Source organism: Ceratotherium simum, chromosome 30 (assembly GCF_057802395.1).
Source record: "Ceratotherium simum simum isolate JZ-2026a chromosome 30, ASM5780239v1, whole genome shotgun sequence".
NCBI classification, from domain to species: Eukaryota; Metazoa; Chordata; class Mammalia; order Perissodactyla; family Rhinocerotidae; genus Ceratotherium; species Ceratotherium simum.
Window position 1 is genome coordinate 8658935 of NC_141929.1, and position 288358 is coordinate 8947292.

At 42.4% G+C, this 288358-nt stretch overlaps 2 protein-coding genes across 2 annotated transcripts; one reads left to right on the forward strand and one right to left on the reverse strand.

Moving 5' to 3' along the window:
• The first annotated feature begins 75699 nt into the window (after positions 1-75699).
• On the forward strand, positions 75700-231543 carry CDYL2 (chromodomain Y like 2). The gene is made up of 7 exons (XM_087419892.1): positions 75700-75934; positions 179119-179707; positions 203549-203766; positions 211278-211450; positions 217543-217753; positions 222285-222428; positions 225080-231543. Exons 1-7 carry the CDS (start codon positions 75911-75913, stop codon positions 225236-225238), a joined length of 1518 nt encoding a protein of 505 aa, XP_087276018.1. The 5' UTR covers positions 75700-75910; the 3' UTR covers positions 225239-231543.
• A 36123-nt stretch (positions 231544-267666) lies between these two features.
• DYNLRB2 (dynein light chain roadblock-type 2) lies at positions 267667-276877 on the reverse strand. Its single transcript, XM_004437085.3, has 4 exons — positions 276807-276877; positions 274503-274578; positions 268836-269003; positions 267667-267921 (listed from the first exon to the last, which is right to left on the reverse strand). The coding sequence occupies exons 1-4, from the start codon at positions 276807-276809 to the stop codon at positions 267878-267880; spliced, it is 291 nt and encodes a 96-aa protein (XP_004437142.1). The 5' UTR covers positions 276810-276877; the 3' UTR covers positions 267667-267877.
• Positions 276878-288358: the final 11481 nt, after the last annotated feature.

Genomic DNA, 288358 nt, shown 5'->3' on the forward strand with positions numbered 1-288358 from the left:
GGGCCCTTTCCTCCCAGGCCATTGTTTGTAATGATGGTTTCGAGGTCGTATCTCGTTTACACGCAGGTACCTGCTGCCTGCTTCTCTAGACTTAACCGGCGTAATTCATGCTGAGCGCCTGTCTCGACTCGGGGAAGGCGCTGCTGCCTCCACATTTCACAGTAAATATCTTTTTAAATGGCCTGGTGTTCAGGCTCGTTTCTCATTTCCAAGGAGGCTTTTGACTGATGACCTAAAGAATTGCTTCCCCGTGACTGACAGGGTAAGTCCCCTATTCTCTCTCTCCAGGAGGCTGGCGAGAGCTGTGACTTCAAGTGCCACAGGCTGCTTCCAACAGAGCCATTTACCCCAATCACTGCCCGTTTTCCTCTGGCCCCCACGGGGCTGCAGGCTGCCAGCCAGTAGGTCAGGTCCATCTTGGGGGTGCTCCAATGGGGCACATTTTCACAGGAAATCAATGTGAAAGGCCTCCAAGGGCAAGGTGAAGTAGGGCTCCCTGCCCACCTGGCTCTGTGAATGCCCTCACTTGAGCCTTCAGGCAGCTCACAAAGGCACAGTTTAACAGAGACCTTGAACTCCACTGAATGCAAAAGCTCTACTAGCGAGGGAGTTGTGGTTAGAATTCCCTCTTGACGTGGAGGCCCCAAGCTGCAAAGACTGGTCATTTTATGATCTCCATGGGCCCTAGGCACTCTTACTTTGTGAAGCACCTTGTTACATCACATCAATCACCATAAAATGTACCCACATCCTGCATGAAATGCAATTCATGTATAAATGTTGAGCTGCAGATGACTAGAGGCATGGAACAGATTCTTTCCGAGAGCCTTCAGTGAGCACACGGCCCTGTTTGTGCTACCAGTGAAAGCCAAGAGGCCTAGAAAATGACGGTTCTTAACTTTTTATTCTTCCAGCAGACTTAATTCAGTATTATAGAATCATGAAGGGCCTGAAAAAGTCACCTAAATCGTTCAGTTATACTTTTCTGTGTCTTAGGCAGGAATATGTTGCCCAGATTTGGAGTTTTGTGATATAAAAACCAAGCTTGCGGGGCTGGCCCTGTGGTGTAGTGGTTAAGTGCTCCCGCTCCACTTCTGCAGCCTGGGGTTTGCAGGTTCGGCTCCCGGGTGCACGCCGACGTACTGCTTGTCAAGCCATGCTGTGGCGGCATCCCAAATAAAGTAGAGGAAGACGGGCTAATCTTCCTCAGCAAAAAGAAGAAGATTGGCATCGGATGTTAGCTCAGGGCTAATCTTCCTCAAAAACAAAAACAAAAACAAAAACAAAACTTGCAATTCCAGGTGACTCACTACAGTGGCAAAAGAAACCCAACCCTCTGCTTTCTAGATGACCTAGGAAGGTTTCTCAGTCTTTAGATGTGAATGAAATCCAGTTTGGATTGACTGATTTAGTGATTGATGATGGTTCAAAGCTCCTAACCACCTCTATCTCAGAAGTCAGTCAATGAAAAATAAAAGTGCCCAAAATGAGAAGCGCCTGGGGACCATAGCTGGCTGGAGGCCACAAGGAGACTCCTGAGTGGCTCTGGCTTCCCCACTCTGAGATTCATCACCAGGTCATCCTGCTGCTGACAGTTTGGTTCTGAGTGTGGCCCCTTGTTATGAGCTGAATTGTGTCATCCCCAAAATTCACATGTTGAACTTCTAACATCCAGCACCTCAGAAAGTGACTGTATTTGGAGATAGGGTCTTTAAAGAGGTAATTAAGGTAAAATGAGGCCATTGGTGGTGGGGGGCTAATCCAATATGACTTGTGTCCTTATAAGAAGAGATTAGGACACAGACACACGGAGAGGGAAGACCATATGAAGACATGGGGAGACAGTGTTCATCTACAAGCCAAGGAGAGAGGCCTCAGAAGAAACCAACCCTGCCAACACCTTGATCTTGGACTTCTAGCCTCCAGAACTATGAGACAATAAATTTCTGTTGTTTAAGCCACCAGGGCCTACTTTGTTATGGCAGCAAACTAATACAGCCTTCATTCTGATAATGGACTTCTGCCTCAATATTTTTCGTTAGGACTCACCTACCACTCTCCTGCCCCAGTCCAGGCTTTACAATCCCCCTCCCAGGGGCAGGTGTCTGAATTCCATCTGTGACTGTAGCTTAGTTCTCTGATTACACTTTTCTGAAGCTAGCTCTCAAGATTTATGAATATCATGGCCCCCGGATTCCTTGCTGAGTTGCTGGTGTAGATTTTGCTTGCCCATCATCCTTCTTTTGGGAAACCTCCCTTCTCCCATTCCATGTGTTTCTAGTAGGGCTGTTAGTCATAGCAACTGCCTTCCCTCCACTGACCCACCCATATGGCTCACTCCGTGCACCATATTCTTGACCAAGAAACATTTCAGTGGGAGTTTTGGTGGCCAACTGGATATGGGGAGAGAGAGGTGAAGGTGATACTGGTATTCTGGCTTGGGCATCTGGATGGATGATTGTGAGAATGGGATCATGGAAGGAAAAGCAAATTTAAGAGAAAATGATGAGCTCTGGCTTTCAACAACTAAGAAGTGAGCTGATAAAAGTGATCTTTTAGGAAGGCTGGTTTAGGATTGAAGGGCAGAGTCTGCAGGTTGGGAGACCAGGGAAGAGATAATAATTGATCCTGGTGTGAGAGAGAGAAATGATGTTACTAACCAACCAGTTCTACATTCTAAGGATTGTGGCAAATGCCAGGCTCAGCTGAGCATGATTTTCAAATGTGGGCCCGGAGATATAGTGGGGAGTGGACACCAGGGAGAGTCCATTATTTTGCAAGATAGAAGGAAGGGAATTTGAAGTTCCCAAGGGTAATCAAGAAGTGAGGGAGTGAGAGAGAGGGGAGGAGAGAAGAGCCAGAGATCTGTCTCAGCCTGGGGGTTCCACATGGAGTAAAGTGACCAGTCCCTGCCTATGGAGAGGCAAAGGAATCTTAAGCACAAGATATCCAACATTTAATTTTAAGTTCTCTGCTTTGCTCCACCACGCCTAAACTTTTGGTTGTCTCCTAAGCACACAAACATCTGAACACTGTTTGGTTTTGGTTTTACAAGGAAAAAGAGGAAGGGTCTGGGTGTGGACGTTTTTAGCAAAGCGAGAGCATCCAGGCTGTGATACTGTGCACGCACTAAGGGCGCCTCAGTTGACGCATGGGTTTCACTTGTGCTGTCTCTTATCTGCCTCAAGTCTGAACTCACCAACCGGTTCTGAAGCCTCCTTCCAGATTGCCTCGTTTCACCGCACCCTGGAGGTGCTCGGCAAGCATCTGTTGATTGACTGATTGTCTCAAAAAGGTTCTCCCACAAGAAGTCCCCGAATGACCCACCTTCCAGTTCTGTCCAGTGACCTGGCCTTGAGAATGCGGCTCCAAAGATAGCACAGAAATTGCCCATTGCCACTTTGAGATCACAGTAAGGGAACTGGCTGCAGTTAAAGAGGCAAGGTTCACTTAGCAGCTTCAGAAACATTTTTTTTTCAGCCAAGTTTCTGTTCTGCTAGCAGTTCTTGCTTGTGACCTAGAAGCGGCAAGAGCCCTGGGGAACGATGCTGTCTAAACTTCCTCCTATTTATTGGCCTCCCCTCCCCCTCTCCTCACCACTGGGTACTTGTGCTTCCCAGCAGCCTTTGCGGCCAGCCCTTCCTGCACCCCTCCTTCAGCCACAGCCCTGCTCAGAACCCTCATCCTATCAGACACAGGCCCGCAGCTGGACGGCAGCCAATCGCAGCCATGAATGTTGGCACTGGGCTTAAATCCACACTGGCCTCCCTCCTGCCTGCAGCGGGTCCAGTCTGGTCTTCCTGTTGTACCTTCTCTCTCTCTCCTGGCCAAGGCGCGTGTGCAGAATTTCTTGGTTCAAATCATACCCGAACAGCTGGTATTTGTGTTACTACATGCATTCTGAGCTTTGTGGATATGTACTCTGGAAATGTTGTCTGTAAATTAATTTTTCTTTTGCATATTGGTTTGTTTGAGCCATTTAACGTATGCACCTCCCACTTTAAGAAATTCCAGAGCCCTCTTTTCCTTGTCTTTGAATGGAAGTGATTATTTGTCTGGTTGCCCAGATCTGGCTGGGAGCAGCGCCAAGAATCCCCTCTTTAACACACCACTCAGTGCCCACACCCATCCAAAAGTCTCTCAAAAACACTGATTCATCCTCTTTATTGCTGTCATTCATTCATTTACAAGAATATTGAAACCTACTGTGTGCCAGAGACTGTGCTAGGTGCTAAGGGCACAGTGCTGGGAAAAACAAAAAACAAAAAAACCAATGACCCTGCCATCCTGGAGCTTGGAGTCTAGTGGGGGATATAAATAAGTAAACAGTTTAGTCCACTGATGTAATAGGAAAAGATGGGAACACCTAATCCAGACTTGGAAAGTCAGGGAAAGTTTCAGAAAGAAATGCCATATGCATGGGGCCTACAAAATGTTGACATTAGCCAGGAAGGCTGGTTGATGTTGGCATTAACCATGGCCCCATGCTGTGCATCTATCATACAGGTAAATGCCATACGGCACCAGACTTAAGGAAACAGGGAAAGACATTGACTCAGTGGTTTTTCCATTTCTTGGCCGCCTTTTAAATGGAATCGTAGTGAATTGCTTGTCACTTTTTTAGTTGTAGAGTCTGTACTTTGTAGGGTCAAGACTTTTGATTCTGTACAGTCAAGACTTGTTCAGTGTCCTAATGGATAAGCTTATTACCCTATGGTAAAGCTCTATTTGGAGCCCCCCAGGGTCAGCCTCATCCCTAAGCCCTGCTTTCTGGACATTGACCATAAACTTCCCATAATATGCGTGCCTTAAAAATATGTCTTGAAGGTGGGCAGATGGGGAAAGAACACCTATTATTTATATATATGAAGCCAAATCAACCAGCAACTTCAGAAAATTTAGATAAATCTGGAGTTATTTCAGGTGAATAATAGTAGATAACATTAACTGAGTGCTTACTATTTACCAGGTGCTAAGTGCTTGATCTGTATGTCCTCATAACCACCGTGGGGACTAGGAACTGTTAGCTCTCCAGTGTAGAGATGAGGAGAATGAGGCATAGCCAGGTTGAGTAACATCCGCCATGTCTCATGGTCAATGGACAGGCAGAGGTGAGAACTCAGGCCGCCTTGCTTTGGAGCCTGGGCTCCTGACCATGCTGACTCTCAAAAGTCCTACATGCTCTTTGGTTATTTTCATGCACAGAACTGAGCTCCCTTCTAGGTCCCTGGTTTGATTCTTTGGGTTGAGAGGATGTTTGGTCTGGGGAATCTGAGCATAAGAAGAGAACGTGGAGAGAGAGTGGTGTGTGAACTGGCCCTTTACAGCTGCCTTGGCTCATGGGCGAGGCTGTGGACCCATTCTTACAGCTTCTATGCTCCCTCAGGCCGCCCCAGAATGGGTGGTTGGGAACTGAAATCCAGCTCAGCTTCCTCTGTCAAGCCCAAAGGGGGTGCCCTTTTCCAATTCTGCAAAGACTCTGTGAGGGCTAACTCTGGCCTGCCGCCCTGCACACCACCGCTGCAGTGACCTCCCATCCCTCCCAGACGCCCTGCTCTGCCTTGCCTGATCTCCAGTGCAGACCCAGCACTTCAGAGCCTGTTTTTGCCTCCGGGCCTGCCCCGTGTAGATCTGAGAATTTGTAGGGCCAACCTGGTTCTCCTTGCCCCACATCCTGAAGCTGTGGGCATGCCCCACCTCAGGCTCACGCCCAGCTGCCAGAATCTAATACTAGGAGGTGGTTTCAGGTTTCTGACTTTCCTGGGAGGGGAATTCCAGCTAAACAGAGCATTAGGGAAGAAGGAAGAAGAACAGGAATGAGAAGAAGAGAGGAAGAAATAGCAGGGGAGATGGACTGCCCATCTGAGGTCACTAAGTGAAGCCTTAGGAGAAAGGGACCACACATCTCAGGCTAGATATAAGCCCTACCCTCTCAGTGGGAGAAAAGTAGGACTAATGGGCTCAGCAGACATTTACAAAGAGATATAGAGCATTGGGTTTTCAATTTCCCGAAAGTTACCTGTAAGAAATATTAAAATGGCAGATATGAAATCAACTAAATGTATCCTTGGAAAGCTAACGTCTCTGGCCAGAATAAGAAATAAAATGACGTTTGTCTCTTTTTAAAAGATTCACCCCTTCCCACAATACGGGGGATTCGTGTCTGGGTTTCTGCATATGTGTCTTTAGGTGTGCCCACTTGCGTGTGCCCATGCCGGTGGGTGACCGTGTGCGTTTGCATGTGTGCCTGCATGTGGGGCTCTCTGCCTGCAGCATTAGGAAAGCACAATGTCGCAGTTGCTTTGGAAACCGCATTCTTGCCCTGGCACAGCTGGGGACGAGGGGGCGTGGCAGGCTGTGACATGACTCTGTGTGGCTGTGATTCTCTCAGGGATGTGGTGGCTCTCGGACTGTAGGTTCCTTCTCTTTAGTCCGTGAATACACATGGGCCATGTGGGATAATAGGTGCGGGGAGGTCTTTTTCAACGAAGTTTTGAAACACTCATTTGAAGGTAAATCTGGAAAAGAAAGCCAACTGGTTGTGTAGACGTGCTCTTGGATCCTTGTTTCCTACTCTCTGAGGAATGCACCAATTTTTCCCTTCAGTGAGGTCTCTTCCAGAGGAGGCAGGTACTGGGGCATGGTGGTGCCCCTTTTGGGCCACTGGGGGACACGATTTAGGGCATCCCAGGGAGTGTCCTATATCTGTTTACATAATGGAATGTTAGCAGCCACATTGTATTTTGGGGTACAGAGGATTTTTGTGATCCCTACTGCAAATGAAACAGATCATTGTTTCATTGGCACATTGAAGACAGGACCTGCCTTCAATGTGTCTCACCCGGCCAGAGAGACAGCCTAGTGGGAAAGCTTATAAAGACAGATGTTGATTTATAAGGAGTGTGTGCTGGTGCACTTTTTAATAAGGTGCTTATTCTTATACTTTCATAAATAATATCATTAAATCATTAAAGAAATCTAGGAGCTAGACTGTGAAGATCCAGGATGAAAGATCCAGTCCATGTTCTGAAGGAGTTCACAGAGAGTGGAGAGAGTGTTTAATTCAAGAGATAATTGCCACAAAGTGTGATTCCTGCTAAGGAAGGAGAAGTACCAGGTGTGGTGCAGCACCTAAGGGGGAGGGCAAACCCAGCGGCGGTGGGGGTGGCAAGCTCTCCCGCCCCTCCCCCAGCCCGTTCCTTACTCATACTAGCTTGGGAACTTGTAGTCCCTGACCAGCGAGTCAGTTGAGAGGAGAATGGTAATGAGTAAAGGAATGTCAATGTCAGTGTTACTTGGGGGAAAAAACCCCACCCCAGCAGGCTCTGCTGGATTGTAATCTGACAGATAAAGGCACTGACTGCAAACTGGTACGGCCGTTAGTGAATATTAAAGTGACTTTGCAAGTGGCCACCGAAGGGGAGTGAGAACGCGCGAACTAATGATCATGACAGGAAGAGCTGCCATTTGTTTGGTCTGCAGGATGGCAGGCACTGTGCGCAGAACTCTGCATTCCTCATTTCATTTAGTCCCCACTCATTCTTGTCCCCAGGGCGTAGTTGAGAAAACTGCACCTCAATGAGGTTAATAGGTGCCGAAGCTTCAGGTCTACATGTCTTGAAGGCCTGAGTTGTTTCCACCGTCCCTCACACCCACGGCAGACAGACAGACAGACAGACAGTCTATGCACATCAGTTGTAACGGGCCTCTTAGAATGTGATCAAAATCAACTTTATCTCCTTCTCCCCTCTGCCCACTCCTACCCCTGTCATGGGACAAGTTCTTCTCTGCCCCTAGTGGAAGCTCAGATGGTCCTATAGCTTTTCCAGCCACTCTCAGATAATACAAAATACCCTGTTATAATATCCTGAGAGTTCTCATTTCAGTAATTGGTATGTTCCATCCAATGTAAGGATACAAAATCCAGACCTCCCTAACGGTAAAACTTCTGCCCTGCTCTCCCCTAGCTGCGCCCCCTGTGGGCAGGAAACTGGCAGCGGGAGAGGCTGTGTGGTCAGCTTCGCTGTTCTCTGCCTTTGCCTCCCTCAGCTTGGTAGGCAGTTTCAGACCCCTCCAGGGTCCAAATGGTGGAGGGAGGAGGGAGAAGGGGACATGAAAAGTCTTACTTGGCAGGTCCTGTCTTCAATGTGCCACCATATCATAAGGTTGCATGGGGGGAATATCATTTTTGTGTGTGTGTGTGTGTGTGTGTGAGGAAGATTAGCCCTGAGCTAACATCTGATGCCAATCCTCCTATTTTTGCTGAGGAAGATTGGCCCTGGGCTAACATCCGTGCCCATCTTCCTCTATTTTATATGGGACGCCGCCACAGCATGGCTTGACAAGCAGTGCATCGGTGTGCGCCCAGGATCCAAACCTGCGAACCCCGGGCTGCCAAAGCAGAGCATGTGCACTTAACCGCTATGCCACTGGGCCAGCCCCAAAGAGAATATCATTTTAGCTCAAAAATATTGGCAGATTTTATTTAGTTTTGGAGGAAAGGGATCACTGGGAAATAGTAATGATTGCTAAAACTAACTGAGCCCATTTCCTGTACTCTACAAGCACATACTCACCCAGGGTGGCTATGATTACTTTTTCCCACTTTATTGTTGGGGAAACTGAGGCTCTAGGAGATGAAGTGGGGAAACTAGGCTCTGGGAGATGAGTAATTTGTCAAGGTCAGATAGCTTGCTAGGTGGGAGGCCAGGGATTTGAGCCTGGAACGTTTGACTTCAGAACCTGCTCTCTTAACCACTCTGCTATCTGAAGTTGGGTATCTATCAGGAGACAAATGTATTATTCCATACCAACTTGACAATTTGCCTTCTTTCTTATTCTAGGAAACACTACCGACCAGATAGCATTTCTTTTTAATAACTGGTATCAAAGCAAATCTAATGAAAATGTGTAACTTGAAAAAAACCCAACACTCTCTGAAATTGTAGTAATTTATGATCATAAGGGGATTTCTTGTGTTTGAAAATAACCAACAACTCAATTGGATGGTATGTAAAGACTTAGGAAAACAAAATAAATCTCATGGGAACTAATTTGTATAACTAGAAACTATCACAAGAGAATTATTTCTTGTATTGTATGATACTTGGGAGCATATTTCATACCATCGAATTTGCACCCAGAAATAGTTTGTTGTAGCACGTAAGACATCCTACCCCCACTTGTGACCTATAAGAAGAGAAGAATTTATCACCGATAATGGATTTTGCATGTAAAGCTATTTCAGTTGTTGCAATTTGTCCCTTAATGCTTTAGTTTCGTTGGTACTCACAGAAGCATTGAAACACTTTTTACATATTACAATTCCCCAAAGCATTTTTAGTTCAAGAGATTGGAATATTTTGGGTGGAAGCGGGCGTTTTGGAGTGGGTGCCTTGCATATGCCAGTCCTCACCTCTTTGTTCAAGCCATTACCTCTGCGTGGTCTGTCTTCACTGTCTCTACTTGTTGAACTCCTACTCATCATGCAAGGCCCACACAGATTGTCACCTCTTCATGGAAGCCTTCCTAATTGCTGCAACCAGATGGGCTGTCTGCCCCCATTGGACCATAGAGAGTTTTATAATTTGCCTTTGCAACATTTTACCTTGTATTGGAGTTGCCTATCTTTGTGTCATTGCCCTAATTAGAGAGTTCTCACTTAGTAGGTAGCATAGCCGAGCTCTACGGCCCATGGGCTAAATCTAGGCCACTGCTTATTTTTGTACAGCCCTTGGGATAAGAATGGTTTTTATATTTTTAAATGGTTGACAAAAAGTCAAAAGAAAAATAATATTTCATGACACATGAAAATAACATTCAGATTTCATTGTCCATAATTAAAGTTTTATTGGAACCCAGCCATACTCATTTGTTTACGTATTGTCTATGGCTGCTTTTGCACTAATACAGCAGAGTTGAGCAGTTACTCACACACCATCTGGCCGGCAAAGCCCAAAATATTTTCTATATCTGGCCCTTTATGTTTGTTGACTTCTGCTCTAGAGCAGGTGTTCTCAAATTTTGGTATCTATCACAATAACCTGGAGGGCTCATGAAAACACAGATTTTTGGGCTCCACTTCTATAGTTTCTGATTCAGCAGGTCTGGGGTGGCCCCTGAGAATCTGCATTTCTAACATGTTCCCAGGTGATGCTGCTGCTGCTGCTGCTGCTGGTTGGGACCCACACTTTCAGAACCACTGGTCTGAGGTAAAAGATGGTCTTTGAAATCACAGACACATCTTTAATAATTTGTTATTTATCAAGCAGTTAACCTCTCTGAATCTCAGTTTTTTCATCTGTAAAATAGGGCTAATGAAAATCTGGTCAGATTGAAGATTCAGCAGATGAAGTCTGTGAAAATTTCTGCAACACGTAGTAGAGATTCAATAAATGGCCATTTCTTTCTTTTCCTCCTTCCCTCCCTCCTTCCTTCTTTCTCTCTCCCCGCCCCTTCCCTCGGAGAAGGGACTGTAGATACTTATTTTCACACTGACTCTGAGTCGCCTTTCCTGGCGAGGCTGCTTTGGAATTTTACAGCAGTGTACACCTCACGATGTGTCTGCCTCCAATATGGCGCTTGTCATGTGAACCAAGCAAGGCAGGCTGGGAAAACCATTCTTACTTACTTTACTTGAGTACATGTTGTGTACAAGTTTCTGTACTAAGGAAGAAAACTAAGATCAAGGACTAAAAAAGAGATCATCTGAATACCTCTCAGAAGTTTTCATGATAAAGGCAGCGGCCAGGGTTTAAAAAATTAATGGTTGCCCTTTAGTTAATTGTAATCAGGTAGTTTTGTCTCCTTTCCCAGGAAGAATAATAAAGGGCAAGTGCTTTAGAAACAAAACCACGCTGAAATCTTTACGGAACCAGATATGAGCGCACTCAAAAGAAATATGGGTGGTTTGAAAGAAGCATTTTTCTTAAGCCTGGTTTTAAAACTGTGGTTAAATTAAGCACACAAAAATACTAAGTTTTCCCTAGGAATTTCTTTTCCTTTAAAACTTAGCCATTCTTGCTTCATAAAATTGTTATGAGAATCAAGTGAGATAATTAATATAATTGTATTTGAAAATTATAAAGTACTGTTTAAATGCAAGGGAAATCAGGTTTACCACATTAAGTCACAATCTAATTAGACAAGAGAGTGCAATTTATTGGATGAATAGTGGAGGATGCAGAGAGTTACATGGACGCTGGGGGACCTCACTTCTTTCCATCTTAGCCACTGGGAATCTGTGCACCTTAATTTACCTGTTAAGCTAATTATAGAGAAGGCCTTTTCACCTTCTTGCTATCCGATTTCTTACTTTCTTTCTCTATATGTGGCAGAACCTGAAAGATGAAGAATTAAGAATTAAGCTCATACAGTTTCTCTTCACATAGGGCACGAAACGTCAGTTGTTTACTTCCCCTTAGCCCTAGTTAGAAAGAGGCACTTTTTCACTTTACAGTTTTGCTTTAGTGCCTCCTTCCCATTAGCTCTTTGACTTCTTCGGCTGTGGCTACATTTACAAATCATGTTTATGTCAGTGACCTCCTTCTACCGAGAAAAAAATGTTTTTAGGCAATGGTATGCTAGTAAATGTTTAACAACTGGCTCTCTGGGAAAATCTTTATGCCTGTAAGTTTACTGTCAATATCACTCGTAGAGAGGATGTGTAGCATACAATAACGATAAAATACACAGTACTCTTCATTGTAAACTCTATGTAACTGGTTGATTTTCACAGGATGCTTTGGCTGATTTGTGTCAAATTCTTGTATCCATAGCCAACCTATGGTTGCAATTGACCGACAAGTTTAGTTCTAGCATAAATGTTGGTTGATATTTTCCTATATGTTAACTAGTAAGATGAAAGTGAAACAACCAAAGATGTTTGTAAGGACGTTTGCCAATGATGTGAGCGACTCTCTTGTTGAATCGGATAATAGCATTTAACTACGGGAAGACTATTTCCTTAATTTTTTGTGTGATTATGACTACAGACACAACACATTTAATTTTAATCTGCATTATTAACGTTTTTTTTCCATCACTTTCTTAAGCCTAGATGACCAACAAGACAATAAATCAAGGCCTGATTTGTAGCATTTGCCAATTTCTGTGGTGTAAATATTCCCATTGCTATGTACTTAGGCCACTCCACTGACTTGAGACTTAGCCCATTGTTCATCAGTGTCGGGGCAGGACATCCAGATGGGGTATTCTCTGGCTCCCCCTGGCTTGCCCTCCCTTCTAGTCTCTGTCCTCCAAATTGGGAATATCAGTTATATTTTCAATGTTCGCTATGTATTCTTCACTAATTTTACTTCTTTTTCTTATTTCTTTCAACTTTAGGGAAGAGAGTTTTGGATATCTGCCTTGCAGCTATCATTCTTAGGAGTTTCTCACATTCTGAACGTTGTAGAGAATTTTAAACATAGTAGAGAGGAAGAAAATGAAGAGCAGTCATATTCCAATTTCTCAAGATTTTGATGTAATTCTATCGGTTGCTTTTTTGATGCACTCACATTTAGTGTCACATTTTCTTTCTTCAGCCAAATTAGGGCCATAGTATACATTCATTTTTAAAGCAATTATTTTTAATCAAAAGTATGGTTTATACACTGAAAAGTGCAAAAACCAATGAACGATCACTAAGTGAAAATGGCCATGTAACCATCGCCCAGGTCAAGTAATGAAATGTTACCAGCCCATCAGAAGCCCCTTTCTTAAGCCCCTACAAATTTATACCCTTTCCCTTTTCTCCAAAGTTAAAGGCTATCCTATCATCTATCATAAATTAATGTTGCCTATTATTAGGTTTCTATTTATAATTAGAAGCATATGGAATATACTCTTTTGTGTCTAGTGTCTCTTTCTTAGCATTATATTTGTGAGAATCATCCCTGTTGTTGTGTAGAAGTAATTTGTGCATTTGCGCTGAGGATTTTTTCCCACTGTATGAATCTACCATAATTTATTCATCCACTCTACTTTTGATGGATGTTGTGTTGTTTCCAGTTTGGGCCTATTCCAAATAATGCTGTTGTGAACATTCTTTTCATGTATCCTTTAGTGCACACGTACCCTCATTTCCATTGGATAATCACTAGGAGTGAATTTCTCTTCAGACGTCTTGCTTCCCTACAACTTCAGGAGATGAGGCCGACCATTTACACTCTCATCAGTGGTGGAGGACACTTCCTGTCGCCTCACATTCTCACCAACACTTGGCATTGCACTTTTGTTTTAGAACTTTTTTCAACACAAGATCACACTGTGAACATTTTTATGTATTAATGATGTTATTTGCTTCATTATTTTTAATGGCTGTATAGAGCAGGAGTCAGCAAACTCTTGCTATAAGAGGCCAGAAAGTAAATACTTTCAGCTTTGCAGGCCACACAGTCTCTGTTGTAACTACTGAACTCTGCCATTGCAACACAAAGGCAGCCACAGACAACATGTAAATGAATGAATGTGGGTGGCTATGTCTCAATACAACTTTATTTATAAAAACAGGTGGTGGCCAGGCTTGGCCCAGAGGCCATAATTTGCCAACTTCTGGTATTTATTAAATTTCCTAATTATAATACTTTTCAAACTTGTTTTTAATCAGGAAAAAAATAGTTAAATCTACCACAAACATCATCTATTTGTTGAATACCTACTATGAGCCAAGCACTGTGCTTAGTTTTCTGAATCTGGTTGAACGTCACTTACAGATAGGTTCTGCGTGGATCTTATGTTATAGTCGGGGTAGACTGACAATTACCAAAAAATAATAATAATAAAAATGAATCTTAACTAGAACTCAATATGTAAAATAGATACAAGCAGAACTGTTTGACTTAGAAATATAGAACTCAGCGTCCTAACAACTTGACCACTTTCTGGCCCCGCTAGTTCCCCGTGTTTAACTCCATGGCTCTACTGACCACAGCTTAGAAACCATGACCCAGTGATCAACTGTAGGATGTTGACAGTTTTTTATTATTATGCCACTCTTTTGAATATTTTGTACATAAATCTTTGATCGCATTTTCTACAGTATATTTCTAGCAGAGAATGTATGAAGTCAAAAGGTAGGGCTATTTTGAAGGCTCTTGCTCTATTTTGCCAAAACATTTTTCAGTTTGTGCTGCCATGAGCACTACTATGTGAGTTGTATCTCTCCTTTGCCAACATCCAGTACTGGCATTTAAAAAGCATTTGCAAATTTGATAGGTGAAAAATATTACCTTGTTGTTTTAATTTGCATTTCTTTGATTAGTTGAGTGCTGAACATTTTTTCATATTTATTAGTCATTTGCATTTTCTTCCTCTGAATTGATGAGAATAGGACATTTTAAGCATGATTTAAATAGAGTTTTGAAAAGAGATTAACCAATAAGTTTTTTCCCCAGATACTAGACTTTGAATTGGAATGAGGTCATGGTCAAGAAAAGATTTCTGTAGAACTCTCCTGGGTAGCCAAGCTTGTATTTTATTCTGGACACATTATTCTTCTTAATTTGATAAAATAATATTATTTTTTCATGTGTTTAAAAACACTATTTGAAATTTACAGTAAATATTTAAGTGTGAGAGAGAAGCAGCATGGTGTCAGCAGAGAGGAAAAATGAAACTAGATGTAATGAAAGTCACTAGGTATGTGCTATGGACTGAATCTTGTGTCCCCCCAGATTCACATCTTGAAGCCTAAATCTCCAATGTAATGGCATTTGGAGGTGGGACATTCAGGAGGTAATTAGGTCATGAGGGTGGAAGCTTCATGAATAGGATTAGGGCCCTTGTAAGACAAGATACCAGAGAGATGATCTCTCTCTCTGCTCTCCACCACTTGAGCATTCAAGGTGAAGATGGCTGTCTGCAAAGATGGACGAGTGCCCTCACCAGACGGCCATCAGTTTATGTATTCTGTTACAGCACCTTGAACTAAGATAGAAATCTGTATTAGTCGGGGTTCTCCAGAGAAACAGAACCAATATACATATATAAATCTCTGTCTATAAAAACCTATCTATATCTATCTTTGTAGATATATATAGATAGATAGATAGATTTATTATAAAGTATTAGCTTATAATAAAAAAAGCTAAGAAAGAGATTTATTATATTAGCTCACATGATTATGGAGGCTGAGAAGTCCCACAGTCTGCCGTCTGCAAGCTGGGAGTCCAGGAAAGCCGCTTGAAGGCCTGAGAGCCAGAGAGCCGGTGGTGTAGATTCCGTCTGGATCGGAGGTTCTAATAACCCTGAGCACCGAGGGCAGGAGATGAATGTTTCCGGTCAGCAGTCAGGCAGAGAGTGCATTCAATCTTCCTCCACTTATTTGTTCTATTCCGGCTCTCAACTTTTGGGATGATGCCCACCCACGTTGGGGAGGGCTGTCTGCTTTACTGGAGTTTTGCGCATGCTCACGCTCCCCGCCAGCCACTCGGCCTATTTAATCCGGCTCCCCCTTCCGAGTTCTCCAGTGTCCTCAGGGAAGCCTCACCTGACCGCTGAGGTTAGGTCAGAGTCCCTGTTCTGTGAATCCCTTGACCCTGGGCTTCTCTGGCATCATCGCAAAGATAAGTACCCGATTGTGCAATTCAGCCTTTGATGTCTGCATTATGGTTGCCCCGTCAATGAAGGTGGAAATAAGTGGAAGGCAGAATGGGGGCAGTTTTATTGGCCACATGCCACACCTCACACCATACCAGTCAGATAACATCAGAGTCCAATCAGTGAGAGGGAGGGAGGGCGGGGGAGAGAGAGAGAGAGAGAGAGACTCATGTATGTATTTATTTTTAAGCCAAATCTCCCATCGATTCTGACTCTGATGGAGAAAACATTATCAAGGGTGGGGGACAAATTATCTTATCGCCACCTTTGCCCTTTGTTCTGTGAGATCCCCTCCACCTTCTGTGAGCTTCTGGCTCTCTGTCTTCAGCATCTGCCCACAAACGCTGAAGAAGCTGGGTTTTAAACATCCTAGTGCTGGATTACCTCCCCACCCACTGTTTCCAAAAGGTAAGCAGAAAACCACCCAAAGTTTACTGTCACCGAGAGAAAGGTAAAAAGTGAAAGGGTTATCACCAGGTGGCTCTGTTCATCAGATAAAAGAGATGCAAGATGGAAAGTGAAACATTACCTAATCCTGGAGTCGCTGTGACCAGACCCCTGATACCTAACTGTAGAATGTTTCCCCAGGGCCGCTGAAGTTATCAGCGCAGCCGTTAGACCACAGCTAGGTGGTAAACCCCATGAGTGTGGGGATCCCTGGGGGTCTCGTGGCAAGACCTGTCCTTGTTAACTTACAATAGTCTATCTCATAATTTTTTTTTTTTTTATGGTGAGGAAGATTCGCCCTGAGCTACCATCTGTGCCAATCTTCCTCTGTTTTGTTATGTGAGATGCCTCCACAGTGTGGCTGGTGAGTGGAGTAGTCTGCACCTGGGATCTGAACCCGTGAACCTGGGCTGCTGACGCAGAGCGCACAGAACTTTAACCACTCAGCCACAGGGCCGGCCCTAGCTCATAAGTTTGTCTTTGGTAAATATTTGTTAAAAGTATGGAGGAATTGAACTCTTTAATCCATTTAGAATTCGACTATATGCTGTGATTTAGAGCACTAGCTTTATTTTTCCTCACAAATGATCAGCCTGTAACTTCAATGCAAATAGTGAATAATTTTTCCTTTTCCTATTGACTGAAAACTCGACACTTACTATATGCTAAAATCATGTATGTCCTTGGTGCTGTTTCTAACTTTCTATTCTGTTTATTAATCTGTCGGTCTATTTGATCCCATTACCATCACCCTTTTAAAAATTACTCTTGATTTATGTTTTTTCAATGGCCGATAGAAAATTTACCTATTTTTTATAGAAAAATCTTACTTTCATGGGTTATACCAAAAGATAATACTTGAATATCTTTAAAGCTCAGAGCCCAAATCACAGAATATCAAAATATGGCATTCTGTTAACACACTTTATTTAATTTATACAGCACAGCTAGTCATTTTATTTCCAATTGTGGTATTCTATTTTAAAAGTAAAAATACAGATTATATTGAAAGTAGGTGTGCATTCTACCAAAGGTGCCTGTTTCCTAGGTGAAGCAACTTTTAGCAGCTGGCAGCAATGTCCTTTTCTTTCTCTGGAAAATTGTGAGTGAGCTGGAAGAAGCCAAACTTCTAGTCTTCTGGAAGGAAGTAAAAGAAATTGTAGAACACATTATGCATTTCTGGAATGGCTCCTCCTTCCTCATTACTAATTTTCAAAATCTTCTTGGCTATTCTCACCCATTTATTATTCCGGATAAACCTTACAATTATTGTGTCAAATTCTGAAAGGGAAATCCTGCTGATATTTTGACTAGAATTGAATTACATTTAAAGATTAATTTGGAGAATTTTTAGATCTTTGCAACATTGAATGTTTTCCTCCAAGAACATGATATGCCTTTTTTTTTAAACTCGGTTGTCTTTGATGTCCCTTAATAAATATTTTTAGCTTCATATGAGTCCTGCATCTCCCTCCCTCCCTTGCTCCCTCTCTTCTTCCCTCCCTCTCCCCTCCCTTCCTTCCTTGCTTCCTTCCTTCTTTCCTTCCTTCCTTCCTCCCTCCCTTCCTCCCTTCCTCCCTTCCTTCCTTCTCTTTCTGTCTGTTGTCTCTTTTGTGAATGGATGTTTTTTCCTCACTAACTTTTCAAAACTAGTTATTCGTTTAAAAAAATAGTTATTCAGCGCTTGTATAGTGACAGTCTTATTCCAAGTAATCGAAGCCGTTGACTTTTTTATTGTGGTAAAATATATGTAACACAAAATTTATCATTTTAAGCATTTTTAAGTGTACACTTTGGTGGAATTAAGTACGTTCACACTTGTTGTCCAGCCAACACCACTAACCATCTCTAGGACTTTTTCATCAACCCAGACTGAAACTCTGTATCAAGCCATTGACTTTTGAGTAACCGGTATAGCCAGACACTATAAACAAACACATAGGGACAGAGATTGGATTGGTGGTTACCAGAGGGGAAGGGGGGAGGGAGGAGGGTGAAAGGGATAATTCGGTACATGTGTGTGGTGATGGGTTGTAATTAGTATTTTGGTGGTGAACATGATGTAATCTATGCAGAAATAGAAGTACAATGATGTACACCTGAAATTTTTACAATGTTATAAACCAATGTTACTGCAATAAATATCTTCTTGAAATGCTCAAAAAAATAAAATAAAATAAAATAAAAAAATAAAAAAAAGATAGGGATGAATAAAAAAAAAAGAAAACTCTCTTATTAGTTTCAATAGTTTTACAATTGGTATATATATTTTTTGTTTTTGAGATTATGTACTTGTGTTGTATGCAAATAAAGATTATTGCAAGGGCACACAGAACTTCCACCATAATCTTAAATAGCAGAAGTGACTATGGGCATCCTTGTCTTGTTGTCTATTTTAATGAGAATACCTTTAGTATTTTTTAATGTTAAGTATGCTGTTGGTGGCTTACCATTTGATATTGATATTCTTTACCACATTATAGAAATATATTTCAATTCTTATTTTGTTGGGAGATTTTTTAAATAAACAGGAACAGATGCTCTATTTTATAAAATGCTTTTCTACCTTTATTGAAATGGACAAAGCTTTTCTTATTTAGTCCTGTCAATATTGAACCATCTTTGCATTCTTAAACTTCATTTTGTTGTAGGTATAGATCCTTTAATATGCTGCTTTGTTAGGCTTGTTTAAATGTTATTTGAATTTTTGTAGCTATACTTAGAAGTGAGATTTCTGAGAGAGAAATTTTATTTTTCATTCTTAAAGTTTACTATTTGTATTTTCTCTTCCTCATTTCTTTTTTTCTTATTAAACTTGCTAAAGTTTATCCTCTGCTTAATTGGCCATTTCAAAGAACTAGTTCTCAAATATATCAGTTCTACTATATTTTCTAGTGTACTAATTTCTCCTTTATTGTAATTATTACTTCCTTTGCTATAGGATTATAGCTTCCTGTATTGACTGTTTGTTTTTATTATTTCTTGTTTAATAATAAAACATTTAAGACTATGAATATTCCTCTGAATATAGCTTTGACTGTGTTCTGTGAAATGTGCAATTTATAGTTGGAGCAATGTTCTAAATTGTCTCTGTATATAGATTTTATTTCCAATCTGATCCAAGATCTACTTTATAAAGAGTTTTAAATTTTGCTGGTAATAGAATGGTGAGAGCACATGGCCTGTGTAAATTCCAGTTTTTAAAAAATTTTGAGATTTTCTTTGTAGACAAATAGATAATGAGTATACATTTTGGTATATATTTGCCTACTTATTTTATTAAAAAATCAAGTGTTTTAGTCTACTTTTTTGTCAGTTCTTCCTTGAAATTTTTATAGCAATTGCTTTATGTATTTTGATGCCGGTACATAAAGGGTCTTGACCATTATGTGTTTATTGGTTCTGCCTTTACCAGGTGGTTGCATTTTATGTGAGGGAAGTGTTCCTGAAGACTGTGCAAATCCGAGACTGATTCTCCCATTGGAAAGAATGTAAAGTGTGTATGAGAGGGTATACTTGGTGTGTGTAAATCTTTAACCACTACAGTGTATTTTTGCTTTAATGATTCTTTATTTTTCAGCATTCTTCTAATTTTTTTCCAAAGGGCATAGCATATCATGATGGGTTTTTTACCCTTCTTATAGCGTTGTATCATATCTAACTTCTTTTTTTTTTGGTGAGGGAAGTTGGCCCTGAGCTAACATCTGTTGCCAGTCTTCCTCTTTTTGCTTGAGGAAGATTGTCCCTGAGCTAACATCTGTGCCAATCTTCTTTTATTTTTGATGTGGGATGCCTCCACAGCACGGCTTGATGAGCGGTGTGCAGGTCCGCACCCAGGATCCAAACCTGTGAACCCTGGGCCGCTGAAGCAGAGTGTGCGATCTTAACCATTATGGCACTGGGCTGGCCCTCTAACTTCTATTTTAAAGTTATTGATTGGAGTTACCATTTCAGCAATAGCAATTGTATTATTATTTAACAAACATTCTTATAAATATACAAATAGTTTAAAATTTAAATTTAAAAATTACTTTTTACTATAAACTATTATTTTTACTGTATACTATATAATAAAGTAATAAATACCCACCAAAATCATCTGCAGAAGTTCTAGTATTTAACAGCAATATGAGTTCGGGATAATGACAAAGGATAGGGGGTATATTTGTTTTCTGCTAATGTGGTGCCATCATGTGGTAACATCAATCATTATCATCATCATTACCTTCATCATTGTCATAACAAACACTATGTAATACTTACATATGCCAGGCTGTATTCTAAGTACTTTAAATATATTAACTCATTTAATATTTGTAACATCATATAGTGTCTTTATTATTATTATTCCCACTTCATAGATGAAGAAAGCAAGGCACAGAGAGGTAAAGCAACTTGTCTAAGGTTACACAGCTTGTAAATGGCAGAATTTAAACCTTCTGGACTCTAAACTCCTAACTACCATGCAATGCTGTCTCTCCACAGTTTACAATTCACTTGATTGGAAAGCTCTGTAATTTTGTTATGTTTTTCAAGTTTTAAAAATGCTAGGCTTTGCATTATTTCAAATTTTGCATGTAAAGTACAATTTTCTTAAGATGTCTTTATCCCACTATTTAATTTACTTAATTCAAAATCATACAAAATGTAAGTATATTGTTTTGCTAAATTTCATTACAGAAAGTTTGCATGAGTTTATATTACAATCTTACTACCATCATTTAAAAGAAATCTTTGTCAACAAAGGGAAATGTAAAATGACCTATTGTTTTAATTTGCATCTTTTATTTAATTAAAATTGAATTTATTGACCTTTAGTGTCTCTTCTGTAGATTTCCTGCTTATGTCAATTTTTCTTCTGGGGTTTTAGTGTTTTATTCTTTGATTTCTGAAAAGTCTTTCCATTTTAAAGATATCAACTAATCCTTTAAATTTAAAGCAATTTGACAAAATAATACAGTTGCATTTTGTATGATTTTGAATTATATTTGTTGTAATTTTTTTGTTTGCCTTTGCCTCTGAATTTTCTTTCTGAGTTTTTATTTGGTTAGTAGAAAATTTACAATTTTTATGTTATCAAGTCAGTTGCTGTTTCTCTTTGTAATTTATTACATAGGCATTCCTCCTCCCTCAAGAGGTTGATAAATATTTAATCATATTGGTTCTATTTTTTTATGATACAATCTTGTTTTATTTAACTCCTTATTCCAGCCGGGATTTCTGTTTGTGTATGGTAAAAGGAGAAATTCTTGATTGAAAGTGAATCTTTACAATCCCCTTGCAGTTGTTAGCCTGGTGTGCTAACTCAATTTATTAACAGCTCTGTCTCTGATTTCAGATACACCTCTAATTAAATTAATGTACACAATAGAGTCTGTTTCTCAGTGATTGGTTTTGTTCCACCGATTCCCTTTATCTGTTCTGGTACAGTATCACACTGTTTATTGCACCCTGAGATAGCTGTAGGGCTAGTCTGACTCCAGTGCTGTTATTCTTTGATAGCCTTATCTGTTTATTTTTCCGATTTCATTTTAAAAGACAAGTTGCAGAGGCGTTTAGAGTATGGGCTCTGGAGCTGGACTTCTCAAGTTTATTTTATTTTTTTAAAGATTTTATTTATTTATTTTTTTCCCCCCAAAGCCCCAGTAGATAGTTGTATGTCATAGCTGCACATCCTTCTACTTGCTGTATGTGGGACGCGGCCTCAGCATGGCCGGAGAAGCGGCGCGTGCCCGGGATCCGAACCCGGGCCGCTAGCAGCAAAGCGCGTGCACTTAACCGCTAAGCCACAGGGCCGGCCCAAGGACTTCTCAAGTTTAAATCTTACCAGCCCTAGAACTTTGGGCAGATTTCTTCAGCTTCCTCATTTGAGAATAATAGTAGTAACTTCTCTGAGAACAATAGTAGCATCTTCTTCACGGGGCTGTGGTGAGGATTAATGGAGTTAAAACATACATACAGCACATAGATTAATACCTGGCACAGAGTAAGTTCTAAATAATTCTAGCTATTATCATTTTGTCCAATTTGAAACTCATCCCACTGGGCTATTGATTGGAATCATATTAAACCAAATTTATTCATGGTTTGGAAAGATTAATAACTCCCTCTTCAGGAACATAGCTTACTTTATTCAAGTCATATTGCACATTTTATCAATGAGCATTTGTAATTTCACCCACATGTAGTGTTCCTGTTGGATTCTTAGTTAACCGAGGCATTTAAGATCCAGGTGGAGAGTGAGGATTCATCATCCCAAACCCACCCAGATGGGACCATTGAACTGAATACTCGCCACCAGTCTCTTGAAAGGGTGAGACCCATTTATTGAGTGTGGTGGATAAAGAAAATAGAAATAGCATCAATCCCTCCTTTCCTTGATAAGAGTCTTGACCCTAAGGCAAGACCCTGTCTGATCAGGACGTTCTTCCTGGGGCGAGGTGTGGCTGGTAGCAGTGGCAATGTGGAGTGGGCTCTACCTCTGGGTACCACCCACAGGCTTGTTGACGAGAAAGGCAAGTTGAGCACCTCCACCATCCCACCTGGATCAGGCTCCAGACCTTGTTAGAGCCGCGTATCTGCTCCAGTTAGACATAGGAACCCTCAACTTGCCAGTCCTCCCCAGGTTCACTACAGCAGAAACAGGGATTAACTTGTACACAGTTTACTCCTGGCATCCACTTATTCGGGCCACTTATTGACTCATGTCCTTTATCTTACTCAGCTAGTCAGTTTGATGTGTCAGAAACTACAGCGTTCTTGCAGTTAGTGCTTGCAGACCAGCACAGCGTGGTTACTTTTGCTTTCTTATCCAGCACATACTGTTCGTGAACAAATTTGGAACTTGCTCTTCTTTTCTTATCTCTCTAGGCTAGATAACTCGCAACAGAATTTATTCAGTAAATATTTGTAGTTTTCTTCATATACCACTCATAGTTTTCATTTAGGTGTTTTATAGATGTCATTCTTTTGTGAATTGAATTACTTTTTTCTAATTTGTTATTACTAATGTTAAAGGAAATTTATGATTTTTTGAATATATATCTTTTAGCCAGCTACTTTACTCTTTTCTTTTTCCTTTTGTAACTTCTATTGAATTAATCAAGTTTATTGTCATTTCCCCCTCCTTCTGTGGTTTAGAAACTATACATTCTTTTTCTATTCTTTTTGTGTCTTCCTTAAATTTTTAATGACATATTTGACTTAAGGTTTAAAGTTAATGGATATCTTTGTCCTCTTTCCAAACATAAGAAGACCTGAAAATGGTTTAACTCCAGTGTCCCCTGAAATCTTCCATAATTTTATTATTTAGCAGTTCCATCTTAGTTTTGTTTTTTAACATTTTCTTTTGAAATAATTATAGATTCACAGGAAGTTGCAAAGATAGTGCGGAGAGATCCCTGTATCTTCCACCCAGTTCCCTCTAAAAGTTACGTCTTAGGTATCTATAGTGCAATATCAAAACCAGGAAGTTGACATTGGTACAATGTCTGTTTATAGTTCTATGTCGTTTTGTCACATGTGTAGATTTGTGTGACCACTACCGCAATCAAGATACAGAACTGACCCACCACCATAAACATCTCCTTTGTAATATTGCTTTATAGTCTCACCCTGACCCCTGCTCTCCCACCGTCTCCAACCACCGGCAAACACTAATCTGTTCTCCACCTCAATAATTGTATCCTTTCAAGAATGTCATATAAATGGGATCATACAGTATGTGACCTTTTGAGATTGGCTCTTTTCACACAGCATAATGTCCTTGAGATCCACATTTGTTATTGTTATTACTCTTGGATTTATTGATCTGTTTACCAGTTTCCCTAGTTACTATTCTTTCTCACATCCCTCTGCTTCCTTCTGAGTTCAATTTCTTACTTTGAAAAAGTACTGTAGCCTTTAGTAATTCTTCCAGTGTGGGTTTGTTAGGGCTAATTTCTTTCCATCTTTGTTTATCCAAAATTATCCTTATCCCCCTTACTCTGAATGGTAGTTCAGATGGATAAATATTCCTAGATTCAAAGTTATTTTTTCACAGAACCTTGAAGATATCATATCCTTATCTTCTGACTTCCGATGTTGTTGTTGAGAAGTCCCCTGTCAATCTAATTATTATTCATTTACAGATAATCTTGTTGATTTTCCTCTGCTGCATACTCACCGCCCCCCCCCGTCCCCGCCACCCCGCTCCCTCTGTAGCTTTTAGCTTCCACAGTTTCATCACAATGTTTTTAACTGTGGATTTATTTTTATTTCCCTTATTCTCATCTCAGAACAAATTTCCAAAATAAAGATTGGTGACTTTTTTTAAGGTATGGGAAATTCTTAGCCAGCATATCTTCAATATTTTCTTCTTCCCTATGTTCTTTTTCTAAAGTCAGGAATATTTACATACAGTAAAATTCACCTTATTTAGACATACTGTTCGGTCAATTTTGGCATACATAGTCAGGTAGCCACCACTACAATCATAATATAGAGTATTTCCATCGCCCCAAAAAGTTCCCTTATCTCCTTTATAGTCGATCCCCAATTTCCACCCCAGGCCCTGACAACCATTCGTGTGACTTATATTTATAGTTTTGTCTTTTCCAGATTGTCTTATAAATGAAATCATACAGTATAGAACCTTAGTGTCTGGCTTTTTTTTCACTCAGCGTAATGCACTTGAGGTTTGTTGATATTGTTGCGTGTACTCAGTAGTTCCTTTCTTCTTTTTCCCAGGTAGTATTTCATTATAAGGCTATACTACAATTTTTATGCATTCACCAGTTAATGGACATTTGCATTGTTTCCTGGTTTGGGCAATTATAAATAAGGCTGCTATAAATATTCACGTACAGGTCCTTGAGGGGACAGATGTTTCATTTTTTTGTGGGTATGTCTCTAGGATTGGAATTGTTGAGTCATATGGTAATCAAGTGTAACTTGATAAGAAACTGTCAAACTGTTTTCCAAAGTGCCTGTAGCATTTTATAACCCCACCACCTGTGTTCAGAGATCTATTTGCTCCATACCCTTACCAGCACTTAGTATTGACAGTTTTTTTTTTTTTTAACTTTTTCCTTCTAATAGGAGTGTAGTGGTATCTCATTGTGGTTTTAATTTGCATTTCTCTAATGACCACTTATATTGAGCCTCTTTTCATGTGCCTATTTTGCCATCTATATATCTTCTTTGGTGAAGTGTTTGTTCAAATCTTTTGTTCAATTTTTTAATTAGGCTTTTTTTAATTACTGTATTTTGAGAGTTATTTAAATATTCTGAATATAAATCCTTTATCAGATATATGTTTTGCAAATATTCTCTCCCAGTTTGTGGCTCATCTTTTTCTTTTCTTAACAGTGTCTTTAATTTTGATGAAGTCTGTCCTTTTTTTTTCTTTCATGGTCAGTGTTTTGTGTAAGAAATGTTATGTTTCTCATGATCACAAATATTTTCTCTTATGATTTCTTTTAGAAGTTTTACAGTTTAGATTTTACATTTAGGTCTATGACCTCACTTTTGCATATGTTGTAAGTGTTGAAGTTCCTTTACTTACTTCCCACAAATTCTGATATGTTGTGTTTTCATTTGCATTTGGTTCAAAACACTTTACCATTTCCCTGATTTCTTTTTTTGAGCCATGGATTATTTTAGAAGTGTCTTATTTAGTTTTCACATATTTGGGGGATTTTCCAGAGATCTTTCTGTTATGGATTTCTATTTTAATTTCTTTGGGTCAGAGAACATATTTTATATGACACAAATATTTTAAATTTATTGAATCTTATTTCATGGCTCCGAATATGATCTATTTTGGTAAGTGTTCCATGTGCACTTAAAAAGAATATATAATCTTGTTGTTTTTGCCAGAGTGCTCTGTAAGTGTCAATTACATCAAGTTGATTTATATTGTTGTTCAAATCTTCTATGTATTTACTGATTTTCTCTGTTCTATAAACTATTTAGATGAGTTTTGAAATAAATTCCAATTGTGAATTTGTCTATTTCTCCTTATAGTTCAATCAATTTTTGCTTCATAAATTTTGAAGATCAGTTATTAAGTACATAATGTTTAGGATTGTCATGTAGTCTTCATGAATTGACCCCTTTATCATTATGAAATGATTTTATTTATCTTTGGTGATATTCTTTACTCTGAAATCTACTTTGTCTGATTTTAATATATGTACTCTAGATTTCTTTTGGTTAGTATTAGCACCCTTTTATTTTACTTATTTGTGTCTTTATATTTGAAGTACTTTTCTAGTAGGCAGCAAACAGTTAAGTCTTGATTTTTTTTTTTATCCAATTTGATAGTCTGTGCCTTTTAATTAGGGTATCTAGACAATCTACATTTGATGTGATTATTGATATGGTTAGGTTTAAATCTATCATTTTGCTATTTCTTTTCTCTTTATCTAATCTATTCTTTATTCCCTTTTTCTTTTCTTCTGCCTTCTTTTGGATTAATTGAATATTTTTTGTGATTCCATTTTGTCTCTTTTGTTGGCTTATCATACATAACTCTTTGTTGTGTTAGTTCAGTGGTTGCTCTGGGGTTTACAGTATATATCTGTAACTTATCACAGTCTGCTTTCAAATGATATTATATAACCTTACGTATGAGAACTTTACAATAGTATGCATCCATTTCTCTCTTCCCGACCCTTGTGCTATGGTGTCATACATTTTATTTTTATATATGTTATAAACCCCATTCTACATTGTCATATTTTATACAGTCAATTATGCTTTTTTAAAAAACGGCTTTATTTAGGTATAATTTACCCATTGTAAGCATACAATTTAATTCTTCTTAGTAAATTTATAGAAGTGTGAAATCATCACCATACTCCATTTCTACTACCCCACAAAATTTCCTCATATCCATTTGAAGTTAATCCCCATTCCCAATTTCAGCCCTAGGCAACAACTAGTCTGCATTCTGTGCCTGTAAATTACATCTTCGGGAATTTTACAACATGTAGTCTTTTGTGTCTAGCTTCTTTCACTTGGATTGTTAGGTTGTTTACTTTTATTGCTGAGAAATATTCCCTTCTATGGGTGTATATGGTTTGTTTTCTTCATTTGCTCATTAAAGAACATTTAGGTTGTTTCAGTTTTAGGCTATTCCAAATAAAGCTGCTGTGAACATTCATGTCCAGATTTTTGTGTGAACATAAATTTTCATTTCTCTAGGATAAATACCCAGGAGTACAATTACTTGATTATATGTTAGTGTATCTTTAACTTTATAAGAAACTGTCATGCTTTTTTCCAGAGTGGCTCTCCCATTTTACATTCCAACCAGCAATATATGAGAGATCCAATTGCTCCACATCCTTCTTAACACTTGGTATTGTCAGCATTAATTTTAGCCATTTTACTAGATGTGCAGTGGTATCTCATTCTGGCTTCAATTTGTATTTCCCTAATGGCTAGAGAAGTTGAACATCTTTTCATATGCTTAATTGCTATCTGTATATCCTTTTTTATGAAGTTTCTATTCAAATCTTTGGCCATTTTCTAATTGGATATTTTTTTCTTATTGTTGAGTTTACAGAATTCTTTATATATTCTCCAGATACATGTACTTTCTAGGACATGATTTGCAAATATTTTCTCACAGTCTGTAGCTTGTATTTTCACTTTTTTCACAGGGTCTTTCATAAAACAAAAGTTTTTAATTTTGGTGATATTCAATTTATCAAATTATTTTTAGTGGATCATTCTTTTGGTGTCATGTCTAAGAACTCTGCATAACTCTGAGTCATGAAGATTTTCTCCAATATTTTCTTCTAAAAATTTCATAATTTTACATTTGTTATATAAATGACCCAAAGATGGCTTCTGTGTACTGGCTCATAGGTTGTTTATTTCTTTATTGCAGGCTGAGTCTTATTAGCTCAGAAGCCCATTGGTGCCAAACTCAAATTTTTACACATCCAATTATTTAAAAATAGCCCCAACGAGCATATTTAGAGCCTGACTGCTTTGCATACCCTGTGAAACCTCACCCAGCAGCTGCCAACCATTAGTAAGATAGAGCTTTGTGGTAATAAGACCCAAAGGTGCTCTCTGACCAAGAGCCTCCCTGCTGTGCAGCTGAGTGACAGCATCTAGACATGTAAGTCCCCTCTTAGATCCTCCTCTTCTCTAGGAGTTTCCTTGCCCTCCTCCCATTCTGGGTGGTGGCCCCCACACTGTGAACCTCTGGATGGTCTCATGTTTTGAGGGAGTTCCTCTCTAATGCAATCCCATCCAAGCCCTGCCCAATAAAGCGTGTGTGTTCCTGCCTCTCACGGTCATGTCTTTGTCATTGATCAGCCTCCAAATCCCTTGAACTCCCTACATTTTACATTTAGAGTTAATTTTTTGTGAAAGGTGTGATTTTTTTGTGCGCTGTGAATTCCAATTGTTTCAATACTATTTGTTTACAAGAGTATCCTCTTTCTGTTGAATTCCTCTTGCATCTTTGCTGAAAATCAGTTGGCCGTACTTGTTTGTGTCCATTTCTGGACTCTCTATTCTGTTCCATTATTTTATTCTTTTTTGATACTATTATCAATGGAGTTGTTTTCTTGATTTCACTTTTGGATTCTTCATTACTAATATATAGAAATACAGTTGACGTTCATATGCTGATCTTAGATCCTGCTAAACTTATTTATTAGTTATAATTATATTATAATATTAGGTTATATTTATTTTTTTTATTCCTTGGGATTTTCTACACATAGTATCATGTCACCTGTCGGTAAAAACAGTTATATCTCTTTCTTTCCAATTTGCATAGCTTTAATTTCTTTTATCCTTTTTTTTTTTTTTTTGGCTTTATTTTCCTGTCTAGACTGTCCAGTATGTTGATAAATAGGTTTATTGAAAGCAGACATTCATGCCTACTTCCTGATCTTGGGGGAAACCATTCAGTCTTTCACCCTTAAATATGGTGCAAGCTGTATATTTTTATGTATGCTCTGTCAGGTTGAGGAAGTTCTCTTAAAATCCTAGTTTGTCGAGAGATTTTTATCATGAATGGGTGTTGGATTTTGTCAAATACATTTTCTTTAGATTAAGAATCCATTAAGAATATGATGTGAACCTTGCATTCCTGGGTAAAGCACAAGATAAATATACACTTGGTGTGATATATAATTTTTTGATATGTTGGTTAATTCAGTTGCTAGTATTATGTTTAAGATTTTTGTATCTACACTTACGATGGATATTGATCCGTAGTTTTCTTTTGTTTTAATGTTTCTGCCTTTGTTATCAGACTTCACAGAATGGGTTGGGGAGTTCTTCCTTCTTCTCTATATTCTGAAAAAATTTGTGAAGAAGTGGTAATATTTCTTTTTTTTTTCAGTATCTATGTGTTTGTTTATTGTTGTTGTTATCTACTACTTAATGAAGGAAATCATATGGTATTTGACCTTCTCCCTCTGACTTATTTCACTTTGCATAATACCCTCAATGTCCATCCATGTTGTCACAAATGGCTGGATTTCATCGTTTCTTATGGCTGAGTAGTATTCCATTGTGTATATATACCACATCTTCTTTATCCATTCGTCCCTTGATGGGCACTTAGGTTGCTTCCAAGTCTTGGCTATTGTGAATAACGCTGCAATGAACACAGGGGTGCATGTATCTTTATGCATTGGTGTTTTCGAGTTCTTTGGATAAATACCCAGCAGTGGAATAGCTGGATCATATGGTAGTTCTATCCTTGATTTTTTGAGGAATCTCCATACTGTTTTCCATAGTGGCTGCACCGGTTTGCACTCCCACCAGCAGTGTATGAGAGTTCTCTTCTCTCCACATCCTCTCCAACACATGTTGTTTCCTGTCTTGTTAATTATAGCCATTCTGACGGGCTTGAGGTGATATCTCACTGTAGTTTTGATTTGCATTTCCCTGATAGTTAATGATTTTGAACATCTTTTCATGTGCCTGTTGGCCATCTGTATATCTTCTTTGGAGAAATGTCTGTTCAGGTCTTTTGCCCATTTTTTAATTGGGTTGTTAGTTTTTTTGTTGTTGAGATGCATGAGTTCTTTGTATATTTTGGAGATTAAGCCCTTATCAGATGTATGGTTTGCAAATATCTTCTCCCAATTGTTAGGTTGTCTTTTTGTTTTGTTGATGGTTTCCTTTGCTGTGCAGAAGCTTTTTAGTTTGATGTAGTCCCATTTGTTTATTTTTTCTATTGTTTCTCTTGCCTGTTCAGACATGGTGCTTGAAAATATGTTGCTAAGTCCGATGTCGAAGAGCGTACTGCCTATGTTTTCTTCTAGAAGTTTCAGATCTTACATTCAAGTCTTTAATCCATTTTGAGTTAATTTTTGTGTATGGTGTAAGGTAAGGGTCTACTTTCATTTTTTTGCATGTAGCTGTCCAGTTTTCCCAACACCATTTGTTGAAGAGACTTTCTTTTCTCCATTGTATGTTCTTGGCTCCTTTGTCAAAGATGAGCTGTCCATAGATGTGTGGGTTTATTTCTGGGCTTTCGATTCTATTCCATTGATCTGTGTGTCTGTTTTTGTGCCAGTACCATGCTGTTTTGGTTGCTATAGCTTTGTAGTATATTTTGAAATCAGGGAGTGTGATACCTCCAGCTTTGTTCTTTTTTCTCAGGATTCCTTTACTTATTCAGGGTCTTTTGTTGTTCCAAATACATTTTAGGATTCTTTGTTCTATTTCTGTGAAAAATGTTGTTGGAACTTTGATAGGGATTGCATTGAATCTATAGATGGCTTTAGGAAGTATGGACATCTTAACTATGTTAATTCTTCCAATCCAAGAGTACTGAATATCTTTCCATTTCTCTGTGTCTTCTTCAATTTCTTTCAGCAATGTTTTATAGTTTTCCGTGTACAGCTCTTTCACCTCTTTGGTTAAGTTTATTCCTAGGTATTTTATTCTTTTTGTTGCAATTGTAAATGGGATGGTATTCTTAATTTCTCTTTCTGCTACTTCGTTGTTAGTGTATAGAAATGCAACTGATTTTTGTATGTTGATTTTGTATCCTGCAACTTCACCATATTTGTTTATTACTTCTAAAAGTTTTCTGGTGGATTCTTTAGGGTTTTCTATGTATAAAATCATGTCTTCTGCAAATAGTGACAGTTTCACTTCTTCCTTTCCAATTTGGATCCCTTTTATTTCTTTCTCTTGCCTGATTGCTCTGGCTAGGACTTCCAGTACTATGTTAAATAGGAGTGGTGACAGTGGGCATCCTTGTCTGGTTCCTGTTCTTAGAGGGATAGCTTTCAGTTTTTCACCATTGAGGATGATATTAGCTGTGGGTTTCTCATATATGGTCTTTATTATGTTGAGGTACTTTCCTTCTATACCCATTTTATTCAGAGTTTTTATCATAAATGGATGCTGTATCTTGTCAAATGCTTTCTCTGCATCTATTGAGATGATCATGTGATTTTTATTCTTCATTTTATTAATGTGATGTATCACGTTGATTGATTTGCGAATGTTAAACCATCCGTGCATACCTGGAATAAATCCCACTTGATCATGGTGTATAATCTTTTTAACGTATTGTTGTATGCGATTTGCTAGTATTTTGTTGAGGATTTTTGCGTCGATGTTCATCAGTGATATTGGCCTGTAGTTTTCTTTTTTTGTGTTGTCCTTGTCTGGTTTTGGTATCAGGGTAATGTCAGCTTCATAGAATGAGTTAGGGAGCTTCCCCCCCTCCTCAATTTTTTGGAAGAGTTTGAGAAGGATAGGTATTAAGTCTTCTTTGAATGTTTGGTAGAATTCACCAGGGAAGCCGTCTGGTCCTGGACTTTTATTTTGGGGGAGGTTTTTGATTACTGTTTCAATCTCCTTACTGATGATTGGTCTATTCAAATTCTCTACTTCTTCTTGATCCAGTTTTGGAAGGTTGTATGATTCTAAGAATTTATCCATTTCTTCCAAATTGTCGAATTGGTTGGCATATAGCTTTTCATAGTATTCTCTTATAATCTTTTGTATTTCTGAGGTGTCTGTTGTAATTTCTCCTCTTTCATTTCTGATTTTACTTATTTGTGCCTTCTCTCTTTTTTTCTTGGTGAGTCTAGCTAAAGGTTTGTCAATTTTATTTATCTTTTCAAAGAACCAGCTCTTGGTTTTATTAATTTTTTCTATTTTTTTTTGGTCTCTATTTCATTTATTTCTGCTCTGATTTTTATTATTTCCCTTCTTCTACTGATTTTGGGCTTTGTTTATTCTTCTTTTTCCAGTTCCTTTAGGTGCATTGTTAGATTGTTTATTTGAGATTTTTCTTGTTTGTTGAGCTAGGCCTGTATTGCTTTAAACTTCCCTCTTAGAACCGCTTTTGCTGTCTCCCATAAATTCTGGCATGTCGTATTTTCATTTTCATTTGTCTCCAGGTATTTTTTGATTTCTTCTTTGATTTCTTCGTTGACCCAGTCGTTGTTCAGTAGCATTTTGTTTAATCTCCACGTATTTGTGGCTTTTCTGATTTTCTTCCTATAGTTGATTTCTAGTTTCATACTGTTGTGGTCAGAAAAGATGCTTGGTATTATTTCAATCTTCTTAAATTTATGGAGACTTGTTTTGTGGCCTAATATGTGATCAATCCTGGAGAACGTTCCATGTGCATTTGAAAAGAACGTGTATTCTTCGGTTTTTGGATGGAATGCTCTGTATATATCTACTAGGTCCATCTGTTCTAGTGTATCATTTAAGGCCAATGTTTCCTTATTGATCTTCTGTTTGGATGATCTATCCGTTGGTGTAAGTGGAGTGTTAAAGTCCCCTACTATTTTTGTGTTACTGTCTATTTCTGTTTTTATGTCTGTTAATAATTGCTTTATATATTTAGGTGCACCTACATTGGGTGCGTAGATATTTACAAGTGTTATATCCTCTTGTTGGATTGTTCCCTTGATCATTATGTAATGCCCTTTTTTGTCTCTTTTTACAGTTTTTGTTTTAAAGTCTATTTTGTCTGATATGAGTACTGCTACCCCAGCTTTCTTTTCATTGCCATTTGCATGGAGTATCTTTTTCCATCTCTTCACTTTCAGTTTGTGAGTGTCTTTAGGTCTGAAGTGTGTCTCTTGTATGCAGCATATATATGGGTCTTGTTTTTTTAATCCAATCAGCCACCCTATGCCTTTTAATTGGAGCATTTAGTCCATTGACGTTTAAAGTAGCTATTGATAAGTATGTACTTACTGCCATTTTTTAACTCTTTTTTTCTCAGTGTTTTAGTAGTCCTTCTCTGTTCCTTCCTTCTTCTATACAGAATTGATGGTCTCTTTAGTTTGACCTCTGTCTGAAAGCTCTACTCTTTAACTCCCCTCCTCCCTCCTTTTATGTTTTTGATATCATATCTAACCTCTTTTTTGTGCATTTGTATCCATTACCCTCTTATCATGGAAATAGATAATTTTTCCTATTTGTGGTCTTCTCTTTTCCCCTTAAATCAGTCCCTTTAACATTTCTTGTAGCACTGGTTTCTTGGTGACAAACTCCTTTAATTTTTGCTTGTCTGGGAAATTTTTGATCTCTCCTTCCATTTTGAATCATAACCTTGCTGGGTAGAGTATTCTTGGCTGTAAGTTTTTTCCTTTTAGCACTGTAAATATATCATGCCATTCTCTTGTAGCCTGTAAGGTTTCTGCTGAGAAGTCAGCTGATAGCCTTAGGGGGTTTCCTTTGTATGTAACTTGACTTTCTCTTGCGGCTTTTAGGATTCTCTCTTTATCTTTAATTCTGGACATTTTGATTATGATGTGTCTTGGTGTGGGCCTCTTTGGGTTTACCTTGTTTGGGGCTCTCTGTGCTTCCTGTACCTGGATGTCTGTTTCCTTTCTTAGGTTAGGAAAGTTTTCATCTATTATTTCTTGAAATAGATTCTCTGCCCCTTTGTCTCACTCTTCTCCTTCTGGGACACCTATAACACGGATGTTAGTGCGCTTGATGTTGTCCCAGAGGTCCCTTAGACTGTCCTTACTCTTTTTAATTCTTTTCTCTTTTACCTGTTCAGCTTGGGTAATTTCTTCTAGTCTTTCATCCAGCTCACAGATCCGTTCTTCTGTATCCTCTACTCTGCTTTTGAGTCCCTCTAGTGAATATTTCTTTTCGGTATTGTATTCTTCATTTCTGATTGGTTCTTTTTTATATCTTCCATTTCTTTGTTGACATTCTTACTGAGTTCATCTAAGCTTCTCCCAAGATCAGTGAGCATCCTTAACACTCTTTGTTTGAACTCTCTGTTGAGTAGGTTGCTCATTTCTGTTTCACTTAGTTCCTTTTCTGGAGTTTTGTCCTGTTGCCTTACTTGGAATGTATTCCTTTGCCTCCTCATTTTGCCTCTTTCCCTGTGCTTGTGACTACGTATTAGGTAGGTCAGCTACATCTCCTGCTCTTGCATAGGTGACCTTGTGTAAGTGATGGCTTAGGAGGCCTGCTGTGTGCTTCCCTCAGTTCTCAATGTTCCAGGGATGACCCCTATGTGGGCTATGTGTGTCCTTCTGTTGTGGCCTGTTTGCTCTCCCTGTAGGCACCCAGGGAGGCCGAGTTATGCTCCTGGCCAGCTGTTGTAATGCTCAGCTGCTTGTAGTTGTTGTGGGCCCTTCAGTCTCTTTATCAGGTGTGGGGAGCCCCAGCACAGTTGGCTGCAAGTTCTAATACCACATTTGTGTTACAGTCTTTCTTTTAAGTGAGTAGGCCCCCAGCGTGGCTGGTTGTTAGGCTCAGGGCCTTACAATTGCTATAAGCCTCCAGCCTTTAGGTCTCTTGTCAGTTCTCTGAGGATTGCAGCTGGGTGGGGCTGGCCTCAGGCACTGGAGCACCCAATTGTTTCAGGCTTTGGAAGGTGGGGCAAACCCCCTATGTGGGTCTTTGAGAAGCACAAGTCTTCTGCAGCTGACAAGCCCTGCCGCCCACAGGTCCACACACCCAGTCAACACAGTCCTGCCCCGTGTGCCCGCCTCGACCTCCCACAGCGGACCCAGTCTCTCCATGGTGGGAGCCCCACACACTCCACCGCCGCCCCACACTTGCCACCCACTCCTTGTGCACGCCCTGCCCCACTGAAGTCGGCTCAGTTGCCAGTCTGCAGAGAATCCAGTCACCAATCTATGCAGGCCCACAAGTTGCCTGAGGGCTTGTTGTTAGGTGGGGCCAGTCTCTAGGGTGGGCTGCCTGCCCTGGCTGAGCTGGATTAAATCGGTGCTCTAGCCGGTGGGGCAGACCCTGGGCTAGCAGGCCCCAGGGAGAACTCTAATGGCGTCTGTGTCAGCAAGCCCACACCAGGCCACAACAATGGCCGCCGCCAATGTCCCAGTCCCTGGAGAGGTCTCACCTCTCACCGAGATGCACACAGGGCCTATTAGGTGAGTCTCTTTTCACCGAAGCACTGTGCACCTTTCTTTCTGGTGATTTTAGGTTGCTCTCTGAAACGGGTGAGTTTGCGCATGGGCCCTTTAAGAGCTGGTTTTAATGTCTTTGTGAACCAGCTTTTCTGGGGGTACTCCCCAATGTTTTAGTAGCAGGCAAAGTCAGATATTATGCCGCTGGTCTCGATTGTGCTGGGTCCACAAAATGCCCACAGCAGGGGCGCTCCCGGCTCAGGGCCCCGCTCCTCCAGGGAGGCTGCATACCTGTGTCCTGCTCCCGGGCGGCCGTGAGGCACTGCGGCTTGTGAAGGCGGCATTTTTCCTCTCCAGAAGGGAGTCTCTGCCTCCTCTACCTCAGTTAGGATTGTCCGTTGTTGCAGAAGTTCCTCTTATCCTGTTTTCAGTTCTGTCTCAGGGGTAATTTTTCCATGAGTAGTTGTAAATTGGCTGTGTCCGCTCGCGAGAGGAGGTGAGTTCAGAGTCTGCCTACGCTGCCATCTTGACTTCTGTCCCCTATTTCTTCTTTAAATATTTGATAATATTCACCAACTTGGCCTTGGCTTTTCTTTGTGAGAAGATTTTAATTTTGAATTCAATTTCTTTTCTTGTTATAGGTCTATTCAGATTTCTTTTTCTTTTTGGATCAGTTTTTGGAATTTCTTTCTAGGAAATCGTTCATTTCATCTAGATTATCTAATTTTTTGTCCTAAAGTTGCTCATAATATTATCTTATAATTTTTAAATTTTCTGCAGGGTCAGTAATTATGTCCTCTCTTTCAGTCTTGAATTTACTTGTTTTCTTTTTCTCTGTTCTTTTCTTGGTTGGTTAATCTAGAGGTTTATCAATTTTGTTGATCTTTTCAAAGAACCAACTTTTGCTTTCATTGTTTTCCTGTTTCCTATGTCATTTATTTTACTCTTCTTTTTCTAGTTTCTTAATGTAGATGTCAATTATTGATTTGAGACTGTATTCTCTTCTGATATAAGCATTTAATTGCTGGCCCTAACTGCACTTCATAAACTTTAATATATTGTGCTTTTGTTTTCTATCAATTAAAAATATATTCTAATTTCCCTTGTGACTTTTTTTTTTTTTTTTTGCTGAGGAAGATTCACCCTGAGCTAACATCTGCTGCCAACCTTCCTCTTTTTGTATGTGAACTACCACCACAGCATGGCCACTGACAGATGAGTTGTGTAGGTCCATGCCTGGGAGCTGAACCTGGGCTGCTGAAGCATAGTGTGCCTAACTTAACCACCAGGCCACTGGGGCTGGCCCCCCCGTGACTATGTCTTTGAGCCATTAATTATATAGAAGTATGTTATTTAAATTCCAAATAAGTGGTTTTCCCACATTTCTTTCTGTTGTGGATTTCTAATTTAGTTCCATTGTAGTTAGAGAACACATTTTGAATGATTTCAATCCATTTAAGTATATTGAGACTTGTTTTATGGCCTAATATATAGCCTATCCTGGAGAGTGTTCCATGAGTGCTTAAAAAGAATGTGCATTCTCCAGTAATTGTATGGTGTGTCTAAATATGTTAAGTTGGTCGATAATGTTGTTTAAGTCTCTTATATCCTTGCTTAATTTCTATCTAGTTATTCTATCAACTATTGAGAGTGAGTTATTGAAATCTCCAACTCATTGTTGAATTGTCTATTTCTGCTTCAATTCTGTCATTTTTAGATTTAAGTATTTTGAGGCTTTGTTATTGGTTGCATATACACTTATATTTGTTATAACTTTATGCTATATATTGACCCTTTTATCACTATGAGATATTCCTTTTTATCTCTTGTACTATTTCTTGTTTTAATGTTTATTTTGTGATAGATTAATATAGCCACTGTAGCTCGCTTGTTTTTACTGTTAGCATTGTAAATCTTTTTCTATCCCTTTACTTTCTACCTATTTGTGTCTGAATTTAAAGTGTGTTTTCCATAGACAGCATGTAGTTGGCTCTTGCTTTTTTTTATTCCAATGTGATAATCTCTGCCTTTTGTTTGGGGCATTTAAACTATTCATGTGAATGCAATTATTTAGATGGTTGGCTTTACATTGGTCATTTTCCTATTTGTGTTCTGTGTCTCCTGCCTTTTTTGTTCCTCAGTTCCTGATTTACTGCTTTCTAGTGTGTTCCATAAATATTTTAATTCCTCTGTTGATGTTTTTTACTATATTTTTTAGATGTTTTATTAGTGGTTGCTATATAGGTTATTATATGCATCTCAATTTATCACAATCTAGTTCAGATTAATACACTCTCAATTTTTGTAAAATATAGAAACTCTGCTGCAATACGGCTTCATTCCTATCCCCTCTTTGTACCCCTGTTGTCATATACATTACATCAGTATATGTTAAAATGCAACAATACAATGTTTTAATCATTGCTTTATGCAATGTAATATCTTTTAAAAGAATTAAGAGAAGATATGATATATTTATGAAATCTTTTATAATGACCTACATATTTACCATTTCTAGTGATTTTCATTTCTTCTGTGTTTTCAAATAACTGTCATCATTTCCTTTCAGTCTGAAAGACTTCCTTTATTATTACTTGTAATATAGGTCTGCTAGCAACAAATTCTGTCAATCTTTGTTTATCTGGGAATGTGATTATTTCATATTCATTTTTGAAGGATGGTTTTGTTGGATATAAAATTATTGGCTGACAGCTTTTTCTTTCAGCCCTTTAAATGCCATCCCGCTGCCTTCCGGCCTCCATTGTTTCTAATGAGAAGTCTGTTGTTAATCTTGTTGTGGTTGTTGTGAGGGCCACTGCTTCTGCAGTAGCATGGGGCTGTGGCCAAGATGATTCTGCCATTGCTGCCAGCTTCCTAAAACTCTGTCTCAAGCACTGCCTCTGAATATGAGCCCAGGCTGATGGTGGCTGGAACTTGGAGAAAATGATATAAAAGTGGCTGACAAGTGGTGCCTACAACCAACATGACTAGGACCAGGACTAGGGCGGATCTGTGTCACCAGTCCAGTGACAGCACATCTTTGGCTGGCTGGACACCTGGCCCTGTCCAGATCTCCTTTGGACTTCATGTCACTTTTCTCTTGCTACTTTCAAGATTTTCTCTTTGTCTTTGATTTTCTGCAATTTGACTATGATGTTTGTAGGTGTGGATCTCTTTATTTTCAACACACTTGTAGTTTGTTCAGGCTTCTTGGATGTGTAGATTAGTGTTTTTATAAAATTTGGGAAGTGTTCAATCATTATTTCTTCAAAAAATCTTCTGCCTCCTGGTCTTTCCCATTACATGTATGTTGGTGGGCTTGATATTTCCCCATACATTTCTGAGGCTCTGTTTGTTTTTTTTCAATCTTTTTGTCTCTGTTTTTCAGATTGGATTTCTATTGCTCTATCTTCAAGTTCCCTGATTCTTTCTTCTATATTCTATGGGTTTCGACAAAAATATATAATGATATGTGTCCATCATTATAGTATCATACAAAGTATTTTCTCTGCTCTAAAAATTCTCTGTGCTCCACCTGTTCATCCCTCCCCACTCCCAACCCTTGGTGACCATTGATCTTTTAACTGTCTCTATAGTTTTGCCTTTTCCAGAATGTGATATACTTGGATATACAGTATGTAGCTTTTTCAGTTTGGCTTCTTTCACTTAGTAATTTGCATTTAAGTTTCCCTGATGTCTTTTCATTTCTTTTTAGTACTGAATAATATTCCATTGTCTGGATGCATTAGTTTATTTATCCATTCACCTACTAAAGGATATCTTTGTTGATTCCAAGTTTTGGCACTTATGAATGAAGTTGCTATAAACACCCATGTGCAGGTTTTTGTGTGGATGTGTTTTCAGCTCTTTTGGGTAAGTACCAAAGAGCATGATTACTGAATCATATGGTAAAAATATGTTTAGTTTTGCAACATGCTGCCCAGCTGTCTTCCAATGTGGCTATACCATTTTGCATTCCTACCAACAACGCATGAGAGTTCCTCTTGCTCCACATCCTCACCGTCATTTGGTGTTGTCAATGTTCTTGATTTTGACCGTTCTAGGAGGTGTGTAGTGGTATCTCATTGTTGATTTAATTTGCATTTTCCTGATGACGTATACTGTGGAGCATCTTTTTATGTGCTTGTTCGCCATCTGTATATCTTCTTTGATGAGGTGTCTGTTACGGTCTTTGACTCATTTTTAAATTGGATCGTTTGTTTTCTGGCTAGCAGAATTTAACCCAACTGAGGAGGAAAGAGAAGCTTCCCTGAGAAAGTGATAACTTGAAAGAAGAAAGTTAAATGATGAGTCAGAGTTGGATAGGTTGAGAGATAGGAAGTGAGAGGAAAAGAAAAATGTATAGACAAAGGGAAAATTATATGCCAATGCAAGGAGTTAAGAAACAGGTGCTGCATTTGAGGAAGACTGGAGTATAATCAACCAAAGGAGACAATGATGCCTAAAGTATGCAGGAATAAGAGTTTTATAAGATTATTTTAGATATTTTTCTAAAGAAGAGCCAAAGTGAAAAGTTTTAAATGGCTATAGGTGGTAGGTTTGAGTAGATAACACAATCATCTTTCTATTTTAGAAAGATCTCTCCTGTTGCAGAATGGTGAATGGATTTAGGTGTGGACACAAGATTGGTTGCTAGGAAGCCAGATTTGAGGCTACTGTAGCAACCAAGTTGAAAGATAATTGTAGCTTAGACTAGGGTGACTGTAGTGGGGATGAAGGGAGACATACAAGATGTGAAAAATGTTTAGCGTGTTGAATCAACAGGACTAGATTTTTGAGTGTATGCAATAGAGAGAGATAAGAGTCAAAAATAACTTTGAGAGGCTGTCCCAGTGGCATAGTGGTTAAGTTCACGTGCTCTGCTTCAGCAGCCCAGGGTCTGTGGGTTCGGATTCCAGGTGCAGATCTACATGCCGCTCATCAAGCCATGCTGTGGCAGCATCCCACATATAAAATAGAGGAAGACTGGCACAGATGTCAGCTCAGGGACAATCTTCCTCAAGCAAAAAGAGGAAGATTGGCAACAGATGTTAGCTCAGGGCCAATCTTCCTCAAAAAAAAAAATTAAAAAAATAACTTTGAGATTTCTGGCTTGAACAACAGAATAGATGATGGTGCGATTTATTGAGATAGGGAAAAATGGCACAGTAACAAGTCTGGGAGAGGAAGGGAGAAAAATTATGAGGTCAGGTTTAGCCATATCCAGGAAATAAAATATATGGATCTGGAGCTTGTGAGAGAGGACTGAGTTGGAGAGAGAGATTTGGGAGTTGCTGGCACATCCATGGTAATGGAAGCTCGGGAAGAAGAGGGGGTTGCACACACAAGCTGTGTAGATGGAATCAACAAGAAAGAGGGAGCCTGCAAGAATGTCTCACATTAAAGATGGATAAAAGATGGATTCAGGAAAGGAGGAGTAAAAAATACTTAGAAAAGGTAGGAAGGAATTCAGTTTGGCACCCCTGAAACGAAGGGAAAGGATATTTCTCAAAAGGAGTAGTCAGTGATCACATGTTGCAGGCAGGTCAGGCAAGATGAGGGCTGAAAAGTGTGCTTTGGATTTAGTCACAGGAACGCATCGATTTTTCTTGGTGAGAGAAGTTTCTGTAGGATAGGTCGAAGTCATAATGCATTGGTTGAGGACTAAGCTGGTGGTAAAGAAATGAAGGTCGTGAGAAAAGAGTCAAGGAGTTTGACTCTTACCCTGACTTCTGGGTTGCCTACTCCAAAGGCCACTTTCCAGTCCTTTCTTTCTCTTTGAAGATTTGACCATTATGTGTTTTGGTAAGGATGTTTATTTGTTAATTTTGCCTGAAATACAGTTGGTCATCTCATTCTTGAAAGTTAAAAATGCTTAGTTTGTATAAATTTTCTCTTATTACACTTCTGACTACTGTTTTGCTCTATTTGCTCTTGTTCTGCAGAAAGATCCCCTCATTAGTTAAATCTTTGTAAGCTACCTAATTTATCTGTCAACTCCACTAGTATTTTCATTTTCATTCAATATTGCTTTAAAAATTGATTTCTTAAAATTCTGTTAGTGTTTCTCAAATTCGTTCTTTGCATCATTTAATCAAGGTTTAGCAGCATTAAGTCTTTACCATTTTCCATACAACTCTTTTTTTAATTATAATTTTTTATATTGGTTGTTGGTTTATGTCATATTGTTCTTATTTCACAGAAAATATATCCCTTGTATCCTACTAAACATAAGAAGTGGATCTTTTATGAGCTGTTCTTTTATTTCATAAAGTTTGGTAGAAGATCATTTATCCAGGAGTCTAAACTTAACGGTATATGATGGAATTATTATACATTTGTTATATCGTTATTTTTTTAAAGAAGAAGCATTATATACTTTAAAAAATCATTTATTATAATAATAGAAGAATGATTTCCTGAAGTGAATGGTCTGTGGTGATGGTGAGCTGCATTGAGCTGGGTATGTGATAGTGAGAGTTGTAATGGATGGATGAAGAATTCCTTTATCTGATGCTATTTCATACTGTGAAAAGCTTATAAATTTCATGGGACAAATGTCATTTATTACTGAGCAGGAGATGGCTCAGATGTGGAGCCTGAAAGAGAAACCTGAAAAAGAAAAGCAGAGGAAGGAGAAGCAGTTGATGGATCTTTTCATCAGTGCTGCGGCGCCGCTCCATTCTTTAGTGTCTGTGCTGCTGTTACATCAAATCCTGTTGATAAGGGACCCTTGCCACATCCCTCTCTTCATATCAACAAGGATTTCCTGGGAAATAAAAACTTCATTAAAAAAATAATTTATCATTTTTATGTATGTGTCATTTTTAAAGGAAATGAGTGCAAAGCAAATTCTTTCTGTGTGTATCAGAATTGATAAGTAAAATATATTTGCTGTGCTCCCATTATTAAATATTTAGATATATGTTCTTTTTCATTTTCAAGTTAATCCAGATGTTTTTCATGGGTGCAAAATGATGACTTATGTTTATCACATTCTTCAGTTAGTTTGCATAATACGTTTATATTAGATAAAACTCTTCTAGGATATATATGCCTTTAAAACTAATTTTTTTTTTTTAACCATGCCATAGGTCCCACATAATATTCTAAGATGCTTTTTTTAAATCATTGTGCTTGTTTGAAACTAAGATATGTAAATCTGGAAACATCACATTATTCTGTAAGAGGTCAAATCATGGACATTCTGGCTGAATGATCTTCCATTGTAAAACTATTTTACAGGAAAATCTTCTTTGAACCTTTCTTAGAACTTTACTCGTTTCTCTTGGACTTCAGAACGTGTTATGATCTCTCGTGCTTTCTTATCGTAGCATCTCCAGGTGGACTCCGCCATTTTTGGTATGGGAAGGAAGAGTGAGTGATTGCTGCCACAATAGCTGGCACCACTAGTCAACATTCAGAAATTATCAGACAAGTAATTTCATCATCGTGTTATCCAATGTTTTCTTCACACAGCACAGCTTTTAAGCAAGAGAGGTGAGTCAACACAGATGGTGTCATGCTTGCAAAGCTGCAAGTATGAAGATGAAAAAGAGGGCAGGATGATACCCTACTAACGTGCTCTCAAGCATAGAGACTGAATATATCCCTTTTACCCACCCAGAAAGGAGTTTATTATTTGCCAGCTACAGAAACTCCTCTCAAACCACATTGTCTCCCCGACCTCTCTTACTTGCATTTACATTCTTTGTCTGGTGCACAGGCTCAAGTGTTTTTCTAATGGAGCCATGACTATTTTTTAAACTGAGATGTTTGTCTAATTCTGAATCAGTAATTTTCTTTCAATCATTGTAACATTGCATTCTAAATAATTCCATACTTTCATCACTGTGTATACAGAACCTCATATAAAGTCCACTTTCTAGATGTAATATTTAAGTAGACCCAAATGTCTTCCTATTTAATGTCCTCTATTTCAGTCTTGATCCTTACGACCCATCAGACTCTACATTGATTTTTATTTTCTCTCTACTCCTTTGTGAATGTACAGTAATATATCAATATCCAGTGTTGGAGAGCAATTAGTATTGTTCCCAATCCTCTCTAAGGGATATGGATGCTGGTTGATACCCTTCCCACATCTGAGGTTGATGGTGGCTTTGTGTGAAGTCTATCTAACTGTTACTGATGCGTAGCAAATGTTTAATGAAATTTCCTAAACATCTAAACTATATAGGCAAGATTAAAGGCCTTTGTAGGTAGAATTGTGTTTTAGGAAGTGAAGAACTGTGAGACCAATGGCTTTTGTAAACTGACTGTGAGATTATTGAGGCCCTGGCTCACAGAAGACATGACGGCTAAGGGGAGAGGGTTTCGTTGTGGAGTAATACAGATGTTCTTGTCTTGATTATGGTGTTAGACATGCAACTCTCAATATACTAAAAGCCATTGAGCCTTGTGGGGCAGAGAAAGACAGGGAGGGTACACCTAGAGGGGCAGCACAGATGTGGAGGAGTAGAGTTAATGGCGTGTTCCAGGAATGGTAATTTCTTCATAATTATTTATCTTAATTTTTTCTTTTTCTCTTTATTTTTGCTAATTTAATCAGATTGCTATTCATTCTATTTTTCATTCTGTTTTTCCCCTTGCTATTTTGGGTTTTGTATCGAACTTTTTTATTTCATTCTGTTCCCTTTTTTTGTGTTCATAAGACATCTATATATTATTGTTTGCAAACAAGATTCCAACTGTTTCCTCAAGAAAGACACCCTGTTCTCCCACCATGGTGTTCTGCTCCCTGCGTGTCGGTCCCCCCCAACCCCCTGGGGGAGAGTCCCACTCTTCCTGGGATCTGTCATTTGTAATCTCTGCCTTAGGGTTTCTCGGATGCTGGCCTTATGGCTCTTGCCCAGCTCAGAGTGAGGAAAGCCTACAGAGTCTCTGCCCACTGGAACCCATTCCCTCCCACCCCCAGTCAATTCATGCAAGAAGCTGACCATCTAAAGAGAGGAACTAGACAGGAGCAGAGAGGGGAGATGGGTGTTGAGTGCATTGCAAGACCTAAAAGATGCAATTTACTACAGAAAATAACTGTCATATTAGGTGTGGGTGAAAGACATGTAAAAAATTAGAAAAAATACTAAAATTTAAAAGGATTCTGCTTTTAGAATGTGTCACAATTATCTGTAAGTTCTCCCTCCATTTTACAGAAACCAAGACTGAATACCAGAGAGGAGGCATATGGATGTGGTTTATTCAGGAAAGAGAACACAGGACTCTTATCCTGTGCTGTCCAGTACAGCACATGTGTAGCTATAGCCACATGTGGCTAGTGATGACTGCATTAGAACAGGTATAGAACATTTCCATCGTCACAGAGAGTTCTACTGAACAGCATTGCAATCAGTTGTCCATACTCACAGAAAAGTCCTTGCCTCTCCATCACAAACATTGGTTAAGCAATGCATGTGTACATCTTTTTTTTTTTTTGTTGGTGAGGAAGGTCAGCACTGAGCTAACATCTGATGCCAATCTTCCTCTTTTTTTTGCTGAGGAAGATTGGCCCTGGGCTAACATCTGTGCCCATCTACTCTGTATGGGACGCCACTACAGCATGGCTTGACAGATGGTGCGTCGGTACATGCCTGGGATCCGAACCTGCGAAGCCTGGGCCGCCACAGTGGAGCGCAAGCACTTAACTGCTGTGCCACTGGGCCGGCCCCTGCACGTGTACATCTTATATGTTTAATGTATGTATTGTTTTAATGGCACACTGCTTTAACTGACTTTAAAAATTTTAAGCAATCAAAGCTTAGTCTCCCAGTCCTCATTGGAGAATAAGACTCGACTGTGGTTATGTCATTCTGTGCATAGTGAAATGATTAAATAGTGATGCAGAAGAGGATGGGGAAAGAGTAGGAGAATGAACAATAGGTAGAGTCTGTTTTCTCTACAGAAAAAAAAAAGTAAATGACTCTTTATTTAGTTAGAGAACACTTAATTTTAGGATGAGGATACTGAGGATAAATGATTCGGTACTTTCCCGCAGGATGCTGGAGGTGAAGGTACTTGTAGCTCTATCAGCCAGCTGGATATCAGACTGAGAAGCCTGTCCTGGCCAGCCAAGCCTGTCTCGTGGCCTGGCTGATCCCTCAGGGAAGCCCTCTGAGAGTCACCCCCTCTCTCTTCCTGCACCCACTGATTGTACTTTCTGTGTCATACTTACTCATGTTTCTTTTTTACTTGTCATTTTCTCCCCTCACTGTAAGCTCCATGAGAGCAAGGACCATGACTGGTTTTGCTCACCGCTGTATCCTTGGTCCTGGCACATAACAGGATGTTAATAGATATTAGTTGAACGGAAGATTAAATCAACAAAAAGGTAAGATCCTGTTGATCACAGGTGTGCATCAAATGGGTTCTATTCCTTCAGGGAATGAAAGCCTGCCCTGGAGGCAAGAGCATATTTCATTTACATTTATGCATTTGACCCCAGATTTTACAGCTTATTTACACTGGTGTCTGGGAAAGACTGCAGACTCATAAATAACCAGGCAAGTTAAGGCTGAAGAAAAAAAGCAGTTGAAGAATCAGTTGCCTGTTTTAAAACTCTGATTTCACAATGCATTTTCTTTTTCTTACCAAAGCAGCAGGAAGCTCAACGTCTGTAGATCTTTAACATAAGTATCCCCCTTCAAAATAAGGACGAACTGTAAACCTCTCTGTCAACCAGTCTCTTCATGAAAGTTATGATGTTTTGGGAATAGAGTGTGCTAATTTAAGTGGGATGCACAGGAAAAGAACACTGCAAAAGAAAAAACAAACCTTAATTTTACTTAATCTCAAATAATAACCAATAATTACACAAGAAATAATCAGTATCTTCCAAAATGTAAGCAGTCTTTTACATTTCTACTGACAGCTTAAATGTGTACCCTAGCAATCAGAACAAGGTGTCAAAGTTCATTTTCAAGAACTTGAAATAAAAAGGCGAATAACAAAACATATGCCAAACCAGGCAGCTGGTAAGTAACTTCTTATCCCAGGACTCTCAATGCCTTTGTGAAAGAAATATCAATACGGAACCTTCTTCTTACATAAATAAGCTGAAGGAAATATCTTGATTTTCAGAACTGATAGGATTTCAAAACAGGAAAGTCTTCAAAGCAGATGCATTTTTTGAAAAAAGAACAAACTATTTCTTCCCAAGGCAACATTCATGCTCTGGAAATAGCTGAGCAATCTCTCTGTTGACTTTTCCCCTTGTTCTGAAAACTTTAATGGTGACTTGGGTGCTATTCTATCATCCTGGTCTTGAGTAAATGTGGTGCCCTGAGTTTCAGTCCCTAAATAAAACTCTATAGTAGACACTATAGACACAAATTCTCCACCTCGAGAATGAAATGTGCATCTAAATTACAAGAGGGAATGGGCATGACAACTTTGCATTTTTCTAATTTGTGGAGAGGAAGGAATCCTATAACACCAACTATAGGTTTCCTCTACAAAACTCTTGTAATTCCTCTATAGACTGTCTCCTTTCCAGAATCTTGTGGCAACTGAAAAACTTAAAGCTATGTAAATGCAAAATATTAGTTGTTGGAAACAAAGAAGCTTCTTGTCTTCTTTCTCTTGTCTTTTCACTGTTGGGTTCTGAGCGTTTGTAAATTTGGCTATCTTAAAACAGACGTGGAGTGGAAACAAGCATTGTAGTGTAGCAGTGAAACCTTCCAGCTTTGTGTAGGACCACACTCTTCTGTTCCCATGCCTTTTCCTGACCTTCTCCTCCATGTTGGCATTGACTTATTTCCTCTGACACAGCTCATGTGCGACTTCATCCCACTTCCTGCTGGAGAAGAGCCTGTGCAGGTGTGTTGGAGGCTCTTCCCGTGGCTACCCTTTTGGGTCCTCAAGTAGCATTACTTTGAGACCTTGGTCAAAGGGCAACATTCCTGAGGAGAGGAGTGATTTTACAGTGACCTTGGTGCCATCTCACAGGTTGCCTTTTCTAGGACGCCTTCCTTCTTCTTCTTCTCTTATAGTACCATTCTCTTTTGTGTGCCATCACTGGACTCCATGAGATTTCTGTCCCAGCACCCAGCACAACTGGCTGCAATTACCTGTCTGTTTTCCTGATCTCCCCTACCCTCAACACATACTTGATTTTGAGCTCCCTGAGAATAGTGTTAAGAAACATCACTATTACCACCATCATCATCTCTAACATTTATAGATCATTGACTATGTGCCAGGGCCTGTGCTATTTGCGTTATATCATTGTCTCGTTTAAATTTTACAATACTTTTACAGAAGAGTAAACTGAGGCCCAGGAAGAGTAAATGACTTGCACAAATTGGTAAGTGGCAGAGCCAGGATTAAAACCCAGACATTTCTGATCTGGGTCCTGAGTTCTTCATCACGATGTTCTGCTTTTCCAAGACTTCTTCATCCTTGAATCTCCAGTCACGAATGCAGGTCATAGCCCAAAGTAGTCCTTGGCCAACATTTACTGAATGGATGAATGAATGAGAGTGTGGAGAATTGAAAGGAGCAGCCCAGACAACTGAGTAAACAGAAGCAGGGCTGCTCTTGGCCAAGCGTGGAAGAAGGCTAATGTTTTCCTCGCCCCCCTTAAGGCTGTCTCCTTCTAATATTCTACTGGAATACCTTAGTCTTCCCATTTTCCTTTCTAGCCAAGCTTACTTTTATAAAGGATGGGATCAATTTATTGATGTGGTCAAAATGTGGCCCTCCTTCCAAGAGCAATGGCATTGAAATGGGATATCAAAATTTAAAGGTGACCCTGAAAAAAAAACCTGGCCTTGTACAGCCCTATTAGAACCAAGTGTATAGGGAGTTTCTTGGGGTTTTATGACTGCAAAGCTACTCAATATAAATGTTAAACAGCCTAGTTTCTCCTAATTATGCCTCACTTTAACTGTGTCCTCTTGACACTAAGGGTTCCCCAGTAATTGGGCTGGGAGCAAGCCCCCACTATGAGTGAAAGATAAAAAAATTTGTTCAGTCATTGGGACTTGCTAGTATATTAAAAATTGGATAAATTAATGTTCAACCAAGTGTTTTGGCTTTGGCCAGCCAGACAAAGCCAATTTCTATATTTGAACTGTTTAAGAATCTGCTTCAGAGAGTCTTAATGGAGTGCTTCATGGACAGCCAGTCTTCACTCAAGTCCATCACAAGAGTCCTAAGATGCAGCCAACACCCTATCTGCACTGGTTCCTTTTGGAGATCTGAAGCTGTTGTGAAGTGGTTTTTCATAGCACCCAGGAGCTAACAGAACCAAATGACAAGTGAAAATCATGTTCTGTAGACCAGTGGTTGTCCACCAGGGGCCACTTTGCTCCCAGGGAACATTTGGCAAGTTGTGGGATGGTTTTGGTTGTTACAGTTGGAGAGAGGTGCCTCTGGTATCTAGTGGGCAGAGGCCAGGGACGCTGCTAAACATCCTACAGTGCACAGGACAGCCCCTCATAACAAAAATTATCACACCCGAATCTCAGTAGTGCTGATGTTGAGAAGCCCTGCAGTAGAGAAGTCAAAATCAGGAAGCAAAAATCCGTCAATGCTTAAAAGGGATGACTATGGGGCATAGAGTAGGAAGCAAAGCCAGAAGGTCAGAACACAGGTAGATTCTGGAGAATTGGAAGTGAAGATCAAAAGCAGCAGCAAAGCGAGAGAAGCTGAGACCATTACTATGAGCAAGGTTGTGTTGCCTGAGGTTCCTTGAACTTGTGTGGTGTGGAAGTGGGCTTGCCTGATTTCTAGGCATGGGGTTGGAGCACATGCGTCAATGATGACAGATGAGCAGTGCTCCAGGAATGCAATTGACCACTGGATGGGTGCTAACTAGCCTAGAGGTTTTAAGGGATTTGCACAGGCCATGAGGATCCACTACAGCCATTGATTAGCCATAGAACTGAGTCTAGGACATAACTATATGTTGACACCACACCAATTCAAAGCATTCGAATGACCTAATTTAATTTCTGGGTGGGATTTTTTTTTTTTTTTTTTTTACTTTAAAGCATCATGTCCACAATGTACTGTGGAGGGAAGTGAATTCGCTGATGGTGTTCATCTTGATATATCTTGATAGGATCATGAGGCAATATGGCAAATAATTTACTAGTTAATAAAAAAAAGGAGTATCAAATTTCTGCCTTTTAGGGGAAGCACAGCACGAATATTAGAGGTGAATAGCTTTTTGATGGAGTAAAATACTTTGATGGGGCTGTGTGGTTGAGAAAGATGAGCGTCTGTCTTGCTCTTTTGCCAACTTCCAGCAAAACCTAGGTTTGTGAGGGTGAGAGAGCAAGCTCAACTGCTTCCTCTAAGAAAGCAAGGATTTTGAGGGTTGGTGGGCAGCCCAAGAAAGAGGATGTGAGGGACCCAGCATGTGAGAAGAGGGCCCCAATAATATGGCGGGAGGCAGCACCTTAGGGAAAATCGTGGCTGTGAGAAATTTCCTGTAGAGGAGAAATATGGGGAACTATGCAAAAATGATGCAGTTGTAAATTAGGTGCTGTGTTTTTTCTGGTTGTAAAGAAGTGATTTTGAAGAAACCACTTCTATTATCCCTAAAAGCCTCAGTGAACGGTCACCACACACAATCGCCTTGGGTAGTGTTGTTCGGGGGGAGCGTGGAGGAAGGAAGATGAGTGGTGTTCAGAGGAAGCAGGGAAAAGAGGTGACCAGTAGAAATATAAACCCCATTCGCTTGTCCTCCCTATTCCCATTCTCTCAGACACTGGAAAAGTCTCTCTTAGTACTGAGATGGGCCTTGAGCCATGTTGTTTGGATAATAAAAGAAAATGTGCCCTCAGCAAGGCCGAGAGTACTGGGGACATCTGGTTTACGGAACTGAGTCAGTGAGAAGAATTGTCAAGCAGTGGTGACATTTGCCAGTTCTGCAAAGTGGGCCCTGCCTTTTCACGAGTCTCCTTGGGCAAATGTTTCCTACACAGATATTTAGAAATTTTTCTCATGGCTTTCTCAAGGTCTTTTGGTGACACATGCAGCCTGAAGCTTTTCCAAGGAGATAGAGTCTAATCCTTTTTTGCTCAACCTGGCTACAGGAAAGAGAGGAGGGGAGACATGATAAAAAGTGACTCTGAGATGGTGTAGCCTGGGCTTGCATGGGCTGGATCCCAGGCTCTCTGCTGGCATTGCATCCATCAGAAGATGGATGAATTCTATGTCGTCTTCTGAAGTCTGTCCCCTGAAGATCTCTTGGTTTTGCTGCATTGCAAAGATCATACCTGCTGTGTCTCCCCTGCAGTTCTGGGAGTGCCCAGCTGCCAAACATGGCACAAGACGCTGTTGAAGAGGCTGGTTGCCAAAGATGAAGAGTTGGAGATGCCAAGGCATTTGCTGCAGTCATTTTTCTTGCCCAATCTTCGTCTTCTTCCATTAGTCAGGAGTACTAATGAACAGTCACGGAGTGTCCAAATGACAATAATTCACCTTTCCCCCAATCCTACCAAGGCTGTTTAAATGTAGCTGTAGAAATCATAGCGTTTGTGCATGATTGCTGTGCTCTAGGTCCCATAGACTTCTCTTTCTCCTGGAATTTTGCTCACTAAGTCAGCTCTAACACTTTCATCTTCCATCTCTTGGCTTTCCGCTAGATCTTGCCCCTAGATCTTCACTCAGTTGGTTCCTCCTCATTGCTCACATCTTAGTTCCATCTAAGATGTTCACCATTGTATTCCACTGTCTTCCACTGTACCCTGCATGTAATAGGTTCTCAATAAATGTTCATTTAGTAAACGAACAAATGAATGAATAAGTGAAACTACTCTTTATAATGAATAATTTTATGGTCTTTTCTCAGATCTCATTCTCCTCAACGTCTCTGTCGGTTTCCCACCACACTCTTATTTTTCCATGCATATGAGGCCCTACCTAATATGCATGGTATCTTTCCATCCTACCACTCTTTGCTTTGCTCTGATCACACTGTCTTTTCTGTTATTTGAACATGCTAAGCTTATTCTTGATGGTCAAGAGCACAGGCTCTGGACTTGGCAGAATGTGAGTTTGAACCCCAGCTCCGCTTGTTGCTAGCTGCGTGATGCTGGGCAAATTCTTTACCTTGTCTTACCCTCATTTCCTTCATCTGTAAAATGCAAGTAATGGTAGCACCTACCTCATAGGTGGTAATTAGGTGGGGCCACGTACTCAGAGAATTAAGGAAGTCTCAATGAATGTTAATTCTGATGAACACAGCATGGATTGGGTCAGGGTTGAATATTTCAGTCTGCAAGTCTTTTTCAGGGAAATAAAAAGTAAGTCATGGGTGTAGTTGAGTTCTCTAGTGGGACAAGTGTAGAGCAAGGATGCAGAGGGTCAAGGATTGAGTTGTGTGTTGCATCCACAGCAAAATGGAAAAGCCTCAGAGAGAAGGCTTCCAGAGAGGGTAGGAAACAGACCAGTGCAGCGGTGTGGGGAGCCGGGAGCAGCATGGGTGGCTGGAGTGTGGCTGCAGAAGACGAGGTCAGAGATATGGGGTGGCAGCAGAGTCTGAAGGCACTGGAATGTCATCCAGGAGCTGGAGATGTCATTTGTTCTTAACTATTTAGGGTCACGGATCCATAGTGGATTGAATAGTGTCTCTCCAAAATTCATGTCCACCCAAAACCTCAGAATGTGACTTTGTATGGAAATAGAGTCCTTGCGGATGTAATTAAGGTAAGGGTTGAGATGAGATCATGCTGGATAGGGTGGGTCCTGACTCCAATGAGAGTCTTTATAAGAGACAGAAAAGGACACACAGAGACACAGGGAAGGTCATGTGAAGATGGAGGCAGAGATTCGAATGATGTGACCACAAGCAAAGGAATGCCAGGAGCCACCAGAAGCTGGAAGAGATGAGGAGAGATTCTCCCCTGGAGCCTCTGGAGAGAACGTAGCCCTAGGAACATCTTGGTTTTGGACTCCTGGCCTCCAGAACTGTGAGAGAATAAATTTCTGTTGTTTTAAGCTGCCAAGTTTTTAGTAATTTGTTATGGCTACTTAAGGAACCTATTCTAATCTCTTAGAGAATTTGATGAAATCTATGGGTCCTCTCTCCAGAAAAAGACATGTATGTATGCACACACATGTACAATTTTGCTTTCAGGTTAGTGGATGTTCTGAAGTTTATCCATGGGTCCCAAGGTTAAGAACTCTTCCTCTAGATATTGGGGGCATCATTTCTCTAGATAACAGGGCATCATCAACCCAATTGGGTCTGAATTTCAGAACAGTAATCATGGAAGCAACATAGAGATGAATAAGAACTAGGGAGATTTTAAATACTGAGAAAGAATTACAGTGCAATCACTTCCCTTTTCACACTTTTGCCAAACACTGCATTATTTTTTTTTCTGGAATTATTTAAATACAAAAGAAAATTAATAAGGTTGCTTATCATGTGTCCCAGGGTAGGATTTTTAATAAAACAAAAAGGAACAATGATTTTAATTTCTGCAGTGTGCTTGAAAATGAAGGTACTGCTGTGAAGAGGAAAAACATCCAAGAGTAAATACTTGCCTAATTCACTGGAATTAGGAGGGGAGGGGAGGGGGTGGGGGGTGGGGTGGTTGAATTTTGCGACTTCTGAGGCCAGAGGTGAGGCTGCTGCTGAGAGTTCGATACCTGGGGCGAGGCAGGCGCCTGGTGGGGTTGGTGGCCATGACCGAGCAGCTCTGGTGAGATGCAGGGCAGAGTGACGCTAGCCCTGGAGCCGTGGAGAAGGGACAGTGTGTGGAGTGGGGCTCTCACCTCTTGGGATCCCACCTTCCTTCCCAGCTCTGTGGCGATGGCCTCTCTGCCTTTACAAACTGGGGAAAAGATAAAGATACTGCTTGGAAGATTCTTTATATATTTAGGAAATAACTTTAGTCCTCATGCTGGAATATATTTTCTAAAGACGAGTGGTGTGTTTTTACTACCTTGCATGATCAGAAAGCGAGGAAGAGAAATAGGTTCAAATCCAAATTTAGCCTTGGGCACATTTGGATAAGTCACATATCTGAGCCTCAGTTTCCCTATTAGAATAAAAAAAGTTGTTTTTAGGATTAAATGAGGCAATATCTGCATGGTGGAGATGTGGCCTGCATGGCCACATTGTCTGCGGCCTACTCAGTAGGCTATACTTTTTTTTTGCTAACAGCATCCTAATTTATTCCATGATAACAGAACTCTATCTCAGCCTGGGAGCCTGTGACTTAGATCTGGATAAGGAGATGAAAGGGGAAGTTTGCCAAAGAAGGCTGATCTTCCAAATAAAAAGACAAAGTCTCAAAGGAGTAAAGCCTTTGCCCCTTCCTCTTCATTCTTCTTTGAACATTGGATGTGATGTCTGGGGCTGCAGCAGCCATCTTGTAACCACAACGATATTGGCAATTTGTGAATGATGGCAGAGCAGAAAGAATGATGCCAGGTCTCTGACAGTATCACCGAGAAGCTAACGAAAAGCAGCAACCACTAACTTCTAGGCTTTCTGTTATATAAGTTAAATAAATTCCTGTTTTCTATTGCAGACAAATGCAATCCTAACTGTGACTCCTCAGTGTGAAATAATATGTACTCATCTCAGTACTTGGCCATAGTGAGAGTCAATAAATGCCCCGACCTTTCCTTTCCCTCCCCTCCACTGGGTTGGTTTCAGTTTTGCTTTTCCTGTGTCATTTCCTGAGGACTCCATTTCTTTCTTTCATGCATACCTTCATTACACATTCAATTTTATTTGATAACATCGTATTTGACCAAATGTCACCTATCAACCAAAGCTACCTTTCTTCAACATAGCTGAGAATCCGGGAAAAACAAACAAACAATAAAACCCAATTGGTGGCAATTGTGCAGAAAATTAGATGCGGAAAACTTCATACTCTAAAAGTAGTACGAATCTAAAAGTAGTCAGAATCTAAGCAGAGAGCCTCAGTGCTTACTCATAGCTTATATACTCTTCCTTTGGATACAATTTTTATCAAAACTTGGCTAAATGGTTGGAAGCCTGCTCAAGGCAAGAAAGTGATGCCAACGTAGGAGAACAAAAAAACTATGAAAAGCAAAAATATGAAGTGAGCCTTGTAGGAGCTGTAGGTCATTTGTGTAGCTACAGGCACCCTGTACACTTGCAAGTCCCCGAGGGGGTCCCTCCGTCACAGCACAGCGTGAAAGGTGGCACTCCTAATTATCCAGAGACATATCGAAAAGGTTAATCTATGTTCCATATATTCTGCCTAAGGCAGGGAAATGTTTTAGCTTCTTTTGAAAGATTTCCATTTCTTTTTTAAAGCTTTTCCTTGAAAACAGTAAGCTTCCCATATCTGAGACATTTCACTTTAAATATTTGGATACACATGTTATCTTGTTGCCTAGACATTTCACATGTTTAGAGATTATCCTTCTAAATTCGTCTTAATCTGTATTTCTGCTAACTCTTCCTATGGAGATAAAGCATTCTAGATGTGCAGTAAAGGCCTGTTGGTTTCACTCACCTTTACTTGTAGAGGCTGTTGGGCATTATAACTTCATCCATTTAATCTTTCAGCTTTTACTGTCACGAGTTTGTGTCACACTTAGAAGAATTCAAGTGACAGCAGTTGTTCTGGTTAGGAGGGTGGTCTCAGGATCTCAGGAGCCTTCAGAATGCTTTGTCTACAGGGGAAATAAGTACACTTTCAGAGCCCCATGTTACAAAGTGTGAACTGGCTAGATAATCCTCCCCGGAGCTAATGCTGCTCCGGCCCTGGCATGGAAGGAGGTGATGGGTTTTCATTTTGGACTCAACCATCAGTGCCCTTCAGGTAGGGGGGGGAACATAGACCCTCCCTCACCCCACCATTAGAGAGAATAAGGTGATGAGAGAACTGAACAGGCAAAGCGGACACAGATGTAGGACAAAATTCTGGTAAGAAAGATGAAGCATCACGCAGCCTGGAGAAAGAAGTAGAGACCCCAGCATGGGACATGAGGAGCCTCAAACTCAGGAAGAAGATCGGACCAGACCAGAGCAGAACGTGTTTCTCCATTTCTCTTGGCTGTCCTGGTTAAGAGAATTCATGCATTCCTTTGGAAGGACAGGCAGTCAGATCAGGAACCCTGCATATACTTCCTAGTATGATGTTCCTAATGATGGAGGATAAATGAATCAGTTCTCATGACAGACCTTGGGATCATTCATTCTCAAAACATGTTTTGTCAACTTAATAAAACACTAAGTTAAACAACCCCAGGTCTTGTTCTTCATAGATACTGAGTGGACCCAAGGCTATGACATCCAGAAGAGACAGGAATCAGGTGTACAGTTCTTCTATGCCAAGCGTTCTTCAGCTAGATGTCCCTGGATTGATAGTTGTCACTATGTGAGGTGATGGATGTTAACTAGATATATTTGGTGATCATTTCACAATATATACATATATTGAATCACTATGTTGTACACCTGCTGTATATATAATATGTCAATTACATCTCAATAAAAAGAAAGTCTTGAGTATTCTCTGTGTTTATTATTCTAGTTGAATTTTTGAAAACCTGTATTCATTTCCAAAAGGAAGTCCTATTGAAATATTGATTGGAATTGTATTATGTATGTATTGATTTAGAGGAGAACTGATTTATTTGCAATCTTAAGTCTTCTCATCCATGAACATAGTATATTACTTTATTTGTCCAAATCTATTTTTATTTTTCATAGAGTTTTGTAGATTTTAAAAAACAAGTCTTAAACTTAAAACTTATTTCAAGAAATTTTATAATTTTTGATACTTTTGTGAAATAATTTTCCCCCAGGATGTTTTATAAATTATTGTAACTAGTATATGGGGAATCTATTGTCTTGTTTCATATTTATTTTTTAATAAAATTAGAACTCTGAGCTCATTTATTTAATAGTTTTTAGTTGATTCTCTTTGGTTTTTGAAACCAAATATTTATATAGTGTTGTAGTTTACATATTATTATTTTTTCTAACTTATTGCACTAACCAAAAATTCCAAGACAATACTGAATAATAGTGGTTATTTCAGGCATCATTTTCTTACTCCTGATTTTAGAAGGAGAGGAAATCTTATAAATGTTTATGAACTAGTCTTCTAACCCTAGTGTGGTAGGATTGTCTAACCAGATGTGCAGTTGAATTTTATCGAAGGGTTTTCTTTTCCTCCTTCAAGACCTTCACAGGGTTATTCTCCTTGGATCTGTCACTGTGGTGAATCAGATTGATGATTTCATAATATTGAACTATCCTTGCACATCTGGAAATAACACTGGCTGGACACAGAGTGATATTCTTTGAATATATATTTGTATTTAACTTGCTATAATTTTTAAAATGACTTTTGCATCCCTATTTAAAATTGTAATTTATCTTAAATTTCCTTTTTTGGGGGGCTATTTTTGTCACCTTTTTTTATGGTATCAGAGTTATAGTGATTTTATAAAATTAATTAGAGTCTCCCTCTTTTTCTACACTTTGGAACAGTTTCCAGAGTATAGGAATGAATCTCTTTCTTAAAAGTACCCACTTGAAATACTGCCTAGTCCTAAAACATGTTGGGAAAACTTTTTTTTTTTACTTCTTACATGGTCAGTTGTGTTTTTGACCTTTCTACATCTTCTTAAGTCAACTTTAGCTATTTAGAATTTCCAACAAAATTTTCCATTTAATAAAGATTTTAAAATTAATTGACATAGAATTTAGGGTATCTTGTACCACTTAAAATATTTCAGAAACTGTAAATTTAAAACAATTTTGAAATTTCAATTTACAAGATCTCTTAGATGTGAACCAAGCCAGAGCAAAGGTGTCAACTCTGTCTGCCACCAACAGATGGCGATAGCAGTCACTTTATATTGTTACTTCGACTATAAGAACAAATGGACTTTGAAAGTCTTTCGGAACCTGATCTCTGCAGAACAAGACTTTCCACCATTCCTAACCTTATATGTATGCCTTGTTTCTTTTCTTTCCTCCCTCCTTCCCTCATTTCTATATTTCTCATTTCATTCCTTCCTCCTTCCCTCCATCCCCCTCTGTTCCTTCTTCCTTCCTTCCTCCCTCCCTCCCTCCCTCCCTCCCTTCTCTCCTTCCTTCCCTTCTTCCTTCGTTTCTTCTCTTGCCTGGCCTTGGAATGTGTTAGTCTTTTCAAAGAATCACAGCTTAGATTTATTTTTGGACTGCCATTTATATCTTTGTTAATTTCTTATTTTTCAATTTCATATCTTTTTCTAGTTTTTTACAATTTAAGTGCTTAGTTTATTTTCAATATTATTTAATAATGAAAGCATTTAACTCTATAAATTCCCTACTAATTAACACCTTGACTGTATTCTATTGGTTTTGGTATCATCTATTTTCATTGTGATTAACTTCTAAATCATCTGTCATTGCAATTTTCATATCTTCTTATACATAATTATGTAGGATGGAATTCATTTTACATTCCATGAAAGGGGGTCTTCAGTATCTAACTCCCTACAGTTATGAAGTTGTATAGGGGAGCAAAACTGTCATAACATGAAATGTTCACTGATAAATTAACCATTTATAAAATAGATCTCATCTTAAAGGTCCCTTCACTGGTGAGACCAGGGCTTTTCTTGTCCATCTGGTCAGATCTCTTTGTCCAGTCCCCTCTAGCTGGTTGTTGGATATTTTCCTGATGAAAGAAAGCAAACACATTATATTTGATCTAAAAAGCATGTAGAATTTTATAAGGTTGAAGGTGATGTTGGAGAGCTGCTGGACTCATCCAAATTTCTTTGACAAATAAGGATCTGGCAGAATGCAAGTGAAAGGAGACAAAAATCTCCAAGGTGATGACATGATAGGTTCAGAGAAGAAATATCAAAATAGAAAAGCATTGAAAGGATGCTTAGGAAACTGATGAAAACTTTGATTTTTTTTTTCAGAAAAATTACTTTCATTTATTCAAACATGAAGGATGTTATATCATAAGATCCCAAATTTTGTCAGAATAAATATGCCAAAATCAATATTAATTTTTTGTTCTTTAATTTCATTAAATATGAAATAATCTTACCTTGATAATTTTTTGTTTCATTTTTCAAGACAAAGTTCCACTCCAACTTTTCTTCAATGCTCATTGTGAAATTTTGAACTTCCTTATAAGGGTAGGATTATTACTTTAAGAGGATTATTCTCAAGATCAATTATCCTCAGGTAATGTTTGTTATTAATTCATAATTTTATTGAATTTTTGCATTTTATTATTACGTGTCCTATGTTTATAAATTTTCCATAATTGCCAGGAAAATGTACTCTCTTATCACTCCATTTTAGGAATTAAAGTTACAATTTGTGGGGCCGCCCCGTGGCTTAGCGGTTCAGTGCGCGCGCTCCGCTGCTGGCGGCCCGGGTTCGGATCCCGGGCGCGCACCGACGCACCGCTCCTCTGGCCATGCTGAGGCCGCGTCCCACATACAGCAACTAGAAGGATGTGCAGCTATGACGTACAACAATCTACTGGGGCTTTGGGGGAAAAAATAAATAAATAAAATCTTTAAAAAAAAAAAGTTACAATTTTTATGATTATTTAGATCTTTTATGTCTTTGTTTACTTTTTGGCTAATTTATCTGCCAAAAACAATAATGGTATGCTAATGTTTCACAAAATCATAGTATTTGTGTCAGCTTTTCTTTGTATTTCTAACAGTTTTTTTCTTTATATATTTAAGTGGAATATTGTAAGGAAGAGAACTGCTCAAAAAAGTTATATATCTTATTTTAAATTTTAGTAGTAGCTAGCATTAAATGTTTCACATGCGTTTTTTTATTGCTAAAAAGCTGTGTTGTGTTTGCTAAATATTGCACCATGTCTTCATTTTGAATTATATCCCTTATTACTATGTAAAACGTTCCCCTTTGTCCCATGTACTGATTTTACGTAGATTTCTTTGTCATCTAATATTCCTTTTACATTTGTACCATGTATTCTTGTCTTCTTTTGTTTTTTAAATGTGTTGTATCACTTTTATTTTATATTTATATTTTGTGAAAAACATGTAGCTTGGGGCCTGACATGTTTTTGTGGCCTAATTTAAGAATCTTTGCCTCTCTTATGGGCATTTATCCCATTTACGTTCGTCTTTATAATAAATGTTACTCCTGCCATCTTAACTCACATTTTCTGTTTTTTACACCTCCTTGCTATCTCCTTTATTTCCTACCTTATGTTATGTGAACTTTTATATTTGTTTCTGTTTTAGAGGCTAATATATCATGTAAATTCTAGTAGTGGTTATCTTCAGTGTCTCAAATTTGTTCTCTGATTTTTTTTTCTAATTGCAGGTTCAGGAGCAAAGGAGTATCTTTGGGGTCCCCAACCCTCCATCCCCCATTTAAGACAAAGTACTCAGTACAATTTACTTCCCCTTACTTCACAGGGGTTAGTACCAGATATTATTACATTGTTAGTTTTACATTCACTTTCAGTTTTAAAACTAGATTTAAAACAGTTATTTACACTTAGTTATTTTGACCAGTATCAGTGTTTACTTCTGTTCTCTTAATGATCATTCCAGTTCTCAGGCTTTTATTTTGATTGGTGTATATAATTAGGTGATTTTTTTCAACAAAAGTATATTTTCTGAGTTCTTATTAATATGCAAATGTTATTGTGTTGACTTTACACATAAAGGACCACTTTATTTGTATAATATAGTTAACATTTTAAGTTTCTATAAATTGATAAATCTTTAGCTCATCTTTGTTTTCTTCTATTATAGCTTCAGATTTTGCTTCTGTTCTATTTTTCCTCTTCTTCAGTTACACCTTTTTGTTATATCTTTGTTCTTCATTCTCCATCTTCCATGATTATCATATTTTCTCTCTTCATCTTACTCTTTTTGTCCTTTTTTTCTACATTCTGGGAGGTATTCTCAAGTTTTCTGTCCATATCACATGCTGTCATTTATTGTCAGCAATGTTGATTTTAACTCTGCTACAACAGTTTAAGATTCCTTGAAATTTTTTGTGTCACTCATCTCCCTTTTTATCTCTTTCCTTTGCCTATTCATCTCAATTTTTTCTCTTCTTATAACTCTCTGATCATTATTCATAAAGCCTATTATTTTTTTGAGAATACCAACCAGGTTTTGAAATTTTTCTTCTAAATTTTGGAGTAGCTCATCTTCAGAAGCAGGCTTTTCCCCAAATTCTTCCTCTTTCCAGATTTCTTACTGCGTAGGTATGCCTTTTCCTCAGATAAATTCCCTGTGTCTTTCTTACTTTGTGATAAAGAAAAGTGAAATTACAGCCTTCTAGATATCTAGAGGTTCAGAAAAATGTAATATTTCTCTCTTGTCTTAAAGAAGAGAAAAATATTCCTCTTCTTAGTGTATATTTTTAGCTATGCTGTTAATTGAAATCAATACAATAATACTTTTCTCCAGAAAAAAATACTTGCCTTTAATGGGCTCCTACCTATCCTGCAGAGATAATTGCTAAAGATGCTTTTATTGTATTTTATTGTCGTAACTTCGTTTTTAAAAAATAAACTTGATTTCTTAGAATAGTTTTACACTTACACAAAAATTGCAAAGATAGTAAAAGAGTTCCTATATACTTCTCATCCAATTTCCTCTATTATTAACATCTTACATTAGTATGGTACATTTGTCACAATTAGGGACCAATACTGATATATTATTATTAACTAAAGACCATACTTTATTTACATTACCTTAATTTTTACCTAATGTCTTTTTTTTTCTGTTCCCATCCAGGACTCCACATTATATTTAGTCATCATGTCTCCTTACATTCCTCTTGGCTGTGATGATTTCTCAGACTTCCCTTGTTTTGATGAGTTTTTGAGAAGTACTGGTTGGATATTTTGTAAAATGTCCCTCAGTTGGGATTTGTCTGATGATTATCTCAATTAGACTGGGGTCATGGGTTTTTGAGAGGAAGACCACAGGGGTAAAGTTCCATTTTCATCATGCCATATCAAGGGTGTGTACTCTCAGCATGATTTATCGCTATTGATCCTGGTCTTGATCACCTGGCTGAGCTTGTGTTTGTCAGGTTCCTCCACTGCAAAAGTACTCTTTTTCCTCCTTTCCATACTGTGCTCTTTGGAAGGAACTTGCTCTGTGCAGCCCACACCTAAAGAGTGGAGAATTATTCTCCACCTCCTTGAGGTGGAGTATCTACATAAATTATTTGGAATTCTTCTGCACAGGAAATTTGTCTCTTCTCACCCATTTATTTATTTAGTCATTCATTCATATTAGTATTGACTCACGAATGTTTATTTGATACTTTGGATATCCAATACTATTGCGTTTATTTTTTTACTCAAATTGTTCCAGCTTTGGCCATTGGGAGCTTTGTCAGTGGCTTCTTGGACATTCCCCCATCATTGTGGGCTTATTTATTTATTTTGAGCACTTCCTTATTTTCTGGCACTACAAGATGTTCCAGGCTCATTTTGTTTATTTCCTGCCCTAGTCCTAGAATCATCCATTTCCCTAAAGAGCCCTGTTTTCCTTTTTTTTTTAATGGTATTAGAAACCAAGATCTGGGCACTACGTGTGCTCAGTGCTACTAAGTGTCTTATTTCTATGTCCTCTCAGCTGACGGAGCAAGGAGATATATGTATATATACTAACCTGTATACTAACCTGTATATATACATATATCTGTAAATATTTCTATCTATATTAAGCTAAATATATGTTTATACTGATGCTCCAAGTCCAACCCATTACCACATGGATCATTTTAGCCTCCTCCCATTGCTTCTCTGTAAACTCCCCCACTCCAGAACCTTGCTTTGCTTTTAAAATAACATTTCCTTAAAAAACAAAATGTCTTGATTCTATAAATGTGTCTGTTTATGTGTATGTGTATTACATGCTCATTGTAAAACATTTAGAAAATTCAACAATGCCTGTGGAAGAAAGCCCAAATCTCCTTCTATATTCAATCACTCTTAACATTTTAACACACACACAATTCTATGAACAAAACTGTAATCACACTAGATATACTATTCTGTAATCTGCCTTTTCCACTTAAAGCATAATGAGCTTTTCCCTCATGTCATTAGCTATTCTTAAAGGTCATGATTTTAATTATCTACAGAATATTAACCTTTTGGACATTCACATTTTAATAATTTTTGGTATTATAAATAACTATAATAAATACTCCTAAACGTGTTATTATGCATATTCCTGATTTTTTATTTAGAATATTTTGTGGAAGTTAAATTACTGGGCCTTAGGGTATGACAATTTTATGGAGAATGATAAACAATGTCAAATTTCCTTCCAGAAAAGATAGCAGCAATGTAGCTTCCTACCAACATTATATATGAGCATTTTCTCTACATCCTTAGTAATATTAGGTATTGGAATAATTTTTAAAAATCATCAATCAATTAATTAGAATGACATCTTGCTGTTGTTTTACATTGAATTTCTTTTATTACGAGTGTGTTTGAATAGTCTTTTCCTAAGTTCATTGCAGATTCATATTTCTTCATTTCTATTTTGCCTAGTAATGCCCTTGCCCATTTTTTTGAATTAGGTGTTTTTATTTTTTTATTATTTCAAAATAACATTTTAATTTAGAAATAAATGCATACTCAAGATAGAAAAGTTTCAAAAATAAAGAAAAATAATTACCCATGATCTCATCATTCATTCTGATTTCATTGCTATCATTTTCCATTTTTATGTGTCTATTTACACACCAGAAATCAATATTTTACATTTTATATATAGTTAATTAGAAAAATGATACACTGGACTCCTTGTTTTGTAGCCTGCTTATTAATCACTTAATGTTATGTCATTAATATTTCCTTTTCTACTTAAAAGGAAAGACCTCTAATGAGTGTCTCCGCATCTATGCATCTTTTCTGTGGCCTTCCTTCATCAGGAAGTCTGATACCACTCAACAGGTTGATAAAGACCCCAATCTGCACCATCTCCTCGTTCCATGGTACCATTCTCGGTGCCACAAGGATTTCTAGGGGATTAGCGTTCACCCACGTCCTGGAATTGCCAGCCACTGCGTTCCCTTGAGCTGCCGCTGCTGCCATTCTTTTAGCCTTGGGGGCAGGGGTTAAGGAGGGACGGCTACTCTCTGCTTTATCACTACATTCCAATCATATACACAGGCTTGTCTCTGAATTTTCCATAGTACAACTAAGATATCGCTGTAACATTTCACAAAACTTGTCTAAAGACCTTGAGATAAAAGAGAAATTGAATACAGAGAAAGTTAAAACCAATCCTTGGGTTACTCTCTGAGACCACAGATCCAAGTTCCTCCACCTGAGTCCCCGGGTGGCACTGCCAGGGCCACTTCCTAGTCTGGGAAATTCTGGTAGACGTCCACCTCATTCGCCTCTCTTCTCCTATGGCTTCGTCTAACGCCTTTCTTTCTTATGGAGCCTCAGGTTCCCTCCCCACTGCAAGTACTCATTTGTCATCTCCTGATTGGTTCCCTGCCATGACGATTGACAGTTGCAGCAGCCAATCCTCTCAGAAATAAAAATACACCTAGTGCCCTGCCACAGGGGTGGGGCTTGCTTTCGGACACCCTCTCTCTCAACAGATTGTAATGATCAGTACATTTTCGGAAGTCAAATTATTCACCATAAAATTGAAATCCTCCTATAGGCTAGCAGAAATTCAAGAAGACAGAAGCATAAAGCTAATAATTGCAGCACTATTTGTAACTGCAAAATGCTGTCCGTGAATAGGATGAATAAACTATGATACTGCCGCATCATGTAGTATTATGCAGCTATGAGAAGAATGATTCTAAATAATGCTCAAGAATGATTTCCAAGATATGATCTTTAGTAAGGAAAGCAAGGTAGACAAAAGTGTGCATAGTATACTAACATTTGTCTAAGAAATAGGAGTATATGAATGTATGTGCATATTTGTTTATATTAAAAATTCAATAATAAACCATGAAACAAAATGGTTACCTATGAGGGTAGGGAGAGAACAGAGTAGAGGGAAAATGGTAGAAGCTAGACTTCCCTAAATATACTTTGTTTGTAGATTTAACTTTGGAACCAGGTAAATATTAACACAATTAATTAAATAAATAAATAAAAATAAAAATGAAATCTCCAAAAATCAAAATGAAAACAAATGAATCTAAATGTGTAGTGAGTTGGCAACTTCACCACGCATGGAGAAGTTATTTCAAGTGAGTTTAAAACAAAGTAATGTGACTGGACATCCCTTATGGGATATGCCCTCAGGACTAAAAGGCCTACAAAAAATTTCTAGCTTTGTCCATTGAAAAGTCCTGGAAACCATGACCAACCTATAGCCACAGGCTGGTGTTCACTTTATGGTATCTTCATGCCATTTCTCAGTAAAAGGAACCAGGCGTTATCCAGGTCTGGTGCAGGAAGTAGTCAAGACGTCTGAGCGTCTTCTCATGTGAGAAAGCAAGGTTGTATTCAAAGACTCAAGAACCAACTGGAAGAGGCTCCTGCTGGCCCAAACAGCAGCACTTTGAGCAATTAGAAGAGGAACAGTGGCAATGGAGTGAAATGTGTTAAATATGTTAAAATTCATGAGTTCATAATGACACTAAAACACATACCTCATGATCCTTTGGAGATGTTAGAGAACCAACTCATGATTTGGAAAACTGATAAATAAAAGGAAAGAATGAAGCATTTAGCCAGGCTTACCTGTACAAATGTACCTTAGGGCAACCAAAGAGTTGATCAGGGAAGATTTCATAGAAGTATCCAGCTGATAAATAAGGAAGAAATGATAGATAATCACCATTTTGCAATCCCTAATTAAACAGATCTAGGCAAAAATCATTAGTGGCTGCTAAAACCACAAAAAGAAAGATAAGCAGACATCATGTGCCTTCTGGTGGGAGTGCACACAAACTACGAAGTATTCTTGCCCCCAAAACAAACCAAAATCTAGATCTAACTACCGGCGTATAGGAAATACCTGGTACAGAAGCACACACTGAGTGATACTACTGACAAATGATCTAGTTTCTTTAACAAAAAAATTGCAACAAAAAAAGGCATAGATGGGGAAGAGGAAGGAAGATATCTAAAGGTTACCAAAAATTGAAGAGACATAGCAAACAAATGCAATGCATGGATGTTTGGATCCTGATTTATACACACAATTGTCAGAAAGTATTTATGAGACAACTGGGGAAATTTGGACATAACTGAATGTTTGATGGTATCAAAGAGTTAGTGTTAAGCGTGATGGTGGTGGTGTGGTTACATTTAAGAGACTAGTCCTTATGTTTTAGAGATATATATTGACACGTTTTCAGATGAAATGATCTGATGTCTGAGACTTGCTTCAAAATAATCCAGTGTGTGGGATGAGGGAATGGAGTGGTGGAGAGCAAATAAGAATGGCTTTGGACTGGTAGTTTTTGTAGTTGGGTAATGGGTGCATGCAGGCTCACTGCATTATTCTCTCTACTTTTGCATAGGTTTGGAATTTTTCGTTTTAAAAAAAGGTAAAAACATTAAAAAAAGAAGGATAAGAAGAGGAAGAGGAGGAGGAGAAAGAGAAGGAGAAATCCCCCTGTAGGGCTTCACCAATACATTTCAGTTGTGTTCCCTTAGGGTTCCTCCAGAAGCTTGTGGTGAAGAACAGCGCTCTCAGGTGCTGTGTAGGCGCCTCTGGGCCTCTTTTCCTGGACTCCTTTGGGGGAATTTCGTGAATGAGAACATGCACACTGACCTCTCAAGATGTAGGAACAATGCTAAGTCTACTTAGAAAAGAAACATTTCCACATAATCTTCAAAGATGCAACTTTACCCACAACAAAGACTGTCTTTTACGTGGTTCTGTAGAACTACAATTCTCAAAGAGTGGTCCAGGCAAGCTGGAGGCCCTGAAACCATTCTAGGAATCTGTACAGTCAAAACTGTTTTCAGAATAATACTAAGATAGTTTTGCCTTTTTCATTCTCATTCTTTCACCAGTGTACAGAGCAGTTTTCTTTTTTTCCCCGGCTTTATTGAGATATAATTGACATACAACATGGTGTAAGTTTAAGGTGTACAATGTGATGATTTGATACAGGTATATATTGCAAAGTGTTTACCAAAATAAAGTTAGTTAACACATCTTTCACCTCACACATAATCACCATTTTGTTGTTGCTGTTGTTATGGTGAGAACATTAAAGTTTTGCTCTCATAGCAACTTTCAAGTATACAATACAGAATTGTTGACTACAGTCACCATGCTGTACATTAGCTCCCCAGAATTTATAATCTTATAACCTGAAGTTTGTACCCTTTGATGGACATGTCCCTATTTCCCCACCCTTCAGTCCCTCAGAGGAATTTTCTAGAAGCTACATGACTCTAGATAACTTTATTGCTCTGGCAGCTAACGGAGTGTGTGCTTGTGTGTTATTTTTATGTGCATGTATTTCTGTGTTTTAAGATTTTTTCAACTTAATTTCTGATACACTGAATACCAATAGATATAACCCACCCACACAAAAGCTATTTGGAGTTTGCAATCATGTTGGAGAGTGCCGGTGGGTCCTGAGACCAAAAAGTTGAGAACCTCTGATACAGACAGCAGTTTAGTCTCTTGAAGCCACACTAATAAGCACATCTATTTCACAATAATGTTGTTAACTTACTATGTACAAACAAGAATCGCATTTTGATCTTCCTAGACAAAGCAGTGTTAGGTTCACAAACTTAAATCCAAGTTCCTTCTTCTTACGACACACACACACACACACAACTGAAAAATTGATATTGTTTGCTTCTCAGAATCTACCCACTTCCTACCCCAAGATTTCAAAGTTGCAGGACTAATTCTTAGATGAGGCTCAAGGCTAAACACATGGGTTTTCCTTCTCCTGTGATGATCTCTGCAAGAAATAGCTTTTCCCCAAGCCCATTTCCCACAGGGAGTCTGAGCCTACTTATGGCAATAGAAGCTCGACATGCCCCCTCCAGAGCATATCCCTGGGGTCATGACGCTTTCTTCTTACATCTATAAAATGGGGCCAATGGTTCTTACCTTATTGAAACGATAAAATGTGGAAATGATACAACATGCATATGACAATTGAGTTCTGCCTACAATGCCTGGAAGGAATGGCAGGTTCGCTCCACTAAAAGTCACCCGAGACCATCAACAGTTCAACACATTACCTTTCTCTTCAATTAAGGCCATTCAAAGAATAACTTGGTTGGGTTTGTGGAAGCTTCTTCCTTTTGCTCCCCTGCACTCATTTCTCAGCCCTTCTCCCAGTCCCAATATCTGTGGTCATTTCCACCCCTCAGTCCTCACCCCAGATTCACTCTCTCTCTATCCTTAAGGTCTTCAAGGTCCTGAACATGGATCCTGCCTCCGTCCTGCTGGGACATCAGCAGACCCTTACACTGTGAGGAGGGGAAGCAAGAGAGAGTTGAAGGAAACAAGAGACAGTCACATATGGAAAGAATGGGCCCAAGGGAGTTGCTCATGGGTGGTAGCCGCCATTACTGACTGCACCATTTCAAAAGTCCTTGTCACTTGCTATAGTCCTTCTCACTCCAACAATCTTCAATTTCAATCCATTGACCACCAATTTTGTTTGTATCACCTCTACCCCAGACCCCATGTCATCACCCCCCTCCTTATCTAGCTTAGGTTTGGTAACCATAATCCTATCATTATAATCACTTCCTTCTGTATACTCTTAACTCCTTCTCCCCTCTCTCCTTCCATTAAACTCACATGGCGAATCCTACCTTTGGTTCAACCCAACGCCCAGCATGCCCCTGAACACCTGAACGTGACTGGATAAATCACAACCATGCTTACTGGTCTGACTGATCTGATTAACTTATGACCAAAAATATTCAGTGGCCCTTCAGTAACTCCCAGCAGTGCCACTGTATTTTCCCAGTCAATCCACTCTTCTCTCTGAGTTGACTTTTCATATTTTAAAATCTGTCTTCCAACATCTAACACTAGAAAAACCATACATTTATTGTCTACATCTGGATACCCTGGGGAGTGACAGGGGGTGCTATTAATAGTTTTTTGGGGGATAATAGACTAAACCAGTATTGTTCCAGGCAAATCACATTCCCCTGTCTGATACCTTTGCTTTTCCCTTATTTTCATCTGATGATTTCATGGAGAATATAGAAATGATAGAAGAGAGCTCCAAATCTGCCAATGACTTCATTTATAGCTACTTGACCTTCCTTGTTCTTCCAATGGATGGTGTATTAGCTTCTTGTGGCTGCTATAACAACTTACCACAAGCTTGGTGGCTAAAAACAATAAAAATGTATTCTCTCACAGTTCTGGAGGCTAGAAATCTGGAAAAAAAAAGGTGTTGGCAGGGCCACAGTCCTTCCAATGGCTCTGGGGAAGAATTCTTTCCTCCTAGGTTCTGATGGTTGCTGGCAATCCTTGACATTCCTTGGCTTGTAGACACATCGCTCCAATCTCTGTTTCTATCATCACATGGTATTCTCCCTATGTCTCTCTGTCTCTGTCTTCTCTTCTTATAAGGACACTAGTTATTGGAAAGAGTCAATCTTAATCCTGTATGACCTCATCTTAAGTAATTACACCTGCAAATAAGGTCATATTCTGGGATTTCAGGTGGACATGAATTTTTTGGGGGAACACTATTCAACCCAGTACAGGTGGACACTGTGTTCCTAAGTCCAGCTGCTCCACTTTGGCCTTCTGCATCCCCTCCATTGGCCTTTTCAAAAATCTGTTCCTGCAATTCTCTCTTCTCTCTACTGCACGACCATTTCCTCCTCTTTATTGCATCATGCCTATCATTGTGCAGACATGCTGTCATATCGTCTATATTAGAAACTCTTCCTGCCTCGGACGCCCCCCTCCACCTACTGACCCACTTCTCTGCTCTTTATAGCAAAAGGCCTTGGATGAGTCACCTGTGCTTACCATCTGTACTTCCTCTCTGCACAAACTCTCTTTAATTCGCTTCAATCTAGCTTTCAACATTACTGCTCCACTGAAACTGGTTCTGTCAGGGTCACCAGAGATCTCCACCTTGCCAAGGCCCATGGTCAGTCCTCTTACCCAATCTCCCACTGACATTAACGATTAGTCCTGCTCTCTGTCACTTGGATTTGGGACACGACACTCTCTTGGTTCCCTCCTATTTCAATCACCCCTTCTGAGACTGCTTCACTGGCCCCTTACCCTCTTCCTGACCTCTAAATGCTATTGCTCTAGGGCTCCCTTCTAGGCTCTCTTCTCTTCCAGATCTCTGCCCACTCCACCAGCGACCATAGCTAGTCCCTTTCCTTACCGTCGATATGCTAACCACTCCCACTATATGTCCAGCCTGGCTCCCGACTCACATATCAAGTACTCGCTCGTCTCCACTTGAATATCTACCACGCATCTCAAAATTAGCATGTCCTAAAACCGAGCTATTGATTTCCTCCCACCCAGCCCCAATACCACCTGCAAAATGCACTTCTCCCCAGTTTTCCCCATCCCAGTAAATGGCATCTCCATTCATCCAGATGCTCAGACCAAAAATGTAGGATTCTTCTACTTTCCTCATATCCCATGTATCCCCCTATATGCCCCCAATCCAAACACTCCTCTTCATCTTGACACCTGTCTCCTTAGTCCACATTAGTAGGATCTCACACCTGGACTTCTGTAATAGTGTTCAGCATCCCTCTTGTCCCTCTTCATTCCATTCTCTTGCCAGGAGCCAAGAGATTCGATCATATCATTGCCCTGTTCAGAGCTCCCCCAATGACCTCTCATACCACATAGAGTAGAATCGAACTTCTTTACCTGACCTTTGAGTCCCTATATCTCTCTGGCTTTTGGCTAGCTCTTGGACTTACCTCTTCTCGTGCTCCCTCATGCTCAGCTTCAGCCACACTGGCTTAATTGCTGGACCTTGAACATACCAAGCTATTTCAGCCTCAGGGCTTTGCCCTTGCTCTTTTCTCTCTCTGACATTCTCTGCCCTCTGATTTGATTTCTGTTCTCTCTCACTTTGTTCAGGTTTCAGTTCAAGCGTCAACACCTCCACGAGGTCTTGCCTAACCACCTTCTCTAAACCAGTATTCCCTCCCAGCCCTGGCACGTACCCATCTCAGTTCCTCTCTGTCTCTATAGCTAGCTTTGTTTTTCTTCGTCATTCTTATCAATACCTGAAATAATGTTATACATGTATTTTGTTTTCTTGTTTTATTCTCTGTCTCCTCCACTGTGCTATAAGCTTCAAGAGGGCAGGGCATCATTTGTTTTGTTCAGTGAGAATAATAGCCGGCACTTTGTAGACACTGAATAAGTATGACTTTTCTTCAATTATTATTATTATTATTGAAGTAAAGTATTTTTAAATTAATGCTGAAAATAAAGTTTAATTAGTAACAAGAGTTTCTACATGGCTTGAGAACAATATTCATTTGGAAGGCTTTATTTGATTTAATGCCTTTCCATAGGAATCTTGAACATTCAAGGATATCAGTGACACATATCAAGTTTGAAACTGGTAATAGTAGTTGTAATAGTAATTATAACAGATACCATTATTGAGCCCTTATTAGTGGCAGGTGCCTTGTCTGGACTATCTCATCTAATTCTTAGAACAACTCTAGGGGGTATTTATCACCTCAATTTACAGATGTAGTGTGGTGGTTTTAAAATATGTCCACGATTCTTTGATAGCCCTCCCTTCAAAAGGTGAGGGCTAATTTGCTCCCCCTTGAGTGTGGGCTAGGCTTAGTGGTCAATTCTAAAGAATGGAATATGGTGGAAGTGACAGTATTTGGCTTCCAAGATTAGATGGTCAAAGGCATTATGACATCCTCATTGTTCTTTCTCTTAGATCACCCAATCTGAGTTTTAGTTTTCTTGTCCTTAAAGTGAGGGGTGTGAATCAGATGACATCCCCAGTCATTCAGTCTGACATCCTGCAAATCACCTCTGCATCAAATAGCCTTCTTAGCATGGACTGCTACAGCAGATTAATTAGCTGCTCTATGCTAGAAAGAGCTGAAGCTTTGACAGTTTCATTTTACTTTGTTGGATTTGGGGGCTAGATGAGAATGGGACGAGGATACTCAAGCAAACCTATGAAGAGGCTCACATGGCTAGGAGCTGAGGCCTCCTGCCAACAGCCATGTGTGGGTGCCATCTTGGAAGTAGATCCTCCAGACTCAGTAAAGCCTTCAGATAACTGCAGTCCTAGCCAACATTTTGACTACAACCTCATATGAGACTGTAAGCCAGAACCACCCAGCTAAGCTGCTCCGGACTCCCCAACCAACAAAAACTGTGAGATAAGAAATGCCTTCTGTTTTAAGCCACTAAGTTTTGGGGATAATTTACTGTGCAGCAATAAATAACAAACACATTTGGAAATTGAAGGACAGAGAGGTTAAGTCAAGAGCCTCATAGCATTTAGCTAGTAGTGATGATGCAAGAATTGGAATCTAGGCACTCTGACTCTAGAGCCCACACGTTCAACCACTACACTATACAGGAGGTCAGGATCATGTCTCAAGTAATACCAGAAGGAGAATATTGCCACATTCTAATGCCACTGTCAGAGTAGTGAATACAATCTTTCCTTGGATATTACACTGGCTGGTCTTGCTCCAATGTGAGGTCATGTTCTAGGCAGCCAACGCCTTTGCTTCTAAGTTCCCTATCTGCCCCAGGCTTGTTCCAGCATATAGTGGATACCTATCTTCCCGTATCCTTTCCTCCATTCCTTTGGGCTTCTGCTCATCCCCACTTCCAATCATGTAATTCTGATAAAGCAGTCAATCATTGTACTCTTCCTGCTCCAGAGGTGGGTGTATGACTTAAGCTGACCAATCATAGAGTACTATCAGTGACTGACTACAGTAACTGGGCCAAAACAAGAACATATGATTTACATAAGCCAAGCCCTTCCCTGAGAGATTTAGAAATACTGTATGAGGTCTTTAAGCTGGGATGATGTGAGCTACTAGTTGTCATATTTTTAGCTGCATGGAGGAAGCCTATCTTCAACAGGAAAGATACCAGCACGTTGAAAGAGGCAGACGGTAAGAGAGGCCATTTTAAATCCTTTGAGACCTTGAATCCAGTCAACCCTGAGGGCAATTCCATCCTTTTCTAGTCTATGTGAGTCAATAAATTCTCTCTTTGCTTTAAATTAGTTTGAGTTGAGTTTCTATCACTTGCCCTTGAGTTATGAGTAGTATGAAGCATCTCTCCCAGTTTGTGGAAGATGGTAGGTCTCTTCATTCTCCATAAGCAACAATGGTCCTATGTCATCTGAAGAACCTGGAGCAGAACTGTCCATTGGTTGGGCTGACCTTCCCACAGAGGGTGAAGAACCTTCCCTTCATCCTTCAGGAAACATCTGGCTTTTCTGGAAGCCAGTGATGGTCTAGGGGTAAGCTCAAAATAAAACAGTGTTATGACAGACGGGTAGCTCAGTCACTCAATTTGAAACCTTAGTCATCTCTGTATCCTTTCTTTCTTTACTTGTTCACCTCCTCCCCCAAATCTCAGTGCATGCACGCGCACACACACACACATCCTGTTAGTCATCAAGTCCTGTTGCTCTGGATCAAACGCTTTATGGAAGTAGGTGGAGTAACCATAATGAAAGTTGGTGGCCCGCGGATTCTTCCTTCTGAACATCTTGCAAATCCAGTTTTTCTTCTTCATTTCTACTGCCACCACCGTGGACCACTGCAGTTGGTCTCCCTGCCTCTAACCTCAATTCTTGCGATCCATTTCTCATATTTCTTCTAGAATTTGTTTTCTAAAGCACACTTTTGACTGCCACATGCTTTTGATGGATTTAAAAGTCTTCACCAGTTTTCCACTGCTGACTTGCTAAATTACAAACTTCTTAGCTTGGCATTCAAGATTCTCCATGAACTGACCCATATTCACTCTCCAACATCCTGTGACCTCCATGAAATCAATCTTCTAGTCTTCTCACACCCTTCCCATTGCCTACCAACTACCCTTACTTCTTTCCCCAAGTTAAAACACTGTCCCTCCTTTTCTATGAGTCTTCAAGATCCATTTCACTCCTACCTCCTCCATAAAATATTCCCGGAGCATGCCAATTCACAGTGAATATCCCCTTCTATGAATTCTGTAAACAATTGTTGTCTAGACTAGGGTTTTTCAAACTGTGCTCATATTCTCAGAGAGTATTTGGCTGGCACAAGTCAAGTTTGGGGAGTTTTTGTAAAACTACTGATTATATATTCAAATTTGGCTGAGCGTATTATTTCCATACCCAGTTTTTTTCTTGTCTTCTGCTTCCAAATTACATCCTCATGCCATGGTTGTGCATTTATTCCCAAGTACAAATTAAGGATCATTAAAATTTGTTTTGCGACCTACAGACAGAGAGCTGCTTATTATTAACGTTATTATTTAAAACCATGACCATTGGCAAAATAGTACGAAAAGGGAAGAGAACCACTATAACAATTTCCACAGTTTCTAAACTAAATACACTTTATTATTTCCACACCCTAACCCTTTTTTCCCCCCTCACTGTTTTAGTATGGATTTTAACTAGAAATTGGTATAAAATTTGTTCTATTGGCATAGCCTGACAAACAGTCATTGTGTACCTACTCTCTGTCAGGAATGGCGATAGATGCTTGTGATATAAAGATAAACAAGCTCCTGTGGGAAGAGGAAGAGTTTTCCAGATGGATTCAATGTGGAAGGACATTCTAGGCAGAGGGAACAGCATATGCAAACTCATGTGTCTTAGAATGAGCCAGACACGAAAACTTTGTGATTCAGATTCTGTGGAAGTTTTTTTAATTGAAAAATTTGGTGGCTTTTAAAAGTTTGACCTCTGGATTAAACCTTTTCTCTTTGTCATACATTCCTCTTTCCCATTTTGCTCTCCACAAGGGCAGTTCAGGGTCCAGATTCAGACACAGATAACCTTTATTGAGATCTGCTGGTAGAGGCCACTTACTATCTACATAGATCCTTTATCTAATTCTCACATCGTCTTAGGTGTTTATCACCATCTCCAATTTAGAGATGTGGAAAGCAAGGCTCAGACGGGTAAAGTGACTTGTCCAAAGTCTCACAAATAGGAAGCGACCGAGGGATGACGTGAGTTACGTCCACATCACATCTGGAGAAGTGACCAACTGGGCATTTTTGGGGCTGGGACGAGGAAGATCTTTCTTCCAATTTCAGAACAGCCTGCCTTCCCAGGTTCTGAGTTAACTATATCTTTTATAGAGAGAAGCCTTTAAACAGAAGAGTGACCATTTATCCATGATATTACTGGGAAGAGATGACTTAAGAAGTTTGGATCTTAGAGATCTTCTCCAGTCCCTCTAGCTCTGGAGCTGGCACATAGTAGGAACTCCTTTTTGTTGAACAACTGAATCCTCCTCACGTGCATGTGGCTAGTCTCTCCTCTAGGATTCAAAGTCCCTTGTAGGCAGGGTCCCCGTTGTGCCTGTGCAGGGACACTGTGCAGGGACACTGGGTAGTCTTTGGAAAATCTTTGTCGAATAATGGATGAGTGAATGAACTGGGGGAGGGGTCGATGAGGGAAGTCCATGCTTGGCTCTAAAGACTTTCCAGGCTCGATGGGTGCTGTCCTGGCTCTTCCTAGTGCCTCCGGATGGGCCGTTTCGTCCCTCCTCCCTGTGGCCTCCACATCTTACAAACCAGACTGGAGGGAGGGGCTATGCATGCGGGGAGGGGCCGCGCCGCCCCCAGGGGCAGGTCTCCCAGGGTGGCGCCCACTGCTCTCTCAGCGGTGGTGGTCGGGACGCGGGGGAGAGGTGAGGCCCCCAGGCCGGCCGAGTCTGCCTGGGGCCCCTTCTCTGCGACCTGCCCGCGCAGCCCTCTACCTGCCTCTCCGGCCGCCCCTTCGCAGCCCGCGGCCGGGTGTGCCCGGCGGGCACCTGGCCCGCCACCCCCCGGGGGACCCCGCCGGCCGCCTCGCGAGCCCGCTCGGGGCGGCGGGGCGGGCCCGAGCGCTCCCCGGCTCCGGGACCGGTCCCCCGGGGCGCGGCCGGGCCGCCGCCCCGCCCCGCCCGGGGGCCGGGCCGGGCTCCCGGGGGCGGGGACTCGCCCAGTGGCAGCAGCAGCGTCCGGGCCGGCGGCGGGCGCGGGGCGGCTTCCTGCAGGCGGCGCCGGGGCGAGCCGTTGCCCGCCGCAGCCACCGCCGCGGGGTGGCCGGGTCGCGGGGGCCGCGGCGCTCGGGCCGCGTCGGTGCCTCCCGGGCGCGTTGCGCGGCCGTCGCTGCTGCCCGCGCTCGTGCCGCCGCCGCCGCCGCCGCCGCCGCCGCCGCTGCCGGTTACGCCAGCCCCGCCGCCGCCCGCTCTGATTCTGCGCATAGGCAGCCCCCAAGCCTGTCATTCTGCAAAAACACAGTTTACTCAACACACCACACACACACTCGCACACACACGCGCGCACTCACACGCGCACACCGGCCCCCGCGCGCACACGCACGGAGGGCGCGAGCGAGCAGACGCGCACAACCGGCGAGCCAAGTTCCGCAGCCTGGCATGGCTTCTGGGGACCTTTACGAGGTACGGGGACGCGGGGGCGCGGGCCGGCCCTCGCCCGCGGGCGGCGGCGGGCGGCGGGCGGCGGGGACCGGGCCGGGGCCGGGCGCGAGCCGGAGTTGCCGAGCCCGCGGCGGCGGCGGCGGCGGCCGGAGGGCGGCGGGGGCCGGGCGCGCCTCCTCCCGCCGCCCGCCCTCCCGCGGCGCCCGCGCCCGCTCCCTCTTTCTCTTTCTCTCGCACACTCTCTCTTACTCCATCTACTTTGCGGCCTTGGAGGGGAAGGAGGAAGCCGGGCGGAGCCGGGGCGGGGGAGGTAGCGGTCCCGGGGAGGTGTTTCTCGCCCGACGAGCCGCCCCGAGTGCAGAAAGTACAGGTAAAAGTCGGCGCCGGACGTGCCGGGAATGCGGGGGGCCGCGCGGCGGGCGGCGGGGCTGCGGGGCGGGGGTGCGCGGCCCGGGCTGGGCCGGGGGCGCGGGAGAGGAGGGGGGCGGGCGATGGGAGCGGAGCCCGGCCCCGGCGCGGCGGGGTCCTGGGGGGCTGGGAAGGGGGCGGCTGGGTGGGGTTTCGGGGGATACCCGCCAAACGCTCCCCGGGGCCACCAGGCCCCACCCTCCCCCCCCCCACCTGCTGCCCCGCCGCCGGCTCGGAAGCCCTTCAGGCCGGGGCGTGGGGGCGGTCCTTGCGGGTGTCGTGCTCATTGGGGGCGAAAGGGGGCGCTGCAGAGGGCCTTCGGTGGAAGGAAGAGAACATGGAAGCCAGAGGTGGGTGGTAACACGTTGCTGGAGGACCTGGGATGTGAGCCCTGCTCCCAACACTCTATGTCTCCCTCAGTGGATACCTGGCTCCAGGTCCACACAGGTAATGGCCAGCATCGGATACTTTGAAAGCGTCTCAAAGTGGTCAAGGAAGACATTAGTCTGGCGTCTTTGAAACAATGGAGAAATAGCTATGGTCTCTGGAGCTGGGTTTTTTAGCTAGCTCTGGACACGACTCTTCCTGCTTTTGGATTCCTGACAAGTGGACAAAACTAGAAACAACTCCCACTCTCTGAGGAGAATGCCCCCAAAGAGGTGTTGGCCCTCAAGAGAAGGTTCAGGGTAAGCAAGCTAAGAGACCAGCCATCTTTAACCAAAAGGCCTACTGATCCTCCGAGAAACCAGCTTGCGCCGTCAGCCTGGATCTGGACTCCCTGAACATGAATCCGTTAACACTAGCCTTGGTTCTCAAGGCTTTGGCTCAATTGAGGTGAATACCCCGAAAGGGTGGAATTAGCGTTCTGGGTAAGAGACTGCAGGGGTGATTCACCCATGAGAGCTTTTTTTTCTGGGCCCTCTGGGCATCTGAAGCTTTTTCAGAAGGATTTGCTGGCTGATGTGAGAGAGTGGAGAACGGGCAAGTGAACATCTCCACTCCCTGTTCCACCAGGGTCTCTTGGATATTCTGGACTTGGTGAGGCCCAGACATGGACCACTAGCCAGCGGGCTCAGGTCGGGCCAATGGGTAATCTTAGCACTCCTTGAAAGAATGATGCAAGTTGACTTCTTCTCTCCTCTACTGCCTTCCTCATCCCTACACTAACAAGGAAAATGAAGTTGGGTAGAAACCTGGTGAAGAGCTTCAGCAGATTGTGGCCAATGGGTCACCCAAGCCCTGTGATCTGTTTCAAGATGGTGGAACAATTTCTGAAACCAAAAGTTGAAGCACAGTAAATGGAAAGTTTGGTTGAGCTTCCTGAAGTATAACCAGCATTATTATGACGTTGGCCCAAGGTAGATATTGTTGAAGGGCAAAGCTCATCTCATTGGGAGCGTGGAGTTTCCTACATATTGATATCGAGTCATCTTAGAGCTGCTGACCTTGTCTGGGTGAAAAGTTGCATCATGAAGGCATTAGGAGGATATATTAGGGAGTTGTCAGTATTTCTCCATTTAAAGTTTGGAACTTATGAACCTTCTGGGGATAATTTCTTGTTTAATGTTCATCTGCAACTGCCCTCCTTAACATTGGAAGTTATAGTTGCTTGATGAGTCTACTAAGAGGGGAGTTTTCATACCGGCTTTGGAACTATCTTAGCACATCAAGAGTTCTTACTGAAGTTCAATAAATAAGACAATAATAATAATTACTTCTGTGATTGTAGGTAATTGTACTAGATGTAAAATAGTTTTCCTGTGGCTAATTATTTGCATAGTCATTACTAAAAGGGCTAAATTGCATTACGAGAATGTAACCGATGTCAACGTTTTTATAGCCTGTCTACGTTACAGAACATATACTGAGGAATTTAATTTGTGACCCAAATTGAGCTTTAAAAACAATTAAGAAGTGCTAACTGTACATTAACATATATATTTCTAACTGTAAAATTGTTGTGTGTGTGAAAAAAAGGATATTGATTTAAGGACAAATCTTGGAATATCTAGTACATTGATTGCCCCTGAAAGAAAAATAAAGAAGAAAACTGATCTCTTTCTCCATTATGGTGCTACATTAATTAAATATTACGCTCAAGTGTATATAAAATAGCTTCTTGTAACCTTTAACCAAGAAACCACATTTTGAGTGGCCTAAGAACTAATATCAATTTGTAATTGATATATTTCACCTGTGTGTCTGCTGACATTATCTTTGACCTTTTATGGTGAAGATGTGATTTGAATTGTAGAGATTCTTCATCTTCTCTTTGGTATTTCAGACAATTAAATTGTAAAGAATAAACCTTCCCCAAGTAGCATTTTTTAGGAATAAGTGCTGATTTTAAAGATACCAGGAAATGAAAACTTTGTTTATGTAATAGTACTCTTCAATCATAATGAAGAAATATGGGATCACGCCCAGGTTCCGAAATTTTGGATTTTGGATCTTGATAGGTTGTTTTACTTTGTTTCTCCTATAGCAGAGTTCTCAGCATCTTCTGGTGTAGGATAGCCATCACCTATAGAAAGGTGATAGTAAATATTGGTTGGTCTTTTTAGAGTCAGGTACCTGGATACAAAATGAACTTCCTTATCCAGATGCTCCGGTCTACGTTCTGCTAAACAGAAGGGTTGTAAAGTGGCAGTCTGTGAGCCACGTCTAGGCTATCTATGTATTTTGCCTTGCCTCGATGGTAGATAAGAAAAATGGATTTGAGTACCTTTAGATGGAGCATGTGATCTCTGGTTTGTCGTTGTCCCACTGCTCCCTATTGCCATGCACTCATTCTGCTTCACTCTTACGTTACTTATCTGGCTCCAGTTGGCATTAGAGTTTGCAACCTCAGGATTCCGTCCATCACTTGCTAAGATGTTTGGGTATCAGGAAGACGTAATCAGTAGAATAAGGAGCCCAGTTCTCTTGTCCATTTCTGTGATGTAGCTTCTTGCACATTCAAATACTTGTTGACTGAATTGGTGAAGGGAAAACTGAATTAAGTACATTAGTCCCCTTTTATCCGTGGGGGGTATGTTCCAAGACCTCCAATGGATGCCTGAAATGGCAGATAGTACCAAACTCTATATGTACTGTGGTTTTTCTATACGTACATACCTATGATAAAGTTTAATTTATAAATTAGGCACGTGGAGAGATTAACAATAACTAATAATGAAATAGAACAATTATAACAATATACTGTAATAAAAGTTACCATAGATCTTAGCAACCTCAGCATGGGATTTTTTTTCTTTCCTTATTAATTGGAGAACTTGTACCTTTTCACTTAAAGGAAGCACTTTATGGCTTCTCTTTGGTATATCTGAATTGCCAGCATCACTACTCTTGGGCTTTAGGGCCTTTATTAAGTAAAATAAGGGTTCCTTGAACACAAGCGCTGTGATCCTGCGACAGTCGATCTGATAACCATGATAACCCTGATGACTACTAAGTGATTAAAGCCTGGGTAGTGTATGGAGTGGCTACACTGGACAAGGGATGATTCATGCCCCAGGTGGGATGGAGCCGGAGGGTGCAAGATTTCATCACACTACTCAGAACCATGTGCAGTTTAAAACTAGTGAATTGTTTATTTCTAGAATTTTCCATTTAATATTTTTGGACCTTGGTTGACTGCGGGTATCTGAAACTGGGGAAAGTGAAACCGCGGATAAGGGAGGACTACTGTGTGTATAAAGTACCTTGGGTGACCTTTGTTATCCTTGTGTTGAGTGTTACCCTCTGTTCTCTTTTCTTCCCTGGCTCGTGGTCTGTTGGTGGTGGTAACACCATGTGTAGGGGTGACTCTCTGGAAGGAAATGTGGCTGAGTCCCTTTCCAGAGAACTAGACTCTTATTCGTTAGAAGGATTGAATGTCAACCACGTGGCTTTCCCTGTGGCTGTTGGGTGGTATTTCACACTCCCTCCCTGACGTTGTGGAGGAGGGCTCCACTTCATTGGCAAAAATGTTGAAATGCAATGCTCAATGACTATAGAGAAAGTCAGCAGTGGCCAAATTGAAATTTGTTGAGATGGACTTGACAGAATAGTTCCTTTGTGGTTGTCAACGTTCAGTTTATTTATACTTCCCAAAGTTCTTTCTTAAAAGGATGAAATGTGCCATATGTTTTTTTTAGGATTGATATACACGCATTTAGGTGTGTGTGAGTATGTGTATGTCTGTTATGTATATATTAGAAAATACTGCTTTAATTTCATTCCAAGTAAAATAAATAACAATAGGATAATTTTAGTTTTGTTGAAAGAAATTTACTTTAGTTAAAAACCAACTCTGCTACAGTGATAAACACGGGCATTTGTGCTATAGCACTATATATGCATCTTGCATTCTGCAAAATCACACACTAAAAATAAGAGGGCTTATGGGAAAAACAGGATTGATTCAGACCACTGAAAACCTATGGAACTTTGTAACCAGAAACAAAAACAAAAACAAATCTAATGAAAACACAGCTCTGTTAAATCTCTTCCTGGCTGGTGTTTGCCCTTAACAGTGCACTCCATCCTTTACAGTCTTCAGATTGAGCCTATGCTTCCTTCGTCTCCTGTAGATCGCAGAGAGCATTCGCTTCTAATAGAGACCATTGTCATCAAAATTAAGTCTGGCCCAGGTCGTTGCCCTCTTCATTCGTCTATATAGGGAGAAATGCTTGCATAGCTTCATCTGTGACTTGCAGCTTCGTCAGGCAGGTTAGCATAGTGGAAAGCCTAGTGGTTGCTGAAGCCACCATCAGCCACTATTCACATTAAAAGAAGGCGCTTGAGTACGTATCCAGCTTTGTTCTAAGGTCTTCATCTATCTTTAAGTCTTTCTCTTTCCTGGAGAGAGAGCTTGCCTATGATTGCTTTAAAATATTAACAAACTAGGAAAAATCACATAAGAATCTGCACAACTTACTTCCCACACAGACTTCATTCCCCTGTTTACCAATCATGTCTGAGGTAATTCCTGTTAAAGAAACGTGTGTAGTGGGAGAGAACAGACGGTTAAGAATATAACTTCTTGAATCTCTGTACCAGTATTTGAAGAGGTAAATATCTTTAAAGAAAATACATCGGTTGAATTGCATTGATTTCTTGGCACCTAGTAGGCACCTGATGGATATTGAATGGGCGTACGATTCTCCCATCTTTTGAAAGTTATTTTAAATTATCCCCTGTGGGTAGACATCAACTTATTTTCAACTAGACTTTTATGTCAAGTCATTCCTCACTGCATAAGATCATTTCTTCAGGGGCTTAAACTATTCTTGAAAGGAGTTTATATAGCTCCTTGCAGCCTGATCAATTGCCAAGGAATGGGTTCAGGAAGGGTAATTATCAAAGATCTTATGTATTGGAGACACATATTTAGATTCCAAAGATATGAGTCTTTCTGCATCTCTTGGATGGTGAAGAGAGGTGTAGATGTGGCTGAATTCATGGCACTATCATTCATTTGTTAATTTCACATTAATAGAACACCAAATATATGCCAGCCACTAGGGAAATGATGAGATTGTGCTTTCAATGAACCTATGGTCTAGTGGGAGATATAGTTAAGAAAACAGACAATTTATAGTGCAGTGGGAAAAGTGTTAGTACAGGGGAGAATGGGGTTCTCTAGGAGCATAGGGAGATCCGGCCTTGGGGGAATGGGAGAAGGCCTCCCAGAGGAGTGATGACTATTGAGGAGTTTAAATTAGGAAATGAGCATGATCAGATTTGCAGGACTTAGTCAGAATATTTATCTTTTCTGTTTTTGAAAGCAATTTGTTTATTGTTGCATCTTTAAAAAATATGAACAGAAAGAAAATAAAAATTATAATACGCAAGGTGACTATTACTATGCATTTAGCACACACTTGAGGTTCAATAAATACTGATGTGATATCTGCATTAATTAAAATGTTAGCTTTTTTAGTGCAGATACAACTGTAAGAGTGAAGTTGTTTTCTATACATATTTATGTAATTAAAAAACCCAGATTGGAACATACTGCTTTAAAACTCATTTTATTTTCAGATATATATATATTTATATGTAATATAAATATAATGAGCATTTCCCCATATCTTAAAATACTATTCTATATCATGATTTTTAATGACAGGTTAATTTTCACTTGAATAGATGCGCCATTTTGTCTGTAACTAATCCCCTGTGGTTGGACATCTAGACTATTTCCATTTATAAACCATTATAAATATTGCTGTTATTAACCTCCATGAACATAATTATTTGTATGCATATCTTATTATTTTCCTGAGGATAAATTCTGAGAAGTGGCATTACTAGCTTGAAGAATGTGAACATTTTTAACACTATTGATACATAATCTCAGATTGCCCTTCAGAAAAGGACAATGGATTAGATTGGAGGAAGACTAGAAGCAGAGTGAGCAGTTAATATGCTGTTTCAGTAATTGAAACAAGCGATATTGGTGGCTTGAACTAAGGGAGTGGTAGCAGAGATGGAGAGAAATGTATAGAATTGAAAGATTTAAAAAGATTCAGCACATTTGTTGCATCAGTCAGGATTATGTTTGTCTGTATGTAATAGAAAATATACAGTAACAGTGGCTTAAACAAGGTTTATTTTCTTATATGAAGTAAGCTTGGAGTTAGGCAGTCCAAGGTTGGTATGATGCTCTTTGAAGTTCTCAGGATACCAGGCTCCGTTTGTCTCATCTTCAGCTGTAGCTTCTGTCCTCAGGGTCACTGCTTGGTCCAAGGTGGCCATGGAGCTCCAGCCATCTTTTTCATAAGAGGTTGGAGGAAATGGGAAGGAAGAAAGGGCAAAGGTTAGGTTATCCTCTGTGCACAGCTGTCTGGAAGTTCTGTACAACCCTGCTTTCATCTCATTGGCCTGAGCATAATATTGTGCTCACACCTAGCTGCAAAGGAGGCTGGAAAATGTGATTTTCAGCTGTGCTCTCCCCACCTCCCCTCAAGTAAAACTTGATTGACAGTGCGTAGGGATTGAGGGAAATGCAAGAGTTGAGGGATAGATTCTTGGTTTCTGTTTTGGTCCAGTAGATGGATGGTGGAACTAGTCATGAAGATAGAGAACCCAGGAAGAAGCACTGATTGAAGGAAGTGGGGGTAGTGGAAAGAACAATGAGTGCAAAGTATTTGTGGGACATTCAGGTACAGATGTCCATAGCAGTAGGTCATATGAGCCTGAAGCTCAAAAGCAATACCTGGCATGGAGGTAGAGATTGGGAATCATTAGTGTATAGATTATAATTAAAGTCAGAAGACAGTGGATAAATATGAGGAGGGTCCAATGATGGAGAACTGGAGACAATGGACATTTAAGGGATGGAAGAAGAGAAAGAAGATCACATTGACAAGGAATAGCAAGAGAGGTAGAAGGAAAAACAAGAGGCTTTGCTGTTATGGAAGGCAGTGGGAAATGGCATTTCAAGAAGAAAGTTATGGTCAACGGTGTCCTTTGGATTTAATAACCAGTAAGTCATTGGTAATCTTAGGGAACATCTATTCCAAAGAGTGTGTTGGTGGGTGGGGGAGGGCTTGATTGCAGTGTGATGATGAGTGAGAAATGTGGGGAATGTGGCTGTAGAGACATCTTATATGGGCAGCACTTTTAAGAATCTCCTGGATAGTGAGGAGAGAGTGAATGTGATATCCACGGGTGAAGTGGAAGAATGGATCAGCCGTCTCTATTCCCCTAGTTCTACACATGCTCTGCTTCTGTGGATGGCTTGGATAACAAAAGATTGTGGTGTAGACTTTGGGTTATTGGACTTACATTCCTAGAAGTGATTTTCCATAAACACTATAAACCTGTCTCCTGCTGACCTGTGACAGTTGGGTTCAACATCTTCAGTAATTTTAGCTGGAGAAAAAAAAAGTAGAACATGTATGATGTAGTCATACAGAATCTTTCTAAATAAAATGAGGTCAAGGAAAAGATCTTGCTGAGTTGAGGACAAGGAGATAAAGTTCTTTATTAAGAGTTTGTCATACTAGCATTTCTCTGAGAGGATAGGGTGGACAGACCACCGTGGTGCTATTGATAAACTAATGTGATGGTGTTTTATGCGTCAACTTGGCTCGCTCCAATCCCCAGTTATTCAATCGAACACTAATCTAGGTGTTGCTGTGAGGGTATTTAGTAGATGTAATTAGAGTCCATAATGAGTTGACTTGAGGTAAGGGAGATTATTCTAGATAATCTTGGTGGGCCTGATTCAGTCAGTTGAAAGGCCTTATGAATAGAACTGAGGCTTCCCTGAAGACGAAGAAATTCCATCTGTAGATAGCTTCAGTTTGGAAGACTTCCAGCTTGCCCTTCCTAATGATCTGCCCTATGGACTTTGGACTTGCCTAGCCAGCCCCACAACCATGTAAGCCAGTTCCTTGCAATAAATCTCTTAGTGTATAGTGGTTCTGCTTCTCTGGTTGAACACTGATTGAAACATTCAGGGTTCTAGTCCTCACTCCACCCTAATAACAGTATGCCACCAGATACGTCTTTTTAAACATTGGTGGCCTCTGCTGTAAAATGAGATCTCTATTTTTGAAATTTCTGCTTTTGACTAAGTCTGTTACTTCTTCAGATAAACACCTCACTTGTTAGTAGCCGTCATGATCTTGTTTGTATGCACGTGTGAAGAGGGGCAAGCCTAGAGTTCCAAGAACCCCGCTAGTCCTTGGTGTTTTGTCACACTGGAGTTGTTCCTGGAGCCATGCTCAGGATGGCAGGTAGAGGTAGTGTTGGACCTCTAGGGTCTGAAATTCACCCTTGCCTTGAGTCAGCCTCCTGCTCTGGTAGTTGAGTGAATGATGGGGGTTGGGGAATAGCTCCTCTGCATCCCAATCCACCCCTTCTTGTCCATTCACTCAGCTCATTGTCTCCCTCTGACATTGCCTGGTTAGACTTAGCCAGTGGATAGAAGCTGCTGCTTCCAGAGGTGACATCACTCCAGTGAAAGGCCCATCGGTTGAGCAGGCCTTAAAAAGCAGTGGGTTCCTGAGAAGCCTTGGAGGGCCATTGGTTTGTCATTTTATGTCCCATTTCCTCCTATAAATGGCACTGCTCCCAAGTTATTCCCTTGACTCCAGTCACCCCATCTCTTCTAGAATCCCCCAGGGGTGATCTATCACCATGTTGCTTTATAAATGACTTAGAGAAGTATCAGCACGGAGACTTTAGGGACACATCTGTGGGACTGGGGCTCTGGGCCACACACTGCCATGCCAGGAATTCCCCTGCCGAGGGGCCACCGCCCTATTCTCAGATGCTTCATCGGGGAATTTTCCTCTTTGATTTTCATTTCCTTGTCTTCTAGTCCAGTGTTTTACTAAGTCTCAAGGGGTTTACTAACAAACCATGGATCTTATGCAAATACTGGATTTGAATTTTATTTAAAAATAGTCATTTGCTTAATAATCCATCAATCAAATATTTATTGTCTATCAACTGTGTGCCTAGAACTTTGCGAGGTACCAGGCTGCAGCTTTGAATGTCTTTGTTCAGAATGTGATAATTAAAAAACCTAACACCCAGAAACGGTATATACCACATTTTTAACACATTGGAGTGTTCAGTACATTAAAGAGGGAAGCCAGGTCAACTCTTTTTAGTGAGCAGACCTCAGAATACAACTTTTCCTGCCATCTCTGGACTTATATATTTGAACTTCTGGTAAATGCACTGTTTTAGCAATGTTATAGGTCTGCAGTGTTCCTGGAAAATTCAGGCCTATTCATATCTCTTCACATAAAATTGTACAAGCAAATATTCTTTGCTTTGCAACACAATGCAGTTTTGCAACACAATGCACCCCACTCAGTGAATACCACTGGTTGGTGAATGGTCTAGACGTAGTGTGATAATCAAATGTGTGATAATAACTGAATGTCTAACACTTTGTCTCCTTGTCTAAAAGGTAGTGTTGGGGTTTATTGAGAGTTCTAGATCTTTTTTGCCCTGACTTTTAAATTTGAGAAAAGGAATATGAGCAATTGTTTTATCCTGGAGGTTCAACCACAAGGCAGACATGTCCTTCGTCTCTTCTTTTGGACTCCAGGATCAGTTTGAATGAAGAATACCCTGAGGTTGCAAGACAAGATAATAAAACCAAACCAAACCTGATACTACTTACAGGCACTTTTCATAGCAAATCGAGGATTGCTGTCTTATTTACAAGCAAACCAAATGCAGAAATAAATTGCTGAGGCTGTTATAGGAAGACGGCTAACATCCTAGGACCTCATTTAAAAATTTTGATATTAAACAAAATGGGCTTTATTGCTCTCATGAGTTAACTCACTGATAAGAAAGTGTCATAAATTAAACTTACAAAAGACATCTACACTAAGAGATTATCACATGTATCTGATTTTACATGTTTGGTCTCCTGGAACCATTTTGGTTGGGAAAAGCGTTCCATTGCTGAGCCCCGGCATTTTCTTTTTTTTTTTTTTTTTAAGATTTTATTTATTTATTTTTCCCCCAAAGCCCCAGTAGACAGTCGTATGTCATAGCTGCACATCCTTCTAGTTGCTGTATGTGGGACTCAGCCTCAGGATGGACGGAGAAGTGGTGCCTCGGTGCGCGCCCGGGATCCGAACCCGGGCCGCCAGCATCGGAGCGCGCGCACTTAACCACCAAGCCACGGGGCCGGCCCAGCCCCGGCATTTTCCGTTAGACTCTAAGCTCTCTGAGGCAGGACAACGTCTGTGTTAGTCATGAGGTATTCCCAACTCGTGGCACTTTGCTGGGCACGTAGTAGCTTTCCAATAAATATTTGTTGAATGAATGATTGAGAATGTTTGAAACTGATGCTTCTAGGCCACCTTGGCCTTCTCTTGAGTGAGCTTCCTTTTCTGCTTCCTGTGTGATGTTACTCTCTCCCTTTTCTGAGAAGATTCCTTCAGACTGTCCTTGAAATTCAAGTTTCCGTTTTGCCTTACACCAGATCTTGTGTAGATTTATTAGGTAACAAAAGTCCCTTAAAGTGAATTGAAACATTCAAGCCCTTGTCCCTCATTATGGGTGATGACTGGATTGAGAGTAGCCATTCTCTTGAAAGTCTGCATGTGACAGAACCCCTTTTACACTGACACACACAAAGACCACCCTTTGGTTTGCTCCTGCCTCTGCCCTTGGCAGCTCCGCCTCTTTACTCTAGCCTCAGTGGCTTGGCCCAGTTTGATATACACCATCCGTTTTAGGGTGGGCTGCCTGGAACCAGACTCTGAAATAGAGAATTGTATCCAGAGGCTTTACTGAAGAATGCTCTTAGGAGATACACCTGTAAGGAAGTGAGGAAGGCAAGATTGAAGCTGACCTGCAGTGACGTTACAACTGAGGTCTCAGCTGATCCTCTGGAAGGCTCTGGAACTGGAATGACCTTTCAGAAATGTCCCAAATTGAGGCCAGGGAACTGGACCCTCATATCCCTGTGTCAGCCAGTCATTGCTGGTAGGCTGCCCCAGGGGAGGGAGTGTATTCTTAGGCAGAGAAGTTCCCTGTGGCGGAGGGCAGTTCCCTACAGGGGACACATCTGTGAGCACCAGAGATATTCCTAGAAGCTGAGGGGATGGGCACATTGACCCTGAAAAGGGAATCTGGGTGGAGTGTTGCATCATCCACTAATGGGTGCTCTCAATCCTCCAGAATATGCATCTGTCACCTTGGTTGTATTTTAGGTTATTGGTGCCTCCATTGAAGACATAGTTGTCGTTTGCCAGCTTCTTGGGGCAGCCTGGTCTTGAGTACTGACAGGCAGGCTGTGTGTTAGGATGGTCTAGTGATTCCCTTGTTTCCCCATGCAGCATGTAGCGTGTGTCCAAGGGGGCCAGATATTTCAGAGGCGGTCATTTCTGTTGGGTCTCTGCCTCTTGTTCTTGAAACATTTTCCTCAGTCATTCTCCCACTCTTCAGTTGCCTTTGTGTCCTCCTCTGCTGCTGCCTGTTCCTCAAACTTGGGAGCTTCTTATGGTTTTGTCCAGAGTTCTTCTGTTCTCTCATTGTGCTACAGGGACTGTATGGATCATTTCCAAGTCTCTGACACTTGCCTGGATTTTTCTTCTGAGCTCCAGAGCTATCCATCTAGCTCCACGGTGGCTCTTTATACTCAAAATATCCAGAGTTGAACTTATGATCTTCCTATGTAAAACTTGCTTTTCCTTCTCGGTTCCTAGACTCACTAGTACCTCCATCCGACTGTTCCTTAGCTAGAAGTACGGCCTCTTTCATTTTGCCCAAATAACATGTATGTTCTGTTGAATCAGCATCCTGCATGTTTCTTGAATCTGCGCTTTTCCCTTCGTGTTCGCTCTCTTCACTTCAATTCAGGAGACAACTCCCATTGCTTGGGTCACTCCAAAACCTCTTAGTTTTTCTCCATACTGTACTCACAGGATCTTTCTAAAATCTCCATTTTATCTTGTCTTTCTCCTGGTGAAATACCTTTAAGTGATGTATAAGCTCTTTGTGATTTGATCCCTTCTCACCTTCTGCTATTTCTCCACTCACAGCGTATAGTCTCTCCAGATAGATCTGCTCTCAGTTCCTTGAACGTTCCATGCGCTCCCCTTTGTCACACCCTTCCAGATGACTGGGGCACTTTCCATTACCAACCTGATTTTTGCTCGCTTAATTCCTACTCATCCGTTACGTCTCAGCTTTGATGTTGCTCTTGGCAAAACTGCCCTAACTCATCAGATTTTCTTTGGTCTCCTGTAGAACCTTGTTCTCTCATTATGGCACTCACTTTAATACGTTGTAATTTATTATTTTCTGAATCTCCCAATGGGGTGTAAGTTTTGTGAGGACAGGGGTTCTCTCTGTCTTGTTCCATATTTAGCACCTAGCACAGTGCAAAACTCAAAATAAATCTGTTTAATGAAAGAATTAATACATTTAGGTCTTTCATTTACATGAAAGTTGAAATTGTCTCAGATATTTTTACAATCTGTTTTGTATGAAGCTTGACGGCATTTCAGTCTTTCAGTGTTCCTAAGGGCATATAACTCCTGAGTCTATTTTATTTGTCTTTATTGATCAGTTAATGAGTGAATATAGGTTTCTTATAAGCAAAATTCACTGACAGCTTTCGGCTTTGTATGGTTAATAAAGCTAATGCAGTCAAAGGATTGCTGAATCTTGGAGTTGGATGTGAGTTTTGAAGTCATCTGCTTAGTCTTCCACTGACATCTCCAGCAAGTGATCAAAAGTGAGGACCTTTTTCACTCGGTTGAAGGAGACAAATGCTGGAGATGCTAAAACTGGCTACTTGCCTTCACTAAAATCTGTGTGTCATACATGAGACAGAGACAATATCTTCCTGGACTATTCTAGAGAGTCGCCTTGAAAATCTTGATGTCATTATTGCTTTATTATGCAAGACTTAGTAAAGGAGGCCAGTGAGGCTCAGCACAGCCTTGAGTCTTGTTTAATTCTCTTGTTGATGAAGAATGGGGTCAGGAGCTCCCTCACTGACTGAAACCATAGGCCTTGACATTATGGGGAGCACTTGAAAACTAAACTTTTTCTGGAAATCCAGACTCATTTATGAACTGTTGGAAATCAGATCAAGTATGGAATCCAAAGCACCTGTTGTAGTAAAAAGTGAAGGGGTGAAATTTTAGCGTCTTGAAATTTACATTGCTGTATTTACTTGTCTGCATTGCTACCTAAAATCACACTTTGACAAATATGGGACCCATGGAGACCTGTGAAACAGACTTTGGTAAGGGTCTTGTAGTTAATAGAAAGAGAAAGAGAACCACCCAGTGGCTGTGTTTGGGATGGAACAATGTACAGACCTTCTTCAATCTGTAGATCTAATTTTCTCTCTGAATTGTTGTATATTTTTGTACTATATAGAAAGTCATAGGTTGTCTTCTCACCTTGCTTATCAAGCATGGCAGAGTTAGAAGAGTCTTTGATATCTTGAAGGATTTCTGTGGTTTATTATCCCCCCCACCCCGTTGTGTGGCCATGTCTATAGTATTGTGTAAGGGAAGCTGGTGAAAACCCCATTTGCTTTTGACTTAATGAGTTGCTGTATATCTTTTGAAGAAATATAATCTCTGATCCTGGGTGATGCATAAAGAGGTTATTGAAGTGTGACTTTCTATGATTCTTGTAGAAAATAATCTTAATAATAATAGTAAAAACAGTAATAATAGCATTTAATGAGTGTTTCCTGTGTGGCAGACACTGTCTAAATTCTTCACTTAGTCCTTCCTTTGGGATGGGTACCAGTGTTGTCCCCATTTTGTTATTTGGGAACTGAGTCTCACAGCCACCAGATGGTAGAACCGAGATTTAAACTAGGTCATCTGAGGTAACACTATTCATCTCATGATAAATTATAAAATGTCCATGGTTTCCCTTCTTACTTCCCTCCTTTTGTTACTAGGTGGTATTTTTACCATGTAACTCTCTCTTGCACCTGTGCTTTACACAGAATACCAGGTATAGGTCAGTGAGTATTGCACAAGAACAAGAAAATCTTCCTGCTTCTCCATGCTTATAGCATGAAAACACAATTGTGTTTGTCGTATTGTTCAAGAGAAGGGTGACATATGCCAGCCCATGTGTTGGCGTGTGAAGGAGTTCCTGTGAAATTAGTTAATCGGGATGGGAAATCTTCTGTTTGAGTTTGTCTGAGTAGATGTTTGTCACATTGCTTTAAGCCGTGCTGCTTCAGAAAAAGTGATGGCTCTGCCCACCTAGTAATTATGATGGAGAACCAATTTCACTTTTTTTTTTTCCTGAGGAAGATTTGCCCTGAGCTAACATCTGTTACCAATATTCCCCTTTTTCTGTGGGGGTCGCTGCCACAGCATGGCCACTGAAAGATGGGTGGTGCAGGTCTGCGCCCAGGAACCTAACCTGGGCTGCCAAAGCGGAGTATGCTGAACTTAACCACTGGGCCACCAGGGCTGGTCTGAGAACCAATTTCAGTGGTGTTTGTGTTGGTTGGCCTTTATTCAGGCTTTAGCATTGAGAAGAGTGTTTATTTATTTATTTTTTTGGTGAGGAAGACTGGCCCTGAGCTAACATCGGTGCCCATCTTCTTCTACTTTATATGTGGGACGCCACCACAGCGTGGCTTGATGAGTGGTGTGTAGGTCTGCACCCAGGATCCAAACCTGCAAACCCCGGGTCGCTGAAGCAGAGCACACCAACTTAACCACTACACCACTGGGCCAGCCCTGAGAAGAGTGGTTTTGAGGACATTTGGTAGCATTTCTTGGTCAGTCTTATTTCATCCTTTCAGCATATTTGTGAGCCTCAGTGCATTTTTCCATGTGCTATTTATTTAGGTTGGCATGGTGTTTGAGTCCCTTCATGGTTGGAGTTGGCAGGATAGTGTTTTTGTTTTTGAAGCTCTTTCTGTGGTACCATATACTGTACTTACAGTTTGGTGCCTGGTGGACAGTGGTGCCTTGGTTATATGAATTTATGCTCAAAAAAGCTAGGCTTCCCATGGTGAGGCAAATAATCCCAGATCCTAGCAAACGGGTGTGCACACTTGGCTTTTAAAAAAAATATTAACAGAGCATACATATTACTAATCTTTACTAAAATTAAGATAACATGTTCAAATAAGTAGAACAATTCATACCAATACTTAAAAAAATATAAAGAAATAGAGAGATATGATAGTATTTTTTCACATCTGTGTGACAAACTGTAAAGTACTGACAGTAATTTATCAGTGTACTTTTCTGTAAGAAACTCAACTTGAATAGAGAGGAAAACTGAGATATAAAATAATACATATACATACACAAACACGCACAATTTATTTCTCTCCTAGATATTTTACATTGAGTTGTCCAGAGGGCCTGATATTTCTGTTGATTTTAGCAAAGAGTCTTAGAGGTTGGAATATCTTAGATGTCATCTAGTCTGATTCCTCACCTAGTGTAGACATTCTTCACTTATGATCGCTCACTTCCTCCTAGGAAACTTTCCAAGGAGACAGGGTGCTCCATGTTGAAGGGCAGCCTCTTTCCTTTTGGTATAGTGTGCTCGCTGTTGGAAAATGCTTTGTTATAGTGAGCCAAAGTCTGCCTTCTTGTGCAATTTCTACCTGTTTGTAAGAGTAATGAATTTAGTCACCAAGAACTATTAGTTTCATTTCCTAGGTAGCTCCATTTTCCCTGCTACTACCCTAGCCCTAGCCTAGCTAGGGCTTCTCTGTTCTTCTCTGTTCTGGAAGAAACAATAGCTTCTTAACTGGACTCCCAACATTTCTTCTTTGTTATCTTCTATTCTCATACTATATGCAAAGTGTTTGTTTGAAAAGGTAATTCTGAACCTGTTACTTTCTTCCCAAAGTCTTCAGTGGCCTCCCGTTGCTCTTGGGCAGAAGTCCCAAATACCTGCTTACCTTTCCAAATTCCGTTAAGAACGCTCTTCCTTTTCTTCTCTGGGTACCGCACTCCCTGCCTCTTTTCAGTTCATCCAAATCTCCTTTTCCTCAGGACCTTTACTCATCTTGTTTCTTGTGCCTGGAAGGCCCCTGGCCCTGTCTTTCTCCTCCTCCCTCATTTTTCAGCTCTACAGTTGATTTACCAAGGGCATCTTCCCTGACCCCCAGACCAGGGTAGACCTCCCTGTTCCGTATCCTCCGAGCATCCTGTGCATCTGCTTCACAGCAGTGGTTCTTGTAATCAGTCAGTTATCTCTGTACTTATTTAAGGACTATCTTCTTGAAGGCAGGGCACATCTTGTTCAGTGATGTATCTCCAGCACCTAAAGCATGAGAGGTGCTTGTGGAAGTCTTTCAAGTATTCTAGAAAGCTCTGGGCTACTAGAAATTAAGACTGTTTTCCCCACCAGAGTAAGCATCACTGTCTTTTTTTCCTGCTTTTATTGGATGTGTTTCCCAACCTTCACTCTCCTGGCTGTTCTCTCCTGGCTATCTCTAGTCTATTTAACACCCTGCTTTAAATGGATTACCTAGAATACATCTCGGTTTCATCAGCAAAGGTCACGTCTCGCAATTTGGATACTGCACTTTTTATTAATTTAGTCTTAGGAAAAACCAGAAGCTGAATTGCAGAATAAATATTTAAAAAATAACATGAATGAAAACAATGGTCTTAGAACTTCTGGGCAACGAATAAAGTGGGGTTAGAGGAACATTCATAACCTTAAACACATACATTAAAAACAAAAAAAGAAGAAACTCAGCATTCATCTCATAAAATTAAGAAAAAGAACAACAAAATGCATGAAAAGGAACCATAAAGAAAGAATAAATGTAAATAAAAGCAAAAATGTTGATAAAGTAGAAAATAGAAAAATAGTAGAATAAGTGTATTAAGATTGCATTAGCTTATTTTGATGTCAAAGTTTTACTTATATATATATTACTATTTTTTTATTGTGGTAAAATATATGTAACATGAAATTTGTCATCTCAACCATTTTTTTAGTATACAGTTTGGTGGCATTTAGTATTTTCACAGTGTTGTGCATCCGTTACCACTGTCTTGTTGAACATTTTTTATCATCCCAAGAGGAAACCCCATACCCATTAAGTAGTCATTCCCCATTTCCCAAGCCCATGGCAACCACTAATCTGCTTTCTGTCTTCATGGATTTGCCTATTTTGGATATTTCATACAATTGAAATACAATATATGGCCTTTTCTATCTGATCTTTTTGTTTTTTTTAACTTACCATAGTGTTTTCAAGGTTTATTCATGTTGTGGCATGTAATCAGAATTTCGTTCATTTTTATGGCTGAATAATATTCCATAGTATTGTAAGTATACCACGTTTTGTTTATCCATTCATCTGTTGATGGACACTTGGGTTGTTTCCACCTTTTGGCTATTGTGAATAATTTCGCTATGAACTTGGCTTACAAGTACCTGTTTAAGTCCCTGTTTTCAGTTCTTTTGGGTATATACTCAAGAGTAGAATTGCTGGGTTATATTGTAATTAATTCTATGTTTAACTTTTTGAGAAACTGCCAAACTGTTTTCCATAACATCTGCGCCATTTTACATTCTCACGAGCAATATATTGAGGGTTGCAATTTTTTTTGCATTTTCAGTAACACTTGTTACTTTCCATTGTGTTTTTTTTTTTTTTTATTGTAACCATCTTGGTAGTTAAGAAATGGTATCTTATTATGGTTTTGATTTGTATTTCCTTAAATGACTGATGATGTTGAGCATCTTTTCATGTGCTTATTGGCATTTGTATATCTTTGGAGAAATGTCTATTCAAGTCCTTTGCCCATTTTTGAATTGAGTTGTTTGTCTTTTTGTTGTTAAGTTGTAGCAGTTCTTTTTATATTCTGGATATTAAACACTTATCAGATATATGATTTGAAAATATTTTGTCTCATTCTATGGGTTGTCTTTTCACTCTACCGACAGTGTCCTTTAAAGGATAAAAATTGTAATTTTGATATCTATTTTTTCTTTTGTTGCTTGTGGTTTTGGTGTCACATTTAGGGTAGAGCTTCCAGTATTATGTTGAATAGAAGTGAAGAAAGCGGGCATTGTTGTCTTTTCCTGATCTTATGAGAAAAGCTTTCAGTCTTTTACCATTGATGTGATGTTAGCTGTGGATTTTTCATAAATGCTCTTTATCATGTTGAGAAAGTTTCTTTCTGTTCCTGGTTTTCTGAATGTTTTATTACGAAAGGGTGTTGGATTTTGTCAGATGCCTTTTCTATGTCAATTGAGATGATCATGTGTTTTTTCCTTCATTTTATTAATGTGTAGTGTATTACTTTTATTGATTTTTATATGTTGAACCACCCTTGCATTCCTGGGAATAATCCCACTTGGTCATGGTGTGTGATCCTTTTAATATGCTGCTGGATTTGGTTTGCTAGTATTTTGTTGATGATTTTTACATCTATATTCATAAGAGATATTGGCCTGTAGTTTTCTTGTAGTGTCTTTGTCTGGCTTGGGTATCAGGGTAATGTTGGTGTTGTAGAATGGATTAGGAAATATTCCCTTCTCTTCAGTTTTTTGGAAGAGTTTGGAAAGAATTGGTGTTAATTCTTCTTTAATTATTTGGTAGAATTCACCAGCCATCTGGTCCTGGCCTTTTCTTTGTTGGTAGTTTTTGCTTACTGATTCAGTCTCCTTACTTGTTGTAGGTCTGTTCATATTTACTATTTATTCTTGAGTCAGTTTTGGTAGTTTATGTGTTTCTAGGAACTTTTCCATTTCATGTAAGTTATCCAATTTGTTATGTAGGGATCCAACAAATTGGATAACCCACATGAACAATGCTATTTGTTCACAGCATTCTCTTATAATTATTTTTATTTCTGTAAGGTCTGTAGTAATGTCATCTCTTGGCAATTTGAGTCTTCTCTCTTTTTTTCTTAGTCACTCTAGCTACCGGTTTGTCAATTTTGTTGATCTTTTCAAAGAACCAACTTTTGGTTTCATCGATTTTTCTCTATTGCTTTTCTATTCTCTGTGCTGTTTATCTTAACTCTAATTTTTATTATTTCCTTCCTTCTGCTAGCTTTGAGTTTAGTTTGCTCTTCTTTTACTAGTTCCTTAAGGTATACAGTTAGGTTATTGATTTGTGAGCTTTATTCTTTTTTTTTTTTTTGTGAGGAAGATCAGCCCTGAGCTAAGATCTGTTTCCAATCCTCCCCTTTTTTTGCTAAGGAAGATTGGCCCTGGGCTAACATCCGTGCTCATCTTCCTCTACTTTATATGGGATGCCGCCGCAGCATGGCTTGACAAGTGCTGCGTCAGTGCGCGCCGGGATCGAACCTGCGAACCCTGGGCTGCTGAAGCAGAACATGCACACTTAACTGCTACACCACTGGGCCGGCCCCTGCTTTATTCTTTTTTAACGTAGGTGTTTATAGCTATAAATTCCTCTCTGAGCACTGGTTTCACTACATCCCATAAGTTTTGATATGTTTTATTTTCATTTGTCTTAAAATATTTTTTGATTTTTCTTGTGATTTTTTTCTTTGAACCGTTTGTTGTTTAAGAGAGTGCTGTTTAATTTTCATGTATTTGTGAGTTTTCCAATTTTCCTTCTATTGTTGATAACTTTTTTCCTTTCCTTTATTTCCTTCTATTATTGATTATAATTTTATTTATGTGGTCAAAAAAGATACTTTATGTGATTTCAATCTTTTAAAATTTATTAAAACTTGTTGGAGAATGTACCGTGCACTTGAGAGGAATGTATGTTTTGCTGTTGTTGAGCATTCTGAATATGTATGTTAGGTATAATTGGTTTATAGTGTTCTTCAAATCATCTGGTCCCTTATTGATCTGTCTGGTTGTTCTATTCATTATTAAATATGGGATATTAAAGTCTCAAACTTATAGAGCTGTATATTTTTTCCTTCCATTCTGTCAGTTTGCTTCACATATTTTGGGGCTGTGGTGTTAGGTGCACGTGTGTTTATAATCATTATATCTTCTTGACAAATTGAACAGTATTGGCATTTTTAAAAAGCCATTTTGCTATTTCATTGGGTCATATGAATCTTGAAGTAAATTAAAACCTCCTAGATTTTTTGGAGGTCCTCAGTTTACTACGTTTTACTGACCCTACCCTTGTGTTATTTTAATTTTACAATCTTATTCTAAATTATATGGAAGATTTTGTCAAATGCTTTGTAGCTTTTAAGGTATTGTACATCTGTGTCATTTTCTTTATGTACAACCCTGCAAATCCTCTTAAAGGAGGAAGTGATATTGCTGTGAAGGACTTGCTTGTGGTAATGGTTCCATGTTGTTGTGGATAAATCATTTCATACTTTCATATAGACCTATAAAATAACCTTTAAAAAATCCATTTTAGGATTTTTACCAAGAATTCACAGAAAGTTCCTTAGTTAGCTGTTTGTAGAACAGGAAAAGCAGGGTATATGTCTCTGTTCTGCACACAATTCTTATTGTTCAGGATTTTAAAAAATTGCCAGTCATACTCTACAGCTTTCCTTACAAGATTGTTTTTAGGCCCTCAGAGTATAGTAAGTTTGGGTCTGGAGGTTTGAAATCAGCTAGAGTAATAGAGGCTCATGTGTCATCTTCTTAACTATCTTAACTCAGTTTCTTCTCTCCATTATATGTTTTCTTAATAAATACATTAAAAAAATCAGATTATAAAGCAAATACATATTCAGTGTCAAAAATTTTTTAAAAATAGGAAAAACAGGAAAGAAAACAAAATAACTCACAAATCTTTTATTTAGCAGTGTCCACTGCTGACATAGATGTATGTCCTTCTAATCTTTTTTTCTACTTACTTAAGGCATATCCAAATGCATATGTAATAACCTCAGAACACAAAATTATGGCTATACTATGCAAAATGTTTTGCAACTCTTTTAAATTATATATTATAAGTATTTCCACTTTATTTAGTAGTGTCCTGTAACATAATTTTAATATGCTGTATCATATATTTTATCACCTTGTTGTTGTATATTGGATTCTGTTCTTAGCTTGTTTTGAAATTTTCAGTATTTTAAATAGTGGTATAACTAAACTTTCTTTAGAAATCTTTGTGTATGTTGCTGATATTTCTTTATGATAAATTTCTAGATGTGGAAGTTCAATGAGTATGCCCTTTATAAAGACTTTTGCTAATACTGCCAAATTGCTCTCTAGAAAGGATTTGCTTGCCATCCAGAAAAAATATTGCCAACAGTGACTGGCATGTTTATTTGACTGGCATGTTTATTTCACTAGGCTCTCAGCACTACTGGTATTATTGCTAGAAAAATGCAATTTGAGAGATGTTTTTCATTTCTTATTGATATATAAAGGTTTAAAAAACTCTTAATGGGTTTAATCCATAGCATACATTAACAAAAATATTTATTTTTCTTTCTGATTAGTTGTTAATTTTGCCTATTGTGAGTTTTTTACTAGGAGAGTAACTTAAACTTTTATACTAAACATATACAAATTTATGATTCCTTCTCGTCTCTGTCCTTCCTACTTCCCTCCTTCCTTCTTTTCTTCCTATTTTCCTTTCTTGGAGTGGGGAGAAAATCTTCCATGTGCTAGGTGTCTAACTATTGATCTTTAGTCTTTCTATTTTTTGTGGCATAATTTTTGCACATGTAAGTGTGCAACATTTGTGCATTTAATATAGCTGTAATTTCTTTTGCTGTATGGTGTGAAGTAGGGATATGGTCACTGCCATTGTTAATCTATTGTTTCAACACTATTGAATAATTCATTATTTTCCCTCTGATTTGAAATATCAGATTTATCATTGATGAAACTATTACATATAGTAATATGAATTTGTTTATGGGCATTCTACTCTCTTCTGCAGTTTTAATTATTGTGCTTTTAAAAAAATTATTTGGTAATTTGAGTCTACTTTCATAATTCTTTTCTCAAAATGTTTTTGATTATTTCTTTTGATGAAGTGCCAAAATAAAATCCAGATGAGATTCTTCTCTTAATTGCACTAGATTTACAGATCACTTTGGGGAAAGTTGACATCTTTGCAATTTTGGGTCTTCTCATTCAAGGACATAATATTTCTCCCTATTTATTAAAACTTTCGAGTCGGCCCGTGGCTTGGCGGTTAAGTGTGCACGCTCCGCTGCTGGCAGCCCGGGTTTGGATCCCAGGCACGCACCGACGCACCGCTTCTCGGGCCATGCTGAGGCTGCGTCCCACATACAGCAACTAGAAGGATGTGCAACTATGACATACAACTATCTACTGGGGCTTTGGGGGAAAAAAGGAGGAGGATTGGCAATAGATGTTAGCTCAGAGTCGGTCTTCCTCAGCAAAAAGAGGAGGATTGGCATGGATGTTAGCCCCGGGCTGATCTTCCTCACAAAAAAGAAAATTAAAAAAAAAAAAAAAACAACTTTCTTTTATGTGTGTTAGTAAAGTTTTCTAGTTTTCTTGATACATATCCTAAGTTTATTACTAGAAGTTAACATTTTTGTGGCTTTAGTGAATAATTGTTATTATTGTTTATATATTAGAAGAGTAATTTTTTATTGTTTATATGTTAGAAGAGTAATTTTTTTTGGATATTTGTTTATATATTAGAAGAGTAATTTTTTTTGGATATTTGTTTTTAACTGTTTTCCTTCTGAATTCTTATCAGTCTAATATAGTTCATTCAGTTCTTTTTGGAATTTTAGACGGTCACATCATCCTCAAAATATATTATCTTACCTGTCCCTTCTATTAGTTATACACTTATATTTTTTCTACTCTTATTAGCCAGAATTTGCAGCAAGTGCTAAATAGTGGTGTGATAGCTGGCATTCCTGTCTTATTTCTTGTTTCTGATTTTATTAAAAACTGCCCTTTGTTTCACTATTAACTAAGGCAGTGGCTATTGATATAAGGCAGATGTTATTTTTCCTGTTAATTCAAGTTGCTATACCTATTTTACTGTTCTTTTTCCTTGTTAACAAGGAATGGATGTTACATTTTATTAGGTATTTTTTGATGCTTACTGAGGTGATCATATAATCTTTGTCCTTATCATAACTTGGTATGATTTAGAAGCCAAGTTCCTAAGACTGACTTTCCATATTTTGAAATAAGCACACTTGGTGATGATGCAGTTTTTATGTTACTATTTTGCTAGGTTCAGCCAGCTGCTGTGTGTGTTCAGAATTTTAGTATCGATATTCATAAATATGATTGGTCTTTTGTTTTCTTTTTGTATCTGTACTAATTTAGTCAAATTTTTAATGTCATGATAATGCTGGTTTCGTGAAAGTAATTGATTAACCTTTTATTTTGTCCCCTGTTTTCAGGAATAGTTTATACAGCATGTCGATTAAATTTTCTCTTGAATATTTTTTGCAAGAAATAAATTGGTTATGATATTTTCTATGTCTGGAATATTTTTTGAGACAGTTTTTGATAGCATTTTCAATGGCTGTTAATTTTTTTTCATATTTCTTCTTCTTGAGTAATTTTTGGTATTATATATAATAAGAACATCATTCATATTATCCCTATTTTAATATTTATTTGAAGAGGTGCAAATAGTTTTCTCTTATATTTGCAAAATATCTCTTTCATATATTTGGTGATGATCTCCTTCTCTTCCTAATGTAGCTTTGTGCTTTCTGTCTTTTTTCCTATTTTTCAGATTGCCAGCAGTTTGTCTCTTACATTGAGTTACTTTTGTGAAATCAACTCATAGCTTTATTTTCCCCTTTCTCTGTTTTCTGCTCTATATTAATCAGTTTCTAATTTATCATTCATTCTTTCATCTATTTATTTTTTCTTTTAATTATGAAATATGCAAATATGTACATAATGTATATGTATAATTTAGTAATAGCAATGATAATAATAATAATGATGAGTGTATTAACCACATTTAATTTAAAAAAATAGAATATCTTTGTAGCCCTTTGTGTGCTCTTTTCTCAGTGTATGCCTGTCCTTCTCTCCAAGGGGTAACTATTCTTCTGAATTTCTGGTTAATTATTTCCTTCGTTTTCTCTATAGTTTTACAACATATTTATGCAAAATCATTTATGTTGCTTGATTTTCCTGGTTTTGAACTTTATAGAATTGGAATCAAATTGTATGAATTCTTCTGCATCTTGCTTTTTGCTCAATATTGTGCTTTTGAGATTTATCCATGTTAATGTAGTTCATTTTTACTGGCGTATATTTCTTTATAAGAAAAATAGAAAAAGTATTTTCATATATAAATACACAGAAGTATTAAAAATACAATATTTTATGGTATATAATATACAAATATAATATATGAAGATGTGTGGAATTTGTTTATTCTATTTTGGATGGACATTTGGAATTATTTTAGTTTCTTTTTTGTTTTCCTGCTTTGCTGTTATAAACAGTGTTGCTATGAATATTTTTTGTAGCTGTCTCCTGGTTCGTTCATGCCAAAGATTATTCATGATAAATACTTAGATGTGGAATTCCTGGGTCCTAGTGTGCTCATATATTCAACTTTACTAGATCATATCAAATTCATCAGATTATTTCCAAAATATTTATGTTTTCTTTAGGCTAATTTGTTCCTAATTTTATAGCTACTTGAGTTAAATGCTTAACATATTTATTTTTGTATTTGATATTTGAAAATAAAAACATTCATAGCGTTTAATTTTTTCCAGAATACGGTTTTAACTACAAAAGTTTTATTATGTAGTCTTCTAATTGATATTTTTTCCTAAATAGAATGTATTTTCAGTTGCTATTTGTTCTTTTACTGGAGTTATTTAGGAGAGTGTTTCTAAATTTCCATATAATCAAATATTTTTTGATTCTCTTCTTGTTTTTGACTTCAAGTTTTTATGCATTATGGTCAGAAATCAAGATACATATTTAACTCCTTTTTGCAGTGTTATGAATTTTTTGTGACTTAATATGTGATCAGTATTTTATTGATATTGGAAAAATGCATAATCCCTGGAGAGCACAAAATTTGATGTCTGTATTATATGAATAAGTATATATTGATAATTAAGATATATACCTATTAAATAAAGCTGATTAATTATATCAGGTAAATTCCTTAGATCCTTATTGGTTTTGTCATAAGATGAGAGGTAGTTTGGAGTCTCAAGGTCTCCTTGTAAATGTATTGGATTGGTTTCCATGTGGATGCAAATAGATAATATTTATTGTGAATACTGATCTGTTTGAAATTATTTATGACATATTTTATATTTTCTGTTTATCATGCTTTCTTATTTTCTTGCTTTTCTTGGTATTGATTATTTATTTTGTGACATTTCTTTTTTCTTTTAGTGTTCTGGTGGTTATATATATGCTTCTTATCTTTGTGATGGTTGTCCTTAAATTCTTAGCAAACACATTTGAAACTATTTTTTCTATTAACATGTAGAGTTAAACAATTGTTATAGCCTCCCTCTTGAACAAGGTAAGCAACTTAGCCACTCTTTATTTCATCTCTACTAGCCCCCTTTCCTGCCTTTTAATTTAGTTATTTGAATTTTAGATACAGATTTTGTTGCTATTGTGTTTTAGTTATTTGAATTTTAGATACAGATTTTGTTGCTATTGTGTTTTTATACTGTACCTACTTTCATAGGCATTGCATCTTTAACATTTCCTTAAATATAACAGTTAAATTATCAATAGTTATTTAGATTTAAGTATAAATTTACTTATGTCCTCACTTATTACACTTTTATATATTCCATAATTTTCTTTTGCTTGGACTTGTGTCTCATGATGCTAGAGTATTTACTCAGGTAGCTCTTTTAGATAGAGACCATGCGTGCAAAATCTTCTGATTCCGTGAATATGTTAGAATTATGTAATTTAGAAAAAGATTTTTTTCTATTGAAATAAATCTTCCTCTTTTAATCTGATATAATTTTGCAACAAATTTCCTAACTCTCTGTATTTTGGATAAGTCCTACTTGGTGATGGTATGCTTTTTTTTGAATACTCTGATAAATTCAGCCAGCCGCAATGTTTCTTATCCTTCCTGTTGTGGCCTCTGCCTGTATCTTACTACTCTTACCTTTATTTTCTGTGCTTTGTCCATTCTAGCCTTCCTACTGACCTTGAATGTACTATGTTTCATCTTACAAGCTGTTCAAAATACTCTTCAGTCTTTGCCTGGAATGCTCTCCTCCTGCTACACTTATTAATTCGTATTCATTTCTCACTCTTATTTCAAATGTCTCTTCCTATAGGAAGTCTTCTTTGACATCTAAGACCAGATTAGATTTCCCTATTTTATGTTCTAGTACCTTCTCGTTATTCTTTTCATAGGACTTATTATGGTTTAGAATTTGTTTGCATGACTGTTTGGTTAATGTCTGTCTACTCTAAAGTTCATTAGGGCAGAACTGTGTTTTTCTCACTATTGTTTAATCCTGGCCCCTAGTACAGTGAGTGATACATAGCAAACATGCAGTAAGTATTTATTGAATTAATTCTGCTTTGTCTTGGCCTCTTTTGGTTTCTTTCTGTTTCTATTTTTCTTATATATTTTATCCATTCTTTTAATTTTATGCATTCATTTATTGCCAAATTATAAATATATACTTTAATGACTTATAGTGAATACCTGTCTCATTATCACCAGGTCTTTATCTTATAGAACACTGCCAGCACCCAGAAGTCCCCATGTATATGAAGTTTGTTCTTAATATTCTCCTACCTTTGCAAGCTTTGTAGTGATTCTCCTTTTTCATCTCTCAGACTGCTTATATTTATCCCCCCCTCTTTTTTTCTTGATCATTCCTGTCAGTGGTTTAATCTTTTTAATGCTTTGGCTAACTTTGGGCTTTGTGAATTTCTCTATTGTTTGTTTTCTATTTCATTTATTTCTGCTCTTTATTATTTTGTTCCCTCTATTTTTTCTGTGTTTGTTTTCCTTTTGGTTAAAAAAATTATGGATGTGGTTGTTTACTTCATTAAATTTCAGCCTGCGTTTTACCCCAACTATATAAATTAAAATTATACACTTTTATTTAAGCACTGCTTTAGCCATATCCCATAGATTTTAGTATGTAATCTTTTCATTATTATTGAGTTTAAAATATTTTATAATTTCCATTTTGATTTAGAAGTGTATTTCTTAATTTCCAAACATGAAGATTTTCTAGATTATTTTATGAAGTTTTAGATTAATTATATTGTTAAAGGACATATTCTGATAGTCTCACTTTAAAATGCATTGAGACTTGCCTTATCACTTAGTCTGCGGCTACTCTTTGTCAGCGTTTTGTGTGTGTTAAAACACTTGTATTCTGCAATTGTCGAGTAGAGCATTTTTTGTATGTCTTTTATGTCAAGATTATTAATTGTATAATTATATAATTGTATAATATAGTAATATTCAAATAGTTAGCCTTGCTGATGTTTTGGTTTGCTTTTTCTATGATTCATTGAGAGGAGTGTATGAAAATCTCTGTTCGGGTTGTGGATATGTCTTTTTTCCTTGTAATTTTGTCATTTTTATATTTTGATATAGTTTTATAAATTTTTACATTGTATATTTTGAGTTTATGATGTTAGGTGCATACAGATTTATAATTGTTATACATTCCTAGGAAATTGATCCTTTTATTATTATGAAAGAATCCCCCTTCTTAACTCCAGTAAAGCTTTTTGCTTTAAAGAGTACCTTGTCTCATATTAGTAGAGACACATCATATTCTTTCAATAATGTTTGCATGGCATTTATTTTTCCATCATTTTAGTTTCAACTTTTCTGTATTCCTGTGTTTTAAATGTGTCTTTGTATATGGCATATACAGATCGTCCTTGACTTATGATGGGGTTACATCCTGATAAACCCATCATAAGTTGAAAATACCTTAAGTTGAAAATGCATTTAATACACCTAACCTACTGAACATCATAGCTTAGCCTAGCCTACCTTAAACATGCTCAGAACACTTACGTTAATCTACTGTTAGGCAAAATCATCTTACACAAAGCCTATTTTATAGTAAAGTATTGAATATCTTCTGTAATTTATTGAATACTGTACTGAAAGTGAAAAAAAGAATGGTTGAATAGGTACAGAATGGTTGTAAGCATGTCAGTTGTTGTTCACCCTCGTGATTGTGTGGCTGCTGCTGCCAGCATCATGAGAGAGTATTGTACCACATATCACTAGCCCAGAAAAGATCAAAATTCGAAATTCGAAGTACAGTTTTCTACTGAATGCATATGACTTTTGCACCATTGTAAAGTTGAAAAATCATGAGTTGAACCATTGTTAAGTCAGGGACTGTCTGTAGTTAGATTTTTAAAAAAATCCAATCTGATAACCACTATATTTTAATTGCAATATTTAGGCCATTTATATTTAATATAATTGTGCATATATTTGGGCTTAAAACTATCATTTACTGTATGGTTTCTCTTTGTCCTATCTAGTCTACATTCCTCTTTATCTTCTTTCTTGCCATTTATAATTTATTATCCCATTTTCCTTCTATTATCTTTCCTTTCCTTTTAGTGGTTACTCTGTGTTTATTTGGCTACTTGATTTATAGAGTTGATATTTTTCATCAATTCCACTTAAATGCATGTTAAACTCCTTTACTGTATGCTTTTTGTCTCTTAATTTTTTGTTTCATTCATAGTATATTTCAGTTCACCCTCCAATTCACTAATTATTTAATCATCTGTGTCTAGTTTGTCTTAAAACTCTTCCTCTGTGGCTTTAACTTTGGGTATTGTATTTTTTAGTTCTAGAAATCTGCCGTGTAATTTTTCACTTTCCATTTCTGTCTTGAAATTTTCAATGTTGTCTTTAGCTCTTTGAATATACTAGGAATGGTTATTTTAAAGTCTTTGTTGGACATTTCAACATCTGAGCCCCTGTAGGTCTGTGTGTCCTGTCTGATATTTCTGCCAGTTCTCATTAGCATCTTCTCTCTCTTGTGTTTGTTTATCTTTGATTGTATTTGGAAAAAATGTCTGTAGAACTAAACTGAGGCCTAGAATGATTTTACTTTCTCTAGCTTGGATTTTCATCTGCTTTTGTCAGACACTGGGGAAATATAGGATCATCTTGAACCACTTACAAAGCTTGTCGATGGTCTTCATGAGGCTAGTTTACTTACTATTCCCCTCCTTCTAGAATGCAGCCCTTCAGGGTCCCAGTACAAATTCCCAGTAGGTCCAGCTTTTGTCATCCTCTCAGCTACCTCTTCTGGTTCAAGAAATGCCCTCCCATGGCCCCAGTTCTGGGTTCACTCCCTGGCTCTCAATTTTCTCCTAGTTCCTGGCTGGGTAATTGGCCAGTACCTTCTAAATTCTCCTGTTCCTCTATTTTTCTTTGGCAATAATGAAACAATTTTTAGGGGTTGTCTTGTGTGTAGCCTTTTCCCCAGTTTTTGTTGGAATAACTGAAGATTTTATATTTGTTTTTATAGATTTTTAAATATTGTATCTTATTTAAAGGAAGATTAAAAATTAGCTTTTATATAGCTACATTGACAAGAGTTAGACATCAAATCTAATTTTTACTTTTATCTTTGCTTATCATGAATTATTTGATGGCACATCTATTCAAGCTTTTAAAAATTGTTTTGATTCACTTTTTGATCAGTAGTATAATTGTATTTTTTTTTCTCAGGAAGCATATATGTATGGGTGATGTACTTTCTGGGCTCTTGCAGATCTGAAAATGGAAAATGTATTTTTTTATTCTTCAACATAAATAATATTTAGCTTGGCTGGTTGTGAAGATTTTGTTGCATTTTTTTTCTCTGAAAACCATGGTGTGGAGGAGAAGTCTGATGCTAACATGATAGAAAAATTAATAACCTTTCTTTCTGGTTCTTGTAAGATTTGTTCTTTACCTTTTAAATTAATAAATTTCAGAAGTATATATCTATTATACAGTTTTTGTTAATATAGGTTGGTACATAGTCTATTGATCTGTAGTGAAGTTTTTCGAAATTGTCATTTATTGCTTTCTTAAATCATGTTACATTGGTTAATGTATTGTAGTTTTGCTGGATATGTTCTCAATATTTCTATCATTTTGCTCATCAGTTTTTCTTCTTCCTTAATTCTCAGAAAATTTTTTTTCGCTAGTCTTCTAATTCACTCATTCAGTTTTCTGCAGTGACCATTGTTGACTTCATTTTTGCAAAACAGTTTCATTGTTTTTATAAAACCTGGTACTTTATAAAGTAAGCAATACAGAAACATCCATTTTGTTTAATACTTTTGCAGTTATCATATTCTTAAACCCCTCTTTCCTTTTCATGGGTATGATATTCTCAGTATCATTGGGAATATATATTGTATTATTTGTAAAGTCTAATGACATTTTTTCAATACTGTTGTACTGGGAAATGATGAATCTGATTCCTCAGTTTAGTGTCCTTGATTTCATCTATGCAAATATGTTTGATTTTTTTTTTTCTGTTATCTATATAAAGGCATGCTTATTTTTCCAGTGTTAGCAATTGAGCTAAGAGTCTACGAGTAAAAGTATTGGTCCCTGTTCAGATATTTCAGGCTGAGATGAAAGGAGCTGGGAGTGGTTTATGCTTCCTGCAATTTTGCTTTGCCATATTAGCAGAAGGAGCTGCAGCCAGAGTGTTGACGTGACTGGGAGCTTCCAATCTCTGTTAAAGGATTCCTTCATATGTTCATGGTGACAGCCTAATATTAGCAGGTGCAGGATCCCTTCCCTAACCAACTCGTTTGTCCTCATTAGGAGCCAGCCATAGAGTGACTCTTCTTTTACTTAGCATGCCAAGACTAAGGGCTAATAATGGTGTCTACCTTTTAGAGCTTGTGAAATAGTTGAGACAAATGCTTTGTGTTAAGCTTTTGTGTAGTTACTTGCACATAGTAAGTGCTCAGTAAATGTTGGCTTCCACATCACTGCCATCAGCTTATGCTTGGGCTAATTGTTTTTCTAGCTTTACAACTTTTTGACCCATCATCTCAATCACATAATGACTTAATACATTACAACTGATTAGAATGTGGCCATATCCCTGAATACACATGTTCTTAGGCCCTGAAACACTTCATTTTCTTCCATTTACTCATGAAACATGGAGCCATTGGCTCTGGGCATGGCTGGAGCCCCTGGTTCTGGAGTTGTAGGGGTTGATAGTATAGTGGGTATTTGGTGTCTGCTTGATGAAGGCCATCATATTCTATGCTCAGAAGTTTGGACTTTATTCATAGGTAATAGGGAGCCCTTGAGGTTTTAAGTTGGGGTCTGGTGGTCAAAACTATGCTTTTGATAGCACAGGTTTTATAAGTATAGAATCATATTAATAACAACAGGTAACATTTATGAATTCTTACATGCCATTTGCTCATCTAAGTGCTTTATCTGCATTATCCCTTTTAATTCTCAAACGCCTTTTACAGACATGAAAACTGAGGCACCAAGAGGCTGAAAAACTAAGTTACAAATCTAGTAGACACAGGAGGCAAGGTTTGAACCCAGGTAGTCTGCTCCTTCCACCTTTGGTTCATGTCCCTTTGGAGCCCAAGCTCACCTTCTCACACAGGTCACATTCTTCTGTAGGTACTTTCTTTTTTTTCTTTCTTGGGATTGCCTGCACTTGCATGGTCAGAATTTCACTCTGGGGGCTCTTTTGAAGTTTGTTTGAACCGTCTTGCTTCTTAGCATCCCTGACAGTAGACATAGCCTTTGAATCTCAAAATGTTTTGACTCTGCTTTCCTCAAGTTGGGGATCTTAAATGGAGGTGCACATCTAAATCACCTGTGGGGTTTTATAAACTACAGTTGCCCTGGCCTTGCCCCAAACCGAGTCAACAATTGCAAGGGGTGTAGTCTATGGATAGACAGGTTAGAAAAGTTCCATAGGTGATTATGATCTATGGGGGGAGAGGTTTGAGAGCCAATTGTATTGAGAGCCATGGTAAAGATGACAATAATTAAAAACGATAACCATCAAAACTGCCACCACCACCATTTATGGTCCCTTTACTAGGTGTCAGGTTCCTTATTAAGCTCTTTGTGTGTTTTAATCTTACAAGATTTGACATCTTTGTCACCTTTGACATAGATACATGAACCCAAATTTACAGACGAGAACACAGAAGCTCATAGTAGTTCAGTAACTTTTCCAAAGTCACGTAGCTCCTGGGTTCGGGATTGCCTGCACTCGCATAGTCAGTGCGAGTTCAGTCGGGTGAGCATGCGCCAGAATCCCCTGGAGGGCTTGTTAAAGCAGATTACTGGCCCCATCCTGAGTTTCTGATTCAGTAGGTCTGGAGGGGGACCCAAGAGTTTGCATTTCTAACAAGCCCCCAGGCTGGTGTCCTTGTACCTTCTTTGTTGGACTGAGCCTCTAGCTTTTCTTTCGTTGACAACCATCTCAATTCTGAACTCTGCATGGCGTGGTCCATCACTGTCACCTGCCCAGTTAATTTGCTTTCTAACCCTTGTGTAGTAAGTCTGCAGAAGCACCTGTCCTCAATGATCCTTTTAACCTTTTGAGAGAGAACTTGTCATCAGGGTGAGTTCAACCCTGAGTCTCTATGATTTAGGGAACACGGCCCTGGATAACTGGTCACCTCTGAAACCTCTTGCTTTCATTTCATTCCTCCTGCATTCCAGATGAACTACCCGGTGTTGTAGTGTTGTAGTTAGTGATCTGTTCAGCTTATAAGATTTTCATCCTCCTGCCAATAATAGAAGCTTAGGTGAGAAGATGCTTGCAAGGAATATACCACTATTTTAGGGCTGTTTTTAGCATACCCGAGGTAATGCACTTTCTCCGGTAAATAGCAGGATGCTTTCTTAAGTGTAATTTCTATTGACATTAAGTTCTTGCCTAGCTTAGGTGTGCCCTGCCTGTACAATAGATGAGCATGTTCCCAAGTCGGATGATATTGTAATTGCGTGAGAGCAAACTGCTGTTTTAAGGAGTCCTATAGCAAACCATCTTTGTAAAGAGAACAGTGACACCCAATTTATAAATCTGGATTTTCACCTTTTCCTTAAAATGAAATATGCCTACAGGTTGAATCACTGGTCTCTGAACCGAGTCTCTGTGTTTCCATGGTTAACTGACCCTAAGACAGTAATTTCTAGTAATTCCAGTAATTCTAGTAATTTCAAAATAGTCTGAGTCAATTCTCGTAGAATTTAGTACGGGACCTCAAAGAAAAACAATACAGTTCAGGATTTTTCCACATGTTTCAGGGAATCTTAGATAGTTTCCTGGCCTTAGGGAAACTTTTGCAAGTGTGGTTAGACTTGCAGTGGTTTGTGCAGTCCCTGAATTTGTCATTATTGTAAGTTTGTGTCTTTAGTTTTTCTCAGTGCAGTTCCTCCGATGCAACTGCATCTTTATGGTTACGCATTTGCTTCCAGGTACTGTCTCACGCTTCTGAGTGTGGCCTGTTTTGCTGTCTTCAAGGGGAGGGTGGGCTCTTCTTATTCCCTCTTCTTATCCACAGTAAGGTGCAAACACTGTCCAAAACCAAAAAGAATAATATGATTGCTCATAACCATCATCACAAAAGTACTCCAATATTTCTAATGATTATGATGTATTATTTCTTCCTGGCCATTCTTTTGAAAGCATGTTGCTTTAAAATGAGATAATATTCAATTGGTATATGGGTCACAACTCTAATCAACAGTTAAAATCAACAGTTAAACGAGAGTACACGTTTGAGGCCAGTTCATCTTGAAAGCCTTGCCAAAAAAATCACACTACTTAGGACTAACCTTTTTTTGCATATTTAACAATTTTTAACACATATTATATAATTATAAATTATTTTATATTTATATATTTTATTACATATAATTATGTAATATATAATTATAAATTATTTTATATTTATATATTTTATTACATATAATTATATAATATACAATTATGTAATATTTAGTTATGTATAATATATATTATTTTTATATATTAGTATATATTATATAATTATATAATACTTTGATTCTTATATTTCAAGATTTTATTGACTGCACTAGCCCAGTTATCTTACATATGAATGTATGGAATCAATTTTCAAGTGAAATAAAATCTTAGTAGCTGGGATTAGAATGGTACTTAATTTACTATTAAACTTGGGAAGAACTGACCTATTTATAATAGACCAGTTGGCTTATTCTCTGATTGGCCCTGGTCTCACTGATATCTTTTAGTAATTTTTTCATTTGTTTTCTTCATGTGAATTTTACATAGTTACATTTTTCCTAGGTATTTTGTTCTGTTCAGTTTTGTTTTTGTTGGTATTGAGAGTATGTCTTTTTCTATTATATTTTTTGTTTATTAATTTATAGGGTAAGTTATTGATTATTGAACACTTATTTTATAACCTGCAATGTTTTTCACTCTCTTATTAGTTGTTATAGTCTTCTGCTTACTTCTCTTACATTTTTTAAGTTCAATTTTATCTTAAGCAAATAATGGTCAATTTCTCTGTCCTTTCTGATAATGGAAGCTCTTATTTCTTTTACTTGCTTTATTTGCTAGTGTTAAATACTTCTAAATTTCTTTACCAGTGTTAAATACTAGTTGTGATAGGAGCCTTATCCATGATTTTAATGGGAATGCCTGTATTACATCACCTTAAGTTTTATGTTGGCTGGTAGTTTAAGACTAGGAATGTCCTTCTGGTCCTAGTTTGCTAGAAAAAATAGGAAATGACTTATCAGATGCTTTTAAAAATTATTGAGATCATGTGATTTTTTTCACTAATTGACATGATTTTTTTTTTTTTTTTTTTGGTGAGGAGGATTGGCACTGAGCTAACATCTGTTTGCTTCCTCAGCAAAAAAGAGAAAGATTGGCTCTGAGCTAACATCCGTGCCCATCTTCCTCCATTTTGTATGTGGGACACTGCCACAGCATGGTTCGATGAGTGGTGTGTCAGTCTGCGCCTGGGATTTGAACTTGCGAACCCTGGGCCGCCGAAGTGGAGCGTGTGACCTTAACCACTTCACCACTGGGCTGGCCCCTGTCGTGATGATTTTATTAATATATTAATATTTTTTCGGAGACAAATCCCTGATGATAGAGGTGTATTTTCTTTTGTTATACTAGTGGATTTCAGAAATACTGTATTTAGAATTTTTTCATGTGTATTCCTAAGCAATACCAGGCTGTAGTTTTAGTTTGTGTGTGAGTGTGTGTGTCAGATTTTTCTGTCAAGGTCACGAAATGTCACAGAATGAATGGAGAAATGTTCATTTTTCACTGTGTCTGGAACATTTTATAAAGCTTCAGAGAGCATTTTGAACAACTTTTTCAAATTCATGTATAGCTTTTGCTTAATTTGATGTTCTTAATTTTTAAGTCAATTTTGTTCATTTGTATTTATCCAGAAAATCCTCTATTTCATTGAGAATTTTCAAATTTATTAAGTTTTAAGTAATTTTCCCTCATTTTTGAATTGCTGCCTTATTTTTTGTTAAATACCCGTTTTCATTCTTTATTGTGTCTATTTGTGTTTTCTCATTATTTTCTTTAATTAGACTGGATAGAGGTTTGTCTGTTGGTGGTAGTTTTTGTTGATAGTAGTGTTTTTCAGAGAACCAGCTCTTGAATTCTACTGCTGTTTTGTTTTTAATGAATTCATTTCTGCTTTTAATCTTATTCATGCCTTGATTCTCTTTTTCTTAGGTTTTAGTTTGTTGTTCTCTTTCTAACTTGTTGAATTGGATTATTGGTGCGTTTAGTTTTATACTTTCTTATTTAATAATAAAACCATTTAATAATTTTCTTATGATTATAGTTTTGGTCATATCTCTATTCTAGAGTATTCTATGTGGTATTATCATAATTGCTATTTTTGAACTAATTTGTAATTGCATTTCTTTACCCATTGTCTCAATAATTATTTGAGTCCTTCCTAAGTGGCTGAGGGTTTTGTTTATATGTTTGTAATTTCCTTATAAATCTGTGATGAATATTTTGCGTTTTTCTATATCTAAAATTATTCTTTGGATAGATTTCCAGACGCAGGTCAAAGGTAAGCCTGCTTCCTAGGCTTTTGGTAGATATGGCCAGACTATTTATCAGCCCTTTGGCCATCGAGGACAGCTGTGCCTTTTTCTGGTTGTAGCTATTAGAAGTCATTCCGCACGGATGCCAGGTCTCTGTAGACAAACAGGGAAGCACTGAGTGTGGGTCTAGTTCCACACTGATTTCTCCTCTTCCTGGGTCCTCACTCTGTGGTGAGGGGGTTGGGAAGTTCTTCCTGTTCATCCTCACATGGATCCGAGTTGCTCTGACTCCTGGGTGGACTAAGGGGTAAGAATTCACAGTTACCTCTGCTCTCCAAAGGCAGGCCATCTCCAAGCATCCCTGCTGACACGCAGAAGTGTACTGACACTTGCTGAGCAACCAGGAAATATCAGGCATTTCACGTATTTTGCCATCTTAAAATACCTTTACGAGTAAAATAGAATGCGGGTGAGGAAACCAAGACTCAGAGGGGATGTGAGGGCTGAAGTCAGGTCAGCGCCAGTAAGGGTTTGAGCTCAGAGAGCGGGTTTGAGCACAGCTCTCTGACTCCCACCCCTGCTCCTTCCACTTGACAAAAGTGCAGGCTGTGTTGGCGGGCCCTTGCCCCAGTTCCAGGAGTGCAGTTCTGAGGATACCTCTCCTGGGAAGTCACATGGGCTTCTCACCCAACCAGCACGTGTCCACCTTCCCATCTGAGACCCTGCTCTTCCCTGGTGCAGGAGAGGCCCGTGGGAGCCTGTTGATTCTCCAGTTCATTAATATTTGGGAGGAAAGAGAGCCAAACCTCATCATACTCCAAATGAATTTCAAAATGAATTTCATAGTAATTTATTGAGCTCATACTCCATGCCAGGTCTCTGGGTGGATTCCCCTGCTGAGTCCTCCCTGATGGAGGGCCCTTGTCATCTCTGTTGTACAGATAAAGGAAATATGGCTTAGAATGGCTAAGTGACTTGTCCAGAGTCACACCACGGACAAGCCGTGGAGCCATGTGGGCTGACAACAGACTGTGCTTTTCTAGATTGCTACTCCTGGACACCTGAGGTCACACTTTATGGGACATGATGAGCGTGACAGCTCTCAGTCTGGCATATTTTCCCAACTACATAAAGTTTTTATGGAAAAAAAATCCTCTTCTGTAATGGGAATGTCTCCTAACTTCTGATATTAGAGTGGCCTTTGCTCCTGGCTTAATCTCCATTTGTCTCGAATCCTAGACTCTTGTCCACACAGCCCTCAGAAAGCCATATAGTCTAAATACTTCCCCTGTGGCTCTGCCCACCTCTTGGTTGCACCCCCTCTTCCCAGGTGGACCTGTGGTATATTCACCTCCGTGGTGGTGCGTCACAGGTTGGCAAGGATTGATGACATTTTCTGTTACCCAAGCATCTCAGTCCCTTTCCCCTGCACAGTGGTGGCTCTTGGGTGCATGGCAGAGATGAGGATTGTGCTGAGCCTGTTAAATAGGGATAAAAGTTGCACTTGCCTCAAAGAATTATTGTGAGGATTAAATAAGATGATGCGTAAGGCATGCTTCCATCATCACTATCCCACTATAACCCACTCTCCCCGTGTCTCCTACATCTGTTCTTCCCACAAACCTGGTTATTTACCCTGGCTTTTGACAAAGTGGATTATATATTTTGGAAACAAATTCTTTGTCAGAAATATGTATTCTGCATATATTCTCACAATGTATGGATTACCTTTTTATTTTCTTAATTGTGGCTTTTGATAAGCAGAAGTTCCTAATATTAATGAAGTTCAATTTATCAGTCTTTTCCTTTATGTTGAATGCTTTTTGGGTCCTAGTTTAAGAAAACTTTCTATCTGAAGGTTGTAAAGATGTTCTCCTATGTTATCTTCTAGAATATTCATTGTTTTACCTATTGCATTTAGATAGATGATGGATCTGGAATTAATTTTTTGTATATGGTGTGAGGTAGGGGTCAAGATTCTTTTTTTTTTTTTTTAAGTTGGACATCCACTATTTCTTGAAAGGGCCATTCTTCCCTTGTTGCAGTGTTCCCTTATAATAAATTGATTGACCACATATGTATGGTTCTGTTTCTTTGACTTATTAAAGACTAATGTAAATGAGAATTTTGCTACTTCCTACTTAAGAAACTTGGACTCCATTTGCCCCACTTCTTTTCTGTTAATGTTGTCATGCACTTTAATTCTATATTATTTTTGAAGTCCACATGCCATTATTATTAATTGTTTTGTACAGTGAATATTCATTTATATTTACTCACATATTTATTATTTCTGTTGATTTCCATTCTTTATTGCATTTTCAGTTTTCAGTATGGAAGCATTTTTTTCTTCCTAAAGAATTCTTGTTAGTCTTGTTAGTAACAGAGGTGTGCTCCTGAGAGCTGATTGTGAGCATCTCTTTCCAGCTCTACATTCAGTGATGTCACATTGGTAGCTTCAAATCAGCTGTGGTGGGAGTATTTATATCCCAGAAATTAGAAACTACAAATCAGTGCTTTTTTTTTTGAAGCCAGTTTTTAAACATTTACTAGCACATTACTGGTTGGTGGCATATTCTCTCAGTTGTTGTGGGTCTCAAAGTGTCTTTATTTTACTCCACTTTAGACGGATATTTCCACAGGATAAAGAATTCAAAGTAAATAACATTTATTTTCTCTCAGCTCTTCTATTGTTTTTATTGAGAACTCAGCTGTCAGTTTTATTGTTGCCTTTTTTTTTTTTTTTTAAAGATAATGGACTTTTGCCCCCCTCATCTGGCTACCTTTGAGAATTTTCCCTGTCTTCATTTTCTGAAGTTTTACTGTGGTGTTTCTAGGTATCATTTTCTTTCTTTTTATCCTGCTTGGGATCTTTGAAACTTGATATTGTCTTTATTTTTAGAAGATTCCTAGTGCTCATCTCTTTACATTGTGCTCTGCTCTGTTCTTTCTCTCTTCCTCTTTTGAGACTCCTATCACACATATTTAGACTTTGCCACCATGTTCCCCATGCCTACTAGGTTCTTTTTTGTATTTTACCTGGTTTTGCTTCCTGTTTCTGTGTGGATTTTTTTCTTCTAGCCTATGTTTTACTTTACTGATTCCATCTGTGGTTTATATGCTGTTAAACTCATTTATTGAATTCTCAATTTCAGTTGTTCTGTTTTTAAGTTTAGATTAATTCTGCTTTGGTTAAATTCTCCATGTAGTTATCTATTTTGCAATTATTTTTTTATTTATTTATTTTTTGGGGAGGAAGATTGGCCCTGAGCTAACGTCTGTTGCCAATCTTCCTCTTTTTGTTTGAGGAAGATTGTCACTGAGCTAACATCTGTGCCAGTCTTCCTCTATTTTGTATATGGGACACCACCACAGCACAGCCACTGATAATGGTGTAGGTCCACACCCGGGATCTGAATCTGCGAACCCCGGGACACTGAAGTGCAGTGCGTGAACTTAACCACTACACCACTGGGGCCAGCCCCTATTTTGCAATTATTTTAAAGGCTGTGTTTGATAACTCCAGTATTTATATCCCCTGTGGTCTAATGTGGGTCCTGCTTCTTAGTGTGCTTGGTAATTTTCGATTGAATGCTGGACATTTATTCGGGTCAAGGATGATGTTCCCTTCTTGGAAAGAGGATTCACCCAGTCTGTCTCCTGAGAGGATTTATCTTATCCTCCATCTGGCAGTGAAGAGGCAGATCATCTCTATTTGGTCAGAAACTGAGGCTGATTTGCAATCTTTGTAACACCTGGCCACTTCTGGTTAGCCCCCCTCTCCCTAACTGAGAGCCTTGCTTGTTTATTTTTGCCTTGGTAGATCCTGAACTCCAAAAATCATTTCCCTAGTGCCACGAGCCTCTCAAAGTTAAGCTCAGCTATTCAACTGCTTTCTGCTCAGCACACTAGTCTCTCATCTTCTTTGATTAAGAATCATCCAATACTTGGAAGGGAAAGCAGGTGTAGAGTGTAGGCATACTTCTGTCTGCCTCCCGTCTGTCCCAGCTTTTAGACCCTCAAGTCTTACTTGGACCCTCAAGCCTTTGAAAGGTGCTAACCATGACTTTTGTCTTCCCAGCCTTGTAAGACTGTAGGAAGCTCTCCTTAGCTTCCACGTGCTGTTCTGCTTTCTGTTTGTGCTTCTGCCAAGCTTTTCAGCATCTAATCCCACACCATTTAAGAGCTGGTAAATAACCCAGGGGAAGACCGTCATGCAGAATGTCAGGCACACCTCCGTGAATTTTTTTCCCTGGGATCTTCGTGCTTCAGATCCCGGCTGCCAGGCAGCTCGCGAATGTCTCAGAACAGGCGATGGGCTAGCTTTCCTGGTTGTTCCTGGCAGCAACACTGGTTTCCTGAAAGTTGCTCTGTCTTGGCTGGAATAGAAGTCTGGAGTTTTTTGTTTTGTTTTTCTTGTGTTGTCTGTGTTTGTTCTGAAACCAGAGTTATGCCAGCCACAAAATAGACAGAGAGATTCCCATGTTTTTGTATAAAATCTGTTGACTAGCTTTTACATGATCCCTTGGAAGTTTGGAAGAATTTATTAATAAAATCATTCAGGCATGATGCATCCTCCCCCCTCTGTAGTTTGTGCATTGGCAGCTTTTCCTAATTTCTTCCCTGGTTATTAGTTTTGTCAGGTCTTTTGACAATTGATTTTTTTGGATCGTTTTGATACAATTATTAATTTCTTCTATATTTTCCAGTTTCTTAGTTGCAGAGGAAATATAATAGTTTAAGATCTCTCTGTATTTATGGCCTCTTTTTCCTAGAGAGTGTTTTAGGTTTTGTGTTCTCTCTCGCTCTTTCTCTCTTTGGTTTGGTTTGCTAGAGGTTTGTCTTTTTTATGTTTTTTTTTTTTTTTTTTGCTGAAGAAGATTGGCCCTTAGCTAACATCTGCTGCCAATCTTCCTCTTTTTTTGGTTGAGGAAGGTTGGCCCTGAGCTACCATCTGTTCCAGTCTTCCTCTGTTTTGTATGTGGGTCACTGCCACATCTTAGCTGATGAGTGGCGTCAGTCCCTGCCTGGGATCTGAACCCGCGAACCTGGGCCGTCGAAGCGGAGTGCACCAAACTTAGCCCCTACATCATGGGGCCGGCCCCTTATCAGTCCTTTTTTAAAAACTGATTGTTAGATATTTTTGACCTGTTCTACCCGTTTTACTTTTTATTTCTCTTAATTATTTTGTGTTTAAAAATTAATCCTTTTTGCCTGCTTTGATTAGGATCATTTTGTTGACTTTTTTCCCACAGCTTTTTGTACTGAATACTTTACATATTTTCATTCTTTCTTATTTTATTTAAAAATTTTTATATAAGGCTAATTTTTTCCTTCTAAGCTCAGCTTTGGCTGAACCCTATAAATTTTGGGATGTGTTGGAACTATCTGTATTTTATATGTAGCCCATAATTTGTTTGGATTACCTTTCTTAGCCAAGACTTAATTATTGGAGTGTTTTGAGGTTTTGTCAATCTTTTAGCTATTGATTTTGGTTTTTATTGTTTTGTGGAAAGACAAAATACCTGGTTAATTTCTGAATTTTGGTATTTATTGAGTATTTGTGTGGACTGGTACTTGTTCAGTTCTTGTAAATGTTCCAGGGACATTTAAAAAAACTGTGTTTTGCATTTATTGTGAAAAACCTAAGACTACTATAGACAAATCACCAATTACTTTATATATTTTCAATAATTTATTTACTTGTTCAACAATTGTTTAATTGATTACTTGCACTAAATAAGATACTGGTAGGCACTCAATAAAGTTTTTTTTTGTGTGTGTGAGGAAGATCAGCCCTGAGCTAACATCCATGCCAGTCCTCCTCTTTGTTTGCTGAGGAAGACTGGCCCTGGGCTAACATCCGTGCCCATCTTCCTCCACTTTATATGGGACGCCGCCACAGCACGGCCTGACAAGTGGTGCATTGGTGTGCACCGGGATGCGAACCTGTGAACGCCTGGCTGCTGAAGCGGAGCGTGCAAACTTAATTGCTACGCCGCCAGGCCAGCCCCTAAAGTTTAAATTTTTTAATCATAAAATGTGATTTGGAATCATAAAATGGAAATTTGGAAAATAAAAATATAAATAATGAATGAGTGACCCATAATTCTCTTAAGATTTTGGTCAAGTTTCTTTGGATCTATTTTGCTATGTATGTTTAGACGCAGTTGGAACCACATTGTACGTGCAGCTTTATACCCACTTTACAGCTTCAGCCTTGCTCTTGTGTTTTGATTATATTCTTATGTCTTAAATGTGCTTTGTTGCAATAGTCGAACATGTACAGAGAGAACAATTAGCTCCCTCCTGTGACCTTCTCCCCTTTGATGGATGTCTTTATGTCAGGCTGGGCTCATTTGGACCCATGCCACATTGGGTCCCTGAGAGCTCTTGGTGCAGAGTTGTAAGTTAGGAGAGTGAGAGACAGTGGACAGTTCAAGTTCAGGGATCACAGGTTAAGTTGGGGATGGGGAAGGGAAGGCAGTTGGTGGTGGTAGTTGTGGTGTTGGATCTGGTGGTGGTTGGCGGTGCTGATAATAATACATTGTGTCATTTTGCTAATGTTATCTATTCTTCACAAGAACCCAGTCTTCCATTTGTTCAAACCAAGGCTCTGCGGATTAAGTGGACTAGCTCAGGATTACTCATCTGAGTTTTAAATGGCAGAGCTGGGATGCAAACCTGTGCCCTGGCCCCCAAACTTGCGCTCTTTCCTTTATACTCTGCTGTCTCCCAGAATTGCCGGCTCTGTAGCTGAACTTGTGTGCTGTGTATACTATGTGCTGGCACTGGGGAGGGGGCTAGGGTCACGGAGCTGACAGTGCCCTGCTTGTGAAGGGCTCATGGTCCAGTGGGGAAGATGAACAAATATATAATGGGATTTGGGATTCAGGAATCTTGCCCAAGAATTCAGAAAAGGCTTCTTGGTGCTGATGTCTGATCAGAGTCTTCAGATGTGAGTAATGGTGGGAAGGGTGTTCTGTTCAGAGGGAACAGCAGAAGCCAGATGAATAGGTGTGTGTGCAGGAAGCAGAGATGACAGAGATGAGACTTGGCAGTGGCGTATGAGGCTGCAAGGCAAAGAAACTAAGGTGTGTGCTCAGTGGTTCTAGAGGAGTCTATGTGGACAGCTTTTGGGTGTGGCCATGCCACTTTTGAGTGGTGCACACTTCTCTGACCTTCGAAGTTGGGAGGGGAACGAAGCCCATTCCTGATGCAAGACGGGGCTCCAGAGGGCGAACTACCACCTTGTTCCCACCAGCTACCACAGCCACCACCACCGCTATTGCCCCTTCTGACAACATTGATGACAATGACCACCAGCGTTTATTGCACACTTACTGGGTCCCAGGCCCTGTGCCTAGTGCTTTGTATGCAACATCTTTTTAAATCCTTTCTCAAACCCTGTGAAGCCTAGCTACTTTAATAATGAGGAACCTGAGGCTTGGAGAGGTTAAGCACATGCCCCCAGTCCTACAGCTAAGAAGTTGCCAGGCCAAGACTTGAACCCAGACACTTCTGACACTGGATGCTGGGCTCTGCACCATGGGGTCCAGGCTAGAGATGCAAATGAGGAAAATGATGTGTGGTGGACCGTTTCCCAATTTTCTTGAAACGTGGCCTGTCTGCCCTTTGTTTTATTTATTTATTTTTTTTGATGCTTTTGAGTACAGAGAGCTATTTCTGTGCTGTAAGAAGATTGACAGCACATATATGATGTTAAATAATGACTGGCCCTCAGCTTTGCGGACGCAATAGGCATAGTGGGGATTGTGGCAAACCCAGAAGGGCTAACGGTTGTTAGAATCCAGCCAGTGTTGGAACGTAGACCCAGGGCTGCCAATCCTCCTTTCTCTTAACTTTTTTTTTTTTTGTTAAAGAGAAGCTGAGAATGTGGATTTTAGGTGAAGTCTACCAGTTTTAAAAAGTCAGCTCAGTGTTTTAAATGACCCTGAGCCAACAATAATGGAGTTGTGGCAAAGCATCGTCTCCTAGAGAGTGGTCTCCATGCTATGCCGTCCTTCGAGAGACCCTCCTGCAACCTCACCGGTCTCTCGCACACCCTGGGGTGGGGGCCTGCTGACTTACATGGTGTGACTTTCCTGGCGTGTCTGGTGGCCAAGTGAAGATCCTGCCTGGGCTGTCTGAGCCAGGAATTGTTCTCAGTCCGTCTTGGGCACTTGGCTTCCCGTGCCCTACATTCTTGGGGTTACTTTTGCTGTCTTCAACACTGATTCAGAACAGGCAGAAGATTCCAGAACGCCTGAGAGGATGCAAGGAAAATTGCTTAGAATCTGCCTTTAAAAAATCTGGCTGTAAGAAGAAAACAAGAGGTCGCTACTGGAGTCAGTGCCAAGTGGAACATTTCGAGCACGTTTAGAGAAGCCCTTTTCTTCCCGTAGCACAATTCACTACTGAATTCAGAGCGCTCAGGGTCACAAAGTCAGCTCCCCCTGGGTCAGAGGTCGGGGTAGGATAATGTGTCAACGTATTACACACCTAGCCCATGCTTCTGCGCACACAGAGCGTGGGATTTCGCCTCCCACCGTCTGCAGGTCTTCATAGGGATGGGGCGTGATTGCCCTTATTTTCACCCAGGTGCAGCCTCGCACTGTGGCGTGGTACCTGGGGGAGAGGTGCCTCGTTCCCAGGGCCAAGGGGAGAAGGCAGATCCTGGGCACGGGTCTAGTCTTGTGAGTTTCATTCCCTTTCCACTCCACTCTTCAAATTCCAAGGAATTGGGTGCAGATGACGCTGACTTGGTGGCTCGGTGGCAGGCGTGCCGATCAGCAGCGGGAAGGGGCATCCTGACAACTATGGGGCTGTTTAATCAGGTGGCGACAACGTGCTACTTGTTCTGGGTGAATGGGTGGTGTCCTTGGTCCTCCCTGCCCTCTGAGGCAACAGGGGGCAACACGAAGGGAAGGTCAATGTGGAAACCTTTCCAAGTGAATAAGGACACCCTAGTGTTCGGGGTGAGAACTTGGTCACATGTGGGGTTGATTTCAGAGTTCCTGTAGGCATCACAGGGATGTTACATTTGTGGCCTTTGCTCCTGAAAGCCAAATCTAGGAGCAAAATCTCCTCCTGTTACAAGCTGGTAACTTGTGCACTGTCATCTCTTTGTAACAAAAGTAGTAGTAATAATAATAATAATCCCTAACATGCATTGATTTATTGTGTGCTTATAGCATGTGGACATCGTTTGAAGTGTTTTATAAGTATTAGCTCATTTAGCTTTCGTACAAACTCTACGAAGTGGGCACTGTTAGTATCCTCCTTTTATCGACAAGAAACTCCAAGCAGAGCGAGGTTAGGTGGCTTTCCCAAGGTCACACAGCTAGTAAGCGGTCAGGCTGGGATTATGCACCCTGGGTGCTCTTGGTTCCACTCTGCTGACTGCCTTTTGCCATGGGGCATTTGGGTATTTGTGACAGGGTTTCATTGGACTCCTGGTTTCAGGGTCACTGATGTCATAGGGAGTGGACGTCTGGCTTTCCAGATGCTCAGTTCACACAAAAGAGGTTGCCTGGTGTCATGCACATGGGATTTGGAATTGGAGAGTCTCGGTTAAAACCCCAAACCCCCACATTGTAACTGTGGGACCCTCTGGCAGCTTGCTTGAACTTCTTACCTTGATTGTTTTGTTGAAAGGCAGGATGCTCGCAGCACCTGCCTCCTGGGGGAGCTTGTGCAGATGAGGGGAAGCACGCGTTGTGAGCGCACTGCTTCAGCTGGAGGGCCTCCCGCAGTGGTGCTTTCTTTGTTTTTTCTTTTGGTGAGGAAGATTAGCCCTGAGCTAACCTTCCTCCTCTTTTTGCTGAGGAAGATTGGCCCTGGGCTAACATCCATGCCCATCTTCCTCTACTTTATATGGGACGCCTGCCACAGCATGGCTTGACAAGCGGTGCGTCGGTGCGCGCCTGGGATCTGAGCCCGCGAACCCTGGGCTGCCGAAGTGGGGTGCGTGAACTTAACCACTACGCCACCAGGCCGGCCCCCAGCACTGGTGCTTTTATTAGCCCCTGGCTGTCACTGACCCTGTAGGTCAGGGGTTTCGCACGTTTGTAGCACCAAAGGGGCCACTGCAGTGTCCGTCTGCAGAGCTTTCCCGGGGGGAAGGAGACAGGTGGCTTGGTGCCACTGGTGTCTTCTGCTGGACTTGTTTAACTCATAGCAGGGGGGTGGCGGTTCAAGATTGTCACCTTTCTGTGCGTATGCTGCTGGTTGTCACAGGGGTAAAGTTACTGCCTCGTTACTCTGTCCACCGGGTAGAGAGCCTGCCAGAGCTCACTTAACTAGAAAGTCCCTTTGCCGTGTTGACACATGCTATCAAACCTTAGTTTGGTCAAGACCCTCATGTGGCATTTCACTGTAGGTCTTGGTGAGCTGGCGCAACACCTGTCACTTGGGCAAGTTGCTTCACCTTCTAGACCCACAGTTTCTTCATCTGTAAGTCAGGGACAATGACATTTTCTTGGAAGGTTGTTGGGAGGATTAAATAAAACGATGGATGTGAAGTACCTAGTATAGGGTGCTCTTACATGTTAATTTCTTTTTCCTTTTGGGTCATCACTTGTTGCCTTCTGAGGTCTGGACTCCAGAATAGGGCTTCTTGCAGGAAGGATATCTTCCTGGTGTCTAGTGTGAAGCAAGCATTAAAGGATTCAACATGTGAAAAAGAAGAAGACTCCCCGACAACCTTCTGGAGCTCTGCTGTGGTTTAGAGAGTTGCTCAGGGAATGGGGATGTGGGAAATCAAGGTAGGAAAGGGACGGCATAGAGAACATCTGTCCACATGTGCCAGCCCTTCCCGGAGGGAGTTTCCCAGAACACCCACCTTTTCTGCATCTCTGGACTTAGGACTTCCCTGATTCAGTTTGAATCTCTTGCTGCTTCTAAGTGTGTGGCTTTGATGAGTTGCTTTCACTTCTCTGCCCCTCAGTTTCTTTATTTATTTTAAAATGTGAATAATGACACCTAACTCCCAGGGGTTAGCAAGTATGAAATGAGTTAGTGGGAGTGAAGTCTCTGTCTGACACACTTGAATAGAATATTCCTTTTCCACTTGAGGAGCCAGTAGGAATAGTGTAATCCTGCCACCACCCCAACCACTAACTGATTTCCTGAGCACTTCATAGGTACTCCTGTGTTCAGGCACTTTCTCTTTCTTTTGGTTTCTTCTGGTCACCAGGGTGTTGCCTTCAGTTGTCTTTATCCTTAATCCTATTTGAAGGGGTTAAATGTTTTAAAAATAAATTTCAAACTAATGTAATATTAATTATAGAAAATAATCTTACCTGAATTAAGATAACAATAAGTAATGAACATAGAGTCACAGCGTCATACGGTTTTGGGAGTTATCGCCAATCCCTCTTCCCCAGGATGTGGGTGAGACCGGTTCTCTACACCAGGGTGTAGGGAACATCTCTCTTGGCTTGTTCTGAATCTTCTGATCTTGTCCTTGCTTTTACACCATCCTTGGTAATCTTCTGTATGTATCTCATACACTCCAGTCTACATTGGGGTGCTGCCTCCTATCGGAGCTACTGTATCAATGCAGATAATTGTCGGATTTGTTGTCTGCGGCTCTTTGACACCCAGACTTTAAATAAAGACTTTCATACTTGGTGACTTCTTCTGAACTCTATTTTATGAAACAGAGAGGTTTGAAGAACTTTGAGAAGAGAACGCCTTCTGGTTTGAGGGCTACCTCACAATGTCTTTGCTCACCATTTACTCCTGGGAGCAGAAGCCTTGGGTTTTGCTGTTTAATTGTTTCCTGCCTCTTTTGATGAGGGCTAAAATGGTACCTGAAAATTTACCTGCCATGAAGTTAATTTTCAATATACGTGAGTGGAAAAAAAAAATTGAGGATAGTTTCCCAAATGAATGTTTTATGATTTGAGTCAGCCAGCCTGCCATCCATCCATCCATCCATCCATCCTCCATCCATCTGTCCAACCATCCATCCATCATCCATCCATCCGTCCATCCATCCATCCATCCATCTATCCAGCCATCCTTCCTTCTACCCATCTATCCATCATCTGTCCACCCATTCATTAATTCTGTTATGTGCTTATGCCAGAATATATTTAATCAGTCACTTATTGTTGGACATTAGGTAGTGTTAAAGTTTTGCTATTGGTATTCATGCTTCCTCGATGGCATGTTAGTGTTTAAGAGTCTGGGCCTAGCCAATCACACTGCCTGGGTTTGCATCCTGGCTCTCCCGTGTATTAGTCATGTGACCTTGGATGATTTTCTTGATCTCTCTATGCATCAGTTTCCTCATCTGTAAAATGGGGATCATATCAGGATGTAGATATTATTTTTTTAAGGATTAAATTACACAATGCATTTAAAACAGAATTGTGCCTGATAAGTAAGTGCACATGGTGCCCATAACATGTGATGATGATGTTGAAACTTTGCACATAGTTCTGATTATTTCTTTAGGCTATTTTCTAGAAGTGGAATTACTGATCAAAAGATGTGACTATTTCAAAGGTTTTTTCATGGGCATTGCCAAATTCCTCTTCAGGAATCTTGTAAATTAGTCCAGCATTTACATCTCCCCAGCAGTATGTAAGAGTGCCCGTTTACCTGAACATCTGCCAATGCTGATCAGTTATTTTAACTTTTGCCAATTTTGTGAAAAATGCCAATTCATTGTTTTATTTTTCAGACTTTTATTACTGGTGAGTTTATATATCTTTTGTTTTCTGGTGATTTCATGTTTTTTTTCCTCCCATACTTCTTTTTCCTGACCTTTTCCATTGATATGTTTATCTGTTTCTTACTGAATCATAAGATTCATTTCAATATTAAAAATAAATATTTACCATTTATGTTGCAGGTCTTTCCCTCATCATGTTTTTTCAAATTTAGATTATGACACTCTGATATACATAAATTTAAAATATTTATGTAATAAAAGCTTTTAAATTTTTCTGTAAGGTTAGAAAGACCTTGTCTATCCCTAAATCACATATGTGTATGTGAATTTATTTATTTTTACATTTAATTCTTGAATTAAACTGTATTCATGTTGGTTGATGATATGAGGTAGGCATCTCACAATTTCTCTTTAGATAGTTAACCAGTTATCCAAACCCACTTTCTTTACTGGATCTAGAATCTAAAACATCATTTTTATTATATACAAAATTTTTATACAACTATGTATAGTGTACACATAGGTCTATTTCTGGGCTTTTTATGCAATTTCATTTTTGGTCTGTGCTTACACCAGTTACTACTTTATTGTAGTGGTTAGTAAATAGTGCAGGGGCCGGCCCCTTGGCTTAGCAGTTAAGTGCGCATGCTCCGCTACTGGCTGCCCTGGTTCGGATCCCGGGCGCGTACCGATGCACCGCTTCTCCGGCCATGCTGAGGCCGCATCCCACATACAGCAACTAGAAGGATGTGCAACTATGACATACAACTATCTACTGGGGCTTTGGGGAAATAAAAAAGGAAGAGGATTGGCAATAGATGTTAGCTCAGAGCTGGTCTTCCTCAGCAAAAAGAGGAGGATTGGCATGGATGTCAGCTCAGGGCTGATCTCCCTCACTAAAAAAAAAAAAAAGTGGTAGTGCAAGTCATGAATTTTTCTTTTTGTTTCAAAAATTTCTGAGCTGTTCCTGCTTGTTATTTACTTAAAATAAATTTTTCAGGTTTAAAAACTCCAGATGGGATTTGATTGAAATTGCTCTAAATTTAAAGTTAATTTTGAGAAAATTAACATTTTCTCAAACGTTTATAGTAATGAAACTTCCCATCCACAAATATAGAAGTGTCTCCATTTGGTAAAATCATTTTTTTTTAATATATCACAGTTGTTTTGTGGATTTTTTCATTTAATCCTGCACATTTTTTGTTAAATTTATTTCAAGGCACTTAATATTTTTGTTGCCTCTATAAATAGGATTTTTTCCCTACTATATTTTCTAACTGGTTATTGCTGAATGTTGATTAGATCTTTATTTTGTAACTAGACATCTTTCTGAATTTTCTTATTCATTCTAAATTCTTTCACTTCATTCTCTTGAGCTATTTAGATGTATGATCAGGTATGCAAATAATATTTTTAGATTCTTTCCTATAGATTACCTCTGTATTTTTGTTTCCTGCCTTATTGCATTGGCTAGAAGTTCTAAAACAATATTTAAAATGATGGTTTTGGACATCAGGGCTGCCTTTTTAATGGTGGAATTTTATGCACTATAGAACTTGAAAGGGTGGGTGTCGTAGGTGTACCTCTGGATTAGGCCTTCCAAATACTTCCAGATACATGTGTCCATGCTTACATCTGGCTGTTCTGTACTCCCTCCCTCCCTCCTCCAACCTCTGCCACTTGAGAGGTGAAAGATAAAGAATGAGAATATACCTGTAGCATCTTGGGCCTTTAAATGAAGTTGCAGTAGGGAAAACAATGGCAAATTTCAGGTACTCTGGTTTATGTTGCATCTTCCTGGACATGCTTACTCCACAGGCTGCACCAGAGTTGACAAGGGACACTAAAGGCACAGAGTTGTCCTGTGGATGTCAACCCTTAGTAATTTAGTCAGTCTCTTTTTTTGTGAGTTAGAGACCTATAAGTAGCTCTCTTGTCTTCTGTAATTTCTCCTCAGCACCCCCGCCCTGCCCCCTGCACCCCCCACCCCCCACAGCCATACGGGGAGAAAACCTAACGAAGGAAAAGGCTGAAATCCCTCTGAAGTCTTTTGTTCCTGCGCATCAACATGCCTCAGCTTCATTCTCAGGCAACTTGGGCCCTCCTGTTGGGATAATCCAGATCAACGTTTCTGGGTGATTGGACTGCAGGCCTGTGTGTGGATGGAGGTCCCAGAGCTGGGCCTTCTGCCTCTGGGGAGTTTCCTTGACTGGCAGGGAGTGAGTCTGTCTGTCTGAACGCAGAGCTCCCGTGACTCACTCCTGCTCCCATGCCCCCAGGCTCTGAGCTGGCGCTTCGTGCTCCGTGGGCCGGTGCTGGCTGGCAGAGCGGGAGGAAGCCAGAGTACTCCTGGGAGGCAGTGCCAGGGTCTGTGTGGTGTGCGGTCTTCTGTCTGGGACCACTGCCCCGAGACGCTCCATCAGTCTGCCCTGCTGAGGCTTAGCTCCTGAGTCTTTTGTCCTGTGAAGCCTTCTCCAGATTTCTCCCTCCTTCCTACCGTGTTCCTTTCTCCAGCTCTTATGTCCCGTCAATCTTTTAAATTTTTTTATTGTGGCAAAATGCACATAACGTAAAATTTACCATCTTAACCATTTTTAAGTGTACAATTCCATGGCATTAAGTACATTCACATGGTTGTATGACCATCACCATCATCTGTCTCCCAAACTCTTCATCTTGCAAAACCAAATTGCGTGCTCGTTAAACACTAACTTCCCATCCCCCTCCCCCCAGCCCTTGGTAACCACCTTCTACTTTCTGTCTCTAGGAATTTGACTGCTCTAAGCGCCTCATCTAAGTGGAATCATACAATATTTGTCCTTTTGTGACTGGCCTATTGCACTTAGCATAATGTCCTCAAGGTTCATCCACGTTGTAGCGTATGACAGGATTTCCTTCCTTTTTAAGGCTGAATAATATTCTATTGTATGTATATTCCACATTTTGCTTATCTCTTCATCTGTTGATGGACACTTGTGTTGCTTCCACCTTTTGCCTAATGTAAATGATCTCCTGGTCTTTTATAGCTGATGATAATAGTGCTCAAAGGAGTGAGTGCTTTTTACAAAGTTATCCCTCTGAATTTTCACAGTAATTTAAAATTTGCCACTTTTATCATCTCCATTTTATAGATGAAGAAACTGAGGCTGTGAGAAGTTAATAATTTTCCCAAAGTTACTTTATTTTAGAAACAGCTTTATTGAGATGTACTACACCTACTATATGATTCACTCAAAGTATACAAATCAGTGGTTTTTTTTTTGTGAGGAGGGTCAGCCCTGGGCTAACATCCATGCCAATCCTCCTCTCTTTGCTGAGGAAGACTGGCCCTGAGCTAACATCTATTGCCAATCCTCCTCCTTTTTTTCCCTTTTTCTCCCCAAAGCCGCAGTAGATAGTTGTATGTCATAGTTGCACATCCTTCTAGTTGCTGTATGTGGGACGCCGCCTCAGCATGGCCGGACAAGCCGTCCCTCGGTGCTCGCCCGGGATCTGAATCCGGGCTGCCAGTAACGGAGTGCGTGCACTTAACCACTGAGCCATGGGGCCGGCCCCACAAGTCAGTGGTTTTTAGTGCATTCACAGATATGCGCAACCATCACCACAGTCAATTTTAGAACATTTTTATCACCTCAAAAAACAACCCATATCCATTGCCAGTCACTCCCCCACCCTCCTTCTCCTAGCCCCTGACAACTACCAATCTACTTTCTGTCCTCTCTGTATTTGCCTATTCTGGACATTTCCTGTAGAGGGAATTATACAATATGTGGCCTTTGTGACTGGTTTCTTTCACTTGGCATAATGTTTTCCAGGTTCCTCCATTTGTAGCGTGTATCAGTACTTCGATCCTTTTTAGGGCCCAGAGTTACTTATTGAACCCGTGAAGTCTGCACCCGGAGTCCTCGTGTTCAACCACATGGCTGTCCTGCCTCCCCTTAACATGTAGACAAGTTCACGTTTACCAGCTGTGTCTCCCCAGCTCCTCCTCACATCACGAGACGGGGATTCAGCTTTGTATTTCTGTTGCCCACTGCTGCTGTGGTGCATGGTAAGCGCTTAGTAAATTAAAAATTAGTAAATTAAAAATGAGTGCTTTGTTTGCTGAATGCTGTGTGTTGGACAGTTTTGCAGACTAAATTCATGCAAGGGGTTATTTGTATTAGTATTCTGTGTGTGACAATTACGTGTCATGTTTTGCCATTAGAAATGAGAACAGACAAATGAGAAAATATTCATTAAAGGGCTCTGAAACAATGTGAATTATGAATGTATTGATGGTGGGGATGTGTCACCGTTTGCAGTTAGATTTAGGAGCTGGCAAACAGCCCACAAGACAGAGGTTTGCATACATTGCCCAGGGTCTGTGGCCAGCTCTGACAGCTGGGGGTTCCACGGTCTCGAGGTCACTTGCATACGCCTTAAAGAGCTGGTTACTGAGGGCAAGCTGGGCAGGTGATCTTTAGTCCAGAGGCCCGAGCTGACCGAGGTCGGGAGTGGTCATTGACCTCCTCTAGGCCCCTGAGCTCTAGGAAGTACAGACCTGGGGCTCAGCAATTCCAAAGTCCCTGCTCCCTTTTTGCTGCTCTCTTCAGCCTTTGTTGTGGACAGGTGGTGTTGGAGGCTGGCGAGGGACAAATGTCTTGTCCACGAGTGAGAGCTGACTGAAGTTTCCTGACTGGCATAGGCTTTTTGGAGACACCGTGCAGATGGGGGTGTGGTCTGAAGGCAGTGCCGCAGCTTGCAGAGTACTCTCTAGGGAGTCTGGGGATACTGCTGTGAGGTCCCTGAGAAAAAGTGTCTAAAAGCGAAACTTCCAGGGTGCTCTTCTAGACTGAACCCCCAGAGCTGTAGTTGGAATCTGGGGCGATCCTCTGGGGGGGTCTGTGCTGCCTCTGAGAATTCCCTTCCCACCCCGCAGTTGAGTCACTGGAGCCTTATAATATCGAGCATGTGATAATGGGAATCGCCGCCATTCATGAGCGCTTGGGCTGTGCCGGGCATGGAGCTAAGTACTTACAGGAATTCAGTCATTTAATTCTGACAGTGAGGTGGTCATTAGTGACCCCATTTTACAGATGAGGAAACTGGTGCATAGAGTGGAAGGAAACTTGCTAAAGTCTATAAGGATGTGATCAGACAACACTTTGTTGAGTACAGCTCTGTGCAGCGCTGTTTCATCTTAGAAATATTTTTATGATCTGTGCACAGACCCATTATAATACAGAAGAGTACAATTAATATAAATTTTCTTCGTGGCTTGTGGGCAAGTTCAGGAGCTTGGGCACCGTTTATCTTCTTGGCTGCCAGGTTCCAGCGTTTCCCTTGCTTTTGAGGTCATCTCCGTCTGTTTGTTTGCTTCATCAGAGCCTCTCTTTCTGTCATTTCATGCTCTTTGGAAGAGTTGTTGCCCTTGATAGTGAACAGAAGGTGAGCAAGAGGCATGGCTAGAGAACCAACAGAGTACCAAGAGAGAGGATTGAGCCAGGTGATAAATGCAAGTTCTGTGATGACTTGAGGCAGGTGCACCTTATCAGGAGTGGCAAAGGGAAGAGGATGGAGCTCAGCACTCTGGGATCGCTGAGAAGCCTTTGAATGGAGTGGCATCAACAATATCACCGTGGCCTGGGAGGTCCGGTGATTGTCACTGGTTGGAACGTGTTGTGATGGGAGATCCGTTATGACTTCCTGCACCTTAAATTGAAGAAACAGTAGCACCGGGTTACAAAATTGGGAACCATCTCTCCAGGGAATGTGCATGTGGCAAGGAGTCATTCGATATCTCCATTGCCTGGAATACATCCTTCAACTTAAGAGGGTAGGTCTATACCCGCAAAGCCCAACACAGTGTCTTTCACGTAGTGGGTGCTAATGCAGTAAACCTCGTTGAATGGATGAGTCCAAACCCCACACTTCTAATTGCCAAATAGATTGACTTCCTCTGAGAAGGGCTTCCTCCTATCCCTTTCCCAAGCCTGCTCCCTTTGCTGAGTTTCTGTCCAGCTGCTTTCTATCTCGATTTCCTGTCTGCTCAGCTGATCTAGGTCCACAATGTGTCTGGTTTCCAATTGTGCCTTCACCCCCAGTGTGCCTCTAGCATTCTCTTGTCTTCATGGTCCACATCCCAACCATCTCAACCTCATGCCCAGGTAAAATGCCCCTCAAAAACTCCATAGTGAAAACATATAGGTGATCATGACCCCAAAATTCTACTCTGTGTGGTTTGGCTACCATGGTTCTAACTTGAAAGCTTTTTTTCCCCCTCAGATTCAACAAGACTTACACATTGACCAAATAAAATCTTAAAGTAACACTCTGGAAATACTGAGCTATGGGTGATGGCATTTCCTAATATAGTCTATGAGAAGATCACTGCTGTGACATGTCCACCCAGCTAACTAAATGAAGTATGGTGGTTTGGTATTAAGTTCATCGAATATAACTTTTTTGTATATACTAGTTTATCTGTTACCTTTATTCCTGGCAATAATTAGTTAGCAAAGCCAGTCTCCCATTCAGAATAATTCTGGAGACTTTGTACGTCTTGCCATCAGGAATGGACTTAATCCTATTGGGGAGCCATTGCAGAGTTTTAAGAGAGAGATAAGACAGTGAGATTTATATTTTAGAAAGCTCAGCCTTATGTCTAAGTGGAGACGAGATAGGAGGAAGGAGACTGAAGGCATAAGATCAGTTAGGAGCCATTGCAATAGTTTTGATCAAAGATAGTCACTGTGTATGTGATCTGTTATGAGAGCATCTAAAGTCCTTGACAGTCTCTCTACTGCGTTACTTGATCCTCAGGGTAGTTTCCTTCGTGGTGAACTGCTTTACTTGAGTTTATTAACAAAGCACTGGGAAAGAGGCACATCCAAGATACTCCATTTCCTCTCACTCAGACAGGCATTTCTCTATCCCGGCATAGTGGTGATGTCCCCAGAGGGACGGGAGTTTAGAAACTGCCATGTCCTACTGCATGTGAAGAGAGGTCACAAATGCCTTCCAGGAAGCTGCCATAAACATGTCCAGGGAGCCTTGGAGAATGTCCAGAATTTTCAACATTTTCGGAACATTGGAATAGGGCAGGGCCATTGCATAGCCAAAATGGCATTATGAAACTATTCAGAGTGCTTCCAGCAGATACAGAAATAGGCTTCCTGCTCATTCCATCCCTGCCTACTCTCCAACCAGGCTGCAACTATGGCCCCTTTGAGGTTCTCAGGGTATCTTAAAATACATGCAGCAGAGATTCTGCAATAATATTAAGAGCTTCATTTGACAACTGATTTTATGAATCCAACTTCCTCAGTTTCCCCCAACTCCATTCTCCTCCCAGTAAACTACCTTAACCCCTCTCACAAGAGATGCCAGTGCTATGGGGTGGGGTGGACATGGTTGTGGGAATAACATTATCCGGAGACACGGGATACATTGGCTTGTTGCTACAACCTTCACCCTTTTCTATGAATGTCTCTGAGTTGTTTTCATCATTGGCCTTTTCACGTCTTTTGATGGACTGAATAGATCATGACACCTTGAGCCAGGCAACAGAATTAAAAAGTGTGTGTATGTGTGTTTTCCATTCCTCAGCATTCCCAACCTGACTTTTGTTTAGGGAGGGCTGTAACCAATCCAAAGAAAGCATGCGGACCTTAAGATGGATTAGTTTAGTTTTTTGAGAACCAGTGGAACAAGAGGAAGTCATTATACCATTTCCTGGCAATTTGAAGTCGTCTTCAACACAGCTAATGCCCAGATTTTTAGACTTCCTTCTGAATATTTTTTATACATTCATTTACTTAGTTATATAAAATTTTTGTTCCTTTTTTGGTAGGTAAAACACGCTCGTGGTACAAAATTCTAAAGGAGCAAGAGGGTAAATTGGGAAAATAGTTTTCCTCAAACGTTTCCCAGACATGACTATGATGAGTTACCAGCTATGTGTAAGAAATTCTTTGCGTATTCAAGCTTGAGTGTTTACAGAGGAGATTTTTTCTTGATTGGGCAGATTTGTGATTTTCTCTGTATTGCAGCCTATGGAGAGCATAAGGCTCTTGTCGAGATTTTGATTAGAAGGGGCCTCCAGATTTGAGTGTAACACTCACGTAAGGAACATACCCTATTCACCGAATCTGAAATGCTGTCAATAGTAAGATATACCACTAAGACAGAAAACAATATTCAACCAATTAAACTATGATACTCCCTCAGTTGTAAAATATATCCTGATTTCAGAGATGTTAAAATGTGAAAAAAGTGGTCTTAGCATCAATGAAATATGGTACTTTATCTTCTCATCATTCAGTCCCATCCATACACTGTCTTCATTGTGGAGCTCATCAATAAACATGATGGCTCTAGTGACTTGCATTATGCTTGTTTATTCTGGAGAGAAAGTGGCTCTGAATTTAGAACCTTACACTATTGTTGGCCAAAAAAATGTCACACTTGCTCTAATCTGGACTGATTTCCCTCAAGGTCTAGTGCACAGCTGTCACCCTAGAGTCCCTTCTCTATCAGCTTGGGGAGTCCCTGCCTTTTTCAACTGTGTAGCATATTTTATGTATTCTCCTTCTTAGTATACACCCTTGTTAGGATGGAGCACATTCTCAAATAGATTCTTGAGAAACGTAGATGGGAAGTTAATTTTTTGAGATTGTCCATTTCTAAAAATGTCTTTATTCTACTCTCCCACTTGATTGCTGATTTGGCTAAGTATAGAATTCTAGATTGGAAATCATTTTCCTTAAGATTTTGAAGGTAATGCTCTATTGCTTCTAGTGTTCACTGTTGCTTTTGAGAAATCTGAAGCCATTGTGGTTCCTGGCCCTTTGGATGTAAAACTTTATTTTCCTTTCTGAACGATTTCAGGGGAATCTGAGCTTTGAAATCCAGTTCTGAATTTCCATAGGGTTGTGCCTTGGGTTAATCTGTTTTTGATTATTGTATGGGATACCTGGTGGGATCTGTGAATCTGGAAACTCATATTATTTGTTGTTGGAATTTTCCAGAATTTTTTGGTCAATTTCCTCCCTTTTAATTTCTCTATTTTCAGTTTCTTGAACTCTTGTTATTCAGTGTTGAATATCTTGGTTTTCTAAGTTTCTTATATTACCTCTCCTGTATTCCTTCTGTATATTATTGTCTTATATTTCAGATTTCAACTTCATCTTCTAAGCCTTTTATTTCTGTTCTCATGTTTTTAATTTTCAAGAACTTTGTTTTTTGAGTCTTTGACTGTTCCTTCTTTTATAGAATCCTGTTCTGATTTTGCATGTAAATTATTCTATCTTTTCTTATTTCTTGGAGGGTATTTATTTAACAGCTTTATTGAGATATAATGGGGATACAATAAATTATACATATTTAAAGTATAAAATTTGATAAGTTTTGATATGTGTATACCTGTGAAACCATTACCTCAGTTAGTCTAATGAACATATCTGTTACTTCCAGACATTTCCTTTTACCTCTCTCTAATCCTTCCTACCCCTTCCACTGCCTCCCCACCCCTGTCAACCACTGGTCTATTTTCTGTCACTACAGGTGAGTTTGCCTTCTCACAATTTTATGTAAATGGAATCATACAGTGTGTACTCCCTCTCATTTGGCTTCTTTGACTCACTGTAATTATTTTGAGATTCATCCATGTTCTTGTGTGTATGAATAGTTCATTCATTTTTTTTCCTCCCCAAAGCCCCAATACTTGGTTGTATATCCTAGTTGTGAGTCATGCTAGTTCTTCTACGTGAGCCGCTGCCGTAGCATGGCAACTGACAGATGAGTGGTGCGGTTCCACAACCAGGAACCGAACCCGGGCTGCCGAAGTGTTGAGAGCACTGAACTTTAACCACTAGGCCATCAGGGCTGGCCCCATTCATTTTTTATTTCTAAGTAAATCTCATTGTGTAGATACAATGAAGTTTATTTATCCATTCACTTATTGTTGGACATGTGGGTTGCTTCCAGTTTTTGGCTATTACAAATAAAACTCCTATAATCATTCATGCACAAATCTTTGTAAGGACATATGCTTTTATTTCTTTTGGTTAAATACATAGGAGTGGAATGCAGAAATCATACAGTAGATGTATGTTTTAAATTTTTAAGAAAGTCCCAAACTATTTTCCAAAGTGTTTGTACCATTTTACATTTCTACCAGCAATGTAGGAGAGTTCTAGTTTCTCCACATCTAACGTTTGGTGTGATCAGTATTATTAATTTTAGCCATTTTTAAAGATGTATAGTGTATCTTGTTGTGGTTTTCATTTGCATTTTTTTAATGACTAATGATGTTGAGAATCTTTTCATGTGCTTATTTGCCATCTGCGTACCTTCTTTGGTGAAGTGGTCTGCCCAAATCTTTTGCTCATTTAAAAAAAATGGATTGTTTTGTTATTATTGAGTTTTATGACTTCTTTATTCTGGATACAAATCTTTCATCAAATACATGTTTGAAAATATTTTCTCTCAGTCCATGGCTTGTCTTTTCATTCTCTTAATGGTTTCTTTCAAAGACCAGAAGTTTTAACTTTGATTAAGTCCAATTTTCCAATTTTTTTCTTTTATGGGTTGTGCTTTTGATGTCATGTCTAAGAATTATTTGTCTAAACCAAGGTCACAAAGATTTTCTATTATATTTTTTTGTAGATGTTTTATAGTTTTAGGTTTCACATTTATGTCTATGATCCATTTTAAGTTCGTTTCTTTGTATGGTGTGAGGTATGGATTGAATGGATATATCAAATTGTTCCAGTACCATTTGTTGAAAAGATTATATTTTCTCTACTCTATTGCTTCTGCTCCTTTGGCAAAAATCAGTTATATATATATATATATATATATATATATATATATATATATATATATATATATGCATGCATGTGGGTCGATTTCTGGACTCTTTATTCTGTTCCATTCATCTTTTTCTGTATCTTCACACCAATGTCACCAATGTTTAGAATGCTGTACCTTTCTAATACTATACTTTAAAATCAGACAGTGTCAGCAATCCAACTTTGTTCTTCCTTTTCAAAGTTGTTTTGGTGATTTAGGTTCTTTTTATTTCCATATTAATTTTAGAATCAGCTTGTCATTTTTATAAAAAAGCCTGTTGGAGTTTTGATTGGAATTATGTTGATTCTATAGACCAATTTTGAGAATTAATATCATAACAGTAGGGAGTTTACAACCTGTGGACATGATGTTATTATATATTTAGGTCTTCTTAAATTTTTCTTGACAATGTTTTGTAGTTTTCAGTCTATAAGTCTTGCACATCTTTTTATTGTTTTGTTTGTTAATATGGTGAACTACATTTATTTTTTTGAATGTTAAATCAACCCTGCATTCTGGGTAAAATTCTACTTGGTCATGATGTATAATCCTTTTTATATGTTGTTGGATTGTATTTGCTCAAATTGCAGCAGTCAAAAATAATGTAAAAGTTTTGCATTTATATGCATGATAGATATTGGTTTGTAGTTAGTTTTCTTTTGTTGTAATATCTTTGTGTGGTTTGGTGGCAGGATAATGTTGCCTTAATAGAATGAGTTGGGAATTATTCCCTTCTCTTCAATTTTCTGAAATTCATCTAGTAGTAGTAGTAGTAAATGTGTGGTACAAGTGGAGTTTCTCTTGTAAAAAGATTTTAAAATACAAATTCAATTTATTTAATAGATTTAGGGTTATTCAGGTTATCTATTTCTTGTTGAATTCAAGAGCCTTGTCTTTGTGTCTCTCCAAGAATTTGTTCATTTCCTATAAGTTGTCAAATTTATTGAAAAAAGTTAAAAGGCTAATATTCCCTGATTATACTTTTGATATTAGTAGAATCTGTAGTGATGTCACCTCCCTCATGTGAGATATTATTAATCTGTATCTTCTCTCTTTTTTTTGATCAGTATGGGTAGAGGTCTATCAATTTTATTGATTTTTATCATTGAAACAGCTTTTGGTTTCATTGATTTTTCTGCTTTCCATGTCATTACTTTCTCATCTGATCTTCATTATTTCCTTTCTTTTGCTTCTTTGGATTTAATTTCTTTTTCTTTGTTTAGTTTCTAAGGGTAGAATCTGAGATAATTGATTTAAGACCTTACTTCTTTGCTAATATAGGCTTTAGCAGCATACCACAAATTTGGTATGTTGTGTTTTCATTTTCATTCAGTTTAAAATACTCTCTAATTTCCTTTTGATTTCATCTTTTACCTATGGATTATTTAGAAGTGTACTGCTTAATTTCAAAATAGTTAGAGATTTCCCAGAGATCCTTAATTTAAATTTCTAATTTAATTCCATTTTAGTCAGAGAACATACTTTGTAGGATTTCAGTCCTCCTAACTTTGTTGATGCTTGTTTTATGGCCTAGTCTGTGGGCTATATTGGCAAGTATTCTGTACGCAGTTGGAAAGAATGTTTATTCTGCTGTTATTGGGTAGAGTGTGCTAGTCAACTAGGAATAACTAGTAGTGGCAGAATGCCAACTATGTCAAGTTAGTTAATAGTAGTGTTCAGATTTTTCCATATTTTGCTTTTCTCTGTGTACTGATTCTATGTGTACTTGTTCCATTAATTTTTGAGAGAGGTGTATTTAAACCTTTGACAATAATTGTGGATCTGTCTCCTTCCACTTCTATCAGTTTTTGCCTTTTGTATTTTGAAGCTCTATTATTAGATACATAAATCTTAAGTTTATGTCCTCTTGATGAATTGACTCTTTTATCATTAGGAAATGACTTTCCTTTGCCCTGGTGATATACCTTTCTGTGAAATCTACTTTGATATTAAAATCGCCACTCTAGCTTTCTTTTGAGCGTTAGCATGACATAGCTTCCTGTCCTTTTAAATTTAACCAATTTATGTCTCTATATTTAAAATGTGTTCCATGTAGCCAGCATATAGTTGGTTCTTGCTTTTTTATCCAAGTTGACAATCCCTTTTAATTGGGGTGTTTAGATCATTTACATTTAATGTTGCTCTTGATATGGCGAGGCTTAATTCTATCATCTTAATGTTTGTTTTCTATTTGTCTTATCTGTACATTGTCCTGCCCCCCTTTCTACCTTCTTGTGTAGTAATTGAATAATTTTTAAATTTTTTAATCTCCAACTAGCTACACATATTTGTTATTTTAGGGGTTGCTTTACACAAAATTCTTTGTTTTTGTTTATCTTGGGATGTCTTTACTCTACTTTCACTTTTGAAAGTTATCTTTGCTAGATATTGGATTCTTGATTGAGTCACTTTTCTCTTACTGCTTTAAAGATTTTCTTTTTATCTTTGGCTTTCAACATTTGACTATGATATGTCTGACTTTGATATCTTTGCGTTTATTCTACTTGGAGTTTGTTGGGCTTTTTGGATGTGTATATTAGATGTTTCTCATAAAATTTGAGATGTATTCAACCATTATTTCTTTGAATATTTTCTCTTCCCCTTTCTCTCCTCTCCTCCTCGTGCTTCCATTATGCATATGTTGGTGTGCTTAATAGTGTCCCACATGTCTCTAAAGCTCTGTTCATTTTTCTTCATTCTTTTTTCTTTCTATCCTTCAGATTGAATAATCTGTACTGATTTATCTTCAAGTTCACTGATTCTTTCTTCTACCAACTCAAAATTTATTGTTGAGCCTTGCTAATGATATCTTCATTTTGGTTATTGTACTTTTCAACTCCAAGATTTCCATTTGGTTCTTTTTTTTTTTAGTAACTTATGTCTCCTTATTGATATTTTCTATTTGGTGTGTCATGGTCATCACACTTTCCTTTAATTCTTTAAACATGGCTTCCTTTAGTTCTTTGAAGATCTTTATAGTAGCTGTTTTGAAGTCTTTGTCTGTTATGTCAAACATCTGGGACCCCTCAAAGACAATTTCTATTGCCTGCTTTTCTCTCCTGTGTATTCATCACATTTTCATGTTTCTTCAAATGTCTCATATGTTTTGGTTGACAAGTGGGCATTTTAGATAATATATTATAGCAAATCTGGATACTGATTCTTCCCCTCCACCCTCAACCAGGGTTTGTTTATATTTGGTCGTTTATTTATGTGTTTGATGACTAGGCTGAACTAATTCTAAGTCTGTTTTCCCTGTGGTGTGCAGCTTCTGATGTCCCTGCTCAGCTTTTTCCTCTTGTTTTTTATCTTTTAGCCTTGCTTCCTAGGTATTTCCCCTGGGTCAACATAGGCCACATATTGGTCAAAAGTGGTGCTTATGCCGCTTCAACCAGTTAGATTTTCACTCTTACCATTGGATTTGTGTGTGGCTTGGAGACTACTTTCACAGTTCAGAGGGTTTATGATTTTGCTCAGTGCTGAGGACTGGTATTTAGGCTGTTTCCTCTCTGGATCATTTTTGAGAGAGTGCAGTCGTGGGCATGTGCACAGGCTTCCAAACCACCAAGGATGAGTGTAATTTTCAGCCTAGCTTCCTAGGGTCATTGTAGTTTATTGTTCAGTCAGTGTTTGGTCAGAGGTTAAGCCTAAACCCCTTGAATCAGTGAGGACCCTGCCCTTTGCTGATGGGTCCATGGCAGGGAATGCTCTCAGGTCTGCTCCACATCCAGCTCTGTTTGCTCTTGAATGGTTGTAGCCTAGTGCATGTGCCCCGTCTTCTGGATTCTCAGTGATGAGCGTGATCCCATGGTGGACCTGCTTGATTGTTCCTTTCCTTGCTTCTCTCTGTTTAACATATGACTGGTCTGCTATTTTGTGTGTTGCTACTGGTTTCTTGACACTACTAGTCCCCTCTTAATTGCTCGCCACCAGGGTCTTCATTGTTTTCAACAATGTCCTTAGGCATGATCTTCTCCATGCGCTGTTCCAAATAATGTCATTTCCCTCCGGCATAGCTTTCAGCTTGCCAGTCCTGATGGCCTCTCTCCCCTTGAGCGAATACCCCTCTATACCTCTATACCACTGCACCAAGGCTGGAGGCAGGGACAGAAGCTCACGTCTCTTAGAGTGATGATTATGCTTTAGGCATAATGAGCAAAGGATGGTAGCCCCTGGTCTTCTCTGCTTGCCCCTCCATGCATGTAACCTCTACCCTACAAGCAATCTGAGTCGGGAGGAGGTGATTGAAGCCCGAATATTCTTGGCCCCTGTCAAGCTTAGTGTAGAGCCCTCATCCTACAAATGGGATCTGTGTTGGGGAAGGAATTCTTAGTCCCACAGCTGTACCTGAGCTTTTGCAACATGGATCTGGTGGAAGGGTGGCTGGGAAGGAAGGATGAGGGCCTCTGGGGGCCTGCCCCTCTTAGAGTAGAATTGTAGTCTTAGATTGTGAGCTGGCAGGAGATGGACTCTCCTTTTCCTTGGCTGCACCAGCCGGAGTAGAGCTTCTGTAACTTAGAGCTGAGCGGGAGGATGGGGGCAGGTCATGGATCATTGCCACAAACTCTCCCGGTTATTATTGAGATTTAGTAGATATTATTTTATAAATGTTTCTCCATTTGCTGTATGCACTTAGGACAATTTTCAGAGACATTTAATGTTTATTTTTCTTTTATAATTTTCACCGGTTAAATAGTTGTTTTGTTGAGAGAGAGGGTCTGCTGAGCTCCTCACACAGCTAAGACAGAAGTTCTGCCTCTGCTTCTCATTAATCATTTTTAAACTTTAAATGGACTTTTCATTTTTGAATAGTTGTAGATTCACAGAAAATCTGAAAAGATGCTACAGAGAGTTTCTGTATACTCCTCCCCCAGGCTTCTCTATTGTTAATGTCTTACGTTACTATGGTACATTTGTCACAACTAAGGATCCAGTATTGGTAAATTACTATTAATTAAACTCTGCGCTTCATTTGGACTTCACTGGATTTTCCCTAATGACCTTTTTTTTGTTCCAGGATATAGGGTGTTTAAGGGATTTGGGGGCTAGTCAAGGAAAAAGATATGACTGTGAGGTGGCAATAGCACACACAAGCTTTATTTGGGCAATGCTTTGACAGGTTTGCTTGGTGGGGAGGCCCCTCACAGCATGAGACCATCCAGTGGCTGTGGTGCAGGGGTCACTACTCAGAAGGAGGGAGGGCAGAGGAACTCCCGGGGAAGAGAGGGATGGGCGACGGGGCTTGTGTGTCCAGGTGATCCTGCTCCCAGCCCAGCGGAGAGTTTCTGGGTCAGAGAGCTCTGAAGGGCAGTGGGAACCTGGGGTCTTTACAGTTACAGAGTTTATCTTATCTCTGACTAGCAGATGTTGGGCGCAGTTACAGGGTATGCAAAGCAAGCAGGCTCTAAATGGCTAAAAATCTGCTCATTTGGGCTATATTTAAAGTAATTGGATGTGTAAAATTTTGAGTTTGGCACTGGTGAGCTTAACAACCTGCTGTGAAGAAGTAAACAACCTGAGCCAGTCTACAGAGGCCATCTTTGGCTTGTTTCTATAACACAGGATCCCACCCAGGATGACACATGTTTAGTGGTCATGTCTTCTTGGCCTCCTCTGATCTGTGACACTTTCTTAGACTCTCTTCATTTCTGATGCCCTTGACAGTTTTGAGAAGTACTGGGTGGGTATTGTGTAGAATGTCCCTCAATTTGGGTTTGTCTCATGTTTTTCTCATGATGAGATTGGGTTATGGGTTTTTATGAGGAAGACTCCAGAGGTCAAGTGCCATTCTCATCACATAAAAAGGATACATTCTACATGCTGTCAATGCGACTGTTGACATTGACTTTGATCACCTGGCTGAGGTCATGTCTGTCCAGTTTCTTCACTGTAAGAGTCCTCTCCCTCCTCTTTTCCTACTTTGTTCTTTGCAAGTCACTAAGCTCACCCCATACTCAGGGGTGGGGAGTTAAGCTCCACCTTCTTGAAGGGGGGATATCTACATTATTTAGAATTCTTATTATTTGGAATTCTTCTGCATAGGAGATTTGTTTCTTCTCCCTAATTTGTTTAATTATTTATCACTAATTTATATGATTGGACTCATGGATATTTATTTTATAATTTGGGTTATAATCCAGTGCTATGTTATTTATTTTGTTTGCTCAAATTGTTCCAGCTTTGGCCATTGGAAGCTCTTTCATGTTGACTCCTATGTCCCTTTGGTATGTCTGCACTTTTTTTTTTTTTTTTTTTTTTGCCAGTTTCTTACCTTCTGGCTACAAGACACTTCAGGCTCATTTTATACATTCCCTGTCCCAACCCTAGAATCAACCATTTCTCCAAAGAGCCCTTGTTCCTTTTATTGGAAAATGATATCAGAACCAAGATATGCACCGTAGGCTTATAGTTGAAGTTTAATTGGGAGAGATGCCTCAGCTGGTCTTTCAATAAATCTGTATCGAATGCCAAGCTCTGTACTTGGGGTTGTGTTTTTAGTTCTTTCAAACTTGCTCTAAATAGAATTTCACTTTTTTATGCATAGTACTTAGAAATTCGTTCATGCTTTAATGTTATTTTAGTAAAGTGTTATAATTAAATTGGAGATAGGCTTGTTCAATTATTGTTTGCTGTGCTAAAAGCAGTCTCTATTTTACAACTCCTTCATTTCATTGTTGATTTTAATAACAAATGTTTATCATTGGGAACAAACATGTGGATGAATATTGATTTGAGTCACTAAATGCTCATCAAATAATTTTTCAGTGTTCACGTGGGAAATTTCAAACATAACACAAAAGTAGAGAGAATATTATACAGAACTTCCAAGGACCCATCAGACAGCTTCAGCAGTTTGAACTCATGGCCAATCTTAATTCATCCGAACCTGACATTTTTTCCTGGATTAGCAAATCATTTTAGAACCTGAAATAGATGTCACTGCTTTTTCGTGACTCAGACACGCGTAATGCAAGAATCTTAAATAAATGCTAAGGAACGTTTCACAGTTGACCTTTTTAAGAGCCAATGAGTGACTAATTGTCATCCTACTTGAGAAGATGAAAGATTCGTGCCCCAGTGTATTAGACGCTTGTGGGTAGAATGACACCAAGAATGGTTGTGACAAGTGAGAATTTGAAAAAATAGGTGTTTACTCATCCAGGCCATAGAACTCAGATCCCACTCTTCTTGAAGAGCAGGGCGCATGCTTGTCACAAAAGCAGGCTGCTCACACTGGGGCTGGCAGCCTTTTAGGAGCAAAATATACTAAGTATTTTCCAATTCAGTCTGGGTTCAGGTTTCTCAGGTTGGTCAAACACACCAGTTGCCAGAATTTCTTGTGGACTGCTGGAAGTTCCACATCGAGTTTAGGCCACAGTGACTTGAGTTTTGTTCCCTGATGTGAAAATGAGAATTTGAAATTTGTAGACTGAGATTTGCTGACTATAGAATGAGATTTGTAGACTCAGTCATTCAGTGAATGCTTCTTGAGCACTTACTGTGGGCCAGGAGTTATGCTGGGGACACAGTAGTGGGGACAGGACACACATAGACCCTGCTATGTGGGGCTTGCAGTCCGGGGCTAAAAGGGGACAGTCAGCATAAATCACACAAATTGCTAATTACAATTGGGATAAGTGTTGTAAGGGGTAGAAAACAATGCGAAAAATATAGGAGTCCCTGATTTTGTCTAGGGTGTCAGGGAAGATACTCCGAGGAAGTGACATTGAAGTAGGACCTAAAGGATGAGTAGGAGTTGGTGAGGCAAGGCATGTGTGTGTGCATGTGTGTGTGTTGGGGTGGGTGTGTGGGAATTGGGAATATTCAAGCCCAATATAACCCCAATATATTAACTTAATATATATGCTTAATTTAATGAAGCTCAATTCAACCCCAATATCCAAGGGAATAAGACTTACAAAGGCTCCTGATGGGAAAGAGCTGAACATGTCCGAGGACCCACAGAAGGCAGCACGACCGGGGTGTGGTAGAGGAGTAGGGCAGGCGGGCAGGCTCCAGACCATGGTGAACTCTATGGACTGTGATAAAAAGCGTGGCTTTTATTCCCAAGGCAATGGGGAACCGCCAAAGGGTTCTGGGACAGGGCCTTTCTGAGTTGGCCGCCATGTGCAGAGTGCGTGAGTAGGGGGTCAAGACTGGAAGGAGGAAGGCCAGGTGGGAGGCTGCAGCAAAGGGCCAGGTCAGACATTTCGCGACTTGGTGATGCAGAGAAGTGGACAGATTCCAGATTTGATTCACAGAGTTTTAGTGCAGTGGCTTTCAGCCTTTCTTGACTGTGACCTACTGAAAGAAATATATTTTGCATTGTGGGCTCAGTACACAAATGTGTGTGTATGTGTATGTATGTGAAACAAAAGCTTCGTAAAAGAATGCCTTTACTACAGACAAGGCACACTGGTATATTGCATGCCATGCCATGTCATGCCATGTGTGTGTGTGTTGTGTATTTGAGGTGGGCAGAGGGTGTTACGGGATTTAATGAATGCTAAGGAATCTGGATCTTCGTCCTGCATGAAGTGAGGTATCTCCAAAGTTTTAAAGCAGAGTTATTTTTTGGGAGAAACAGCATAGTAGCATAGAAAAAAGACCCTTGTGACAGAAACACTAAATCATAAATAATTTCTCTAGATCTCCTCTTCCTCCTCCTCTTCTTCCTTTCCCGCAGGGCTTGACAGACTTTTTATGTAAAGGACCAGAGAGTAAATATTTTCGGCTTTATGGGCCATTTAGTCTCTGTCCACTACTCAGTTCTGCTGCTGTGATGGGAAGGTAGCCACATATAGACAATATGTAAACAAATGGGCCTGGCTGTGTTATCAATAAAAGTTGACTTAGGAAAACAGGTGGTGGGCCAGATTTGTAGGCTGTGGTTTGCCAACCCCTGTCCTGAGGAAGGAGGAGAATAGCCCGTGGGATCAGTAAGAAAGGAGGAGGTTGAGATCAAGTCAGGGTGCTGGGGAGATGGTGTTTGCCCCACCTGGTCCTCCAGTGGGATCACAGTGCTGGAATGTGGTGTCCTTCCCAAGGAAGGCCCAGTGGGGCCAAGGTGCATTCTCACACTCGCAGGGCTTGCATGTGGGGAGTCAGGGCTGCAGAAGCAACTGGAGTTAAGGTCCTTACTTAGAGACTTCCCATCTCCCAGCCTCGGATTCAGCCACAGACAGAGTGCAAGCTGTAAATCGGACGTTAAGCTCAGTTCCTTAGAGCTGCAAGGCTGAAGCTGGACTTGATACTAGGCCAAGGATTAATTAATACAAGCCTTCTGGGCAAAGCTCCCTGCTGTTGGAGCCCCGCACCGGGAATGCAGCCTTTGTGCAGGGAGGAACAGCTCCTAAGAGGAGACGGCTTGAGATGGCTCCTTGGGGCTGCCTTCCTCTCTCCAGGAATTCCTGGACGTACGCCGCAAACCTTAATGCACTTGGAGGCAAATGGTAAGCCTCAGCAGCTGCCTGAAATGGGTACTGTGACACACAGGGGCCATAGAGGATGAATATACGGTGGTCCTGCTGACCTTGGGAGGTAAGAGGCCTTCAGTGTGCAGCAGGATGGGGTCTTGGCACGTGGGCACCTCTGAGCCTTTGCCCTCTCCCTCTACTCTGCTTATGGAAGCTGTCCTGACCCTCCAAGGGCCAAGTCCAGACTTCTGCTGTATGGACACTCACTTCTCCAGACAAGAATATTTTCCTGTTTGTGGGTTCCCTCAGCCTCTTGTACCTTGGAGAGCTCAGGGCAACTGGTATGAAAATTACTAGGACACCAGTCTGCCTCCTGGAGTGGATTATCAACTCGGAGAACACATGGTCTGTGGTTTATCCACGCTTAGATTCTAGCTCCTAGCCCTGTCCTTAGAGGGAGCACAATAAATTGGAGAGCCATCATGGCGTTTTGGAAAGGGCATAGGTGTTGGAGGTCTCCCACTGACTTCCTCTGTATCCTTGGGTGAAATATTGGACTTCTTTGAGCCTCAGTTTTCTCATCTGTAAAATGGGCCTAATAAAACCACTCTTAGGTATGTTCTGAGGATTACAGATAAAACATGCATGGAGCTTGTGTACATGTTCTGCTGCTTTGCCATTGTTAAAGCATCTCATCGAAAGGAGCTGAGGAGTGCTTGGGGATCGGGTTGAGTTCCCTGGGCAAATTCTGAAGACTTGGCACTGCATTTGCTTTCATTGACTTGGAGAATCATTGATTATAGGGTGCTCTGTTATTTTACACCTTGAAACATTAGAATCACCTGGGGAGCTGTCACGTGTCTCAATGCCTGGGCCGTACCCCAGACCAATTACATCAGTAATTTGGGATTTGGGCATGGGTTTTAGTCATTCATTCATTTCCTTCCTTATTTATCTATTTTTTATCGGTATTTAAAAAAACTCCCCAGGTGATCCAATGTGCAGCCAGGATTGGGAACCACTGCCCTAAAACAAATACCTCTGTCCATTGGATTGGTGGTTATCAGAGAGGAATGGGGGGGAGGAGGGCGAAAGGGATAATTTGACACATGTATGTGGTCATGGGTTGTAATTAGTATTTGGGTGGTGAACATGATGTAATCTATGCAGAAATAGAAGTATAATGATGTACACTTGAAATTTATACAATATTATAAACCAATGTTACTGCAATAAACAAACAAACAAACAAATACCTCTGTCAGTGATATGATGGCTCAGTGCTTCCGTGTCACTGGGGACTTTTGTCTTAATTTGTTTATAGAGCTCTTTTAGAAGTCCCCCCAGCTCCCGAGGAGTTCCCTAACCACCTCTTCTTTAAGAAAGATCTTTACTGGGAGTGCTGGCACAGCTGGCAGATTCCAGAACTGGGCAATGGCCAGGATTTCTCCCTTGCCCTGCCTGGTGTGCAGTCCCTGAGTGTGCAGTCTGGGGGCTCCTGGACTCAGGTTCAGTGGGTGGGGGAAAGGTGGACAGGGCCAACGGACTGTGGGGACTGGATGACGCCAGAACAAGGGGTGGGGGTGGTGGGCGAGGGGACTACCAGCCGTCTTCCCTGTGGGCACTGCTCAGCTCAGTCCTGGAGAAGCAGGAGGGCAGCCTTGATTTCAATCCTGATTGCAGAGATGATAACATGGAAAGTTGTGTGCATTTTAGAGTCAGTGAAATGTGGTGGATTATGTGCTAGATGATAAATCTGCTTAGAAGGAGGTGGTCACCAATGTCTCAGCTTGGCAGTGGATGCCCAGGCTGGGTTTGACTCTAGTGGACAAGGAAGAACTCACCGCTCTAGGAGCAGTTTGGACAGTCGTCATCACGGTTCCCCCAGTAGTCCTGATGGAAGGACTCCCCTTCCTGCCAGGCAGTGTTTCTCTGCTCAGACTGGTTTGTGCCTGGAGAGAGAGCTCAGGCTTCCTAGTCAGTTATGAGTTTGAATCCAGGCTCCAGCGCATGTGAGCTATATGACTTTAGGCAGATCCTTTAATTTTTCTGAGCCTCAGTTTGCTCACCTGTCAAATGGGAATGAACAGTTGCTGCCCCAGAGGGTTGCTGTGAGGAGTCAGTAAGTTACTGCAAGTGAAATGTTTCACAGGAGCCCGGCATGTGGGAACAGCCAGCGAAGAGGAGCGGTTGCTTTTCTTAGTTCCCTTGTCCTGCGGCAGTTGTTCTCATCGTGATCTATTGTACTCCTTGTTTGGCCAGGCGTTGGGGGCACTGAGGAGGAAGCCCCTAACTGCCTGGGGTCTTAGTGGAAATGTGTTCGCTGTCTTTCGAGTCTCTGCAGCGTGAGCACATCTCTCTCTAGCCACTTCCTTATAATGATATGATGTGGGTTCTCTTGGGTTATTTTAGTCTATTCTCTTATTTAAGGTTTGTTACCCCACTGGTGACTCGCAAGAAAGCCTGTAAGCAACCACACATGCAGAGTTTCTGGAGCGGTTGGGCTCTCAGGGTTTAATTTTAAACCAGAAACAGTATTACAAGTTGGATTCCCAGGCCAGCCCACTGAAGTCTTCCCTTGCTAATGCTGCGGAATTATAGTACTAATCAGAGCAGCGTGTCAGCTGCAGCCTACCCTCATTTGTACAGTGATCCAAGAGGAAAATGCATCCCGAGTCCCAGGTAGAAATGCTAGGTGCGTGCGTTCCCCGCAGCAACAGCTCATGCAGAAGCCATGTTGAAGGCCTGGGTGGATGGTCCCCGGCAAAGTTCTCTCAAGGTTTAAAGACTCAGCAGAGCACTGTCTTCCTTGCTCTCACAGAAGAGCACACACTCATTGCCAGTGTATTTCCTGTTGGATAAATGAAAACAACAATAAGGTTTGTTGGAGGCATTTATGTGCATGGTTGTTTTTGCACTGCCTGGTCGTCGGGTACTAAACGGCGACTGTTCACCAACGCGGCAGGAATTAGCATCAAATCTGCATGGGCAAACCTAGTTTTTGTCTCCTTGCTTCATTGGTTTCCTGGCATTTAGAGTTCAGGTGACTGTCAGTGGTTTCCAGCGTCCAGCATGGAATCCGGTGTGTCTGCAGGGCGGGGAACAGTAAGGGGAAGTGGAGGGGCGCTCCCCGGATGAGCTGAGTGGGTTCACCTTCTTAGTCTGCAAGGACATTACAGAGTCTCAGGGCCCTGGAGAAGCCTGGATTCCCTCTCTTCCTGCCATCGTTCTTAGACCTGCCCGTTTCTGCCTTAGTGTTGTTTTACTCTATAATTAAAGGCTGGTAGCTTTATGGTGTCAAGGCATGGGAGACGGGGACGTTGTTGGGAAATGATCCAGCACAGGGACTATGGATGATGCTTTTGAAACTCTCCCTGAAGTCCTGGGGCTTAGATGCAGAGATGCCTGGGGAGGGTTGGGGTGGGAACGAAGGTGACCAAGGCAGACCTTGGCCACTTCTTGGTTTCCCCTTGGGCTGACTCTGTTGTCATAATCTCTGAACGGACAGACGCAGACTGTGAGCAAGGTGCTTCCTGTCCCCACGACTGCATAGCATGAAGCTCGTTGGGGACGGCCTCCTTGTTTCCTGTCACTATGTCTAGGTTCCTAGGAGAGAAGGCAGCATGCAGGGGTTCAGAATTGGGGTCCCAAGTGACCTTGATTTCCTCCAGGCAGCCTGAAGTACAGATACTCGTTTGTCTCAATTTTGAGTTGCTGGCTTGTCTCCAGGCTGGAAAAGCAGGAACTACCCACAGAGCTAAAAACAATGCAGTGATTCTCAAAATTTAGTGCATACCAATGACTAGTGGTCTTGTTAAAATGAAGACTCATATACTATTTCTAGATGATGATGCAGAAAATTAAAATGATGAAGAATCATGATGATCCTGGTTTGAGTCAAATCCCTACTCTGTACTGAGTACAGTCGTTTAATACTGCAACCCGTGGGCAGGTCCTGTTCCTAGTTCCGTTTACAAATGGGGAAACTGAGGCTCTGAGAAATCTGATGACTTGCTCAAGGCCACACAGGTTGCCTCTCCTAACCTCTTTCAGGAGGTCGGGGCAGGACCCAGGAATCCGCATTTTAGAAACATCCTGGCCTTCAAGTTCATGGGGGCCAGGGATGTGTCTGTCTTGTTCAAGGCTCTATCTCCAGGGCACAGGCTAGGCATAACAGGTGCTCAGTCGGTACTTGTTGAAGGAATGAGTGCGTGTTGTTCTCTTCAAAGGAGTCCCTTGGGAATCTCGGTGGCTCCTGCCCAGTTCCCTGGGAGCATTAAGTCGTCAAGCACAGAACTCGTGCCCTAGTTCTGACAACTTTGGTCTTGTTGCCGTGGCCAATTCCTCGGCGTTCTGGTTCTGCTCTGGGATCCCGACATTGCTCCCTGGTGCTAAGTCTTTGCCCCCTTTATACCCTCCCTGTTTCTCTGGACTCCAGGTCCTCCCTTGCTCTGGTCAGTACCTTTCTTAGTCCAGGGTTCTGTCTCCCACAAAGGCCTGGCTGCCGGGACCCTCTTATCTGGGCAGCCTTTCCTGATGCCGGCTATTGGCCCACTGTTCTGGGTTCTCAATCCTGTGAGCCACCACCTACCATCTGCCACTGGAGCCTTGGGCATCAGGTTGCACTTACCAGACTGGACTTGCAGCTCCTTCAGCTGCATCCTTTCCCCGTAGGGGCCAGTTCTACCCCTCAGCCTGGCCACCATCCCACCTACCCTGCCTCAGAGCAGAAGTCAAATCTGTTTAAGACAGTCAGGTGATACAGATCGTAGGCACTGGAGTGGGTAGGCTTGGGTTCAACTCCAGGCCCTTCAGCAAGCACTTTAACTCCCAAAGTCACAGTTTCCAACTGTGTAACTCAGGTCTCATGGTCCTAACGTCTCCCTCAGTGGACCGATATGAAGATTAAATGGAATTGTGCATATAAGGTGCTTAGTGTCATGGCGGCCATGAAGCTATCACTGTTTTATCTATTATGTGACAGTTTGCCATTCACCTTTAAACAAGTCATGAGTTTTACTTGCAGATTATTTCGACAGTGAGTGTTGTACATTAACATTTTATTTTAAATTAGGTCCCTCAATTTTGTGGAAAGGCAAAACAAAACCCTCTTTTCGCTCCCCATGCGGCCTGGTATAACAGAAAGAGCATGGGCGTGGGAGACAGTCTTGGGTTTCAGTCCTGGCTCGACCATGTGACCAACTCATTTAGCCCCTCGAAGCCTTAGTTGCTGCATCTATAATGTGGGGATAATCACCTTTCCTGGGTTTGTCGGGGTGGTTTAATGACAGTGTTTGGGAAGGCACCGAACACGAGCTGGACAACAGAGGCACGTTGCATGCGCAGGGAGAGCTGCACACCTTTCGCACCTCTCTACAAGTGCCTCGCTGTACCACTGGCCTTTCAAGTGAGAAACTTATTAAAAACTGACCTGCTCCATGCACCCCTCTTTTGCCTCCACAACTACGTGGGAAACCTGTTCTAAGAGCCACGTCACGGTTTGCATGCCAGCGAGTTTCTAGTATATGTTAGAGATCCTCTGTGCCATATTTACTTGCATGCCCTGTTCTTTGCACACTTCCAATAGTTGGTCATTTATTTTAATTATTTATTTCCCGTCTGTCTTCTACATATCCTGGCTAACCTCCAAGGTCAGGGGCCTCGTCTGTCCACTTCGTTGCTCCACATCCCCAGCAGGTCTCATGAATACTTGTTGCCTCCCTGATAGTGGAGGAGACCTGAGAAGGGATCTGGCTCAATCTCCAGTTTACCATGGCGGATTTCTCTTCATGGCTCCCGAGGAAGTAAAACAGCCTCCTTACATGCCACTCTGGTGGAATCTTGGAATGTGGACTGGGGGTTCTTGATCACCCCAACTCAAGTTACGTCTCTCTCCACTGACCTTTCTTTGCGGCAGTGGCTATGATCAGTGTTTTGTCATTGGAGTGTCTAACTCTAGTGTCATCAAGAAATCCAGTCCCCTCTGGTCCCATTGCTGTCTTTTTGTAAGGTGGAGCCCATCAAAAATAGTGAGGTGGGAAAGAGAACTGGTGATGTTCAAAACCATTATAGAAGACACACAAGGCAGTCCAGGACACTGGGTAGCTCCTGCTGGGTGCAAGCTTGGGTAGTAAGAGTGGCTAGCCTCCACACTACGTGTCATCTTGGCTGTCTTCATCCATCCCTCCGTCCGTCCATCCATCCGTCCATCCATCTGTCCATCCATTCATCTGTCTGTTCCTTCATTCATCCATTCATCTTTCCATCCTTCCTTCCTTCCATCCATCTATTCACCTTTCCATCCATCCCTCTATCCATCTAATTACTCATTCATTCATCTTCCTTCCACCCATCCATCCATCAGATTTTAATTTGAGTATCTGCTGTATGTCAGGAGCCAAGCTAAGTACTGGTATATCATGTGAGCAAAACCAGACGCATACCCCAATCTTGTGACCAGTGGGTGGGACATACACTAATTAAATAGTCCCACTAAAGGATGTATAATTACGAAGCAATAAGTGCTTGAAAGAAAGAGCGTTTAATGAAGGAATCTTAGTGTGGGGATCCACAGAGGAGGCTTCTGTCTGTGGAAGTGATGTTTGAGCTGAGATAGGAATAAGGAGCTAACAGTTACTGAGTACTTTTTATGTGCTAGGCCCTGTTATGATTATTTTTACCTAATTTACCTGTGTTAACTTTTTATCCTCATAATGACCCCGTGAAGCAGGAATGGTTATCATCGTGATGAGGAACTGAGACACAAAGATGTGTAGTCCTGTGCCCAAGAGTATGACTACAGTTCGGATTTGCCACAAGTTATGGACAATGTTTCAGTTCCAGTGTTCTAATTAACATTGCTGCAAAACAAAACACCCCATAAATTAATGGTAAAACATTTTTATTTTAATGCTTGTGGATTCTATGGGTCAGGAATTCAGAGAGGAAACATGGGAACGGCTTGTCTCTGCTCCATGGTGTCTGGGGCCTCCGCTGGAAAGACCTGAAACCTGGGGTGACTTAACGGCTAGGGGATGGAATCATCTGGAAGCATCTTTACTTGCATGTCTAGTGGCTGATGCTGGCTGTTGGCTGGGACCTTAGCTGTCAGCTAGAACACCCTACATGTGGTCTCTCCACGTGGGCTCACTTGGGCTTCCTCACCACCTGGCTACTTGGTTCCAAGAGTGTGTGTCCCAAGAAAGCATAGTGGAAATGAATGGCACTTTATGATCTAGGCACAGAAGTCACACGGGATGACTTCCACACACTCTGTTGATAGAGGCAGGATGGTGGAGCAAATGTCAAGATCTTGACCATCCCTAGATGACCGTTGACTCTGATTGAAGCTAATCAAAGGTTCAGGGGGATCTTTTGAGCTCTGGGTTAAGCCTCAATATCCAAATGGAACGTCTTGAACAGTAACTCATGGCTGTTGCTACAGAGCATCTGAATAGCCATTTGAGTTAATAAAAAAAAATGCTGCCAATCTTCTGGATGTTTGTCCAGAGATGACAATCTGATTGTCACCTGAATTATTTCAGAATATTCCCCCCAGTACACTGTACTCACAGCCCCTCCTAGCTTGTCTCAAAACTTCATCCAGCTACCCACCCATCCGTGTATTCATCCATATTTCCGCCCACCTTTGTACCCATCCACCCAGCCACCTAGCACTTATTAAGTTCTACTGTGTGCTATGTGTTGCATAGGGCACTGTGAGCAGGAGGAGGAGGAGAAGACAGAGCTCAGGAGATCGTGGGCCATACCTTCAAGGAACACACTGTCTTGAAAAGATATTCTTGTACAAGTAGGTAGGGCCACTGGGGGCCGGGGAGAGGCTCTTGTTAGCTAAAGGCTTTATTAATGAAGCCACATCCACTGGACCTGGGGTGCCCTTGTCCGTGCGGCTTCCTCCTCTTGTCCCTCTGTTAGGGACTTCTGTGCCTAGGGATGGGCAGAAAGTCCACATTTGCTACCACGGAGGCTGGTGCCTCTTTGGGCTGGGCATTACTGAGTGTGTGACATCCAATGGATATCAAATTCACGGAGCCAGCTGTACATCCTATATAAATTAGATGAAGGGAAATAGGTGTGTGTGGTGGCATTGCATTTTCTTTTAGCCACCCGTTTTCCTTTCATCCCACAGCTGTGCACTGCAGCTTGGGGCTGTGTTACCATATGCACCTTTGGCGGGGGGTAGGGTGGGCGGGGGGGCATTACGACTTCCCTCTCCAAGCACCCTGCTCAGGTCTGTGGAGTCCTCGTTCCAGGAGCCCGCCTTCTCCCGTGCAGTGGAGGGAGGTACAGCTGCCCCTATGCTGCTGCTTGAGATGGGATCATTCTTGCCACATTCATGTCTGCATGTATTCTGTTTCTTGCTGCTGTGGCGAGGCAGCAGGGAGACGTGAGGGGCTAGCTGACACGTAGAGGAGCCAGCAACCAGCGTCGTCATGATGCTGATGAATGAATCAGAGATTTACAAGGGCAGGCAAAGGACACCCGGCAGTGATGATTTACACCAGTGGTTTCATGCACAGACTCTGGGTGATCAAGTGGTTACTTTTGAGGGACTTTTTGGACGTTATTTTAGAATGGACACAAACTTAATTTCATTCAGTTGAATCACGGTGAGCAGTGGTTTGGATTTTTTTCTTTTTTAAATGTGAAGAACAATTCTTAGCACTTACTTTCCCACTTGCCTCCCAGCCTCGTCATCCCCCACACATATGGCTTGGGCCATTGGGGTGGGTGAAGCTGGTTGGATTAATCTAGTTGGATAATTCAGGATCCTGTTGGAGTCTCCATCCCTCGGTGCCACATCGAGTGTGGTCAACCAGGACATTATTCTTTCTGGGGACATTGGGCATGGGGTCAAGGTTGGAAGTAAAGGCAGTAGGAGTGTCTCTTGAAATATTAAGCTTCAGATGTAATGCATATTTATTAAGCCCCTCTTAGGGCCAGGTGTGTTGCTTTTTAAAACATTTAATCCACAGAGCAACCATTTGAGAGATATTGTTATCACTGCGTTTCTGAAGAGGAAAGGGAAGCTCCAAGAGGGAAAGTAATTTGCAGGGGGCCACACAGCAAGTAGCTTGAATTAAATCCCAGATCTGTTAGGATCCAAAGTTTGAGCGCTCTCTTCTACTCCCATCCCAGGTGTTCAGAGGAGGAGAGAGCATTTTGGTATGGGAAAGCCAGGTCATGAAATGTTATTAAAAACAGGACTTTCTGTTAAACACTCAAAGTAATCCCATCTTTGCCCCTCCGAGGTCTGCACGCAGGCCTGTCCGCCCACTCTCAGCCTCTACATGCGCTGTCAACATCTTGTTCCCTGCATGAGAGGTTGGGGTGATTCAGATATTGTGACACCAGTGGTTCAAGATATAGACTTTAATCCATTGGATGGTTCCTTCTGTGCTAAACATGAAAATGCCTCACTTCCTGTTGGCCATCTGGTTTGTCCAGAAATTTGTCTTCCTGGTAATAGCCCTGCTTTCATCAGACCCTCCCACCTCGTCTTCTCCCGTTAACGCGGTGTGCAATTTGCCAGACGGGCAACAAAACCTTTACTTTCTGTTGGTATGTTTTGCCCTGTGTGTTTGCATGTTGCAAGGGGACTATTGTTTCCATATTTACAGCAAGCAGCAGGGCTGCAAATTAGTTTTAGTGACAGACTGAAGATAACCAGCTGTAGTTCAAGATTCAGATTTGTCCTGTTACAAAAATATGTATTCATGAAACTAAAATTTCAAATTACTTCCTTCACATCTTGAAATAAATAGTGTGCTGGGTATGTGATAGGCAGTGAGGAACTATTTCTGATTTTTAGCAAAACTGAAAATTAGCATATTCAAAACCCTTTGTGACTTAGCTTTTTAAAATTTGAAACGCAACTGTGTGTATGTGTGTGTGCATGTGAGCAAATATTGTCTTCTCAATCAGTTTTCATACTATTAATCAGTTTACATACATTTTTTATCCTTTTCATTTAATAAACAATATAGTCATTTACAATTTGGTTACGTAGTCTTCGTAATTATAATGTTTGGTGGCTTTACATACACACATAACACCCAAAAACACATCAGTGTCACAATGAACATCTGAATGCACACATCTCATTTCCTTTTTCCTGTCCAATTATGTCCATAATCCCTGTCGAATTATGTCCTGTGTTTCCTAGAATGGGATTACTTGGTCGAAAGATATGGACATAACTTGGTAAATACTGCCAGAAGACTGCTGGAAGGGTTGTACCAATTTATGATGCTGTGTATTTCCTTTAAAAATTAAATTGACCATGGAAGAACATTTTTCCATGTACAATAAATTCTGCTGTGACTTAGGTGTTCCTAAAAATCACCGAGCTATCCAGAGCAGAACAACCACCAGGGAAAAGTGGGGTCAGGGCACAAAACTCAAAAACTTCATCAGTGACACAGTAAAAAAAAAAGAAGGTAGGACAGTTTTGCACATGTTAGTGGTTAAGAAACACGTTGAGACTACGCTAAATGTGACCGGAAGTTGGCCTGTGGAAGTGGGTGCGGTTGTGAGTGAGTGTGAAGTGGTGGAAGGAGGGAAGGAAGGTTGTCTGAATTGAGCAAAGTTGTGGATAGGTGTGGCCCATAACACAGGGTAAACTGAGGCAGCTGGTAGATGTGTGGGGTGTGTGCATGTGTGTGTTTTGTGTATCTTCTGTGGCTCTCTTTGGCCGGGTGTGGGTTTCTGCATTCACCTAGTATTTCTGATGGATGAAAATCATGCACAAACACAGAATTTACGTTATGCTCAAATTGTTCTCTGGTATCAATTGCATTGGAACAAATTTGTGTTTTCAAAACAAGTTATAGCAGAACTCGCTGTGCTTTTTCTATGTGTATTTCCTCTTGTTTGACTGGCATCTTATGCTCCTGTTCAATTTGCAAACAGGGGCTGTGTTGCCAGAAGAGCGTTTTTATCTTTGTACTTAAAAATAGGAATGTAGATAGGTAATTGCCTCGCTTTGGTTTATAATAAATAAGGACTGCATCAATTTTACTTTATAATGAAAATTCCATCATTACCAGATTCCTTTCTGCTCTGTCTTCGTACTTTGGAACTGGGAACAATTTGAACTACAAAATGATTTTCTAGTACTTTCCATTTATAAGTTAAAAAGGGACCATGTCTTTTATTTATTTATTCATTTTTAAAAGGAGGTCTGACTACCAACTAATATTTATTGATTGCCTTCTGGGTACAGTGATGCCCTTTGCATTCTCGAGGGACAGGTTGAGTTTTCTCCTAGATGGAAATCCTCTCTGAGCTTTATCCTCAAAATGGGATGGTGTTGGTGTCCTCATGAGGGAGTGGTGAGGCTGTACCAAGATAATGGATGTGACTTCTGCAGTTCCTCTTGGATGAATGAGAGTTTCCTCCTTCTTCCATCTTATTCTGGTTTTTCTGTTGACCTAACATCCTCCACAACTTTCCCATGGGACATAGGGGAGAGAAGGGTGCCATCTTTGCCCCAGCAATGAGGAGTTTGGTTCTCTGAGCCCTTCTGCTGGAAGAGGAACCATCTGCCTTGCTGTCTGGATAATTGTAAGGTCATCTAGACTCCTTCAGTATCTCGACACTCTACTGGAGAGAAAACACTTCATCTAAGAGGTCTAAGAGACATCAGTGGTCTCTTACTAGAATTTTCCCAGTGAATGGTGATGAAACAATTGTGTATTACAACCCCCTTGAAGTACCAACCCTTGACCTGTGCCAGGGTTCAGATAAACTGCATTCCCCTAGCTTTATGGGGCTGTCTCTCTGGAATGCTAGACATGACCATTCTGTTACAAACAGGGATTTTTTTGTACAAACATGAATTCTGTTAAAAACTAGGGGAGGATTATGACTTCAGTGTGGGTCTGGACATCAGAGGGATGTCACTAAAGTGTCTGGAGTTTGTTTTCTGGCCCCTGTGAGGCTACTTCCCTTACCAGGGCATTTAAAATCATTGAACTGGAAGGAGCCTTCCTGGAGGCCCCTCGAACAGGGATCATTTTATTCAAGGTTTTTATCATTTATTTTAATTGTCTAAAATGTTCTTTTTAGCGCCAAATGCAGTACCAGGCAGACCCCTGATATCTACACCCAAGCAGAGTGGCTGGCTCTGGGTGAATGAAGTTGGAAGTGGGGAATTCACTGGCCCTGCTGTTCTGAGATGACTTCCTGTGACGCCTCCATCCATTCGTAGGAGTTCCCAGCACACAGGCGGAAAACCTCTGACTGCTGCAGTTCAGACCTTCATTCTGTCTGCCAGGAGACAAGTCTGCAGGTGTGATTCATCCGAGTCCCTCAGCCGGTAGTCAAAGAGCCAGCTCTTCTGATCCCGCCTCTGCTCCCGTGAATCAGAGACCTGCCTCTCTTCTTCTTCCCTCTGATGAAGGCTTTTGATTGCCCAGTCTGGGCCTGTGAGACAGAAAACCTACAGCCCCAGCTCTTGTTTCTTCTTCTGTCTTCTTCCAGGTGGTCCCTGTCAACACTGCAGACCTTCTCAGCCTCATTCTACTCTGTATTTTCTATAAACTGCGGAGCGTTCTTGTCATCCTTGTTAATTACTTTTGTGCAGGAGGAGGGGATGGTTTCCTCTGGGGCTGGCCCTAGCTTCTAGGTTAATAATTCAATGATAACTAATTGTTTACTGGAAGCCAGGGTCACTAGTGAATTCTTTCCAAACATTTAGCTTGCTTATCTGAGTTTGTCATTATATGTTGATTGGTGACATTACTGATTAGTTTCTGCCTCCCCCATCAGACTGTATGCTCCACGAGAGTAAGGACCACATTTGTTTTTACTTACCATCGCACCTCTGGTGTCTACCACGGTGTCTGGCACGTGATAAGCACTCAATAAGTATTTGTTGATGAATGAACAAGTTCCGTCTTTGTATCAGCTCTGAGAGTGTAGCTGTGGCTGTCTGGGGTGTTACACTTAAAATAATAGTAATAGTAATTGCTATATAAATAATTATTATTGTTGTTTACTGAGTGCTTCTGTGTACTGGATCCTGTGCTGAGGATCTTGGGTTAGTCTGGGCTGATTGGGGTGGGTACTGTGATTGATTAGCAATGTCAGCTTGGATGCAGGAAGGGTAAGGAAGGAAAGGGATTGATTGGTGAGTATTCAGAGAGCACTGCCTGATGAGTCTCACTGATCGGCAGGCAGACATTTTGCTCAACTCTGGTATTTGAGTTTTTACTGGTCACCTTCACTGCCCAGTCCCTCCAACCACGTGCACACATCTGCCATCTTGTGAAGCTCAAAGAGTCGCCCTGTGTGAGCTTTGGAATTGAGTATGAGGTGTGACAATGGGCGCACAGAGCACTGTGCGTCTGGGAAAGAGGGGGAGTGGGGCCCTCTGCTTAACTGGGTGCAAGGTTTGATTACCATACAAGTGAGGCTTATGCAAGGGTAGGCAAGACTAGGTGTGGTTCTGGAAACAGAGGTCTGGGGGGGATGGGGGAGTCCCCATCAGGGAGGCAGGACCCAGGGGAGCCGTACCTCGGAGCCAGGCATGGAGGAGACGCTGGTGACTAGGTTTCAGTTCTGGGAGAAGGGCTGGTTACTCCTCCCTCTCCTTGAGCCAGAGGATGATGCAGGGTAACCAGAACAGAACCTGGAGGACCCCACAGGAAACCCCTGTGGCCTGAGCCAGCACAGGGTGACCAGGAGACCTACCGTAGGGCAACTTAGATGAGTGGTCATTGACCCATGGGCACCAGGTCTGGTCCAGTGGCCATTAGGGGCAATCCAGGGAGCAGTGAGGAGTTTGGCAGCTCTGGCCTAGTCCTGAATCTGGGAAGGTAACAAGCCCAGGCACTTGATGTTCTTTCATTTATCAGATATTTATTATACGTCTGCTGTGTGCCAAGCCTTGGAGCTCACAGTTGAAAGACATAGTCCCTACCATCAAGGAGCTCACAGTCTAGTTGGGGAAATGAATTAACTTTTAAAGCATAATGCTATATACATATATTTTTCTGTGAATAGAAGGAAACTTCATAAATATAAAAGAGTATAAAGAAGATAACTAACTCCAATCCTACTCCCTAGAAATAACTTTCCTATTAACACTCCTTCCTCTCTTTTTGCCCAAGTGTGTTTGTATTCTACTTGTTTGAGATAATTCTATAAATAAAGTTTTATGTTCCTGTTAACAGTTCCTTCTGATCTTTTCATCTAGGGTTATACTACATGATTGAGCTAATTTTGTGAAAAATCGTATATCATGGTGTATCAGTTATAGACTTAGTGGCTGAGCTAACAGCAGTTTATTATTTCTCGTGATTCAGTAGGTAGGCGGGGTGGATCCTCTGTGGTGTCATCTGGGCTCACTCATGCAGCTGGGATGGAAGGCCCAAGATGGGCTCACCCACCTTCCTGGCATTGGTGTTGGCAGTTGGCTGGGCGCCTCATGTCCTCTCATCCTCCAGTAGGCCAGACCAACTTCTTTACACGGTGGTCTCAGGGCAGTGAACCAAGGAGGTGAAAGCAGAAGCTACACTGTCTCTTAAGGCTTGTTTAGCATTTGGAGTTGAATAAGCCACATTAGGTTGGTTAAAGCAAGTCACAAGGCTAGTCCGGATTCAGGGGTTGGAAAATACACTCCACCCCTTGACGGGAAGAGAGGTGAAGTCGCAGTGCACGGGGGCATGGACACAGAAAGATGTGATTCATTGAGGGCCATTACTGGAACAATCCAGGATTCCCTGAAACTATGAAAATCATTGTTTTTCATTTACTATTTCATCACTTTTCAACATCAGTAAAACCTATTTGTAGATATAATTTTTAGATTGCACGTGTTTCATTTTAACCTGTTTGTTAGAGATTTAGGTTTTAGTCTATTTTCATGTACTGCTGAAATAAAAACACATGATGCTTTGTCAAGTTTTTGGAGTCCTTGAAGACGCAGTACTAGGTCAAAGAGTATGGACTTTTTAAGGCTCTTAATATATATTGTAAAATTCCTTTCTGAAAGTTGTTCCTCTTCACAATGGTGCATCAAGTATGTCCATCTCACCATCGCCTTGTCACCGTTAAGCACTGTTGATTTTCAGAAAAAAATCAATGGATAAAAATCAGCACCTCATTCTTGTTTTTGTTTACATTTTTTGCTCATTCATAAGATAAAGTGTTTTTACGTATTTAATAGCCATTTGTATATTCCATCTGTGAATAGTTTCTTTATGTCCTTTGCTTATTAATGCACTTTTCTTAATGATATTCCTGAGATCTTCTTATGTTAATTATTTAAGCTTTTGTCTGACATATTTCTTGATTTTTTTCCATTTTGTTGTGTGCCATTTGATTTTGTTTCTATTTTTATATAGTTTTTTTTTTTCTGAGTGAAAAACTGTTCTTTTTAAATATAGGATATCTTTAAACTAAAAATCAGATGGCTATCCATCTCTTGTTTTCTTTTAGATTTTCATAGTTTTTTGTGGCTTGTGTGTGTGTGTATAAGCTTTCTGGCTCTTGGAACCACTTGGAATTAATTTGTAAACAAACCTGATTCCCCCAAACTCTGCTTCCTTTATCGTGGAATGAGGATCTGTTTCTCACCCCATTCCTATGTAATTGCCCTGGTGCCACTTATCCAGGAATTCTCCATTTGGCACAGATTTTTGATGCTTTTTTTTTTAACAGATTCTATTTCCTAATATACTAGGAGATGTTTCTGGGCTTTGTTTGTTATTCACTTGATTGTTTTTTCCTGCCCCAATACTATACTCACAATGATTGTGGCTTTATATTGTGTTTTATTATATAATTGTGGAAGTGCCTCATCATTATTCTTCTTTTTCAAAATCTCTCTACTATTTTTGTTTAATTCTCCCAGAGGTACTTGAGAGTCATTTTGTACAGTTCTGAAAATGGACCCATTGGGATTTTGGTTGTAACAGCATTATATGCATTGATCAGTTTGTTGCAATCTGACGTCTTTTCTCTTCCAGAAACGTGGTACATATAGCCCCATTCATTTAAGCCCTTTAAAATATCTCAGTCGAATCTTGTGGCTTTTCTTCTTATAGTTTCTCAATAGTTCTTGTTAAAGTTAGCCTTTGCTATTTAATCTTTTTGGTTGCTTTTTGGAATGTGCTCAGTTTTCTCATTATATCTTCTAACTGGTCCTTTAAGTTGTATAGGAAATGCATTAATTTAAAAAATATTTTTATTGATTTAAAAATGGCATAGGGCCGGCCCGGTGGCTTAGCGATTAAGTGCGCACGCTCCGCTACTGGCGGCCCGGGTTCGGATCCCGGGTGCGCACCGACGCACCGCTTCTCCGGCCATGCTGAGGCCGCGTCCCACATACAGCAACTAGAAGGATGTGCCACTATGACATACAACTATCTACTGGGGCTTTGGGTAAATAAAAAAAAAAAGAGGAGGATTGGCAATAGATGTTAGCTCAGAGCCAGTCTTCCTCAGGAAAAAAAAAATGGCACGCATACTGTATAAATAGCTTGCATTGAAAACAGTTAATACACAAGAAGACTGAATAAAAATGAAAGACCCCCTTAGTGCCTCTTCCTCAATCCCAACCCCTGCTTGAGAACCAGCCCTTGTTAATAATTAGGCAGTAGTTATAGACAATGAACAGTGAGTTATTCTAGACCTTTATATATTTGCATATGCATACTTTAACATAAATGGGATCATACTATTATATCAAAGCATATAGCTCTATTTTAATTTCTGTCATCATTCTCCTAGATAGACGATTACCTACAGTTACCTTTATTTCTTTTTTCCGTTGGAAACAGTTGTACGGTCAGAATAGATGCCCAGAAGCCAATTTGCTGGGTCAAGGGTTTGTGCAGTTTTAATTCCCAGTGGCTTAATATGACAAAGGTTTATTTCTCACTCATGCTAAGGTGCAGGGTGGGTTGGTGGGGGGTTCAGCTCCACCCAGTCCCTCAGGGGCCCAGGCTGACGACGAAGGCTTAACTGTCCTGTAGCTGCACCAAAAGCAACTCAGGGCTTCCCTGGGGACTAGCATGGAAGAGAGAGGGCAGGCAATGCAATGGCTTGTTCAGAGGGGACACACGTTTCTTCTGTCCGTGTTCTCTCGGCCTGAACTAGTGTGATGTGATTTGGAATACTGTGTGTGTCTGTGGCAGGGGGCATTTAAAAATTTTTGAGACATCTGTCATCTGTGCATTTTTCATTTTTATAGGTAGTTGTTAAATTACCCTCCTAAAGGGTATATAGGTTTACGTTCTGACCAAGGGCATATGTGGCTCTTCATTTCCCAACACTCTTGACAACATATGTTATCAAGAAGAAGCCTATCTTCTTCATTGTTTATTTTTACTTTTCTTGATTAGTGAAGAGATTGACCCACTTTTTTTTTTTTTTGTGAGGAAGATCAGTACTAAGCTAACATCTGATGCCAATCCTCCTTTTTTTGCTGAGGAAGATTGGCCCTGAGCTAACGTCCATGCCCATCTTCCTCTACTTTATATGGGACGCTGTCACAACATGGCTCTACAAGTAGTGCGTCGGTGTGCGCCCGGGATTCCAACCGGTGAACCCCGGGCCGCCGCACCGGGGCGCACGCACTTAACCCCTTGTGCCACCGGGCCGGCCCCTTGACCCACTTTTTAATATGTCTATTTTTGCTTCTTTCAGTTTTTTATTCTGGTTCTTTGCCCATTTGTATTAGTTTTTAATTTTTTTATTGATTTCAAAGTTTTTAATATACTCTGGACATTAACCCCTTTATTATAAATGTCAATATTTCATCAGTCTGTTATTTGTATTTTTTTTTTATTATTAGTGATGAACCTACTTTGACATATCACTATCACCCAAAGTCCATAGCTTACATTAGGGTTCACTCTTGGTGGTGTGCATGCTATAGATTTGGAGACGTGTATAATGACATGTCCGTCATTATAATATACAGAGTACTTTCACTGCCCGGAAAATCCTCTGTGTTCACCTATTCATCCCTCTCTCCCCCCATCCCACAGCAACCACGGATCACAGTCCTAAGTGTGTATCTGTGAGTCTCTGTGGATGTCCACTCTTTCATTCCTGTTATAGGTATTTGGTGTTTTCACTATTTTTTGCTAAGTCTGGCTAGAGGTTTATCAATTATATAGTTCTTTAAAAGAGGCAGCTTTTGATTTCATTGATATTCTCTATAATTTTACTGTTTTTAATTTCATTTATTTCTGTTCCTATCTTTATTATTATTTTCCTCCTTCTATTAGCTTTTGAGTTTAATTTCCTCTTTCTAGTTTCTTAAGGTGGAAGCATATACTTTTTATTTTAGACCTTTTTTTTTCCTTACATAAGCATATAATGCTGTAAATATCCCTCTGACCACTGCTTTACCTGTCTTCCATAAATTTTGATATGTTGTATTCATTTCATTTTCATTTAGTTTAAAATATTTTAAAATTTCTCTTAAGATTTCTTCTTTGATCCATGGATTAATTTAGAAGTGTGTGGTTTAATTTCTAAATATTAGGAGTGAGATTGCCAGATATATTTTTGTTAATTTGTGGTTTAATTTAGTTACGGTCAGAGAACATAGTTTGTATGATTTCTATTCTTTTGAACTTTTTAAGGTTCGTTTTATGGCCTAGAGGATGGTGAATGTTCCATGTGCCCTTAAAAGGAATATGTATTCTGCTCTTTTTGTGTGAGGTCTTTTGTAAATGTCAATTAGGTCAACCTGATTCATACTATTTTTAGGGTATTTTGTATCCGTACTGATTTTATATTTTCTTGTTCTGTTAATTACTGAGAGTAATGTTGAAGTCTGTGACTATAACTGTGTATCTAATCTTCTTCTAGTTCTCACTGTCTTTGCTTCATATATTCATAATTCTGTTATGTGCATAAACATTGTGTATTGTTATATATTCTTAGAGAATTGACTTTTACTTTTTTTGATGTTTCTCTTTGTCTTGAGTAATATTCTTTGTTTTGAACTCTACTTTTTCTGATATTAATATAACTACTCAAGCTTTCTTTTTATTATTGTTTCTCTGTATATTTTCCCATCATTTTAGTTTTAACCTATATCTTTAAATTGAAAGTAGATTACTTAGAAACAATATATGGTGGAGTCTTGCTTATTCATTCAATTTGACAATATTAGTCTTTTAATTAGATTTTATGCCATTTATGTTAATGTAATTATTTATATAGTTGTATTAAAGTCTTTCATCCTATCCTGCTAGATGTTTTCTTTTCTTTTCTTTTTTTGTGAGGAAGATTAGCCCTGAGGTAACATCCAATGCCAATCCTCCTCTTTTTTGCTGAGGAAGATTGGCCCTGGGCTAACATCTGTGCCCCTCTTCCTCTACTTTTTTTATATGGGATGCTGCCACAGCATGGCCCGACAAGCAGTGGGTCGGTGCATACCCAGGATCTGAACCTGTGAACCCTGGGCCCCCGAAGCAGAGCACACCCACTTAACCGCTGCGCCACTGGGCAGGCCCATGGTGCATTTTTGTTTTTGTTTTGTTTTTGTGAGGAAGATCAGCCCTGAGCTAACATCCATGCCAATCCTCCTCTTTTTGCTGAGGATGACTGGCCCTGAGCTAATATCCCTGCCCATCTTCCTGTACTTTATGTGGGACGCCGCCACAGCATGGCCTGACAAGCGGTGCTTCGGTGCGCACCTGGAATCTGAACCCGGGCCGCCAGCAGCGGAGTGCACGCACTTGACCACTACGCCACAGGGCTGGCCCCTGCTGGCTGTTTTCTATCTGCTCCATCTGTTCTTTGTTTCATTTTTCTGCCTTCTTTTGAATTAAAATTTTCAAAAAAATTCAACGTTCCTCATGATTCTTTTTTATCTCTGCAATTATTTGTATCTCTTGTTTATTTTTAAAAACAATTGCCCTCAAGTTTACATTGTGTATATTTACTCAATTTTACCTTCATACAACTTTTACTGCTGCATGTGCAGTTTAATAACTTTACAACAGTGTAGCATTCCCCTCTCTCTCCTGCCTTTGTCCTATTGTTGTTGTACAGATTACTTTTATACATGCCATGAACACACAATACATTGGTGCTCTTTTTTTTTTGTGAGGAAGATCAGCCCTGAGCTAACATCCATGCCAATCCTCCTCTTCTTGCTGAGGAAGACTGGCCCTGGGCTAAATCTGTGCCCGTCTTCCTCCAGTTTATGTGGGACGCCGCCACAGCATGGCCTGACAAGCGGTGCCTCGGTGCGCGCCCGGGATCCAAACCCGGGCTGCCAGCAGTGGAGCACGCGCAGTTAACCGCTATGCCACGGGGCTGGCCCCTACATTGGTGCTCTTTTCACTTAAGATAGTCATTTAACTTTAGAGCAATTAAAAGTTAAAAAAAAAAGAGTTTATTTTCATCTTCATTTATCCTCTTTCCAGTGCTCTTTATTTCTGTGTGTAGATCCGCTGTTCTGTCTGGCATCATATTTCTTCTGTCTGAAGAACTTCCTTTAACATTTTGTGTAGAGTAGGTCTGCTGGTGATGAATTCCTTTAGTTTTTGTCTGAGAAATTCTTTTTCATTTTTGAAAGCTGTTTTTGGTGGATATCAAGTTCTTGATTGACAGTTTTTCTTTCATCGCTTTCAAGATGTTATTTCACTGTATGCTATCATGCATGGTTTTTGATAAGAAGTCTGATGTAATTCTTAATAAATATATCTATTTCTTTCCTAGTTATTGATCTCTTGATACTTTCAGCTTCTTCTAATTCATTTTTGCTAATGTATATATTATTTCATAATACACATTTCATCCAGTATTTCAAACTTTTTAGCATGTTAGAATGCATGATATCACATGCATTTAATTTACATCTGTTACATTCTCATTTCATTTATGATTCATTTTATTTATATTTTCTCTATTTCTCCTTTAATGGGATTTACCCGAAATTTATTTTTTTGCCTTGCTTAAAAAATCAGTTGTTATACTGTTTTGATTCCCTTCTCATTTCCTTTATTGAATATTTTTTAGATATTTTCTTAGTGGTACTGTGGGGTTTACCATTAACATGCTAACTTTATAACAATCTAGTGAATTGATATCAACTTAGCTTCAGCAGCATAAAAACATGCTTATATACAGCTCCCTCCCTCTCCCTCATTTCTGTTGTTATTATTCCAAATTGAATATTTATATATTCTGTACTCATTAACATACATTTATAATTGTTGCTTTATGCCTGTGTCTTTTAAATCGTACAGGAAACAAAGTAGTTACAAGCCGAAAATACAGCAATGCTGGCTTTTATATTTACCTATGTAGTTATGTTTTCTGGAGTTCTTTCTTCATATGGCTTCAAGTTACTGTCTAATGTCCTTTTACTTCTGCCTAGAGGACTCCCTTTAGCATTTCTTGAAGCACTGGTCTACTGCTGATATATTACCTCAGTTTTTATTTACCTTGGAATGTCATAATTTCTCTTTCATTTTTAAAGGATAGTTTTGCCAGATATAAAATTCTTAGTTGACAGTTTTTTCTTTCAAGCACTTTAAATATGTGATTCCACTGCCTACTGGCCTTCACGTTTTCTGATGAGAAATTGACTGCTAATCTTATTGAGGATCCCTTGTATGTGGTGAGTCTCTCTCTTGCTGCTTTCAAAATTCTCTCTTTGTGTTTGTCTTTCACCTGTTTGATTGTACTGTGTGTCAGTGTGCATCTCTTTGAGCTTATCCTAATTGGAGTTTGTTGAGCTTCTTGAATGTGTAGACTTACATCTTTCATCAAATTTGCAAATTTTTGGTCATTATTTCTTTTTTGCATATTTATTTTTTAATTTTATTTATTTATTTCCCCCAAAGCCCCAGTAGATAGTTGTATGTCATAGCTGCACATCCTTCTAGTTGCTGTATGTGGGATGCGGCCTCAGCATGGCTGGAGAAGCAGTGCGTCGGTGTGCGACCGGGATCCAAACCTGGGCCACCATCAGTGGAGCGCATGCACTTAACCGCTAAGCCACGGGGCCGGCCCTTGGTCATTATTTCTTCACATGTTCTTTCTGCCCCTTTTTCTTTCTCCTCTCCTTCTGGAACTCGCATTATATGTATCTTTCTACCTTTGTTGGTCGGTGTCCCACAGGTCTCTGGGGCTCAGTTTAGTTTTCTTCATTTTTTTTTTTCTTTCTGTTCCTCAGACTGGATAATTTCAGTTGAACTAGCTTCAAATTTGCTGATTTTTTTCTTCTGCCTGTTCAAATCTTCTATTGAAACTCTCTAGTGAACTTTTTGTTTAAGTTCTTGTACTTTTCAGCTCCCAAATTTGCTTGGTTCCTTTTTATAATTTTTGTCTCTATTGATATTTTTTATTTGTTGAGACATTGTTATCCTGGCTTTCTTTAACTCTTTGTTCATGGTTTTCTTTAGCTCTTTAGCATATTTAAGACAGTTGTTTAAAGCCTTTGTCTAGTAAGTCCAATGTCTGTCCTTCCTCAAGGACAGTTTATGTTAATTTCTTCTATGAATGGACCATTTATTTTTTTGTTTCTTTGAATGTCTCATAATTTTTGTTGAAAACTGGATGGTTTGACTATTATAATGTGGTAACTCTGGAAATAAAACTCTTGTCTCTCATCGGAGTTTGTTTTGTTGCTTGTTGTGAGCTGTTGCTGTTTGCTAAGAGACTTTTTTAAACTATATTTGCAAAGTCTGTATTCCTTGTCATGTGTGGTCTCTGAAATCTTTGTTCCTTTAGCTTGTGTTAAGCTAGTTGTGACGGATTTCCTTGTATTCCAGGAGAAATAAATAAAGAAACAAAGGATGAATAGAAAGAAAGAAAGGAGTATAAAGAAACAAAGATTGAAAGAAAGAAGGAGCGAAGCAAGCAAGCAAGCTCCCCCACAGGCTTTCCAGACGGGGTCTGTGTCGGGACATTCCTTCAGTGCTCAGCCAGGCCACTTACAACACTGCCTTAGTCTTCACTTCCTGCCCGCACTAAGCCTGGAGATCAGCCAGAGGTGAAAGCTTAGGGCGACTCAGGTATTTTCTGAGCGTGCCTCCTGCCCTGGGCGTACGTATAGCTTTCTAGATTTCCCAGTATACACAGGCATTTTTGAATGCTCTAATTTCCCGAAGAAACTCCCCAGCTTTTCTTCCCAGGCATCTATTGTTTTTCTCAACTGTGCTCTTTTGCCCCAGTTGGCAGCAGATTGTTCATTTGCCTTACATTGTTTTGAAAGAATGACTCTGCATAGCCATTTTTCCAGCGTGAGTAAGTTTCAAGTTTAATAAAGCAAAAGCAAGCACTTAACGTCAGTCCTTCAGGTCCTCTTGACAAGTTACAACAAACACAGTTCTTTGAGGGTAGGGTCTGCTGTGCTTCCTCCAGAACCAAGGACCACGGCTCCACACTGGGAACATGGGCTGCCATATTCTAGACTGCTGCTGTGCTGGGGAGGGGGTGGGGGGAGGATAAGTAAAAAGGACACAAAGCTTTCCGACTGTTTTTAAGTTGTGTTTTTCTTGAGTCAGCATTCATTTGGTTGCTATAGACTTTGTTTTCCAGAATTCTAAAACAGTTCACTGACGTTTTTGCTTGATTTTTCAGTGTTTCTGTGGAGGGACAGGCCTTTGGAGCTGCCTGCTCTGCCACGTTTTGCTCTTTATTTCAATAACCAGTTTTTGAATGTCAATGAGTTCTGCTTTTTTGTGTTTTCTAGTTTACTAATAATTATTAATTTATTTTTATTTAATTAATTTATTTGATAATTTATTGTTATTTTCTTATTTATTAATGATGATGATTATTTATTATTTCCTCATATTTCCCGAGTGTTTTTTCTTTCACTAATTACTGAGGGTGGATGTGCAATCACTCTCCCACCCCCTCTGCCTCCCTCCCTTCCTTCCTTCCACCTTTCATTCTGCATCCCAACTACTTTGACATATGTGTGTGCTCATTTTTTTGATTTTTAAAAAATTGTTATTGTAAATTTTCCCTATCTGATGGTTACTTAGGATCATTTCTTTTTCATTTGTAAGTGGTTGGAATTTATTGTTAAATTGTGTTATCATCTAGTATTATAGCATTGTATGTATTTGGAGAACACAGTCTGTACAATATCTTCTTTTTGGCATTCCTTAGGGTTTTTTCTCTGGTATTTTCCTATTTAATGAATTTTCATAATTGTTTCATACGTGGTTTTCTTTAAATTTTGTAGAGTTTATTTTCTTTACAAATTATGCAGTTGAAAGTTTGTGTTTGTACAAATATTTGCTGTATTTGCTAGATTGACCATCATATTTATATAATTTCGGATTCTTTGTATCCATATTTTGCATCTGCTTGATCTAAGTCTCAAAGTATTGAGTTTAAATCTTCAGTTCAAATTGTTACTATAAGTTTTCTGTAGAATTTTTTTTTTTTGTGAGGAAGATTAGCCCTGAGCTAACATCTGTTGCCAATCCTCCTCTTTTTTTGCTGAGGAAGATTGGCTCTGGGCTAACATTGGTACCCGTCTTCCTCTGCTTTATATGTGGGACACTTGCCACAGCATGGCTTGATAAGCGGTGTGTCAGTCTGCACCCGGGATCCGAACCTGCGAACCCTGGTCTGCCGAAGTGCAGCGCGCAAACTTAACCACTATGCCACTGGGCCAGCCCCCTGTTGAATTTTTTAAAGTTATTTTTTGATCTGTTATTTGATGCGAAAAGTTCATGACTACTATGTATTTAGTGAGTATTTTTAATTTAATAAAATCTTCCTTTCCTATTTAATATATTTTCTCCTAAATTTTACTTTGATATTCTTTACAAAATTTGGTCCTGCCTGATGTATCTTTGCTCATTCTTTTATTTATTATCACTAAGCAAATAAGTATATTATGAGTGCTTAAAATTGTTAGGTTTTATGATTATTGTTACTGTTATTCAGATGCTTTTCTTTAGTTTTAGTATAACCTGAAATTGTACTTTTAAAAAACTTTTGCAATAATTATAGATTTTCAGAAGAGTTATAAAGATAGTACACAGAGTTCTCGTGTACCCCTTAACCCAGTTTTCACGATTATTTACATCCTACACCGTGTACATTTATCAAAACTAAGAAATTAACACTGGTGCTGCACTATGAACTAACTACAGAGTTTATTAGGATTTCACCAGTATTTCCACAAATGCTATTTCAGAATCTGACCCATGATTCCACACTGCATTTAGTTATTGCTTTCCTCAGTCTCCTCCAATCTGAGATAGTATCTTGGTCTTTCCCTGAATTTCATGGCGTTGATAATTTTCAGGAGTACTGGTCAGGTATTTTGTAGACTGTTCCTCAATTTGGGTTTGTCTGATGTTTTCTTAAGAGGCTATGGGTTTGGGGAATTATACCATAGAGGGGAAGTGCCCTTCTCAGTGAATCATATCAGAGCATACGTGACATTCACATGATTTGTTACGGGTGATGTAACCTTAACCACTGAGGTTTTCCAGGTTTCTCCACTGTACAGTTACTGTTTTTTCCTTTGCAAACTCTATTCATCAGAAAGGAGTCATTGAGTCTAGTCACTCAAGAGGAGAGGAATTAGGTTCCACCTCCTGAAGGGAGGGGTATCAATTGGTGGGCATCTGTTAAAACTACCAGGGTAGTTGGCAAGTATGTTGAGGCTATGCTAATACCCTATTTCTCTTTAAAGTTTTACCTACTAATTTTAGCATCCATCTGTGGATCTTGCCTGTGGCAGTTACTACTGTGATGTTCCAATGGTGATTTTTCTATTTCCCTTATTATTTTTACATTGATTGTTTGGAATTCTTCTGTAAGGAATATTTGTCTTTTATTCCCCATTCGTTTCTTTATTCCAGAGTCAGCAAACTTTTTCTGTAATGGGCCAGATAGCAAATATTTTAGACTTTGTGGGCCATATAGTCTGTGTCATACAACTAACTCTACCCTTGTAGTATGAAACAGCCATAGATAATACATAAATGAATGGGCATGGGTATGTTCCAATAAATCTTTATTTTTAAAAACAGGCATTGGGCCAAATTTGGCCTGAAGGCCAACTTCTGATAATTAATTCGTTTATTTATATAAGGTGAACTCATGGATATTTATTTTATTCTTTGGGTTATGAATGTAGTACTATCACTGTTTATTTTGTTATTCAGATTGTCCCAGCTTTGGCCTTGGGGATCTCTTTCAGTCGGCTCCTTTGACGTTCTGCCATCTTTCGGGGTTTATTTATTTAATTTTTGAACTTTCTTATTTTCTGGCACTACAAGATCCTCCAGGCTCATTTTTTAAATGGGAGGTTTATATTTTGCCCCTTAACACATGAGATGTCTTCCCCCCTCCTTCTCATCGGAAGGTCCACTTGACTGGTTTTAGAATTCTTAAGTTTACAATATTTATTTTTGTATTCCAGTGTTTAATTCCGGTAAGTCTTCTCTGAAGACTGCCTGATTTTTTTTCCTACTATTTTGGATGGCAGAGGGTTGGGGTATGAGGGTAGGGAGTTTAATCTTTTGAAGTGATGAAGTTTTGCAAGAATAGAAATAGAGTTGATTTCTTCTCAACCTCTGCTTTCCCCATCACTGAGATCTTTTTTTGATCTACAGACTGAAGATATAGAGATTTCTTCTAGAATGCCTTATTAGTGTTTGTCTTTCATTTTGATTTTTTCCCTCTGGCAGACTGACATTATTTGGGTCTCTATTAACTGTCCTAGATGTCTATTCTCATTTTCCTTAATGTTTTTTAAAAAAATCTCTGTGTCCTTTTCTTTTGCATTCTTGGAAGGCTTTTCAAGTATATTGTCTACATTACCGATTTGATTTTCTGCATGTTGATTCTGTTTTTTCCTGGTTCTAGTGGGAATTCTACTTTGCAGGTTTTTTCTTTGGTTTCCTTACAGCCTTTTTTATGTAAACGAGTCTTCTTTCATTTTGGTTTCCTTCTCAACCTGTTGGTTTCATTTCATCACTTATCTTTTCTTCCTCCCTCTCTTTGAAAAACAGAGGTCATATTTTCTGCAGTCTTTGAAAACATGACACAAATGCTATCCACAAATGTACAGTGGTGCTTTTCTTAGATTTTACTGAAAATTTTTAGTTATGATCGTGTTCTGATAGGTTTTAAAGGGTTTTATAAATACGTCTTGTGATGATGTTGGTATTACCTGTTTTTGTCTGTGTGTTTTCGATCAGAGAGCTGTCTCTCTGGCTTAGTGTTTTCCGCTAGAGTGGGTGTGGAAGTTTCTCTTGGTCCCTCATCACTTGGATGCTCCTGAGTTCCCCATTCAGACTCTTGCCCGGAGGTTAGCTTGAATTACACGGCTCTGAGCCGAATTTCCTGGTCTGGCAGCTATTCCCTGGTGTAGTTTTGCTGGACTGAGCGGGAAGTGCCGCCTGTTGGTACTGCCTTCTCCGACTAGATAATCGGAAGCAGTCAGTCTTCTAGACCTGAAACAGCCCATTCCTCGTGCTCCCAGAGCTCGTCCTGTGTTTATCCTTCCCAAGGACTTCGTACCCCAAGTTGTAAAGATGGACTCCCTGTGCCTTTCCACCCGCAAGGACAACTCTTCCAGGATGTTGAAAGGATGCAGAAAGAGAGGTCCTTGTGCATTTGGGGCTTGAGGTCCAGAATCAGGGAATGTCTAGGGACGGCGGCTCTGGTGTACGTATGGGCGGACAGCAGGCATGGAGATCTTCCTCTATTCTTTTTGGGCTCTACTTTTTGCATTCAGAGGTTAAGACATGTACTAGTAACCCAAAGATTCTCAGTCCAGCCCCATCTGGTGTGGGGGGCATCTCTTCAAGAGTCTGGAAAGTCTTTGATTGGTAATCCTGGGTTCCTGAGCTACTGTAATTTTATACACTGTTGTTGTTTGGTGGGAAACTGGGATAGGGAATATGATTGATGAGTAGTCTGTTTCCATTTGAACCAATGGAGAATTGGAGCAGAAGGGGTGGGAGGCCCACATGGCATGATGGGGACCCCATGAGAGTCAAGCTCAGGGATCTCTTCCTAAACCATGGAAAGGTGCTATAGGTTTCCTGTGGCCTCGGCAGGAGTTGAGGGGAGGCGTCTGAAGCTGCGGATACGCTGTCAGTCAGGCAGGTTGGACCCCTGGACAAGAGTGGGAGGTGGATCTAGTGTAGACACTGGAAGCATGGGAGCCAAGATGCACTGGACCAAGTCTTAGCTCTCCACTGCTGGCCAGAGGCGGGCAGAATTTTTATCCTCTATAAAAAATGAGAATAAATTTACTGCCTTGTTGGATTATTTTGAAGATAAAATGAGTTAACCTATAGGGATCACATACAACAGTGGCTGGCACTTAGTAAATGCTGAATAAATGTTAGGTGGTTGTGGTAGTATTGGGTTAGTATTTGGTTAGCTGCCAGTGGAAGGCAGAGGAGGAAGGTGGGGAGTGACCTGTCTCTGCTTGGAAAGGCACTGGTCCATTTTCTCCATCTCTGAACGTCCAGTTTGGTCTCAGCTTAAATTGTTCTTTCTCAGAGGAACCTTCCTGCCCACGGGATTTGAAGTACCCCACCCCCTCCGCCCTTCTTTCTCACATCACCTGTCTCTTCACATCAGAGCGCCTTCCATCATTTGCTACTACAGGTTACTTTGGGCTCACTCCTTTAAGGGCTTGTCCCCTGCTAACCTGATGATTTCCCACTGGTGAGATGTGGCCATGGGGCTAAGAACTTGGGCTGAGGAGTCAGACGAACTAGGGTTCTAGTCTTGGCTAACCACCTACTGACTGTGTGATTGAGGGAAAGTTACCCACCTTCTCTGAGCCTTAACTTCCTCACCTGTCCAGTGGTGAGAATAACACTCAACTGCAAGCCTGGATATAAAGATGAAACGTAACACCTTATAAGTGCTTAACACAGTTCCTGGAACTTAGCATGTGCCATTAAAAGTAATTGTCATCATTATTATTCCTAATGAGACAGCCATCCACTTGTCATCGTGGCACTGGTGATAATTGCATCAGAATTTCCTTGGCCCCTCCTGCAGTAGCTGGGATCACAGAGAGTAAATGTTAATTTATGATTTGGTTGAACTCTAAGGAATAGTTCAGGGGCTCAGATTGCTTATCTTTGGAAAAGAAGCTGGCGGGTGTATATGAGCACATGATTTTTAAATACCAGCCGTGCGGTGGTTAGTCAGGGCAGACGAGGGACGGGAATTGATGATGGTTTGCATTTGGAGGGACTGAGCTTCTGGGAGTGCATGGCTGTGTAGGTAGGGTGGGGTGGTGCATCAGCAGCAGAGCAGCCAGCGCCTGGAGGCCCAGATCTCTGTTTTCAGCAGGTGTGAGGAGTTAGGGGACCATGGAGGAGGTCGGGGGTGCTTAGGGCGAAGAAAGAATTTCCCAGACGTAGAACGTTGCATTCCTACGCAAGATCAAGTCCTACGTAAGGTGGGCTTTTGTTATCAATACAAGAAATCAGAATTCTGGTTCAGTTTGAGACACCCCTGAGAAGAAGAGGAAGGAGGGTCGGAAAACCCCCGCAGGGAGATAAAGGAGGAGATTAGGTCCCAGGAGACGGCGGATTCAAAGTCTAAGGGGATATTTGGGAGCCAGCTTTCCTCTGAGCAGCTTGTGGGCATTTCGGTCTTTCAGAAAAAGCAATCGTTTTTCTGAACCTGAAAAAAACTGTTTTTTTTCAACGTTTAAACTGGGGGAAATAATGTATATTAAAGAACTTTGTCAACAGAAGTTTCATACATAACAGAGCAATCCCACTCATCTCCTTGTGGCGCTTTGTGGTGTTCAAGACCCTTTGCTTTCCCTGTATCTTATTGCTTGCAGTTCCTCCAACAACCTTACAGGTAGCTATTACTATTATTTCTGTTTTACAGATGGGGACACTGAGGCCTGGAGAGGTTGGGTGACTTGCCCAGGGTTATGTGGATAGAGAGTGGCAGGGACAGCAGTTTTCTCTGCCTACAAGGCTATTAGGGATGATCCTGTTAACTACTGTTTCTTGTTGGTATTGGTTGAATTTAAGTAGAAAGAGTTGTCAAGCCACCCATCGGCTTTGCGGATGGGACCAGAGGTGGGAGCAGTGGCTTTTCTGTCCCCCATAAAGCCACTTGTGACTCTGTGACTCAATCTTTCAGTAACTAGGAGGGTGGCCTCAGTGTGGCTCCAAATAGCCATGTAGACACCACACCCTTGCTGACTCCCTAGGCTTCTTGAGCAGCCCTGGTCTGCATAGCCATCACCCACACTTGGAAGGACTTATCTAAGAAGGTGGGCTCTCTCTTCTTCCCAGGGAAGAATTGATTATCCTAAAGGGATCCAGATCTGTAGAGGGGGAAACATTCTGTCTTTAGGTACCACCACGGTTTGTGTTCATAGGAGGATATGCAAGATTAAGTGACCTTTACTATGGAATGCAAAATAACTTATTTGTATATTCTCCACAACCACCCTAAGAGGTAGATGCTGTTAGTTCCCCCTTGCTGGATGAGTCATCTGAGGCCCAAAGAGGTTTAGTGACTTGCTGGAGAACATGTGATAAAAGGCTTAGCAGGAGATTTAAACCAGATGGTCTTGCTCCATAGCCCGTGTTCTTAAATACTAAGCTCATTTTGATGAGTGGGTGCCATCCATCCAGCACCCATTCATTCCTGAACTCACCTCTCTACCCACTCTTTCACTCATCACCCATCCATCCAATCATCTGTCCATTTATCTATCCTTCCATTCACCCACCCATCCGCTATCCTCCCATCTGTTCATCCATCCATCCACCCACCCACCTACCTATCTCACTATCCACACATCTGTTCATCCATCCATCAAACACCCATTTTTCCTTCCTTCCTTTCTCCTATCCTCCCTCCCTCCCTCCCTCCCTTCCATCCATGCCTCCATCCATCTATCCATCCATCCATCCATCCATCCATCCCACTATCCACCCATATGTTCATTCATTCACTCAACTATCGATTTTTCCATCCATCCATCCATCCATCCACCCATCTATCCATTGTGTTGGCTGTTTGTCTAACATGGTTTTCTGCTTCATCTGGGGAAGAAGTTTTTTGATCCTGGGAGGCAGGCATATGCTTATCTGAAGCTGGAGACCTCCATGACAACACAGATCCCTTAGCTCCCAAGAAATATCTGGGCTTGCTCTTGACACTCCTAGGTTGATGTTCTTTGGAATGCTGCTACTTCAGGCAGTGCCAGGTTGCTTGTTCACTTTCCTCCCTCTGTAAACCTGCAGAGGGTTTCTCCTTCAGAGTTCTCCAAATGTGCAAAGCTGCAGGCTCTTCCAGAAATGCTCTTGACTTTCTGAAGTGTTATCACAGATGAATACTCAACGAGCCCCATTCCTTGATTAAAAGATTGGAAGCTGGATTATTTGGCATGGTTTTACTTTTTTAAACTGTTGTAGAGTTTGTGTGATACATCTAAAAATTATGTAATAAATCTAAAACAGATGTTCAGGCAGCATTTTATAAGGAAAGAAATTTTAATAAAAATAGGCCAATTTCATTTGAGATAAATCAATTAAGGAAACAATTTAAATTGTCGATGAAGAAGCAATATTATGAAGAGGCAGCATGGTCTAGCTATTTACATATTGATTAAATGCAGAGCAGTGAAAGTTGTTTAATTATTTTGCACAGCCTCTGTTGTACATAAACCATTGGGGGACAATCTCACTTTTCAAACTTTTTTACGTTTTATTATGGAAAATTTTAAACATATAAAAATTCAAACATGTAAACATAAACAGTGATATAATGAACCCCTATGTACCCATTACCCACCTTTAACAATTATCAACTATAACTGTATCCTCTTCTCCCCTCTCATATTATTTCTCTTTTCATGAGTTTCAAGGGCGTATTCCTCACTTATTACTTAATTTTATTGGGTCAAAATTTCATTCTAGAAAAGTATATTATGTTGACATTGAAATATAATAAACTTTTGAATAGAATTGTTTACTTTTTCGTTGAGATTTAGCTTTTTTTTTGGTAGAACATTGGGAATTTTGTCATTTTTTTAATTAAAAAAAATTCAAATCAGGGGGCTTGCATGGTGGCATAGCAGTTAAGTTCGCGCGCTCTGCTTTGGTGGCCCGGGGTTCATAGGTTCGGATCCCCGGTGCGGACTGACGTACCGCTCGTCAAGCCATGCTGTGGCAGCATCTCATATAAAGTAGAGGAAGATGGGCACAGATGTTAGCCCAGGGCCAATCTTCCTCAGCAAAAAGAGGAGGATTGGCAACGGTTGTTAGCTCAGGGCTAATCTTCCTCACAAAAAAAAAAAGAAAAATTCAAATCTATAGCAAAGTTGAAAGAATAGTAAATGAACCCTCACATACCCTTCACCTCCATACACCAGTGATTAGCATCAGGACTGGCATTTTCCTAAGTGTGTTTTTCCATAGATTCCTTGAAGACAGGGGAGATTTCCTTACCTTGAAGGTACGTAGACAGTAGCACATGGCTTTAAAACCAGAAGGATATAGGTTCAGATCTCAGTTCCACCAGCTCCTAGCCCTACACTGTAGGCAAGTTGCCTCATACTCCATCCCTTCCTCTACCAATGGGAGTGACAATGGTGTATACACTATGGGGCTATGCAGGCGCATAACAGGCTGTCAACAAGCATGGCCTATCACCTCGCCTCGTGGTTGTGTCCACTGTGTTGCGGCTGGGGGAGCTGAATAGGAGGAAATTGAGCTTTGTTGATTCAAGTCATTTTGGTCAATATGGAAGATTTTTGTGGTTGAGAAAGTTGGTCTGGCCTCGTGATTAGGAAAATAAATACGAGTGAGAGTGTTCAAATCCCAGCTCTGCGCTTATCACTTTGGAACTTGGTTGTGTGACTTAATCTCTCTGAGTCCTTGTTTCCTCACTGTAAACTGGGGATGGAAAGAATACCGACCACACTGGGTTGTTGTCTGGAGAAAATGAAATGGGAGCATCCGCGCCCAGCATTTAGTATAATGTCCGCTTCATACATGCCCAGTGATTGTTAGTAATTGTTAGTATTATTGTAAGGACACATTAGCATTGTGCCCACCATATAGATGCTCCACAAATGTTATTATTATTATAAGTAAGGGTGAAAAACCCACACCAAATTGGTCTTTAAAAGTCTGATTCTACTTTGGTGCAATGAAAAGAATAAAGATCTTTCTTGAAAGCTTGCAATGCAGTTTCAGGCAGATGCTGCCAGCTGGGCATGGCGTCACGCAGTCGTCATGGGAAATGACCGTGCGCCCTTGGTCCCATTCAGTGATGTCCTAAAATCAACCAGCCTTCTTGACTTCTGGAAGTGTGGGCTTCCAGTGTTGAACAGCTCACCCCACGGCCAGGGCGGACACCTCTACCCCGAGGGTTTGTGCTATCCTCATGACTGTGACTGATTGTTTTTCCTCTCTCTCTCTCTCTCTTTTCTGACTCTCATCTTGTATCCCAGGTTGAAAGGATCGTAGACAAGAGGAAGAACAAGAAAGGAAAATGGGAGTATCTCATCCGGTGGAAAGGCTATGGGAGCACCGAGGACACGTGGGAGCCCGAGCACCACTTGCTGCACTGTGAGGAGTTCATCGACGAATTCAACGGGCTGCACCTGTCCAAGGAGAAGAGGCTCAAGTCAGGGAAGCAGGCCAGTGCCTCCAAGCTCCTGCGGGACAGCCGAGGCCCATCGGTTGAGAAACTCTCCCATAGACCTTCCGAATCCGGAAAGAGCAAAGGGACTTCCCACAAACGGAAGCGAATCAACCCTTCTCTGTCCAAGCCAAAGAAAGGGTACCCAGCCAAGCCCCCTGCGGGAGGGGACAGGGCCACCAAGACGGTATCTTACAGGACTACCCCCAGCGGTTTGCAAATAATGCCCCTGAAAAAGGCTCAGAATGGGCTGGAAAATGGGGACACCGGTTCCGAGAAGGACGAGAGGAACTTTGGAAACGGGTCCCACCAGCCCAGCTTGGATTTGAATGACGTTGGAGAGCAAGACCTGGGCGAGTGCGATGTTAGCCATGCGGCGCTGGCAGAGAACGGGCTCGGTATGTGGCGTGTCTTCCTCTTGCGTTTGGCCCTAGCCTTGGGGGATGAGGGCTTTGTGTGCAGCCCAGGGAGCTGTGTGAGACCCCCAGCTAGGCAGGAGTTCTCCCGAGTCTCTCTCCCCTGGGGCCATGTGGACTTGGTCACAGGCTGACACTGGTTACACACACCTCTGTGTGTGGGGAGGCCGAGCGCCTGATCTCCAGCCAAGGCCTGTAATGGGTCAAAAATCCCTGACTGCATCAAAAGCCATGGGAACCACTCTAGAGCCCCTGCTCTGAGGGCAGCTCAAAGTCCCCATCCATCAAGACTCCCCCCGCTCCCCAAGGGCCAGTGCCTTTCTGGGGCAGCACTCACCTCACAGAGCCTTTCTTTCCATTTTGTGGTATTCCCAGCAGTGTAGCCCAAAGCGGGGTCTGCGCTGGAGTCTGCTCCTCCTTCTCAGACCCAGTTTGGACTTGGAATTCTCCAAACCTGTCCATAAGCTGGAGCCTCTTGCCCCTCATCTATCGCTAACATTCGTGATCTGGCCCCATCTCTATATCAGGTCCTAAAGGCTGCCCTGACCCCATCCTCTGCTCATTCTTTTGGTTTGCCCCTTTTTACTCCATCTTGGAAGCCACACAGCAAAGATTATGGAATTCCTTCCTCTTCCTGCATCCCCACAGGCAAAATTAAGGAAAGAGGAGGCAATGACCCAGGTAATTCAAGCTCCCAGACCTGACTTTTCTCAGTAGGCAAATTGCTTCTTGCCTGAGTCCTTAGTGGCCCGAATCTTCCAGGTTAGCTGTCCGTACCAGTTACGTGTGCACTCTCGTTTCCCAGATACCTGTGTGTCTATGTGGTGGCATTTTTCTCTTTTGCCGCCAGAACCCTAAGCCTTGGGATGTCAGGAAATCCTGCATGAGCGTGGACAACCTGCGCCCAGCAGAGTAGAGCCATCTGATGCTCTGGATAGAACCAGAGTGTGAGAAGAGGGGAGGTGGGCCACAGGTGGGCCGGGCTGGAATTGCTCACGGAGGGGTGGGGTGACGGAGGCAAATGCATGTGAGAGTCATGGTGAGTTCAGAGTTCAGGGTTCTCAGAGAATGCCCCACTGGGGAGAGCGTTTTTAGGGACTCTTGCTGGGGAATCTGAACAATCTGCTCTGAGGTTCCTCTTTCTCCAGAGAGAGGAATTTCACCCAAACAGGATTTATTTAGCAGTCTCTGCCCCAGATTGACTCACGTTTCTTTCTGGGGATCCCCGATGCTGACACGACTGCCTGGTAACATATATAAAAGCTATTTGTTTTAAAAATTCATCTCTCGGGGAGGAGCGGGCTTGTGTAGATGCGGCCTGGCACGAGCGTCCATGTTTGATGTTCCTGTGACAGCTGCCGGCGGTAGAGGGATTCCCTGTCGTGGGGAGGGGGGCTGGGGAGGCTCCTTGGGTGCAGGCTCAAGGAACTTGGGCGTGACTCCCCGCACCCTGGCTAGTAGCAGCCCCCTGCCCTGCTCAAAATGTGGCTGCCCCAAGGGTGAGGGGAGAAGCACGAGGGAAGCTGGTTTGCTGACTGTCGCTGCCAGACCTGCAGCATGAAGGAGAGGAGCCAGACTTGCAGAGAAGCTAGATGAAGGTGGGCCTCTCGTTCTTGCAACTTTCCAATGTGGGGCAGAGCTGCTGTCTGTTTGCTCTCCTTCCTTGGGCCTCGTCGGTGCCCCCTGGTTCATGATCAGGTTTATAGTACCCCATGACCGGGGGAAATCGGTGAGGACAAGCCTGCTGGCATCATTGGTGGCCTTGTGAACTCCCACCATTAACTCCATAATGCTTCTCTACACCTTTCTCGTCTCTGATCCCTTGTCGGCCTCATTTTTTCCCCAACGTTGAATGTTCTCTACTCCACTTGGGCCCACATCTGGGTAGAGAGGAGGAAGCTGCCCGCCTCTATTTTGTTCGGTTTTGGGTGTTCCCAGAGGGCCCTTTTGCTGAATCACATCAGATGGTATTGTTGTTCTTGAGATTGATTCTCTCATAAGGTTAAGGCAGTGGTTCTCAGATTATGTGTATAAGGTTACCTGGCACCTTGTTAAGATGCGGATCCCATAGAGTCTGATTTACTAAGTCTGGGGTGGAGCCCTTTCACAAGGACCCCGGTGACTCTAATGCATTTTGAGATGTGCTCTGTGGCATAATGGGGGCAGCAGTTAAGGTTCATGTCAGGTGTCAGTTTAAATCATTCACTACTTATTTTTGAGCACTTCCTAAGGGTTAGTCTCCATGCTTGGTGCTTGGAGCAGAGTAATGAAAAGATAGGTAGGGACTGCTCCCTCTGACACAATCTGCTCTCCAGCAAACTGAGAGTGAATGTCCCTAGGTCAGTGTTGAGAAGATTCCTGAGGCTGGCTCACTGGAAGGAGTAACCTGTGTGTTATATAGGTGGTATGTCTTGGCCGTACCTGCGCTGACCTTTTCTGTCATCACTGGGGTGATAAATGCCCCAACCACTGTCAGCTTTCAACCCTCTAGTTAGAACTAACTTATTATCCAGGTCTTAGGGTAACTGGGGAGAGGAAGAGACTGGGAATCCTTGTGAGAAAGAGAGTGGTTTGGGGTTCTTGGAGAAGACCCAAGGCAGAGGGGGTTTTGTGGTTCTAGAACTTTCCAGCAAGGGGTCAGAGCAAGACATGGCTCCACTTATGTTTTCAACCAGAGGGAAGCCTGATGAAGCCAGTGTCCATGCCCGTGTGGAACCCTGGATGTCTTTCTCTCCCCCTTCCCTAACCCCACGTTCTCTGATCCCCTCCACCAAAGGATCCAGTTCCCAGTGGCACAAGTGTGTGCCAGCGGGGTTTTCAGCATAGAGGCGGGCTCATCTTTGCCTGGCAGAAGGAGATGGGGAGATCCTGGCTACGCTTTCACAACATTTGTTTTGGGGGTGGGCTGTTGCTTTTTATATGATTTTTAACTTGTCTTTGGTGAATTAAGGTTCTGCATACAGAAAAGCGACTTACGTAACATGTTACTCATTTACTGCTGACTTCCCTGATCTGTGCTGTGGGAACAAATGCTAAATTGGGGCTCTGGCGGGTGGTGTTTTGCTTTTAGACTGTGTTTTCCCCAGCAATGTTTGTGAAATGTACGCAGCAACTCAGTAGCGCTCTTGATTCTGATTCTTCTCCAGTAATGACAAATGGCTCTGTGGTCTGGGGACCATCTGCCTCAGTATTCCTTGGGGAGCTTGTTAAAAATGGGCTCCACCCCAGTCGAATGAATCGGGATCTCAGGGGGCAGGGTGTGGGATATGCATTTTAAGTGCTGAATTTGAACAGCCATGGGTGTATACAGTAGTTCCCGCGGAAGCATTTAGTTGTAAGTGATGGATGTTCGTAGATCCGTTTGTTGGTAGATCCAGAGTTATTCCTTGGATTTTAAGCTTGTAAATGGGACTGTGATTTGGTCCTTTGTAGGTTTAAAGCCTGACATAATTTCTCCTCCTTGCTAATCCACCTTTTACCAGGCATGTTGTTTTTTCTAAAACAGACTAGTTTTATCTATATGGAAAAGCTGTTGGGTTAGCTGATCCCTCTTGTGGTCTGGTCCAGGAGAACTTGGTCTGTCTTGTCTAAATAGGCCAAAGCATCGATCCTTTACACATTCAGATGAGCCTTTAACCTGTGGAAACATCCCTAAGTAGGAGCCCACGTTTCATTCTGAGCCCTAGCACAACCTAGATGCCCAGCGTTCTGCAGATTTCCACGAAGCCACTGAGTTTCCACTGTTGATGCAGATTCTGTGGCCCCGAGTTCAAATTTCTTTGAATTTTGAGAATCATTTTTCTCGTGTTCTGGTGACTGTTGTCTGTTGCATAGGCACTGCCTCTCAGACCTTGCTTGATCCAGTGTTTCCAGAATTGTTCCTATCATTGAATGAGTCATCCCACACAAACAGGCAAGATTTACCAATTTCTCTCCATTGATCTTTTAAAATTATCTCAGCTTTCATTTCTGTGATGTTTTTCTCTTCCTACTCACTCTTTCAACATGATTATCGTTTTTCCCTTTATTGATCGTCATGGAGTAACCATGTTCTAAAGGCACTTCAGAACTAAGCACGAGCGTGGAAATGCGTTATGACTTTCAAGAACCTTGGACTCTCAAACGTGGAGCCGGCATCAGAATCCCCTGGAGGGCATGTGTGCCGTGCCAGTCCTGGAGTTTCTGATGCAGTCGGTGGGGAGGAGAGCCCGAGAGTCTGCATCTCTAGGCAGTTCCCAGATACTGCCACGGGTCCAGGACCCCACTTTCAGAACCACTTCTCTAGACTAATAAGCACCAAGATGGTTGAGACGGAATGACGGGTGGTGATGGTGAAGACCAGTTGGTGGCATTGGGGAGGGTTGACGCGCTTCTGCTCTGGACCTTGAGTTGCATTCATAAGAATGTATAAGTTGAAAGTTTGTGAAATGAAAAGTTGTAAGTTGAAAGTTTTAGAGGATGGGAACTTCCCTGGGATGAGGCCTCGGGGTTTACAGAGTACTTTCTATGATCATCAGGGCAGTCCTGAGCGGTGGCTGCTCTTGTTCTACTCATTTTACAGAGGAGGAGACTGAGGTTTCAAGTGCCCAGGTTGGGACTAGGAGAGAAATCCAAGCAATTCGACTCCAGAGCTGGCCCCTAGATCACTGCCCAGCCGGCTTCCGGGCAGTAGAGGGCAGTTCCTAGGCCCTGACCACTGATAAAAATACGCCCTGATTGGGGGGCCCGGGAGTGCTGGTGGGGCAGGAGCCACATCTTGGACTCACCCTCATTGCTTATTGGTGGAGGACATAATGCTTCTAAGCCTGAGATACTGTGACTAACTCTGTGCCATTCAATCTGAAACCTGGGATAAAATGGTCAGTTTCCTAAAAAAACACAACTTAACAAAATGGACTCAAGACAACTAGAAAACCTGAATAGAGCAATAACTGGAAAAGAAATTATTAAATCAGTCATTACAAAGCTCCCATAGAAAGCAGGAAGACGGCACACAAGGCCCGGATGGTCTTACAGGCAAGCCTACCAAATATTCTAGAACAGATCATCCCTCTCTTATCCAAATGGTTGCAGAGAACAGAAGAAGAGAAAACACTTCCACTCCTTTGACAAGGCCAGTATAACCTGGATTTCCAAAGCAGACCGGGAGGGGAGGAGCAAGGAAAATTATAGACCAGTTTCACTTAAGGATATAGTGGTAAAAGTCCTGAATACCCCTCCTGGGCTTGTTACAGTTCCTTCCATACTTCCTCAAAATTGTGAGTTTTCCAGAAACTTCTCATTCCGTGCCCCGAACTTCACCCCAGTTCATGACCTCTAGAATCACCACTGCTTCTCTGAGTGCCCAGCTTGTCCCTGGAAGTGGTCTAGAGGAAGCTGGCTCCAGAGGGCTCCGGGTGTCATGGGCAGTGGCCCCAAGCCGTCTGGCGAATCACAGAAGGTCCGGAGAGGGTGTCCACTTGGCGGCCTCTTGTTAACGCAGGTATCCGTTTCCCTGGGCACAGCTGTTCTTTTAACACACTTCAAACACCCACCCCCAAGCCAACAGACTTTGACCAACCATTTTATTTTCCAAAAGCTGATCATGTTCTAAACCAATAACAACAAAAGCCTTAGGGATTCTTATGTTTTGTCTTGCAAAGCATGGCAAGCAAGTGACTTTGCTAATGAATGAACTTAAAACTTTTATGTGGTAATGTGAAGGCCATCCAACTTGGCCACTGCCTCTGAGTGGAAAGTGCCAGACTGTGATGGAAAATCTGACTGTCAGCTTGACCCGTGGCAAGTCCAGGGGGGAAATGGACTCTTCCAGTTGGTTTCCCAATCCTGGGTTTGATTTTGGCCTCCAGAAGAGGCTGATGGAATCTTGACCACTGTCAGGATTCAGAAATGGACTAATTACTTTCCCTGCCTGCTCAGATATTGTTTTCCTCTCTCAACTACCTCAAAAAAAGTCTGAGGAACTGTTTCCAAGTCACCATTCGTCAGCGGTGCACCAAAGTGGGTGGCGTGGGGAGTGGAAGGCACCCCCACCCAAGGTGCAAGCAGTGAGGGGGGTACATTGTCTGCAGAGGGTCTCAAAAACAATAATAAACATCAGTTTGCTGACGTTGGTGAAAAGCTGCTCCTCCCCACTGGGGCGGATCCCAGGCCCTGGGCTTGCCTCCACCTGCCACTGCCCATACGAAGACCGGTCTTCATTAATGATCGTGATAAGGGTGGTGCTGAGCTCCTTCAGTAGGCAAAGCCTGCTCACGTTTTGTGCCTGACAGACCGGATATCATCTAATCCCCTCAGTGGTTCTTCGACTTAGCAAGTTAACAACATAGCAGTATAATAACAAGGTTAGCTAGGATTGGCCTTGCTTCTAGATGGGGAAACTGAGGCTCAGAAAGGTTGAGACCGAGCGTGCTGAGGGGAGGAGTTGGGGTGTGGTGTCAGGTCTGTGATGCTGAAGCTCTCAGAGGTCTGTGACCAGTTTTATAAACGGAAAAAGGTCCTTCAGAGATTTAGGTTCAAACCAGCAGAACTTTCCCTGGGTCCTAGGGCAATGTCTGGCCAGCACCCCCAGGCCTTCCTCTGAGATGTCTTCAGTGGTTCCAAAGATGCTGACTTGGTGTTTCCGGGAGATGGAATTGCTGGTCCTGAGTGGTTGTCCTCTGGGCCTTAGGTTAAATGACACACACACAGACACACACAGACACACACACACACACACACACGAACCCAAGGCCTCACTGCGAAGGTGACTCCTGAGTAAAGGCTGGAGGTGGTGAGAACATCTTGTTTTACACGTAAAACTCCATTTGTGTCAGGTGTGTGGATCTGCTTCCGCTTTTAGCTGCCCAGGGTTTTATAGTGTGCAGATCAACTATCCTCTCTCTGAAGGACGGTTAGGCGGCCTCCAGAGACACACGCTCTTGCCAACCCTGGCTATTGCCAATCTTTGTCATGTTTCTCCGAGCTCTGTTGTTTTGATTTTAGTTTACAGACGAGGGTGAGCATCTTCTTGTGTTCCTGCCAGTTGTGTTTCTTTCCCTGGGAGTGGCCTGAGTGTAGTCATGCCATGGGTAGCAGGAGGTGACATTCAGTATGGTGGATGGACAAGGGCCACGTCGCCTCTGGCGAATTGCTTAGCCTCTCTGGGCCAAATTCTTCATTCACAGAATGCAGATATAATCATACCTCCTGGGGTTGGGGTAAAGAATAAGTGAATTCATTCAGAGAAAGCCCTTAAAATATTACCTGGCATATGGTGGACAGCTGATAAGTATTATCTATTGTTATTTCAATCCTTTGCCTGTTTTTCTAACTGGGGTCTTTTGTATTTTCTGATTTATTTTTTAGAGCACTTTACATATTGTGCATATTAGTCCCTTGTTATATATGTTAACTCAACCAGGACTCATTGAGTGACTGCTGTGTACCAGGAACTGTTTAGACAAATAATTACAATACCATATACCATGATGGAAATACGCAGAAGATACTGAGGGAGCTATAAGCAGGGGTGCCTAAGCCAGCTTGGGAAGGAAGTTGGGAGAGGGCTTCTTAGAGGAGGTGATGCTCAAGCTGAGTCTGACAGAATGAGCCAGAACGCATGAGGAAAAAGGTAGCAATGGTGGAAGGCGATAACAGGCATACAGAGGGGCGTAGAGCCAATGATCAGCATGTGGGTGCATGATACCACATCACAAAGAGTATGGCCGCCCAACCAATTCTTAACACCCTGCAGGGGAGGCTGAAGCTCCAGGGAATTCTCTGTGCAGTCACGGTGGCTTAAGAACCAGCTAGATGGAGCCTGCAATAGGGGGTGTTTTGGGATTCTTTCTGGAGGGGGCTGAGGAAGTCCTTTATGCAGCCCATGCTCTCCAGGCCTGCGAAGCCTCCCTGATCTGGCCTGCCTTGAACCCTTCCCCACACCCGTCTCCCTGTTCTGCGTGTGTTCCTCTCCTCACTGGCGCTCATTGAGTGGTCAGCCTCCACTCCTCCTTCATGGCTGTCGAGCAGCGATTCCACCCTGGAAACCTCCCCTGGCTCCTGGGGTGGGTCAGCATCCATGTTTGTTTACATACGTAGAGCTATGTTGCTTCACTGACCGCACTTAACCTCAGTTTGTGGTGGTCACATCCTGATTGATTGCTTGAATAATCTCTGCCTCCCTCGCTAGACTGTGAGCTCCATGAGGGCAAGGTGGTCTCTTTTTTTGCCTGTAGTTGTATCTGCAACACCTAACATGCCGGGCACATTGTAGGTGCTTAAGAAATACCTGCTGAATGAGGGAGTGAATGAATGAAAGAGGGAAAGCAGAAGGCTCTCCTGCTGTAGGATGTGGGTCCTGAGGCCCTGCTATGAATCCTTGTCACATCTGTCAGATCCTCCCATCAGTCATCTTGGTCTCACTCTCCCACCCTGGGTTGCTCCCTGCTTCTGGTACCGTGTCGTGGAGAGCTAACGTCTTGTCAGGGCTCTTAACAGCAACTGAAGGATTCCCCTTCCGTTGTCTCGTCTGGCAGTTGTTTCACCATCTGCCATGGTGGCTCTACTTGCCAGCTTCCCCTCCCTTAATATTCACGCACTCTCCCTGGCTCTTAATTAAGCGCCTGGGCTCAAACCCCGCCCCGCCCTCCATCAAGGATATTGCGTACCCTTTTCAGCAGAGCGCATTCCATTTGGGTTGCATTTTCTGTATTTTGTGTAGTTCTTCGCTGTGGAAGAAAAAGTGTAGTTGACTTCTTAGAAGTCCCAGTTACAGAAAGGATTTTGAGATTTCTCCTTTAAGCTTGAGGTAAACTTGGGGGGAGCATGGTGAGGAAGAAACTGGAAAGAGTGAGCATGTACTTTGGAGACAGAGGGTCTGTGAGTTCAAGTACAACCTGCCTCTTGCTGAGCCAGTGACTCTTGGCAAGTCTTCTCAGCTTTGGAGTCTTGGTTTTCATCTCTGTTCTCTGGGAATAAGCACACCCACCACAAAGGATGGAACCATGAATCACGGCACACAGTTAGTGCAGAGTGGATGTTAATTTCTCTTCTTGCCCTTTCTTAGACTGTGTTGCTAATGGAACCTCTTGCTTTGCTCAAAGACATGCTTTCTTACCCTACCCCCATATGTCCCTTTGCATTCTCATCGACACTAGGATATTAATTTTCATTCTATTTGTGTAGACCAGCAAGGCGAATTCAAGAGACCCCACTTCTGGGATTTCACTTGCGTCCTCAACGGAAGTCAGAGTCTTGAGTCTTCCACCTGCCATCTTGGTGACGATGGTACTAGGTTGGAGGTTTCCGTCTCCAAGTGTGTTCTTTCTTCTTCTGTAATATAGAGCTCTGGTGGTTTTTCCCACCCTCAGCCTCTTTCTCAACTCTCTCCCACTTCTCCATACTGGTGGAAAGTGGATCTATGCTGAGTTCCCAGAGGTTAAACAAGATGTCCAGTTGCTGGCCTGGCTTTTCGCCAGCAGCTCCTCGCATCACTTGGTAGTGAAAGAGAAGCAACTGGCCACAGGTTTACTGGGCACCTGTGTGTGCCAGGCCTGGTATTGGGTGCTGAGGCTGCGGCTGTGTGAGAGATGGTTGCTGTCCTCGTCCAGCTCACACTCTTGTGGGAAAACCCGTGGTGTGGTAAACATTACAGCACGCCATGATGTGGGAGCACCCTGCATGAGTGAGGAGGCCACTGGAATTATGAGACTAGAGAAAGGACTTCCTGGGGGAAGCAGTGTCTAATCTGAGGCCTGAAAGATGTGTAGCATTTGGTCAGGCAAAGAGGAGAAGGAAGAACATTCTGGACAGTAGGTACTGTATTTTATTAAGAAGATTTGTAGAAAATATGTAACATTTACCTCAGACATCATCAATAAACCACAGTTATGCTTTTTTCATCAAACATTTAGTGACTGCTATGAGCCAGCTAGAAGTGGGTCACTGTGTGCCTTGTTCTGAGAGTATGTTGATGAATAAGACAAGATGCTCACAGTTTAGGGAAGAAAACAAATAAATAGAGAAAAGACAAATAAACAATTTCCATACCATGCCAAAATAGCCAATATTTATTTATCAAGCCTGTGCTGTGAGCCAGGCCCTATTCTTTGCACCATATATGTAGTAACTCATTTAATCCAGGAGGTAGGGTCTATTTCTCTGCCTATTTTACAGGTGAGGAAACTGAGGGATATGGAGGTGCGATAACTTGCCTATGGTCTATCAGCTGGTAGGTGGCTGGTCTCAGCTTCAGATGTAGTTGGCCTGGCCCTAGACCTGTATTCTTAACTATGCTGCTGTCAGCTTCTTGAGGGATGGAGTTATCTGGGAGTGCAGAGGAGAACTACCTCATAGTTGAAAACCCATTTTGTTCTGAGCCTTTTTAGATCATTATTTTTTTCTACGATTCAGTTTAAGATGCACCCACTGTGTGCTAGGAACTGGGAATAGAGAGATGACTAGGCTCGTGTTCTAAAGAACTCGAAGCTAATTAAACTAATTAAGGGATCAGATGGTCCCAAATGACCAGATGCAAAGCTGAGTGTGCTGAGAACTCAGGAAGGGCCTGGACAGACCACCCCAGGGGCCTTGGGAGTGGGCTGTTCCTGGGCACTTGGGGAGGAAGATACAGCTGGCTGGAAGAGAAGCGTTTCAGATGGCACTGAGGATTCGATGTGTGAAGGTGGATGGAAATGTCATTCTGGGCCAAGGGGACAGCTGAAGCAATGACCCAGAAGCAGGAAAGTGCAGAGAGTTTCAGAGAACCTCAAACAGTCCTGGAAATGAGAACGTTCAAGGGACAGGAATGGGAGTTCAGGTTGGAAAATAGGTTGAGGCCAGAAGGTAGAGTTTGTGAGCAGAGGAGTGTCAAGAAAAGATGAGAAAATGGGTTTTCAACAGCGTCACTTCATACTTTGAAGACCCTATGGCATCTTTCGCCGTGTTCGAAGATTCTGGCCTAATAGTGCTCTGAGGGTCAGTATGGCCATGGAGGGTTTAACATAGGAGACATGACCTGACCTCTGGAAAACGTTCATTTAATCGGGTTATTTTGCATTTTGCATTCATGCTTTGCTCTGCTACTTAAAACATTTAGATGTCTGATAATAGACATCATAAGATGTATGATCATCACTCCCAGTAGTTCTAAATAATCTTGGTAGAGTTTGATCAGGCAAAGAGAAGAAGGAAGAATGAAATTCTTCCTTGAACTTTCTTAATTCATAGTGTATGGATTTTATCAGGCTCGATTATAACATGCTAGATGATGGCTAACACGGCTAAGTAAGATTTTTTTAATGTACCTGTAAATTTGAGCTTTGCTATTGAATTCAGCCCTGAGATCAGGCATTCTGTGCATGGTGACAGGCTCTGGGACAATGACCAGCCCTGGAATAATGGTACAGGTATTGAGTTCAGGTGCATGTTGGGCTCTTTGAACTCCCATGACATGAGTGGGTGGAGTGACTGGCGGGTTTTTCAGCCTCAGTCCCCTCTCCCCACCTCTAAATATCCTGACCACCCAGCCCCACTTCTGTTGAAAGAAGCTGCTGTCCCCACCTGCTGAATCTGATGGCAGCACCTCATTCCTTCTGATGTGCTGAGATGGAAAAAGGCCTGACACGTTAACTTTGCACCCTCGTACTTCCCCTCTCAGTGCCCTCTCAGAATGGTCTGCGATGCTGTAGGGATCTTTGGTGAGTCAACCACAGACCAGGAAATGGTTCTCATGCACAAGAACTATCACTTTCTCTTCTAAGAACTGCAGCTGGAAAACCCTAACCCCGCAGTCAACAAAGTGATGGTTTCGCTCAACTGTGGGACTGATGAGTCTTCTTTATTTTTAGCCTTCCCTCCACCCAACCCTCTCCACAGTTGGCTACTGAAGGTGTTCCGGTGTGAATGGCCCTTAGGGTGGTCCCAGCCCTCCCTTGTCTCTATGAATCATGTCTGCTTCCCAAGATGGTGATCATGACCGGAACACTGGGGAGAATGGACAGGAAGGGAAATGCCTGGCACTTGTATCTTTTTATGGGGCTTGCAGCAGATCCATCACGACTTCCTTATCCTGCTTTCCGGCCTCTTGCTCTCACTCTCCTACTTTTGGTCAGGAGATAGAAACTTTTATAGGTCCTCCTTTATAAGTCTGGCACTTACTTATCTACTCATTCACTTATTACGCAATGACTGGGCCACTTCTGTGTGCTGGGCTGCACTGGTTCTGAAGATACAGGAATCACTAACACAGCCCTTGTCTTTAAGAATCCATCTGAGGGTGAGGAGGGAATCAGACACGGGAGAGAAGGTCTGTCAGGATTTGCAAGGTATGCAAGTTAATTATCTTGCAGCGTGATGACCTGTGTTGTCCAATATGGTAGCCACCAACCACATGTGGTTAAAGTTAGCTTTCAATTAATTAACATGAAACAGAAGTTTTAAAATTTCAATAGCCATATGTGGCTGTTGGTCACTGTATTGGGCCTTGCAGATATAGAACATTTCCATCATTGTGGGGTGTTCTCTTGGACAATGTTGAATCAGACTGTAAGATCCATATCTGTTTCTGCCCATCAGTGTATCCCAGGTGCCAGGCTTGTTGTAGACACACGTTAATTACATGCTGAATGGATGGAGGAAGCTGTGTAAAGGGTGCAAAAAAGGAAGGGTGTATAAATAGCCGCAAGAAGAGAGATGTGCTCTCTGGAAGAATTCCTAAGCAGGTAACAGTGGAGCTGTGTTGAGAAGGATGAGGAGACTTTACCAGGTGGGCAAGGGCGGAAGGGTGTTCCAGGAGAGAGAATGACTCCGGTCTCCCGACTTCTTCCTTCTGCATCCTGATGGCTCAACCCACAAAAGGTGTTACTATTTTCTTTGCAAGGGAAGGAAACTTCTAGCACTCATACCGTGTTCTCTCCCCAGGCCTCTTTGAGAGGTGAGATCTCGCTTGGCTGTTGTGAGGCAGAAGGACCAGGTGTGATATTAGTACGAGTCATCTAGGTGTAAGATCAACCTGATTTCAGAAAACAAATGTTTTCATGCACATGACTAATACAGAGGTGTGACTGACATGTTAAGAAATGAATATGGAACGCTTCCCAGCATTGGGAGCATTGAATATGAGATTGGCACCTGGTATGATGAGGTTGTTCCAGTTAGTTTCCTCCATTTGTTTTTCACTCATTTATTCACTTGATGAGCACCATGTTGAGCATTTGCTGTCTGCCAGGCACTGTGCTCAGTCCTGCAGACACAAAGGTGAATAATTCTCAGGCTTGTCCCCAAAGAGCCCACAGTCCAGTGGAGGCATCAGGCAGATGTATAGATGATGATAACCTGCAAAAAGGGCTTGCCTTGGTAATAGCGTCACATGACACCAGAACCAGGTGTAGTGCCCGAATTTTCTTTCCTGCTTTGTTCAGCAAAGACTAGTCTCTTTGGAAGAAAAGCAGAACATCCCTCAGAGCCAACACTAGCATTAGGTTTTAGAGTCTTGATGCTTGAGTCAAGCATCAAGTTTTAAGGCAAGGTGCTGGAATTTGGACCCTATCCTGGCACTTCCTAGTGGCATGACCTTGGGTTTTGGTTTTCTCTTCTGTAAAATGTGGATAAAACAGTGTTTTACGTGGTGGTTGTTAGGATTGAATGAGATAAGCTGTGTGAATCACATAGTAAGCACTCAGCAAAATATGATTATTGCATTATGGTGAACAATTGAAAGGACATTGAGGATGATGCTGTACCAACTATGGAAGCCTTCATTTCGTATTGTTCTGGGGCAGGTAAAGATCACCCCTTGCCCAGTTGCCCATAATAATCAAAGGGCTGCTCTAGTTTCTAAGAAATACTGTGTGTGTGTGGAACCGGCATGGATAACACATCCCTCAACTGAGGATAGCATCCTTTGGTGATCTGTCTGGACTCTTCCTTCCTTCCTCCCTGTCCGGAGGAAGCTTGGTGCTCCTCTGTGCTTGGGGTTTGACATGTTCTCCGTGAAGTCAGTGGGCACGGACCTCTAGGCTGTGTTTCCTCAAAACTGAGACTGCGTGGCAGAAGTGTCCTGTGGTCTGCCCCTTGTCTGTCCAGTCCTTTGTGGCCTCCCCTAGACCTTTACCTTCCACTGTTGCGGAAAGCTCACCCCTGGTCCCAGGGCAGCTTATTTTTCAGATAACACGTTTCTGTTTCTCTTTGTGGCTCTTACAAGCTGCAGTGCGTTTCCTGACACACTTTTTCTTGCTGCACAATGGCAACTGCACCCCATTTCTTGACCCTTTTGGAGTCATTCTGCCATTTCTCAGTTGGTTGGACAGGTTTCCTTCCCCTGCCAGCTGAGTTGAGATGTCTTTTCAGTCTGTAAGAGTCTCTCCTTAGGGAATCTTCCACACACCTGGATCCCTTATTCCAGATTCTTTGTCCAATCTGATCATCTCTGTCTTTTAATATATGAGTTTAATCTGTTCACAGATTAACATTTAGATTTTTTCTCCTATTTTATTTTGCATTTTCTTTTTATCTGTTTCTCTGCTTGCTCTCCCATTCCCATCCCATGACCTTTTCATGCTTTTTTATTGAATTGATACATTTTATATATTTCCTCTTCCTGGGCTGACTTGGAAACTAGCTATAGATTGTATTTGTATTCTTAAATTTTAGCATACATACTTAACTATAAATTTTTCTACAAAATATGATGTCCTCCTATGGAATATAGCAAGGAGGACCCTACTTGGCTTTAAGTTCTCGTTGGACATCTTGTTTCTGTTTTATATACCCAATGTTGTTAAACACCAAAGATTATATTTATTATTTTATTATATATTATTTTATTTTATATATATATATTTATTATTTTATTATATATTATTTTATTATATATATATATTTATTATTTTATTATATATTATTATTTTTACAGCCAGCAATTAGTGAAAAAATTTTTAATCAACTTTGTTTCTTTTATCATCCTGAGTCTTCCTCTGAATTAAATGATTTGCTGAAGTTTCTCTTTGTCATTCTTTCAGACTCTGTGGTAGATAAACTCTCTTAGTGTTGGGATATCTGAAAATGCCCATTTTCTTGGGCCTTTAAATGCTGTTTTAGCTGGGTACAAAACTATTGGTTGACAGTTATTTTCTCTCGGTATTTGATGATAGTGTAGTTCATTTTTTTGAGGCCTCTGTTATTGCTGTCAGTCTGTCATTCCTTTTTGATAATGTGATTTTTTTCTCCATGCTATATTTTATGATCTTCTCTTTACTTGTGACATCGTGCGGTTTCATTATCATTTTTCTCTTTATCCTGCTTCATCCTCAGATTGCTCTTTCAAACTAAGAACTTGTCTTTTTCTAAGTTCTAGGAAGTATTCAGCTATTATCTCTTCAAATATTCCTTCCTTAGAGTTGTCTCTTGTATGGAATTTTAATTTGATTCTTATGTGCAGGGTTCTATTTTTACAAATGTATTTATCTTTTTGTTTTAAAATAATTTCAAACTTACAGAAAACATTATAGAGAGAACCTCTTTTCAGATTTGTCAGTTTTTAACATTTTACCTTGTTTGCTCTCTGTTTCTCTGTATATGTCTATGTGTTTATGTATATGTGCATGTATATGTGTATATGGATAAATATAGACTCACACATACATTCACACTCAGAAGTTATATACAAATAATTATAGAAATGATTATTCTTTTTCTGACACATTTGTGTATAGATTACATACATCATGCCTCTGTACCCCTTAATATTCAGTGTGGGTATTTTCTAAGGTAAAGGATATTCTCTTAAGTCAACACAGCACAGTTATGAAATTCAAGAAATTTAGCATCAGTACAGTACTTTTGTCTAATCTGTGGTCCCTATTCCACTTTTCTCTGTTATCCCAAAAATATCCTTTAGAGAATTCTTTCCTCCAATGTGGAGTCCAGTCCAGATGCTTTAGTTGTCTGCTTCTTTAGTCTCCTCTAATCTGGAACAGTTTCTTGGTCTTCCATTGTCTTTAATGACACTGACATTTTTAAGAGGACAAGCTAATTATTTTACAGAGTGTTCCTCAATTTGGGTTCCTCTCATGTTTCCTCAAGATTAGATTCAAGTTATTCATCTCCACTGACATACCTGATATCATGTTATTTCTTCTCTCTTATCCATCCATCGTCCATCTGTCTGTCTGTCTGTCTGTCTGTCTATCGTTTCTACTTATTATCAGTACAGACTTGAAGATTATTATTTTGTGCAATGGTTTATAATCCATTACTGCTCCTTACTTATTTTTATGTTCAAATTGTCCCAGATTTGGCCAGTGGGAGCCCCTTCAAGCTGCCTCATCTGTCCTTTTGACATCCCTGGTTATTCTTTTGATCTCTTCCTTACTTCCAGGTACAATAAGATTTTCCAGCCCAACTTGTACCTTGCCTGTCCAGCCCTGGAAGCAGTCATTTCTTTGGAGAAGTCCTGGTTTATTTTAGTGGGGGTTGGTATTTAGAAGCGAACATCTGGGATCTAAGTGCTCATTGTAGAGTTTCATTTGTTCTAAGCCCTTTCAGTGGATAGAGCTAGGAAATATATATAATTTTTAAAATCATGAGTTCATACCGATACCTCCAATTCCATTCTAATCCCACCAGACTTTTCCTTGCCTTCCCCCATTCCATATTTGCATGTCTCTTCTTCCAGAGAGAGAACCCTATCTCTCTATAACATCACACATTTACTCATTTGCTCAAGCCTATATTGCTCATAAAATAATTTTAGAATTTCTCCACCCTTACCACTGTGAAAACAAACCCAAGAAGAGCTCAAGGTTTGTTTGAGGGCATATAAGTCATAATATCATACCCAAAAGTTATTTGTATCGATTCCTGCCCCCGCTTCAGTGTGCTTATGTTATTCATTTGAAATACGATGGGATTAATTTCTTTCTATTTGCATTCAGTTAATTTTTCCCCATCCTTGTCGATTTTATTTTCTTAACATGCTTTAACATCCTTCCAAAAATTAAAACAAAAATATTTACTCAGAGAGTGTCACTCCTTCCGCATCCCTTTCACTCTCTGTCAACCACTTGTGGGTAACCAATTTCATTGTTTTCTGGTTTATTCTTCCTGCATTTCTTTTTTTGCAAAAATAAGCAGATTTATCTATTTCCTCTTCTTTCTTACACTCTCTTGACTCTCTTCACCTGAAGATATATTTTGGAAATCACTCCATGTTAGTTCATAGAGATAGTGCTCATTCTTTTTACAGCGGCATAGTATTCCATTGTGTGAATGTAAATAGTTTATTTCCCCAGTCTATGCTTGGATATTTAGGTATTTTCCAATATTTTGTGATTGTAAATAATGCTGTGAAGAATAATCTTGTGCATATATATTTTTGTACTGTTAGAGGTATATTTTCATGTTGCATTTCTAGAAGTGGGATTGCTGGGTTGAGAGTAAATGTATAAACAGTTTTGTCATCTATTGCCAAGTTCTCTTCCATAGCAGTTGTACCATTTTGCATTCCACCCACAATTAAGAGAATGCCCAACTCCCCACATCCTCTCTAGAAGAGTATATTGTCAAGATTTTGAACTTTTGCTAAGCTAATGGGTAAAAAATGGTATCTCAGTGTAGTTTTAATTTTCATTTCTTTTATTGAGTTTTAATTTGCATTATTCTTTTGAGTGAAGTTGAAATCTTATGTTTAAAGGCCATTTTTATGTAATCTTTGTAGATGTCTGTCCATATCATCTGTCCATTTTTGTCCTGGAGGAATTTTGGTCTTTTTGTCTTCAGTGTTTAAAAGTTCTCTGCAATTTGAAGGTCTCAGTCTTTTATCTGTAATAAGCAAATATTTTTTATTCCTGTTTGTCATTTGTCTTTTAATTAGTTCTTGACCTTATTCCTATCCTTGTCTTCTTTCTGTCTGCTTTTGTTTGAGAATTTCTTGTTTATTTTAAATGAATGTTTGTCTAACAGCTATCACGTTGAGCATTCTAAACATTCCTATTTTAAAGTCTTCCTCAGATTGTTTCATGATATTCGTTTTATTTTATTTGGAGTAATTCATGTCACAAGTGTTGATTTTGTGGGCTAGATTTCTAAGCATTAGGTATCTTTCTGTTTTGGAATTTTGGTGTACAGGCTCATTTCCAGAAGGAAGGTTTGTTTTGTTTTTCTTTGCTTTCTCTCTCTCCCTGTCTCTCTAACAATTCGTGTTTGCCTCCACCTGGCCCAGAGCTCCCAGGAAAGCCTTAGCCGTGGGCAGCACGTGGTTCTGTTACTGTTGTTCTGCCTTGATGGAGGGGCCTCACGCCATCCCCTGGTGTCAGCCCCTCTCCCACCCTGCGTGGGAGACTTCGTTTCTGCCACCCTCCAGTCCACTTCCTGCCCACCACTCCCGGCTCCCACCCCTGATTAGTCCTCCGTGTTGGTGTTCTGCCTCTCACACACACACGATTATCTTGTTTGTGCGCCCAGTGTTTTACCTGTCACTTCTGCGTGTTTGGAGCAGAGGGCCCATGTTAGAGCGTGATTTTATGGAGCCTTCTTCATGGGAAATAGTTCTCTGTACTCCGAAGGCAGGAATGTGAGAAGGCTTGAAGGGAGCAGAAGGAAGGAAACCAGCATGATGGGGGGTTTCCTGTGTCCCAGAAGTGCAGCAAGAATCATTTCCTTTACTTCACAACAATCCCGTGAGGCGGGAATGGCTTCTCTCATTCCACATGCGAAAAGTGGGGCGCAGAGTGGGTAGTGAGCCGCCCAGCCTTGTGGCCCCTGAGAGGAGGCAGTGTGGGAGTTTGAATGATGGTCCGTCATTGGGTTTCACTCTGACTTTCGGGCTCATCAGGGCGGTCTGTCCCCTCTCTGCCTGGAATGCCCCATCTCTCGTCCTGGGTCTGTGCCCCGGGCTTAGAGAGAGGGTGTGGGCTGGGAGTAACAGAGGCATGGCTGTGAGGACTCACCAGTTAATTCCTCTTTTCTAGAATGACTTGGCGTCCTTCAGCTAACATTTATGAAGTGCCTAGGATGAGCCAGGCACTCGGCTCATCTTATATCGGTTCTTTAGTTAGACTACCTCAAAACAACCCTGAAGAGCAGGTACTATTAACCCCATCTTATAATCGAGGAGACAATGCTCAAGAGCTCGTATGGCTTACTCGCTTCTCTCAGTTATGGAGCACAGGGCTGGGATATCCATGCTGTGTGACTGCAAAGCCCTAAATCCATGCTTCCAGTATGTTCTATTTCCCATGGTGCCTTCCCTGCCAGCCTGCCGCAGTCTCTCGAGAGGTTTGATGCGCCAGAAGGGGAGAGGTCTGGAGGACACTCAGTGTGAGGGCCGAGTCTGAGGGGCTGTGGGGGGGACTTTCCTCTGCGTCTCCTGGAGGGCCCGTTTCAGTCACTTATATTCAGAAATGTAACGCAGCCACATGTGACGTGAATTCAGGCCCTCAAGGAGTCTGTCCTCCCTTCCTTGGCCCAGAGGGTGGCGCATCTTCCAAGTCACCATGGGAGACTCAGGCCCACTGTCCTGATAGAGAAAAAGGCTTTAAATTCACAGAGACGCCTGCCCCCCCATTATTCTTTATCACATCACCATGTTGTTTTGCCATCGGTAATTATTTTAGGTGTCAATTGACTTGTTAACTTTCCATCTGCCCCGCCCGAAGCAAGCTCTGTGGGGGCAGGGACCTTATTTCTCTAATTTTTGTTGGAGCTCCATCATCTAGTATGATAGCTAGCGATAGGAAGTGATAAGTAGATTTTGAATGAATGAATGAATAAAATGAGGGACAGCTGGCTCCAATCCTGGCTCTATCATTTAAAACCTTTGTGGCTTCCAGGAAGCAATTCACTTTTCCTTATCTGCAAAATGGACTCACAATGGTGGTTTCCTAGGACTGTTGAGAAATTTAGAGACAGCATATATAGAGCTGCTCAAAAAAGGTAACCCTCACGTCCTCCTCCTTGATATAATTGTTAATTAGCACCTCAACTCGGTTGGCGGGGCAGAAGGATTTTATTCAGACCTTTCCTTGATGTACCCACACCCTGAACTCCTGCCATCTCACCAGGCGGGAGCCAGTGTCCACTGAGAGCAGCTCCTGTAACACGCTAACCTCTGCCAGGAGGACCGCAGCACGGATCTGCCTGGGCTGCTAAGAAACCGTGGCCAGCTCCAATTAGGAAGCCCTTCTGAGGAGCTGAAGGTTTTGAGGTTAACGCTGAAGAAACAGCTCCCTTTACACAGCCTTTTAATTAAATGCGCGCGTTTATTTTCCGGAGTTCATTGAATCATTTTACCCACATCGTGGTGTTTGACAAAGCCCAGTTGCTTTGGGTAATGGAAAAGTACAAAATGAGGAGGCTTCATGGAGTCTGTCAGATGGCACAGGCACTGCTGCTTCTGTGCCCCTTGGCGACTGGGCGCTCATCTGGGTGGGGACCCGGCATCTGGAAGGAGGGGTCCAGGGAAGCATTTCTTGGTCCCTGCCTTTGGCTTGGTTCTTGAGATTCCAAGAACCCCAATGCTAATTAAGGATCTGAGTCCACCCAGAGGTGGACCCAGGGCTCCAGAGGCTAAGGAACAATTCCCATGCACTTCTCGGTGCACATGTCTTGTGCTGGGCTGCATTGTGCGTGACCTGCCCTCAAGATGCTCACAATATTGTTGGAGAGACAGGGTTCATGCAGAAAATATTACCGGAATACTTTTCTGCTGAACCAGGCTGTAATGATTATAAAGCAAGTAAGAGCCACCATTTATGCATTGCTTGCTATATCCTGGGTCCTTTAAATATGTTATCTCATCTGACCCTTGTAACCTGTTCTCTGAGGATCAGCAAACGGGGGTGTCCACTCTATCTACAGCAATTTTCCTAAGAGGGGGACAGATTTGGCCTCAGGGGGCTGGCTTCTGCTTGGTTCCAGCGTTTGTCTCCATAGTGACTTCTTGTCTTTCCCTGCCAAAAACAAAGGTTCCGACAATGCTCAGCACATAGTAAGTCCTTCTCTGTGTTTCCTTGTACCCTTCCTCCCGCGTCACTGCGGCTTAGTGAGGTCATCTTTGAGATGCGGCTCCATCCTGCGCAGGCAGTCACCGCCCCCCGCCCCCCCACCCCCCAGCAGAAATGGTGCCACTCAGCAAGGTTCTCAGACCTTCGTCAGGATTCAGGCACAGGGCTTGAGGAAGACTGCTCAGAGCTCGGCACCAGGGTGGTGCCTGGTGATGGACGAATCCCTGGGTTGTCTGGACCCTGGTTCTGAAAGCCTGGTCGCTGGAGCAGTGGCAGCAGATTGGGGTGGCCCAGCAGGCTGGGTTCTAACAGTTCTGCAGGTGATCCTGATGGTGCTCAAGTGTAAGAACTGCTGCTCCAGGTTCTCAAACCTGCTTGCTTGTCAGAATCACCTGGGAAGTGTTCTGTGTATTTTTTTATTATTAACTTAATCGTAGAATATATTCTTTAAAATAAACTTTACTTTTTAAATGGTTTTAGATTTACAGAAAAATTGGGAAGATAATACAGAGAGTTCTTATATACCCCGCACGCAGCTTCTGCTGTTGTTGTTAACGTCTTACATTAGAATGGCACATTAGTTACAGTTGCTGAACCAATACTGATACCTTATTATTAACTAAAGTCCATATTTTATTCAGTTTTTGCCTAATGTCTGTTCAAGCATCTCATCAGGATCCCACGTTACATTTAGTTGTCCTGTCTCCTTAGGCTCCTCTGAGCTGTGACAGTTTCTCAGACTTTCCTGGTTTTTGATGACCTTCACAGTTTTAAAGTGCACTGATCAGCTGTTTTGTAGAATGTCCCTCAATTTGGATTTGTTTGATGTTTTTCTCATGGTTAGACTGGGGTTGTGGGTTTTTGGGAGGAAGACCATAGAGGTACAGTGCCCTTCTCCTCACACATGTCAAGGGAACATGCCAGCACCATGACTTGTCACTGTGGGTGTTGGTCTGGATCTCCTGGCTGAGGGGGCTTTGACTTCTCCATCAACCCCAGTCAGGTTTCTCCTCTGTCGAGTTACTCTCCCCGCCCCTGACTTTCCACACTGTACTGTTTGGAAGGAAGTCACTATGCACAGCCCACACTTAAAGTGGGGAGTTTTGCTCCCCCTCCTTGAGGGCAGAGTATCTATGTAAACTATTTGGAATTCTTCTGTGTGGGAGATTTGTCTGTTCTCTCCCGTTTATTCATTTATTCAGTCATTTATTTATATCGATGTGGACTCATGGATATTCTATACTTTCAGTTATAATGCAATACTACGCTCTTTTGTTGATCAAATTTTCCATCTTTGGCCATTGGGAGCTCTCCCAGTTGGCGTTTATGTCCTTTTGACATACCTCCATAATTGTGAAGTTTATCATTTTTTTTCAGTACTTCCTTTCAGCCACTACAAGCTTATCTTGTCTATTCCCTGCCCCAGTCCTAGAATCAGCCATTTCTCCAGGGAGCCCTAGTTCCTTTTATTGAGAATGGTATCAGAAACCCAGATCTGGGGGCTAGGTGTGCTCACTGCTAATTGGGACGTCATTGATTCTGGGCGCTCTCAGCTGACAGCAAAGAAGTACACATGTATGTACTAACCTGTGTGTACACACTTATCCATCAATATTTCTGTATATAACCATCTGTATCTGCACCAAGCTAAACATGAGGTCATACTGATCTCTTCAACTCCAATCCATTACTGCATGGATCATTCTAGCCTCCTCCCCTTGCTTCTCCGTAAACTCCCACACCAACAGTGAGAAACCTTGTTCCTACCATCTGCTGTCCATTTATGTACTTGCTCAGCTCCAGCATACATGCGTAGTGGTATCAGAATCGTCAACGCGTGCCCGCCTCCGTGGGAGTCAACTTTATCAGCTGGAGTGCAGTGCTGGTGTTCAGGTTATTTGCCTTTACTTTTGCAGACTCCACTCATTCCTCAAGTTACTTAGGTCAGCTCCTCTCCCCCCACCCCCTTCAGTGAGGTTGTTTCATACATTTGTAATACAGTTGGATTCTTCTGTCACATTCTACATCTCATCCTCGGATTCCTCCAGTCTCTTAAATTTTTTTAAAATTTGCGTACTTTAAGGTTCAGTGTGCTGTAAAGTTCTTTGGGTTTTGACAAATGCATAATGTCTCGTATTCACCACTATAGTATCATACAGAATAGTTTCACTGCCCTAAAAATCCCCTGTGCTTCACCTTTCCACCTTCCTCTTATTCCACCTGAACCCCTGGAAACCACTGATCTTTTTACTGTTTCTACACTTTTGCCTTTTCTAGAACATCATATAATTGGAGTCATGCAACGTGTAGCCTTTTCAGACTGGCTTCTTTCACTTAGGAATACGCATTTAAGATTCACTCATGTATTTTCGTGGCTTGATAACTAGTTTCTTTATACTGCCGAATAATATTCCATTGTATGAATGTGCCACAGAGTGTTTATCCATTCATCTATTAAGGGACATGTTGATTGCTTCCAGTTGTTGGTGATTATGAGTAAAGCTGCAGTTTATGTTTTGTGGCCGTAAGTTTTCAAAGCAGCGGGTTCCCCGTTGCTGGAGGCATCTGAGCAGAAGCTGGGTGCGCATGGGTGGGTGTGTGGGAGAGGGGATTCAAGGATCAGGTGGGGCCCTTCACAGAGATCCCTCTTTGCCCTCCTCCAAATTTGGAGATGGAGCAGTTAAGCCATGGATGCTTAACTTCGCCACCCCAGAACCGAGGGTGCACGGGGTCCCCGCCACATCTGACCCTGTCGATGGAAATCTGAACGTTCTCTGCTTGCGACGCTCTTGTGCGATTGTTCCTGTGTCAGTTTCTCACTTTGTTGGTCTGACTTTGGCAGGCTCCGCGCTGACCAACGGGGCATTAACCCTGCACAGCCCCGTGAAGAGGAAGCTGGAGGCAGAGAAGGACTACGTCTTCGACAAGAGGCTCAGGTACAGCGTCCGCCAGAATGAGAGCAACTGCCGGTTCCGGGACATCGTGGTGCGGAAGGAGGAGGGCTTCACGCACATCCTGCTGTCCAGTCAGACCTCGGACAACAATGCGCTGACCCCCGAGGTGAGAGGGCCAGCATCAGAGGCAGGGTCCGGCAGGGAGGGCCTCTCCCTCAGTCAGAACAGGGCACAGCTTTCTCTCTGTTCCATTGGGGAGCTGATGCAAATAGCCAGCACGCACACAAGCCTGGCTGTAGGACACAGTGTGCTGATCACTTGGCATGTGTCATCCATGGGATCTTTATGACCAGGTGACGATGTCATTCCCTTGTACCGTGAAGACCCTAGTAGACAGATTCAGAAAACTGATCAGAGTCACTTAATTAGTCAGGAGGCAGCCGGAGAATCAAAAAATCATATTTTTGGCTTTTCCAGCTAAACTGCATGGTAGTCAATATGTCAAATTTCTGTGCTTTAGGTGGAATGCTATTCACTCAGCTCACTTACATTTTTTTATTGAGATATAATTCACATACCATAAATTTCACCCTTTTAAAATGTACAATTCAGTGGTTTTTAGTATAGTCACAAAGTTGTGCAACCATCACCACTATCTAATTCCAGAACATTTCCATCACCCCGAAAGGAAACTCTGTACCCGTTAGCAGTCACTCCCCTGCTCCCTTCCCCGAGTCCCTGGCAACCAGTAATCTACTTTCTGTCTCCAGGGACATTTCATGTAAATGGGATTGTACAGTGTGTGGTCTTCTATGACTGGCTTCTTTCACCGAGCATAATGTTTTCAAGGTTTATTCGTGTTGTAGCATGTGCTTCATTCCTTTTCATTGTATGGTTATACCACATTTTGTCTATTAGTTCTTCGGTTTAGGGACATTTGAGTTGGTTCCACTTTTCGCTATTATGAATAATATTGCTAGGAACATTTGTGTACACATTTTTGTGTGAACATATGTTTTCAGTTTTCTTGGATATACTCCTGATCGTGGAATTGCTGGGTCATATGGTAACTCCATATTTAACTTTTGGAGGAATTGCCAAACTGTTTTCCACAGCGGCTGCACCATTTTACATTCACACCAGCAGTAAGTATGTGAAGGTTCAAATTTCTCTGTATCCTCACCAACACTTGCTATTGTCTGTCTTTTCGATGGTAGCCGTTTTAGTGGGCATGAGGTGGTATCTCATTGTGGTTTTGATTTGCGTTTACCTAACATCTGATGATGTTGGACGCCTTTTCATGTGCTTATATTGGCCATTTGTCTATCTTTGGACAATGGTCTATTCAAATCCTTTGCTTATTTTTAAAATTGGGTTTTTTTTAATTTTGAGTTATAAGAGTTCTTCGAATATTCTGGATACTAGGCCCTTTTCAGATACAGGATTTGAAAATACTTCCTCCCGTTCTGTGGGTTGTCTTGTTACTTTCTTGATGGTGTCCTTTGACGTACAATTTTTAAAATTTTGATGCAGTCCAATTTATCTTTTTTCTACATTACTTTTTTAATGCTAATCATATTGTCTTAGGTGAACAGAACTGGGAGACAATGAATACTTAATACAGTTAGGTAGACAACACCATTCAAAATATGAGGTACTTAGAGGGAAGCAGTGAAGAGATTCTTGATGGTGCGAATGTGGGAAAGCCCTCAGCCAGGCAGCCCTCTCCAGCTATAGCCACCTGGGGCAGGGCGTAGAGTGACAATGACAGCAGCGACAGTGCAGTAGCTCTTTGTGCTTTGTATTTATTATTATCCCATTTCATCCCACCAGCACCCTCCTGATGTAGGATTATTATGATCCCCATCTTACAGATGAGGCAACAGGCTCAGAGAACTTACCAGGCCTGGGAGCACACAGCTTAACTGAATGTCCCTTTGGGAGGACAGGGCAGGCACCCCTGTCACTTTTGCTCACCGTTTTGTCTCTCGCATGCAGCCCAGTGCCTGGCGCATTGAAGACAGTTAACTCCAAACCCCCTTTCTCCTGACCCCACAATATCCTGCACTCTGCTTTCCGTAGTACCAATGAAGACATGGAGGGTTGACCACAGGGGTGTGTTTTGGGGGGACACACTCGGTAGCACTTTGAGGAGTGCTGCCCACCCAGACTGGGATTGGTAGGATGGCCTGGCATTGCCCAGTGTATCCACACACTCGGGGAGGCCCAGGAAGTGGGGTGGGGTGGGAGGTGCTGTGTCCTTGAACTTGTTGTCACATGTCCTAGCATTATGATTCACATGGACTGTGGTTCTTTTACAGAGTTGTGGGTGCAGCAGTCAGGAATGACTGCCAGCCTGTAAGGGAAGAGATGTGGGTAAAGCCTTTGTAGTTTGTGGGGCTTGTGATCGCCCATCCTTTAAGCATGGTGTTTTGGAGTCTCTCCCTCCTCCACCTTCGGGAACCACTTTGAGGTCCTCTGCTGTGTAGACCTCTGTGTAGGATTCAGAGTAGTCCAGAGCCTGTGGGTTTACCCCGAAGGCTGCTCTTTACGTGTTTATACACCTGGAAACCTTGTTATTTTAAGCTCATCATGAAACAGCCACATGAGACCAATTCTTCCTGGATTTTTTCTACTTCACTACTTTTTAAAAGCATGCTTTAAAAAGGCACAGCATTTTCCTTTGATAAATTGAATAAAATGTGAAGTCTCCCAGTTTGCTCTGTCTCTTTGGAGCAGCTTTGTATGTTAACTATTGCCTACTTATTATGGAAAGCATCCTACTGATTTAGGTGCACAGGGTCTCACCTCCTGAGAAGTGGGCTTGGTTAATTAGGGCTTCCGTTCCTAATGGGTGTCTGTCGGTAACAGAACAGAAGAAGAATGGAAAAATCTTATTGATCTGGTGTTTTCAGCTGTCTCAACAACCAAAGTGGATTGACTCTATGGATAAGCTGGCTAACTGGGTAAAGCAGCCCCAGAAGAAAGATCCTACGGAAATGAAGAGGTGGTGTTAGCAGAGGAATACAGGTTTGAGAGTCTAGCAGACCTGGGTTCGAATCCTGCCTCCACCAGCTCACCACTTCTGTCAACTTGGGAAGTTACTTTGCCTCTCTGAGCTTCCTCATTTATAGAAATTATACAGTATCTTGCTTGTGGGATTAGAGATAATATCTGCAAAGAGGCTCACAGAGTACCTAGCTCATAGTAGGCAATCAGTAGATATTCCTGTCATTGTTAAGATGGAACAGAGGCGGTTTAATGGGCACCAGCAGACCCAGCCTTCCTCATTCATGGAGGCGCTGGAGGGAGGCCACCTTCACAGTCATAAGTGAATTTCTCTTTCAGGTCGTATATGTGGCATTGATTAGATTGGCCTCATGGGCAGAAATTCATACATTCCTGAGCGTGTTAACTAGATTCTGGGGCTAGTGGGTGTGTTGTAATATTTCTGCTATCTGGAATATAGCAGAGGACCAGGAGAATAATGAAAATGCCTCTTAAGGAAAGAGCAAGCAAAACAGATTACCCAAAGTCTTGGTGACTAGAATCTCATCCACTTCCCCGTTAGGAGAGGACCCCACGCCCTCGCTCAACTCCCAATTTTCTTCAGTGCTCCCAGCCTCAGCAGACAGCAGCACCACCATCCCCGGGAGCGCACCAGACATGCAGAATCACACCTCACACCCCTCTTGATCTAACTGCCAGATCCACACCATCCTCAAGCTATTTGATTCTTAAATAGTCCCTAATATGTTTCCTTCTCTCTGTTTCCATCATACCCATCATAGTCCACACTACTAGGCTGTTTTGTCTGGGCTATCACAATAACCTACTCACAGGTCTGCCCACTTTCACGATTCCTGCCCTGTAATCCATTCTCCACAAGGCAGGCAGAGTGCTCTGCTGGAAATGCAAGTCTGATCAAATCACCCCTTCCACACACACACACTTTGAACACATCAATGGCTCCTGATCACTCTGGTTAAGAATCAAAACCTTTAACGTGGCCTGTGGGGCCGATGCGTTCTGACCCTTCAGCCTCACCTCATAGCACACATCACTCTTCTCTCCTCCTTCATTCCAGTCACCCTGGATCTCTTTCATGCTCACACCTGCCCCAGGGCCTTTGTATATGCCTGTCTTCCTGACTGAAACAGCCTTCCCTTCCTCCTTGCTTAGCTGACCCTTGCTCTTCCTACAGATCTCAGCACAGCCATCACTTCTGCAGGAAAGTCTTCCCTCACCTCCCTGACCAAGTCATATTGCTCTCTCTTATGCTTTCCTAGCACTCTGCACCCCTCCCTTTTGGAACTTATCACAGTTGTTGGTGTACATGTATTTGTGTGGTAATTTGTTAAATGTCTGATTCCACCCATTAGACTATAAACTTCTTGAGGAGGTAAATACTGTGCCATTCACTCAGTTCAATAAACATTTATTAAATTCTACTATGTGCAAGGTTCTGGACTAGGTGTTAGAAGGGTTATACAGATGAGCAGAATACTGTTTTAGCTCTTAAGGAATTGTATTAGTTATCTATTACTGCGTTAACAAAGTGCCCTAAACTTAGTATCTTAAAAAAACAAACATTTATTTTTTTCACAGTTTCTGTGTGTCAAGAATCTGGGCCTGGCTTAGCTGGATGCTTCTGGCCCAGGGTCTCCCACAAGCCTGCAGTCAAGGGGTTGGCTGGGGCTGCAGTCTCAACCGAAGGCTCAGTGGAGGATCCACTTCCAAGCTCACCCAAGTGGCTCTTGGCAGGTGTCCAGTCCTCACTGGCCAGAGATGTCAGTTCCTTGCCATGTGGCTACTCCACATGGGCTGTGGAGTAGCCTCTCCATAGGGCTACTCAGGACATAGCAGCTTGCTTCCTCCAGACCGAGAGCTCCAAGAAAGGGAGATAGCAAAAGATGACAAGACAAGCTACAGTCCTTTTGTATCCTAATCTCCTCTTGAAAGGGACCTCCCATCACTTTTGCCATAGTCTCATGCTTAGAAGTGAGTCACTAGGTCCAGTCTACACTCAAGGGGAAGGGATTACACAAGGGTGTGAATACCAGTGGAGGCGATCCTTGAGGGCCATCATAGAGGCTGCCTGTCACAGGGTTTTAAATCAGGTGGGAGGCAGGATAAGGTAAGGATGCATACATTCTACAAGGGAGTTTGTCAGAAGTGTCATAGCAGGGATTTAAAATATTTGGGGTGTCAGGAGAAGGAAGAGTTTGCCTTTGGTCGGGGATATTTGGGAAAGCCTTCATGAAGGTGGTTGCAGGTGAGATGGGCCCTGAGTGACGGGGTTCAGCAGGTAGAGAGAGGGGCCCTGGTCTGTTCTCATTTTATACTCACTTCTCATGGAGTTGGTTATCTGGTTCCAACCCATGGCAGATCAGAAGCTAGAAGTAGTAGACGAGGAGTATGCTTTCTCCAGCAGACACTAACAGCAGGAGCGAGTGCATATCAAGGGCAGTAAATCTCAAGAACTTCAAAACGCATGGCGGTCTGGCACCGTTTGTTTTTGCCGCTCACCCCAGGAACCTCTGAGGGGACTGGTCTGTCACAGGCCAGCAAGTGACCACTGAGAGGTGGTTCCCTGTGTGCAGTGTATTCTGTTTAAGAAGGCAAAGGAGTGTGTGATAATTTTAGAACATTTTACTTGAAACAAACCAGTTACATTATAAAATTTGGGGTCTTTTATAAAAGAAGGTGGAAACTCAGCCATCAGTCCAAATTGGATTATCAACATGAGAAGGGCAAATGAAAGGTGTACTAACTAGATTTTTTTTTTAATTCAAAATTTAATTTTTTACTTCTGTTGCATGGATAAAACATAGATTTATTTCCATTTAATTCTTAAAGGAGGTGGCTGTTTTGTGTGGTATTGTTCAGTAATTGACCAGTGAGTGTGACCTCCGGCGGAGAGGCTGCTCTGAGTCTTGTGTAGAAACGCAGCTCAGCCTTTGCAGCAGGGTGTCTTGTATTTGCCTCTCCGAGAACAGAGTTCATGTGCAGGGGAGAGTGTGTCTATTTCTGGAGGCAGGTGGATTAAAGGACCCACAGGATAGTGGCCTCTCAGCTTTTTTGATGTTCACAATGAATATCCGTGGCTTGTACCCTGTTAGAGTGGAAAGTGCTTCTCCTGTCCTTCTCACAGGGTGCAGGCCGGGAGATTCTGGAATCAGGTTGACGTCTTGCCCTAGTTTTTCCACTAAAATTCACCCATTTATAGAAGTCGTCCTCCAGTACGGAGTAGCAGAGAAGGGATGTCGGGGTGAGATCTGCATCTTGGTTCTGCCCCTGACTGTGACCTCGGGCAACTCACTTCCCTTCTCTGAGTCTTCCTTCCTTCACCTGAAAGACTGGGATACCATTCCCGACCTTACAGGTCTTTTGTTTGGAATAGAATATGATGTGGAAATGACCTGATGCAGTGCCTGGCACCTCTAATGCTTAATAAATGGGGGGTTCTTTTGAAAGTATAATTTAAAAAACAATGCTCTCATAATATTTCCCCCGTCCCCTATGATTATGCCTATTGGATAATTAATAACGATCCTTTAAAAGCCTGTTCACTTATATTATCTCCCCCACTGGACTCGCAGCTCCACCCAGGCAAGGGCATGCCTTGTTTTCTCTTACCGTGTGCTCTCTGCACTTACTTGTTCTCCTTCCCGAACTTCTGTTGGATTGAGTGAATGAGCTTTTGTTTTATGCCCCATTCATTGTAATTCATGTACTTTTAAGAAGTTATCCTTAAGTTTTGTACAGAGAGCGAAGCCTCAGTGAAATCATTGCCTCTCCACCACTCTAGACCTAGAACCTTGCGTGCTCTGCAGTCATCTCGCCTCTCATCGTACACAATCTTATTGCCTAGGACTATAGTGCTACCTCATGCAAACCCAGACCCACCATGAGTCGATGTCAGGATGATGATTTTTACAGTCAATTCTTATATTGATTTCTCAGCACCTTCACCAGTGTCTTTGCTGGCTGTTGTTCCTTGCATATCAGTTTTTCTTTCAGAATATAGTTTTCTTCTTGAAGTGCATCCTTTTTTAGTTCTTTCAGTGAGAGTCTAAGAGTGGTAAACATTCTTTACTGAGAATGCCTGATTTTTACCCTTGCTTTTGAATGATAGTTTTGCTGGATACAGAATTTGTGTTTGACAGTTATTCTCCTTGGCACCTTGAAAATGTTATGGGTCTGATGCCAAAGCCCACTTCCCGTGTGCCACCTACAAGCCGTGCAAGGGTCTTAGTTGGATTAAGGATGAGGAAGAACTGGGCCTTCTAGAGATGGCTAACATACCTCACCTGGGCTGTGCACAGGACTTCTTCCCCACGTCTTGGAAAGGGCTGAACAAGGAATGCTGGAAGATCTGCAGAGATTTCCTGGGGATTACATGACTCCTGGCCAGGCTTCCACGTCTGCAGCTAGTGACCCACTGCCGCCTCATTAGCGCTCTGTGCCTGCTTCGGGGTGGTGCAGGGAGCTCTGGTTTTGGTGTTTCTCTGCTTGGTCTGGATGTGGCTTGTATTCAGGGGGGCTCCCTGCACAGGCAGAGCAGACTACTCGCCTCTGTCCTCAGGAGTGAGGCCACTGGCAGGCCTGAGGTCTGAAAGCCCGGGCTTATAGCATAGACACTTAACACCCCTGCAAATCCATCTCTGCCCGCAGATCATGAAGGAGGTCCGGCGAGCGCTGTGCAACGCCTCCACAGACGACAGCAAACTGCTGCTCCTCAGCGCGGTGGGCAGTGTGTTCTGCAGCGGCCTGGACTATTCCTACCTAATCGGCCGGCTGTCCAGCGACCGGCGAAAGGAGAGCACCCGGATTGCAGAAGCCATCAGGTGAGCTCTGCTCGTGTGTGGACGCGTTGGGGCCTGCCTACGGTTGCCAAATTAGCGAGTAAAAACACAGGCTGCTCAGTTAAATCAGAGTTTCAAACATGAAGAATTTGTTTTTAGCGTAAGTATGTCCCATGCAATATTTGAGACATACTTATATTAAAAAAATGTTTGTTGTTTATCTAAAATTGAGATTTTAATTGGGCATCTTGTATTTTCCTGCCGAAATTAGAGATGCCTTTGCTCTCTAGGTTAGATCCCACTTTATTCTTTTGATCAAAAAGAGATGTTATTTTCTCAGATTAAGCCCACTGTTTGGTAATGTCCATGTATTATCCACAGTACTCCCGCCCTCTGCCTGATGGTGAAATCTTTGAGTTTCTGGGCGTTTCTGGCTGACGTACTCAGCACTGGGGGAGGATGGAGGGGTTCCCTGGGAGGCTGTGCATTTGCAGGCCCAATGAGGTGGGGAGTGTCTTCCTCTCTCTTGTTGCCTTTGGGGCAAATGTTGGGATCCTGGGGGTGACATCCCATCGCAACAATCAGTATTTCTTTTGGGACACTGAAGGGTAGTTAGTTCCCCGTTCTTTATAGATTTATCAAAAGCAGGTGAGTGTGATTTCCAGTAAGGGCTGTGACCCATCTTCCACCCTGGGAAGGGCACACACGCTCGCTGCTGCGCCTTGCACCGTGCGCAGAGTCACGGTTCAGCAGTGCCGCCTGGTCCCTTTGGAAGGAACGCTTACTCCATGAGGTGTCAGGGATCTTGTGGGGCCTCCAGTCTCACTGCGCTGCAGTAGCGTCACACAGAGGCTGATTCCTGCGTGGCTGGGGGCTTCCAGGGGATGCACAGTCTCCAAGAGATGACATGGGGACACCTTCACGTGTGGGGTTCTGAGTCCCTCTTCAGGGTGAAGTGTGCCCTGGAGTCTCTGCTCCAGGACACCCGTGTGCTTCCTGCTGCAGAATTCTTGCCAGAAGAGATGTGAAAAGCCTGAACACTGTATTAGAAAAGGCATCGTGGTCTCATGCTGCTCTCAGGCTTTCCGGGGGCAGACAGCCCTGGCCATATCCACGGTGTTTCTCTCCTTGGACTCAGCTGTGTCTTTTCGCAGCTGCCTTGTCACGTGGTGAGGGAAGCAGCAGGGTCCCCAGAGAACTTCCCTCCTCATTTATGGGACCATCATATGGGACCCGAGGAAGGCCTTGGCCATAGCCATCATCTGGTTTATGCATTTCAGTGGAGGCATTAGCTGGATTTCCAGAAGCCCCAAACTTAAGGAGATGCTCAACACATTAGCTCACTTCTGGAGAAGCATGGTCAGTGGAATTCATACATTTGCCATCTCGTCAGAAGGTGAATTTCTCTTAGGCAGAGTGGAGGGAGAGATGGCAGAGGGCATTCTTCCCAATGCTTCCAAGGGAGTGGAAGTTCTAAATTCATGATCTGGCAGGGACGTGGGGAAAGGGAATGAGGATGTCCCCTGGTTCTCAGCCCTGACAGCACGGAGAATCCCCAGGGACCCTTTCCAAATCTCAGCTGCTTGGCAGCATCCCCAGGAGATTCTGAATTAATGAGTGTGGGGTGGGGCCAGTATATCTTTGGTTTTAAAGTCCCCTCGGGGGTTCTAATGTGCAGCCGGGGTTGAGAACCCTGCCCCATCCTAACCAAGAGGTTTCTACACCATTGACTGACAGCACTAAAAGTTTTAGAAACAAAAAGATCCTTATTTTTATGCAAGAGAGAAAAGGTGGTTCTAAGAGAAGAAGGTGAAGAGGAAGGGATAAGCAGGAGGTGAGGAGCTTCGAGAGAGGGTGGGTGGGGGGTGCAGACAATATGGCCCCATAGGGAAGAGTGCCCACGGGGTCACCACCAAACTCCTATGGGGAGGCCCCAGCTCCACCAACTTTGGGGTGCTCCCTCCAGCAGCCACACTCCAGAGTTTGGGACACGATGTGGCAGAGAAGCATTTCCCAGAGAATGTCCTGCAGAGAATGTTCCAGAGAAGTACTGTGAGTGAAGGGCACTGTCAATAAATGGGTTTGGGCCATGCTGCAAGTTCTGTCCCCACTCCTGCAGATTTTCCAGGCATGTTAACATATTTATGGTCTGAGAAGTCTCTTGTGAAAGAACTTGGTTCAAAATCTAGCATGGCTGAAACATATTTTGGCCATAGAACCTTATAACCTACTGACATCTCTTGCAATTCTCTTGAGACATGCATGCTCTTGGCTGGGCTGACTTCTGTGGTCCGGGCATGCTGCACAGCCACAGCACCCCCACCAGTGCTCCCACCCCGACCTCATCGTTTCCTAAAGAAAACATGTGCACACGTGACCCGGTACGCCGTGTTCACTCTGCAGATGTTCGTTGAATGAACTAGCAGATGTGGGAAGAGCTCGGATAATTCATTCAGCAGAAACCTCTATCCAGGACCCAAACAAAGCTGTCTGCCCGTCCTGAAAGAGAGGCTGCCCTCACCTGAACTCCCTGCAGGTGATGTGGTGGCCTCCTGGTGGCTTGCTAGGATAAATAGTGATGTGACACACCTGGACTCTCCCTGGCACATCATAAGTACTTAGAATAACTGTAAAGAATTATTTTCATTGTTACTACTGTTACTTCCAGCCACGAGTTCTAGCTAAGCCTGGGTCTGACTATGGAGTGGGCTTCTAGAGCATCCCTCTGGGGTCTCCGGGATGACTGTCACTGTGTGGATCTGGTGCTCACAGGCTCCATACCGGCTGACTTGGCTCTGAGCTTTGGCAGTGGGAGGGCTCCACCCCACAGCTCTGTTAAAGGGAGTGGGTAGCCGGGTCACAAAAGAAGTGCCAATTGTTCCACGTGAAATCCAAACATCCCCGTGTGCAGAGTTTTGCTTCTGAGTCTTCTCTAGGCCAGGAGAGCAGATCACAGACCACTGAGAATGGAGTGAAAGCTGTGTCCGCCCTCCCCAGCAGGCACACTGACCATAAGAACAGCAGCGGCCATCAGGCGCTCCCCGTGTGTTGGGCACTGTGCTGGTGCCCTGTGTGGACCGTCTCATTTAATTCTCATATGGCCTATGGGGAGACACCACTGGCTTTCCCATTTTGCAAGGAGGAAAATGAGGCTCTAGAGACTGGGTAACTTGTCCAAGAAGTTACCACTAGTTAGGGGCAGAGTTGATACTTGACCCCAAGTCTTTCAGACCTCAAAGTTCCTGCTCCTTCTGCCGCATCAGAACAGCCCAGCAGCTCGGGCAGGAAGAAGCCACAGGGCTCAGGCTGAGCGGAGGAAGCTGCGAGGGCTGGGGTCAGCATGATGGACTTTGATGCTGGGCAAGATGGTGAGCCATCTCCCCAGTGCAGCCCCGCCGCCCGAGTCAGGATCAGATATCTGAGCAGCAGCGTCTGTAATGCAATATCCTGTTTGCTGTCTGGCTCCTACATCCACTGGGCCCTTGCGATAGAGATCTACTGCTTGAGGTGAGAGGAAATGGATGGGGAGAGCGGTGTGCGCATCACATTTTCATATCAAGGAAATGAACTGACGAGGCTGCTTGGAGTGAAACAGGAGGGGTTGCGGATGGAGGGTCGGAGCTGTGCACACTTGGTCCCTTTAGCCTTCCTCAGGGGTCCCTGATGCCCTTGCACAGAGCTCAAGTTGGAAACCACAGAGCAAAAGTCTCTGGGGTCTGGAGGGGGAAGCTTCCAGAAGGTTGTGAGGGCTGAGGTGAGTTCCTGAAGGGCTGTTGTGTGGGTGATGGAGCAGAGGGAATGGGAGTATCAGAGGCCACACGAGGCCCACAGCAGGGAGGCGTCTTGATAGGGATGGACCCCCTTTGTTGAAAATATTCAGCGGAGGCCAGAGGATGCATCCTCAGGATGCTATCGAGGGAACTCTGCACCAAGTGGAAGAGTTGGCTCGATGGCTCTTAAAGTCCTTCCCAACTCTGAGATCCAAGATCCTGGAATTATATGAGGGTGTTTAGGAATGGGATGTCTGCCAAAGATGACCCAAATCCTGTGGTTCCCAGGGCCCTACAGAGAAGCCCCATATCCCCTGCAGACTCTAAAGTGCATTTGGTAAAAAGTCCTTGTTAAAAACCAGTGACTGAGGCCTTGAAGTTAGGAAGCCAAGCCTGGAAATGGGCCACTGGAAAACCAGGAATCAGAGGCCATGGTGCCAGGACTCCGTCTTTGTAGCAGTGTCCTTTTGGGGTCAGCTGCAGTGGAGCCAGCAGTGGCTGAGATAACTCTGTCATCTACTCACGAAGAGTCATACAGGAGTCAGAAATGTGATGCCTCAAGACTGGGTCGAGCGTGCATACTTTCATGACAACATACAGGTTGTAAGATACGCCTTACCCCAGCAGAATCTTAAGCAGTCTTCTCACAGTTGAATCCAATCCCAGCGTATCACTGTGATACCCACATCTTTTGGCTCAGTTGTGGTAGAAATTTACTTCTCACATATGCGAACCTAAAACAGATGTTACAGATCAGCCCCTGGCTGTCCTCCAAGTGGTGACTCAGGAACCTAGACTCCTTCCATCTTGTGGCTCAAAAACTGTCTTCCACGATTGCCGTGCTTGTCAAGATGACGGGGCTTGGAGGACCACATGGTGGGAGGTTTCCGTGCAGCAGGCCTGGAAGTGTGTGTATGGTTTCCACTCACATTCCATTGGCCAGAACTTGTTTACTTGGCCACAGCCAACTGCAAGGGAGGCTGGGAAATGTGTTCTAGCAGGAGAACCAGGGAGAAGAGGGAGGGGAAACCTCAGGTCTGGTGAATAGCTAGTACGTCACTGCCACACATCTGCAGTCTTTGCTCTCATTCTGGGAGACTCCTTTATGTATTCAACAGCTATTTACTGAGTGTTAATTCCAGTATGTTTGGAGACCAAGCAGTGCACAAGGCAGACCTGTGGGTTTCCTTGAGGAGCTGAAGGGGGAGAAGAATTCAAAAACAAGTAAGCAAGCAAATAATTAGGATAATTGCAAATTGTGGTAATGGTGTTTTCCAAGAAGTCTCAGAGGCCCATGCAGCTCATGTATAGTGAGCTGGGGTGAGAGAGACATGAGATAAGCCTGGAGAGGTGAGCAGAGGCAGACCAAGGCCATGGTTGGGAGTTTGGATTTTATTCTTATGAGTTCTTGGCAGTTTCCAATCTTCCACCTGAGAATAACAAAGGATGCAGGCTTTACTAGACATCTTGGATCTTTCCTCCATGTTCAGATGAATATTAAAATTTTATAGACCTTATATAGCAACTAGAGGGAAGGTGAAAAGCATTCTAAGGCAAAGGAAGTAGAGAGTGGAGGTTATCTGCTTAATAGGTGAAGGTGCACTCTGTAACTTTGCTCAGTGCAGAAGGCAGGGAGATACAATACTGCCTAATCCAGTAGCCTTAATTCCAGATGCCTCGTGCCTCTAGGGGAGCCCAGCGTCCTTCCCCAATTTTGGTCAAAGCCACTCTAACACACAGACCCTTGTCAGTGTTCTAGAACCACTCTTGATGAGTCTGGCATCCCTTTAGGTAATTCAGAATCACACAATCCTAGGGTTGAAAGAAATCTTAAATGTCACCAGTCCCCACCTGTGCCCACCATGTGACGCTTGAATTCCCTCTACAGCATCGCCTGAAGTGATCAGCGAGCCAAAATTGGAATACCTTCAGTAATGAGGAGTTCATACCTCCCAAAGCCGTCCGCTCCACCTTGGCCAGTGCTCTTAGAACATTCCTTCTCTCCTTGCGTTCAAATATGCCGCCTGGTAACACCCGCCTTTTGGTTCTATTTCTGGTTCTGGGTCTGAACCTTAACATTCAGGTTGCCTTCCTTAGGATATTGACTTTTTGTCAGTAGCTAAGGAGTGGAAGGACGTGGTAACTGGGTGCATGACCTGGGACCATCTGGGCAAACCGAGACGTGTAGTCACCCCATGAATTTCCCTGTCTCTGAAGAGCTGGCACCTGTGCTCCACGCCTGTGCCTGGGAGAGTGAGACCCTTGCCTGGCACCCACTCCCCTCTGACGGCCTGCGGGTGCTTCACAGCTTATTTCAGCCTCCACCTGGTCATCTGTTAAATAGGGTCTTCCCTCTTCTCCCAGGGACTTCGTGAAGGCCTTTATCCAGTTTAAGAAGCCCATCGTGGTGGCGATCAACGGGCCCGCCCTGGGCCTGGGCGCCTCCATCCTGCCCCTCTGCGACATCGTGTGGGCCAGTGAGAAGGCCTGGTTTCAGACCCCCTATGCTACCATCCGCCTCACTCCTGCTGGCTGCTCCTCATACACCTTCCCCCAGATCCTGGGTGTTGCACTGGTAAGCCCCCTTGTCTCTCCCGCGGGCTCTGTCTCTGTGATGCACGGATTTGGGTCCCCACAAGCCACCTCCTCTATCCTGGGTTCTGGATATGGCCCTTCATATGGATAGAAACCCAGGGGCGCTCCCGGCCTGCGGAACCTGCCAATTGTCTCAGCTTCCTCTGCCTCCCCAGAGGAGCTGGGATGAGGCTTGGCTGATCTCAGAGCCTTCGGGCTGTGGGGCCGGATGCCAGAGGCGGGGTGGCTGAGGGCTGAGAGGATGACGGTGATGTTTACTTATTGCACATGTACTGTGTTAGTTCACTTAACTAATTTAGTTAAGTTAGTTCACTTAACTAAGCACTTAACTAAGTTAAGTTAGTTCACTTAACTAAGCACTTTGTATATGTTATCTCATTTATCCCTCACAACACCCTGATAAGGTCCAGTGTTAGGGTGGGCTATGTGCTGTAACAATCCCACAATCTCAGGGGTCCAAACAACAAAACTTTCTTTCTCACTCATGCCGCAGTCCCGTGCAGATGTAGTAGCTGTCCACACTGACTAGGAACCCAGGCACCTTCCATCTGGTAGATCTGCCTTCCCTTCCAGCCAGCGGGGGAGAAGAGAGGGCCTGGAGGATAGCCTGGAGGTGGGGTATCTTTGCCTCCACTCACATTCCATTGGCCAGGATTCAGTCATGTGGCCATATCCACCTGCAAGGGAGGCTGGGAAATGTAGTCTTGCTGCGTGTCCAGGAAGAAGCAGAAGGGATTTTGGAGATCACAAGGCAGTCTCCACCCCAGGTGGAAACTGTTATGATTTCCATCTTACAGATGGAAAACTAAACTTGGAGCAGTTAAGGAACTTACCGTGTCACGGGTCAGTGAGCAGGCAGAGCCGTGTTTGAGTGAGGTGGTGCAGTCCGTTGTAGGCTGCCATCAGATCCTGCACCAGCAGCCAGAAGCAAGTCTGGGCGGGAGCAAGTAATAATAACAGTAACACAGAAAGCACTCATGGTGGCCAGTGCTTGACAGCCATTAATTCAGTCCATCCTCACTGCAACTCTGTAAGGTAGGACACTTGTTATCCCCACTTGACAGTTGAGGAGACTGAGGCTCAGCGAGGTTGAGTGGGTTGTCTAGGGTCACACAGTGGTAATGGCAGTTGTGGGATTTGAACACAAACTGTCTGGTTTCAGAGTCTGTGCTCTTAACCAGCGTGGTATAAAGTAGAACCCGCATCTGACGAGTGAGTCTGAGATTAGGAGTCTTTGCCTGTTGTTTGTTTGAGTGAGATGGTATTGTCTCAAGTCAGCTTGGATCTCCCTTGTAACAGCTCATCCCCATGAGAAGGGGGCTAAGCAGACCTGGTGCTGTCGACTCCTCCAAATCAGTTCTGAAAAGTCCCAGCGCCCACACATGTGGATGTAGGTGCTCTTGTCTAGTGTGAAAGAAAAAACCCGCCTTCATTCTGTCAAGGGACACTCATGACCTGTTTGTTGAACCCACTGGGCCTGTGGTCCACCCTGACAGTGTTTGCTTGCTCTGCTGTGACAGATGCTCCTTGACACCCCGTCCTCCATGCTCTCCATTCCTGACTTCTCTAGCACCAAGTGTGAAGTCTCCTTGGCCCTCTGATAATTGATCTCTGTTTGTCTCTTACGAAGCCTTGGGTGGGTCTTCTGATTGAGTTTGAGCTCCTCAGCACAGCTCAAAAGGTTTTCCTGAGCCAGCCATTCTTGATCCTTTTCTTGTTTGATCTCTGGCTTCAACATTCACATCCCAGCAGTTCCAAAAGCTAACTCCCAGGTAACTCCCAAGGCCTGTGAGCTCAGCTCGGGCACCACCTGCTGTCCTAACCCAGCAGACTGAGTTCCGTGCCTCCTCTGTCCCTCGGATTCCTGAGCTTCTCTGTCTCTCTCCCCACCCCAGACTAAGGTCGTTGGGGTGGAACCCTTTAGGTGCTAGGAGCACCTGGGACTTACTGCCCTCACTAAAGTACTGCTGGTATGAGATTCTGCACAGGGACGCCCGTTCGTTTTGATGCTCTGTGCTGTCTCTTTGATATTTCCATTCTGAAAAATGTGTCCACTGTGTCGCGTTACACACCAGAACCACATGGGCACTCTGATTGCGGAGGACCGAGTGGTTGTCCCTGCAAGGCTCTCCGAGCTTGTGTTGCCCACCTACTGTGTGCCAGACACTGTACCAGGCGCTCTTCTCAACATCTGCAAAGGTAGGTCTTCTTGTCCTCCGTTTTACAAATGGAGAAACTGAGGCCTAGAGATTTGAGGCAGTAGCGTAGCAGGTGTTGCTCCTTCTTTCAGCCAGCGAACCTCAGTGAGCTCTCAGTAGGCCAGGCATTCATTGTCTTACCTGATTAGAAATGCAAGGATGAGTAACACGCAGGCTTCATCCTCAGTACTCCCCAGGCCTTGGCACCAATGCGTGGCTGGCGTGGTCTTTCCCATTCTTTTGTTATCTCACTGAATCCTCACGGACGTCCGGAGGTGGCAATTGGTACCCACTTTAGAGATGAATAAACTGAGACTCGGAGAGGCAAAGAGATTTGCACAGGATCACACGGCAAAGCAGAAGGCAGAGCGGGGATGTCTGATCCTGCAACCTGGGCTTTTGTCTACACCTTTGCCTTCCTGCCTGGGGAGGTAGTAAACTACAAGTGGCCACACTGCTGTCCTTGGATAAGGTTCAGGGGTGGTTAGAGAAGACTCCCAGTGGGGGCACCTCTTGAGTGAGTCTGGAAGGATGGGAACCCCCATTCTGTCCCTTCTGTGTGGGCTCGTTGCTCGTTGATGCTAGCATGAAACAGAAGGGCAACTAAGATATCAGTGGAGGCAGTCACCAGCCCCTCACCCACCAGCACCACCTCGTCTACACAGCAGGGCCAACAGGTGGGCTTGACAGGGCTATCCAGATTCAGGCCCTCAGAGCTGCGTTAGGCTGCTCGTAGTCGCACCAGCGGCAGGAAAACGAGGCGGGCAGGGAGCCCAGGAAGCAAACACTTTCCCTTCTGAACGCAGCCACTGTGCTCTGCCCGAAGCTGGTGCCACTCCAGTTCCTCCCTGTCCCTTGTGGTCACAAAAATGTTAACATTGTCCAGTCTTATCAGTTTCTTTCTCTCTTTCATTGCAATCATTTCTGAAACCCCAGGAATGTTGCTCCAGGAATGAGACCCGTTCTTGCTGACTGCATCCTGGTCGGCTCCTTCTACTGAGTCCCTTTCTTCCATTTCTCCTTCCAGAGACAGAGGTGTTTCTAAATGAGTCTAATGACATGGATTTATCTTCCCAGCTCTAACTAAATGCATGCCGCAAGCTTGTTACCGGCCTGATAAATTTCTCTACTCTGGCATGAAAGGTCATCAGGACTGGTCAGTGACAACCAGAACACAGGGCAGCACGTGCATAGATCCAGAGGGCGAGAGAGCTTGGCTTTTCAACATCCATCCGAGAGCAGCTCAGCAGACGGGCAGGAAGGGAAGAGTGGGGGAGGCAGGTCAGGGAGGGGATTGTCTGCGGTGTGAAGGAGGTGGGGATTCATCTTGAAGGAGATAGGGACCTGTCACCTGGCCGTGACCATTGAGCCCTAATTATCAGTGGAGCGCTGCTTGTTGGTAGGTTTCAGCGGTGACTGCACTGTGCTCTGTCTGTGCCTAGGACCTTATCCACGTAGCTCCTCCAGAACGTGTCCGACAGCTGCGAACTTCAAAGCAAAAGGAAATTCTTTGGGGAGTGGGGTGCAGAGGAAACCGCAGAAGGCAGGGAGTGCTTTCTGCCCTTCATGACGGGGCAGTGCCTGTGCCCAGCCCTGGGCCACCAGGAGAGACACTCCTTTCTGCACTGGTATTACGGTATTACTCAGGACCTGTTTGGCTGCTAGTGATGGAGACACTTTAGGCGTAAAGGGGGAAGGAAGGTAATGGTTGCCGTGACTGGCAAGTCCAGAAGTGGAGCTTCCCTTGGGGCCGCCAGGGTCCAGGCATGCAAGCATCGTCAGTGTTTTTGTTCTCCATCCTCCTTTCTTTGTGCACCCGCCTCTTCACAGAGCAGGGACACAGCAGTGCGTGGCCCTTAAGCTCATTGACTTTAGCCCACAACCAGAGATGGAGAAAGATTCTTCCACATCTTCTCCGGTTGGAAACCTCACAGCTTTGTTTTCTTGGGCAGTTCATCTGTTCATCTTGGAGCAGTCATAATGGCTGGGGCATCAGCACTGAAATGTACCCAGCCTGAGGTGCCTGCCCGCTCCTGTGGATCTGCTGCCAGACATGGGGAGGGGTGTTGGGCAGACGAAGCCACACTAGGTACATGGCTTCTTCTGTGAATTTAATGAACGCTGTGGACCCTCTGCTCGGAAAGATGCACATAGACACGAACATTTGTATGTAGTTCCCAAAGCTTATCTAACCCCCAGTTAAGAATCTTGCCTTCGAGAGCTGGGAGAGCTGCATACAGCAAGCCCAGGCCTCGCTAACAGACATGGGAGGCACTCCAGGCTCTCAGCCTTCCCCTGCCTTTGCTGTTTCAGGCCAATGAGATGCTCTTCTGCGGGCGGAAGCTCACTGCCCAGGAGGCGTGCAGCAGAGGACTCGTGTCCCAGGTCTTCTGGCCAACCACGTTCAGCCAGGAGGTCATGTTGCGGGTCAAGGAGATGGCGTCCTGCAGCGCGGTGGTGAGTTCCTGTGCCTCCGTATGCTTGTTCTTGCAATAGACCCACTTTACCGATGAGGGCAATAAGACTGGAAGGGACTAATTCACTTGCCAAAGGTCATGCAGGGAGTACGTGAAAGGCCCTGGGTAATTTGACAAGTGCTTCCCCTCGGTGTTGAGAGCTTAAATCCAGAGGGAGACGGTCAGCATTATTAGATATTCCCCATCCTCTCCAGTTTGAAAACCTCACAGAAGAGATTTATACTCTGGGGTAGAGTGTGTTGCCTTAAAAGAAAGTCCTAAACACACACGAAAACACAATAGCTCTATAGTTTTCAAAGAAATGGGAAGCGAAGGCAAAGAAGGACAAAGGCTATTAAACCCGCTGAGAAATGGGAGAAACAGTGCGCGCTGTCCTTGTGTGTCATTTCTCGTACCTACCGCGTGCCTGGCCCATTTAAACATCACCGTTTGACTCTGAAGACACATTGAAAAATAGGTAAATAAATAACACCTCTGCAGAGGCACCGGTTTTTAAGTGTCAATTTTATCTCAAAAGTCACTCTGAGCACAGTATGGAAATATCCTGTTGAAAGGTGGAAAAAAGGCCGCTCCTGGAGCCATAGGGCCATTCAGGAAATGAGAAAGGCACTCTGGGAGAATGAGGCCCGGGGACTCTTCCTGGGCTTCAGGGTCAGGGAGGTGCTGGGCTGGATTTATGGGCCAGACCCGTGACCCTCTCTTCCTTCTCCCCGTCTCCCCTGAACCCCCACCCAGCTGTCATGCCTCTCCTGATCCTCCTCATTAGCCTTTATTGGGCACCTGCTGTGTGTAAGCTCTGCTCCATGGAAGCTAACAGTACCAGTGATGATGGTGGGGTGGTGATGGTCCTGCATCCTTGATGAACACTTACTGTGGGCCGAGCGCTGTGCTCTTCTCTTATGTGGCTTCTCTTTCAATCTCTCTGATGCCTGTGGTGACCAACTCGTCCCACTTTGCCTTGGACTCTCCTGGTTTTAGTGCTGACAGTCTCGTGTCCCAGGAAACCCCATGGTCCTAGGTGAACAGGATGATTATGACGCTAGGCTGAGCTGCACAGAGAGGCAGGTGGGAATTCTAAGCAGAGAAGATGGCGTGAGTAAGGGCACATGAGTCTGAACAACCACGTGGAGTTTAGGCAGCGGCTCATGGTGGCGTGAGCAGGTACACAGGGTATTCGAGGGACAATCAGACTGAGAAGGAGGGTAGGAGAAAGTCTTCAAAGCTCCGTTGAGGAATTTGGTCTTCGGCAGTGGGGATTCTCAGGTGAAGGCAGCTGTGGAGGAAATACTGCAAGGAAGTGTCTCCTGTCAGCAGTTAGGAATCCAAGGGCTTTGGGGTGATTTGCCCAAGAAAGGAATCTACTCCTCAGTCTCTTGTGGGTGATGTTCGGAGAAATTCTTGGGAGGAAGGAGGTGGTCTCAGTCTGCCAGCCCGTCAGCCTCCAACCCTCGTTGAGGAATAAGATCACGGCGCTTTCCAGGCTGCTGGAGCAGGGCGCTCTTCTCTTGCCTTTTCCTATTTGAAAGCGCTTGTGGGAGTGTTAACGGAAGCCTTGACATCAGCAGAGGATGGTGGAGGCCAGTGGAAGGATGCTCGATGCCTCGCTTGCCAGCAGTGCCTCTGCTAGAGTGAGACAGCAGTGCGTCCTCAGAATCAGCCAGATGTTTGCAGGCCACATCCGTCAGGCAACTCTGGGCAACTTGACTTCGTTGAGCTCAGGTCCTTCATCCATAGTGTGGAGATTAAAATACTACCTGTTTGCAGAGTTATCATGAGGAGGAAATGAAAGAATGCGGGAAAAGTGCTTCTCATAGTGCCTATTGGTTACCAGCGATTGTAGTAGCTTTGCTATTATTATTACTATGATCACTACGATGATCATTACTTATTACTATGATTATTATTACTACGATTACCATCATCACTACTATATTACTACTATTGCTGCTATTATTACTACTACAATACTATAGCATTCTTACTATCATTGCCACTATCACTACTATGTTACTAATATTACTGCTATTATTACAACTGTAACACTATAGTATTATTACCATTGTTATCATCACTGTTATTACTCATTACTATGATTATTGCAGTTATCGTTACAATGATTGCTACTATTATTACTGATGCTCTTACTACTAAGCCTGAACAAGGGGCATTGCTGTTGGGGTGAGCCATGTGGATACTTTGACGACCATTAGTTCATTTCATAATCTTACTCTGTGATCCCAACCATCCTTGAGTTAGGTATCATTATTCCTGTTTCACAGATAATGAAAATGAAGCATGGGGAGGTGAAAGCAGTGTTTCCCACACTTTTTCGTGACACCCATAGAAAATGATCCTGAGCTTATGTCACCCCTGGGTGAAAGGCAAACCTCTTGTGGTCACAGAGAATGCAGGCCGCACTCAGCCATCCCAGGGACGAGGGCTCAACATCTCGGCACGCCTGGAATCCGTCCCTGGCGGTGCTGGGGACAGGGGCCTGGGAAGCCTGGGACCACAGGAGGCAGCCTCCTCTGGCTTTGGCCGTTGGAAGGTTAAGTGGTGCCTCGTAGGCCACGTCCGTGCTTCTGGAGCAGATCCCTGGCCGGCTAACGAGGCTTGTGTGTTTCCCCTCAGGTGCTGGAGGAGTCGAAATGCCTCGTTCGGAGCTTCCTGAAATCAGTGCTTGAAGACGTGAACGAGAAAGAATGCATCATGCTCAAGCAGCTCTGGAGTTCCTCCAAAGGCCTGGATTCCCTGTTCAGCTACCTGCAGGACAAAATTTACGAAGTTTGAAGGGCCGGGCTCCCTTGCCCCACTGCCCCAGGGCATCTGACTTCCAGCTCTGCCCCGTGTTTCAGAACTGGGACAGAGCACAGCGTATGCCCGGCCAAGGAGTTTGTCCAGGTGTCTCTTTACACCTGGGGTTGTGTCTATTTCCTCGTGTGTTTGGTTGCTCCTTATTGGTTTGGTTTCGTGTGACAGATGGGAAACGCAGCATCCTTGGCCTCCCCGGGCCCCTCCCCCGCTGGCTAGAGAGCCATGGAGGGCTATCTTCCCAGGCCTCTGCCGGGTGCCGCTGTCCTGTCCCCACTTGCTGAAATGCACCATCCTGGTCCAGGAAGGGGAAGACCAGTTTCCCCATCCTTCTGCCTCAGGCTGTGTCTACACAGTGCCTCTGATTTGGAGACTTGGCTGTCATGGCTCTCTCCGGTTAAGTGCAGATCTGGTGACAGGAGCCAGTCAGTCTTAGGGAATTTCCAGACCCATGAGCAAAAGGATTGTGTAGAGCCAGCCTCAGTCTTCTCTCTGATGCAAATCTGTGTGACTTTTAGGGCTTGGTCTTCAAACCCAATTGAGTGATTTACGAACCCAGATATTGTACATTTAGGAATGTTTTGTTAAATATATATTTTTAAAACGATGTTAAGTGGAAATTCTGATAATTTATGTGTATTATATGTAAAGCTAGTTTTGCAAAAACGTGAACTACTAGGAAAATGTTTTTTCTTTAATCAGAGTTATTTAATTTATTTATTTTTGTTTGTATATTGTGATATCTGTCGTTCACACAGGTATTATTTTCATACTGCCCTGGACCAAATCTCGTACAAGGTTTATGCTGTTTGGTGCATTCTAGCAATGAACCACGTAGAAATAAAATTCAGAGAGATGAAAACAGAAGGATTTCTGTGGATAGATGGAGCAGCTCTGCACCAGATCCTCTATGTGTAAAACAGTTCTCACCTGTAGTAATTGGATACTTGTTCTTAGCAGAAATCATGGAAGAGTTTTCTCTTCATCCACATCAGGGAGCAATAATCAGGGATGAAGTCTCCTGCGCCAGGGCTGCATGGGGATCCCAGCACCTGTGTTTAGAGCATCAGCCCAGAGTCCCTGGGACAGCTGCAGGGAAGGACAGGTTTTGGTTTTGGTTTTGGTTTTGGTTTTGGTTGGTGAGGAGAAGGGTAGACATCAGGGTTGGAGCAGAGAAATGACAGGCGCATGTTCCGTATGAGGCTCAGCCTATTATGGGGTAAGTACCCAGAGAAAGTTAGATTCTCAGAGTGGTGGGATTTTTCCATTTCCATCACAGCCTGAGTGTTCTCTGAGGCCCTTTGCTCGTCCCGTCTTCTCTTTCCCTCTGTTAGTCCTCAGCCTCTCTCGAGCCTTCCTTGGGGAGAGTTGAGTGGAGCCGTAAGAGTTGGGCACAGCTTGGGGGCGAGGAGGTGGGATGAGAAGAGGGAACATCAATTGCTATAGTCATCTAGCTCTCTCTGGTCCTTTTTCCTCTCTTCAAGGTGACCAGATGCAGTGGGCCGGCAAGTGGAGAGGATTCATGGCCCTGAGCGTTGTGTTTCAAAGAGCAGGTTGAGTGTCTACACTATGACTAGAGACGGTCCTTTAGATGGTGAATCTGAAGCTTATCCGGACTCCTGAGTCTTAAGATGGCCTTGGTTCCCTCTGAGGAAAACCTCTCTCCTTTCGAGTCTCCCCGTGGCTTCATGAGGGTCACGGAGGAGGAAGCGTCTCGCCTTCTCCTCCCTTTTCTTCCCGTCTGTGCCATCTTGGCCGTGGGGAGCCGGCAGGGGGATGACCAGCTTGGCTGAATCCAGCCAGAGGAGGATGGAGTGGAAGTCCTGTATACCCCGCCCTTCATCCATGTGGGATCCTACAGGAACTGCAGACCTAGGCTCTAGGGAATTACTAGGGGAAGCACCTGCTTTTGCCCAATGCCTGTTGTCACAGCTCCACTTGGGTTTTGTCTTTTCCTCTGAGAAAGCAAATGTATACTTTCTCAAAGCCCCCAGACAAACTTCCTTGTTGTGTGTTGTGGCAGATAATTTCTTCACCATTGCTAAATTCTCTAAAGAAGGAGCCCCTGCTTTCTGTGTACCTTCTGGGGGCAGCTATGTTTTACCATCTATAGAAGCAGCATCAGGATTCTGGTTGAAGATGGAAGAGGATGTTTGGAATTCCTTTTGATCAATGTCCATCTTTGTTCCTTGCTGAAAAAACCAGAAATGTTTTAGCTTTGAACGTGTCACAAATCCAAGCTTCTAAACATTTCAAGGATCTCTGATGATAAGGTAGGAACATGAAACCATTCCTAAGGTGGAATTCCTGTTTTTAATTTATAGGTTCTGGATATAACAAGGGGTGTTTTAAAAGATTCTGTGTTTTGGTTGTTTCCATGCAGTCAGTTCAAGAGGATGTTCCACATACTGGGCCAAAGTTGGTTAAATCTGTTTGCTGCAGGGTGAACTGAGCCACTGAATTTTTCACCTTCTGCAGAGTTGTTTTGATAATGTGTAGATGAAATCCAGGTAACTTACAGAAAATCAACCTGGGATGGAAAATGGCAGACCTGTGGGTGTGTCAGGGTTTATCCTAGTTGCTTTCTTGAGATAGGGCTCAGGCTTCCACGTTTCTTCTTCTACCCTAGCACCCTCTCTCCACCCATAGGATCCTTTCTCCCCTCTCTCTCCCCTGCTTTGCCTCCACTGCACCCCATGTCGGTCACTTCCAGAGCCTGGGGAGGTCTTTGAGGAGTGGTCTCTGGTCTCAGCAGCCCCATCCCAGAATCACCTTTGGGGTTGGAAGAACTGCTATGGGTGGGAAGTGGAGGGTACCTCTTTAGTCAAGGAAACTTCTAGGCAATCCAGTCCTTGATATCTTGTTAGCCATGCATTAGAACTCTCCTTCCCTCCCTGCTCCCACCCTAATGATTAGTTCCCAGTGTCTTTTGGTGGAACCATTCGAGTTAACAGCCCTGTTCCGAGAGGACTTTCTGCAGAACTTTGCTGAGGTGGCCAGAGCTTCTCATGATTCGGAAGTCACAGCCTAACGCTGATGTACCCACTGTCCCTTCCTGTCTTGAGATAATGTCTGTGGGTGAAAATCATCAAAAATTACCCTCTAAGAATGAAATTGGATAACCAGGAGAAGGTAGTAGAGAATCAATTTAAAATATTGTTCTTTTTCATTGTAGATTAATTAGGAAATGTTCTCTCTGAAGCATGGCAATATGTTTTTCCCATATGAAGTTTAGTATGAGGATGGAAAAATAATAATCACCATAGACTTCAAGCAGTGCCACTATATCCCCTAATATCCACAATTAAAAATAGCCTTCACTGAATGCTGAATTTGCAATTCCCATTATTAATTGTTGGTTTAAAAATTTTGTAAACTTTTTTTAGTTTGAAATTTAGTCACATTCATGCAATTTACCAATCTAGTTTCTGTGGAAATTTTTTTTAACAAAGAGAAACAAATGGAAACATCTTCAAATCTTCCTAAGTGAATATTTAAAATACAGAATTGCTTCTCTTCTGTGTTTCTGTATTCAGATAACTTAGATCTGTTGTATATATTAGTTTAGACACTCTTACTAATATACACAGTATTTAAGACTCTAAATGAGATTTCTTAAGTATTTTATTTTATTCTCTGTAAATGGTTTTGTATAATCTTTAAAAATCTACACTTTGCCTTTGTAGATGTTTAAGGGAAACCATTTGGGGGTTGTTTGCATGTATATTTTTGTTGTAGATAAGTGTTGCTTAGTTATTTCTGCAAATTTTGGTTGAAATGCTTACAGACTTTAATACAGTATATATTTTCAGAATATAAACTTTTATATTTCTGTGGTAAGTTAGGAGATGCGTTTTAGGCAATCTTTTCCATTAATATCACTTGTTCTTTCAAAAAATAGCATACTGGTTTCGTGCCAATGGTTTTTTTTTTTCCCCCCATTAGACTCTAATGCTCTTATATTATTAGAAAGCAGGTTAATTTTCTTTTCCTCAAAGTAATTGAGTTTGAAGTGTAATTTGAAAATGTATTGAATTTGTGAATAAGCCTTACCATTAGGATCAGTAAATTTTCCAACCTTTGCAACTACATATATAGTTTAAGATCTCCCCATAAATTCTCACTGTGTGGCAGTTGATGGAGTTTGTGAACAGAGCCTTAAGCTTGTTGCAAAAAAAAAAAAAAGGGTAATACGGGTTGTTTCTTCCAAGCAACGAAAGCCATGTTGATGGACTCAGTGCAGTCTGTAAATCATGGCACATCTGGAGGGTTTGGTTGAGCTGATGGCGGCCGGGGGCCAGATAGGCACCTTGGTGATTGTCTTTGGCCGTACAGATGGACCAAGGACAGGTTTTCCGGAGCCACCTTCATACTATTCACATGATTTAGACATGGTCACAGGGAGGGCTGCTGGTCCATCATTTGTCCTGAACAAATGGCATTTCCTGCTCCTGACCTTGGCGGTTGACCCCAGGTTCCCTGTGGATGACCAGGAAACATCCAGCCTGGCTGAGGTCAGCACTCCTTGAAAGATGTTAACAAAGTTTACATGTGAGTCTTACTGTGTAGACAATCTGAAGTAGATTTCAGTTACATAATCAGCATTCCCATGTGTCCTGAGTGTCTTATCAATGAACTGTGTGTGTTAAGTCATACTAAACCTGAGTTTAGCAGAGCAAAGGCAGACTAGATGCAGAACATACACATCAGCTGAATCAGTCCACCTGGGGCTGTTTTAATGGAGCAAAAGTCATGGAGCTCATTGGTGGTACATCCCCTTGTCTGGGACCTAAGAAAACCAACTAGAATTTGGACTTAGATTTTTTTAAAGTTATGATTCATTTTGGTTGGTACACTTCATAGTTACCAACTGATTCTCCTTGACAAGGCTTTAAAGATGATCTTGAGACCAGGGCTATAAGTATGGCTAAAGTCAAGTTATTTGGTTCATTTCTAGTAAGTGTTCATAAAGTCAGCTTACCTACCATTAGGGTGGAGATCTGCCGCAAATGTTAGCTGTGTGTGGCGGTCAGGGAAGCTGGCGTCTAGTCCTAAGCTTCAGCTCTGGCGTCTCCGTGGGCTGAGCGTGTCTCGTTGGCCCCACACCTGGCCTGATGCTGGAGCACATTAAGGTGACTCTGGGAAGTCTCGAGGATGTGGAGTTTTCCATCTAGGATTTAGTTTGTCCCTGTGCCATTAGTCCCAGCTTGAAGTCACTTGCTGATGTCCATGTTGACAGGATTGTGAAAATATTGCCTTTCATGAAACCAAGGACCAAAGAATTCCATTATTCCACCAAAGCATGAGTTTCATAGCTTGTGGGCACATCTAGATAGAGATGTGCCTGCTTCATGGCACAGAGAAACTGCTCCCTCTACCAACCTCATGCTCCTCCTGCCTGGCCCTACAGAGGGGTCTGTTGTCACCTTGGGAAGGCTCTGGAAGATGAGCTTCTCAGATGGAAACTCGCTGTCTCAGGTGGGTGTTTCTGCTGTGCAGTCCCAGCCTTTATCCATGTCACAAAAAGTGGAAGTCTGGCCTTCTTCCAGGTTGTCTCACCAGCGTACACTGCTCCATCTGAATAGGCACCTCCGGCGTGAGTTTTTCAGGTGTGTCTACGCTGGGCAGTGATCCTGCAATTGCTAAATTTCCACTTCTTTTTGTTCTACATCGACCCATTCCAATTCCTGTTTGGCATGAGAAGAATTTTCTTCAGTTCTCACACCAGGTGATGCTCCATTCCCATTCATAAGGCAATCATTGATCCATTAACCAGTTGAGAAATGATTGATGATGAGGAAGTGATATTCTATTGGTAAGGCTTATTACCAAACTTCTGATAACAAAGCAGGCTACCAAAAACGGATCCGGCCCACCCTAGGAGTGTTGGGGTTTGATCACGGACGTAGCACACACACCAAAATCCAAGGCGACCATTGCAAATTAGGCTACTCGTTTTCTTTTGCCAGGTTACCATGGGAGAGTCTTGAACTAGTTCTGAATATTTGTAAGTATGAGTACTTCATAGAATTATAAAGCAGGTACAGCTGACCCTTTCTCACCACGTTGTAAATATTTCCCAAGACTGGGTGCAGTACTGGGGGGTAGTAATCTTCTGACTTATCAAATGCTGACTGTGTAGAGCAAATTGTACACTCTCTTTGTGAATGGTCCTGTAACGTGTATGAACACATTTCTGGGTGCCTTAGAAGTTGTATTTTTCATGTGTGCTAATATGCAGTATTTATACATTGTGAGAAGCTGCTTTGAATAAAAAGGTTGAAACTTCATCTGCATTTGCTTGTGTTCCCCCTTTTGCAGCCTGTACATGAAGTTCTCAAACAGCTTCTGTGGTTTCTGAACAGAGAGGTTTCTGGGGCCTCCAGGGGGTTGAGACATCTGATGCTTCTAGGTTGTGGCTGGGTTCCTGCGGATGAACATGGGGGAGGCACTGCCCCCGCCCCCGCGACATCTAGCTTGAGGCTTCAGTTATTCGGGCAGGTCTTCACTGGGCAGCATGTTTGGTTCCAGAGAACCCTAGAATGAGGGGACACGGGTTATTTTCTGGGGAGTTGGTATGAGCATTCACCTCTTTGCTGGTACACCCAGAATGTTCCCTTGCTCCCTCCTCACTAGAGATAAAGCTCCACGGAGTCGATCTTGTACCATCCCAGCTGCCACACGTGGCTAACGACAGTATTTGTCACTATGGAATTATGCAAAGTCCTTTCACATACATGATCTTGTTGCTTCAGTCATCACAACGTGGCTCATATGAGAGGCACACTGATGCGGGCACCTGGCTTCCAGAGACATTGTGGGGGCTGCAGGAAAGAGGAAGGAGCCTTTTGGGCTCGTGGCAACAGGGAATTCTGGGAAAGGGATTTGCACAAGGTCATCATCTACCTGTCGGTCCATCCGGCAGCCATGTGGAGGCCCCTGCTCTGTCTCGGCGCTGCACAGATGCTGAAAGGCACAGATTACTCAGACAGTCCCTGTCATAAAGGAGCTTGGGGTCTAGGAATGTGAGAAAGGCGGGTAATCCTGCTGTGCTTCTCAAACTGTCCACAATGCAGGACTGGAGAGAACGCCTTCTTAAGCATTTGCCAATACCCTCAGAGTCTAGAAGATGGCGCAATGTTAATTGTTCATTTTCCATCGGGTCCCCTTTCAGTCCATGTCAACCGGCCAGCAGCCTTGGCTGGAGCCCAGGATCCTCCCTCTGCTGGCCTCCCTTTCCTTTCTCTTTCTCTTGTTCTTGGTGTCATCATCGTTGTCATTGTCATTGTTTTGTGTGCCTCTTTGCTCTTTCTCCAAGGTCCTGACTCCATCCTAAGTAGTCAAGGTCACAGCTGGAAAGTCCTTTGTTTCTAACTGCTTCTGGTCCTTCCAGTAGACTGGACGAGGCCTTTTGGATGTTTCAAAGTGACATCTATAAGACAAACCCTTGTTCCTTTGACTGTCTCCCACAGACTCACTTTGATGTGATATTATGCTGAATGAGCCCCTTTCCCCAACAGTGAAAGGAAGGTGAAGAACAGAGAGAGTGAAGTGGGCGAAGACTCCCATCTGGTCAGATACTTCAACAATTAAATGATTTGCCAGTATATTGAATAAGCAGTAACAGAGTGTAATCGCAAAAGCAATTTTTTCTCTCGCTCTCCCTTTAAGTCTGCTTATTAATGGAGTGGTCCTCTCCCAGCCCTAGATGAAAACACAGGTAGGCTGCAGGACCGTCTGGTAAATAATAGTCCCTCAAAGTCACAAACACAGCCTCAGTTCAACAATCAAAAATGGCCATGTTCCATTTAAGAATCCATGCTTCCAACTTCATTCAAGGTAACGCCCTCTCTCATTCTCGCTGACCCTCACTGCCCGTCCTCGTTGGACTGGGGAGAGCAGGAAGGAGTTTACAAGGCCCGGATGGTGCTGTTGGCGGATGGGGGTCCTCATTCTCTGGGCCTCGTAGATGTTTCTCCCTGACCCTCGTAGATGTTTCTCCCTGACCCTCCCTTTCACAGGGAACTTGTATGGATTTCTTGGCGACCTCCCTCTTGGTGGTGGCCAGTCTCTTATAATTGCCGGATGAACTCTGTATCATCAGCCTGTTACTCCCTCTCCAGCCTCTAGGAGTCTGGTGATCCACTTCCAGTTTCTCCGTTGGGGTCTGTTGGACCCTTTAGTGAGCCGTTTGTCCTGCCTCATGGGAAACGCTCATGCACCCTGCGCCCAAGCAGATACAGGGACGCACACTAACTTAAGGACGGCAGCGACTGCCTCGCTGGTGGACTAGCTGGTCAGCCTCCGTCTCCTGTGCGTTGACTTTCTCAGGCATGAGTCAGATGCCAACCCACTGTGTCCCCCAAGTTTTAGGGGGTACATATAAATCCCTCACTGAAGCCCCATTCTCCTTTGGTGTCAGATGAAAGGGGAGGCCTCCTCACTTACTTTCCAGGTGTGTGCATGTCATGGTGGGTAGCACAGTTCTGTCCAAAGAAATTCTTACAAACCCTTCTTAACAAATGTTAGATAAAAAAAATTATATCTCCGGGGCTGGCCCCGCAGCGTAGTGGTTGAGTTCATGCGCTCCACTTCGGCGGCCCCGGGGTTTGCGGGTTCGAATCCCAGGTACAGACCTAGCACCGCTCATCAGGCCATGTGTGGCAGTGTCCCACATACAAAAAGTAGAGGAAGATGGGCACAGATGTTAGTTCAGGGCTAATCTTCCTCAGCAAAAAGAGAAGGATTGGCAACAGATGTTAGCTCAGAGCTAATCTTCCTCACCACCCCCCCCGCCCCCAAAAAATTATTATCTCGAAACTATTCAGGCTCTTGCAAGTGGTGATTTCAACATGTTGGCAAGTCATCACGTGGAGACACATGCTGTAGGGCCTTGTGGGCCGTGATGTGAACTCAAGTTCTCCCTCCAAGTGAGATGGGAGCCCTGGAGGGGGTAGAAGGGGTGGTCCGGACTGACTTGCGCTTTACAGATTTGCTCTATGAAAATAGGCAAAAGTGGGGTGCGAGCAGAATAAGGAGACCCAAGGAGAGTCGCAATTGTCCATCTGCCCTCGACGAAGCCTTGAATCAGGGACAGGGTGCTTGAGGTGGTGAAGGAGTGAAGTCCTGAATGTATTTCGAAGGCAGACCAAGATTTGCTGGTGGATTAGTTGTGGGGTCAGAGAGAGAGAGAGAGGAGTCAAGGGTGATCCTGGGATTCGGGGCCTGAGCAGCTAGAAAGCTGGAATTGCCCCTAACTGAGGCAGGGACAGCTCTGGGCTTTGGGGGAGCAGGTCTGAGTGGGGTGCTGGGAGCTCAGCTGAGACCTAGTATCACATGCACCGGACCTTTACCTCGCTCAGCCTTTGGGGGTTATGGCTGTGCCTGCCTCATAGGGCTTTTTAAATGATTAAATGAGATTCACACACACACACACACACACACACACACACACACACACGTGTATGTGTAACTGTGTATGTATATATGAGATTTATTTAAATGTGTAAATGACAATATATAAAATTAGGTTATATACGTAATATTTGAAACAGTTGTTGGCATATAGCCTTTTAATGATTAAATGAGATTTGCATAATAAGATTTATATATATAAATGAAATTTTATATATATAGTATTTAGAATAGTTGCTGACATACAGTCACTATTTAATGATTGAGATTGTCGTATATGTATGCAAGATTTTATATATATAAGATTTAAATAAATGAGGTTTTATATAAATATCATTATTATATATAATTTTTAGAACAGTTGGTAGATAATCACTGTTTTTTTTCTTTTTTTAGAGGAAGACTTTTTTTTTCCTTTTTGTGAGGGAGATCAGCCCTGAGCTAACATCCGTGCTATTCCTCCTCTTTTTGCTGAGGAAGACCGGCTCTGAGCTAACATCTATTGCCAATTCTCCAAAGCCCCAGTAGATAGTTGTGTGTCATAGTTGCACATCCTTCTAGTTGCTGTATGTGGGACGCGGCCTCAGCATGGCCGGAGAAGCAGTGCGTTGGTGCGCGCCTGGGATCTGAACCCGGGCCACCAGCAGCAGAGTGCACGCACTTAACCGCTAAGCCACGGGGCTGGCCCGATAATCACTGTTTAATGAGTTAACATGATTTACATATATGTGTGTATATATATGAGGTTTTATATAGATAAGATTTATACAAATAAATGAAAGGTAAATATAAATGAAATTAGGTACATATAGAAATGAGATTTTATCTATATATAGAATGTTTAGAAGAGTTGGCACATAGTCACTCTTTAGTGATGAAATGAGCTTTACATACATGCATGAAATTATATATATATATTAGATTTTTTTGAAATATGAGATTAGATAGATGCCTCCATACCTACACACGCGCACACACACACACACCCCTTTAGGACCGTTGTTGGCACAGCATCACTGCTGAATCAACAGTAGCCGTATTAGTACTTGTGCTGGCAAATGCTGTGGGCAGAGACTGCTCATCCCGTCGGGGAACTCAGCGCAGGTGTGTTTTGGCGTGAGCACACGCAGGCCTGGGCCCAGGAGAGAGTTGGACAGGAGTGGTAAGTCCCTCTGGTCTCTCAGATGCGAACCTGTCTCTGCTGGTAGCCAATGGAGCGTTGTCCTCAGAGAGCTGCCAGTGACACCCAGCACGTCCTCCTCCTCCTCGCTGGCCTCTGTGTCCCGGTCTGCACCTGGGGCTCGCACTCCCGCTCTCGGCGTTGTCATGAGGGTTAAATGCGAGAGTGCGAGAGACCTGGTACACCTTCCCTCGGGGCGTCCACAAAGCAGCCCTTCAGAAGCGCTTGGATTCTGAGGTTTCCAGTGAGGGCTGTACTTCTCCATCCTCCAGACCCCTTCCTGGAAACGCGGATGAGGTGGTATCGGACCCCGGACGGCCTGGGAGCCTTCCCAAGCCGGGGGTAGAATGAGAGCCCTCCGGGCACCAAGCCAAGTCGAGAAGTCGGCATCCAGGAGCAGACAAGCCTGAGCAGGGCAACAATCTGGAGTGGCTGGCCAAGAGCCAGCACCCGGGGACAGAATGGGCAACAGGGACGAGAGCCACAGTGGGAGGGTCAGGATGGGTGATGGGAGGGGACCCTGTGCACTTTCATAGAGCAGCTGCCATCCTGCCGAAGGATGGCGAGGGGACTGTCCAGGACCCGAGGCGGGCGGGGAGCGCCAGCGTGTGCATGAATCAGCAATCACTCCTCCTCCAGGACTGTCCATTTGTAAGAAATTTGGAAAGATTTTGCTGAGAGAAGCAACTGGAGAGGTCAAAGATGAGAATGTTATAGATTCTTAGGTCGGAGTGGAAAGAGCATGATTTGAAGTCAGACAGCCTTGCCATTTAAATCTCTGATCTGGCTTTGATGGATGACACAATCTTGATTTCCTAATCTGTACAATGGGCACGATAACTCCTCCTACAGGTTATGATCAGGCTCATATGAGCTAAATGCAGTAAGTGCCCTGAAGAAGGCCTGATACATAGTAGGTGTCCCATAAATGTCAATTCCCTGATCTTCACCTCCTCCCCTTTCTCGTAAAAGCAATAGAAACCTGGCTGAAGCACCGGGGAGGGTAGGAGGAGAACTGGGAGGCAGAGAGGGTCTCTGTGACTCTGTCATCAGGGACTGACATCCAAGCTGGTGTAATTCAAGAAGTGCCTGGAGACCCCACCCACATGGGAAATCCCCCAGCCAGATGGTGACTTATGGAGTGTAACTTAATAACCTCCTGGATTAAGGGCCTTAAAAATGATTTGTGGCTGTGGGATGATTGGGGTCCTCAGGGTTAGCCACTGTGCAGAGGAACACACCGTCCCTCAGGGGCACTGAGAGACGTGCCCGTTGAGCGAGGGTGGGGCAGGCTAGTCCTTGGGATTTTCCACTATTGTGGAACATAGAGCCCTAGGCTTTGCCAGGACAGATGGCAAATAAGCTGTCGAGGTGACATGGGACCCGACGGGTTCTAGCTTCGTGGCACACTCGGTGTCCCAGGATGCCACCTGTGCGGTCACACTTGTTTACACTTTCTCTTCCCAAGATAGGCGCGTGAGCTGCTGTCCCTGCCGTTTGGATGGTAACAAGCAGTTACTGACAGAGAGGAGAAAATTCAGACATTGTGGGCCAATTCCTGGCGGATAGATCTGCGGTTGACGATTTTTTTTAGAAGTCTTGTGGTTGTGTCTTTAAGATTGTATCTACCCTTGGCCACATTTCCTGTTTAATTGCGGAGTCTTTCTCTGCCTTCTCCTCCCACTGCCTTGCATGGTTCATCACATTATCATCATAGCAACAGCCCTGGGGGAGCGGGAAGAACATGCCATTTGGAATCAAACAGAGCTGGGTTCAAATTCTACCTCTGTTACCGTGTGATGCGTAGTGAATACACAGTTCCTCTTGGCTTCAGATATCTCTACTAGGTTTTGTTTTTTTTAAGGATTAAGAAATAACATGCAGAGGCCGGCCAGGTGGCGCAAGCGGTTAAGCGCTCACGCTCCACTGCAGCGGCCTGGGGATCGCTGGTTCGGATCCCGGGTTCGCACCAACACTGCCTGTGGAGCCATGCTGTGGCGGCGTCCCACATAAAGTAGAGGAAGATGAGCGTGGATGTTAGCCCAGGGCCAGTCTTCCTCAGCAAAAAGAGGAGGATTGGCAATGGATGTTAGGGCTGATCTTCCTCACACACACACAAAAAGAAATAACGTGCAGGCCTGCTGTTGAATAATGTGCACCTATTTCAGGTTAGTTCCTTCTTTATAAGGTATTTTAATGCCCAATCTCTTTTAATGCCTCCACTTCATAGGAGAGAAACCTGGTGCTCAGAGAGGTGAGGTGCCTTGCCCAAGGACACACAGTGGTTAAGCAGTAAGCAGGAATCCCAACTTACTTGTTTGTTTGGTGTCTTTTCATTCTGAAATAATTTCAGACTTACAAAAAAGTTGCAAAAATAGTCCCCCCAAAAATCCCACATACCCTTCACCCAGATTCTACCAAATGATAACATCTTGCGTAAGCATGGCACAGCTATAAAAATCAGGAAATTAACATTAATAACAATATTATGATCTAATTATTCAGATTTCACTGTCGTACGAATGTCCTCCTGGTCTGGAATCCAGTCCAGGGTTACACATCACATTTAGTTGTCCTTAATTTCCTTTGATCTGGAACAGTTCCTTCACCTTTCTGAGATTTTCTTGACCTTGACAATTTGAAGAGAATGTAACAGGCTAGTTATATTCCGTAGAATGCCCCTCAGTTTGGATCTGTCTCAGCTTTTCCCATTATTTAATTCAGGCTGTGCATTTTTGGCAAGAGAATCCGAGAAGCGATGTTATGTCTTTCCCAGTGCATCGTATCTGGAGACACACCGTGTCCATTTGTTCCCTTACTGGAGACGTTAACTTGATTATTTGGGTTTAGATTCCAAGGCTTCCATTCCTTCCATTGCACCATGCTTCCCACACTCTGATCTCTGTAAACTGTACTTAAATTGTCAGAACTGCTTCTGTCGTGAAAGCCGTTGAAAAATAATATTAAATGATATTGCAGCTCAAGCTGTCGCTTCTACACTGTGAATTTACTCGACGGCAAAAACCAGTTTTGAATCTCCAGCATTTTTGTGCCTTGCACAGGGAAAAACCCAAGACGATGTTTGCTGAATGAATAAATAAATAAAATAATGGACGCATGCATGAATGAGATTCGCAGTTCCGTTTGCTCCTTGAAGGTAGGATATTTATCCCTTTATTTTCTATAGTGCCTACAAAGAGTAGGTATTCAATTAAATTTGAGTGAGTAAAACTAAATCCTCCTGGTGGATATTTCCTTACTTATAGGAGGAAAGGAAAAATGGCTGTTTTATCTTTAAAAAAAAGGAATTTTTTTTGCAGCTATTCTCTTTTCTAAACAAACGTATTTCTGTTTTGATCCTGGGTGTGTAAAAATAATGATTTTCTCATCTTTGGTTGTTCTTGGTGTTGCTGCAGATGGAGACCAAGACTATTTAGTTTCAGAGAGCTGATTAATGAGTTGGGGCTATGGTAAGCAGAATTCTGAGACGGCGTCAAGATTCCCACTCCCTGGTGTTTGTGCCCTGTATAATCTCCTGCCCTTGAATGTGGGTGGGCCTGCCCTAATCAGGTGAAGCTTTATGAGACTAGAGAGCAGAGGTGGAAAAAGTCAGAAGTTCAAAGCTGAAGCAGGTTCTCTCCTGTTGGCCTTGAAGGACCAAATGGAGAGAGTCACATGGCACAGAATGGCAGGAGGCTTCTAGGAGCTGAGATCAGCCACCAGTCAATGGCCCAGAGCAAGAACACAGGGACCCCAGTCTTACAAACACAAGGCACTGAATTCTGCCAACACCCTGAATGAGACTGGACGATCTGAGCCCCAGCTGAGACCCAAGCCTCAATGGACACCTTGATTTCAGCCTCGTGAGACCTTGAGCCAAGAACTCAGCTATGCTGGGCCCACACTCCCAACCCATGCACACTGTGAGATGATAAATTTGTGTTGTTTTAAGCCCCTGAATTCATAGTAATTTGCTACACGGCAATAGTTTTGCCTTTTCCAGAACGTTCTATGGTTGGAATCACACAGTATGCAGCCTTTTCAATGAGCTTATTTCTCTTAGCAATACTGTGCATGTAAGTTTCTTTGTGACTTGATAGCTAATTTCATTTTATTACTGAATAATATTCTATCATCTGGATGTACCATAGTTTGTTTATCCATCCACCTATTGGAGGACATCTTGGTTGCTTCCAAGTTTTGACAGTTATGAATACAGCTGCTATGAACATTCATGCACGGGTTTTTGTGTGGACATAAGTTTTCAGCTCATTTGAGTAAACCGAGGCATGCAATTGCTGAAGAGGATAGTAGGACTACGTTTAGCTTTGTAGGAAACTGTCGAACTGTCTTCCCAAGTGGCTGCACCATTTTACATTTCCCACCAGCAATGAATGAGAGTTCCTCCTGCTCCACATCCTCGCCAGCATTTGGTGTTATCATTTTGGGGGACTTTAGCCACAGAAGGCACTTCTAATTTTTTATTACTGCGGGGGGAAACCCTTTCTCCCCCTTCCCACATTCCCACTTCTGCTCGTAATATGAGAACTCCCCGAAATGGCTCTGAGGTGCTGGGGCGACAGCTCCCGCTTCTCTCTACACTTTATTCCAATTTCTCCGTGGGCGAGGAGGGTGCTCCCCTGATCAATGAAGGCCCTGCATCCCCCGGGCCTTGGTTTATCAATGAGCCTGGGTCTCAGAGACAGAACTTGCATCTCTGCCCCGGGGCTGGGTGTGCCCCCTTGGGGAGGGGGCTGCTGTTCTTTGTCTTCTCTGCCTCGAACGAGAGGAGGAAGAAGAGGGGTGGTCGGGAGAGAGGAGGTCTTGTGGTATTTTCTAGTCATGCTTTAGCAGGGAGCTCAGATTGGGTAGGTGTGCTCGCATGAATCAAGCCGATATCCCATTGTCTACTCTTTGTGTTTCTCAGCTAGGGAACTGAGAGAGAAAGACGACAATGGTTCCCCACACAATTATTATTCACAGTATGCAAACAACCACTACCATTGTTGACTGTGTGTAATACCTCGGGTCCCACAGTCAGTGTACCATCATGGATCCTATATCATTAGTCCTCACAATGAACCCAAAAGTTCTGTCTTATTACCCCATGCATCTTGAGGCTCCACGAGTCACACAGCCAGAAAGCAGCAGAATCATACTTTGAACCTTGCTCTAGCCGAGTCACAAGCCCACGCTGGTTCTTCTGGAGGTCATGGCAGGGGGTAGGGGGTCTTCCTGTACCTCCAAAGAGGTGAAGGGGGGTTTCTTTGTCTCCCTCCTCAGTCCACCACACATCTTTTTCCTTGGGCCTTACTCACAATGGTTTCCCCCATCAGTTTCTAGATTAGATTGTCATCAAGGGAGGGAGATCTTTAATTGATTACCTTCCACACACCAGATGCCGTACACTACCTTTTATATCTGTTGTTCAGTCCTTACAACGAACCAATTGGTTGGGCAATATTGTGATCTTCTTTTTACAGACGAGGAAATTGAAGCTCAAAGAGGTTAAGTAAATCCTCCAAGTCCATAACTAGTCCCAGCTAGCAAATGGCAACTGCTGGGTTTGGAGTATGGCATGGTCTTGTTTTAAACCCCGTGATCTTTGCTCTCTACTGGTGGTTCTCATGGTTTTTGGTCTCAGGCTTCTTTTATGCTCTTAAAAGTGATTGAGTGGCAACCACTAACGAGTTATTAGATTTAGGTCATGATCACTGTTCCTGTTAATTCCACCAAAAGGGAGATGACTAGACATCATTTCCCTCCTCATGGTGGGACACACCACCACCTGCCTCTAGATTGATCTTCCAAGGTCCAGGAAGTACAGGGAGAGAAATATGTTAAACGAGATTCCATCCATGCAGTTAGTCAAATCTAGAATGTGGAAAACCACACAACAAAGTATTTCAGCATTTGGTTCCTTTATAAAATGAATATCAAAGAAAAAAATATCAACACAAGGAGGGAACCTAGCACGGTCATATCTACCAATCGCCGTGTGCAGACCACTTCAGACCCTGATTTGAACAATCAGGAGTGTGTGTGTGTGTGTGTGTGTGTGTGAATAACATTAAGGAATTGTTAGCAATTTTTTGGTGGAATAATGACACTGGTTATGATTTTTTAAATAATTATATGTAATTAAGTATTTAATTAATTTCTAAGCACTTTACTTCTCATATCATTTACCTCATTTTTTTAGACAAAGTAAGAGAAACCCGGAGAAGTGATTTGCCAAGTTCACACCTGGTACATCACAGAGCAGGGTCTGAAGGCAGGAGGTGGAGGGAAATTGTTCTGCCTACTTACAGCTTGGTGCCATATCTTTACGGACTCCGGTCAGTCTTTCTTGGCGTGGATACACATCAAACCATGAGACAAATGCCAGTCAAGGAATTTCACGCTGTGGCTTTAGCAGGATTCAGGTTAGGGGCTTTTCTATGGAATTCCCTATGTATAGGTTTGAAAAATACCCAGAAAAAACAGCTCCATACCAGGAAAGGAAATGCCAAAAGCAGATTGATTAAGACCGAAACTCCAGATGTCACCAAGTTTCCAAACACGTGCAATTTTATGGTGAGTGACAAGCAGCAGCCAGGGCTGCTGACTCACAGGCTGGGAGCCGAGTGGCCCGGGTTGTTTCCTGCAAGAGCATTTCACCAGCCACTTGCCACCTTGGCACTGCCTTGTCGGCCCATCTCAGAGGCCAGGCTGCTTTCACAGTGTACGATGGTCGGTCCACACCGAGGGATGCTATGTACATATCTTGCTTTGGAGTTCCCGGTTGACAGCTCAGAACCTCATCTGCCTTCCAATTAGCCCTTGGGGTTGGAGCATGGATTTGAAGAGGTGCAGTTGTGAGTCTGACCTCACACGAATCCTTTACCTTCCTGCTGAGAGCATGAACGCACGAAGGAAATTTAGTTCAAATCATCGAGCACTTGTCAAACAATCACCATGAGCAGAGAAGCACTTTCAGTGCTAACCAGTTGCCTCAACAATGCACAGGGTTTCTCACAATAGCAGAGGGAGGCTGTGGATGAGTCATTTCAAAACCAACCCCAGTACTAAGAAGATAACCGAAAGATCTGAGTCTCCGCGTGGCTGGTTAGCAGCTCGATCTTCTGCACAGAAGTCCCAGCTGGGCAGCGCAAACTGTCGTGTTCACCCCGGGAGTCAGAAATGTCTGGGCAAGTCTAGAGGATGGTGGGGTGGCCTTGTGGGGTCATTTTCTCAAAGCTTCTGGGAAAGAAACATTCTGAGGGAAGATGGAATCCAAACCAAGAAGCTTGGTCCAAGAACAGGGGTCAGTGGGTGAGGAACGCACTTGGCTGCTGAACTCCTGAGGGCGAGGCAGCTACAGTGAAACCTGAGCCCCGAATCAGAGAGCTGCTGCACATCAAAACTTGGGGAGGCGTCGAGAGCCCACGGCTGCAGGGTTTTGTAACCAGGGAAACAGGATGTAGCGCAAATGGGGACAGGTACTTTCCCAGTTGGGGTGCTGTTGGAGCACAGAATGAGGGTGTCACGCTAGAGGGTGTAGAGCATGGTAGGGGGGCTTTGGGCACAGAAGCGATCGTCCCCTACAGAGATGAAACTAGAGCTGGCCAGGAGGGAGAGATGGCGGGCTCATGGAGTATCCAAGAGGGGCGTGTTCTTGAGTGCATGCACAATGCCCCCTGTGGACCCAACCAGGGAGGTGAGGTAGCCCATCACAGGGCTGCTGTGAGGAGTCAATGAGAGAATATGAGCATTGGTATTGGTATTGCTGTTTTATATTTTTTACTGTTGTGTCAAATGAACCTTGGTTCTAATATATATATGTATATTAACTATTAATAATTGAATTGTTATATAAGATAATTCATGTAAAGCCCTTAACCCAATGTCTATACAGAGTGAATGCTCAATAGCTGTTAGTTATTATTATATTATAATTATTAATGGAGGTAGTGGTACTAGAATAGCAAGAGGCATTTAAAGACGGACGACATGCTACTCAATTGTAGACGGGGTCAAGGATAGAGAAATACCTTTTGATTACGATTACCATGACCCCTGTTTTTATCCCTAGACTGAAAATAGAGCCTGGAACACACAGGTAACATTTAAATAAACGTGTTGAACTTAGTAAAAGAGAAGGAGAGAGAGAGACTCAGAATAGGGACTTGCAGGTTCCACTTCCCATCTTGGTTCAGCCACATGGGTTGGGTGGCCACCATAAGCTGCTGTGTTAGGCAGTCTCTCTTTGCCATTGGACTTCATCCTCAGAGACTTTATCCGAGGTGTGATTTCCCCCTGTGAAGCATAGGGAGTCTGAGGCTCAGGGACTGGGAGATCCCTGGTAATTCTCATTCTCCTCTTGAAAGAGATGATGAAATGGAGGCTTGTCCAACGTTCTGCTTGCACTAGAGATGAAGTAACTGAGACGTAGGAAGACCGAGACACTTGTCTAGGATCTTAGGCTGGTTAGAGTCAGCAGCCAGTGTCAGCATTTGAACCCTCGTCTCTGACTGCAGATCCCTTCCTACCGCACGGGGCTGCCTCAGGTGTGAGAGAGGCCCTGAGGTCCCGGCAGGCAGTGTGATGAGAACAAAAATGGAGACAGAGTGGGCTGGCATCTGGGCTCCCATCTGTGTCCCTGGCTCTCAGAAGAACATCTTGGTCCAGCCACGGGGAGAGGTGGGGTGAGCCGGAGAACTGATTTGGCTGAATGTTCTAAATTTAGAAGGGGACTTGGATGTGCCCTCCACGGCTTTTGACTGGAGCCCAAGCTCGGAGCGTGTTGGTGTTTTTCCTCTTTGGTTTCTCCGAGGGGTGGGGAAGCTGCTCCCCTCTCAGGTTCCTGAGGACTCAGTCACCGGCGCCAGGTTTATAAATACCCTCTCCCTTCCCTGGCAGTTCTGCCCCAGCTGATTGTCGTAATTTCAGGGTTTCTCGCGGAGCCTCTGCACTCCGATTCTCCAGGGTGTTAATCAAGGGCGGTGGGTCATCCCTGACTGGGGGAGGGTCTGCAGCAGAGGCGTGGCACGACCCTGCAGGGAGCAGCTTCCAGGAGCGGCTGTGCTGCTCATAGTGGCCTTGCCAGGCATCAAAGTCGTCTGGGGAAACAACACTTTCTTTAGTCGCACTCAGGTAAAGGGGTTTGGAGGTTAGTGCTGTGTGTCATTAAAGGGAGTGGGGGCATGGAGACAAGGTCATGCGGGAGCATCTGTAGAGTCCTGTCTGTGTGCCAGGCTCGTGCTAACCGACCTAATGCTAGTTGATAACGTGAGCTGATACTGAGGGTTCCACCTGTGCTAGTTCCATGCGGCGCTTCCTACACACACTGTCTTATTTACTCACCCGCGTGAATCCATGTGACCTGTACAATGATCCAGGGACTGCAATGGTCCTGTTTCACGGCTGAGGCACCTGAGGACGGGAGAAGTGAAGTGACCTGTCCAAGCTGCACAGCTGGTGCGTGGTAGGCACCCAAATGCTCTCTTTTCCCACAGTGCCACGGGGAGAGCCCCTGTCATCTCTGAGACTGGGCAACTGAGCAACTTACAGTTTTGAAGTCGTATGGACTGGGGCTCAAGTCACAGCGCAGCTTCCTGCCCTAAGAACCTGGGCAAATCCTCTAAACGTCGTGTCTATGAACTCAGCTCAGGCGAGGGCCTGTCTCACGCCTGAGCCCAGGGAGGTCGAGAGCTAGAGGATCTTAAACTTGACATTTCTACGGAAGGGCGCTCTGAGAAGTACATGGTTGGAAAAGGCCAGAGACTAAGAGCCCTACGTTTCTCTGCGCTGTCCAACATGGAAGCCACTAGCCACTTGTGACTATTTAAATTAAAAAATTCAATTAATTAAAATTAAATAAAATTTACCATTCAGTTCCACAGTCATACCAGCCACATTTCAAATGCACCGTCACCTGTGGCCAGCGGCTACCACATTGGATGGCAGCGTTATAGATCATTTGTATCATTGCAAAAAGTTCTATGGGGCAGCGCTGTTCTAGAAGGTCCTGATTTTCAGTTCCCTCGTGCCCTCTGAATACACTCACTCTTTTCAGACCAGGAGGTCGGTCTGCGGCTTGGGAAATATGTTCACTGTGGCCAACACATACCAGCGGATGGAGAGAGGAGCCAGAGAGAAGCTCCTAGTGAGCCCATCAGTCTTACCGCCATCTTGCATAAGCACACTGGGCTTGAGGGGAAGTGCATAAAGGTACCAGCATTGGAGTCAGGGCTCAGATCTCCATTTCCCAGCTGCGCAACTATGGGAAAATTAATAAATCTCCCTGAGCCTCAGTTTCCCCAATTGTGAAATGGGTATGCTATGATTACTCAGGGACTTCTGGGAAAATTGGAGGAGCTGTCTCAAAGGCACTTGCACAGAGCAGGCTGTGACGACGTGTTCCTTCTCTTCCCTTCCACTGGAGAGAAGGCTGGGCAGGGGGCAGGCCTCAAAGCCTGGTGGCCCGCACGCTGCTGCGAGGCTCCCCAGCCCTCACCTCGGCCACTTCTCTAGACCCGGTTAGTCCTGTCTGGAACTTTATTTTTATAGGTTCAGGTAATCGTACCTTCACCAGTAAACAGAATACAATAGTTTCCCCAAAGGAAGGAGGGCAGAGGGGAGTTAGAAGCCAGAGTTCTGGCAGTTATAGGAACTGACTCCCTCCACCCCCTCAGTCCCCTTCCCTTCTCACCCTCTACCCTCCGTTCCCCTACTCGCCCCACACTGCCTCCTTCCCTATTGACAATCAGCATGGCTGTGGCTCTGAATTTCAAACTCCATAGTAGCAATCACAGAGCTACCATCTGTTGATGTCCTCGAAGGGCTAGGCACTGTTCCAAGGTGTTTACATACAGTATCGTGAAAACCCTCACATTATCAGCCCATTTTACAGATGAGGAAACTGAGGCCCAGAAAGTTTCGCTAACTTGGCCAAGGTTGCATGGCAGGTAAAAATGACCAAGCAGGGAATTGAATTCAGGCCTGTAGGAAGACAAAGGCCCAGCTTTTCCACCGTTCCACACTCCCCTTGGGGTCCAGAAGATGATCATGTGAGAGTGACCCGCACAAGGGAGGGGTTTTCTGACTGAGCCGTGGTCTAGCTTGGAGGGAGAGCTCAGACTTGGTGGCATCGCTGCAGCTTTGAGATCTGGATCTGAGTTGACCAGCAGGGGGATCTTGGGCAAGTTGCTAAAAAACTTTTAAAAACCACTTTAAGTTTCAGTTTCCGTCTCAGTGAAATGAAGATGAAAATAAACCTCAGAATGATCTTTCGAGGATTCGATGGCCGAGGTCTATGTCGGACAAAGTGTTTGGCCCACAGCGGGTGGGTGGACCACATGAGAAACGTCTGCCCATGCAGGTTTCTTCTCGCCCTGGCCCCACCCTAGAGTTTCTCAGTCTCGGCACTGTCGACGTTCTGGGTTGCCAGTTCTTCGTGAAGGGCGCTGTCCTGTGCGTTGCGGGATTTTTAGCAGCATCCTTGGCCTCTATCCACTAAATGACAGTTGGAACAAACAAAAATGTCTTCAGACTTTGCTAGCTGTCCCCGGGGGGTGAAATCCTCCGTCCACACCCTCCGGGTGAGAACCCTGCCCAGCCACACTCATCCCCAGATTCACAGAAAATGGCACAGGTGGTGTTCACGCCTGAGTGCCGTCTGTGTCCCAGCACCGGGCAGACAGAGGCAGGGATGCCGCTGAGCGCCATCTCCCAGCCTGTGGTCGGGTGCTGGGCGAGCTGCGATCAGCCTGGGGGGGCCCGCACGGGCGCCCTTTGAGGGTGGGCACCCAGCTTCCCGTTTCAGCCGGCAATTATCTGAACAGAGTGCTCTAATTGCCTGAGGATCGGGTTTCCTCTGGGGGTCATCTCTTGCCAGTCTCCTGTTGTTGTTTATTTCTCCTCATCCCAATAGAAAGCATGTGCTCAGTGGCCTGGGGTACTAATGACGGGAGGGCCACTCCAGACGGTGCCCGGGGGGCGCGGGCAAATCCGTCCTGCAGAGGCCCCTCTTTTGCTGGATCTGCGGGCAGGGCCCTGGTGGGGCTGAAGTGGTGTGTGTGTGTGTGTGTGTGTGTCTGTGCACTGAGAGAGGGCATTTGTTGCTTCTCTGAATTAGCACTTGTAATAACACAAGTGCCTCCCCCAAGGAAGTTTCTGCCCTCACATCTGGCCACCAGACCCGGTCTCTGCCAGCCCAGATTTCCTGCACCCCATCACAGGCCCCTGTGGCTTCCAACTGGTCTCTTGGGGGATGCTGAGACCCAAAGCCATCCCAGCTGACTCTCCCCCTAGAGGGAGCTAATGAAGTTAGTGAGGACGCCACGCACGTGTGCAGGCTCTGCTGTTAACCAGTTTTCTCATGGTGGTCATCATGACAAGGATAATATTAAATAAATGACCTTTACTGAGCACAGTGCCGACCACTGCACTGTTCATTCGTTCACTCATTCACTGATTCATTCCTTCAGACATTAAAACATACAAATATTGTGTACTGCCATACCCATCGTCACAGTGCCGGAGCAGTGAGGAACAATCAGACAGACCATCAGATGGCTCCTGTGGAGCTGACAATTTGGGGCTGTGGAGGGGAGACAAAAAAACCACTCCTCCCCTGCATCCACACAATTGTAAGCAAAAAAACAGATGAATGAGATCATTTCCGTTACTGATAAATGCTAGGAAGAAAATAAAATGGGAGAATATAACAGAGATTTGCTAAGGCGAGAAGGGCTTCGTCAACATGAGGCTGTCATCAGAGAAGAACTCAGCCAAGCCCTTAATGACAAAGGATGAAAGTATTCTTGGAAGAGAAACAGCACAGCAAATGCCTTGAGGTGGCAACAAGCTTGAATTACTCAAGGAACAAGAAGGGGTCCGGGGCGACTAGAGCCTGGAGAAGCAGTGGGGGCCCGGGGGCGTCCTGGGAGGGAGCAGGTGGTCAGAGAGACTGGCTGGGGCCAGGCATCGAAGGACCTCCTAGGCCATGATAAAGAGTTGAAATTCGATTCCAAGTACAATGGAAGCCATTGGAAGTTTTTATGTACCAAGTGATTGGCGCTACTGCATGCTTTTTAAAAGCCCCTGTTGTCTGCAGTGCAGAGAATGGACTGAGGGGACAGAGGCACCCAGGGAGACCAGCGAGGTGAGGTCCGAGAGGAGGTGGACTAGGGTCCTCTTGCTGCCGTAACAAACTCACCACAGACTTTGTGGCTTAAAACAGCACAAGTTTATTGTGCTAGGAAGAAAATAAAATGGGAGAATATAACAGAGATTTGCTAAGGCGAGAAGGGCTTCGTCAACATGAGGGTGTCATCAGAGAAGAACTCAGCCAAGCCCTTAATGACAAAGGTCATTTGTCACCACAAAGTCTGTGGTGAGTTTGTTACGGCAGCAAGAGGACCCTAGTCCACCTCCTCTCGGACCTCACCTCGCTGGTCTCCCTGGGTGCCTCTGTCCCCTCAGTCCATTCTCTGCACTGCAGACAACAGGGGCTTTTAAAAAGCATGCAGTAGCGCCAATCACTTGGTACATAAAATCGGTAGGTCAGAAGTCAAATGAGTCTCACTGGCTAAAGTTAAGGTGTGGGCAGGGCTGGTTCCTCTGGAGGCTCTGGGGAGAATCCACTCCCTGTCTTTCTTTCTGGCTTCTAGAGGCCGCCTACATTTGTTGGCTTGTGGCCCCTTCTGCATCTTGAAAGCCGGCACTGTAGCACCTACAATCTCTCGCTCTCTCTCTGACCTCTGCTTCCGTTGTCACATCTCCATCTCTGACTCTGACCTTCATGCCTCCCTTTGCTAAGGACCCTCCTGATTACATGGGACCCATCCGAGTAAGCCAGGATCATCTCCCCATCCCCAAATCCTTAACTTAATCACAAAGGCCCTCTTGCCATGTCAGATGACATATCCACAGGTTCTGGGGATTAGGACGTGGGCCTCTTTGGGGGCTGTTATTCTGCTGGCCACAGGAAATGAGCCACGATGGAGGCTTGGATGATGCCAGTGGGAATGAAGAGAAGTGAGTGGATTGGGGATTTATTTTGGAGGCAGAGCCAATGGACTTGCTGGTGGCTGGGCCGTGGGCTGTGAGGGATGGTGAGGAATCAAGGAGGGCCCTTTACTGAGATGGGAAGAGAGTAGACTTGGGGGTGGGGGTGCCAATCCAGAGGTTTTCTTGGCCATGTTTATTTTGAGATACCCACTAGACAGTCGAGTGGAAATATCCAGTAAGCAGCTGGATAGATGAGTCTAGAGTTGAAGGCAGAGGCCAGGGGTGGCAATAGAAACGTGGGAGTCATCAGCCTATGGACAGAGTTTTAACTACAGGATGGGTTGAGACCACCTAGGATAAAGGTTCAGAAGGAGCAGAAGGTGATGGACTTTTACAGCTGGAGTGGAGGAGGAGGAGCCAGCGAAAGAATAACACTCCTGAAACACGGAGCTGACCATGTCGCCCCAATGCCTCCTGTTTTCTGAGCCTCAGTTTCGACATCTGCGCCCGGGAACAGAGATAACGCCTAACCCCGTCGGGGTGCTCACCCCACACCAGGCAGAGTGCCAAGTGCTTCAGACACAGTATCCCCTCTCAGTCCCACAAACAGCCCGACGAGGACATGTTGTTATCTCCAATTCACAGTTAGGAAAACTGGGGCTGAGAAAGGGTTGGAGGGGGCACCTGTCCAAGGTTCTAGAGCCGGAAAGTGTGTCCCAGAGCCAAGTCTGAGTGGCTCCAAAACCTCTGCCCCTGTTCTTCCCCTGGCAGCATTTTGTACAGCAGTGATGCTTCAATTCACGTGTCATCTAAATTATTTGACGTATTCTTCCCGCCATACTGCATGCCTCGGGAGGACAAGGGCTGTTATTACGCTGAGTGCTCTGTTCCCAGCACCCCCTAGCTGAGGGACTTTCCCTAGCTGGCGGTTCTCCTGCCCTGCCAGCCCCACAGGCTTGGGGCACCATCTGACACAGACAGGAAGGAGCTTGGACAAGAGTCAGTGCCGCCATGTCCCTGTTGCGTGAGGCCGGAGGGGGATGGAGGTGAAATCCTGTCCTCTCCTAAGGCCGTTCAGAACCATGTCCCTCACACCCCCCACACCAGCTGTGGGGGCACCTTCTCTGCTTCAGGGAAGGCTGCAGGGCCAATGGATGCTCCCCAGTAAACTGGGGCCCCGAGAGTGCAGGTCCTCACGTGGTCAGTCTGCTCGGCTCCTCAGCAGGCCCTTAGAATCTTCCAGGGGCTGGTACCGAGAAAAGCAAAGCCACAGCTTCTGCTTCTTTGTGTTGGAACTTGCATCCTCCTTAAGGAGGCTATTTGTCCTTCCTTCCCCCCTTTCTCCTCCCCGCCTTCCCCTCTCCCTCCTTTACATCCTTCGCTTCCTCCCTCCTTTCCTCCCTCCTTCCTTCCTCTCTTCCTTTCCCCTCCCTCCCTTCCTTCCACAAACACACAAGCAGAGCTAGACACTGGAGCATATGAGACGGTGGAAAGCTGACCTCGTCCCTGCCATCATGAAGCTGAGAGTTGAGCCCAGTGGTTCTCCTTCCCGGTGGAAAGTACAGATGTCCAAGCCATGCCCCAGAGCAATTGAATTGGAATGGGGTGGGGGGGGGTTGGTGATGGTAGAGTTGGGGGAGTCAGGTTTCTGCACTTTTTGAAATGTCTCTACTTGATTCTAATGCCCAGTGGGAATGAGAAGTCCTGGTCTCAGAGTTAAACGAGTAACTCTCTAAATAATGTAAAACTGCAACCCTGACATGAGCTGTAGGGGTGGTGAGTGGAGTTCAGAAGGGATATTTGGGGTGTTTGGCTTGGTTGGGAAGTCAGGGAAGGCTTCTAAGAGGAAGCAACTTTAAGCTGAGATCTGAAGGACAGAAGGGTAGGAGTGAACCAGGTAAAGAGGTGAAGAAAAAGCATGTGCAAAGGCCCAGTGGCAGGAGGGAGCATGGTGAGGATACTGAGGAGGCACTCAGGAGGAATGGGTTTGACTGGAGCCATGAGAACGGGTTGGAGGGGGAAGTGGGAGGAGGAAGGAGGGAAGGTGGGGGGTGTGGTTGAGGTAGGGAGGGGTGGGACAGGTGGAGAGTGGGAGAGGTGGGCAGGAGCCAAACCACTCAGGTTTTGTCGGCTTGTCAGCCAAGGTAGGAGCTTTGTCTTTATCCAGAGATCAAAGGGAGAGCTTGAAGACACTGAGCAAGGGCTGGCATGCCCACACTTACAGATACGCTGCAGGCTGCACATGGAATGTGCAAGGAGGGGGTTCCAGGTTGCATTTTAGGGATACCAGTCAGGAGGCCATGCCGTGGTCCAGAAGGGAGGCCAGGAACTAGGATCACAGTGTTCGCGGTTGAGAAAGGTGGCCAGATGCCAGAGGCTAAGTCACTTGGCTGGATTCACAGGCCAGCGAGTTCAAACCCAGTTCAACTGTCCTGCAAAGACCATGTACTGACTCACCAAAATTCTAACTGCAGGCTTCCCCCTCATGGATTCTTGACATCATTTTTGTGGGTCACAACCAGCATTTGCAAAAGAAAAAAAAAAGGAAAAGAAAAACCAGGATAGAATAAAATATAGCACGAGTATTTGCCTGCAGTAAAGGTGAAGGTTGCTTCGTGCAGACTTGGTTCCATTTTGTATGCATATCTGTAGATGGGACACCAGGTTGTGACATAAAACCTATTTCTGGTGGCTGGTCACTGCCAAGGCGAGGTTGAAAATCACTGCTCTGAGAGGTTCCCCTCCGCCCCCTCTCTCCTGCTCACTCTGGGTCCTGGTAATGAGTCACAGGAGAGGCAGTCCCCCACCCTCTGAGCACCTTATGGTTTCTGATAAGGCAGTATTGTGAAGTGGGGGGAAGGCTGGCAGAAGGGCCCTGTCCATGACCTGAGCTTCGATGGCAGGGGTGCCCCGGGGAAGGCCATGTGAGTCCTCCATGACTCAGGGTCCGGCCCCCACGCCCCCCATATAATCTGCTGCAATATTCCGGGCTGCCAGCCCCCTGTGGCCCCAGCATCATCCCTCCATCCCTGGCTGCGAGGCAGGAGTGAGGCTGCAGAGCTGAGAGGCCTTTAATTTGTGTGATGTAAGACTTCGCCACCAGACGGTGTGCACTGCCAGCGAGGCCTGGCTTGGCCTGGCCTCTGAGACAGCACACGCTCAAATCTCACAGCACGGATCCTGGAGGACAGAGAACCAGAGAACGAGGGGCTGCTCATGTCTCATTCCCATGCCGCCGTCTCCCTGGGCCCTGAGAATCCCACTGGTCTGGCCCAGGGAGGGAACAGAAAGCCTCGGTTCCCTCTTTTGCAGGCCTCTGTCATTCTCTCCCGTGGTAAGTATCCCTCTTGGAAGGATAGGAACAATCCTTGAATTCCAAATAGATCCCCTGTTGGGTTGAAAAGAATGGCAAAGGAGACTCCCCCTCCCTCAGATAGTGCTGTATCTGGCTCTAATCATCTATTTATTGAACTCTCTTCTCTACTTACATTCCCAGCACCTCTTGGAGCCAGTTCTGGCAAGGGAAATGGAGACAGAAGTTCCTGGGAAAGGCTTCCCTTCTCTGCTAAAGCCTGGCTCAGAGAGAACCAGTGATCTCTCCCTCTTCTTCCTCGGCGTCTAGGCATGGTGTCTGGACGACAGCAGCCATCTTGAGACCATGGAGATATATGATAAAGACGAAAGAACAGGACAATAGAAGAAGCTCATTTGTGACATTGTGACATTCAGACTTCAACTACTCACCTTCAGACTTCTTATCCACGTAAACACTGAAATCAGATTCTTTCACTTGTGGGCAAACACAATTTCTGACTTATATAGTGATCTGTTCACATGAGGCCTTATCCCTGAATTTTATTCATTCAACGAACATTTATTGAGTCCCTGCCGTGTGCTAGACAGTGGCTCTTCAGAGGTGAGTCAGATTTCGATCCTGCCCTGAAAAGGCTCAAAGTCGAATGTGGGAGGTAAGACATGTGGAGTCCTCATAACAAAGGGGGTCTCCCTGCCCCCTAAGATCTAGTTATGATCAGCTACAAGGCCTGTGAATTCCAAGACGGTTTTACAACCTCAAGTTCAAATTTAGATCAGACTTCTGGCTTCTGTTAAGAAGCTCCCGTCTCTAAATCTTATCTCTGTTGCTTTATTTCTGCCAGCATGGATCCAATGGGAAACATCTTCTTTTATCAACCAATCAACCAGCCCTTGCCAAAAATGTCCCCAGTTACCCAAGACCTTTGTACAGCAGACTTGGCTAAAGGTTTGGGGAGGCACACTCCTCCAAAAATCAAAAATTGAAAATTAAACGCTCCTGTTCTTAAAAGTCACTTGTTGTCTCCTGCACCTACTCCTCTGACCTCTTCTCTTGCCGCCCCAACCTCCCCACCTCAGTGACCCTAGTGGAATGTTACATCCATGTCTAGACAGACCCCGGGAAGCTGGGTGCTGAAGGTAGCAGGGCCTTGAAGTCAGACGACCTAGCTGCCAATCATCTAGTTTCTCTGTGGCTCAGGTTCCTCGTCTGCAAAAGGGAGATCGTGACCCCCTTGCAGAGCTGGGGGGAAGATTCAGTGGGACGGGGCCTGGCACAGGGTCTAGAACATTCGTGGCAGAATCCATATCCCAGTTCCCTATTACCTGCCCCCCACGGACCCCAGATGAGTTCACAAAAAAAAAAAAGTTTCCATCTCAAGTTAAAACCAGTCACCACTGGGCTTTATGTTTGTGTGATTCTGAGCAGAAATAATGGGGAATGCGTGTCTTCATTGTGACCCAATGAGCAGAGAGATGGAGTACTTTCCAGAAACATGGGATGTTTGAGATCACTGACATATTTGGCCCACTCTGCTCCATGCCCCCAGACCAACACCTGTCTATCAAATTGTGTTACCATCATGGGAAAATCGAGGGAATGCCCCTTTCCCCCATTTCACATCCCCCAGTGCCCATCCCATTACTCTCCTATGACTGGGAGTCCTCTCGTTGCTGCAAATTTGAGGGGCCGGGATCCCTCTCTGAGACTCCTTTTTTTTTTTAATTGAGATATAATTTACGTAACACAAAATTCGCCCTTTTATGGTACCAATATCTTAAGTCTGTGAGCCATGACTTCATTTTTAAGAGTTTTGGCCCTGACATCCCCCTCTTACCTTTCCTCCTGGATAAATGGGTTTAGTCTTCCGTGAGAGCTACTTTTCATTGTTTACTCGACATTTGAGCCTCTTTCCCATATTTTTGGAATTCCTTAGTGTATGGCTGTTGTAGGAGGCAGACTCTCTCTCTATTAAAACTAAAAAAGCTAGATATGTGCTTTCCCAGACTCCTTTGCAGCCAGACCTCAGATGTGTGAGCCAGCCTCAACCAATGACTTTAAATCTGGAGCTAGTGGCCCCCAAATCAGGGACAGCGGAGAATCTTTGCTGGTAGTTGCGGTGGCCTCAGCAGTAGTGTCCGAGGCCTATGGGCAGTCATGGCGGTGGGTCCATGGCAGTGGGCCATGCTCAGAGGCACCAGTGTCATCACTGGGCTGGTTCTGATTCTGACTGTGGTCCTGGCTGTCTCTTAGACTCCCTTGTTCCTGGCCATTGTTTTATGGGTCCTCCAGCCTTCCCAGCTTTTGTGTGAGCTGGACCCTGTCTTTAAAATAGATTCCCTTTCAGCTAAAATCATCCAGAGTTTGTTTCCATGCTTGCAACTGAGAACCCAGTCTTAGTTTAATAAGAAATATTTTAAAAGAGTAGAGTCTTAACCAGAATAGGTTCATAGAGGTTTGGCCCCAGAACACTGCCATTTAGAGGGTGCCACATTTTAAAGATGAAACCCCCCTCCCCCCACGTTCTTCCTTATTCCTGCTGCAGTGCAGTGGCGAGCCGGCCTCTTCCTCTGGGGCCAACCCCTTAGCAGCAGAGGGACAAAGATGGAGACGGAGACTCAAGATCAAAGGCACTGAGTGTCCATCCTGGGGTCCCTCTGTGGGGGAGGAGGCCCAGCCCCTTCCCCTTCTCTTCTCCTTAGAAACTGAGTTCTGACTGCTTGTCCTCTGTTATGGGTTGAATTGTGTCCCCCACAAAGATAAGTTGAAGTCTTCACCCACAGTACCAAAAAATGTGACCTTATTTGGAAATAGGGTCATCGCAGGTGTAATTGGTTAGGATGAGGTCATTCTGGAGTAGGGTGGGTTCTTCATCTAGTATGACTGATGTCCTTATAAGAACACAAGCAAACAAACAGAGACAGACACACACACGGGGAAGAAGTCCACGTGATGACAGAGGCAGAGATTCGAGAGACGCAGGCCAAGGAACGGCAAAGACTGCCGGTCACCACCAGAAGCTGGGAAGGGACGAGAAAGGATTTTAGCCTCCAGAACTGGAGAGAATAATTTCTGTTGTCTTAAGCCACCCAGTTTGTGGTACTTTGTTACAACAGCCCTAGGAAACTAAAACATCCCTTGTACCCAAATCCTTGGCAACAGCTCTGCTTCAGAACGCAGCATTAGAGGCAGACAGAACTGGGTGTGCCTCTCGGCTCCATTCCTACCAGCTGCCTGGGGCGGGATAGGCCATTTGCCTTCCTGGAGTCTCCACTTCCTCATCTCTAAACCGAAGATGCACATGCCGCCTTCAGAGACTGTTGAACATTCAAGTAGTGCCTGGCACATAAATGGCAACTATTAATATTAAACAATTTCTTCTGGTCAGTATCTGGCCCCCATGATTCCACCCTGTTGAGAGGAATAAGTCTAAAGCTTGCTCTGGGAATACAGATCAAAGCCATGGATTATTCAAAAACAATGAATTGTCTTTTCAAAAGAGAGAGTAATTCCTTGCATGCTATATTCCCCCCCCCCCGCCCCCTACTTTTTAATATCTTTTTCACTTCTTAGTTTACAGTGCAGAAAGACCCCTTCTCGGGAAGAGCGGGTGCTGACACACAAGGCTGCCCACCCACCACCGCCCAAGGGCAGAGCCCCCTCCCCGCCAGCCAGAGGAGGGCTGAGGGGGTGCAACTGCTGCTCGGGCAGCGGGTGGGGAATCTGGCCTGCGCTCTGGAGAAGCTCCGCACAGCCCGTGGCTTTAATATCCGCTCTGGACCGCTTCGTCTCCCCTCGAGATGGCTGTGCTGATTGCAGCACAATAAAGCTGGAGTTACGGCGGGGGTGGCTCTGCTGTCCCTGGTGATTTCACTTAGAAGTTACTGTAATACTCTTTGGGGAGAGATGGAGTGATTCAAGATAATTCAGGACTCTAGGAGTCCGGGATGTTTACGGTCGCTCCTAACCCTGGAGATTTGGTGATTCCAGGCGCGTGGCCGCACAGCAAGGCCAGCCTGCCGCAGACATGGGGAGGAGATTTAACAGGTGAGGGTACCCCTGGGTGCCAGGTGGTTTATCCACGATTATCCATGTGTACCTCCCAACCACCTGTAAGGTGTCTTAGGGCAGATTCCCTAGAGGTGCGCCGTGTCCAAGGATTCCTGTGCATGTGACTAATTCAGGAGGAGATCCCTGGGCAAACCAGCAAGGGGGACAAGGAGCAGGGTGGGGGAGGGGAAGGAGCCCAGCAAAGGTGCGATTTCAGGCCAAGACCACGGTCTGCTCCTGCAGGGGCCCTGGAGGGTAAATTGCACCCACCCCTAGGGCAAGGGAGCTGGACTTCCACACCCCTGCACCCAGCACTCAGTGGCTGAGGGCCTCTAGGGGAACCCCTGGGCACTGGTGGTTTTCCCTGTGTGTTTATAAAGTGGGTCCTATAATCCAAGGGCAGGTGGAAGCAAAGCCCTTGGAAGCCAGCAGAAAAGCACACAGAAATGATAAAAAGGATCCAAGTGTATATGGGTGGAAGTCCACAGTGTCTGCTGCAGGGGACAATTAAGATCCCCATTTCACAGGTGAAGAAACTGAGGCTCAAAAAGTGGAAAAATACTCCCTGGAGAAGTGAGTGGCCGAGTCAGGGTTTGAACCAAAGCTTTCAAAGCATATGTTCTTTCCACTGCACTGGACCTGCTGGCGTCTGGGAGGCAGGCGCTGAAAGCATCGAACTTTCTCCTTTCTTTTTACCATTTCTTGTTTCTTTTACGGCCAGCCCTGATTGCATGGACCTACTTTCTGCAGGGAGGAGAGACCTTGCTCCACACTTCCTTCCACATAGACTCCCTCCTGCCTCCCCCAAAATATATTTAAGTAACATTTTCTGTGCTTAAAAAGGCAATAAATGGCGATGAGAATGAGTGAGCTACCACTCACATGCGATGTGGATGAATCTCACCGGAGTACTGATGGTGCAGGAAGCTGGGCACCAGAGCCGGATTCCACTTGTGCAAAGTACATGAAGAGAAAAAACTAATCTCTGGTGACAAAAGCCAGGCTCTTGGTGACCCCTGGGGTGGCCATTAGCGACCAGAAGGAAGCCCAAAGGGTACTTCTTGGGAGCGGTCATGCTTAGTTTCTTGATTTGGGTGCCAGTTACACGGATGTGTTCAGTTTGTGAAAATTCATCAAGCTATGTACCATGATACGTGTGCTTTCTATCTGCATATCATACTTCAAAAGAAATGTAAATTGCAGAAAAAAGTGAAAGAAACAGACGATAACGCAGGGCGAAAGGGAGAAAAAATCAAGCATAATCTCGCTCACTCAGAAATCACTATTGTTCGTGTCTTGGTGTGTATTTTTCAAAATCTTTCCACGTGTGTGTGTGTGCACGTGCACACACACACACAAACACAGGTGACAGGGTTCCTGGCTGTGTTGGAGCCGATTATCCTAATCTTGAGAGTAGAACAGCCTGTTTTCAGTGCTGACTTAATAGAAATAAGAATGGCCACCACACATCGGGAATCGATATTCTGGGAAGCTCAGGGAAGGGATAGGTCTGAGAGAGACCTCAGATGTCCTCTGGATCTGGGAGCTGGAGGCTCCGGTGACAAAGTTGCCCTTATTTATTTAAACCATGTGCCCCTACTTGCCCCCTAAAACGGTGATGTGGATTATACCAGACGCAATGATTTATTCTTTCTTTTCTTTTTTTTTTTTTGGTGAGGAAGATTGGCCGTGAGCTAACATCTGCTGCCAATCCTCCTCTTTTTGCTTGAGGAAGACGGGCCCTGAGCTAACATCTATGCCAATCTTTCTCTATTTTGTATGTGGGTCGCCACCACAGCAAGGCTTAACAAGCGGTTTGCAGGTCCGCACCTGGGATCCAAACCAGTGAACCCCGGCCCGCTGAAGCAGAGCATGTGAACTTAACCACTATGCCACCAGGCCAGCCCCCAATTCATTTATTCTTCATCCAAGCTTTCTATGCTGAGTGTAGACTGAATGTGGACTCTGAATGATGCACGGGGGGGTGCAGTGATAAATAAGACTTGGTTTCTGATCTCAAGGGGCTTTGAGTCTAGCAGTGTGACTCAGGGCAAGATACTGCCCTCCTGTGAAACTTATCCTTATCAGAAAAACGGGGGTAATAAAGTCTACCAGGCAAGGTTATGTTGAGACCAATGGGGTAACATCATAAAGAACCCAGAACACGGCACGGGCTCCATGACTGTATATGGCATCGAACAACTGCTGTAGGAGCCTGGTGCGAGCCCACATCGGGATCCAGGCATGTCTGCCGACTGTCAGAAACCTGTTTGCATGAGTGATTCGGGACCTCCCGGGAGAGAACTCACTCTGAGTGAAGAGGAAGGCAAGAAAAAACCCAGGATTAACCCAGTGAGGCCTCACTTCTCTGAGGGGAAGAACTATCTGATTATAGAAGGGTCTGTACCCAGGAAAGCTCCCTGTGTGTAGAAACTGAAAGGGGGACTTCACCAGGAGCCCGAGCAGAAGGACTCCAGAAAGGGGAGCGAGGCATTTCCTTCCACTACTCCCAAGCAGACCTCACAGGTGACAGTTGTGCCTGGCATGGGAGGAGGTGGGGGTGGCAGGTGAGGGGGTGTTGCCCGCTAGCACAGTGGTTCCCGGAGCTATCTGTGATGTTCAGAACCCAGTAGTTGTGGTAGGAGGGGCAATGTCCCCATGGACACGGGAGTGCCATGGGAAGAGGGTTGGAGCAAAGGTCATGGTGACGCCACGTGGAAACTGGCTGGACTGGCTCAATGGCAGCCCTAGGCACCCTGGGGACCCCCAAATGCTTGGAGTGTGAAACCTGGCTGTGGCCTCAGCTATGGCAGGATTTTGCAGGGCATCTCCTTTCTCTTTCTTTCAGTCGGGATTGGGGTATAAGTTGACTTCCATGCAACACTGTTTTACTTGTTTCCCTAGCTGTTATTAACTGTAGCTTTGGGCGGCCTGGGCTTGGCAATGGAGGAAGATTTGCAGAAGAGAAAAATGGTGGAGCGGCAGTGTTCCTAAACTTGCCTAGTCATAAGCCCTCTCCCCGGGCCCTTGTTGGGGTAAAATAGATTTCCTCGGCCTAGGGTAGCTCTTCTCAAACTTCCATGGGAACAAGAATGCCCTGGGAATCTTCCTAAAAGCAGATTCTGGCTCAGCAGGTCTGGGGTGGGCCCCTTAAGGACCTTTGCGCGTACATGTGGGGAGGCGAAGGGCAGGAGAAGAGGACAGAGTGGAAGAGGAGTCCATTCGGCTTCATGAGAGCAAAGCAGCCGTGCTCGCCTCCGGTTCAGGTTGTGTGTGAACAAAGGTCCCTATTCCTAAGGCAAGGTTTGAAAACCACTGGCCTAGAACATGCCTCACTTTGCAGTTCTTTCTGCCCAGATCACTCGTTCCCTCTTCTTAGCATTGTAAACTCCTACTCCACCTTTAACCTCCAGCTCCGGGGCCTCTGCTGGAATGCAGCCTCCCTTAAGCACCAAGCACTGTATCCGTCCTCTGACTGCATTGCATTTGTGCCGTCCCTCACACCTACTTCTTTGGTTGCTATTATCTCACTGTACTGAAAACGTATTTTTTGCACACCTATCTCCCTTATACACCAGGTGCTCTGTGGGGCAGGGATGATGTCATCCATGGCTGCTCCTGGGCAAAGAGTGTGCCTGGCATACAGTAACTGTGGGTCAAATGCTTGCAGCAGGGGGCACCACCTGGTTAATGTTTCCCCAATTAAGCACACCCGTCTTTCTTTTAAATTCTCAGATGGAGCCAGTATTTTTATTAACTCGAGATTTCAGAAATGGTTATTAATCTCTGCTTGCATCTCCCAGAAATTGCTGGGCTTGGCAAGAGCAGGTAAACATGTTCAGATAATATCCTCTTTCCCGTCCTCCTGACATCACCGATGGCATTGTGTTTTTTTTTTTCTCCCAGAGACACCAGACTTTCACTTTCTCCCCACTTCCCTGAGATGTGATCAAATACCCAACCGAAGGTTCAGAGTTTGTGAACAACTTAAAGTTCATGTTGGATAAAGGATCTGGCTGACAGCACCATTTGGGGCATTGTAATCTGATGGTGCTGGCGCCAGCCCGTTCCCCAGAGGTCTGGGACTTGCCGATACAGGCCTCCCATCCATGCTGCACAAAGGGTGCAGCTGGGAGAGCTGGAACCTATTCTGAGAAGCTGGGCCTTCTGCTCTCCTGGCATTGATGGGGAGGCCCCAGATATTTCCTTGGGGCTATTCAAGAAGCAGAAAGTTGTGCAGGAGCAGATGCAGAAGGAGGCCCATGAGAGTCAAGGACCTACCTTAATTCATTTTGTAATCTGAATTGAGAAGTTTTAAAGCTTCTAATTGGTCAGAATCCCGTCTTGTGTATTCTCGGGGTGCAGCTAATTATGTCTACTTCAAAGGTGCTCATTAACTTGGTGGACCCCTTTGCAACTAATCCCGTGATCCAGGGGACAGTGTTTCTAAAATAGGGCCTGGGTGGGAATAGACATGTTGACTATTTACCCCATAGACACTGAGTACCCACCCTGTGCCAGATTTTCTGCCAGGCACTGGGGGGTAAGAATAAGACAGAGTTTGTGTCCTTAAGCCTAACAGACTGTCAAATGCACAACTTCTCTTGAGTGAGTTGTTGAGTCAATACAGCCAGTTAACACAGACCAGAAAATCAGTCCGATAAATTGAATTGACCCATCAATCTGGTGTAGGAAAGCTGGTTATATGTGTAAGCAGAGTGGGGAGGGGAAGGAAGGAATGGTTCAAACAGGCTACAAGTATGGACAGAATGGGAAGGGGATAAAGCATGGTACAAACTAGTTTTATGTGTAGACACAATGGGAGGGGGACAAAACAGGCTTGGTGAACACACAAAGTAGCAGATGCATTCTTGATGGGGAGATTGGTTCTATGAGCAATTTCTGAGATGATGACATTCCACAAATGGAATGGTGGTCTGACATCCTGTAGACCCAGATGGATAGATGATTGCTGGGGATTTGAGGGGTTTGATGAAAGGATTAGGAGTAACTCTACTTGATGAACCCACGGAATACTGTCAAATGTCAACATTATGCCATTGATCACATTTATAATGATAACATAACATAATGATAACATTATGACATTGATAACATTTATAATGATAACATAAGTGCTGCGATGGCCAGCAACCAACCGTCCCCACGCTGATTGGTTCTCCAGGTAGTGTTGATGATGGTGATGATGATAATAGCAACTCCCCTTTGTTGAGCATCTACTATGTGTCAGGTGCTTTCAATAGTTTCTTCTTGTCTCCTGACAACTTAACAATGTAGGAGTTATGGTCTGTATTTTACAGGTAAGGATTCTAAGGCTCAGAGATGTTAATTTCCTTGTCACATGTCTGGTGAGTCGGCAATGCAAGGAAGCGGTTAAGAGTGTGTGCCCGAGTCAAGCACCGGGGTTTCAGTGCCTCCTCTGACACTGAAAAGCTTGACTGACCTTGGGCAAGCTGTGAAACTGCGCTGAGCCTTGGTGTTACGTCTGTAAAATGAGACTGTTGTGAAATCCAGTGTGCCTATCTCGGTAACTGATTAACAAATGTTTGCTGCTGCTGCTGTTGTTCTTTCCTTCCCAGTCTCCTCCGAGGCCTCCTTCTCCTTTTTTCCTCTTCTTCTAAAAATAGTACTATAATAAGTTATTATTATTATTGTTATTATTATGGATAGCAAGGCTGGGAGTCAAAGAGACCTGTGTGGCTACAAAGCAGTGTCCTTTCCTGGGCACCACCCTCTTCTGGGGACAAGGGGATAGCAGGCTGTCAGGGGAGTCTGTGCTGCACCGCGTTTTCCCTTTGTCTCTCAGACGGCTCTCCACCATTCCACACCCCCGGCCACCGGGAGCGGTGGGTGCTGTGGGAATGCATCTGCCCAGAGTCCAGGGAGCCGATTCTCTTTCCAGTCAATGACAGAGGCAGAGGCCACTCACCAGGTGGAAATGAACTGGGGACTCTGCTCCCCAGTGAGAGGGACATCTCTTCCTCTCTCCCACCCAGAGCTCTGCCTCCTGAAGAGTCCAGCAGTGGCCTATCCTCCTGTCTAGCCAAAGCCATGAGGCATGTTTTGAAGCAAGGGAGTGGGTGACCACAACTCATCTGTTCAGGGCCTCTGATTAATATACACTTCCTGGGGAGCCCCTGGGCTCCTTGACTGTGTCTGATTAAAGCAGCTGGGGGTGACGCAAATATAGCCCAAATGTGATAGGTAAGGACTTTTTGGTTTCAGACAACAGATGAAACCCACTCTGGTAATGTACACAGAAGAGGAAAACTTACTAGAAGGCTTTAGAGGTGTCTTGTAAACCCAAGGGTAAAAATGTAGCTGGGGTCTAGAACATTGCAGGGAACCCATGGAATGAACACTCGACTCTTGCTCTGCATTACAATGCATGGCTGCTGTATTCCTTCCTTCTAAGAACTGGCTCTCTCTGCTACTCCCCTGTGGAAAGTATGGGCACCCCCAACACCTGTTTTTTGTGTATAGGTCCAGCCACAAGGGGCCTTTCTCTCTGACTCTCTTCCAAATCTAAATCCCAAGGAAGCCTCTCTCATTGGCCTTGTCTGGGCCAGGTGACCACTGACGAACTTGATGGAAATGTGTACAGATATTAAGAAAAATCAATATAAACCCTACATAGGAATGTGGAAATGCTTATAAAACTATCAGTAAAGAAATTAGACAAAATTGTGTACCCAAGAGGATTACAACTCTTTAAATCTATTTATGCGTATGGTTAAAGATTAGATGAGGCCACAGTGAGATGTATTAAATGGTTTATATTCTGGTAAATTTGTATTTTGCAACTATAGCTATTATTAATAATAATAATTAGCATCTACGCTGTATTTTACAGGCCACCATCGGTGGGCATTCTTTACATTTGTAGGCGAGGAAGCTGAGGTTCTGGGAAGTTGTGGACCCTGCTAATAAACAAGCAGTCGAGTCAGACTCTAGACCTCACGATCTTTCACCTGCACTGTATTGCGTCTTATGTTGCAAAATTGACCAAAGAAAGAGAATTTTAAAGTCATTTCTGCAGCAGGAAGGTTCAAGGTTGATGACATCTAGAGAGGGAGTCCTGAGGTCATGTATGGTGAAGGGAAATAAGGAGTGGGGGTTTCTCAGAGTAAAACCCCAGGAGGGAGTAGAAAGGTTCAGTGTTTTCTCCGTGTTCAAGGAATGGCTAGGCTGAGTGCAGGGCTCCAGGAGGGAGTAGAAAGGTTCAGTCTTTTCTCCGTGTTCAAGGAATGGCTAGGCTGAGTGCAGGGCTAACCCAACTCTCTATGTCACATCTTGCCTAAGAAATATACAGAAAAGTGTTACTAGCCTTAAATATTCCAAATATTAAAACTATTCCAAATTTCCCTGGGGATGCCTGAGTTTCCATTACTAGAGATGATTTCATGTTAAGGAAGCACTCGAGTCCCGTGGTTTCCAGGATTTGAGATACCTATTTATCTTCTGTAAGTCTTCTGATTGGAGATGTTACCACCACTCTGAAAGCTCTGTTATGGCCCCAAACCTGATCTACTTTTTGTTTTTGTTTTAAACAGGGACTATAAGACCAAATATTGGTTGATTGAATGAATATCTATGGCCAATTCACCTAAACATGCTATAGTTTCCAATTCAAGGGCATTACACTATTTTCTAACATCAGAAGAGTAAGGATATTTTGCCCCATGTCAAAGACATGTTGGGGATAATTGTAATTTGTCAAAGACCAAGAAAGGGGGAAATCCAGGTCTTAGTCTATGGTAATGTTTGCTTTTGAAGAGGATAGGGGATCTAGCTGAAAGGCCAGAATGTCCCAGTGAAAGGGGCTGCGAGAGGCGGACACCTGCAGGGGCTTTGGGCAGGCTCGCGTCCATCCTCTGCTGGGATAGTCCCGCTATTCAGTGATGAAGATTTGGGAGCTCGTAATGCTAATGATGTGTAAATGCATTTTCAGCTATTTTATTAAGCTGCCTTTCCAAGTTCATGATCATTAATATTTATGGTTGGGATATGTTCCTCCAGAGATTCTGCAAATGGCTCTCCTATTGTTCAGGTAAAATTTATAGCAATTTGGACTAAGAGGGGGCACCAGTGAGCCCAGGCTTATACATCTCATAGGAAATGATAGCTTTACCAATGGTTTTGTATGGGCGTGGATCTTTAGTCTATAGGTCCAGGCCTCTTTTATAGAGCTAATTGACTATGCTGTTATGAATCCAAAGGGGGATGTGAATGTCAGTGTGCTGGAAGGCAGAGAAGGGTAGTACAAATTCCCCAAGATCATATCCTCCTCTGTTGTAATTGGCCTTGGCAAGTTCTACTTTTTGGTGCCACAGTCTCTGTCTCCAACAAAGCGTTACCGTTCCCTCTGGATGCAGAAGTGCAGCAGGACCACAGCAGAGTTCCCTGCCCAGTGGGGTGGAAGGGTCTTCTTCCCCGGAAGAGTCCACGCAGAGCCCTGGCACTTGCCACAGTGTCATCTGCACCTGCCAGAGATGTCCCACTGCTATGTCTCAAATGGGGCTTGAAATTTCTGGCTGGGCCAGGAGGAAGGAAGTGGCTTTACCAGTCAGCCATGCATCTGCTGATGAGCTCTGGCTGGGCTGGGGGACTACGGGGAGATGACAGATTTAGGTATTGGAATCAAATGTTAGCTCTGGTGCATTTTATAACAATGAGCTAATCTTTACCTTCTAGAAACAATTTTTTGGGGAGGGTATCACAAGAGCATGAGGCCCCTGGTAAGATCATAAGCACTGATTCCATACACATGACCACTCCAATGCAAACACACATACCTGATTCCTGAAAGATGCCTGACTCCCAGCTCAGGTGAAAGCCTTACCTGTAAAACCCAGGGGTCAGATAGATGATCTCTGCGGCCCTTTTCCTCAATAATGAATTTCTTTGCCATTTGGATTCTAACAAGATCTTGTTTATGTTGGAAACTGTCAGCAGATGCTGAAGCTGTCCCTAGGTGAGTGGGTATTATGGTACTCAGACCTCACTGGGTTGAAGGATGGGGTTGGGTCCATGGTGGTGTGCCTGGTCTCCAAGTCATGGCGCAGAAGGCAGGGGAAACACTCACCTGTAATTAAGACCTACTCTTTGGCTGAATTTCCTCTACTTACAGGCTGCATCTGGGTCCAATCAGGAGGGGCTCAAGGGGGATGGGGAGCAGGTGGCACTGGGGACTCTAGGGAGAGCGGTTACGAATTCATACCACCTAGAGGTGGAGAATAGAGAACAAAGGGTTCTAAAAACAGCTAAAAAACTAGAGACACGATGACCAAATGCAACATGTGACCCTTGATAGGATCCTGGATTAAAAAAAACAGCTATAAAGGATGTTATTGGGACCACCGGGGAAATTTGAATATGACTGTATTACACGATATTATTGTATCAATATTAAATTTATTAAGTATGAAATAGGAGTTGCAGGAACTTAAGTGCCTGTGGACCCCTTGCGGGGTGACTTGTGCCTCCTGAGAAGACTCCTCTGGGGAAGGAGAGAGAGGCACACAGAGGAGGAGAAGCTGCAGCTGTATCCATAATGTTTTCTTTCTTATTATTGGGGGGCGATTCTCAAGGGAATGATGCTGAGTGAAAAAAAGTCCATCTCCAAAGGTTACATACTATATCATTCCATTTATATAACCTCGTTGATAGGACAAAATTACAGAAATGGAGGAGATTAGTGGGTGCCTGGGGCTGGGGAGTGGCGACAATAGGGCACTATGGGGAACCCTGCTGGTGATGGACATGCTCTGCATCTAGACTGGGTCAATTTCCTGTGTGATCTTGTACTAGAGTTTTGCAAGATGCTGCCATAGAGGGAAACTGGGTAAAGGGTACCCAGGATCTCTATGCTATTTCTTACAATTTCATGTGACTCCTGTTATCTCAAAATAAAAAGCTTAATTTAAAAAAGAGGATATAAGGCAAATATGGCAAAACATCAACTTCTATCTGGGTCTTGGAAATCTGTTATATTTGTCCTACTATTTTCTGAATGTTGGAAATATCCGGTAAAAATAAAACCCTCTGGAGTTATCTAGTCAGCCTTCTAAGTATGCGTCCTTGCCTGAGACCCGCTCCTGGTCCTCAGGCTGCTGTGATGGAAGCACAAGTCTGAGGAGCTTTGCAGGGATGGGAGCAGCAGCGTAGCTGTGGTGCCTACCCAGCTGAGAACCACGCTTCAGACTTCTTACCGCCTGCATTGAACCTGGGAAGGCGTCTAATACTCCTCGAGGGCTGGGGCTTCCCTCAGAGCTCCCGCAGCTCCACTGAATCTCCTCGGCGTGTCAATGAAATGGGAAAAATCATACATCTATACTGATTCTTGGGGACAGTTACTTCTAGACTAAAAGAGCTGTCGCAAGGAAGGCTGTCTTCTCACTAGAATCCCTCAGTTTTATGTATTATAAAACAAGAGACGTACATACCAGAATTTATTAACTATATAGCTAAATCACAACTTTACAAGACATTCAAAAGGGACTAAATGAGACGTGTAGAATAGTTTAAATGTAAAAGTAAAAAGAATCTCTAAAAGACCAGTTAGATTAGAATATAATCTTAGTAATTATGAAAGAGTGAAGTGTTCTCAACCCAGCGTCACAGGACAGACTCGGCCATAGCAGGTCTATTCACATGGATTCTGAATGACAATCAGAAGATATTCCTTATCTGTGGAGAGATATGGACAAAATTAATCCACCCTAAAAATTAAATTTAATGAATGAATACTTCAGCTGATCTGCTTTTGTCTTTAAAACATCACTTGGACCCTGTGGTCCCTTGTGGGCCAGTGGCTTCCCACCCTGGCTGCACATCAGAATCACCTGTTGCGCTTTTAGAAAATACCATGACCCAGGGCCCAGTCCCAGAGAGTCTGATTTCACTGGTCTGCAGTGGGGTTCCAGGCATCAATCATTTTTTTTTTAAAGCTCTCCAAGTGATTCTAATGTGCAGCCAGGATGAGAACACAGGTGTAGGAAGAGCTTTATTGAGTTTATGGGTAATTCTGATTTTACAGATGTACGATAGGGAAGTTCGTTGGACACGAGGTTTAGGATCACAAGTCTTGTTTTACACTGACATCTCCTAACACTGTGAATCTAATTCCTTCTAATTCCTTCCGTCTAATTTCTTCAAGGAAAAGAGTATTTCGGTGGCTGCTGTCTTTGGTAGGCCAGGTGGATGGGCTCTCCCCCTAGGAAGGGCTTAAGACCTACAGGCCTTGATCCACCCCCTCCCTTATCCCCTAGATAGGAGACATCTCTCCCACTCTCCAGAAAGTCTGTGCACTAAGTTCACCTAACATGAGACCTACATCTCCTAAATCTTTTGATTACTAATAATAAATGCAAGTGGGCAAAATTCAGCTTCTTCAAAGGTCAAGTTAATCGCTAATTTCACAAAATTTTCAGGTTGGACTTTTCAGATTCAAACTTCTTCATTTTGTAACTGAAGAATATTATGTGTCATATTGCATATTAAAATCTATACCTATATATCTATATATGTTGGTTCTTTGAAATAAAGCTTTTATCCAGTAAAAGTAGAAGATGATTTAAATATGAAAGGAAATGCAAAATTACCTGGGGCTACCATGATTTCATGCTTTTTTGATCTGATCCTAAGGAAAGTTAGGTCGTTCTGAGGATCAATATCGCGGACTGTGCTCCTGGCTTTCATTGTCAGCTGATGAAGAAGACCTGCGTATTGAACTGTTGTCGAGTTGTCCAAGGTTGTTCGGATCGGAATGCCTGCCACGAGATTTAATTTTGGGTTAAAAACTTTTTCTGATTATAAAAGTAACATGTACATTGTAGAAATTTTGGAAAATACTGATAATTGTAAAGAAGAAGAGAAGTGATGGCTGATATTACTCTCTGGTAACAATTTTAGTTTATTTCCTTCCAACCTTTTTGTCTCTACGTGGATTTTAAAATATAGTTGGGTCAAACTATAAATTACATATTTGACAATTGCTTTTTTCTTCTTTTAAATGATAGCATACAAGTTGTCCCTGTTGGTGACAACGTCATCATTATTTTTAATGGCTGTACACTTTACTATTTTATGGATCTATCACAATATAATCAATCCCCTATTGTTGGATTGTCAGGTATTGTACATTTTTTTTGTAGCTAATGGGGTGTTGAACATTTCTGTGCACAAATCTTTTGGAAGCTGTTAATTGATTATTTCAGTACGGATTTAACATATTACTATACAAAAAGGATTTCCCCAAGCGTCCTGTCTACAGCGAGTCTGCTGTGAAATGCTTGGTCTGTGCCACGGTGCTTGTTTTCTTCCCTGAAGCCAGAAATAGAAAGGGATATGTCTGCACATGCTAGAGAGTATATAAAAAAAGGATTTGCAAAATTTCTTTGTAACTCCTCACATGGTATTTTGCAAACCTTATATTTTCTATTAGAAAATAGCAACAAGGACACTATAGTTTTGCTGGGCATTCCCCGGTTTGCACTCATTCTTGGTTTAAGCATTATTAAATCTGGCTACTTGTGTGCTCTATTGTTCATTATACAAGTTTAGAACAGAACCTATTAATTTAACTGGAAAAATCCAGCCAGGCAAATATGCAAATATAATTCAATTCAGTTCAAATCACTTGAACTCAATTTGGGTCACCCAGCACTCAGTGCTTCTTATGTAACAGGTACTGTCTTAGGTATTTCACATACACTGTATCTAATCAGAGAGGCCCTTCACATTACTGTGAGAAGTACCACGTAGCCAGGGAATTCCAGGGATTTGATTTGCAAATGTGCCTTTAACTTAGGGGGACATACGAAGGTGAATGTGGCTCTTGGTTTTCCCCTAGAGAATGTAATTCCAGAAACTGCTGAACAAGATGAGCACTTCAAGAGTGGACGAGTGTTACCCGTTTTTCATGAAACTCTTTGAGAGCCTCAATTCTGACTTTGAAACAGACTAATTTCTTTTGCTTTTAAGAAAACCGTTATCTGCAGAACGGGTCTTCCTAACCAATATGAGGACAATACTTACAGGAAAACCTACTTAATAAATAAGGTTTTCTACAAAACTTGTTAATTTCTGTATCATTATTTGTCGGCCACTTTTCCCCCAGTAGTCAGTTATGTCTTTCACAGCTGATGGAACAACCCAAGGCAGGCGTTTTTAACAAGCAGGAAACCGAAATGCAGCAAGCCCTCAAGCTTTCAAGAGCACTTTTTGACGAATAATTGTATTTTGCATCCTGAATACTGACTTACCTACAAAGTCTGCATTGCTCAGTGTCAAAACAAGAAATACAACCAGAATAAATTATTTAAAATGCAGATGACAAGATTATGAATCAGATACTCAGGCCTATTTGGTTAGTCTGTTCATGATCCAAGTCAATAAATAAAACAGCTAGCCCTTCTGAATAACAAGCGTGCACTGTGGAAACTCTTGGAGTTTTTCATATCCTCTATAGACATTTGGAAAAAATCAATCAACAAATATTTTTTTGAGCTCTTGCTTGGTACCATGTGAGGTAATTAAAAAATAATTTATTAAGAAGTAATTTTAGCCATGGTATAAAATTTACCCACTTCCTCTTCTGAGAAGTAACCACTGCTCCCAGTCTCTTCAGTATCCTTCCAGATATATTCTAAGTCTATTCAGTGTGTTTGCATTTGTATTCTTTATTTTATCGTATCAGTCTCTATTTTGTATCTCAATTTTTTCCATTTAATACACTTGGGAAATTGTTCCATTCAGTACACATAAGGCACGGTCATTCATGTGAATGACAGCACAATATGGCTGTCAAATGGATGCTTTGTAATACACGTAACTAATATATCCTCCTGGCATTTAGGCTGTTTCCAGTCTTTGACTTTTATAAACAAGGCTACAGAATATGTCCTTGTGCATCCCCTTTCACATCTGTATACATGTGTAGGATAAATCCCCAAAATGGAACTCTGGAACACGAGTATGAATTTGATATTGCCAAGTTTATGGCACTACTTTAAAATATGACTCTTGATGATCTCCGTAAGCTGGCCCTCCTCAACTGTACATTTGTACTTTGGTTGATAGATGATATTTCAAAAACAAAATGAATTGAAAAGAAATAAAAGGAATTGGCTGGATGGCTGATAAAATCTAATAAAATTCAAACAATGGATTGTAAAAAATGTCAAGAATATTTAAAATTAAGAGCCTGCAGAAATCAGGCTTATATAAATAAGAACAGATGACAGATATGACTGCCTGGGAAACAAATATATATATATTCAACAGTATCTAATTCAATGATCAGTGCTGCAATATTGTACACAGTGTATGGTTTTCTAAATGGGAAACCAAAGTTAACAAAGAATCTACTCTAATAAAAACCTACACCACTCGGCATTGGACTAAATTGATGTCTACTTTATCGTCGCGGATCGGAAGTCTATGTTTTAATAGCAACGAAACCAAAGGGCTCTATTTAACATGGCATATGATGCGATCTAAATGTATAAACATGGTAGAAGGGCTGCCTAACCACCAATACAATCTGAAAATATGTTAAAATGATTTGCCTAGAATTAATAGATTAAAACCGCTAGCAGAGAAGCAGAGCACATAAACACCATCTTAGTTAAATATTTTCAGTATTAAATTTCTTGAGACTTCTGAGAGCTGCAGAGGTGTACTATAAAAAACGAGACTTTCATCTAAAATTGAGTAGGCTGTTGAAATGGAGTATTTTATTACATTCTGGTCACGCAACTTATACATATGCTATTAATAAACATCTTTGTTGTACACTCTGGTTATTAATAATATGACCATAAAAATAACCCCCTCATTTATAGTTTTGGGAAAAAGGTTAATCTGGCTTTCAGAAAAGTGCCCTAAATCCTAACACCACCTTATCCTAGTAGATGTTAATTAGAAGAAGTTAATGGGCATTAAAAATAATATTTTGTTGCCTTTGGACAAGAAAAATGTTAATTGAGAAACCTGAGGAAAATAAAGTAAAAATCACTTTTAATCCCACTACTCAGAGATAATCACCATAACACATCCCTGCCTTTTCTTCCACATTTATTTGCAGGGTGTGTGTGCCTGGCTGTATTTATGATTAGAAAATGCTGGGGACTGCTTCATTCCCTGCTCTTTTCATCTAATATCGGGAGTGGTTTCCCATGACTCTAAATAATCTTCAACATTTTAAATAGAGTAAATATGTAAAATGGCTCATCAAGTAAATATTACATAATTAATTTAAAATTTCCCCTACTGTTGGGATAGATTTATTTACTTATTTATTTATTGTTATTATATATGATGCCTCGGTGAATACCTTTTGTACCTAAATCTTTTATTAATCACTCTTTAAGATAAATTCCTAGGAGTGGAATTACAGATCAAAGGGTATGGACATTTTTCAGATATTTTATGCATATTCCCAAGATAATGTACTTTAGACTAAGATCTTCTAAAGTAAGACATTAGATGAGTTGTCCTGGGTGTCACAGGTGAACACACCTGTACTGAGATAAACAGTGTCCCTGCAAAATTCAAGTCCACCCTACACCTCAGAATGTGACCTTATTTGAAAACAGGGTCTTTGCAGATGTAATTCGTTACGAAGAGGTCACACTGGGCTAGGGTGGGCCCTAATTCAATGACTAGGGTCCTTATAAGAAGAGAAAACAGAGACCTAGAGAGGAGAACACCACATGATGATGGAGGCTAAGATTGGAGTGATGCATCTACAAGCCAAGGAATGCCAAGGATTGCTGGAAACCACCAGAAGCTGGTGGAGAGGTCAAGAAGGATCTTCCCTGTAGAGCCTTCAAAGACAGCCTGGTCCTGCTGACACCTTGATTTCAATGTCTAGCCTCCAGAACTGAGAGAGAATAAATGTCTAATCTTTTTAAAGCCATCAAGTGTGTGGTACAGCAGCCAAAGGAAACGAATACAGCACCTCTGTGAAGTCATGCAGATAGCCCATCTTAGGGGGTGTGTCAGAGCTTATGCAAAAGCCTGGAACTAAAATCAATTCAACCAGAACCATGCACTAGGGTTGGAAACATTAGCTTCCTGGAAATATTAGGCATACCTCGTCACTGACCTGTATGGCTGATCTTAAACCCTCTCCCTCCTGATCACTCAAGCTGGGTAGATTTATTATATTCATTTGACATTGAGTTATTTTTAATTTAATTTTGTTATTTTGTAAAACACATCAAATGTTTTATCTGTAAAAATCAATTAAAAATCCCCACATTTTCAGACCTATTTAATTATAATTCTATTAAGTTTTGGGTATTGTGCCAGGTCCTTGATAATTATTATTTCATTTAATTATCATAACCATCAGTAAAGGAAGTTATTTTCCACCTGTAATGATAAGGGATTGAAGTTCAGAGTTTAAACAGACTTTCAGTTGATAGTTGTTCAATAAATATTTATTGATGGATTTGCTCTGAAATAATGATTAGCTGTGAGAGTCTGTTGCCAGGCACTGAAGGGGCAACGTGCCAATTCCACGGCTCCATCACGAACTACATGAAGTAGCTACTCTTATTTCAACTAATGCTCTGGGATTTGCGGCACCTCTTGCCCTTACAAATGCCTGAATTAGCAATGAAACCAGCAGGAGCCTTTAAGAGGTTGCCACCAAAGCTGAGCATGTAGCAACGTGCCAGAGAAAATGCTCTGTGGATTGTTAATAGGGATTGGGGAGCGAGAGCAAGTTTCTAGTATAAGTCTACAGATTTCAGAGGTGGAAATGTATCAGCCCTTTTGATACTATATCCACAAAGACTATACCATAAATGATATTAAAATTAATTCACAAAGATTTTATTAAATATGGTAAAGGAACAATTTCATTTAAAATGAAGACTGGAACTCTGTACCCTTTATAATGTTAAAACAAAAACAAACTGCCAAGAGTGATATTCTCCTTATCTTACTTTGATAGTTCTATTAGTACTTCTGAATGTCAGAAGAGTTCCCATACCTTTAAAAATTAGACCAAGTATAGTGTTTCTTAGGAATATATAGACATTTTTAGACTTGTCTTATTCATATTCACATCCCTAGCTCTTAGCAGAGTGCTTGGCATATAATAGATAATAGATGTTTGATAAGTAAATGTTACAGCTAAAATATACAAAATATGCTTTTTATTTCAAATTTGAAGATGTTTGTCTCAAGGCCTGGCACAACAAACAGGTTCTTGGTTGGCTTCTGCGGGTCAAGCAGGCAGCTTGTGATGTATTTACCTTCTGCATTGACAACCATCGTTCCAATAACCCCTTTATGGCTCTGGATCCTCTTTAGGGTTTCCTCCACCTCTGCCTGGAAGAGATCAGGAAGGTAGTTAACCAAAAGGGTCTTTGTGGTGACCCCAATCTCAAAGAGAATAATGTTTAGAAAGACACATACTCTCCTATCTCCTTAACCTAAGGTACTGGATGCTATAATCTCAGATTTTTGGAAGAGAGCTTTGAAATCGTGAAGTCCCATAAACAAGCCCATATAAGACTCCCTAACTACAATCATGACAAATCTCTTGGCTTGAACTCCTCTAGAGACAGAGAGCTTACTGCCTCACAAGAGCTCACTCCATTTTTATCCATCTCTATTTATGGGAAAAGCACTCTTTACCTTGGACAGAAATCTGCTCTCGATCATCTTTCACTCATTGATCTTTCTGTATTCGTATGAGAAATTCCTTTTCTACATTGTAGTCCTTTAAATATTTACAGAGCTATATCATTGTCTCCCTCTGTCTAAAAGTATCCCTTAATGAGAAATCTAATTCTCAGTCCTAAATGTTTCCTAATTGGGAGTTCAGATGATTACACTCAGGATATTCTGTAAAAACTATGCATTCCAGGATTCCAGGATTCTCTTGGTAACTATAGCCTGAATCTCAGTGTAAGCTGAATGTTCAACCTTGAAAAAGTATGTTGGAACCCCATCGTTGGGTTTTAAACTCAACTTTTTGAATGAATCTTAAGCAGAGACTATATTGTACCAGTTTTCTTCCCCTCAACAAATGCTAAAATTAAGAATAATCTTTTTCAAACCTGTGTATTGTTCATAACTGAGTAATCACTGGATATTCTGAATTCAAACAGTATTCTTCAGAGTCTCTTGATGAGGGTTTGTGATTCTTTTCCCTCCCAACATTGTACAGGTGAACATTATGTTACTGTAGTGAGGACTGTTTTCTTTTGCACTGAATGTGGGCAGAAGCACTCATTTCCTCTCTTCCACCACCAGAGCAGGGGTTTTGTGAATTTCAGGCATTCATGTACTAGATTCATGATTTTTGCCATTATGAATACCATCTATATTATTTACCTAGCATGTTCTTTAAATTATCTCGCTGCTAAAAGCTCAAATAGGAGCTCCATTTAAAAAGGAAACTATACATCACTACCACAAATGGAAATCTGGTATCATTCGTCATAAATGGATATAACCAGAAAAACAAAACCAAGAGAGAACATATTATTAAATTCTACCACAATGAAAGCTCTGAGCCTGAGGTCTGCTCTTTAGGTGAAAAGTGGAAATTACCAAATGATAGTGGTATTAAGGACCTAATAGCGCCAGAAATTTGATTCTGGACACAGTCCAAAGGCTGAAAAAAATGGAAGAGGAATAACTTTCTCTGATGTTATTGGTACTTCTGAGCCATCTTATGTAACAACTAGTGTTTGCATCTCTCTTAGAAACAATGCACTAAAGTAATAGTTGTACAGGGGATCAATAATTTATTACATTTTTGCCATCTTTAAGACAATGTCCACAGTTCCTTACCACCACTGCCCTCGTTTGTCCTTCTTTTTCACTTCTCTCCCAAACGCCTTTCTCTGCTCTCCCGGGCCTTTCTGTCCCGTCTCCCAGCTGTTTTCTCTTGTGATTTCTGAGCCCTCCTAAGACAATCTCTTAATCCCCATCTCCAATCCCCTTTCCTTCCTCTCATAATTCTTTGCTTTCACCTTGCTCTTTTTCAAACTTTCCCCAGTCTCCACTTTCCTTCTCTTCTCTTATTATTATTATTGCTCTCTCTTCCCTTTTTTCTTCCTTTATTTTCCTTTCTTCTCTCTCAACACTCCCTCCTTCTCCCCTCTCTCCATTCCCTTGCGCTCCCTGTCCCACCTCTTTCTTCCCTCTCGGGGTGATTTTTCTCTTCTCCATCTCGCCCCTCCCCTTTTCAAACTTTGCTCGCGGTCGAGATCTCTCATCCCCCTCGGGATCTTTTATCCCTCAATATTCCTCTTCTCTTTCTCGATACAGGCCCCCCTCAAGACCACACCCTCAATCAGCGCCCTAGATAGCTATCCTCCAAGATAGTTTCCTCCATCTAGACATCTTCTTCCCCCCTCCAAGGTCGCCCTCTCGTCCCTCCAGGGTCTCCCTGTCGCTCCTCCAAGAAGCTTCTGGAGACCCCAGCCTTCGCCGCGGCCCCGGGACCGGCCGGGCCTGAGTCGGCCCCGGGAGCCGGGCAGCGAAGGCCTCCTGCGGCCAGCGCCCCTGGAGCGGCGGGGCGCGGACCGAGACCCCAGATTTACCATCGCGCAGACGGCGAGACTCCGGGTTCAGACCAGCGCCACCGCAGCCCGGACGTCCACAACGCTTCCAGCCGTTGCTAGGAGACAGGGCAGGAAGTGACCTCCCGGAAGCGTCGGTGCCGCGCCTGCGTGCGCGCGGGTCGGGCAGCCGCCGGCGACGCCGCTTCCGCCCTGCCCTGTCCTGCCGCCTCCCGGCCGCCGTAGGCGGAGGTTGGGGCGCGTGGCCCCGGGCGCTCAGCTGGGTGCCCTTAGGCCGCGGGGCTGTGGGGCCCAGGAGCGGACAGGCGCGTAGGCCGGGCTCCGGGTCGTCCGTCCGTCCATTCATTCATTCAGTCCTCGAGGTGCGCCTTAACGGAACAGCCACTTCCCCATTCAAGAACGACCACCTGCCACGTGCCAGGCTCTCCTCTGGGCCTGGGGTCCATTCTAGCAGGGGAGACGAAGCAAATGCGACCATCGAGGCAGCACTGTCCAAGCGTGGTTCCTGCTCTGGAGCAAATAAACAGGGCTGGGTCCATCTGACCCCGGGGTTGGGCCGCTTTAGATATTTGATAATATAGTCAGCTGCCTCGGACACTGGGCGGACTTCCTTCAGCGCCGCCCTGTGCAGCAGTGATGCATTTGTCCCCCTGCCCCCCACGGATAGTTTTGTATTAAAGAAGAAGCATATCACAGCCTCGAATAGTACAATCATATATGTGTATATATATGTTAATGTGTATCTCCCTACCCCCAGAATAGTAGGGTAAGCGCCGTCTTCCATCTTATGCTCTCACCTAGTTGTAGCACCCCCACACTGCTCTTCACTCATTTGAAAAGTTGCTACTTGCCAGTATTTTTGTTTAATCCATTAGGATCTTTCTTTTTGGTCATTATTTGTCAACAGTGCTGAGTTGCTGAAAAATTGCAGGTGGTAGTGGCTGGAGGTTCTACAAATTGCCATAGAAGAGCATTCCACTGAGTATTTAAGGAACTGATGGAGGAAACAGAAGTTAAAGATCAATTAGGAATGGTCAGAAGTCTCTTGACCTTTGGAAGGGCATTGATAATATCTTTGTAGCCTGGGAGGAAGAGACCAACTATTGTGTGAAGCGCAGGAGGAAAATTCTGTGGCTGGAGTCATAAAGTCCTGGAGTTTGAAGAGGGCAGACGTTGATTACTAAATACAAGTGGTAGGAAGAGAATGCATCTCTATGGGAACCACGCTATAATGACTCTCTATAATACAGATGCAGTTCGTGCTTCCATTTCCAGAAAGCGGTCTCACACCAAACAAGGCAAGCTTATTGCTAGGAGTGCCAACTAGAATCTGAATGGGCTTGTCAGGGATGCTCTGAAATAATTTTGAACTCGGTGGTGGTTTTGGACTAGCTGATCCATTTCAACTTGGAGTCTATCATTTTATGGCATTAAGTTCCATTCAGAAACACTCTGAGAAGCTCTAGTTCTGCTTTTTTTTTTTTTTTTTGGTGGGGGAGGAGATTCTGGTCACTGTAATTCTCCCCTTTTCCTCCAAGAAATTTATGCTTCTCAAAAATCCAGGTCACAATAGCTAACTAATCCCCCTTGTCACTCAACACTTGGAACTCCAACCAAGATGATTTGGAATGGATAGCTAAGGTTGTGGAAGAGGAGTCTGGTGTGTGTGTGCGCGCTCAGATCTGGCTCTTGATTGCCTAGATCTACCATTTTAAGTAATAAAAGTACAGACATTTACAGTATTACTGGCTGAATTGTATGAGGACTGATTCTTGGGCTCTCTGGGTGTTTCTGATCAAGGAGATTCCTTCTTGATTATGTAGCCATTTGTTTTGCTTCTAAAAATCAGTGGCAGCGCACCATGTCTGTTGTGTCAGTCAGCTTTAATGAAGGAACCGACTGCATGTGCATGGAGTGTGAATCCCCTCATTTCTGGAGCCAGGGTGTCAAACTCGTTCGATAGCTGACAGCTGTGATTAGAGCAAAGCAGGACTCCAGCATGAAAGGCACCGACAGGAGTGCCCAACTGCTGAAAAAGTAATAAGAAGTAGCCAAACTGACTTCCAGCGAACAGTCGTGTTTGCCTCACTGTGCACAGGAAATCAATGAGGAGAATATGAGCCATTTTCTCCTTATCGATTTTCACTTATAATTATTCCTTGGAGGTAGCTTGGTTTAATTTTTATTCCTTTTTGGAACTACAATGAATATCCAGAGCTGTGCTATATAAAGTATCCTGGCAGTCTGACATGTTTCCTACCCCATCCTCAATACATGTGAATTATCCCTTTCCCTTCTCCTTGTCCTATCCCCACACCCCTTCCTTTGACTCACAGTAAATGCTAGAAGACTTTGAACTTAAGCAAAAGAATTAATGAATAATACTTTTTGCAAGTACTCTGAAGTGACCCAAAAAGTTGTGGTACATGCGAAGACAAAGTACGCTCTTCTTCACACATAGTTTGGTTAAAATGAGATGATTTTCTTCTGGGGTTGCTCTTTCTCCTCAGTCATTTCCTACTGCTCTTGGCTTAGCCTGAAGAAATCCAAGTAGCTTCATGATCTTGTGTATTCTCTTGGACTTTTTCTATACCACACTCCGTATATCTATCCTTGGCGCTCCTGCTGGTTGGCAAATACTGAAAACAGCATGGAATATGTTTTGTGCCCTTTTCTCATAAGGTAAGGCATTGTTTGTCAACTTAAACAGAACTTCTTCTAGTACTCTGCTGGTTTTGCTCCAAAAAATGTACACTCGATTCTTTGAAAATGTCCCTTAAGACTAAGGCAGACTTAGAGTATGTCAGTGATATCAATAAGTATTCCACATAAGTGACCCAATGCTATACAATTACAGAAGTATAGATTTGAGTTTCAGAAGATCAACCATTTTCTACTTCTTATTAGGACAAAGGCACCCTCTGGGGTAATTCTTTCCAGGACTCAAGTGTAACAGAAGCATTTACTTCCCATAAGGGAGTGCTCCCTATTGGAATTAAACGGTTTCCTAGAGCACAGAATTTGGCGTTGCATGCAGCCAGGGTTGATGTTTCTAGATATGTTTCCTCGAGTAGAATAAATTCTCAGAGCTTCTGTTTTCTCATAAAATAGGAAAGATAATATCTGCCTTAGAGGGTTGATGTGAGGTTTAAATGGTGTTATATGGGTAAAATGCCTGGCCTGTACCAGGTGCCCAATATGGATCATTTAACCACGTTTCTTTCTTGTGTCTTATCCTATCTTTAGTCCATCCTTCCTTCTTCCCTTCATTCCTTTTCTCCCCTCTCTCCTTCCTTCTCATCTTTCTGTTTCTCTACCCTTTTCTTCCCTACTTCCCTCCCCTGTTTCTTTCCTCTCTCCCTTCTTAACCACCTTCTCTTCAACCTCCTTTTTCTTCATGCCTTCTGTAGGATAAATATCCAGAATTCATATTGTTGACTTTCTCACTAAAGAACATCTTTACCTTTCTTTTCTTATTCCTTTTCTCCTGTTATTCCCTTAGAATATTCATTTTATGTAATTCATCTACCTCTAATCTCATTTTTTTCACAATTCCCATTTTTAAGCTTCTGGCTCCAGCATGCAGTTCCCATCTCAGTGCACTCCACTCAAAAGATATTCTCAGAGACTATCTCAGGGATGAGGGCAAACTCTAAATAGTTCCTCATCTATTAATTTTGTTTAAAGAAGGAAGAGCTGAAGAGAGCAATAAATCCCATGCACTTTATGAACCCCTTCTTTTTTCTGATAATCCAGTCCCAAGGTCTCTGTTCTATTTTTTTCAAGCTCTCTGATCTATTTAGTTTCAAAATTACTTTCATTGGTAGGTATAACACACACAAAAAAGTTAGGTGCACAAAACAAAAGTTAGGTCAGTGAGTTACTAACAAAAATCTTATGCATAAAAAAAATGTACAGTCAGTGAGTTACCACAAAGTGAACTCCTGTGTAACCCCCAGTCAGGTCAAGAAATAGAACACTGCCCACATTCCAGAAGCTTCCACGTGGCCATTCTCAATCATTACTCCACACTGTATGGCCTGAAAAGCCTAAAATATTTATTATCTGACTCTTTACTGAAAAAATCTGCTGGCTCCTGCAATAGACTGTTCCTCTTCTTTTTAGTCTTCAAAATATGTTTGATGGTTGAAAACAAAAATTATAACATTGTTCGAGGTTTTTAAAGTATGTAATATGTAAAATAACTACGACATAAGCGGGGAGGGTAAATGGACCTATCTGAGGGTAAGGGTCTTACTTTCTACTTGAAGTGTTCAATTATTGATTCTAAGTAGACTGTGAAAAATGAGGTATGTAATCCATAGAGCAACCAATAGAAAAGTATACAGATAATGTCAAACAGCACAAGAGATAAATTAAAATGGAATACTAAAAATTGTTCAAATAATCTAAAAGGGAAAAGAGCAAACAGTGGAATGGAAAACAAATGGGACAATCATAAAACAAATAATATAATTGTAGAGTTAAATCCTGATATGTCAATGACATTAAATGTAAATAGTCAAGCACACCAATTAAAAGACAAAGATTGTCAGAATTAATTTAAAAAATGATCAGTGATTTCTGTTTCTGGAAAGATGGAGTAGGTATACTTTTCCCTATTACTTCCACTAAATATAACTAAAAACCCTGGAAATTATACAAACACAAGAAGACTCTGAAAGATGGGGAGAATCAGTCAGATTGCCTAGGGACCTTAGGACCCAAAGAATGACATGATTTCAAGTTACCTGGGTTTTCTTTTTGCCTCATATATTCCAGTCTTTGTGTGGAAGAAGCTAGTAACCCAGAAATGCCGACAGGCACAGAAATTTTAAAAAACGCCAACAAAAGCCTATTCTGTAGCCAAAGGACCACCCAACAAGATAGAAACTCTTAGAAAGTAACCATTCAACTCCAGCCTAACACTACAGAAAAAGACTAGCAAAGGCCAGGTGGAGAATACAGACTTCCACTCTCACCTTGCTGTAACTCTCCCCATCTCATACTGGGGTGTTGTCAGAGAAGGCTGAGTAGGGAGTCAGTACTTCCAGCCCACTGGGTGTTAATTGGGTGTTAACTCCTCCTCCTCCCCAGCCCCCCACAGCGGTTTCAGTGAAGTCTATGTGGGGAGCCTGGACTACCAACCCTACTCTAGTGTAGGAATAATTACATTAAATATAAACAGTCAAAATACACCAATTAAAAGACAGATTATGAGAGTGGATTAAAAAATATGACCTAACTGTGTGCTGTCTGTAAGTAACTGACTTCAAATATAATAATATACACATGTAGAAAATAAAAGGGTGGAAAAAGATATATCATGTAAACATTAATACAAAGAAAGCAAGAGTGGTTCTGTTAACATCAGATAAATAGACTTCAGACTGAAGAAACTTACCAGATACAGAGAGGAAAATTAATTATATAATGATTAAATTTTTACTTCCCCAAGAAGAGATAACAAATCTAAAAATGTATGCACCAAAGAACTGAGTGGCAAACTATGTAAAGCAAAAAGTCACAGAATTGAAAGGAGAAGTAAACACATCCTCAATGATAGTTGAAGACTTCAATACCCCTTTCTTGACAGTTGACAGAAGAATAAGACAGAAGATCACCAGGGATAGAAAACATCATCAACCAACAGGATCTAATTGACATTTATAGAACACTCCAACCAACATCAGCAGACTCCATGTTTTTTTCAAGGGCCTTCAGAGCATGTACCAAGATGGACCACATCCTGGGCCATAAGACAAACCTCAAGAAATTTAAAAGAATTGAAATCATACAAAGTATGTTCTCCAATTACAGTGGAGTCAGGCTAGAAATCAATAACAGAAAGATAATAGGAAAGTCTCCAAACACTTGGAAAATAAACAACACATTTCTAAATAATCCATGAGTCACAGAGGAGATCTTAAGGGAAATAAAAAGTACAGTGAACTGAATGAAAATGAAAATGCAACATATCAAAATTGTGAGATCCAACTAAAGCAGTGATGAGAGGGAAATTTATAGCACTAAATGCTTACATTAGAAAAAATGAAACATCTTAATCATGTGAGCTCTCACATCAAGAACCCAGAAAAAGAAGAGCAAAATAAACCCAAAGTAAGCAGGAGAGTGTAAATCAAAAAGATAAGAGCAGAAATCAATAAAATTTAAAACAATAGAGAAAAAACAATAAAACAAAGAGTTGGTTCTTTGAAAAGATCAATAAAATTGACACATCTCTAGCAAGATGTACAAAGAAAAAATGGGAGAAAACACCAATTAGCAGTATCAGGAATGAAACATGGAATGCTACTAGTACTCTGTAGACATAGAAAAGATGGAGAACGCTATGAACAACTCCACATGCATACAGTTGACAGCTTAGATGAAATGGACCAATTCCTTAAAACCACCCACAACAGAAATTCACTCAATATGGAATAGTTTGAATAGCCTATTAAAGACATTGAGTTAATAATCTGAAAATTCCTCAAAAGAAATTTCCACTGGAGATTCACTAGAGAATTCTGTGGAATGTTTGAAGAATAATTAACATGATTTATCCACAATCTCTTTCAGAAAATAGAAGGGGGAAAACTTCCCAATTCATTTTATGAAGTTAGTGTTACCCTGATACCAAACCAGACAGAGACAGTACAAAAAAAAAAAAAAAAAAAGGAAAGAAAACTAGGACCAATATCCTCTATGAATGTACATGCAAAATCCTTAACAAAACATTAGCTAATAGAATTAGCAATGTATAAAAAGAATTATACACCATTACTAACTGGAGTTTATCCTAGGGATGCAAGGCTGGTTCACCATTCAAAACTCGATCAATGTAATCCACTATATTAACAGGCTAAAGAAGAAAAAATAATCACATGATTGTATCAGTTGACATAGAAAAAGAGTTTGACAACATTAATACTCATTCATGATTAAAAAAAACACTCAGCAAACTGGGAATAAAATGGAACTTCTATAACTTTATAAAGAGCATCTACAAAAAAGCTACAGATAACATACTTAATGCTAAAAGACTAAATGCTTTCCTCCTAAAATTGGGAATGAGGAATGGATGTCCTCTCTCACTATTCTTGCTTAACACAGTGCTGGAACTTTTAGCTAGTGCAATAAGGCAAGAAAAGGAAATAAAAGGCAAATAGATAGAAATGAAGAAATAACACTGTCCCTGTTTGGAGATGACATGATTGACTATGTAGAAAATGCCAAGGAATCTACAAAACAACTTCTAGAAATGAAATTCTCAGGTATAAATCTAACAAAATATGCATAGGACTTATATGCTGAAACCTACAAACTGCTAATTAAAGAAAATGAAGAAGATCAAAATAAATGCGGGGGATGTCAGTTCTCTCTAAATTGATGTACAGCTTAATGCAGTTCCTGCCAAAACTCCAACAAGATTTTTTGTAGATATGGAGAAGATCATTCTAATTTCGATATGATTCATTTATATTGAAAAGCAAAGGAAATATAACAGCTAAAACAATTTTTAAAGAGAAGAATAAAGTTGGAGGAAACACTGCACCCAATTTCAAGACCCATTATATAGCTACAGTAATCAAGACTGTGTCGTATTGGTGGAGGGATAAACATATAGATCAATGCAACAGAATAGAAAACCCTGAAATAGTCCCATACAAATATACCTAGCTGGATCTTTGACAAAGGTGCCAAAGCATTCTGTGGAGGAATGATGGTGATTTCAATAAATGGTGCTGGAAATTCAACATCCAAAAACAAAACAAACAAAAACAAAACAAAAAAATCATTGATTTAAGGCTCACACCTTATATATAATCTCAAAATGGATCACAGACTTAAATGTAAAATATAAAACTATAAAACTTTAAGAAAAGCATAAGAGGAAATATAAGAGAAAATCTTTATACTCTAGGGTTAGGCAAAGAGTTCTTAGAATTAGCACCAAGAGCATGATCCATAAAAGGAAAAACTGATAAACTAGATTTCATCAAAGTTAAAAACTTTGCTCTATGAAGATTGTGTTAAGAGAATGAAAGACAAGCTACAGACTGAGAGCAAATATTTGCACACCATGTGTCTGATAACGGAAATAGTATCTAAAATAATTAAAGAACTCTCAAAACTCACCAGTAAAACACCAAACTATCCAGTTAGAAAATGGGTAGAAGACATTCTACTGAAGTGGATATACAGATGGCTAAGTACATAAAAAGAGTATTCAACATCATTAGCCCCTAGGGAAATGCAAATTAAAACCACAATGAGATAGCACCTCACTTCTATTGGAGCTAAAATAAAAAACAGTGACAACACCCAATGCTGGTGAGGATGTGGAGAAACAGAATCACTAATACATTGCCATTTCTTTTTATGTGGGTTTCTTTGTATTTATCCTGCTAGGGGTTGTTGTGCCTCTTGTAACTGTGGCTTGGTATCTTTTGACAGTTTTGGAAAATTCTCATCCTGTGTTTTGCCAGTTTCCAGTAATTTAAAAACCATTTTTCAGAACCAATAAAGACTATGAGCTTTATCTAAGGGAATTGGCTGAAAATGTTTACTCATCATACTGTGCATGTATATTCCCAACTGTACAATTATAAGTATGAAAACAAACAAAACAGCATAACCATATATGCTGTTGCCACTTTATTGCACCCTCAATGATCTCTACCTGGTCCTTACTCTCAGGATCTACTGATTATCATTTAATATATGTTAGGGTAATTTTGCTGTAATTTTATTTCCTTTAATTAAACCTATGTCAAGACGTAAGCAGTGACATACTTTCTCCAGACCTTGAACAACTAGGGATAATGGCTATTGGATGAAGGGTCAGTCTGCACCCCTTCTGTTAACATTTAATAATCTCACATTTTTGTTAGCTGGGCATAGTTTTCCAAGCACTTCGACGTGGCCCATCTCAATTGCCCTTACACTGACCCCTTGAGCTTTGGCAAGCTTAGTCCCTTTTTGCAGATGTAGTCTCTGAGGCAAAGAAGTCACGTGACAGACTAAGGATCCAGAATGGTAAATTTTATTTCATACCAGACTGGAACTTCCCAGGATGGCTCTGACTCTGTATTTGAGTGCCTATTTTAAACTCTTCAAGTTACCTAGATGGCCCTTTGCTATTCTAGTTCCAAAAGATCATAGTCTTTCCATGGACACAATAAGTGGCTGAGCCAGAAACAAAGTTGAACTCCCTTGTTTTCCTTCTGTGCTATCATGCCAACTGCATGCAAGAGGGAAGAGGCCTTTGTCACCTGCTTGGAAAGAGGAAGAAGTCTCATCTCCCTCCCAGCTGACTGCTGCTTCATGAGAGCACACCAGCCATCCCAGAAAGATCCCATCTCTAAACATTTTGGTTGGCCATTTCTCTCACAGCTGACTCAGGAATTGAGATGGGTTGTCTGCGGATCCTAGAGTGAGTCTGGAGATGGTGAAGAGCTTGCCAAGCAAAGTTGTCGCAACCCTTGACTAACAAGAAGCAGCTTACCTTGTGGAGTCTCCAGGCTTACTCCTGACTACTTTAGAGACTAGACGAACAAGATAAATGAGGAAGCAAAATGGTGGATATTGAGGTACATGTTTGGAAGGCAAAGAAATGGAGCCTCTGTAGGGAACGTGAGAGTCCTTCCCAAGATATATCGTACTTATATAGGGCAGTCATTCCTTCAACAATATTGGTGGAGTGTTTGATCCAGAACTGTTGGGACGCAGGGAATACAACTGCGAATAAGATGGAAAGATCCCCTGCTTTCATGGCACTTACATCCTCGTGGGGGATATGGTTAATCAACTGGTGATCACAAAATTGTGCCTCCGGTCTCCTCATGCGAGAAGTATAGGTTGCCAGTGGGACACGTAGGAGGTCATCTTGACCCAGTGTCAGGGGGTCCTGGAAGGTTCCCGGAGTTAGTGATATCTATGCTGAGTCATAGAGGAGACACTTCTTAGGTGAATAGGCGTGGAGGTTGAATAGAGGGAAAAGTGTGGCAAGAAAATGAAGATGTTTCAAAAAACTAAAATTATTGTAGTTTGGTATGACTTATTAGCTATGGCTTTAGCAAACAGAATGGGAAAAAAATTTCTCTGGGCAAAACCTAGCATTCCTTTGATAAATTAGGCCCAAGTGTATTACCTGAAATTTAGAAAATTGCCATGAATGAGCCACTGCCCCCTCCCCGGCTTTACTAGTGTGCCCAGGCAGGAATCCTAGCTTCAAAGTGCAGGTGAACTCAGATTTCTACGTTAAAAGCCTTGCCTGGCAAAATGTGACTGAGTCCCCTCCCACTGAGGCAGACAGCGCCCTCCAGTGGACACGAAGATGAGTCCTCCTCTTGCGCCTCGCTGGCCCCAGCTGTATTGATGGTGCATTTTTGCCATGCTCCTGTGAGGTGACAGTCGGCAAAGTTGGCTGAAACTCTGAAACCAAATAAGGCAAGGAGAGTGCTAGTTCCTACGAAGAGCTGACTTTTTATTATCTAATTTTTAATTCCTTTTAATATGCCTCCAAAGCAGTTTCCTGGTTGAGAAAAATTATAAAAAGTAACGGAAGAGAGAATGAGAACTATAAAAAATGGGAAACGTTTTGTCGTTTCTCTTTTAACCACAGTCCCAAGAACGTTGATTCAGCTGTGGCCAGTGGAGGGGAACTAGTAAGTGGATCTGCTGGTGTAAACAATTTTAACAAGAGAAAGTTAATTTCTTCTCAACTCCTCTAAACAAACGTTGGACAGTAGCTCAGGGGTATGACTTTGAATTGTTACCAAACATCCAGTCTGCTGAGGCGCTCACGTGTCTGGCATCAGACAGAATGAGGAGGTGTGTGTGTGTGTGTGTGTTGGTGGGAGGGGACAGCTGTGGCTCGTGTCATAATGTCCCAGGGCCTGGGACGCTCCAGCATGCATGCAGTACCACCTCCCCCTCGAGGAGGAAAATTGGGGCCCTCTGCCCAATTGCATTGTGATTTTGAGAATATGCAATTTAACTTAGCTTTTCCATAAAAATCCAAAATTTAAGAAGATGCCAAACGATGTGGATGGAATCAAAATGCCTTAAATGACATGATGCTGAAAATACAGTGCCACCTTTCTTTCCCCCTAAATAGGAAGAATGGCAAGTTGGGGGAAATGACCCTGTGTTACTTTTCAGAATCCTCTAGATGGTGCTGCTGCAATAGCTATTGGCTAGAAATTTTTTTAGCACTTAACTATCAAACCAAATATTTAACTTATTAAATGTCTTATACTTATGGTTAATTGCTAATATGATACTATCGATAATTGATAACATCACATTTACATTATATTCTCCTAAGAATGAGTCTATACACGTAAATTACACAACAGAGTACTTTCAAGAGTTGGAATACTCATTATTATTATTCTCTGGTTATTATTTAATAAAACTAAGGACTTTCACACGTAGCCAAATTTTTCTATACATTAAAATGGGCTCTAGGATTAGCGCCTGCTCACCTCTCCTTGCATGGGACAGTGTAGGCCCGTGCTTTGTACATTGTAAATGCTGTGTTAATGTTTATCAGAGGAATTGAT

What these genes read in the sequence shown, in the direction of transcription:
- CDYL2 (XM_087419892.1), top strand. Translation starts at nt 75,911, where the DNA reads ATGGCTTCTGGGGACCTTTACGAG. An exon ending in GCTGGCAGAGAACGGGCTCG is followed by an intron (nt 179,708 to 203,548) that starts GTATGTGGCGTG and finishes TGACTTTGGCAG; the next exon opens with GCTCCGCGCTGACCAACGGG. An exon ending in ACAATGCGCTGACCCCCGAG is followed by an intron (nt 203,767 to 211,277) that starts GTGAGAGGGCCA and finishes CTCTGCCCGCAG; the next exon opens with ATCATGAAGGAGGTCCGGCG.
- DYNLRB2 (XM_004437085.3), bottom strand. An exon ending in GATGGTTGTCAATGCAGAAG is followed by an intron (nt 269,004 to 274,502) that starts GTAAATACATCA and finishes ATCTCGTGGCAG; the next exon opens with GCATTCCGATCCGAACAACC. An exon ending in TGAAATCATGGTAGCCCCAG is followed by an intron (nt 267,922 to 268,835) that starts GTAATTTTGCAT and finishes ATCTCTCCACAG; the next exon opens with ATAAGGAATATCTTCTGATT.